Raw genomic sequence first — 243793 nt, forward strand, 5'->3', positions numbered from 1 at the left:
CATGACTGTGCTTAAACTGACACACAATATTTTTAGCGCAACGCAATCTGACTTTCAAAAATCCCTACAAAAGAATGGCCCTGACTAACATTAACTTATACGTTTCACAAATCACTTACCTCACCAAAAATCTTCCTTACTCGAACTACTGCAATACAGCGAGCGCCACTACTGCCAGCTAAATAAAAGATTCAAACTACGGAAGGCACTAACTACCAATAGGGATAGTTAGCAAATGAAAGATTTTAATAGAGAACAAACAATGTATTTACCTTAATATCATCAAAAGTCATAATATATGTAATTTCAAAACTCCGCCATTTCCTTCCACACATCCACCACTGCTGGCGGCTCACCTCCAACTGCGCAACGCTACGCGCTGTTCACATCCAGCTGCCGCTGCCCAACACTACAATGGCAGACAACAATGCAAACTAGCCACAGACTGCACACAGCACAGCCAGTGATTTTCATACAGAGCGCTACGTAACGTTGCCAATAAGAAAACATAAACAGCCTACTTACATAGAGAAAACATAAACAGCCTACTTACACATGGTAAGCCACTTTTGAGGTTGGCAACTGGTATTCCGCCCCTTTTTTGCCTTCATTTGAATTTCTTAAGCCCATGCCACGTGTCTAACCGTTCGCAGTTGATTCATATGTTACATCGGGCTAGTGATGGGTGCTTATTTGCAGTTACATTCGTGTTATTCGGTGCCATGATGGTTAATTCAGAGAACCTTTTCGTGCCTCTCCCGCTCGGGATCTTACATATTATTTGACAAATTTGCTTGATTTGTTACATGAATAGGTATCACCTGATGTTCACATTTGTATGTGATCTTTTAGCCGGCCGCGGTGGTCTAGCGGTTCTGGCGCTGCAGTCCGGAGCCGCGGGACTGCTACGGTCGCAGGTTCGAATCCTGCCTCGGGCATGGGTGTGTGTGATGTCCTTAGGTTAGTTAGGTTTAAGTAGTTCTAAGTTCTAGGGGACTTATAACCTAAGATGTTGAGTCCCATAGTGCTCAGAGCCATTTGAACATTTGATCTTTTAATGTTAATTTTGTTTATGAAGAATCCCTCTTAGCTTTCGTCGTTTCTTGTAGCGCCTGAAGATGGGATTTATATCGTGAAACCCGGGTCATGCGGACGACTTTATCCAAATAAAGGATTTGTTAAGTACAGGGCTATTACAAATGATTGAAGCGATTTCATAAATTCACTGTAGCTCCATTCATTGACATATGGTCACGACACACTACAGATACGTAGAAAAACTCATAAAGTTTTGTTCGGCTGAAGCCGCACTTCAGGTTTCTGCCGCCAGAGCGCTCGAGAGCGCAGTGAGACAAAATGGCGACAGGAGCCGAGAAAGCGTATGTCGTGCTTGAAATGCACTCACATCAGTCAGTCATAACAGTGCAACGACACTTCAGGACGAAGTTCAACAAAGATCCACCATCTGCTAACTCCATTCGGCGATGGTATGCGCAGTTTAAAGCTTCTGGATGCCTCTGTAAGGGGAAATCAACGGGTCGGCCTGCAGTGAGCGAAGAAACGGTTGAACGCGTGCGGGCAAGTTTCACGCGTAGCCCGCGGAAAATTGGCTCATGCCACAACTGGAGACCGACAGCGGCGACTTCATCTTTCAACAGGATGGTGCTCCACCGCACTTCCATGATGATGTTCGGCATTTCTTAAACAGGAGATTGGAAAACCGATGGATCGGTCGTGGTGGAGATCATGATCAGCAATTCATGTCATGGCCTCCACGCTCTCCCGACTTAACCCCATGCGATTTCTTTCTGTGGGGTTATGTGAAAGATTCAGTGTTTAAACCTCCTCTACCAAGAAACGTGCCAGAACTGCCAGCTCGCATCAACGATGCTTTCGAACTCATTGATGGGGACATGCTGCGCCGAGTGTGGGAGGAACTCGATTATCGGCTTGATGTCTGCCGAATCACTAAAGGGGCACATATCGAATATTTGTGAATGCCTAAAAAACCTTTTTGAGTTTTTGTATGTGTGTGCAAAGCATTTTGAAAATATCTCAAATAATAAAGCTATTGTAGAGCTGTGAAATCGCTTCAATCATTTGTAATAACCCTGTACAACTGCAGCGGATTTATTCGTTATGAAAAATTTTAGCGAGAGTTGTGGATATCCCACAAAAATAACCATAAACTGCGGGCTTCCAGACCACGATGGGCAACTGTTGACTCTTAAAATCAGCATGCACGGAATAATTAGAAAGAATTGAAAGCTACAAGGGTAATACATGAAAAAGGAATTGAAGAATTCATGAGGAACCGTATTTGGGAAATACAAATTGCAAACATATCAATACAAGACCTCTTGAGTAAATGAAAAATTGGACGAATATTGTAACACAGTCATAGGATACTTTGTAAACTGTTTCTTTAATAAATTAACCCGTGAAAGCAGGATAAATGCACGTTGGATTACAAATGGAATCAACATACGTGAAACTACGAAAAGACCGCTTGGCATTAAGGAATACAATTTATGACAGAATTAAATCGCATAACAAACGGTACTGAAAAATTCTTAGCAAAATCACCAAGAGGAGTAGCGCAGCGGCTAGCACACTGGACTCCTATTCGGGAGACGGCGGTTCAAACCCACGCCCGGCCATCCTGATCTAGGTTAAATCGCTTAAGGCAAATATGCGGGGGGTTTCTTCGAAATCGAACGGCGGCTTTCCTTCTCCTTCCTTCCCTCATCCGAGCTTGTGCTCCGTCTCTAATGACCTCCTTGTCGGCGGGACGTTTAACACTAATGTCCTCCTCCTCCTCCTAGGAAAATCATGAGAACAACAAAATGTATGTATATTCAAGAAAGTCCGCATTCCAAGCGGCTAATCTTTTCAGTTTGTTTTTATAATCGCAGTTTTTATGGTCCATAAACATTCCCGTTCACGAAAAAACTCCATCAGTCTTCATGCTCTCTGCATATTCCACTACAGTATTTTTAAACACAATAAATGCTCACCATTAGCGGGAGCAGACATTGCCTGCAGGGGAAGCGTCGACTGTTGAAATTAAGTTTTTCAGGACAGCCACAAGCCACATTCAGTGCGCCTTACTGAATGTTTTCGCTCTTTTTTATTTAACTGTCACCTACTGTACTTGAGAGCCAACGGCCTTGCCGCAGTGGTAATACCGGTTCCCGTCAGATCACCGAAGTTAAGTGCTGTCGGGCTGGGCTAGCACTCCGATGGGTGATCATCCAGTCTGCCGTGCGCTGTTGGCAAGCGGGGTGCACTCAGCCCTTGTGAGGCAAACTGAGGAGCTACTTGACTGAGAAGCAGCGGCTCCGGTCTCGGAAACTGACATACGGCCGGGAGAGCGGTGTGCTGACCACTTGCCCCTCCACGTCCGCATCCAATGACGCCTACGATCTGAGGATGAAATGGCGGCCGATCAGTACCGTTGGGCCTTCATGGCCTGTTCGGGAGGAGTTAACTGTACTTGAAACTGTAAATTGTAGAGCTTCTCATGATCCTCTTGTTAAATTAAAGTGCGAAACCCGTCAACAAGACGTAATAAGTGGGACCTGAGGCTGCCCTGAAAAAGTTAAATACACAGCCGTTCTAGAGTCACAGTGAATCGCTCCTGAACCAACAAACATTCTAACCACCGTGCACAATAGAAAGGGGTCCCAACGCCAACCCACCGCCAACGGTTTGATATTACCGCCAGTAGATCGAACTGTAACCAAGACAAACCGCTTCGTTGGCACTGTTTTGTCTCCCCTACACATTAAATAAATATCGGCCAACGAAGCTGTCGACTGCCGTTCGTTGACCTTCGTTGGCCTAGTGCGTACGTGCCTTCAGATGCACCTCGCGCCTGCATACAACAACACGGTGGACGTATTCGTCTATGATGGCTCTGAGGAGAAGGACCGTTGCAACATTGCATTCGTCATGGTCATATGGGGCGAGCAGATGTTACGATTGTGACGTCTTATTAAGGCCGGTCGCTGTGCCTCATCTTCGAGGTGTCCGTGACGTAATCTTTCAACAAGGTAATGCGGGACGACATGCCTGTGCTGTCCCGCCCTAACTCGATACAGAGAGTGTTGGACTCATGTCCTGGCCAGCATGTTCTCTACATCTCGCACAGCTGGAAATATCTACTTGCGGGTTGCCGCAAGAGTGGAACGTCCCACTCTTCATAATTGTCATGAAGCAATACCAAATCACGTAGCCTTATCTCTCATCCAAGTTCACGTTTGGCTCGAGCACTAGGTTTAAAACCGTTTAATCTTCATTGATACATTATGGACCATGGGACAACGGCTGGCATGTATTTCTTGATGCAATAATTTACCAACGGCCGTACGTATTGTAGAAATTTATTTTATGAACTTCTTATGTGCTACCAGTTTCGGCATTACAGCCGGCCGCAGTGGCCATGCGGTTCTAGGCGCTACAGTCTGGAACCACGCGACCGCTACGGTCGTAGGTTAGAATCTGCCTCGGGCATGGATGTGTGTGATGTCCTTAGGTTAGTTAGGTTTAAGTAGTTGTAAGTTCTAGGGGACTGATGACCAAAGAAGTTAAGTCCCATAGTGCTCAGAGCCACTTGAACCATATTTTTCGGCATTACATTGATGCCATCTTCAGGCCCCACACGTCATAGTCGTAAAATCGCTATACACGGAAGAACCCATATAATTGGATCCGTGAATCAATTCCTTATGCAACAGCTCTTGGTGTTGCATAACGTTTTGATTCACGGATCCAGTTATATGGCTCCTTCCGTGTATAGCGATTTTACGACTTTGACGTGTGGGGCCTGAAGATGGCATCAATGTAATGCCGAAACTTGTAGCACATAAGAAGTTCATAAAATAAATTTCTACAATACATACGGCTGTTGGTAAATAATTGCATCGACAAATAAAATCGTTGATGTTGCCAGAGGTGGCATGTCTGTGTGCTCCGAGGGGCGTTCAGTATTAAATGCAAAGCATCTTTTGAGTTTCGCTTGAAAAGAATGTGGAATTTCTTGTGGGACATCGTAGAATATTCCCGTTTCAGCCCCTATAGTTTCATGAAGTTCCGATAGGTGGTGGCGCTATGTGTAGCCCTCAGAATGGCGTCTGTAATGGAGGTGCTTTCCAAGCAAAGAGCTGCATTGAGTCTCTTTCGGTGGAAAACCAGAAGACCGCAGATATTCATAAGCCTTTGCAGAATTTCTACGGAGACATGGCAGTGAACAAAAGCAGGGTGAACCGTTTGGACGAGGCATCTCATCATCGTAACGAGGTCGGGCAAACCTTTCCGATCTCCCGCATGCCGGCCGGGTACACACACTGCTATGACTTTTGCAGTGATGGAACGTGCAGACACTCTCATTCAAGGTGGCTGATGGATCACTATGAAGGAAACACCTAGCTGTTCAACTTGAAGTGCTGACACACCCGTCCACCAGGTGGGGCACTCATATGTGTGTGCCTGATGAGTTTCTCGCCGTGTAACAGAAGATCATAAAGAATAACGAAAGACCGTCAGTGCTGAACTGCTTCGTGTTGCGAGACTGATCATGACAATCTTTTGTCGAACATCGTCACAGGCAGAATGAGATTTTCACTCTGCAGCGGAGTGTGTGTTGATATGAAACTTCCTGGCAGATTAAAACTGTGTACGCCGGACCGAGACTCAAACTCGGGACCTTTGCCTTTCGCGGGCAAGTGCTCTACCAACTGAACTACCCAAGCACGACTCACGCCCCGTCCTCACAGCTTTACTTCCTTCAGTACCTCGCCTCCTACCTTCCAAACTTAACAGAAGCTCTCCTGCGAAACTTGCAGAACTAGCTAGCACTCCTGAAAGAAAGGATATTGCGGAGACATGGCTTAGCCACAGCCTGGGGGATGTTTCCAGAATGAGATTTTCACTCTGCAGCGGAGTGTGTGTTGATATGGACCGAGACTCGAACTCGGGACCTTTGCCTTTCGCGGGCAAGTGCTCTACCAACTGAGCTACCCAACCAAGACTCACGCCCCGTCCTCACACCTTTACTTCTGCCAGTACCTCGTCTCCTACCTTCCAAACTTAACAGAAGCTCTCCTGCGAAACTTGCAGAACTAGCTAGCACTCCTGAAAGAAAGGATATTGCGGAGACATGGCTTAGCCACAGCCTGGGGGATGTTTCCAGAATGAGATTTTCACTCTGCAGCGGAGTGTGTGTTGATATGGACCGAGACTCGAACTCGGCACCTTTGCCTTACGCGGGCAAGTGCTCTACCAACTGAGCTACCCAACCAAGACTCACGCCCCGTCCTCACACCTTTACTTCCGCCAGTACCTCGTCTCCTACCTTCCAAACTTAACAGAAGCTCTCCTGCGAGACTTGCAGAACTAGCTAGCACTCCTGAAAGAAAGGATATTGCGGAGACATGGCTTAGCCACAGCCTGGGGGATGTTTCCAGAATGAGATTTTCACTCTGCAGCGGAGTGTGTGTTGATATGGACCGAGACTCGAACTCGGGACCTTTGCCTTTCGCGGGCAAGTGCTCTACCAACTGAGCTACCCAACCAAGACTCACGCCCCGTCCTCACACCTTTACTTCCGCCAGTACCTCGTCTCCTACCTTCCAAACTTAACAGAAGCTCTCCTGCAAACCTTGCAGAACTAGCTAGCACTCCTGAAAGAAAGGATATTGCGGAGACATGGCTTAGCCACAGCCTGGGGGATGTTTCCAGAATGAGATTTTCACTCTGCAGCGGAGTGTGCGCTGATATGAAACTTCCTGGCAGATTAAAACTGTGGGCCGGGCCGTCATCGTCACAGGTGATGAATCGTCGGTTCATTTCTTCACCGGGAAAAATGGCAATTCATTGAGTGACGCCACACTACCTCTTCTCGGAAGAAAAACTTCACAGCCGGACCCTCAACCGATGGAGTCGTGGCGATGGTCTTATGGGAATCTGAAGCTGTTATTCTGTTTGATGTCCTCCCTCATTGTGCAACGATTAACTCTGAAATGTATTATGCTCCCGGGTTCCCGGGTTCGATTCCCGGCGAGGTCGGGGATTTTCTCTGCCTCGTGATGACTGGGTGTTGTGTGATGTCCTTAGGTTAGTTAGGTTTAATTAGTTCTAAGTTCTAGGGGACTGATGACCATAGATGTAAAGTCCCATAGTGCTCAGAGCCATTTGAACCATTTTTTTTTTTTGTCTTATGCTACCCTCAGGAGACTGAAGAAATAACTTCAGGGTGGCCAGCCGGGGTGGCCCAGTGGTTCTAGGCGCTACAGTCTGGAACCGCGCGACCGCTACGGACGCAGGTTCGAATCCTGCCTCGGGTATGGATGTGTGTGATGTCCTTAGGTTAGTTAGGTTTAATTAGTTCTAAGTTCTACGGGACTGATGACCTCAGAAGTTAAGTCCCATAGTGCTCAGAGCCATTTGAACCAGTTGAACTTCAGGGTGTTCGTCGCCACAAAAATGCAGAACGAACTTGTCCTTCTCCAAAACAACGCAAGGCCTCATACAAATCTGCACATCCGAGAGGACCTCACGAAACTTCATTGGACTACTATTCCTCACCTGCCCTGCAGCCCGGATCTCGCACCTCCTGATTTCCACGTATTTGGCCCAGTAAACGATGCGCTCTGTGGGAAGCAGTGCGTGGATGACGGGGATGTTATTGATGCAACCAAACGTTGCCTGCGACGCCAAGCAATAGAATGGTATCACGCGAGCATACAGGCCCCAGCAATAAATTGGTGTAAGACCGTCGAACTGAACAGAGATTGTGTTTAAAAGTAGGATTTTGTGGCCAAAAGAGTGGGGAATAATATGGCGTGTTGGAATCTTGAGCAAAACCAAACTACTTTCAGAAAAAGAGTGTTGCATTATTTATTGAAGGCTTCTCGTAAATTTTGCACCCTTTATACGCCCAAATCACCTACAAATATAATCGTGTATTTTTCCTAGACTTAGAGAACGGTTTTAACAATGTTGACTGGAATACTCTCTTTCAAATTCTAAAGGTGGCAGGGGTAAAATACAGGGAGCGAAAGGCTATTTACAATTTGTATAGAAACCAAATGGCAGTTATAAGAGTCGAGGGGCATGAAAGGGAAGCAGTGGTTGGGAACGGAGTGAGACAAGGTTGTAGCCTTTCCCGAATGTTATTCAATCTGTATACTGAGCAAGCAGTAAAGGAAACAAAAGAAAAGTTCGGAGTAGGTATTAAAATCCATGGTGAAGAAATAAAAACTTTGAGGTTCGCCGATGACATTGTAATTCTATCAGAGACAGCAAAGGACTTGGAAGAGCAGTTGAACGGAATGGACAGTGTCTTGAAAGGAGGATATAAGATGAACATCAACAAAAGCAAAACGAGGATAATGGAATGTAGTCGGATTAAGTCGGGTGATGCTGAGGGAATTAGATTAGGAAATGAGACACTTAAAGCAGTAAAGGAGTTTTGCTATTTGGGGAACAAAGTAACTGATGATGGTCGAAGTAGAGAGGATATAAAATGTAGACTGGCAATGGCAAGGAAAGCGTTTCTGAAGAAGAGAAATTTCTTAACATCGAGTATAGATTTAAGAGTCAGGAAGTCGTTTCTGAAAGTATTTATGTGGAGTGTAGCCATGTCTGGAAGTGAAACATGGACGATAACTAGTTTGGACAAGAAGAGAATTGAAGCTTTCGAAATGTGGTGCTACATAAGAATGCTGAAGATTAGATGGGTGGATCACATAACTAATGACGGGGTATTGAATAGAATTGGGGAGAAGAGGAGCTTGTGGCACAACTTGACCAGAAGAAGGGACCAGTTGGTAGGACATGTTCTGAGGCATCAAGGGATCACTAATTTAGTACTGGAGGGCAGTGCGGAGGATAAAAATCGTAGTGGGAGACCAAGAGATGAATACACTAAGCAGATTCAGAAGGAAGTAGGCTGCAGTAGGTACTGGGAGATGAAGAAGCTCGCACAGGATAGGGTAGCACGGAGAGCTGCATCAAACCAGTCTCAGGACTGAAGACCACAACAACAACAACAACAATTCTTCCTAGTATAGTACGCCGTGTGTTGCTACTGACCGTACTCGCTACACGTGTAGGTGACCACAGTGTGTGCGTTCCTGTGCCTGAAGAAGTCCGCCGCCATACTGACAGCGAGAGCGTCCAGCCGCGCCGAACACGGCTGGGGTGCGAGCAGGCAGGCAGCGGCCAACAGGCAGGGAGGTAGCGCTCGCATCGCGCCTTCTGGGTCTGCTACGCAGCGCAGTGCCGCAGGTCTGGCGAAACACACTGCGGCGCGGACGACCAGGTAGAAAGCTGAAACGGAATGGTAAATGGCTCGCCTCCTTTGTCGCGTGAGAACGCTCTGCACGCATTACTGCTGCATTTCTGCCTTTATTAAAGTCGCGTGTCACGAGAATTCGCCTCTGCACAGGAATTCCGGACGCAGTGCGGCCGTGGAGGCCGCGAAGGTGACCTGGTGACCCGAACGCTTTCGCAATCGCCGAGCCTCTAGCTGACGAGGGAAGCGTACACCCACAGGGGCCCGCGATTTTGCTTATCTATTGCAACGAGTGTAATGCAAACTTACAAAGGGACTGTGCCTTAGTCCTTGTTGTGTACATAGTTCCGCGTAGTCAGCGCGTACACAACTTTCACAATAGAGCGCGCCCCGCTAAGCCCAACAGTGCAGGCGCAGCGCTCGTCCGTCTCCGCACTACGAGATGGCGCTGCCTTACAGACGGACCAAATTCTGCTTCCGCCGATCCGCGTATTAATATGTAACGCAGCCAATGAGATTGCTGCTGACGTAGAACCTTTTCTCCTCACGGATCACACTCGCGCAGTGACATCTGAACGCTCGAGGTATTATAACGAGTGTACAGACCTCTGATTAGTCAGTCTGCATTAGTCTGTAGTCAAGCTTCAGTCTGCGCCTAATAAGATTACCATATTCCTGTACATAGCCATGAAGAGAAATGTATAGACACTTTGTCAAGTATCAGAGATATGTGAGAATAAGATTAACGTACCAAGACCAAAGGAACTTCAGATTGTCAATTGCAAATAGCATCCAGAATCAAGTTAAGTAATTTTATGCTTGTTATTATTTTAATAAATGTGTGCGAAAATTAATCAAGTTCTGTATAAAGTTGGTCACCGTCAATCGGCTACTCTAAGCGTGCAAGTCGCATTTCTATCGTCTGACCTAACGGCAGAAGATAAACACGCCACGATAAGACCACGAGACGTATTGCTGACACTCGCCTACTTCGTTAGAGTGACAGGTCAAATAATCTGATGGTGTGTGTACCAAAGGTCTTACAGTATGCACACCACAGTCCTCATCGCCGATTTCGTCCAAGCAGGATAGATAGATAGATAGATAGATAGATAGATATTCAGCGATCACAGGCCCTGCAGACCACGTGCTGCTTCCACAGACTGCCTCCACTCCTTCCTATTTTGGGCCCGGTTCCTCCAGGTGTCTTCAATTCCCAGCGCTGCGAGGTCCATCGCCAGGTCGTCCATCCAGCGCTGCCTTGGTCGTCCAATGGGGTGTTTGGTGTTTGGTTTCCCCGCAAGTGCCATCTTCGCCTGTCTTCCATCTGGCATACGGGCTACATGGCCAATCCACTGTATTCTTTTGCTCTTTACCTTCAGTAGGATAGTTGGTTGTCGCATCAGAAGGTAGATTTCCTCATTTTTCCTCCTAAAACTGGTCCCCATATCTTCCTCATTACTCTTCCTTCAAATGTTAATAGTTTTTCCCTTTCTCTCTTAGCCATGCTCCATGTTTCTGAACCGTACATTACTGCTGGGCATATCACTGTGTTGTAGATTTTCATCTTAGTGTTCACTGAGATCGATTTAGAACCGAGCGTCTCTCTGAGGGAATGCATGCATTTCGTTCCCACTGTTATTCTTTCCTTGATGTCCATTTTTATGTTGTTGTCCGTGGTAAACCAAGATCCCAAGTATTTGAACTGGTCTACTGTGGTGTGCGTACTGTAAGACCTTTGGTACACACACCATCAGATTATTTGACTTGTCGCTTTAACGAAGTAGGCGAGTGTCAGCAATATGTCTCATGGTCTTATTGTGGCGTGTTTATCTTCTGCCGTTAGGTCAGACGATAGAAATGCCACTTGCACGCTTAGAGTAGGCGATTGACGGTGACCAACTTTAAACAGAACTTGATTAATTTTCACACACATTTATTAAAATAATAAAAATCATAGACATTACGCAACTTCATTCTGGATGCTGTTTACAATTGACAATCTGAAGTTCCTTTGGTCTTGGTACGTTAATCTTATTCTCACATATCTCTGATACTTGACAAAGTGTCTATACATTTCTCTTCATGTCTATGTACAGGAATATGGTAATCTTATTAGGCGCAGACTGAAGCTTGACTACAGACTAATGCAGACTAATGCAGACTGACTAATCAGAGGTCTGTACACTCGTTATAATACCTCGAGCGTTCAGGTATCACTGCACGAGTGTGATCCATGAGGAGAAAAGGTTCTGCGTTAGCAGCAATCTCATTGGCTGCGTTACATATTAATACGCGGATCGGCGGAAGCAGAATTTGGTCCGTCTGTAAGGCAGCGCCATCTCGTAGTGCGGAGACGGACGAGCGCTGCGCCTGCGCAACTATTGGGAAAGTTGTGTACGCGCTGACTACGCGGAGCTATGTACACAACATCTACTCTCTTGAACCTCTTGCCATCTATCTCAAGAAATTCTACCTGCTCTTGTCTTCTTTCTAATTGCATTAACTCTGTTTTGTCTCGATTCGCTTTGAGCCGTACCTTATGTGCATTATTGTCCATTTTCTCGTTCAAAAATGGCTGTGAGCACTATGGGACTTAACTTCTGAGGTCACCAGTCCCCTAGAACTTAGAACTACTTAAACCTAACAAACCTAAGGACATCACACACATCCATGCCCGAGGCAGGATTCGAATCTGCGACCGTAGCGGTCGCGCGGTTCCACACTGTAGCGCCTAGAACCGCTCGGCCACACTGGACGGCCATTTTCTGGTACATTTCTTTGAACTCGTGTTTTGATTCACTTAATAGTACTATGTCATCTGCATATGCGAGACAATTGAAGTTACCATCCATCTCTACTCCAGCCCACTCCTGTTGCCTACACTCTTTTATTACTTTCTCTAAGATGACGTTGAACAGAACACATGAGAGAGCATCCCCTTGTCTGAGGCCTGTCTCAATCTCGACTGTTTCTGATGTGGCTCCTCGGAAACGTCCTGCTGCCTTTGACCCTTCCATACAAGCTTGCACCATTCTCACTAGCTTCTCGGGGATTCTGAAGTCCCGCATTGCATTGTATAGGCTATTCCTGTGGATGCGGTCATATGCACGTTGAAAATCGATGGACAGGCTGTAGATATCTTTATCACATTCCCAATGTTTTTCAAACAATTGTCTTAGTGTGAAAATGTGATCTATTGTCGATCTGTTTGGTCGAAAGCCAGCTTGGTACTCCTGTATGTTGTTCTCGTCCAAGCAGGGCTTGGTGAAAATGGAAGTGATGGAGACGGGAGTTCCAGACGCTCAAGCGTTTCGAAAAAAATATTTTTCGTGTGGGCTGGGTGGGGCATACGTGATCTACACGAGGTGACCGAAGTCACTGCATAGCGATATGCTTGTATAAAGATGGCGTTAGTATCGTTTACACAAGGTATAAAAGGGCAGTGCATCAACGGATCTATCATCTGTATTCTGGTAATTCATGTGAAAAGATTTACACTACTGGCCATTAAAATTGCTACACCAAGAAGAAATGCAGATGATAAATGGGTATTCATTGGACAAAGATATTATACTAGACCAGACATGTGATTACATTTTCACGCAATTTGGGTGCATAGATCCTGAGAAATCAGTACCCAGAACAACCACCTCTGGCCGTAATAACCGCCTTGATACGCCTGGGCATTGAGTCAAACAGACCTTGGATGGAGTGTACAGGTACAGCTGCCCATGCAGCTTCAACACGATACCACAGTTCATCAAGAGTACTGACTGGCGTATTGTGACGAGCCAGTTGCTCAGCCACCATTGACCAGACGTTTTCAATTGGTGAGAGATCTGGAGAATGTACTGGCCAGGGCAGCAATCGAACATTTTCTGTATCCAGAAAGGCCCGTACAGGACCTGTAACATGTGGTCGTGCATTATCCTGCTGAAAAGTAGGGTTTCGCAGGGATCGAATGAAGGGTACAGCCACGGGTCGTAACACATCTGAAATGTAACGTCCACTGTTCAAAGTGCCATCAATGCCAACAAGAGGTGACCGAGACGTGTAACCAATGGCACACCATATCATCACGCCGGGTGATACGCCAGTATGGCGATGACGAATACACGCTTCCAATGTGCGTTCACCGCGATGTCGCCAAACACGGGTGTGACCGTCATGATGCTGTAAACAGAACGTGGATTCGTCCGAAAAAATGACGTTTTGCCATTCGTGTACCCAGGTTCGTCGTGAGTACACCATCGCAGGCGCTCTTGTCTGTCATGCAGCGTCAAGGGTAACCGCGGCCATGCTGCTACAAACGTCGTCGAACTGTTCGTACAGATGGTTGTTGTCTTGCAAACGTCCGCATCTGTTGACTCAGGGATCGAGACGTGGCTGTACGATCCGTTACAGTCATGCGGATAAGATGCCTTCATCTCGACTGCCAGTGATACGTTGGGATCCAGCACGGCGTTCCGTATTACCCTCCTGGACCCACCAATTCCATATTCTGCTAACAGTCATTGGATCTCGACCAACGCGGGCGGCAATGTCGTGATACGATAAACCGCAATCACGATAGGCTAGAAATCCGACCTTTATCAAAGTCGGAAACGTGATGGTACACATTTCTCCTCCTTACACGAGGTATCACAACAACGTTTCACCAGGGAACGCCGGTCAACTGCTGTTCGTGTATGAGAAATCGGTTGGAAACTTTCCTCATGTCAGCACGTTGTAGGAGTCGCCACCGGCGCCAACCTTGTGTGAATGCTCGGAAAAGCTAATCATTTGCATATTACAGCATCTTCTTCCTGACGGTTAAATTTCACGTCTGTAGCACGTCATCTTCGTGGTGTAGCAATTTTAATGGCCAGTAGTGTACCTCGTGATTATGGCCGCACGACGGTAATGAACAGACATGGAACGCGATTCAATATTCCGACATCCACAGTGTCCAAAGGGTGTCGAGAACACCAAATTTCAGGTGTTACCTCTCACCACGGGCAACGTATTGGCAGACGATTTTCATTAACCCACGAGTGCGGCGGCGTTAGCGTAGATTTCTCAGTGCTGACAGACAAGCAACACTGAAATAACCGCAGAAATCAATGTGGGACGTACGACAAACGTGTCCCTTAGGACATTGCGGCGAAATTTGGCAGCAGCCGGCCGACGCGAGTGTCTTTGTAAAGCCCGGTCCACACGCAACGATCTGTCTGCGCAGACATCGGCGCAGATATCTGTACATGAAAAAGATCGCTGCAAATGTGGTGAGTTCACACGGCACAAACCCCAATCTACTACTCGCCCGCCATCTGTCGGTGTAGAAAAAAAATATCAGTGCCAAGCGACTACGGTCCCCGTAAAAGTCAAAAATTTCAGTTATTTTGAAATATAGAAATTGAGGAAGTTCTGTTGTGGTCTGTGTTCGCAACTTGTGTTGCAAAAAACATTCAGACCAACTGCAGGAAACAGAGAAAGCGGTCAAAATGGTGTAGACAGTGTCTGCTAAAGCGAAAGCAGTTTTCTCACGTAAATTTACTGCGAGAGTTGCAGGGCGAACCTAACGACTGGCGAAATTATTTGCGGATGGATGTCGAAACTTGTGATTATCTCTTAAAGCTTGTAACCCCTCATATTACGAGAAAAAATACTTCTATGAGAAGGGCAATTTCTCCTCATGAACGGCTGGCGGTAACATTAAGATTCCTTGCAACAGGAAGGAGCTACACGGATTTGGAATTTTCAACTGCAATATCGAAACAAGTGTTGAGTGAAATAATACCCAACACATGTGAAGCTATTTACGTTGTCCTGAAGGATGAGGTCATGAAGGCAAGTTAAGTAAATTGTCACGTTACAGATAATATTTTTGTTGTTGTAGACTTGTTTGAAACACTGTAGGCCTATACTATTAACGATTATATACCTACATGGCCAATGAGGTATGGTTTACTTTGTTTCTGAGTAGCCATTTTCAGTTCGCTACTGTGTAGAAGCAACCTGTTACAAACTTTTGTTCCGGGATACAAAACTCTTACACCAGATCTTCTACATTTCTGAACTTTGGATAACTCTTTTCGGTAAACAGTTCGCAACGAATTTATTTTTATATTACTGTTTCTCTGTTTGCCGAGGCGTCAACAGTCCGAAATTTTTCAATTAGAGCATTGTATGCCGCTGTATTTTTGTCTCGGTCACTATATTCTTTAGTTTCAATCGTCCACAAACATTGGTGGTTTCTATGTAATTCAATGAATTCACTTACAAACTCTCGAGAACACTGACGAGTATCAGCCATTTTAATGCCCTGTGCGCACAAATACAAACACGGGCCTGAGCAAACAGCCGTTTCGCGCCAGATTTGCGGCGATCTCCTGTCCACACGCTCCAACTTGCCTGCGCAGATGTGGTTTGAACCCACACATTTGAGAGGTTTCGCTCAAACCTCCAACTCCAACTTCCAGGTTTGCACACACCTCAGGTTGGTGCAAATCTTCTGTCCACACGCAACGATCTGTCTGCGCAGATGTGATGTGCGCAGACATTTGCGCAGACAGATCGTTGCGTGTGGACAGAAGATTTGCACCAACCTGAGGTGTGTGCAAACCTGGAAGTTGGAGTTGGAGGTTTGAGCGAAACCTCTCAAATGTGTGGGTTCAAACCACATCTGCGCAGACAAGTTGGAGCGTGTGGACAGGAGATCGCCGCAAATCTGACGCGAAACGGCTGTTTGCTCAGTCTAGTGCTTGTATTTGTGCGCACAGGGCATTAAAATGGCTGATACTCGTCTGTGTTCTCGAGAGTTTGTAAGTGAATTCATAAAATATATAGAAACCACCCATGTTTGTGGAAGATTAAAAGTAAAGAATATAGTGACCGAGACAAAAAGACAGCAGCATACAATGCTCTAATTGAAATATTGCGGGCAGTTGACGCCTCTGCAAACAGAAAAACGGTAATTTAAAAAAAAAATTCGTTGCGAACTGGCGAAATTATTTGCGGATGGATGTCGAAACTTATAATTATCTCTTAAAGCTTGTAACCCCTCATATTATGAGAAAAAATACTTGTATGAGAAGGGTAATTTCTCCTCATGAACGGCTGGCGGTAACATTAAGACTCCTAGCAACAGGAAAGAGCTACAAGGATTTGGAATTTTCAACTGCAATATCGAAACAAGCGTCGAGTAAAATAATACCCAACACATTTAAAGCTATTTACGCTCTCCTGAAGGATGATTCATGAAGGCAAGTCAAGTAAATTAAGTCTGTCAGCGAACTGTTTACCGAAAAGAGTTATCCAAAGTTCAGAAATCTAGAAAAAAAAATGGTTCAAATGGCTCTGAGCACTATAGCAACATCTTAGGTCATAAGTCCCCTAGAACTTAGAACTACTTAAACCTAACTAACCTAAGGACATCACACACACCCATGCCCGAGGCAGGATTCGACCCTGCGACCGTAGCAGTCCCGCGGTTCCGGGCTGCAGCGCCAGAACCGCGAGACCACCGCGGCCGGCCAGAAATCTAGAAGATCTGGTGTAAGAGTAGATCAAGTATACCAGCCAATGTTATGTATTTTGATCTGCTTGGCTTTCTTAGTGATCAAGAAACGCCAAGACCAAGCAGGAGTACAATTGAAGATGAAATTGGAGTGTCAATGTGCCAGGAAATGGAACACGAAGTAATGTAAAACAAAACAGGTTCGCCCTGCAACTCTCTCAGTAAATGTACTTTAGAAAACTGCTTTCGCTTTAGCAACCACTGTCTACACCATTTTGACCGCCTTCTCTGTTTCCTGCGGTTGGTCTGAATGTTTTTTGCAACACAAGCTGCGAACACAGACCACAATAGAACTTCCTACATTTGTATATTTCAAAATAACTGAATTAAATTTTTGACGTTTACGGTGAGCGTAATCGTTTGCCACTGATATTTCTCTTCTACACCGACAGATGGCGGGCGAGTAGTAGATTGGGGTTTGTGTCGTGTGAACGCACCACATTTGCAGCGATCTTTTGCATGTACAGGTATCTGCGCCGATGTCTGCGCAGACAGATCGTTGCGTGTGGACCGGGCTTTAACAGCACGACATCGCCCGCAGCGCCAGTCCTGGCCTCGTGGCCATATCGGTTGGACCCTAGACGACTGGAAAACCGAAGCCTGATCAGATGAGTCCTTATTGCAGTTGGTAAGGGCTGATGGTAGGGTTCGAGTGTGGCAAGGACCCCACGAAGCCATGGACCCAGGTTGTGAACGAGGCTCTGTGCGAGCTGGTGGCGGCTCCATAATGGTGTCGACTGTGTTGACGTGGAACGGACTCCGGTCCTCTGGTCCAACCGGAACGGTGGTTGGTTGGAAATGGCTATGTTCAGTTACTTCGAGACCATTTGTAGCCATTCGACGATGGAATTTTTATGGATAACAGTGCGCCATGTCACCGGCCCACAAATGTTCGCGATTGGTTTGAAGAATATTCTGAAGAGTAATCTAAAAAATTCGAGCGAATGATTTGGCCACCAACATCACCCGACATGAATCCATCCAAGCTTTATTGGGCACAATCGAGAAGTCAGTTCGTGCACGGAATCCTGCACCTGCAACACTTTCACAATTGTGGAGGGCCACAGAGGCAGCATGGGTCAGTATTTCTCCAGGGGTCTTCCACTGCTTGTTGAGTCCATGCCACGCCCGGAAAATGGAGGTCCGACACGGTATTGGGAGGTATCTCATGACTTTTGTCACCTCGGTGTATGTTTACGGAGTTCCCAGGCAGCGGTTAACGCTGCGGGAAGAATTTGGAACAATAATCAGAGAGGCGTGAGGTCGAGCCACTATGTGGAAACTATTGTTTTATTTTCAATGTTTACGTCACTTACACTGCAAAAAAAAAAAATGTTTCAAATGGCTCTGAGCACTATGGGACTTAACAGCGGAGGACATTAGTCCCCTACAACTTAGAACTTCTTAAACCTAACTAACCCAAGGACATCACACACATCCATGCCCGAGGCAGGATTCGAACCTGCGACCGTAGCGGTCGCGCGGTTCCAGACTGAAGCGCCTAGAACCGCTCGGTACTTACACTGCAAATGAACCGAAAATGCTCAATAATAATGCTGAATGCTGTATTTATCACTGTATCTATAATAGGCATAAAAAGGAAAGGTCGAATAAAATTTGAGATTGCAAATAAATTTCGATGAATGGATCGCAAGGCGTATACGAGACCTTAATGTATAAAATTAGATACTTTTATTATTTTACAGTTGATGACATGCATGTACTAGGGTAATATTCATCGTAAAACCAGGGGAAGCAGTCATTTTCTTGGCATGTTGCACAGATTATTAACGCTCCAATTTTACAAATACATGGTGGTTTTAAAGCTTCTATAGAAAACCACCCGCTCCCCCCTTTAACCATGGACCTTGCTGTTCGTGGGGTGGCTTACGTGCCTCAGCGATACACGTACTATAGGTATGGTCTAAGTTATACTTTCTGATCGTATATTAATTGCTGTTGTACCAAATTTACTGCACCAAGAATTGATGATACACCTGCTAAGTGTAGTGAAAAAATGGCTAGATCTACAGATGCACCCCTTTTGAGAGGTCAGACAAACGTGTGATTCCTGAAGAGGGGCAGCAGCCTTTTCAGTAGTTGCAGGGACAACAGTCTGGATGATTATACCATCAACCAAAACGGGCTTCTTGTGCTGGTACTACGATCGGCTGCAGCAAGGGGAAACTACAGCAGAAGTGAATGCAGCTCTGCTGTATGGTTGGATGGTGATGGCGTCCTCTTGAGTAAAATACTACGGAGGTAAAATAGTATCCCACTCGGATCTCCAGGAGAGGACTACTCAGGAGGATGTCTTCTACAGGAGAAACGAAACTGGCATTCTACGAATAGGAGTGTGGAACGTTGGATCCCTCCATCGGGTAGGTAGGTCAGAAAATTTTGGAAGGAGAAATGGATGGATTGAAGTTAGATATAGTCAAAATTATTGAAGTTCGGTTGCAGCAGGAACATTACTTCTGGTCACGAGAATACATGGACATTAATAAAAAATCAAATAGAGACAATACATGAATAGGTTTAATAATGAATAAGAAAACAGGAATGCGGGTAAGCTACTATGGAAAGAAATACAGTAGAACATGAATGGGTAGTTCTGAGAGATGAAATAGTGAAGGCAGCTGAGGATCAATAGGTAATATTATAGGAATGGAAGAGGACGTAGGTCAAGATGAGATGGGAGATATGCTACTGCAAGAAGAATTTGACAGAGCACTGAAACACCTAAGTCGAAATAAGGCCGTCAGACCTGCTGATAGCTTTGGGAGAGAAAGCCATGACAAAACTCTTCCATCTGATGTGCAAGATGTATGATACAGGCGAAATACCCTCCAGACTTCAATAAAAATGTAATCATTCCAATTGCGAACGAAATCTGGTGCTGACAGGTGTGAATATTACAGAACTATCAGTTTAATAAATCATCGTTACAAAACACTAACACGAATTCTTCACAGAAGCCGGCCGGAGTGGCCGAGCGGTTCTAGTCACTTCAGTCTGGAACCGCGCGACCGCTACGGTCGCAGGTTCGAATCCTGCCTCGGGCATGGATGTGTGTGATGTCCTTAGGTTAGTTAGGTTTAAGTAGTTCTAAGTTCTAGGGGACTGATGACCTCAGAAGTTAAGTCCCATAGTGCTCAGAGCTTTAAGCCATTTGAACCATCTTCACAGAAGAATGGAAAAACTGCTTGAATCCGCCCTCGGGGAAAAGTAGTTTGGACTCCCGAGAAATGTGGGCATATGCGAGGCCGTACTGGCACTACGACTTGTCTTAGAACATAGGTTAACTAAAAGCAAACCCACATTTACAGCATTTGTAGACTTAGAGAAAACTTTTGACAATGTTGACTGGAATACTCTCTTTGAAATTCTGAAGGTAGCAGAGTTGAAATACAGCGAGCGAAAGGCTATTTACAGCTTTTTCAGAAACCAGGCGGCAGTTATAAATATGGTTGAGAGTGGAGTGGGATGGGACTGTAGCCTATCCCCGATGTTATTCAATCTATATATTGAGCAAACAATAAAGAAAACCAAAGAAAAATTTGGAAAAGGCGTTAAAGTTCAGGGAGAAGAAATAAAAACTTTGATGTTTGACGATGACAGTAATTTTGTCAGAGGCAGTGGAGGGCTTGGAAGAGAAAAACGGCTCTAAGCACTATGGGACTTAACACCTGAGGTCATCAGTCCCCTAAGCTTAGAACTACTTAAACCTAACTAACCTAAGAACATCACACACATCCATGCCCGAGGCAGGATTCGAACCTGCAACCGTAGCAGCAGCGTGGTTCCGGACTGAAACGTCTAGAACCGCTCGGCCGGCACTTGGAACAGGAGTTGAACGGAAGGGACAGTGTCTTGAAAGGTCGATATAAGAAGAACACCAGCAAAATCGAAACAAGGATAATGAAATGTAGTCGAATTAAATAGGGTGAAGGTGAGGGAAATAGATTAGGAAACGAGACGCTTAAAGTAGTAGATGAGTTTTGCTCTCTTCAGTTCGAAGACTGGTTTGACGGAGCTCTCTATGCTACTCTATCTTTTGCAAGCCTCTTTATCTCCTAATAACTACTGCAATCTACATCCTTCTGAATTTGCTTTCTGTGTTCTTCTCTTGGTCTCTCTCTGCGATTTTTACCCCCCCCCCCCCCCCCCCCACGCTTCCCTCCATTACTAAACAGGTGATCCCTTGATGTCTCAGAATTTGTCCTGTCAGCCGATCCCTTCTTTTAGTCAAGTTATGCCAGAAATTTATTTTCTGATCATTTCTGTTCAGTATCCCCTCGTTAGTTACGTGTTGTACCCATCGAATCTTCACCATTCTTCTGTAGCATCACATTTCAAAAGCTTCTATTCTCTTCTTCTGTAAACTGTTTATTGTCCAAGTTTCAGTTCCGTACGTGGGTACACTCCACACTAATACTTTCACAAAAGACCTCCTAACACTTAATTTTATATCTGATGTTAACAAATTTAACTTCTTCAGAAACTCTTTTCTTGACATTACCAGTCTACGTTTTATATCCTCTCTACTTTGGCTATCAGGAGTTATTTTGCTGCCCAAGTAGCAAAACTCATCTACGACTTACAGTATCTCGTTTCCTAATTTCCTCACCATCACCTGATTTAATTCGACTACATTTCACTACCTTTGTTTTGCTTTTGTTGATGTTCGTCTTATAGACTCCTTGCAAGGCACTGCCCATTCTGTTCAACTGCTTTTCCAAGTCCTTTGCTGTCTCTGACCGAGTGACAATGTCACCTGCGTACGTCAGTTTTCATTTCTTCTCCTTGGACTTTATTTCCTACTCGAAATTTTTCTTTACTTTCCTTTACTGCCTGCTCACGGTACAGATTGAATTACGTCGGAGACAGGTTACAGCTCCATCTGACTCCCTTCTCAACCGCTGCTTCCGTTTCATGTCCCTCAGCTTTTATAGCTGCCGTCTGTTTCTGAAGAAGTTTTAAATAGCCTTTCGCTCCCTGTATTTTACCCATGCTACCTTCCTGATTTCAAAGAGAGTATTCCAGTCAACATTGTCAAAAGCTTTCTCTAAGTCTACAAAGTGTCTTATCGTATATTTGCCTTTCCTTAACCTTCGTATGGAAGTCAAACATGGAGGATAAACAGTTTAGACAAAAAGAGAATAGAAGCTTTTGAAATGAGGCGCTGCAGAAGAATATTGAAGAGTAGATGGATTGATCACATAGCTAATGAGGACCTACTGAACAGAAATGGACAGACAAGAAATTTGTGGCACAACTTGACTAAAAGAAGGGATCGGTTGATAGGACACGTTCTGAGACATCAAGGGAACGTCGGTTTAGTATTGGAGGGAAGTATGGGGGTCGGGAGGGGTAAAAGTCGTAGAGGGAGACCAAGAGATGAATACAGTAAGCAGATTCAGAAGGATGTAGGCTGCAGTGGGAGATGAAGAAGCTCGCACAAGATAGAGAAGCACGGGGAGCTGCATCAAACGAGTTTTCGGAATGAGGACAACAACAACATAGAAATACAAACTAGTTTACATGCATAAAATGTTCTCTCTCACATCGCAAAGCGCAGCAGCAAACTACGCGAACGCGTCATTGCGCCAAATATTGATAGTCTTCTCAGGACGTGATTTTTTCGTATTTCGCAATGAGATAAGGGAACCTTCTTGGTGAAATCTGTACCTAACGATAAACGTCGCATTTGGGGAGGGGGATCACTTTAATACTGCACGATGGCAAGCCTTCTTATTCTTGAAAAATGTTGTCGTACAATTGTGGATTTATTTGTTCTCGCCCCAAGTCAGTTAACAGAAGAAATTTGCCCTGTTGAACCTAAGACTGTATCACATCATTCAAAATATTTTTTTATTATGTTGCTGTTAAGTGTGCCAGACTTTGATGAAGTAATGATGACGTTCCTACGTCTTTCCACGTACTCATCCACCAAATTTTTCTTTGCCTTTCCTTTCCTTTGCTTTGATGACAGTATCAACAAATACAATGTACTGAGCATTATGTCAATTTATTTGCAGTGTGTGTAACGGAAAAATTGAAAATAAAAACAGAAAAAATATTTCCACATAGGGACTACCGTTCTGCATTCTTTCCGCTGCGCCAGCCACTGCCTGCAGACCGCATGGCCCATGCTTCACCCGACCTGAGCAAAAAGTTATACTTTTCTAAACGCTTAGCCACGTGGAGTTCCCACTGCCGTCACTTTCATTTCTGGCCAATCCCTGCACATACCATAAATTTGGACGAAAGCGATGACGACGAATAGGCGCAGTAGCGTTGTTAGATGTAACAAACGCTCCTCCAAACAAAGCACTTCTGAAGCGTTTCCAATAAAATTGGGATCAAACTTTTACGAACCTCCTGAATATCGCACGAGAGCGCTAGCTATTGAGTAGCGGCGCAAATAGCTAAGGTGGCAGAATGCATGTCTGATCATACTGCATTCGACTCATTTTTTTTCAAATCTTCCAGAAAATACTTCTATCGTTACAACGAACCAAGCTACTTCGGAAGGGAACAACAATAATAACGACAATTATGGTGGTATATTCGAGACTTGTTGTAGACTCTCAGAACGTATTCTCACCTCAAATGTAATGATGTCTCGAACAGAGTGACCTCATCCATGCCAACCAGCATGAATTCCGAAAACTTCGATCATTTGAAACATAACTCGCACTTTTCTTCACGTGACATCCTAAAAGCCATGGCTTACTCCAGTCAAACACATGCAGTACTTCTCGATTTCAGAAAAGCGTTGACTCAATACCACATGTACGCTTATTATCAAAATTACGATCGTTTCGGTTATCAAGCGAAATTTGTGATTGGATTAAGGATTTTTTTTTAGAGAAGACGCAGCACATTATCTCTGATGGAGAGTTATCGACTTTGAGTATGTCCCACGGAGGTGTGTTGCCACTCTTCTGTGCATGTTGTATATTAATGATCTGACATACAATATTAATAGTAATCTAAGACTTTTCCGAAATGATGCAGTTTTCTGTAATGAAGTACTGCCTGAAAAAGATGCAGAGGTATTGGTCAGATCTACATAAGCGTTCAAAGTGGTGGAAACATTAGCAACTTATTTAAATACTCGAAAATGTAAAGCTGTGTGCTTCACAAAACGAATAAACGTAGTAATCTATGACTACAGTATCAACGAGTCACAGCTGAAATCGGTCAACCTGAGTGTAACAGTTTGAAGGGATATGAAATGAAACGATCACATAGGTTCAGTAGTAGGCAAAGCAGGTGGCAGGCTTCCTTTTATTGGTAAAATACTGGGGAAATGCAGTCAGACTACATTGAAGATCGTTTACATATCACTCGTGTGACCTATCCAAGGACACTGCTGTAGTGTGTGAAACACACACGAACACACGCGCATACACACATACACGCCCCCCCCCCCAAAAAAAAACCCCTCCCCCACACACAAGCACACAATACTAAAAGGGATATTGAACGTATACAGAGAAGGATAGCACGAATGGTCACTGGTTTGTTTGGCTCGTGGGACAGCGTCACAGAGATGGAAAAACTGAACTGGCAGACACTTGAAGATAGATGCAAGACATCCCGAGAAAGTCTACTTACAAAGTTTCAAGAACCGGTTTTAAATGATCACTCTAGGAATATACTGCAGCCCTCTACGTATGGTTCCAGTAGAAGAGACGTGTTTCACAGTAGCGAAAATGAAGAAGTATTCATAGCTCCTAGGGTAAACACTTTAGAGCCCATGTTTACTGGGCAATATTTGCCGTTTTAGTCTGTACTACCACTTCTCAAAACAAGGAAAGCAAAAAGCTTACAGCAGGAAAGATTTCACAGTGTCAAAGATGAAGAAGTGCTCATGGCTGTTAAGGTATGCAATTTAGATCCCATTTTTACTAGACTTTTTTCTTTCGAATGATTGTTCCTATCAAATCGCTGAATTTTGTCCATTCCTCCTGTGTGAGTTGACGATCATTGCGCTATCATTTAAGTATATGGCCGAAAGAGTCAGTCTCCAGGAACTGCGAAACGAACCCTGTCGTCCAGAACCGGATGCCACGAAGGGCGCACATTCACCACGAGATGGGGAAACTCACAGGCGTATATTGTCCATTGAGGGCTAAGCGCTGTAGTGTGCAAGTGAGACAGACGAGAACCTACGCCATAGGGTAACCTAGTAGAATCCGTTTGTGGCCGAGGAGACGTAGCAGTGTTAAATATGGTGGACCTAAGATCGGCCATAAAGGGAAACATTTATGAAAACTATTTAATTCTGTAGGAATGCAGGGAATCAAGCCACATTAATTTTAATCTGCCATCCTCCATAAATTTTCATAGTGATCCCAAGAAAACTTAATATTGATCATATCTATAATAGTTTAGGATTTACTGTTAAAGTAAAATTAACAAATTTTGTAACAAAGACCTGAATGCTAAAATCTGAACGCTTTGGTCGATCTTAACGACCGACATTTCATATACAAGAGAATCATTAAATGATAAACGCTGTAAATATCAACTCTAACTTTATTTGTCTAAAAGATATAGTAAATTTAAATTATCAGTAATTTCAGTTAAGCATCAGATCATCATTTCCTCCGCACAAAAGATATTGAACGATGACAGCGTGACACCTTATTGAATCATTAGGTAATTGAACATTTGTTGTAACGTAGGACAGTGTCTTAATTTTTAGCTTGGCAATACTAAACTCAGTAATTCACAAAGTGTATGTAGAGAGGAACACATATGAGGAAGAATGAGTCGACGATGGCGACCACGAAGAGAAAGAGGACTGCGCCAGGGGAACAGCTGAAAAAGGTTGACATCTTCAAATATCTTGGCTACGTAGAGAAACAAAAAATAAAATAAAAAAATGGAAGAGACGATACGGAAGTCATTGTGAGAGGGAGGCAAGCAATAGCATTTATGAGAAATGTCCAGACCTTTGTGTGAGCGAGGTGGCGCAGTGGTTAGCACACTGGACTCGCATTCGGAAGGACGACGGTTCAATCCCGTCTCCGGCCATCCTGATTTAGGTTTTCCGTGATTTTCCTAAATCGCTTCAGGCAAATGCCGGGATGGTTCCTTTGAAAGGGCACGGCCGATTTCCTTCCCCATCCTTCCCTCACCCGAGCTTGCGCTCCGTCTCTAATGACCTCGTTGTCGACGGGACGTTAAACACTAATCTCCCCCCCCCTCTCCCTTTGTGTGAAATAATGGTATCCCACCTGCATCTGTGAACCTCCACGATGCAAAATTCATAACCAGTTGAAAATGGCCCCAATGGCTGACAAAGGTCATGGTGTTTAAAATATAAAATTGAAACTGGTGCTGTTAGTTATTTCCAGAATTACATATGACAGAATACCAATGATGTTGCATGAGTTGAGACTCAAAGGCAAAAAACCAAAAGGGAGACCAAGGGATAGTAGGCTTTGTAAGTAGGCTGTTTAGGTTTTTATGTTGGTAACGTCACGTAGTGCTCTGTATGAAAATCACTGACTGTGCTGTGTGCAGTCAGTGACTGGTTGGACTCATTGTTGGAATATTCGCTTGTGTAGTGTTGGGCAGTTGGATGTGAACAGCGCGTAGCATTGCGCAGTTGGAGGTGAGCCGCCAGCAGTGGTGGATGTGGGAAGAGAGATGGCAGAGTTTTGAGGACGGACGATCTGGACGTGTGTCCGTCAGAAAAAGGAAAGTTGTAAGACTGGATGTCATGAACTGATATATATATATATATATATATATATATATATATATATATATATATATATATATATATATATATATATAATGTAATGACTTCTGAATATGTATATATATATAATGACTTCTGAATACTATTAAGGTAAATACACTCCTGGAAATGGAAAAAAGAACACATTGACACCGGTGTGTCAGACCCACCATACTTGCTCCGGACACTGCGAGAGGGCTGTACAAGCAATGATCACACGCACGGCACAGCGGACACACCAGGAACCGCGGTGTTGGCCGTCGAATGGCGCTAGCTGCGCAGCATTTGTGCACCGCCGCCGTCAGTGTCAGCCAGTTTGCCGTGGCATACGGAGCTCCATCGCAGTCTTCAACACGGGTAGCATGCCGCGACAGCGTGGACGTGAACCGTATGTGCAGTTGACGGACTTTGAGCGAGGGCGTATAGTGGGCATGCGGGAGGCCGGGTGGACGTACCGCCGAATTGCTCAACACGTGGGGCGTGAGGTCTCCACAGTACATCGATGTTGTCGCCAGTGGTCGGCGGAAGGTGCACGTGCCCGTCGACCTGGGACCGGACCGCAGCGACGCACGGATGCACGCCAAGACCGTAGGATCCTACGCAGTGCCGTAGGGGACCGCACCGCCACTTCCCAGCAAATTAGGGACACTGTTGCTCCTGGGGTATCGGCGAGGACCATTCGCAACCGTCTCCATGAAGCTGGGCTACGGTCCCGCACACCGTTAGGCCGTTTTCCGCTCACGCCCCAACATCGTGCAGCCCGCCTCCAGTGGTGTCGCGACAGGCGTGAATGGAGGGACGAATGGAGACGTGTCGTCTTCAGCGATGAGAGTCGCTTCTGCCTTGGTGCCAATGATGGTCGTCTGCGTGTTTGGCGCCGTGCAGGTGAGCGCCACAATCAGGACTGCATACGACCGAGGCACACAGGGCCAACACCCGGCATCATGGTGTGGGGAGCGATCTCCTACACTGGCTGTACACCACTGGTGATCGTCGAGGGGACACTGAATAGTGCACGGTACATCCAAACCGTCATCGAACCCATCGTTCTACCATTCCTAGACCGGCAAGGGAACTTGCTGTTCCAACAGGACAATGCACGTCCGCATGTATCCCGTGCCACCCAACGTGCTCTAGAAGGTGTAAGTCAACTACCCTGGCCAGCAAGATCTCCGGATCTGTCCCCCATTGAGCACGTTTGGGACTGGATGAAGCGTCGTCTCACGCGGTCTGCACGTCCAGCACGAACGCTGGTCCAACTGAGGCGCCAGGTGGAAATGGCATGGCAAGCCGTTCCACAGGACTACATCCAGCATCTCTACGATCGTCTCCATGGGAGAATAGCAGCCTGCATTGCTGCGAAAGGTGGATATACACTGTACTAGTGCCGACATTGTGCATGCTCTGTTGCCTGTGTCTATGTGCCTGTGGTTCTGTCAGTGTGATCATGTGATGTATCTGAGCCCAGGAATGTGTCAATAAAGTTTCCCCTTCCTGGGACAATGAATTCACGGTGTTCTTATTTCAATTTCCAGGAGTGTACATTGTTTGTTCTCTATCAAAATCTTTCATTTGCTAACTATGCCTATCCGTGGTTAGTGCCTTCAGTAGTTAGAATCTTTCATTTAGCTGGCAGTATTGGCGCTCTCTGTATTGCAGTAGTTCGAGTCACGAAGATTTTTGTGAGGTAAGTGATTCATGAAAGGTGTAGGTTATTGTTAGTCAGGGCCATTCTTTTGTAGGGATTATTGAAAGTCAGATTGTGTTGCGTATTTACAACTATTTCAAAACGTGTTGAATCAAATGTCTCATGACTCCATTGCTTTACCACCTATTCTTGTACTGAAGAATGAAGAACCACCTAACAGAATCAGAGAGCTTGTACCTTTTCCGAATATACGTAATCTTCGACACAAAGACATAATTGATATGGCTATTAAAAATATAAATTCTGCTGCAGACAAAAGGAGAAAACTACATGGTAAAGCAAATGCAAAGAAAATATATATTTGTCAGAAAGTTCTCATTAAAGCTTATTCATTGTCACATAAGAAGAAACACTTGAGTCACAAATTCTTTCTGATTTGCAATGGACCTTACAGAATCCGACATGTACCACATGATAATTGCGTTGAAATTGAAACTCTACGTACTAGGAAGAGTAAAGGATTGCACCACATTTCACATATAAAACCCTTTATTGAGAGACAATCTACTCTTCTACTTAGTCTTTCCCACAAAATCTTTCACTTCACATTACTAGTACACTTTGTCACACTTAGAAACTGTTAACATGCAACAATGTTTTAAAGTTAACTATCCAGTCAAGAACCTAGGGAACTTGTATAGACAGTAATTACAAATGCATTTTTGTAGTGAACAGACAACACAGTGTTATTGTGTGTACATTCTTGCTTGTTCGTTGCACGATTACGTAACGACTATAAGGCTTACATATACCGGTACTGCTAATGATATTTTAATGCAACATTTTGGTTTACTTGAAAACACATTCTGGATTTAAAGTACTTTCTGAGAGATACCACATGACACAGTGGTTAGTTTATTTGACAGCTACACGATTATATCACGATACTACTAATGAGTGCACAATGCGCGCATATAACGGGCAGTCAAATGAAAACGAGACTCAAGGAAAAAATAAGTAAATTGTTTATTATTTCAAAATTAATTCCATAACCGTTAATATAAGGGCTTTCGTAAATTCCCATTACTTCTAAGACTTGCCGAAGGGAGTGAGTACATAATATTTTGAATAGGAAGCTATATCTGGAAACTTACCGTTTCCGTTCTTACATGGTTTAAGTCTAGATGCTTAACTCACCCACTTCTGCTTGAGGACTTGAATTAGGCGCTACACATTGCGAATATCAAGTGGTTATTCGAAAGGAAACATAATGTAACGGCCATTTATCACTTAAGCACACGTAAAAAATACATCTTTACATTATTCCAAAACAAAAAAGAACGTAACATACTGTACGTACATAACAATAATGATGCATTACAACAGCGGCTCGGTGTGGCGACCACCAATGTTGTGACAGAGATTGTACCTAAGAAACGTGTTCTGGTACACACTGTCCACCCCATCTGGTGTCTCTTCAGTTTGTACTGCAACGTCCAGAACTCGTGCAAGCAGATCTTCCTCTGCCTCAACAGGAGTCTCCTACACTAAACTTTGTGTACTGCCCCAGAAGAAGTAGTCCATAGGAGTTAAATCCGGAGATCACGGTGGCTACGGAGTTTAACCACCACGGCTAATCCGTATTCCACCATATCATTTATTGACATGTCTCGGAATCGCACTGAAACCATATTTCCAGACAGACATTCGGTTGAACGTCATCCTATCTATCCCGATGTATGCGAGGACAAGCAAGCACGAGACTTTTCTCTTTCCCTCAGCATACGTGGACGTGTTACACATCTGAATTGAAACTGTCGTAGAACGAAAATGGGTTCCTATTCAAAAGATTGTGTGCACACTTCCCTCTACAAGTGCTAGAAGTCAGTAAAGGGAATTTCCGAACATCCTGCATCTATCCTGTGAGGCAACAGGATCAATGCCTTCATGGCAACCAGGCCTGCATCTCTTCGTCCGAAGCAAATCGACGGCCACGAACGTCTTTCTTCAAGGCTCCGAAATGAATGAAAATGCATTGGGAGAGATCGGGAATGTATGGATAGCGGCTTCCCAGCGAAACTCCTACTGCGTAGTCGAAACAATTTCGACAACATGTGGGAGGATATTATCCGGTAACAGAATGATGCCGTCCGTCAATATTCCTGGGAGTTTTTACTTGATGGTGAGCTCCAATTTTTGCAAAACGTCGATGTACCGCTGTGCGTTAATTGTGGCGCCGTGTTGCAGAAAATCGATGAGCGGTGTGCCCTTGCAGACTAAGAAAGTCGTCATGACTTTCGCGGAGATGGCGCACATGGCTCTGGATTTTTCCGGTGGGAGTGAATCCATGTGCTTCCATCGGTGGTAATGACAGCTGCTCTCTGGCTCAAAACGATGACGCCATGTTTCATCTCCTGCGACAATACAGGATAGGAAATGATATTCTTCATCGTGATGCCGTTCCAGGTGCTGCATTGATGTCTGTTCGAATTCTGCTCCTCCGTCAGGCTGTGAGAATCCCATTGCGCTCAGATTTTGCGGAGCTTTAAATGCTCTGTTATGACAGCGTGAGCGGTACCGTGGCTGATGCCCAAAACGAGCAGTCCGCTGTCGGCCATTTCTGACTGCAGCATCCACCGCAGCAGTGGCAGAAGGGGTAACGACACGACCAGGCTGCCCAGGCCGATAGATGTCTTTCAGTGACACCTGACATTTTCGAAATCGTTTATTCCACCTAAACACACGTGCACATGACTACTGTGTTTGCCATATACGGCAGACATTTGGATATGAACATCTCCCGCAGTTTAAAACCACACTGCACGTCTCTGTACCATTTTCTCGTCCTCCACAATGAAAGTCGGACACACTCATTACTCGCTGAAATCAAGCCGAGCCCGTCCAACAGACAAATGGCACAGCACAGCGGTGAACTTCAGCGCCATTACCTACGTCTTTCTTTCCTTTGTTGCTATTTCATCTCCCCCCCCCCCCCTCAATATGGGTAGGGGGTGAGCTGGCAGCGGCACAATCGACCCACTCTTCAGTAAATTATGACAAAGATATTTCTGATAAGATTGCCTTGAATTGCAGTATGCAGCTATAACATAATCGATCATTAGTGTTAGAAGCAAGCATGAAAATAATTCGAATATATGAAGTACACATAGGGCTAGACAATTCATTTTCTCTTAAATGAGACACAACTGCCTTACGTAAAGTCCTGTGTAAATCATGAAATTCTGCTAGGCAAGCTCAAGTATTGTGGCATGAGTGGGACAGTGCACAAATGTTTTAATTTGTACCTAACTGGAAGAGTGCAGAAAGTTGAAATAAGCAGTTCCCATAATAAGCAAAGATCAGCACATTCCTCAAACTGGGGAACTACCAAGAATGGGTTTCCACAAGGGTCGGTCTTGGGTCCTTTGTTGTACTTAATATATATTAATGACTTGCCATTCTATATTCATGAAGAGGCAAAGTTAGTTCTCTTTGCTGATGATACAAGTATAGTAATCACACCTGACAAACAAGAATTAACTGATGAAATTGTCAATAATGTCTTTCAGAAAATTACTAAGTGGTTCCTTGTAAACAGACTCTCACTGAATTTTGATAAGACACAGTACACACAGTTCCGTACAGTAAATGGTATGACGCCATTAATAAGTATAGACCTTAATCAGAAGCATATAGCTAAGGTACAATATTCAAAATTTTTAGGTGTGTCCATTGATGAGAGGTTAAATTGGAAGAAGCACATTGATAATCAGCTGAAACGTTTGAGTTCAGCTACTTATGCAATAAGGGTCATTGCAAATTTTGGTGATAAACATCTTAGTAAATTAGCTTACTACTCCTATTTTCACTCATTGCTTGCATATGGCATCGTATTTTGGGGTAATTCATCACTGAGGAATAAAGTATTTATTGCACAAAAGCATGTAGCCAGGATAATAGCTGGAGTCCACCCAAGATCATCCTGCAGACATTTATTTAAGGATCTAGGATATTCACAGTAGCTTCTCAGTATATATACTCTCTTATGAAATTTGTTATTAACAACCAAACCCAATTCAAAAGTAATAGCAGTGTGCATAACTACAGTACTAGGAGAAAGGATGATCTTCACTATTCAAGATTAAATCTAACTTTGGCACAGAAAGGGGTGAATTATACTGCCACTAAAGTCTTTGGTCACTTACCAAATAGTATCAAAAGTCTGACAGATAACCAACAAGTATTTAAGAAGAAATTAAAAGAATTTCTGAATGACAACTCCTTCTACTTCATAGAAGAATTTTTAGATATAAATTAAGAAAAAAAACAAACAAAAAAATTATTTATAAAATTGAAAAAAAAAAACAATCTAATCTAGTCCGATGTCAAAATTTTTTATTTAATAAAACTGCAGCCAAATAGCCATATACAGTTACTTTGCTTAACATTTTACATTTACATTTTACATTTTTGCATATTCATTTATCGATTTCACTCTTTTACTGCACAGTTCTATGTGATATCATTCACAGGCTTCGTTACACAGTTCACAAACACATGTTGCGATTGGGTCATGATAAGTTTTGTTCTTGCAGATTAGATGATGAAAGCCGTGAATAGAAAGTCTAGTTACGACATGTCGCTGTTCGAAGTTTGGTGCTGTCCATGAGCGGTTCGTCATTGCATCGGTGCCATAAAACTCCGGCCATATTTTTTCTCGTTTGTCCTCCATGATCTTCAGTTGCTTTCTGGAAGCCCTGGTGTGTGGCATCATATATCGAAGTCTGATGTCTTCAATTAGGAATGTCTCTCTCCCTAGCAGGTACACTAGTCTAGATCTTGTTGTCTTTGAGAGACCTAGTGCTCTTTTTAGATAGGTCGATTTTACCTTTTCTAGTGTTTCTAGATTTTTTTTCTGTCAGGTGGTCCCATATAACCTCCATCCCATAGGCCAGGATTGGCAAGATTTTTGTGTTGAATAATTTCATGGCTGTTTCTAGACTGAGTAGGCGGATGTTTTTGATGTCCTGTATTGCTATTATTGCTTGGGCTGCACGTTCTGTTGTATGCTTTGTGAAGCATTTGGCTGTTGGTTGCAGTGTCACTCCTAAGTATTTAAAGTCTGATGAGATTTTTATTTTTTGTCCTCTGACACTGATTTCCGCATTCTTGGGTATTTTGCCTCCTTTTCTGAAAATTACCATTTCTGTCTTTGTTATGTTTATGTGTAGTTTGTGTTCACTGCACCATCTGTCTATTTTCTCAATGATTCACTGCAGCTTCTGTATATCTGTTGAACCTACGGCTATGTCGTCAGCGTATGCATATACATACACATCTTCTTCATTTTCTCCAATTCGGAGTACTTCTTCAGTGGCAAGAATGTACAACAAAGGGCTAATTGGGTCACCCTGTAAGACTCCGTTCGATTGCAGAATGGGGTTCGAAAAAGACAGGTTGTCTGATATTGTAATTAAATTGTATTCGAGGATTGATTTGATTATTCTTGCCCATATGGTATCTTCTCCCATTGTGTTTTCCAGTTTTCGGACTATGAGCTCTCTTTCCAATAGGTCAAAGGCTTTGGTAAAGTCTATGAACACTGTGTAGAACATTTGTTTCTTTTGTAGCGCATCATCGATGTTGTTTAGAAGAAGCCTGACTGCCGGAAGTGTTGATCTTCCAGATCTGAAACCCATTTGTCGTTCTGGGAGATGACTGTCCACAGAGGCTTGGATTTTTTGTGTTATTATCTTTGAAAACATCTTGAATTGAGTATTTTCCAGGGCTATGCCTCTGTACTTGTTTGGGTCCATTGGGTCTCCTCTACCTTTGTAGAGAACTTTTATTGTCGAGTGTCTCCATTGTGTCGGAATTCTTCCAAGTTCCAGGCATTTGTTAAACAGTTTGGTCCATATGTGTTGGAGGGCCTCTTTTGCATCTTTTATATGTTCATTATATATATTATCAGGTCCTGCTGCTTTTTTGTCCTTCAGTGTTTTTATTACTTCTTTCACATCATCTTCATTTAGGGGTTCCCATGTATTGTCTTTTTCCTTAGTTTGATGTTGTTTCTCTTTCTTTGGGGGTGTTTTGAGTCCTCGTTTGTTCAGTATCTTACTGAAGTGGTCTTCCCATTCCTTCAGGTCTATATTTGGTGTATGAGCCATTTTTCTTGGTCTTGCTGCTATGTATGGGTCTTTCTCTGCTTCATCCGCTTCTCTTTTTGGCTCACTTTCTATGTATTCTTTTTTCTTCTCTTCTATTAGTTTTTTGTAGATTCTCCTCTCTTCTGCGTACAGTTTGTATGTTTCCTCGTCATGCTGGTTTCTTAGTCTGTGGAGGATTCTTAGAACAGTGTTCCTTTTGCTGTAGCATTCAGCATCGAACCATCTTTTGGCCGTCCTTGTTTTGGGGATTGTTTGTATCACTGAATTTTTTAGGACATCTTCTATTTGGTCTGTTGCTTTTTCAAGGTCTCCTTCCTCTATGAAAGTTTCTATTTCTGTTAATTGTTCTTGCTCGTTTGTTAATTTTTCTATATCAATTTTTCTTTGTGTGATTTAGTGGGTCTTTCTTGCTGGCGGTGACATGACGATATTTATTTTTATCTTCATTGGAATGTGCTTTCGTATAGGAGTAATGGAGACATGCCATATTGGTTGAATACTTCCTTCTATGTCTCCTCTTGTTAATGCGATATCAATGGTGCTCTTCCCATTGTGGCATATGTATGTAGGTATCTGTCTATCGTTAAGTAGGGTGAAACCACCTTCTGCTAGGGTTTCAACGACTAGTTTTGTTTTATAGTTTTGTGTGTCTATTCTGCAGTTGAGATCGCCTGCAATAATGGTGGGTTTGCTGTCGCATTGTTTGATGAGTGTGACTATTTCGTCAATTATTTCTACAGCATTTGTGTGCGGTTTAAAATAGGCTGCAATTATATTTATGTTTGCCGCTTCTATTAGCATACTATTTTCTTGTTTTACGATTTTTTTGGTGGGCGTCATCCAGGGTTTCAAAAGAGGTGACGGTTCCGCCTATTTCGTTTTTCTTTTCCAATTTGATCACATTGTTGTGTACATACTTGCAGTAAGTTTTAATATATTTTGTGTGTGGGATCTAAAATTTAAAACCTCTCTCACACCGGCCTGATTTAGCTTCACTGATCAGGATAGTAAAAACATGCGTATATTAAGGGAATTTTCATTGACAAAGCAGGCTTATCACATTCACACAGTTCAATACTGTTCTATCCTGATTAAATTGAGCTTAACTTAAATTCCATAAGGCAGTGAAGCAATTTCGAAGTCTCGGTGCGACGAAAATTGTCAGTCGATCTCCTGGAAACATTTGTAATAATTATTAACTTTCGGTGATCACATGGGGAAGACCGGAGATCTGCTGGTAAGACCGTGTTAGCCTATTTATTTGAAGTAACTGGATATCTTGAGCATACAAAACGGCAGGTTCGTCCAGTGTAAATCAGATGTTCCCCACTGATACCGTGCAACACAGCGTAGTAAGCAGACACTGTCAATAATAATCAGTTAAATAATACGCAAACACACTTACTTTTAGTTTAGTTCATGTATTAAATTCCTTCTCATACAGAATCAAATCAAGATGGCGACTAGCTCAACAATACATACATATACATCCTTCTTTCACGACTAATCAGCAAGAAGTCCTCTATTCTTTTCATAAGAGAAAACATAGATAGCAGAGAAGCTATTCCATGGAGTAAATGGACGCTCCAAGGAATAATTGGGCTTGAAACTACTTTGCATTGATAATCGGTAAAATAAGAAGAGATATTTCGAGATATGTACTGAGTTATGTAATTTATAAAATTTCTGAAAATATCGTGGAGAGACCGCTGCAAGAGACATTACATAGCCCCTCACAGCGAGCAAAGTTGATATGTATCCACTTTGCGAGCTAACTATTGGCTTAGCTAACTCGTTAGAATTTGTGGAACATACGTTCCTATAAATTTTAAGAAGTTAGTAAGAATTTTTTGATTACAAGAATTGAAAGAGATTTGGTATCTTCGTTACCTAGATACTTAGTTGTTGCTTTCACGTGTACTGGGGCATACCCGCATCCCACGTACACAACCAGGGAACATGGACTTATATAGTTGTTAATCAGGTCTACCTATTCAGGAACTGGCCTTCACAGGGAAACCCTGGAAAACCTGGAGGCTTAGACCCCAACTAGGTATCACAGATGATAGGAAAGACAGAATAATTTAGAAATTTGAGAGATATTCTAGAATTCATAGGAAAGATAAAATCTGCCTCATAGCCAAAAAAAAACTTTACACATGCAATTTTTTTTTACAATCTTCTGAAAATTTTTCTTCATCGATGTCTTGCTGAACTGCGGTGAAACTGATCGAACAGGAACATGGGTCACGGCACGGAGGACAGGCGTTGCATTGGCGTACCGGACAGGAGACGTAACGGATTTGAGAGACCAGAAGGAATCTCAGGAACAGGTACTCAGGATTGTGGCATGAAACAATCGAAATTCGTCGAAGGAATGGTCAACTATTAAAGATTCCTGGAAGAGAAGGGTTAGTCGAATTTTCCAGATTCATTTTGAACTCAAATATGGACCTGATCCATCCAATCTTCCATCTGAGGAATGGGAAAATCCATTCCTCTTATACTTTCCACACCTAGGTGTCTTAATCGATACTGTAGTTGCACAATATCACAACTCCAGATTTGAAAACAATTTTGAAAACATGGATAATTTTATCCATCTTCTTGAGTAAGCCGAAAGGTTCTAATCCTGGTTTTAATGAATTATTTATTTAATTTTGTTTTTTCTTTGGCTTTTCCAGGTGGAAGTAGATCTGAATCTTTCCTAATTTGGTTTCAAGTACGAATGTGGATAGCATGTCAGAATATTAAAAACTTTATTATTTGAGACAATTTCCAAAAAAAATTATATCTTACTCATACATGATTAAAATGAAATTTTTCTGAAAGAGAATGTTTAATTAAGTCTTGCTGCGTGACCTCTCCAGCTGAAATTAATCTTAATTAGTATTTATTGATGATCAATTTTTCTCTTTTATACTCCAAATGCCGCATTTTCTCATGAACATATATGAATGCAATATAACAATAAACAAATTCAACGGGAAAATGACACATTATTGCAAATTCAATGAAGAACTTTCTTATTAACTCTAATTTTATAAACACACATTAAGCTGGTTAATTAAATTCTCTTGAATAGAATTTAGCTCGCGCAAAAAAAAACCAGTGAGTCCTTATATCTGTGGACAGTAGCAATCGATTCTAATTTCCTAACGCGCTTCATTTGTTCTCCTGTGAACTGTCAGTTTACAAACACTAACTTCACACGCAAGCGCCGTATTCGATCATATAGTTTCAGTAAACTTATTCTCACTGGAGATTAACACTCCCTGAATGTATATTATTTCACACGCATAAGCTTCTTTGGTGATCATCGTGTAGACAGATAATCCGTAAGTCTTCACAGCAGCAATAGCTACACTTTCACTTACTTTTCTAAATATTCCTATACTATCACAGAAGCAATCGCTTACTGTTCATTAAACTATCACAGATGCTTGGCATGCTGTCATTTAACCTATCACAGTAGCTGAGGCACACTGTCCTTCACACTTCAATTATTATTATTATTTTTTTTAACACTGAAATACTTCATACAGACTTTTCATTTAATTAGAAACACTTTCCTTTAAAGTACCTCTTTAGGTCTACATGGGGAAATAATCCTTTTATTCTTCCAGAATCCGGATATGCTAATAAATACGCACCAGGATTCGGTATATCAACTATTATATATGGACCTGTATAAATTAGATTCCATTTTCTGATTGTCTTCTTCAACCTTGATGACTTGATGTGTCTTCTTAAAAGAATTTTCTGTCCGATATTGAAAGTCTGAATCCGTTTGATGTTTCTGTCATGGATTTCCTTTTGCTGTCTTGCTTTCTCCGTAATATTAATGAGAGCATTGCGAATTTTTTCTTCCCATGACATTTTGGTGTCCTCGAGTTTAGGCAAGTTATCTACCCAAAAGTTTCTTTCATTATCTCTGAACATCAGTTCATTCGGGGTAAAGTTTGTAGAACTATGAGGTAAATTATTATAAATCTGCTCAAACTCGGTCAAATAGTTTATCCAGGTAGTTTGTTTATCATGACAGTACGTTCTCATGAATCTGTTTAGTTCTCGAAAAACCCATTCAATTAAATTCCCTTGTGGATGATAGCAAGATGTAAATATCTGTTTTATTCCTAGTTGTGATACTAATTTTCTCCATAAATATCCAGTAAATATCTTCACATTGTTGGAGATTACAGATTTTTGAATCCCTGCATGAGGAATGTAGTCATTTACAAAATTTAATGCGGCAGCTCTTGCAGTTGCTGATTTTATAGGATATAGTTTAACATATTTTGTAAACACATCACAGAATCCAATAATGTACTTAACACCACCTCTGGCTCTAGGAAGTGGTCCACAAATATCACATGATATAAGCGATCTTGGTGCTTCAGGTATTATTGAGTGAAGCGCAATTTTATTTCCCTTGTTGTCCGGCTTAGCCTTTTGACAGAGAATACATTTCTGTATGACTTTGTGCACTTTTCGCCTTATATTTGGGAAGTAACAATAATATCTAATCTTATTAGCACACTTTACAACACCAACATGACCCCAGGTCAAATGTGTAAACCAAATTAATCATTCTTCATATTCTTCGGGTATGCAGACACACCACTTTGGATTCTCAGCCTTCCCAGATTTAAAAAATAAAATATTATTCACAAGCCGGTAGTATTCCAAATTGACCATAGGATTTTGTTGATTGAATTGTCGTATTATAGCATTCCATCATCGATCCTTCTTCTGAAACTGAGCCATTGTCTTACATAAATGAATATAATATAACTTGTAATTATTTTCTTGAAGAAGAAGCACTGGAAATTCTGCCTTATTATTTACATCCAGTTCAGGTGTTATTCCTTCTGGAGATCTTGACAACGCGTCAGCTATAATATTTACTTATCCGGCTACATGAATAATTTGAAACTGATATTCTTGCAGCGCCAGCGTCCACCTTGACAAGCGAGGATGCAGCAACTTACAAGTTTGTAAAAAGGCTAGTGATTGGTGGTCACAATAAACGGCTATCCTTGAGCCATATACATAATAATTAAACCTTTTCAAAGACCAAATAACTGCTAAAGCTTCCAATTCCTTAGTGGTATATGCTCTTTCACAGGCGGATAAAACTCGGCTAGCAAATACAATTGGACAAAAGGTTTTTACACCATCGATGTACCTAATTTGAAATAAACAAGATCCTAATCCGACATCTGATGAATCAGTGGCTAAACAGAATCCGACATTCATATCAGGGTGGCATAACAATGGAGCATTTATCAGTTGATCCTTAATTTCACAAAAAGCCTTCTCACAATCATTAGACCATTGCCATGGTACATCTTTCCTCAGGAGCCGGTTTAGTGCTTCAGAGTTCATTGCTTGAGTTTTAATAAATCGACGAAAAAATGAAGCCAAGCCTATAAAGCCTTTCAGTTGTCTTCTGTTTCTTGGAGTTGGAAAATTTTTTATCGCACTAATCTTCGCTTCTGTTGGAAGAATGCCTTTTGCATTAATCATATGTCCTAAGAATTTAATTCTCTGTAGAGAAAATTGGGATTTTTTTTTAGATTTCAGTTATACCAGTTTGTTTGAACACAGCAAAAATCCTCCTAATAAGTTGTACAAGTTCCTCCCAAGTTTTAGAGGCAATTAATATATCGTCCACAAAAATTGTTATTCGACTACGTAGTTCTGGTCCTAGGGCATAGTCCAACACAGAAATAAAAACTCCAGAGCTGATATTGAGACCAAACGGAACGACCTTGAACTGATAGCTTCTCCCTCCATATATAAAAGCAGTATATTTTCTTGAGTCCTTGTCTAAATGGACTTGCCAGAACGAACTTCTCAAATCAATACTGGTTAAATAGAATGCATCTTGAAATTTCTGTATTAACTCGTCGATGTTCAAATGGTTCAAATGGCTCTGAGCACTATGGGACTTAACTTCTGTGGTCATCAGTCCCCTAGAACTTAGAACTACTTAAACTTAACTAACCTAAGGACATCACACACATCCATGCCCGAGGCAGGATTCGAACCTGCGACCATAGCAGTCGCGCGGTTCCGGACTGAGCGCCTTAACCGCGAGACCACCGCAGCCAGCCTCGTCGATGTTCTCCGGATGTGTGTGCACAGGTACTATAATTTTGTTAATTTCCCTTGCATCTAATACCAATCGAAATTTTCCTCCTGGCTTTGGTACAACAAGCAACGGAGAACAATATGAGCTGTTTGACGGTTCAATAAGATTCCAGTTTAACATTTTTTGTATCTCTTCCTGAACTGGTTGTTTTAATCGCCAGGGAATGGGATAGTGTGTGCGGCAAAATGTCTTATGGGGCTTAATCTGTAATGTACAAACATATCCTCTAATAATTCCGGGCTTTTCATCGAAAACTGACTCATATTCTGTTAATATATTGAATAATTGTTCCCTATGACTATCTGTTAGGCAATCTGACTCAGCAATCTTCTGTTCGACTGTTTGTCTGAAATCCTCTTCTTGAATTGACTTGATCGGTAGTCGGCACATATTATTCTTTTCAGCACAAATCAACTGCACAGCAGCACCACGGAAATATCGCTCATACACTGCCTCCTTTCTCAGTAAGATCAGTGTAACAAATTGATCTTCGATTTTAAAATGCACCTTTCCTTCTACCAAGTCCAACTTGCAACTGCAGGCTTCCAGTGCCAAGAATACAATCTACTAACAACTTTTCCACTACAAAGAATGTGCATTGTTTAGCTACATTTCCCAATTTTATCTCTATAAGCGTTTGTATCTTGACATTCCGGGATTTTGCTCCCACTGCACCTATAACTCGGCAATTTTCTACTGGTAGGACAGGGATTTTCTTAATTTTACTAATTCTGTGAAACAAAGCTCCGGATACTACGTCTGTAGATGAAGTTGTGTCCAATACTACATTGGTTAAAATTCCTCCCACTTCTGTGATGATCTCAGACAGAGGAACCCTTTTATCTTCGACTACACAGGCCTCTAAATCTCTCGTCAATTCATCTGTCATTAATTCGCCTTCATTATATCTCAACATTGCCACGGAATTAATTTCGTTTAAAACAGGTTTACCCCTTTTGTATTCCCCGGCCGACTTTATGGAGCATAAAGCGGCCCTCTTCAGTTTAAATGTCGATTATTAATTCCTCTTGAATCATCTACTACTTCTGTTATGACTGGTTGTTGTTGATGACTGATTGTGTTATTTGCTTCAAATCGAGGGTCAGAATTTCTGTACGCATTATTATTATTTGAAGACTGCTGGTTCTGATAATCTCTTGCATTTCCAAACATTGGGTTGTATCTGCAACCTGTTCGATTGTCTCTGAATCTGCCCCTCGCAGCACAGTTATTGAACATTTCCGTTGCAATTGTTTCCGTTGAATCTCTCACTATTCTTAGTATAATAATTGTTAAATCTGTTTCCGTTCTGGTTTGCGTTTGGCGCCTCAATCGCTCTCCTCTGCATAACCGGTTGTCTTGGCCGATGTTCATCTTCCTCGATCATATCTATAGTGTCAAGCGTAGTCATGAAAGAGTCAAGGTCATGGTCATTAATATACAGCATTCTATTTCTGATGCTGGCCGGAAATCGAGATTTTAATATGGCAATCACGTCTTGTAGAGGCATAGGCTTATCCCAATACCGCGATTTGTTTATATATTTCTCAAAGTATTTCTTTAAAGACCCACGTGAAAAGGAAAAAGGTTCCGGATATAATACCTCCTGCCTTAAACGTTCTTGTACTCCTTCGGACCAGTATTTGGATAAAAATGCTCGTTCAAAATCTTCATATGTGTCCCAAGTTGATATCATATCAGATGCCCATATAGCTCTTGACCCCTGAATATAACCGGTCACGAAACTAACCTTTTGCCACTCACTCCAATTTTTTGGCAATACTCCCCTAAAACTTCTTATAAACACTACAGGATGAACATTTTTCTTGTCTGGGTTGTAGATCTGCAATTGACGTTGTTTCAGCATTTTCTCCTCAGTATTGCCTTTACAATTACAGGCATTATGACTACCCTCATAGTGTTGTGATTGATGTTGATTGCAAAAACGAACATGTGCATAAATGTCCCTGTCTGTACTTGATCGGGTAAATAATGTAGCTTCATTGATAGATCTTGTTATGGGTTCATTCCCTTGTGTGGAACACAAATCTTCTCGAGATAGATTTAAAGATCTCTCAATGTTTTCTTTCCATTGTTTAAGTTCTTTACCTAGTTGTTCTTTGGCTTTTCGAAAACCTTTATTAAATAAATTTTCTTCAGAACTCTCGGTCATAGATTGTATAGCTGCTCTGACCGTATGTTCAATATTGTCTGAACAAATGCTTTGCCTTTCTAAACTTAACTGCGAGAATTTCCTCGCAAGAATGTTTACCTTATGATCAACTTCGTCTTGTCTCTCCTTTATGTTATTTATGGAGTTATCCAAATTTTGGATGTCCTTCGGGATCTTGTCTTGTCATTGTCTCAAATCCCGCATATCTGCTGACATCTCATTTACTTGTTGCTTTGATTCATCTTGAACTTCAACTAATACCGGAATTACCACCATAGAACATTGCATCTGTTCTTGTGCTTGAACTATCTGTGGGATTGACTCGACCTGCTCTTTAATAGTATCAAGCTTAGTAGCAACATGCTCAGTTAGCTCTAGGCGTAACTTCTTCGCATTTTCATTACACTGCTGAGTGACTTGCTCAATTTGAGCAGCTAATTTTAATTCTGTCTTTTCATTCTGAATTTTCAATTCTTCCGCAGTTTTATTTAATTTATCATCAAGTTCCTGAAAACTCTCTACTAATTTATTATTTAATTCCGCTTGATTAGCTTCTAATTGCTCCTGGACTTTCACTTGATTGGCTGCTAATTGTTCATTCATTTCCCTTTTAATCTCTATTTGCGCTTTAGTTATTTCCCTTTTAGTCTCTATTTGCGCTTTAGTTAATTCCCTTTTAGTCTCTATTTGCGCTTTAGTTAAGTCTGTTACATTTTTGGCTAACAGTGTTAACTGCTGCATGATTACAGTGAATGGGTTTATTTCGTCCTGCTCAGATGACATCGAAACACTTATGCTTTCTTGTGGGGCCTGACTAATGCTGCCGCTAGGCACTACTACAGTTACGCTAGCGTATAATGTTTCACTAACCTCAGAAACAGCTGAGGGCTGTTGTGATTCGCGCTGCTGTTGCATTGCCATTTTATAAGCCATCCTAGTAAGAACCATTAATACACAGAACAACAAATATATAAAGTCACTCGCATCGGAGTTAATAATGTCACTGACCTAAACTTTGCATAATACTCACTTATAATAAACACTTCCTATCTAAAGTTCAACCCAATCAATCTGATTCAAACCGATAGATATTTAAATAGTTATTATAAATTTCTATCTACAAAAAATTAGTTGTATATTGTCTGGCCTGAACGACGTTCTCGTAGGTTGTGGCGAAATTGTGACTTCTGGAACAGGCCTCGTCTTCTTTTCTCTCATGCACATGGAACATAAAATTCACACCATGTTTAAGTAATGCTCAAAAATGGGGCCTGTCACAGTGAAGCCAAATTTAATATATTTTGTGTGTGGGATCTAAAATTTAAAACCTCTCTCACACCGGCCTGATTTAGCTTCACTGATCAGGATAGTAAAAACATGCGTATATTAAGGGAATTTTCATTGACAAAGCAGGCTTATCACATTCACACAGTTCAATACTGTTCTATCCTGATTAAATTGAGCTTAACTTAAATTCCATAAGGCAGTGAAGCAATTTCGAAGTCTCGGTGCGACGAAAATTGTCAGTCGATCTCCTGGAAACATTTGTAATAATTATTAACTTTCGGTGATCACATGGGGAAGACCAGAGATCTTCTGGTAAGACCGTGTTAGCCTATTTATTTGAAGTAACTGGATATCTTGAGCATACAAAACGGCAGGTTCGTCCAGTGTAAATCAGACGTTCCCCACTGATCCCATGCAACACAGCGTAGTAAGCAGACACTGTCAATAATAATCAGTTAAATAATACGCAAACACACTTACTTTTAGTTTAGTTCATGTATTAAATTCCTTCTCATACAGAATCTCATCAAGATAGTGACTAGCTCAACAATACATACATATACATCCTTCTTTCACGACTAATCGTCAAGAAGTCCTCTATTCTTTTCATAAGAGAAAACATAGATAGCAGAGAAGCTATTCCATGGAGTAAATGGACGCTCCAAGGAATAATTGGGCTTGAAACTACTTTGCATTGATAATCGGTAAGATAAGAAGAGATATTTCGAGATATGTACTGAGTTATATAATTTATAAAATTTCTGAAAATATCGCGGAGAGACCGCTGCAAGAGACATTACAAAGTTATAGTTATATCCAAACACAGCACTCCTGGTAATGAAATGGGTTGCTACCAGTTATTAGACTCACAACTCCCCAAAATGGAAAACACAATTCAGCTTACCATAAAGTATGTTTCAAACACAGCCGCAAACAGAAAAATACCGAACGAAACCCTGGAGGAATTCAAGGACAAGTTAAATGTGTGGTGGCACCAACATTCGTGATTGGAAAGGCAAATTTATGAACTCCGCATTGAATCTTGTAAACTACATGCAGAAATGGATAGAAAATCAATACCAGACCTTGAGAGCAAAATCAAATTACTTAAAGAGAGAAACGAAAGGCTGGAACAAGAAAAACCAGCTGTCTCATATGCAGTAATGGCTGCCTCAGCTAGAAGTAATATTACAGAGGCTGCATCGAGCTTCATGGCAAAGATGCAACATGCAAGGAACATAAACACTGTCTTCATCTCAGGAACTCACAATAAGATTGTGACAATGGTCTTAAAAATTCTAAAGATTGTTATTGTTGTTGTGGTCTTCAGTCCTGAGACTGGTTTGATGCAGCTCTCCATGCTACCCTATCCTGTGCAAGTTACTTCATCTCCCTGTACCTACTGCAACCTACATCCTTCTGAATCTGCTTAGTGTATTCATCTCTTGGTCTCCCTCTACGATTTTTACCCTCCACGCTGCCCTCCAATGCTAAATTGGTGATCCCTTAATGCCTCACAACATGTCCTACCAACCGGTCTCTTCTCCTCGTCAAGTTGTGCCACAAACTCCTCTTCTCCCCAATTCTATTCAATACCTCCTCATTAGTTATGTGATCCACTCATCTAATCTTCAGCATTCTTCTGTAGCACCACATTTCGAAAGCTTCTATTCTCTTCTTGTCCAAGCTATTTATCGTCCATGTTTCACTTCCATACATGGCTACACACCATACAAATACTTTCAGAAACGACTTCCTGTCACTTAAATCTATACTCGATGTTAACAAATTTTTTTTCTTCAGAAACTCTTTCCTTGCCATTGACAGTCTACATTTTATATCCTCTCTACTTCGACCATCATCAGTTATTTTTCTCCCCAAATAGCAAAACTACTTTACTACTTTAAGTGTCTCATTTTCTAATCTAATTCCCTCAGCATCACCCGACTTAATTCGACTACATTCCATTATCCTCGTTTTGCTTTTGTTGATGTTCATCTTATATCCTCCTTTCAAGACAATGTCCATTCCGTTCAACTGCTCTTCCAAGTCCTTTGCTGTCTCTGACAGAAATACAATGTTATCGGCGAACCTCAAAGTTTTTATTTCTTCACCATGGATTTTAATACCTACTCCGAATTTTTCTTTTTTTTTCCTTTACTGCTTGCTCAATATACAGATTGAATAACATTGGGGAGAGGCTGCAACCTTGTCTCACTCCCTTCCCAACCACTGCCTCCCTTTCATGCCCCTCGACTCTTATAACTGCCATTTGGTTTCTATACAAATTGTAAATAGCCTTTCGCTCCCTGTATTTTACCCCTGCCACCTTTAGAATTTGAAAGAGAGTATTCCAGTCAACATTGTCAAAAGCTTTCTCTAAGTCTACAAATGCTAGAAACGTAGGTTTGCCTTTCCTTAATCTTTCTTCTAAGATAAGTCGTAAGGTCAGTATTGCCTCACGTGTTCCAATATTTCTACAGAATGCAAACTGATCTTCCCCGATGTCGGATTCTACCAGTTTTTCCATTCGCATGTAAAGAATTCACGTTAGTATTTTGCAGCTGTGACTTATTAAACTGATAGTTCGGTAATTTTCACATCTGTCAACACCTGCTTTCTTTGGGATTGGAATTATTATATTCTTCTTGAAGTCTGAGGGTACTTCGCCTGTCTCATACATCTTGCTCACCAGATGGTAGAGTTTTGTCAGGACTGGCTCTCCCAAGGCCGTCAGTAGTGCTAATGGAATGTTGTCTACTCCCGGGGCCTTGTTCGGCTCAGGTCTTTCAGTGCTCTGTCAAACTCTTCACGCAGTATCTCCCATTTCATCTTCATCTACATTCTCTTCCATTTCTAAAATATTGCCCTCAAGTACATCGCCCATGGCAAGAAGGCGGCGGCTCGTATAGATGTTACTCGACTTTAAGCCGGGTTCACACACGCACCTAAAGTGACGCCACGGCTACTGTTCCATGTGTGAACATCTAGTTTTCAATGGCGTCATTCAAGTGGCGTAACTTCGGTTATGCCGCAAAAAGTACTTCGTGAAACCACTAGTTTTCCCCTGACCATTGAAATCATTCGACTGCTCCCTGGTGGCTGTATTTTGGAACATGAACAATCTGACCAGCAAAAGTTACGTTAAAGCCTGTGTGGTACCTCCCTCTCTTCCCCTGCTATAGGCTGTTCACTAAGAAAAATCTAATGTAGACACTGCGGTACGTTTCCTTCCGCATTTGCTATTACCTCATTAGATTTTATTGCCCGCATATCTTCAGTTGTGATAGGTACAATAATAACGTTACGTTTTATGCGGCAGCATAGTTCGCCTGCAATACTCAGCGAAGATAACCAACGCACAACACTTCACCGCTGCATTTAAACAGGGAAGCTGTCCAACTCCACAGACATGTGAAAAACTGTAAATAATCGCGTAGACGCCTATTTGTTTCTGTTCAATATTCCACAACTGATTGTTAATAATGTTTCCTTTAATCTGTTTCCAACTGATTTATTTTAACACTTTTCTCAGATAGATATTTGAAAATGCTGGAACACTGACATCATTTACATCAGAAGTATTAAAATAAAACATTCAGAAGCAGATTAGACCAAATATTACACCTGCAGACAATTAATAAAATCGACAAACAGCAGACAAATAATAAAACTTGACATGACATTCACAGTTTAAAAGGGATAAGCTGATACACAGTAATATGCTTCATATGAGACCAGGTGGAAACAATGTTATAACTGAGGACATAAAAAAAGAAAAACTTGCATAAAGACAGTATAGTTTATCTCTGAAAACAATATGTGATTTTAAGAGCGCATTGCAGAGATCTTGCTCTGTAATGAAATACTGCAGCTACTTAAGGCATTACTCACCTCAGCTCTGAACTCTTTCCATATCTGAATCCGAAGAAGACTTTTCATCAGTGGAACTGTCATCTTCAACACTGATATGTAGCTAATCAATGACAATCGACGAAACCATCCAAGTGCCGTATTTTGAACTCCGCATTCCACCAGCATTCGGCTGTGACATGTGACAGAGCTTCGTGCATTAATTTAAGCACGTCTCGTAGCTTAAATGTCGTACTATATCTTTCGACATATCCTTTAACTTGACTCCAAATAAATTCTATGGGATTCAGATTGGAGTGGTACAGCGGGAGCCTAACAACAATTGCACCGTTTCATCAATAAAATACTGATCTACAACGTTTTCAACGTTTTCAGTAGTTCAAGAAATCGCAGTAGGATCGACAGCTGCTCCCTTTTCCATCAGCCAGTTTACAATGTCTTCCTTCTTTCGAGATCCTTGTGGCCTACACCCACTCTTAATTCTATGATACGAAGCATTGTCCTTAATTATAACACTGTTGGCCTCTTATTTGGGGTGCCGTATCTTCGAACCATTTTTTAAAAGGAATACTTCACCATTCATGTCTTCGTGATAATCTCCGGTCTTTTTTTATTCTAAAATAAATTCTGCACCTTCCAAAAAACCATAATTTCTTCCTAGATGAGACATAATTAGCCTTTTTCTCCAGGCACATTTTTAACCTCAGTGATAGATATACAACAAAAGCTTGTCTCTTATTAGTCAGTGTTTTGTCAGTCCAAAAGTCGCGTCTGACTTGTTGAATCTGTCGGAGATAAAGCCTTCTCCACAAATCTATATTCTCTCTACCTGTAATTACGCTATTTCGTTTGTTACTTTCGAACTGGAAACCAATATCTTTTCTTAATTTATGAAATGTATTTCTGTTAAGGGGATACAGAATCCGATTTTGGGTGAAAAAATCGATTTTCGTTTTAGTGGCTTATTAGATTCCTCCAAGTTTCTTCTTTAAAATTACATATCACACATTGCTCAATTAGAATTACAACTATTTTATTATTATAGAGATGTAAGATGGGGTATTGCGCTTTTGTGATACACTTCCATCATGGCTGATCATAAACTTTTTGTCAATATATTCATTTGACATGAATTAAAATATCCCGCTTTCCAGCAACTCTTTATACATTATTCGTCCCACACCGTTAGCCTCTGGTTTCAAGAAGTTACTCTCTGATTTTTTGGCTTTGGATTGTTTTTAAACGGTGTTCAATACGAAAGTTGTTGTGTCTAGATTTTTTCGTATTTAGTGCTTCATTTTTCGCAGAGAAAACGCATAGAGCAAGAGTGAAAGGGTTTAAAAAGCGTTTGAACTGTCAATAGAAAAGAAACGATGATTCACTACCAAAGCGAAGCATTTCTTCATCATCGTTGTTGGAAAATATGAGTCAACTTACTTCTGATATGCATAACGAACTTACTCCAAATGAAAACAGCGCTTCTAATTAAAAAAACTCAGAGATTTGGAAGAGAAATGTAGTTTATTTAATAAAGGGGAGTACGTTTTTGAACTCATTGACACGAGCATATTGCGCGAAGCTCTTGAAAACAGTGTGTGCTGCAAAAATGCCGAGGAAAAGTTTCTCTGAAAGTAGAATCCGATGTTGGCCTGGGTGCCTAGTTTAATTTAATACACAGTGTTTGTAAATACAGCTGCAAGTTTCCAAGCTCTATTTCAGTAAATGTAAATAATAGATACGAGAAAATATAGTGCAAATATTGTGCAAATATTGGGTTAGGCCATGGCTTGCGAGCAATTGGTAAAGCCAAAGCAGCTGGTGACATGCTATGTGGTGTTCTAAATCTTCCCAGTGTACCTTCAAAGTTCGATCTTATAGCTATATTCTAGGATCAATGTAGCATAGAAGCAAATGGAAGAGGCTGTGGAAGAAGCAGAGAAAGAACATGATGACAACTGTAACCTAACAGTAGCTTTTGATGGCACATTGGAAAACGGGTCACACCTCCAACAATTGTGTTGTCACAGCAACTAGTGTTGAAACTGGTAAGGTTATTGATGTTGCAATAATGTCCAATTATTGCAGATGCATAGATAAGCTGAAAAATGAACATGGTGATGACTGTGTTGCTAATTATTATGGTAATAATGGTGACATGGAGGTTGCTGTGGTGAAAAATTTTTTTCATCGCTCTTCTCAGTAGTATAGTGTTAACTGTGTCCAGTATCTGCGAGATGGTGACTCTAAAGCATTCAAAGAAGTTTCGGAAAGCTAAACATACGGGAACAGTGTAAACACAAACAAACTTAAGTGTATAGGACACGTGCACAAGAGAAGGGGTCTCAGGTAGAGAAGGTAGAAATCAATTATAAAAGGAAAAGTTTAGATGATGGGAAAACACTAGATGGGAAAGGAAGATTGACAGATTCCATGACAGACCACATTCAGAGTTGCTATGGCCTAGCAATCAGGCAAAATATAGGCAATCTTGAAGAAATGAGGAAAGCTATATGGGCTTTGTGTTTCCACACGCCATCCACATATGAGCATCCACAACACAGTTTGTGCCCCACAGGTGAAAAGAGCTGACGTAAATACAATAGAGGACTAATAACTGGGGAGAAATACAGTCATCACCACAGTCTACCAGCAACTTTCATGGGACAAATAAAGCCCGTCTTCAGAGATCTGGTTGACAGAAGTCTTCATGGGAGAACACAGAACCCCAACGAGTGCTTGAATAGTGTGATACGGCATCGCCTCCCAAAAACAGTGTTCGTTGGAATTAATACACTGCATTTTGAAGTGTACGAAGCTGTGACAACCTTCAATCTTGGGAATATTACTAACTGCCAGGTCCTTCAAAAGTTAGGTTTGCGTGTTGGTTCCCACACAGTACGTGCTATGCTGACTTTAGACTAAGACATGTGCCATGCTGACTTCAGAATAAGGCATGCAGACTATATAGACAAGACATTTATTAAAAAAACGCAAGGCAGTTGCAAAGGAGTGCCAAAAGAAGGTTTGAAGATGATTATGAAGACTGTGCAGGAGGTATTAACTACGAATCAGGGCTGTCTTAATCTTCTTTCTCCGTTTTCCATAAGTTTGATTTGTACTTCTTCTAGGACCATTCTCTCAGCTTCTGTTCGGCCTAAAAGTCTGAAATTTTTATGACAGTCACATGGGACTCTTGTACTTACTGAAACGTTGATATTTGAGTTACTTGGTTTACAAATGATTTACAGATGGTAATGTAGTGAAAATTGATGGAAAAAATTTATTGTTGTTGTAGTCTTCAGTCCAGAGACTAGTTTGATGCAGCTCTCCGTGCTACTCTATACTGTACAAGCTTCTTCATCTCCAAGTAACTACTGCACCCTACATCCTGCTGAGTCTGCTTTGTGTTTTCATCTCTTGGTCTCCCTCTACAATTTTTATCCTCCACGCTGCCCTCCAGTACTAACTTGGTGATCCCTTGATGCCTCAGTCATGTTCTACCAACCGATCCCTTCTTCTAGTCAAGCTGTGCAACAAATCCCTCTTCTCCCCAATTCTATTCAGTGCCTCCTCAATAGTTACGTGATCTACCCATCTAATCTTAAGCATTCTTCTGTAGCACCACATTTCGAAAGCTACTATTCTCTTCTTCTCTAAACTATTTATCGTCCATGTTTCACATCCACACATGGCCACAGTCCATACAAATACTTTAGAAAAGACTTCCTTACACTTAAATCTATACTCGATGTTAGCAAATTTCTCTTCTTCAGAAAGCTTTCCTTGCCATTGCCAGTCTATATTTTATATGCTTTCTACTTCGACCATCATAAGTTATTTTGCTCCCCAGATAGCAAAACTCATTTTCTACTTCAAGTGTCTCGTTTCCTAATCTAATTCCCTCAACATTACCTGAATAATTAGGATACATTCCATTATCCTCGTTTTGCTTTTTCGGTGTTCATCTTATATCCTTCTTTGGAGACACTGTCCATTCCGTTCAACTGCTCTCCCAGATCCTTTGCTGTCTCTGACAGAATTACAATTTCATCGGCAAACCTCAAAGTTTTTGTTTCTTCTCCACGGATTTTAATTCCTACTCTAAATTTTTCTTTTGCTTCCTTTCCTGCTTGTACATCGCGGATAGGCTACAACCTTGTCACACTCCCTTCCCAACCACTGCTTCCCTTTCATGCCCCTTGACTGCCAACTGGTTTCTGTACAAATTGTAAATAGCCTTTTGCTTCCTGTATTTGACCTATGCCACCTTCAGAATTTGAAAGAGAGTATTCCAGTCAACGCTGGCAAAAGCTTTCTCTAATTCTACAAATGCTAGAAACGGAGGTTTGCCTTTCCTCAATCTATCTTCTAAGACAAGTCGTAGGGTTAGTATTGCATCACGTGTTCCAACATTTCTACGGAATACGAGCTGATCTTCCCCAAGGTCGGTTTCACCAGTTTTTCCATTCGTCTGTAAAGAATGCGTGTCAGTATTTTGCATCCGTGACTTATTAAATTGATAGTTCGGTAATTGTCACACCTGTCAACACCGTCTTTCTTTGGGATTGGAATTATTATATTCTTCTTGAAGTATAAGGGTATCTCGCCTTTCTCATACATCTTGTTTACCAGATGGTAGAGTTTTGTCAGGGCTGGCTCTCCCAAGGCTATTAGTAGATCTAATGGTTCAAATGGCACTGAGCACTATGGGACTCAACATCTTAGGTCATAAGTCCCCTAGAACTTAGAACTACTTAAACCTAACTAACCTAAGGACATCACACACACCCATGCCCGAAGCAGGATTCGAACCTGCGACCGTAGCAGTCCCGCGGTTCCGGACTGCAGCGCCAGAACCGCTAGACCACCGCGGCCGGCAGTAGATCTAATGGAATGTTGTCTACTCCCAGGGCTTTATTTTGACTTAGGTCTTTTAGTGCTCTGTCAAATTCTTCACGCAGTATCATATCTCCTATTTCATCTTCACCTACGTCCTCTCCAGTTTCCATAATATTGCCCTCGAGTACATCGCCCTTTATAGACCCTCAATGTACTCCTTCCACCTATCTGCTCTCCCTTCTTTGCTTAGAATTGGTTTTCAGTCTGAGCTCTTGATGTTCGTACGGGTGGTTCCCTTTTCTCCAAACGCCTCTTCAATTTTCCTGTAGGCAGTATCTATCTTATCCATTGTGATATATGCCTATAGATCCTTACATTTGTCCTGTTACCATCCTGCTTAGTAATTTTGAACTTCCTGTCCATCTCATTTTTTTTATGTTTGTCTTCCTTTTTGCCTGCTTCACTTACTGCATTTTTATATTTTCTCCTTTCATCGATTAAATTCAATATCTCTTCTGTTACCCAAGGATTTCTACTAGCCCTCATCTTTTTACCCACTTGATCCACTGCTGCCTCCACTATTTTCTCTCTCAAAGCTACCCATTCTCCTTCTACTGTATTTTCTTCCCCTGTTCTAGTCAATCGTTCCCTAACGCTCTTTCTGAAACTCTCTACAACCTCTGGTTCTGTCAGTTTATCCAGGTCCCATCTCCTGAAATTCCCATCTTTTTGCAGTTTCTTCAGTTTTAATCAACACTTCATAACCAATAGATTGTGGTCAGAGTCCACATCTGCCCCTGGAAATGTCTTACAATTTAATACCTGGTTCCTAAATTTCTGTCTTACCATTATATAATCTATCTGATACCTTCTAGTATTTCCAGGATTCTTCCATGTGTACAACCTTCTTTTATGATTCTTGAACCAAGTGTTAGCTATGATTATGTTATGCTCTGTGCAAAATTATACCAGGCAGCTTCATCTTTCATTCCTTACCCCCATTCACCTACTACGTTTCTTTCTCTTCCTTTTGCTATTATCGAATTACAGTCCCCCATGACTATTAAATTTTCGTTTCGCTTCACTATCTGAATAATTTCTTTTATCTCATCATACATTTCTTCAATCTCATCGTCATCTGCGGAGCTAGTTGTCATGTAAACTTGTACTACTGTGGTAGGCATGGGCTTCATGTCTATCTTGGGTACAATAATGCGTTCACTTTGCTGTTCATAGTAGCCTACCCCCGCTCCTATTTTTTATTCATTATTAAACCTTCTCCTGCATTAGCCCTATTTGATTTTTTATTTATAACCCTATATTCACCTGACCAGAAGTCTTGTTCCCCCTATCACCAAACTTCACTAAGTCCCACTATAACTTTGACCTATCCATTTCCATTTTTAAATTTTCTAACCTACCTGCCCGATTAAGGGATCTGACATTCCACGCTCCGATCCGCATAACGCCAGTTCTATTTCTCCTGATAACGACGTCCTCCTGAGTAGTCTCCGCCTGGAAATCCGAATGGGGGACTATTTTACCTCCAGAATATTTTACCCAAGAGGACGCCATCATCATTTAACCATACAATAAAGCTGCATGCCCTCGGGAAAAATTATGGATGTAGTTTCCCCTTGCTTTCAGCTGTTGGCAGTACCAGCACAGCAAGGCCGTTTTAGTTAATGTTACAGGAAAAAATTTACTATAAGGCAAATATAAAATATCTCTGGGAGTAATTACTTCGACAAAAACTGTTGTTTCAGTATTGTTACATGTCAATGGACATACATAAAAATTTTTATCTATCCCCAGTAGTTTGTGAGAAGTTGTCCCCGATAGTAGACATAATTTAACATTGTGTGGATAGGCGATTCTGTAGCCCCTTTAAATATTGCGAAACCGGTCGTGTACAAAATAAAATATTGTGGATTAAGCAACTGTTCTGAGGTTTCCTCATTTTTCAAAATGATTTTTAAGTCCATTAAGTCGTTTTTCCATTCCTTGGAAATATTGAATCTGTACTGGAAAGTTTCTTTCTGACGACAGAATATTACTACTTTCTGACAGACAGCGCCCTCTAGGAAGTTTTGACTGCCGAATTTTTTTTCCGTAGACCATTGTAGACAGTAGACAAACAACTTCCACGCCACTCGAACCTGTGGTTCGTGCGTGCTGTGCTGAGACTTATTTGTTAATGATGAAATATCTTTAATGTGCAATTTACTTATTATAACATCACATTGAACGTTAACAGAAATCATAAAAAACAATGTGAGAAGTGACTGTAATAATACATGCAGTACAGAGAACCTAGAACAACCCTACTGGAAGAAAACGTAACAGTCAGAAAGGGAAGTGGCAGAAATAGGTTAAATAAGATAATTTCTGGACAATGTTATGTTTCGCTGTAAGCTGGTAAGAAACTCAGTTCTCACAAATTTGAAATCAATAAGAAATGTAATACAAAGAAATGTTTTGTAAAAGTAAACCTAGAAAAGTATGCAGATATCTGTGGAAAGTATTGGGATGTAGGTGAAAAGAACACCCAAGTTACATCGATTTTAAATTTAACTGAAAAGAAAAAAGATCTAGAACATCTCATCAAATTAAGTCTGACCAGAAGCATATTTTTATCATCTGAAATGCAACAACAGTAGTATTGTAGTCTGTAAATCTGTATTCCAGTCTGTAAATCTGTGTTCCAGATAGTTTTACAGGGTACTGGGAGTTGTTTGAAACAGTTCTAAAAGAGTTGAATATAGTCATCCTACAGTAAAAGACAATAGATAGAAACACGGAGACAGACAGCATATACAGCAATGGATATGCAGGAAATGGTCCGATCTTACTGGGACCAGTTTCCTTCTAAACCATCGCATTATTGCCAAGGCAGATCCCAAAGGCAACATTTTCAGAACGCTGACCTTAGCGATCAAAGTCATTCATTACTTTCTCCATGAAATTAAATGGTACCGCAGATGAAATATAAAACTTATCATAAGCAGTTATTTCAAAAATCATGTACTAATACCTGTGATTTCCACTAAGAATGTACAGATACACTGAGTGTAAGGGATACAGGTGTCTAGGGCGTGTTATGCGACAGATGAGGTTCAACACCTGGACAAGTTTGAGCCAAGACATTTCGACGAAGAGGAACAACATGTGAGCCCGAACATCTATGAGATTTTAACTTGCATATTCTGAATTTACTGGCTTTTTTGCTTTATTGGTCATTAAAATCTCGCATTTACGAAATAAGTGTAAATGGTGCACTAATTTCGTTCGTCCAGTGTTTTTATTCGCCTGATGTTTCGAATAATCTTGTTAGAGTCGTCTTTCATATGTCACCTTGGTAAGGTACTGCAGCTATTCTGCTGCACCCTTGTAAAGATTCCTACAAAAACCTTTTATAAGTTTTCTTAATATAGTATAATGTCAAAATTGTCCTGCCTTTCGATTATATTTTAAAACTCTTCATTTCAGTATATTTATTAATTCATATGAAGTGTTCCCAGAGAGGTGCAGATGGAACAGAGGAGCCAACAGCACACGACCTGTAAAGTCGCAAGTCAATAAGCAATAACATTTATTACACTACTTTGCCATATGCCTCATAGCTTTGGAGCTGTTGGCGGTGATAGAAACAGCCGCTTGTATCTTAGCGTGACTCATTCGCACCTGTCGCTAGCCTACCTGTGTCAATTCGAGCGACAGAATATTGAAGCCCCTAAGAATCTAAATAAATTATATTAAATATTATTCAATTTAGCTAAAAATCAATTGCCCTTTGTTATTTAAAGGAAGATTGTGTAAAAATCTCAGCTTTCTAGCTGGCGTAATTTCAGAGTTAGAGAAAATTACCTAAAACACCCCAAACCGACACTTGTAAGATTAAAGTCAGTTAGGATTCATAACATTTTGTCTTTTAGTATCATTTGGAATCATTACTGAAGTTCACAAAATGTTAGGTCAATTTGTTTGGATTTTCATAATTAAAAACGTTAACAATTTTTCATTTTCGTAATATAAAATTCAGAAAACATCAGTATTTATTTAATGTATTGTTGTGTGAGTAAATGAGAATGAGTGAGAGTGTGTACGTGAAACATACTAAAAATTCAATATTATCTGATGTTAAACATTACGTAACTATGTCATGGGATAGTGTAAAGCAAGCAGCTGCAATGAAAGCTGTAATTTGCCGACCTTGCTGATGCCGTTTGTCCAAGGGTACTTGCTTTTGTAAGAAGGCAGCCAGAAAAGCCATTTGCAGAATAATGATTTTCTAAAGTTATTTCATGATTAGTTTTCTTTTCGTTTGGTTTTGTTAGGAATTTTATTAATATTTGCATGATGAAGTGACGTAAATGCATCTGTGACTATTGATTGGCGTAGGGCGGTTTTGGCACGAGATAGAACTCAAAGGATTGTTTTTGTTGGCTAGTCGTTTTGAACAACCAATCAGAGTTAAGCATGTCCCGCGCTCATGCAAGTAGTTATAGGCCATGAAAGGAACGGCAGTGGGGGAGTCGCTGGCTAGCTATCGGAAGTGCAGGTCATGTAGGACGTGTCCGTCTACATTACGAGTAAAATAAAGAAGTTACTGGTTTCTCGCGTCCGGATTGTAGTGACGTGAAAACAGTTGCATTTACGGACAGATTGTGAAAATTTGAGCTTGGTGAAGTGATTTGTTATAGAGAAAGATAAATGCCTGTGAACTTTCGGCCTTTGTAAAATTCCGCGTGGCATATTTCATATTCGTCTAAGAAATATTTGGTGAGCAATTTCTTTATTAGAAATCCACTGAAAAAGGACCGAATGTGAAACTCGTATACTGTAGCAGAGTAGGGGAGACCGGGGCACTTTGGTCATAGGGGCAGGATGGCCCAGTCGAGTTAGTTCATACAATAGACGCTAGATCGTGCTCGTTATCAATCAGCAGGTTGGTAGCACTGTCCTGCTCCCTCTACAGAAGCAATATGGCCGGCGGAGCAGTTTTGGACAAGTTGTGTTGATTACCTGTTTTTGTGCATGTGTGAGTAAAATTCTACTCGTCGGTTAAATATGTGTTACATAAAGTTTGATTACTTTAGGTGCAAGAGGTGAGTAGTGTAATTAAACGTTGTAGTTTAAGGATTATTCCTATATGGCATACAATCTAAATTGCTTCAGTGGGTTTTGTGACGAATAGAATTTATTGTAAACATGGCGATGGGGCAGGTTGGCCCAGAGACGACGGGGCACGATGGCCACCCAGGCCAACCTGCCCCATACCATATTTTTTTTTAAACTCGATGAAAGATTTGTTATTTTTAATGAGAATGATATTTAGAATTCGTCGAGTTTATGAAATTATTAACATAATTTTCGAAGTTAAACAGAGGTCAAAAGATCGTAATATTCACGAGATAAAAAGCGTTTTAAAAAGAAAACACCAACCTTTAAATTTTGTTATAATCTTAAATAGCGATCTGAGTAGTCCGAATCTGGTTCATTTCTTTGATTTTAGAACATCAGACTTACGGCCTTATTTTAAATCATTTGTTTTATCTATAGGAACATAAAAATTGTGCGAAATTATAAAACAAAAAGTGATAGAGGAATGATTTCTGAAGATACGATGCTAAAAGCAGTTTTAGAAGTAAAAGAAAATGGAAGGTCTGTGAGGGCTACTAGCAAGGTATTTGGGATTCCAAGAAAAACTTTGGGGAGGTACTGTGCTAAGTACAAGCAGACCTCATGTCAGCCTACACAGTCAATTGAACTTCAGGAAACTGAAACTGAACCTCAACCCATGCCAATGGACCAAAGTCTTCAGCCTGGAGGAGTCCTACGAATACTTAATGACAAAAAGAAGCCTTGGGATAAATTTGGCTATGATAAAAGATTTCAGGTATGAAATGTTGTTAACTAAAATTATTTTAATTTGCAAACCTATTGTAACCTCCCCCTCACTTATCAACCTTAACGACAGTGAAAAATGAAACCGCGTGTACCTAATGGAAATTTGGGAAAAGCAATTGTCACCGAAGTTAATTTGTCGGTAAAGAGGGAGGAAAGGGTTACATCTAAATGAAAGGAAAAATGCTAATAAAACTGGTGGAAATTAATTTTGAAAAGGGGTAAAGTTAATAAAGAAAGTAAATGTGTGGCCGTTACATTAACAATTAACTAGCGGTAATTAGATATTTGAGATTTGGGGGAAATTATGGTCGCCAGTCCTAGGGACAATTACTATAGTAACTGAAAAAGAAAGGTTATTACACATATAATTAGCACTAGAAGCGTGGCAACTGAAGGTTGACACGTGTAGTGTGAAAACTGAAAGTTTGTCAGAAGTAATAAATTTCGCTACACTCTGACTTAATTTAGCAAAAGAATTAATAAAACCGGAAAATCGAAAGTTAATTTAGTGACTGAAGTTAATAGTGAGCTTTCATTCTGAAGCACATTGAAATTCAGTAAAATATGGTTAGTCTTGGACTACCTCAACAATCATTTCAAAAGCTACTTGAATCTACGCAATTTAGAAACAAGAGATTTAACTTTGAACTTGAATTAAATGATTCTGAACAATTAACAATAGTAAAATTTAGTACGTACCAAGCAGAGCTGCAGTCACAGGTAAGCTAAAATACGGTAACAAAACTCGCATTCTTAATTTGTGCTTGTGTAATCTAAATATTGTAGCCAGCTACGAATACTTTATCTGAACTTTGAAATTAAAGCAGTGAAATCGAATTATATTACTTTAATGCTGGCGTTTGAATTTCAACGACACTCGGGTTCATTTCAGAAAAGGGAGGGACCCTGCTTGGCAATGCAATTGGGGCAGTGAGCAACAAAGGTTCATGCTAAGTTGCTGTAATTTTGTGATGCAACAATTTTAAAAGTTTGAAAAGCTGAGGTCTGCCATACAGTTCTAAAACTTTACGTGCTTCCAGTCTTTCTTGTTGGTTGATTGAAGGTTTGAGGCCGTCGATCGAGCAGGTGGCGACAGTCACTCATTGACGGCCGTCGCTGTTCCAGAAGCTGGATGTTGGCGCGCCCTCTTCTCGACATGGTCACCAGACGAAACGGGCTCTTGATGTGCGCCAGCTAATGCTTCCCGTCCGCGACACTATGTCAGAAACTATCATCGCAAGTCGAGCGCAATTACATGCTGCCAAACCCCGAAAGCGCGGCAGCTCGCTGGAGCTTCACACAACACACCTGCTCCACTGCACCACCCCAGCCAGACTCCCTCTGCCCGCGCTCCACGAGGCAGAGTTCGCACTACCAAAGATCCTCAACACTTTGGTTCTCCACACGACCTATCGATGTATTCGTTCGATAGCATGGTTTTCCCTAGGCCAGACCCAGCGTATAAATACAAATAATATTCACAAAACAAACCAACATAAATGCATAAATATATATACAAATAGTAAAACAATTACAATATACAAAGACAAAGAAATGTCATATCTTGAGGTAACAAAACAAGGAAAAAAAATTATAGTACAGTAGATGGAAATAGGAGGATATGCATTTCCGGCGTTACACGTGCCCCACATTGTCTGAGGATGTTCGTGTAACGTAAACAGACTCAGAAAATGTCCCAAAAAAGAAACAGCGGAAATGCATATGCTCAAAACATCAACAAAATTGAGCATTCGTCTAATTAACCATAAATCAATTTTTAGACCATAATAATTGAGTGGATACACTCCTACTCTTATTCCACTCTGTCATCTTGCACAAAATAAAACAGGTTGACAACATATTAAAATTCATAGAAAACATAGAAAATGGTTTAGCTATTCCGCAATCGGTAAAATTCGTAACACTATCAAGAAATGGAATACTATTTACAAAATTAATCAGAGTACATGGTCATAAAAACATGTAGATCAAAATACGCAAATTAATTATTAATTACATGTTATACACATTTTTATGTAACCTTTTCATAATTAATATTCTCGTCATGAGAGTCCAGTTAACGCTAAACAAGAAAATAATATTCAGCAGATCGAAAAAACCATAAATATTGACAGCAGAATTCTTTCACATCAGCTGTCCGGGAAGAAAAACAACTCCGCCATCCCTGCTCGCAAGTACAAAGAATGCCGACAGCGGCACAAGAGCCGACAGCGGCACAAGAGCCGACAGCGGCACAAGAGCCGACAGCGGCTCGCCTCGCCAGTATTGTTGCGCCCGCCTGTGCGGCACGCTTGATCTCACTCACCTGTGTAAAGGCATTTCCAGAACGTCCGTTTCACTGAATTCTTTAGGAAAAACTCACTCCCGAGTAATCTCAAGGAGTCCCTTAATACTATCACAGTGGATAACTCAACACTGTCCATCATCACACGCATGTACTAGCCTGAAACTTAAAACAGCGTCTAAGTACATCGGCAATGACTAGTAAAACACACATTCATGAAATCTGACAGCTAGTTACAAAAGCATATTTACATTCCTTAATCTACTGTGACTCAGCTGAAAACTTAAACTAGCAGCTTGGATTTTTCAGATGATTACTAATCAGTTACTCTTGGTCAGGCAAAAGCATGGAAATCTAGCAAATCGTGAAATATTACACGCTATATTTACATACTGTACAAATTACCCATTCTGTGGTATTAATCAATCCTAGGTTGGTACAATTTCAAGTCTACAATGTTCTGTATACCTAATAGTTTTCCAGAGCTTGGATACTCTAAGCAATAAGCATTTGTGTGAGGTATACCAATGACTTTATATGGTCCATTATAAACAAACTTAAATTTAGAGATTTCATGGTCTATCTCGCTTGATTTCTCATGAGCTTTTGCAAGTACTAAGTCTCCGATTGCAAACTTAGCAAAACGCGCTTTACCGTCATGACGACGTATGCGAGCATCGGCTTTTAGCTTCACTACTTCTCGCAAACGATCTTTTTTCACAACAATACTAATGTCAATCCGTGGAGGGAATTTGATTTTCTCTTCCACTAAACTTTCACTTCTGTCATCCAACAGTATTTCCTCAGGAGAAAATCCCGTCGATTCATGTCTCAAGGTGTTCATAATTCTCTCAAATACTGCTACATATTTGCCCCATGCCCTATGGTTGTGATGGCAATAGGTACGGCAAAGTCGGCCTAGCTCGCGCATATACCTCTCAGCGGGATTCCCAGCCGGACAATAAGCTGAAATATGGAACACCTCGACCCCATTACTTTCCATGCCTTCATTCCACAACTTAGAAGTAAATTGTGCCCCATTGTCTGATAGAATCGCCTTGGGCTTACAAATATGAATAAAATAATCGTTCACAAGCTTGCTATAGACCGCTTTGGCTGTAGCTTTCCTAATCGGGTATAGTTTGACGAACTTGGAAAAAGCTTCTAGCACTACTAAAATTTAGGCAAAGTTTCCTGATGACTTGGGCAAAGGTCCGTACAAGTCCACGCACAGTAATTCAAAGGTGTCGTTAGGCCTTATATTTTGCATAGGACTACGACTCGTACAGTTGGTGACCTTCACCTTCTGACATATATCGCAAGTTTTCACTCCTTCAGTAACGCGTTTTAACATGTTGTTAAAATGCACTACTTCACTCAGCTTTTCCGTACATTTCTTTGGTCCACAGTGACCATACGCCAAATGGTAGTAGTCTATTATTTCCGTGACGTATTTGGTGGGCCAGCATACCCGCCAAATATTACTATCTTCACCCTTACGTATGTACAAGATATGATCGTATATCTTGTAATACTTCCTTAATTTCTCTCCTTCTGGACTCCTTTCGTCATATCGGGTTTTCACCATATTTAAACAACCATCCTCGTTCTGATGACGACGTAGATTCTTACAGATGTTCACTATTAATTTGCGTCCTTCAACTTCTTTAAAATAGTATAATTTGACCACTCCATTTGACTCATCTTTCAATATATCTTGATTAGACTCGGGCAATCGCGACAGCGCATCCGCTACGCAATTGTCGGTCCCTTTTACGTAACAGATGTCATAGTTAAATTGCTGTAAATACAGCGACCACCTAGTTAGTCTTTCGTGAAGTAGTTTACAATTCTTCAGATAAGTGAGCGCCTTATGGTCCGTATGAATAATCACCTTTCGGTCCCATAGGTAACCCTTGAACTTCTTGAATCCCCACACGATAGCGAGACACTCTTTCTCAGAAATCATGTAGTTTCCCTCACTTTTTGATAAAGTTCGACTCGCGAACGCTAGCGTCCGGTGTTCCTTATCCTCCCCTTTACCAACTTCTTGGAACAGTTCTACCCCCACCCCGTAATTCGACGAATCCGTTCCCAGATGGAAGGATAGCGATAAATCAGGATGAAATAGTATGTTAGATCTTAACAACTCGTCTTTTAATCTCTCAAAAGCGGCCTGACACCCGTCAGTCCACACAAACGGAACATTTTTGCGTAAGAGGTTATTCAAATTTTCATCATTAAACACTTGTCCTTTTACAAATTTACGGTAAAATCCTGTTAGCCCTAGAAAACTTTTTAACTGTTTCCTAGACTTGGGTGGAGGACAATTCCTTATTTCCTCTAGTTTCTCTGGGTCCTTCGTAATACCAGCAGTGGTAATTACATGCCCTAAAAATTTCAGTTCCTGCTTCACAAATTCGCATTTCTTTAGCTTTAGAGTCATTGCGCCACGGCGCAATGCTCTAAAAACTTCATCTAACAGGTCACAATGGTCATGCCAAGTGGCATTGGCCAACAATAGGTCGTCAACATATACAGTTAATCTTGAACTCAAAGCCGGTCCTGGCACTTTATCTAGGGCCCTGATGAATACGGACACAGATATATTAAGTCCAAACGGCAGTACTCTATACTGATAACACCTGCCCGCAAGCAAGAAGGCGGTGTATGGCCTAGATTCTTCTTCGAGTTCTATTTGCCAGTAACTAGCCGTTTGATCGAGGCTAGTCATGAACTTAACGTCATGAAAACGTTGCAAAATCTCCTCCATACTCTCTGGTCTGTCTGTTTCACGTTGAACGACCCTATTCAACGTGCGTGCGTCAATCACAATACGCACACTACCATCCCGTTTTGCTACAATGACCAAACCGTTATTGTATGGACTCGCACTTCTTTCAATCACTCCCCATTCGATCATCTTATCTATCTCCCGTTGCACTGCTTCCTTTTTGGACAGCGGTATAGCATACGGCCTCACGAAGAATGGTTCGTGCAGAATTACATGCAGCTTGCATTTATATCCTTCCACAAGCCCCGGTTTGTCTGAAAACACACTCTTATTCCTCATTATCACTTCATACAGGCCTCGTCTTTGTTCGTGTGTAACGTTTGACACGCCGTCTACAATACTTTCCAATTCACTTTCTACACTATTGTCAATGCCGAGATTCCTCACATTACAGTAGTTCAAATTCATATCTGGTCAATGGCATCCGGCCACTTAACAATGTGTATAGGCTGGTATTGCCTATGCACACCGTTTCCTGCCTCGTCAAAGCTAACTACTATTGTTTTATCTTGTGACGTACATGTCAAAGTTTTGCTTTCGCAATTAATCACTGCACGGTACTTTAACAGCCAATCTAACCCGATAATTACTTCCGTAGTCAAGTCTGGCACGACGACAAACTCTTGTTCAAATCGTGCCCCACATATCTCGAAGTTGACAAAAGTCTGTTTTGTGACCGGTTTACTGGCCTTCCCAGTAGCACCGATAATTTTCACTCCTGTTACTGGCATAACTACGATGCCAGGTCTGTCTTTCAGTAACTCAAATATTTTCCCAGATGCAGCACTCAATTCTGCACCGGTGTCAATCAACACGTTTAGTTGTAGGTCGTGTATATTAACAGACACTACTATATGTCTACACTTGTCCTCGACTGTTTCTTTATTTTCCCACAGTAAATCCTCGTCTATATCCAGGTCATTCCAGAAAAAACCATCCGGCTTTGATCCTAAATCAGGCTTATCTGGCGGCCTTTTCAGCCTCTATTCACATACAGTTTTAATTTCAACACGTTTGTCCTGAGGCTTAGTCTGTAGCTTCGCCTCCAATAACGAAACCTTTTCCTGTAACTCGTCAACTAGTGAGTGTTGCTTTGCTATCAATTCATTAATTGTCACCTTCGTTGGTTCCTCTTTGGTCAGATTGATCTCATCTGCCAATCTACCTGGAGGAATGTGCCCAGTAGTATCTGCAATTACTTCCTCTAGATCTGCGCAACCCACACTGCTATCGTCTGACCGTACAATGTCAGCTCTAACCTCATATACGCTGTAATCTATGTGCTTTTCTACCAATCGTGTCCGGCTATCACTAAAATTTTCGTAATCTTCCTCCTTAATACTCTCGCAATGTTTAAACTGGAGGTTTGCGTCGGATGGGTCGGCTACTTCTACCACTATAACTTTCGGTAAAGTTTGCCGGTTAGGGCCAGAACTTTCCGTTACTACTTCAACATCCAACTCTTGCGGGACGAAACACGACGAATCTTGCTCGTGCTCCCCATTAACATCAACTATTTCTGGTAAAGTCTGCCGGTTAGGGCCAGAACTTTCTATCACTTCACAAACACTATCTTCCTGCGGGACGAGACGCGGCAAATCCTGCACGCGCTCCCCATAAACGCTTCTCCCATACAGACCCCTATAATCTCTTAGTTCGTCGTATAAGCGACCGAACTGCCTTAACCAGACCTCATCCCTCTCTGCATCCCCTCGCTCAATGACGGACGTTTTATCCGACATCTGATCTCCTCTCAACACTTGCGAATCATTCTTAAACTCAATCTCCAGTTCCGCTGTGGGTGTTACAGCTGCCACTTTATAATCGATTTCCGGAACACTACTTAAATCGTTCTCACTGACAGTGAATGTATTTTCTACTGCCGTGTCTACAGCTGATCTACGACTCGTGGGCGCACTCCTTTCTCCTAACACTGGCACACTCTCCCGCCGTTGATTATTCCATACGGAATTTTCATAACGACGACACCTGGGTTTTCTCTTGTTATTGGGCCTCCAAAATTTCTCCACGCCCGGTCGGCCCCTCACCGGCGCGGCTAATGGTTTCCCTGTCTCGTCCCAGCAGATACGCTCCCCGGATGCTGCTGAGGCGGCTGATCACGCCCTCTGGCGTTATTACTATTCTGTGAAGCCCGAATCACGTTAGTATGATACTGGTCTCCGTCATTCCTGTTATTATTTGCATTGTACCGATTGTTATTACGGTCCGAACCATTATTGTTATTGCTGCCATGGTTGCGCTATGCATTATTCCCATGGTTATAGTTGTTGTGGTTGCTGTGGTACCCGTTGTTGTTACCACGGCCTCTACCACTGTCGCGATTATTGCGCCAATTGTCCTCGTCCTCCACTCTTTCCAGGAAATCATTTATTGTCCTGTAATTTCTTCCTACGTAGCGTTTTGTATCATCTGGAAGCTTCTTGTAGAGTTCCCAGACTATTTCGGATTCCGTGCGGCGATCACGCAAATATTCCAACTTGCGGATCCAGCACTCACAAAACTCCTTCATCGAACCGCGCGAATTCGCATCGAAAGGCCTCGATACGACAAATTCGCGCCAGACACTTTGCTGTTTTTGCTCTGACCAGTATTCAGCCAGAAACAAATTTTTAAACTCGTCAAAAGTCAGGTTCTTAATGTTGAGGTTTAAGCCCCAACGCTTGGCATCACCAGCCAACACATCAATATTCGCATTAATTTTTCTCTCATTAGTCCATGATCTGGGTAAAACTCTTTCACAATTTTTAATGAAAACCGTCGGATGTATACCGCCTTTTTTCAAGGGGTCGAACCGCTCCTCTTTCGTCAACAATTCCGAACTATGTGCACAGATTGGCACATAGCTCTGTTTTTCGTCAAGTTTCTTTTCTAATTCCGAAACTCTCGTAATTACTTGGCAAGTGGTTGTCGCAAGCGTTTCTACTTCCCTTTTTTTCTCTTCGCAGGTATTAGCCTGCTTCGTCACTTTAGCATCAACCTCGGACACTAAAGCCTTTAAAGTTTCCACCTTCTGTTGATCCTCTTTTTTCACTAATTGAGTTTGTTCCGTCACCTTATTCTCGATGATCGGAGCATCTGCTTCTCCTACACTTTTCTCGATTCTGCTAATTTCGGAATTAAAACGAGTATTTATGCTCGCAATTTCCGCCTGAACGCGTACCATTTCCTGTTTAAGATTACCGATTTCGGTATTAATTACAACAATATCTTCTTTCATTTTATCAACTTTCGTGTTAACAACTCCAACATTGTTGTTAACAACATAAATAGCTTTGTTCTGATGTCTAGCTTTCGTTCAATTTTTTCAGACTGAACTTCTTGCTTGGCAGTCTGAGCTTCTTGCTTGGCAGACAGAGCTTTAATTTCTGCCGATTGACTCTTGATTTCGTTAATCAAAACATTCAATAAATCAGTTAAATTCACGGAAACTACCGGTTTTACTTCCGTAGCGGCTTCCTCTTTAATTGTCCCCCCGTATTCGTCATCAAGGGATTCAGATTTGATTTTCACTTCCGATTCCGAAACATTTTCTAAAGTTTGGAAGTCCATTTCTGCTCTTTGTTGCGTTTCGGCGGTCGCGTCTTTCATGCTAGCCGCCTGTCCCTGAACAATGGGTACCGCAGTGCGCGTTTCCCACTGCTCGACCGATTGTTCCGTATGCAAGTCTACCAAATTTTGGCAATTGTTGCCTTCACTCATTTTAATAATTTTCAATATAAATGCCAAATCTCAACTCTAATTAGGATTCCTCACACTAATATTCTCGCTGATGTATCGACCATTTCGTAACCAGTACGTTGTTACGAGATTTGCACAATGCAAAATTCGTGTCCAGAACAACCTCAAATCCGAAGATTGTCCTGTCACCAGGTCGCCACGTGTAACCTCCCCCTCACTTATCGACCTTAATGATAGTGAAAAATTAAACCGCGTGTACCTAATGGAAATTTGGGAAAAGCAATCGTCACCGAATTTAATTTGTCGGTAAAGAGGGAGGAAAGGGTTACATCTAAATGAAAGGAAAAATGCTAATGAAACTGGTGGAAATTAATTTTGAAAAGGGGTAAAGTTAATAAAGAAAGTAAATGTGCGGCCGTTACGTTAACAATTAACTAGCGGTAATTAGATATTTGAGATTTGGGGGAAATTATGGTCGCCAGTCCTAAGGACAATTACTATAGTAACTGAAAAAGAAAGGTTATTACACATATAATTAGCACTAGAGGCGTAGCAACTGAAGGTTGACAAGTGTAGTGTGAAAACTGAAAGTTTGTCAGAAGTAATAAATTTCGCTACACTCTGACTTAATTTAGCAAAAGAATTAATAAAACCGGAAAATCGAAAGTTAATTTAGTGACTGAAGTTAATAGTGAGCTTTCTTTCTGAAGCACATCGAAATTCAGTAAAATATGGTTAGTCTTGGACTACCTCAACAATCATTTCAAAAGCTACTTGAATCTACGCAATTTAGAAACAAGAGATTTAACTTTGAACTTGAATTAAATGATTCTGAACAATTAACAATAGTAAAATTTAGTACGTACCAAGCAGAGCTGCTGTCACAGGTAAGCTAAAATATGGTAACAAAACTCGCACTCTTAATTTGTGCTTGTGTAATCTAAAATTGTTGCCAGCTATGAATACTTTAACTGAACTTAGAAATTAAAGCAGTGAAATCGAATTATATTACTTTAATGCTGGCGTTTGAATTTCAACGACACTCGGGTTCATTTCGGAAAAGGGAGGGACCCTGCTTGGCAATGCAATTGGGGCAATGAGCAACAAAGGTTCATGCTAAGTTGCTGTAATTTTGTGATGCAACAATTTTAAAAGTTTGAAAAGCTGAGGTCTGCCATACAGTTCTAAAACTTTACGTGCTTCCAGTCTTCCTTGTTGGTTGATTGAAGGTTTGAAGGCGTCGATCGAGCAGGTGGCGACAGTCACTCATTGTCGGCCGTCGCTGTTGCAGAAGCTGGATGTTGGCGCGCCCTTTTCTCGACACGGTCACCAGACGAAACGGGCTCTTGATGTGCGCCAGCTAATGCTTCCCGTCCGCGACACTATGTCAGAAACGATCAACGCAAGTCGAGCGCAATTACATGCTGTCAAACCCTGAAAGCGCGGCAACTCGCTGGAGCTTCACACAACACACCTGCTCCACTGCACCACCCCAGCCAGACTCCCTCTGCCCACGCTCCACGAGGCAGAGTTCACACTACCAAAGATCCTCAACACTTTGGTTCTCCACACGACCTATCGATGTATTCGTTCGATACCATAGTTTTCCCTAGGCCAGACCCAGCATATAAATACAAATAATATTCACAAAACAAACCAACATAAATGCATAAATATATATACAAATAGTAAAACAATTACAATATACAAAGACACAGAAATGTCATATCTTGAGGTAACAAAACAAGGAAAAAAAATTATAGTACAATAGATGGAAATAGGAGGATATACATTTCCGGCGTTACACTATTTTCAATTTCTGTTTTTTCTCTATCCCTGCCATTGTTATTGTGTCTATCTCTACATTGTCTTGTGCATTGCAGGCCTACTCATTTGTCTCTCCCTCTCTCTCAAACACACACAGACTCACACATACACTCACACATGAAAAGAAAAACAGTGTCTCTATGGGTAACTTAACTAGAGTTGTTTATTTTCAGATATTTAATTCCGAACAAGAAGATATGCTTGAAGAATACCTCATGAAGGCAAGTGACATGTATTATGGTCTTTCCCCGAAAGAAGTCAGGCGGTTTGCGTATAGATATGCTATTGCATGCAGCAATGAAATACCCCAAACATGGAGCAAGACCGAAAAGGTGGGGAGTGATTGGTTCACAGGATTCTTGAAAAGGCATCCTCAACTCTCCATTCGGACTTCTCAAGCAACTAGTTTAGCCTGGTGCACCAGTTTCAACAAGCAAAATGTAGAACTGTTTTTTAATAATCTCGACATAGTTTAAAAGAGATTAAAAGTGACCCCTGCAGACATCTGGAACACTGACGAAACTGGAGTAACTACCGTCCAGTGTCTGATCATGTAGTCGCTCGAAGAGATTTTCGCCAAATAGGGTGAGTGACATCGACTGAGAGAGGGTCACTTGTTACGATTGCTTTTGCAGTTAGTCCATTGGGTAATAGTGTGCCTCCATTCTTCATCTTCCTGAGGATCAACTTCAAGCCTCATTTTATCCATGACGAACCGATTGTGTGTGATGGAGCAGCTCGTCCTTCGGGATGGATGATGGAGACAAAGTTTGCAAAATATATGAAACATTTTGTTTTACACGCTCGCTGCTCAAAAGAACGCCCTTGCTTGGTTTTGATTGATTATCACAGTTCACATCTCAATTCGAAAGTTCTTGATTATTGTAAAGATAATGGAATCACCTCTCTATCTTTTCCGGCGCATTGTAGCCACAAGCTGCAGCCTTTAGAAAGAATTGTTTACGGGCCTTTTAAAAAGTTCGTGAACTCAGCATGTGATGCATGGGTTACCAATAATAAACGGCCTATGAGTATTTACGACATCCTGTCTGTAGTGCGAATAGCATTTCCAAATGCTGCAACTCCCAATAACATAACCAGTGAATTAAACGTAACTGGGATCAATCCCTTTAACAAAAATATTTTTACTGACAGTGATTTTATGCCTTCATACACTTCAGATAGGCCAGACCCAAACATTGAAAACAGTTCATCAACTCGAGCTGAGATAAATGTAAGACCGTTCCCAACTCCAGAAGAGGTCAGACCTTTTGAAAAAGCAGAGCCCAGAAAAAGTATGGGAGCAGGGAAAAGGAAAAGAGTTTCTGCCATAGTGACAGACACTCCAGTAAAAAAAAGCCCTTGAGGAAGAACAAAAAGGTGCAAAAGAAAAGAAGGCGAAAGCATTGGAAAGAAAACTTAAATCACAGGCTAAAAAAGCACTTTTTCAAAAATAAAGTAGGAGCAATGGTAGAATGAAATTAAGTAAATCAACTGCAGTAGGCCTAAAACGCAAGAAGAAGCCAATAGAAGATGATGATGATGAGGATGATGATGACGATGAGGAAGGTGAAGATTCACTGTGCCTAAGGTGTCTCAAGCCTTTTTCAAACAATCAATCTGGAGCAAAATGGATTCAGTGCACAAACTGCAAGCGTTGGGCTCATCAGACATGCGTGGAAAATGAAATCTGTGGACTATTTTATGAGTGTTATAACTGTGCTGATCCTTTAGATGTGGACAGTGATTAAAGTTGATTGGTTTGTATTAAGACACTATAATTCCTAATAATTTAAAGCTTTCCCGTTGTTATAATAAATTGTTCAGCATTTAACTCAATGTTCAACTTGATTTGATGTACATTAAAGTTTGTTTCTTGATAACTATTCGTTTTATTTTGATATCCTAAAGTTATATTAGTTAAACTTATCAAAATATTACATGGGTCAACGTGCCCCAGCCTCTGGGCCAACTCACCCCGAGGTAGGGGCAGATTGGCCCACTTGACATATGTCCAGTAATTAATTTTTTTAAAACTTTTTAACTCATATTTTCAAGGTTAATAATTGTGATCCAGATTCAGTAAGGCTGCTCTAAATATTTAGCAATAATTTCATAAATTTAAAAATTAATATAAATTTTTAAAAAAATATGGCCAACGTGCCCCGGTCTCCCCTAATGGCTGTAAATCGCATAGTAATTCGGGTCGGACTTAAGTACTTTCCTGGCTGCCTTGTGTGTGTACTGTGTTGTATTAACTGTGAGCTGAGGACAGTGATATTATTCATTAATTAAATACAGGCTGATGGCAAGTGTTTATGTTGAGACTAAAGAAATAAAAGACCTCATTGCAGAATTTTGCCACTTTTCTAAGGAGGTGAAGCAATCGCCCTCCACACGAAAATTGTTATGAGATATTACACGATAGTTTGCTACCAGAGTTTACGCGGATTTTGCAAACGTAAGTATTAACGGTGTTTTCCTTCAACGCTGCTTTTAACACCATCTGGACAGTATCAACGTATACAGAGAAATGGGTTGGTGATCAGACGCCATACTGAGGTAGGTGGAACTTGTGTAGTGCACAATACGACGAGAGACAGTGATCAAACATTTACGCCACAATCATAACCCGCCATGCCGCAGACTGAACATTCAACCTGTTTTGTCATTGCGTATCGTTGTGTAATTTGCAGTACAATTAGTAGGACAATTGTTACTGAATTTATTTAAGATGGTGAATCCAAGATGGCGGCCCTAGATGTGACAACTCGCATTGATGTCAGGATGGGAAGTTTAAATTTTGATGGGAAAAAAGGTCTGGGCTGCCTCCACTAACCTACCCCAACCCTCCTACCCTTCCGCCCCCTCCCCCATCCTCTCCCCTCTTTGCCCTCGAATCCCCATCTGGAAATCGGTAGGTAAAGGACTCAGACTATGCTGGCTGCTGTATGGGATGGATGTTAGTCTTTATGTATTGTTTATTTAAACGATTTGAGTTGTCATAGAGAGTAGCTCCATCCAGTGCATTCACCATGAGGTCTGGAATCCAATGACCTAGTGCACAACACCGTCAACAGAGGGCACTGTCGGCCTTCCCCCTCCTACTTCTGTGTGAAACAGCTCCTGAAACTGATATCAGCTGCAATATCCGATTTTACATACTAAAAAGACGATATTTGGAAGTTTAAATAAATATCTCTGTAACTATAAACAAGATACTCACTACTTTTCGAGTTTAGTTACTTGTTTGAAGTCACTGTTTATTTTATTTAATCCTACGGCTAGGGCCCCCATCGGGCAGACTGTTCGCCGGGTGCTGGTCTTTCAATCTGACGCCACTTCGGCGACCTGCAGTCGATGAGGATGATAGGATAATGATGAGGACAGCGCAACACCCAGTCCCTGGGCGGAGAAAATTCTCCGACCCAGCCAGGAGTCGAACCCAGGCCCAGATAATTTGAAGGCTCTGCCAGAATGAGAAAAATTTCTGAATCCTACACTGCTGTGGTGTTCATCACTTTCCTGGAATGGTGAGTTGGCTTGGTTTATACTTTCTGCTGCTGGAGTCAGGGATGTTATTTTCCTCACTTCTCGAAGCACACTTTGCTGTCTAAGCACACAGGGGAGAATCAAAACAATTACACAAACAGAATTTGAAGCACTGTGCTAGAGACGAGAGAAATGGCTGGAATTTTCGGTGAATTTTCGATGTCCTACAGCTGGCCCCGACATGCTTGCTTGCTTCCTGTGGTGCTTTCTACAGTCTTCTCCAGGCTCTGGGATTACAAGAACATATGTATTTTCACACGGTTTTCCAGAATGTCATACCATTTAATCGAAGTTCTCGATATCAAGGACATAGCTGTATGTTACCGATCGCTTCCACAGTACAATTCCGAAGATAAAGAGTGGAAATTATATCTCCAGGAAACCGGAACTTTGGAGAGGTGCAAAAAAGTGGAATGTGCTGCAAACCACTGAGTAAGTAGAAGCTTACCTCGTCTGTGATGATCTTTACATAAAAACTCGAAAATAGAGGAAACTGGTAGTTCCAGCGGTATTTTTTAAAAGAATACGGATGTGAATGACGTAACAGATTCCAAATCGTCCTTCTACTTTATAAAGTCAACTAAGATGTTTCTAATGTCTAGAGAACCAGTAAACATCTCTTCCACCTACCTTTCACCACCTAGAAGCACACAACACACGCCACAATCGATGTTCTCTCAACCAAATAAAGACAGGAAATATGTAGAAGCAGTCAACCGGACAAATTTTCATGGGACGGAATAATTGTCCAGCGTAAACACATGCCCGTATTGAATTTTCTCAAATTTCCAAGGAGAACACACGCAATCACAAAGGCTGCCCAACACGTACTGAGCATTAGTTTGCTATTCAGCCGTCTAGAGGGCAACACGGTTAGGTCAGCTTCGATCCTGTATCCCATCCAGCCTCTCCAGTTTGGACGACTCCTGCCTTAAGCCAGAAAAGTCAATCGTTCCGGCCGCATGCCACCACCCACACTCACGCAGAATCGTCCTAAGAAACCAGCCACATTATTTTATCACTGTACTTACAACTAAATATCACGATTGTAGTCTCAGTCTGATGATATTCGACCATGAGTGAAGTTTCGTAAATACCTCTTCTGACAACTGTGGCTCTGGAAATATTTAAATGTGTATCCTTCTTATGTCTGGACATCATTTTCCATGTAAAAAAACTTTTTTATTTCCCTTACGGCTATCACAAGTATCCATTTCAAATCCATACCTTTCTCATGATAGGACAAAGCCATTTTCTTTGCACAGTGAAAGACATACGTGTCATTCTCATTCACCGTGCACATCTTTCATGTTTCATTCGTTTCGCAATTCTTTCATCATTTTGTAATTACAATGAGATGTCTACATGGCCAGACAATTTTCTGTAGCAATATTACGCTGGTCAGTGAGAGAGAATGGGAACAGGATATTCTTCGAACCCAATTTACCAGTCTTTGTGGAGTGGTCATGATGGCTTCCGCCGGCCGCGGTGGTAAAGCGGTTCTAGGCGCTTCAGTTCCGAACCGCGACTGCTATGGTCGCAGGTTCGAATCCTGCCTCAGGCATGGATGTGTGTGATGTCCTTAGGTTGGTTAGGTTTAAGTAGTTCTAAGTTCTGGGGAATGATGACCTCCGGTGTTAAGTCCCATAGTGCTCAGAGCCATTTTAACCATTTTGATGGCTTCCCTTTTTGATCGTTGCTGTATTGAACATGTAGGGCCAGTTTGAATCCTATGCAGTGGCCAAAGTTGTCCCCCTTCCTAGTCTCACAAGTTGTGGTACCAACGCTGGAGCTTAACTTCTCACTTCATTTTAATGCTGCATCATGAGCCATTTTCTTGTGTTTGGGCAGCTACCCATAATGGTATCGTATTTCGCGGCAGTCCCATGGCCTCTCATTGGCCGGGTTAGGAGCGCAGCATTTCTCACGACCAAACGCACCCAGATATCCTATGGAGACGTGGAACCTCAGTCAGTTCTGTCCTGTTTCTGCTCGCTGGTGGACGTTTGAGGTGACGATGCTGATATCGGTATGCATGTGTGTACTCAGTGAATGCCACCTTAGTTGGTTACAACGTACTTATAGCAGCAGGGATTCGTTGGTGAGAGAGAACTATTTTCTTTTTGTTTCTCCATAAATTTAGTTTCGTAAAGTCGATAATTCGTGAGTAATGCTGGACTTGGCGTCTGACCTTTGTCCGTTACGAGCGCGAGGTCAACTACGGGCCATATCAGTAAGAGGATTCCAGTCCTTAAAGTTGCAGTATAGCTTTAAGCATCTCTTTTTTAGTCCTTTTATTGGGATAAGCGTGTGGATTTAAGTTTCTAGGTTGTAACTTCGCGAAATGGACTCATGCTCCGTTGTGTTAGAACAAGAGATCACATGGCGAGCGGTTGGTTTTGTGAACTGCTAATTTCATAGCCACTTCTTATTCTTGCAGTGATTTTACTTTCATCTCTTAAACGAATGAAGGATATTCACGTGAGTTACCTGATTTTCGGAGGAGAGGCCACTTAAGCACTTTCTTATTCTGGTTTTTATCCCTTACTCTGTTTAGTTTACGGTAATGGCGAGTGCACGATGGCAATTCCATTCTCTTGTAGAAATGGTAGCGTATTCTTTTAGTTACAACGATCAGAACCCTTATTCCTCTTCCCGCCACTTCTCTTTCTTCGCCGTTGTGGAGAGGGCCGACTACTGAATCGATCTTTTCTTCCTCCGTGTAAAATTAAGTTCAGTAGTATCTGTATGAGCTTGTAATAAAGATGTCATACTAATGTCTATCTGCTTTCATCAATTCAATGAAACTCCCCTCCCACATCAGAGCAGCTTGCAACCCTTATTAACCCTTATGAGTGACAAATTAATTAATCAGTAAATGCTTTGCCTAATCGCTCTCCATAAGGTCGTGTGGATCTCTGTTGGTGCCGATTTTGTTCTCGCAGACCTTTTGCGACCACTGCACTTATGGAACTGCTGATAACTAAATCAAGGTCTTACCCTCTGAATAAAGGAAAAGTCATGGCTCACTGTGAGTCATGAACAAGTTCCACTTGATGTGGTGAAAGTTGGTTGCCTTTTGCTGAGAGGTGATAGCGAGTTTGAATTAAATAAATATAGCCTGTTCACTAAATTTATTTGTAGAGGGAGCTTTCCCAAATTCCCATAGGAAAGTATTTAAAACAAACAAGGCACTGCTTTTAACCTATCAGAACACTGACAACAGTACACATACTTTATAAGCCTGCTCATCACAGCGAATCCGCCACTCATCTCCAACTACGTATAATACCTCGTCAATAACTGAATGCCTTATCCTTATTAAGCGAATATCCGTGACGGATGAACATGCCCCAATTGTTTTTCTTGCGAGTGGTACCAGTGTGTCTCACGGAAAGAGACGTATTCGTCTTATAAGGGGCTAACTATTAAAAAACACAATCGCAACGGCTATGTTGCTGTCACCGTGCATAAAAAGCGATCTTGGTTCTACTGGCGCAAATAAGTATCGCTAACGATACCCATGTTAAAAACTATCCAATCTTTATAAATCGAGATGTGGTATTGCTTCCGAATGAAGTGGTCCTTCAGACAAATACCGCGACATTGAATATAGACCGCGATCGCAGGATGTGTATTAACAGACCGAAAACGTGGGTGCACGTCACGGCCAGTATAAGCTCGTAATAAAATAGCCGAATTTAAAAAGTGATTCGGCTAAGGAACGTGCTATTAAGACGGTATTTGCAACTCTCTCTTGCCGGTGCTAGATTTTTTCCAGTATTTGTAATGCATTCTACTTCGATGCCATGCCACAGGTTCTGCAATATATCCACTGGACTATAGGCGACTGAGGACGATGTTTGATTGAGAAAGAGCACATACAATAGGTGATGTACTATCTGACGAACGTAATGCTAGATTGAGGTCATAAGAAATGTACAAAATTCTATGACCAACACACTGGCTTTTCAGGACTATAGTGGTACACTTTCTGGTAGAAATCCTGTCTGCAATTTGGAATCAGGTCTTTCCATTCAACCACACACCTGTGTTGGCACCTATGGAGATGTCTTTTTATGATTTACAGACATTAGTGAATCATATTCGTGGCACGCCCATATTTCGAAAGGAATCACCTTTTTCGAACCCATCTGCTACAGTGACAGGAACCAGGCCATAACCCTCTGCATAAAATAAGACCTGTTTGGCACTTTTTCACAGAAAGTTGCAGAAATGTCTTTTAACCATTATGAAGTCTGACCGTGGATGAAGCAATATGTCCGCTTCAAGGAAGAATTGGATTCCGTGTTTATATGAAAGACACACCAGAGAAATGTGGGATAAAACAGTATGTTGTAAGTGATGCTCAAACAGGTTACATGTGCAATGCTCAAGTTTATACTGGAGGAAAAGGAAATGTTGACAATTCTGTCAAATCCCACTGCTGAGGCTATGTTCCTCTTACTTCGGGAAATGACATGTGGTATACATGGACAGATTTTATACAAGTCCTGCAGTCCTTGAAGAACTTTGGGAAAGAAACACATTGGTGGTTAGAACTGTGATGAAGAACAAGATAGGTTTGCCGAGAGACCTAATAAATCAAAAACTAAAGAAAGGAGAAATGATATTTCATGACAAAGGACACCTCTTCTGCTTGAAATGGAAAGGCAAACATGATGTATACATGTTGTGAACAAGCATAAGATGACTGCTTCTCATTTCAGTGTAAAATCCAGGAGTGGATACGTTGAGGCAGTAAAGCCAGACGTTGTACTAGACTACAACTTGTCTAAAGCAGCTGTTGAAAGATGAGACCAGCTGATGACTTACTATCCCTTCCAGCGAAAGGCTGTAAAATAATTTTAAAATATTTTCTTCCATATTTTTATGAGGGCAGTTGTGAATGCTAACATTATTCACATCAAAATATCAAAAAGTGTGCATTAGCAGATTTTATCTGTAAATTAGCAAAGCAATTGGTTCACAAAGGAGGAGCAGAACTAAATAAAGACACACATTCAGCATCTGAAGTTGCAAGTGCATACAGACTCATAACGCATCATTTTCCTGAGAAACTGCCACCCACAGAAAGGAAAACAAACCCAGCTAGAAGATGCAAGATTTGTTGGGAATAAGGGAAAGCTACAGGAAAGATAGTGAGAAAAGAGACCAGATACTACTGTAGGCAATGTAACAGTGGTCTTTGTGTTCTTGAGTGTTTTGAAAGATTTCATACCTGAGTAAAGTCCTCTAATTTATAAAAGTGAGAAAAAACATTTAACAATAAAACACTTTACCCATAAATGAAGCATTTAGTATTTCCTGCTGACAGTGGTATTAAATCAAAAGCCTACCATTCCCTACAACTGACGAAAATGTTGTCCACTTTGGGGAAAAATAAAAATGCTGAAAAATGGTGTCTTTAGAGTAATTTCTACAAATAAGTGTATGATTTATTTGTGCTAAACGTATACATATTCATAAAGAGGAAGGATGGAAAGATAAGCTGATATACTGCCTAAAGAGGTAATTGGATTAGTAAATATATAAAAATTGTAAATTGTAACAAAGTTCCTCAGGAACTGGGTATTAACTGGATTGGCGAGCCGTTAGGCTCCAATGTTTTAATAAATGATGATTTTTGTGGATTTTTAAAGTTTAAATTGTTTTAGTTGTTCGAAAGAACACCTAACATTGTTGTTGTTGTGGTCTTCAGTCCTGAGACTGGTTTGATGCAGCACTCGATGTTACTCTATCCTGTGCAAGCCTCTTCATCTCCCAGTACCTACCGCAACCTACATCCTACTGAATCTGCTTAGTGTATGCATCTCTTGGTCTCCCTCTATGATTTTTACCCTCCACGCTGCCCTCCAATACTAAACTGGTAATCCCTTGATGCCTCAGAACAGTCCTACCAACCGATCCCTACTTCTAGTCAAGTTGTGCCACAAACTTCCCTTCTCCCCAATACTATTCAATACTTCCTCATTAGTTATGTGATCCACCCATCTACTCTTCAGCATTCTTCTGTAGCACCACATTTCGAAAGCTTCTATTCTCTTCTTGTCCAAACTATTTATCGTCCATATTTCACTTCCATACATGGCTACAATCCATACAAATACTTTCAGAAACGACTTCCTGACCCTTAAATCTATACTCGATGTTAACAAATTTCTCTTCTTCAGAAACGCTTTCCTTGCCATTGCCGGTCTACATTTTATATCCTCTCTACTTCGACCATCATCAGTTATTTCGCTCCCCAAATAGCAAAACTACTTTACTACTTTAAGTGTCTCATTTTCTAATCTAATTCCCTCAGCATCACCTGACTTAATTCGACTACATTTCATTATCCTCGTTTTGCTTTTGTTGGTGTTCATCTTATATTCTCCTTTCAAGACACTATCCATTCCGTTCAACTGCTCTTCCAAGTCCTTTGCTGTCTGTGACAGAATTACAATGTCATCGGCGAACCTCAAAGTTTTTATTTCTTCTCCATGAATTTTAATACCTACTCCGAATTTTTCTTTTGATTCCTTCACTGCTTGTTCAATATACAGAATGAATAACATCGGGGATAGGCTACAACCCTGTCTCACTCCCTTCCCAACCACTGCTTCCCTTTCATGCCCCTCGACTCTTATAACTGCCATCTGGTTTCTGTACAAATTGTAAATAGCCTTTTGCTCCCTGTATTTTACTCCTGCCACCTTCAGAATTTGAAAGAGAGTATTCCAGTCAACATTGTCAAAAGCTTTCTCTAAGTCTACAAATGCTAGATACGTAGGTTTGCCCTTCCTTAATCTAGCTTCTAAGATGAGTCGTAGGGTCAGTATTGCCTCACGTGTTCCAACATTTCTACGGAATCCAAACTGATCTTCCCCAAGGTCGGCTTCTACTAGTTTTTCCGTTCTTCTGTAAAGAATTCGCGTTAGTATTTTGCAGCAGTGACGTATTAAACTGATAGTTCAGTAATTTACACATGTGTCAACACCTGCTTTCTTTGGGATTGGAATTATTATATTCTTCTTGAAGTCTGAGGGAATTTCGCCTGTCTCACACATCTTGCTCACCAGATGGTAGAGTTTTGTCAGGACTGGCTCTCCCAAAGCTGTCAGTAGTTCTAATGGAATGTTGTCTTCTCCCCAATCCTATTCAATACTTCCTCATTAGTTATGTGATCTATCCATCTAATCTTCAGCATTCTTCTGTAGCACCACATTTCGAAAGCTTCTATTCTCTTCTTGTCCAAACTATTTTTCGTCCATGTTTCACTTCCATACATGGCTACACTCCATACAAATACTTTCAGAAATGACTTCCTGGCACTTAAATCTATACCTGATGTTAACAAATTTCTGTTCTTCAGAAACGCTTTCCTTGCCATTGCCAGTCTACATTTTATATCCTAACATTATGTATTTATTTAAAGAGATGACACTGTGACCAAGGACCTGTAGGGTAACTCGAATTAAAAAGACAAAAATCGCTTTTCTTCATACATTCAGCTATCCAGATTTTCGATTATCTGAATGACTTACAACAACAATTCGTCTTGTTAATCGAAGCCTCCACACATATATATGCTTAATTTGTCAAATCGTCCAAGGGTTGTAGATACAATGATGTATGCCAATGATGCAAGCATTTTTATATAAGGATGCACAAAATGGTGTTATACTGTAGACTGTCTCTAAGACAATAAATTAGGCAACAAAATGGCTTAGGGATAGCGCTTTAATCATAAATAAGGAAAAAACTCTATGGATGAACTTCAGTAATATTAGAAGTAAACCTAGAAGGAGCATAAAAGCTGAGTTAGGAAAGTGTGCTATTGCACAAGCTCCATGCTCAAAATTTCTAGGCATGTGGATGAATGAGTACTTGAGGTGGTAGAAGTAATTAAATTACAAGTTTTAAAGAAGAATATAAGTGAATGCTATTATGTCCTAAGAATGTTTTTGGACCATTACAGCATTGAATCATATGGTGTGTGTATCTATTTTCTCGTTTATTTAGTTACAAAATGCTATATCACAATATTTGTAATTTTATATACAATATGTATTTTCCATGAACCTACTATGCTGTCATAGTAGGAGGAGAAGTGATACTCCTATGTGGCGCATCCCAGGTAGATAGGGAAGTCCTCACCGGTTTACTGGCGGACATGAGTGAAATAAAATAGCTCTCGCAGACCAAACACACCCTCTGCGGTTAACTACCATGGTTGTAAATCGGAGCTTGCTCCAACTAAGGTTGACAACCTTCGAAAGTCAAAAATGGAAAGGTCTTTTAGAAAAAAAATTCCACCATCTTGCTCAAAAAGGCAGGAAAAGGCTACATCAGATTCGGTGGGTAGTCAACTAGAAGACAGCAACGAAGTGTTTGCAACCATCCAAATGCACAATAAAACACAAAAAGAAGATTAAACATGAGCAAATAAATTATATAGCAACACACAACATAAACTCACTACTTCAGACTGGAAAACTCAAGGAGCTCACAGATGAACTAAATAAATAATAACCGGGGTCCAAGAAATGAGAAACACCACAGAGGACCCATTCGAATCACAAGGATACAAAATTTATAATGGGAAACCAGGACTGAGGGCAATGAAACAATGTCCCCAGTTTGGAACTGGGTTTTTAGTAAACATAAAAATAATAGATCCAGTAACGGATTTCCAAGCAGTATCACAAAGAATTGCGGCTCTAAGCTTTAAAACAATGAATAAAACCTATACAATAATAAATGCTCATGCTCCAACAAATGAAAAAACTGTCTAACAAAAACAAAGGTAGAGGTAGATAAATTTTGGGAGCTTCTAGAACAAACTGTGAACAGAGTAAATAAAAAGAATGCAAAAATCTTATTGGGAGATTTCAATGCTCACTTGGGAAAAGAAAGGAAATATAAAGATATAATTGGAAAATGGAGTCCACATAAATTTACGAACAACCTTATATCTAAATCAACATACTTTAAGAGGAAGCCAAGTAAACTTAAAACATGGAAACATCCAGACTGGAGGAAGGGCGAGTGGCAGCTTGACCATGTCTGTATGGACAAAAATGTTCATAAGGAGATCCACAATGTTAAAGTACTGAGAGGAGTAGGCATAGGCTCAGACCATTATATGGTTAAAATTAAAATCAAATTCACTCCATTAAAGAAGAGGACCGGAAAAACTAATAAAATAAAAAGGAGGTTTGACACACATCAGCTAATTAAAAAATAACAAGTACCAACAAATAACACAAACCATCAAATTAACAGATGATCTAAAACAACTAGTGCCTAATGTTAAAAAAGAAGCAGAAAATCTAGCTCCCGTGAACCCACGAAGGGAACATGCATGGTGGACATCAGAATGTGACAAACTCCATGAAGAAAATGCCATCAACCTAAAAATTGAAAGAAAAAAATTCACACAAAATATTAGAAGAATCAAGAGAGGATTTCATAAAGATATTATAAACTCTATAGAAGGTAATTACCATAAAACCAACTCCAGGAACTACTATAAAATCTTTGGGAAACAACTACAACAATATTTGACCCCTACACTAATACTGAAAGATGAAGACGGAAGAATGACACACAGTAACAAGGAAAATGCAGAAATCATGGCAAAAGCATTTAACAAACTTCTGAATTGCGCGGAACCCAAAGAACCCTTACAAATCAACATAAATACCCCAATAAAAACCAAACCTAACAAACTAGATCCTCCAACTTTCCAAGAAGTAGAAAAATTCTTAAAGAACAAAAAACTTATAAGGCATATGGAGAAGATCAGGTTTTTGTTGAAATGTGGAAATATGCAAGTGACACAGTCAAGACCTCCTTACATATGGCTTTAACAAAAATTTGGGTAACAGAACAATTTCCCGAACATTGGACCACAGCTATCATCCACCCACTACACAAAAAGGGAGATAAAAGCAACCCAGACAACTACAGAGGAATCTCTCCCCTAGATTGCACATACAAAATTCTATCCAAGATTCTATATGAAAGAATGAAGGAGCAATTAGAACAGGAGTTAGGGAAATATCAGGGAGGTTTCAGACCATGGAGAAGCTGTGCAGAGCAGATAATTAGTTTAAAATTGATTATAACATACTACAAGAAATGGGACAAACCTCTGGCAATAACATTTGTAGATTTTAAGAAGGCATATGACTGTCTCCACAGACCTTCAGTATTAAAAATTTTGAGAAATCTAGGACTCCATCCAAAACTAATTAAAATAATACAAATCACTCTAACCAACACCAAATCAAAAGTGAAGTTTAGAGGAGAAATTTCGGAACCATTCCTCATAAAAACAGGCTTAAGACAAGGTGACTGCCTATCACCATTACTGTTCAACTGTGCACTGGAATACATAATGAGAGAATGGTACAAGGACAATCCAAAGATGATAAGAATTGGAAGTGCAAAAAATGATATTAGCTTAAACTGCTTGGGATTTGCTGATGATCTTGCTCTCCTAGCTAACACCATTCAAGAAGCCAGGCAACAAGTGATATCACTACAAGAAATAGCAGAGAAAGTAGGCCTTAGAATATCATTTGAAAAAACGGAGGTTATGCTAACTGATCCACCACTTGCAAACAAAATTACAATAGGAGAAAAGGAAATCAAATCTGTTGATAAATTTAAATATTTAGGCGAAATAATAACATATAATCTAAATGAGAAGCCATCATGGCAGAGTAGAATAAAAAAAACTGAACTACGCAAATTACATTACCAAAACTACATACAACAAAAAAAGCCTATCTATAGATGCAAAATTAAAACACTATAAAACAGCTACACAACTATAAATAACGTATGCAGCTGAAACCATCTTCAAAACAACTAGTACAGCAGAAATTGACAGAATACTAAAAATAGAAAGTAGAATAATTAGGACATATATAAATAAACAGTATAAAATAAATGGACATTGGAGAATAGCATCAAATGAAACAGTATATAAGAAAATAGAACCAGTCATGAGCACAATCAGGAAGAAACGCATCTCATTCTTCTGACATCTGATGAGAACTCCAGAAAACAGAATTAGTAAAAAAATAATACAAAAATTGTGGAATAGCAAGAGCGACATTAAATGGATCACATAAATTAAGGAAGATATAAAAGAACTTCAAATTACAGTAGATAACCTAAAAAACAAGACGGAGAAAACCAGAATACTGCAAGACCCACGAACCAGACTAAAATGAAAATAAATAAAAGGAGTACAGGAAGAGTGGTCTCAGATGAAGAAAGAAAGAAAATATCGAAAAGAATGAAGAAATATTGGGCAGACAGAAGAGCAAAACACCTTTCATATAAGAATAGACTCTAATAATTATATTACCTAAATATCATATTAAGTTATTGTATCCCTGTGTAACAACTTGTTTACAACTTTGTATTTTTGACTAGAGTGGTCCAATGAAGGCCATAAAATAAATAATAATAAAAATAATAATAATAAACTATATGTATCTTGTGTGTGTGTGTGATGTTTATGTTGTTATGATGATATGAGAAGGAGAGAGCGAAACCTAGTGCTGGCACATAGCCTATTCTTTGCAAGTAGCACCAAGGAGGCCGCCATGCATAACGCCCCCATCCAATGGATGGATCACCATCAACAGTATCACATCCCCTCACTTCATGAGACACTGTGCAAAGGACTGGTATTTAAATCAGAACAGTAGTTCAAACTCTGGTGATCAGGAACTTTATGCCACCACCTGTTCCCCCTTATCAGCCAAATACTGGCAGTGAAAATTTCTTCCACCACCAGGATTATAAGCAGCTTATATACAGGTCAAGTGCCATTGTGTGACTATTATACTCATGTCAACAACTTGCTAAGATATTGTGAGATCTTCAGAGGAAGTACAGATAAGGTAAAACAAACTTTCAAGCTTCAAGGGCTATCAGAATAATGAAAGGAGTTCCGCATTGATAACCATGCAGTGAAATACAGAGGGGTCCAAAAAATGTATCCACTGTTTAAAAGTCCATAACTTGCAAACTAATTGACGGAGTTGTCTCATTTTTGGTGAAAGTGTAGCTTAAAGTCCAACTTAAAGATATCACTGTAGGTGTTCGAAATGGTCACCATTAACATCCACGCACAAACGATGTCGCCGAACTGCAGCACGAACTACTGACTGCAACGTGTTCAGTTGGACATTTGCACATTAATGTACGATGGATTCTCGAAGTTCATCCAATCTGCGTGGCTTTTGTCGATAAACGACGTCCTTTAGTGTACCCCACAGGTAAAAGTCCAGGGGAGTTAGGTCTGGGGAACGTGGTGGATACTCCACAGCACCTCTACGGCCTATCCATCTTCCTGGTAGATTTTCATCGAGATATGCCCTAACATGATTTTCGTAGTGGGCTGGGCCACCATCTTGTTGAAAATAAACTCTTCCGTCTCCATACAAGTCTCGCATGGTAGGTAACTGTGCCATCAAAGAAGAATGGCCCAATCAAGCCCTGGTAAGACGAGCCACACCACACATTTACTCCTGGCAAATTCACGGCTTTGTCTACATGGACGTTCGGATTTTCGGCGGCCCAGTAGATGCAATTGTGGCGATTTACTGTACCATTGAGTTTGAACTGTGCCTAATCAGACCACACAATCATCTCTACAAACTCTTCATCATTGCGCCCCATGTTAGTAAACCACTCGCAGTACTCCATTCTACAATCTGGGTCGTCCTCGTTCATTGCGTTTAGCAATCGTGGGATGTAGTACTTCCACTTTCCTGTTTTCAAAATTCGCTGAACACTTGAGCGACTCACTCCAGTTTCACGGGCACACTGTCTCACAGACTTCTGTGGTAAGCGAGTGAATTGTTGTAACACATGACGGGAGTTAGCTGGACTTGTTACTGTTACAAGTCGGCCAGATCGTTGTTTGTGTACATCCTTAACACAGCCTTCAGCTTCAAATTTGTCTCGAATGCGACGAATCGTTAAACGTGTTGGTGGCTCTGTTTGATACTCATTTCGTCATTGCCATTGGACCTCATTATTATTTTCGTACTTAAAATACCACTTCAAAACTTACTTCCTTTCATCGAATGTAAGCCTTGCGCCAGCCATGTTTACTCGAGTAATTAGGTGCAACTAAGAACAAAACACTGACTATCTGGCGACTGTCATCTGACAAAACAAAACAACGCAATTCAACGCTTGTGTGGCGATTGCCGGAACTACGAACTGTTACAGTACCAAAGATGAGCCAACTACATCAATTAGTTTGCCAGTTATGGACTTTTAAACATTGGATACGTTTTTTTGGACCTCTCTGTATTTAAAGTCTTTAAAATAATGATACTTCCTAGCTTATACATGTATGAATGTCGGTGGTTTCTGAAATCTCACCAGGACTTTTCAATGTTGGGGAATCATGTTCATAATTGTAAAACAAGACACAGAGATAATTTTCATAGACACATCCACAAAAAATCCTTTTACAAAAACAATGTACATTATCAATCCAAAATACTTTTTAATTTATTTCCACTGCAATAAAAAAACTAAAGAATTTCATGAATTCAAAGTAAAGCTACGAAAATTTTATTAACGAATAGCTTTTATAACATTGAAGAATATCTTAATATGAAAAAGTAAAATTATTTATGCATAGTGATGTGAGATGATTGAATTTATATGTAAGTTTGTTATCAACTTAAATATGAGAAATTTTATTGTAACTAGCCCTGCCTATGAATAGACTACATCCTTACAGTGTATATTAGGTGTGCCAGGTGGAAGTGCAATTACGGGTACCTTGAGTTATTTATTTCTTCATATACAATATGTACTTTAGGTGCTTTTAGTAATGATAATCGTTTCTGTATGGTCTTTGAAATATTCTTCCAGCAGGGAAAACAAATAACTCATTTAGAAATGAACAAACATGAACGATTTTGTTGAATACAGTACAAAATAACAGTAACACAAACGTAATATGGAGAATTTCTATTAGTACTCCTAATACAGTTTAGTGTAAATCATTGATACAGTCTCCACATATTACGTTTGCATGAGCTATGCAAAGAAAGGACTTGCATGTTGAGCATTTGTGTGAAGGTTTTTTGTCATCTTTTCTGGGGTACATTTTGCACCTCGAATGAGAAGGTCCAGGAGATTTAGGGACCACTCCTGACCATTTGATATCCTCTCCTAATTGTAGTTTTATTTTTTGTTAAGGGCTTGGGAATGTTACTTATACATTGCCGCATTCTGATGTGCTTTTCAATGAATGATTCTCCCAAGTTCCTCATGAATTTTCGTCATAGTAAGTAATTAGCTTTTGGGCCAATGTTATATAGCAAATGTGCATTCATATCTATTACATTCAGAGAATGGAAAAATGCGGCTAGTGGCCACCTTCTTGTTCGTCTCCCTCATCATCATCATTATTTAAGACTGATTATGCCTTTCAGCGTTCTGTCTGGAGTATAGCCCCCTTATAAAATTCCTCCATGATCACCTTTTCAGTGCTAACATAGGTGCCTCTTCTGATGTTAAACCTATTACTTCAAAATCATTCTTAACCAAATCCAGGTACCTTCTCCTTGGTCTGCCCCAACTCCTCCTACCCTCTACTGCTGAACCCATGAGTCTCTTGGGTAACCTTGCTTCTCCCATGCGTGTAACATGATCCCACCATCTAAGCCTGTTGGCCCTGACTGCTACATCTATAGAGTTCATTCCCAGTTTTTCTTTGATTTCCTCATTGTGGACACCCTCCTGCCATTGTTCCCATCTACTAGTACCTGCAATCATCCTAGCTACTTTCATATCTGTAACCTCAACTTTGTTGATAAGGATCCCCCAGTCGGAGGTTTGAGTCCTTCCTCGGGCATGGGTGTGTGTGTTGTCCATGGCGTAAGTTAAGTTAGATTAAGTAATGTTTAAGCTTAGGGACCGATGATGTCAGCAGTTTAGTCCCATAAGACAATACCACAAATTTCCAAAAATATTTTTAACGAGGTTGTTGGTGCAGTTAAATACCAAGGGGTAACAAATATGAGCAACGTAAATTGGGACAATGATATAGATAATGGTGTGGGGAAGGTGAATCAAAGATCGCTTTCTACCGGCAGTTGACTTAGAAGATGCAACAAATCCACTAAAAAGACTGTCTACACTAAGCTTGGCCGTCCTCTGCTAGAGTTCTGCTGCACAGGATGGCATCCTTACCAGACAGGATTGACAGAGTACATCGCGAGTGTTCAAAACAAGGGCAGCTCGTTTTGCACATTCGCAAAATAGAGGAGAGAGCATCACGGATATGATGCGTGAGTTTGCGGTGGCAGTCATTAAAACAACGCCGTTCTTCATTGCTGCAAGATCTTTTCACCTCCCCTGAATGCGAAAATATTTTGTTGATATCCACCTACATAGGGATGATCATCGTAATACGGTCAGAGAGATCATAATTCGCACGGAGAGATATGAAAGTGATTCGATGTACCGTCTGCGAGGCACTCAAGTGTGAGTTGCAGAGTTGTCGTTTAGGTGTAGACGCTGAGTTTTATTTTACCCGCAGTGATGTTAATATTCACCTGTCTTGGCTTTTTTCCACAACTCTCTTGTACTAGAGAAATTTTTTCTCATTGGCGATTACAAGTCACGCGTTTGCCATGTTACTTTCTGACCAGGAACAGTGGCGACCCTACGGAACGCAGCTTACTACTCGTAACTGAAATGTTGAATTTTATGGCACAGTGCCAAGTAGGAAAAAACCCGACAACCCTTGGTGAACAGAGGAAACAAGAAAAGATTCATCGCCAGAGTTACGATGCATATCTCGATGAGTTTAGAGTTGAAGCCACAGTGGTTTCACATTTTACGAGGTGCATTCAAGTTCTAAGGCCTCCGCTTTTTTTTCTCCGGACTGGAAAGAGATAGAAACATGCGCATTGTTTTAAAATGAGACCGCGTTCATTGTCAATACGTCCCAGAGATGGCAGCAGCGTACGGCAAATGGAATTTTACCGCCAGCGGCGAGAATGAGAACTGTTTTAAATACTTAAAATGGCGACGTTTTCCTTACTTGAACAGCGTGCAATGATTCGTTTTCTGAATTTGCGTGGTGTGAAACCAATTGAAATTCATCGACAGTTGCAGGAGACATGTGGTGATGGCCCTTGTTTGTCTAGCAACATTAAAATTTGCAGACAACTGATCACATGCATTGACCACCTTCTCTGGTACCATCATAAAAGGTGTTATTTGGGGCTTCATTTTCACACCAGTTTATGTGTCAATGGCAGTATCATGATGTCTTACATTTGGAAGTAACGTAGTCATACCTTTAGCGAAGTCGCATCTTTTGTGAAGCCAAAAACACTGCTATGCATTGTGTTATGGTTACTAGGCTAAAATTCTGGTGAAATTTCTCGCTTATTTTTTCGTGGCTTACCCATAACTGTTAACTTTTTCATAAGGAGAAGCTGAGCTAGTTGGTATCTCGTATGCTCACTGTTACACTCCTCTTGGTATCTGCAACAACTTCAGTCAGCCTGCTCACAACTGACAATACAGCTCCCTCCAGTTGTGTGCCTGTATAAATTTCAAAGTTTACTAAGTAATTCATTCTGGCATCTACTACTGTGAATACCTTTATTCCATATCTTTTGGGTTTTTGCAGCAAAAATTGCCTAAATGGGCATTTCCCCTGAAGGTATAAGCTGTTCATCAATTGTACAATATTCACTTGGGCTAAATGCATTTTACAACTATTATTTATAGCAGTGAGAAAGTCCCTAACTAGTGCAAATTTTTCATTTTTTCTTATAGTTTCATGGGTGTGTATGTCATTAACTATGATGACCCTCAGTACAAACAAAAATCGTTTGCATGACATTGTGAGACTAAAGATTTATATGTCTTACCATAAATCGTCATAATTCACATGAACGGCTTTGTGAATTCCAGGCAAACAAAATAGCCCAAAAAGCGATAGTAATTCTTCTCTTGTCATATGTTTGGCATCCTACCTTCTGGAATATCTATTTTTTATCGACTCTATGTATATACTGGTGCAATTTACAACTGAGGTCACTATATGTTCATCAAACAAAATGCAAAAAGATCGATGACAGACACTTCACTTTTGGAGTACTCCTTTCTTATGGGTTCTCATTGTTCTGACTGATATTTCCTTTTTCCATTTTGTAGACTTGTCTTTGCATACAAAGATATCTGCCCTACTTTGGATTCACTTCCTTCTTCTTCTCTGTTAGAGGCATGGTCACTCTCCTCCTCATGGTCCTCATGTTCTGTATCCATTCCTCCTACACTTACACCTGCATCACCCATCTCCTACCAACTAAATTTCTCCCATATTTCTTCAGTCATGTGGGATGAAGTCATCGGAAAATACTGGAAATGGTACATTTGCAAGAGTGATAATGAAGTGTCTCCAAGGCTGTCAATGAGACTAAATATGTGTAAAAGATTGAAAAGAATATATAAAATACTTATTTGATTGTATTTCATTAATAATTGTATCATTTATACCAATATTCATTGAGAATTACAGTTTAAAAAGCAACTTACCTCCATACCAGTTGATGCAATCCCAGGCGCATGGTGTCAGAAATATCTTGTGAGGCTCACAACAACTAGACAATTACTGGCAGGGCGATAGAAACACACTTAGCTTAGTTTACTTTAGTTTTACTTTCATTCCAATTGATCCGTAGTGAGGAGGTCCTCCAGGATGTAGAACATGTCAGAAAAACAACAATACGTGACAAATATTTACAACTAAAACAAATACCAGATCGGGTTGACGGAGGAGATAGAGAAGATCCAAAGAAGAGCGGCGCGTTTCGTCACAGGGTTATTTGGTAACCGTGATAGCGTTACGGAGATGTTTAACAAACTCAAGTGGCAGACTCTGCAAGAGAGGCGCTCTGCATCGCGGTGTAGCTTGCTCGCCAGGTTTCGAGAGGGTGCGTTTCTGGATGAGGTATCGAATATATTGCTTCCCCCTACTTATACCTCCCGAGGAGATCACGAATGTAAAATTAGAGAGATTAGAGCGCGCACAGAGGCTTTCAGACAGTCGTTCTTCCCGCGAACCATACGCGACTGGAACAGGAAAGGGAGATAATGACAGTGGCACGTAAAGTGCCCTCCGCCACACACCGTTGGGTGGCTTGCGGAGTATAAATGTAGATGTAGATGTAGATGAAATAAGCTAATGTACCATTCCACAGGTCCCAAGTGGATTGATCATCATTTCTTAATTAACACTATATGAAAAAGTCATTTTACAAATACTAATGCACTTAATTTCAAATTAAAAAGTTTTTATTTATTTATTTATAAGGTAATAAACGTGTAATACAACTACTATAATACTTATTTGCAATGAACATATTACTGCTCTGAAATGGTGCAGAAGTTAGATTGTACTTACACACACACACACACAAACACACACACACACACACACACACACAAATATATATATATATATATATATACAATGAACACATTACTGCACTGAAGTTGTGCAGAAGTTATATTGTACTTACACACACACACACACACACAAATTTGTTGGTTTTACTAAGAAAGTCATCAACGGAGTAGGAGGAGTTGGCAACAAATAAATCCTTTAGGCCTCTCTTAAACTGAATTTCATTGGTTGTTAAGCTTTTTACGGCTGCTGCCAAGTTATTGAAAATGTTTGCTCCAGAATAATGTGCTTTTTTTGTACAAGACAAAGTGACTTTAAATCCTTGTGAAGATTATTCTTATTTCTAGTATTGATACCATGAATTGGGATGTTGGTTTGAAAAAGTTATATATTCTAAATGACAAATTCATTAAGGAATAAATATACTGGGAAGCAGTAGTTAGTATCCCTAGTTCCCTAAACAGGCTTCTGCAGGATGTTCTTGAGTTCATTGATGGCCTACTGCAGTGAAGAGTGGGAAGGTACTGAAAATGTAAACAACGGCAGGATATGAAAAGTTGGATCATCCATGTGGACATGAATGATCCCTTGCGCCCAGTAAAGGTTTAACAGGTGAATGAATAAATTGAAATGTGCACTTCTGCATCCATCCAGGTACAAGCTGTCCTGTATTTGTAAAACTTCATGGAAAATAATTGGCTGATGCAGAGTAAAAGTAAAAAGTGGGCTTCTGACAATCAGAAGTTTGGGAAATGTCCTTTGTAAATTGTTACGTTAATCAAAGTGACTGAATCTACTTGCCATAATATCAATATGTTTTTCAGTATTTTTCAGTTTCTACTAAAACCTAATTCTACATTAGAGAAACTGAAAGTAGCCTTGGTGCCTACATTTATTACAAGAGTTTTCAGTGTACTCATTATTTGCCCTACATTGGGCTAATCATTACATTACATTGATACTTTTTCCACAGATCATGAATACGACATTTTGTAATGATGTGGAAAGTTTCAGTTTAATATGAGTTTTCTCTACATTTTTTTTTAACAATTACTACTTCATATCTAAAAATTCACCTTTTGAGTAGAGGGAGTACTCATTCATAAATTCTTTTAATTTGTTTTTAAATGCTAGATGGCTTTCCGTCAGACTTTTAGTGCTATTTAGTCAGTGACTAATAACTTTTGTGGCAGCCTGATGCACTATGCCCTGTGCTAAAATCAGATTTAATCCAGAATATTGTAGATCGTTCTTTCTTTTAGTTTGTGGATACGGAACTTGCTATTATTTTTGTATTGGGATGATTTAAAATAACAAATTTCCTATGTGAACATATCTATTGCGAAGGTACTGTGAATACCCTGAGTTCTTTAAATAAATGTCTGCAAGGTGATTTTGGGTGGGCTTCAGGTATTTTTCTTATTACATGCTTTAGGCAATGAATACTTTGTCTCTTTCGAAAGCAGTGGATGAAAACAGACATAGTAGGCGAATATACTGATATGCTTATCATCAAAATTTCCAATAATCCTAATAGCATAAGAAGCTGAACCTAAACGTTTCACCAGATCATCTATGTGCTTCTACCAATTCAATTTATAGTTAGTGTACGCACACAGAAATTTTGAATATTCTGCCTTAGCAACAGACTTCTGTTCAAAGTCTATATTTATTAATTGTGTTATGTCGTTTACTGTACAGAACTCTATATACTGTGTTTTCTCAAACTTTAGTGAGAGTCCATTTGCAAAGAACCACTTAATAATTTTCTGAAATACATTATTTACAATTTCCTCAGCTAAATATTGTTCTTTGGGTGTGATTAATATATTTGTATCATCAGCAAAAAGAACTAGCTTCTCATCTTCATGGATATAGAGTGGCAAGTCATTAATATGTATTAAGAGCAATAAGGGACCCAGGACTTAACCCTGTGGGCACTATTCTTGATATTTCCCCAGTGAGAGGACTCTGCTGATTTTTGCAGATTGTCTGTACTGTCATTTTCAACCTTCTGCATTCTTCCAGTTAAATATGAATTAAACCACTCGTGCACTGTCACACTCATACCACAATACTCAAGCTTATCTAGAAGAATTTTATGATTCACACAGTCAAAAATCCTTGAGAGATCACAAAAAATTGCAATGAGTGATGTTAGGTTATTCAGGGCATTTAATATTTGGTTAGTAGAAGTATATACATCATTTTCCGTTAAAAAGCCTTTCTGAAACCCAAATTGAGATTTTATTAGTACTTCATTTTTCCAGATATATGAAACTACTTTTGAATACATTACTTTTTCAAGAATTTTAAATAAAACTGTCAGAAGTGAGATTGGACAATAGTTGTTAGCATCAGCTCTATCCCCTTTTTTATGCAATGGTTTAACAATAGTATATTTCAGTCTATCCGGAAAAATGCCCTGTTTCAGTGAGTTACAACATATATTCTTTGTTCCTTATTGTTTCATGTGACTAATACGAGCTGTTTATTGACTGTATATCTCTAAAGCCTGTTATAACACAACTAAAAATCTTAATTTCTGCAACTGAGATGTGAAACACTTGTGTAAAGTTTATAACCCTGTCTCCTTAGGTTAGTTTTATTACGTTTTGTAATTTTTGTGCAGTAGACTTCAAAATTTTCAAAGAGAATGCTGGTAAATGTGCCTAAGGCATATTCAACACATTTGGAAGCCTACGGGGACTATAACATGATTCCAGTTTCGCACTTTCAATCTACGCCTAAATCTAACTCTTGTGTTTTGCGATGTAATTTTGTATTTCTAATTTGGACATATTAATAGATGAAATAAATTTATTCATGTGAAACGAGCTACCTTCCATATGCTTCATGACTGTTACGTTATGAGTAATTAGTCGTTGACTGGAGAAAACTAAATCAAACTGGCAGTTAACATGAGGAAAAAGAAATCATTAACTGTGGTATTACAGAAGGATTCGAGTATCGATGTTCAAAGCTTATCGTTCACTTTACTGTGCTCTATGCTTGGTGTGTTGTGTGGTCTGTGAGGGAAGGAAGTTTAACTTGGTGTAATGATTGTTGTTACGAAGAATTGGCGATAAGCATTGTTGCATGTAATGAGTTTTGCTTGAGCGTATTTTCGTGGGTAGTATTATATAGTCAGTGAGTTTTGCTACTGGAAGCTGTAGTTGAACTTACAGTAATTGTAGGAGTTTACTGTCAAACATTTGTCAATTGGATTTTGCACAGGCGTAGGACTGCAATGCATGTACGCGTAATGTTTTATAAACTGAAGCGGGTATAGTAGACAACGCTAGAAAATGGACAATACTGATGGCAGTGAGCTGGAAGATGGCGAGGTAAGAAGCGTTTACAGTATTAACGTAACAAAAATATTACAGTCGTTGATCAGTTGTTACATGTGTTGATTTTCTGTGTTCTTAATCAGTAAAACACGTAGTTGTTACACATCAGAGTTGTTACACATCAAGAATATTATCGTTGTTTTATCATTTCTTCCGTGGGGTACTAAACTTGATGAATTTATTTAGGAGAACTTTCACTTTATGTCAAAAGTACTTTAGGGGGTGCCACAGTATTATATTTTCCACTGTAGTGTTAGATGCTACATTGTGCGTCATTCGTTGTATTAACATATCAGACATCCCAGTTCCGTATAATCAAAGTGATTCAGTCTATAAGATCATTGCTACACGACGTACCAAGTACGGCATAGTGATATTTACTCGTCAAATTAATATGTAGGTAAAGTAACTAACCTTTTTGAACAGGACGAAAAAGAAAATCGATCGTGGATTTTTAAATAAAACTATCACAACCTTCACCCGAGAGAAACCAAAGTGTGGATAATCAGCTGAGGATTTGAACCCAGCTCCTCTTCCACTTAGCCTTGTTGTAAAAGACCTAATGGTGTATATTTTTGGAGACTAGAATTAGAATCTTAAATTATGCACAAAAACCATAAGCGATTACATTACCGGTACATGGAATCTTTCTGTGACAGTTCCAAATAAAAACAAAAGAATATCTGCCTGACTTACTTCATTAATTTCCTTGTCAAGGATTCATATTTTCAAACTGATGCATATACAATTATGCATATTATAAAGAAAACTGAAAACTAGCACTAGGAACATTCATTTTTAAATACACCACAGACATACCCCTGTTATCATTGTAAAAATATACTTAGCATAATCATAAGTAGTTAGTATTTGTATAAGATGGCATATCCATTTAAAATAAGTTCCACAAGCAGAGTTGCTATTGGTTCTGCTCCAAAACCACTCTCTCTTCCATTTCCATGGATGTATGCATGCCAACAGTGCATTATAAAGTAAGACACCAATGCAGCTCATGTCTCTGAGCATGAGATCTATTTGCCTTTCATGGAGGGAGACATACTTGTTATTGTGGTAAGTCACTGTAGGTTTGTAGAGCTTAAAGCTCATAATCATCGTGCACATTGTTTTTGTGCTGTCAGTATTCACAGCTTTTTAAAGTGAACTTTGCAGTGTGTGCCTTGTAGAGCTATGTGATGTATTTCAAATACTGCAGGTATTTTCTGTATAGGCCTAATAACAAGTTTCTTTTATGGTGGCTGTCAGTTATGCCCTGGAATATTTTTCCATTGGTTTTGAGGGAGTGGAATTATCCAAAATATGCCAGTCTTAATACCTTTTCTGAATCAAATTTTTGAAATGGCTGTCAGAGCGAAGCATGCTGAATTGAGTCACTATGAACATTTCATTACATGGTATTTTTCATGCAAGTCTTGGTATGATTTTATAGTTAAATTTGTAGTTTGTAATTTTACTGATTCCCAATCTTAAGGATTTAAGGTCATCAATTTGATTCATTTTCCAAATTTTTTCTGTAATTTGGTGTGTTCAAATTGTTGACATGTTAACATTGAACCATGATGTGTAGACTGCACTGGTACAGTAGTTGAACACAAAGATGCCTTATTTTACTTACCATTGCAGTAGTATTAACTCAAATAATGTGGCTATTGTGTCTTAGTCATTATGGTAATATGGAACAGAAGAATACCTATCACTCTTTCATAAATTTTTATTTTCCCATTAGCCAGTTTTTGAGCCACTGCAGGTTTGTCATCAGATGGTGGAGAATTATAGGAACAAACTGCAGCTCATTTCTGGGCTTACTTCCTTTTCTTTTTGTGGTTTTAGTGGCCTGTTTGTAGGACCTGGTATGGGCTGTAGGTGAGTGGACTTTTGAAAGTGGTTGTTAATACCACAGCAATACAAATAATGTATGGGGGTGTAATGACTAAAGTAACATAGAGTGGTGTTCACTAATTTCTTACAAGGGAACCTCCCCATCGCACCCCCCTCAGATTTAGTTATAAGTTGGCACGGTGGATAGGCCTTGAAAAACTGAACACAGATCAATCGAGAAAACAGGAAGAAGTTGTGTGGAACTATGAAAAAAATAAAACATACAAACTGAGTACCACGCGCAAGATAGGCAATATCAAGAATAGTGTGAGCTCAGGAGCACCGTGGGTCCCGTGGCTAGCATGAGCAGTTGCGGAATGAGAGGTCCTTGGTTCAAGTCTTCCCTGGAGTGAAAAGTTTAATTTTTTATTTTCAGACAATTATCAAAGTTCAGGCACTCACACATAATCAATTTCGCTCTCCAAGATTTGCTTGGACATATGCAGGATTTGACGGTCTACACACGGAAAAATTTGAAAATGTTAAAAACATACGTTTTGACAGAGCACAGGGAAAATTGTGAGACTGTTGCATTCATTTGTTGCAGTTTATGTGACAAACTCGTATGTTTTCATCACTTTTTTGGGAAAGATTATCACATCCACAAGAAAACCCAAGTTGGGCAAGGTAGAAGAATCTTTTTACCCATTCGCCAAGTGTAGAAGTTAGGTGGGTCGACAACATATTCCTGTCATGTGACGCACATACTGTCATCAGTGTCGTATAGAATATATCAGACGTGTTTTCCTGTGGAGGAATCGGTTGACCTATGACCTTGCGATCAAATGTTTTCGGTTCCCATTGGAGAGGCACATCCTTTCGTCTACTAATCTCATGGTTTTGCGGTGCGGTCGCAAAACACAGACACTAAATTTATTACAGTGAACAGAGACGTCAATGAACGAACGGACAGATCATAACTTTGCGAAAATAAAGAAATTAAACTTTTCACTTGAGGTTATACTTGAACCAAGGACCTCTCGTTCCGCAGCTGCTCTTTCTAACTGTGGGGCCACGGTACTCCTGAGCTCACACTGTCCTTGATGTTGCCTATCTTGCGCATGGACTACTCAGTTTGTATATTTTGCTTATTTTTTTCATAGTTCCACACAACTTCTTCCTGTTTTCTCGATTGATCTGTGTTCTGTTTTTCAAGGCCTATCCACTGTGTCAACTTATAACTAAATCTGAGGGGGGTGCTATGGGGAGGTTCCCTTGTTAGCGTGTATCCGAGTGAAGATCTTCATTGAGTGAACCACTTTGATTTTGTATGTGGAAAAATAACAAGCGACTTGTATCTTCTTAGCCAACCATCAAAGACATGCCTTAATCAAACATTAACAATTTTATATTTCAAGTCAGAACACCCACCATTTAAGATTTTGATTAATCTTGATTTGTTTGTTCTTCCAACAGAGATAAGCAGGCCTACCCGTACAAAATTTTGTATCACTCCCCGTTTTCAGATTTGAGTAGTTTGACATTTTTGACACTGTGATTATGCGAAATGACATTTACTGAAATTTTGAAAATAAATTAATATGTTTCATTTATCACTCAATCTGTGAAGTTTGGTGGTTACATACTCTAAAGCATAAAGATTGTTAGTAATGTTACATAATATCTATAAGCAGTCACATCAAGGCAAGAAAAATATCAGCATTGCATTGAATATCACTTAAAGTGAATGTGATAATCGCCAAAATCTTTTTTCCAAAATCTTACTCAAAGAATGGCTTATCACATGGAAAATATGATTATTGGGGATTTTTTTTTTCTTTATGTCTTTTTTCCCTGCTTTATTCCAAATTAAGGTATACTTTTAACTTCCAAAACCATTTACCTGCTTTGACCTGTGTTGGGTTGTGTGACTACATGGTGACACAGTACATTAGTTTGTAAATTGTTTGTGAGTGGTGTTAAAGATGTTGGAATCCTTGAGCATTTTTTGTGATAATAATATGGGAAGAGTTTGTGGCAGTTTGGTAGTGGGTTATTTTGATGTTGATAGCTGTGGGCAGTAGATTGGTTTCAGGTTTGGAATTATTAGTGTGTTGTGTTGTTTGTGGATGGCGATTTCATTTTACTTGTTGTTTTTATTTGTAATGGATGGGTTATCCCAAATCAAATCACTAGGATCATGTCACCTGCTGTTTCAGATTTTCAGTGAACTTTGTACATTTGCTTGTACTTTCAACATAATAACTTCTGCAGATTTTTATTGATCTAGCAATAAAACTTCTTTTTATATTGAATTTTCAATGTAGTGATGTTCTGATAACTGGCCTCTGTAAGACGTACATACAGAATGCTACTTATATACAGCAATATTCTTTTAACTTGGAGTCTTAATGTATGTCGCTTTCCACTTTCTGAGAAAATTACCCGGACATTGAAACATGTTTATATCACATTTCTCCAGCCTGTTGGGAACCTTATTTTGGTCTGAAATAATTCCCAATATTGTAGGCTTTCTAATGAAATAAAAATTTTAATGTGTTTTCTATCAATGGACACAGAAATGAACTGAAAATCAACAAATGTCTTATGTGATGAAATAATGGTCATTTCAACTAATTTCATCCAGGCCCAACATCCACTGCCTCTGATTTGAATGAAACTGTTTTTTACTTGTTATTTTAACCATGGTAATAATCAGTGTAAAATTATTTCTTTCACATATTTCATGAAGTTATTGGAGGAAACTATGGCAAAGTTTTCAAAAAGCATACATAAATGCTTTTGCTGAAACTTCTCAATGCTCAGACTGCTTTACTTCAGAAAAAGGTGTAACTTAGTTTATTTTCAGCACACCAGTCATGTTTTTACTCATACCAGATAAAGGCTACACTTTTATGGGAAAAAATTTAATAACTCTGCTTGACCTCTAAGAATACAGAAAAGCAACTTAAATTTTTATGGTTCAAACACTGAGATCCTAAATATGCAAAATACTTTCAGGCAGAGCTGGTATCAGGCTGATAGTTTAAAAAAAAAAAAATTGAGACTAAGATATGATTGCAAACAAAAAATTGAGACTAAGATATGATTGCAAACGAAAAACTGCATGGACTTTGATGGAATTGGATTTCCATTTCTATATTTAAGTATTTCATATCATTGTTCAGAATGTCATTTAAAACACATTATGTAGACTAATAAATTTTAGTGTATATGTGTATGGCTCATGTTTTGTTATGGGTAATTCCTTGTCAGTTTAACACAGAAAAGTAGCATTTTAATTGGATTGTCTAAGATTTCTTTCGTTTGATGCAACCAATGACCCAAATAAAAGCTGGTAAAACTACCAATTTCCAGAGGTGCAAGACAATGTTGAAAAAAATTACAGGCCAGCTAAGTATGCCAGTTGTGTGAAATTTACTTGCGTGGCACATTCCTATGCCAATCTGTTTATGGGCTGTTTCCCTTTCCCCCTGTGCCTCTCCTCTGGTTACCCTGCTTGGACCTGGTTTATGACTGGGATTTGAGTTTCCTTTTCCGGCATTTACTACAACTTTTCATTAAATAAACGCATTGGTCCCCATTGTTAGGTTTGACCTGCCTCCATTTTCAAAATTCATCAGAAATGCAGATTGTGCAGGCAAGGTTGCCCAGTGTGGTGTATGCCCTACCTTTGCATCTTTCTGTCTTTGCACCCTTTGCTTTAATAAAGCAGAACACCCAAAATTGAGCATGGTAGCCGTCTACTTGGGGGGGGGGGGGGGGTCACCAAGTACCTGCATGGTGGTAGCCTCCTGATCACACAGGGATTGCAATGTTAGTACTTGAGCTGAAAACTCCTCCGGTGTGCCAAGGTATATGTGACCATCATGATTGGGGCATGGGGACTCTGATCAACAGATTACTGGCCAGGTAGCTGTGATGAGGCTGGGGCAGTATCCGTTTGGAGAGCCCGATTTAGGAGTGGATGGCACCATGGTGGATGAGCTGCAAATGAAGCGGATGAATTTATCTACCGCTGGTGGCCATACAGCTCCAGCAGTCTCCATGGAAGGAAAGTCATCTTTTATTGCAGAGAGATACAACCCTAAAATGTTCCCTTCCCTTACATTGCTGTGGGAGGGACGTAGGGCTAAGCAGCATGCAGAGAAATGCTCGCCGCAATGCTTGCTTTGCACGAGGAGTAATGGTGATTCCTTCGTGGCCGCAAAGCCCTTATTCTTTGTGGAGAATTTAGAAGATAAGTTTGAGGAAGTTCCAACCATCTCTATATCTACATCTTCATAGATAGTCCACAAGACACTGTACAGTGCATAGTAGAGGATACCCTGTACCGCTGCTAGTAATTTCCTTTCCTGTTCCACTGGCAAGTAGAGTGTGGGAAAAACAGTTGTCTCTATGCCTCCATAGTAGCCCTGATTTCTTGTACCTTATCTTCATGGTCCTTATGCGCAATGTATGTTGGCGGCGGTAAAATTGTTCAGCAGTTAGCTTCAAATGCCGGTTCTCTAAATTTTCTCAATAGTGTTTCTCGAAAAGAACATTGCCTTCCCTACAGGGATTTCCATTTGAGTTACTGAAGCATGTTGTTTGAACCTACGAGTAATAAATCTTGCAGCCTGCCTATGAATTGCTTTGATGATGTCTTCTCCTGGTACAGATCCGGTACGCTCGAGCAGCACTCAAGAATAGGCCACATCAGTGTCCTATAAGTGGTCTCCTTTACAGGTGAATTACACTTTCCTAAAATTCTCCCAATAAACCGAAGTTGACCATTTGCCTTCCCTACCACAGTTCTCACATGCTCATTCTATCTCAAATTGCTTTGCAACATTACACTCAAATATTTAAATGACTTGACTGTGTCAAACAGGACAGTAGTAATACTGTATCCAAACATTAATTGTTTGTTCTTGCTACTCATCCACATTAACTTGCATTTTTAATATTTAGAGCTAGCTGCCTTTCATTACATTAATTGAAAATTTTGTGTAAGTCATGTATCTTCCTTCAATCACTCAACTTTGAAGCCTTACCATACACCATGGCATCATAAGCAAACAACCACAGATTGCTAACCATCCAGTCCGCAAAATCATTTATTTATATTGAGCACAAAAGTAGTCCTTTCACACTTCCCTGGGGTATTCCTGACGAACACTCCTGATAAGACACTTGTTGTCGAGGACTACATACTGGATTCTGTTATTGATCCCCTGCCCATCATGGGTGCTGCTCGCTTGTAACAATCTGTCTCTCCCCATTGTAGTCTAAATCTTGTTCAGGGAATCATTTTCCACCGAGACCTGCTCTTGCAGTTTGATGAAGAGCTATGAATCAACTTGGTGTGATGGGCTGTACACTTTGTCCGTTGTGTACATAGAGAGCCAAAGGACAATAGGGTTGTCACCAGTGCTTTCATCTTTGCCTTTGAGGGTGATTCATCGCCTGAGAAGGTCATGGTGATTGTATACTGATGCGATATTGATGCGATGTGAAACCATATATTTCCCTCCTCCTCCCCCTCCCCCTTCTGCCATGCTTCAAGTGTTTGAAATTTGGGCACTTATTTTCGCATTGAAATGCTAGCCCCGTCTGTAGAGATTGTGAATGAGTGCTGCATGCAACATTCCTTGTGCTTCACCCCCTATCTGTGTCAGCTGTGGAAATGACCATTCACCATTCTCGCTGCTCACTAGACTGCACTGTTTTCTAGAGAGAAAAGAAAATATAGAAATACAAGACTCTGGACAAACTGAACTAACCAGTAGGCCAAGAAATATTACGAACAGTTGCAACCAGCAAGTGAAACAGTGTCATATGCTACAGCTGTGATATCGCCCACTTAGGTGATGGTACTCCTGCGTGTTACACCTCCTACGGTGGTCCCTCAGGGCCGCTCAACCATGTCTGCCTCCCTGATGGTTGGCGGACCCCCTCTCTTGCTGCTTGCTCCACATTTACTTTGGTATTAGTGGCTTCCCACTAACCAGGGACATTGGTCCCCATCTCTCAGCCAGAGACGAATCACCTTCTTTCAGCTTCTCTTGGCAGGGAGGGGGTCCCTCAGGACACTTTCTTCCAAGGTTTCCACTGGTCTACAACCAAACACGAGCCAGTGGCCTGCCGGTCACAGGGCTTACGATTATCTTTGCCTAAAACTGATTCAGAAAACCCCTGCAATCGTCGAAAGTCCTCTAAGGAGAGGAAAGACAAGAAAAAGCCCTCCTAGAAGACAGACATTACGGTGGCCCCCAGACGATCAGATCCCACCTCTTCTATCCCTGTGGCTGATATGGAAATTCCGGTGGTCCTGAGGCCCCAATTTACACTGCACAACTGATCCCAGAACCTATGTATATTGATGCCATAACCCCTCAACCCGCATCAGCAGATAACCCTAGGCCATAACCTACCTCCTCAATCCCTTCATGGCCTCACAGTACATCGACAGCATTATTATCCAGTGGAATTGTACCGGTTTTTCCTCCACCTTTCTGAGCTGTGACAGCTTTTAAACACTTCCCGTACCTTCTGCATCCTTTCACAAGACGTGGACCCCAGCCCTTCATGAATATTGGGGTTGTTATAAAAATCGTGCTACCTATGACAGGGTGTTTGGGTGGAGTTTGCACATACGTTCTGGACACTTTATATAGTGAACTTGTGCCTCTTAATTAATACACATTTGGATGATGATGATGTATGGTTTGTGGGGCACTCAACTGCGCGGTTATCAGTGCCCATACAAATTCCTAACCTTTGCTCAGTCCAATCTCGCCCTTTAATGAATTATGACGAAATGATGAGAACAACACAAACACCCCGTCATCTCGAGGCAGGTGATATACCTTTGAAGGCCTTGACTGTGTGGGTAAGGGCGTTTCAGGATATTACACATTTCAGTGTGGTGCACGGTCATTGACCTTTTATTTGCAGCCCTTTTGTTCTCCCATTCACCCACTGAAGAGTTTGCAATGACCTGCATGCTATTGACCACTTCCTGTCCCTGCCTCAGCATCACTCCCCTGGATGCCTGCCCAGATGGGCTCTCAACAGTGTTGACTGGGGTGCTTTTGCCTCTGTTGTTGCTGTTGGTTCTCCATCGCGTGGGGATATTAATGAGACAGTCCAAAATACAACTACAGCCATTCTTTCGGCAGCTGATTTAGTGATCCCTTGTTCCTCAGGCCCTCCTCAATGGAAGACTTTACATTGGTGGTCACCAAAAGTCACAGAGGCTATTAGAGATTGTAGGCGGGCTTCCCAGCACCGTAAGTGGGAACCATCAATGGAGCACCTCATTGCCTTTTAATGGCTCCATGGAAGGGTCCACCACCTAATTAAACGATTGAAGCAAGCATGCTGGAACATACGTTTCAACCATCGGACCCATACGTCTGCTTTGCAGGTTTGGGTGAAGATCAGATGTGTCTACAGATACCAGACACCTGTAGGAGTACCTGGTAGAATGGCACTGTCTGCACTGACACAGACACCGTTGCGAACATTTTGCTGTGCTTTATGCTTGAGCCTCGGTGTCTGAAAATTATCAAACAGCCTTTTGTGTCCTAAACCAGCGGGTGGAGCAAAAGCAATTATCTTTTATTACATGCCACGTGGATCCATATAATACTCCATTCAGCGAGTGGGAATTCATCAGTGTCCTGGCCCACTGCCCTGATACAGTACCTGGGCCGGACAGCATCCACAACCAAATGATTGAGCACCCCCTAGTGGATTGTCACTGTCATATACTTGCCATCTTTAACTACATCTGGAGCGAAGACGAGTTCCCATCACAATGGCTGAAACCGGGTAAGCACCCTCTAGAGATGAACAGTTATTGCCCAATAAGTCTCACCAATGTTCTCTGTAAGTTACTTTAACACGTGATGAGCAGGCAGCTGTGTTGGCTCCTTGTTTCTTGAAGTCTTCTGACTCTGTCCCAGGGTGGTTTTTGCCAAGGCCGTTCCACTACTGATAATCTGGTTTACCTGTATTCTGCTATGCAAACAGCTTTTTCTCGACACCAACACGTTCTTCGACTTGCAAAAGGCTTATGACACCACATCCTTGCTACCTTACACGAGTGGGGTCTCTGGGATCCACTCCCGATTTTTATTGAGAACTTCTTGTTGCACCGTACTTTGCGGGTACGAGTCAGTGCTTCCCACAGTAACCCCCCCCCCCCCCCCCCCCTCCATATCCAAGAGAACGGGGTCCTGCAGGGCTCTATAGTGAGTGCCCCTCTCTTTCTAGTAGCCATCAATGGTCTAACAGCAGCTGTGGGGTGCCCAGTATCACTGTCCATGTATGCTGATGACTTTTGTCTCTACTATTGATCCTAGAGTGTGGGTGTCACTGAATGTTGACTGCAAGGTGTCATATGAAAAGTGCAGGCATGGGCACTCATCCATAGCTTTCGGTTTTCAGCCGTCAAGACTCTGATCACGCACTTCTGTCAGCGTCATACCATTCGTCCACAACCAGAACTTTACCTCAGTGACCAACTACTAAATGCGGTGGTGACTTATTGCTTTTTAGGACTGGTCTTCAGCCCTCGGTTAACATGGATTCCTTATCTTCCCCACCTTAAGCATGAGTGCTTGCTGCACCTTCATATACTTTGGTGCCTGAGTAACACTAGCTGGGGTGCAGATTGCACTACTCTTCTGCAGCTTTACAAAACCCTGATGTAATCCTATCTTGATTATGAGAGTGTGGCATACAATTCAGCATCACCCTCAGTGTTGCGGATAGTGGACACCGCTGCAGAGTTCGATTTGTGATAGGAGCTTTTCAAACTAGCCCTGTTCGAACTAGCTTTTCAAACAGCTTACTCATTAAGGCTGAGGTCCCTCTATTTTGGATGAGATGCCAACAACGGCTTGTCAGTTATGCTACATGCGTTCGCAGCTCCCCTAAACATCCAAACTACCATATTCTCTTTCCAAACATGGGATATCCATCTCCAGTGAAGGTGGCCCAGATCAGGGATTACGATTGTCATATGGGTCCGGTCCGACCTCTGTGACCTCCAGGTGATTCCTCTGCCACATCTCCTCCTGGCCCACTCACGTACACCTCCATGGTGCATCCCTCAGCCACAGTTTTGTCTTGATCTGTCACAAGGTCCAAAAGGCTCAGTCCCTCCCGAGGCCCTCTCTCACCAATTTTTCTCCATCCTTGTCACATCCTGTGGTTCATAAGCAGTCTATACTGATGGCTTGATGGTTGCTGGTCACACGGGCTTTGCTTATACTCACGTGGAGCATACTGAACTGTGCTCTTTGCCGGATGGCTGTTGTGTTTTCACTGTGAAGTTGGTACCACCCCTTGTGTTCTTGAACTTATCCATTCCTGCTCCGGTGGGTTCTTGCAAGCTCTCGACCAGTGTTACCTCCATCATCCCTTGATCATTGCTATTCAGGATTCCCTGTATGCCTTCGAACAGTGGGGATGCTCAGTGACCTTTGTCTGGATCCCAGGCCACGTCAGGATCCCGAGGAATGAACTCGCTGATAGTGTGGACAAACTGGCTACCAGTAAACCAACTCTTGAGATCAACATTCCAGAAACAGACCTTCAATCTGTATTATGCTCTAAAGTTTTAGGAATCTGGAATACGGAAGGGCTAACTCGGACTTCACCAAACAAACTATGACTGATAAAGGAGATTACAGATCTGTGGAGGTTCTCCATGCAGGTCTCTTGCAAGGCCTCCACTGTCCTTTGCCGACTTCGCATCGACCATACTTGGCTGACTCATGGTCATCTCCAGTGACGTGAGGACCCACCATTTTGTTGTTGAGGTTCCTGTTTCATGGTGGTCCACATTTTGCTGGACTGTCTCATCCTAGACACCCTGCGAAGGACTGTTAATCTCCATGACTCACTACTCCTGGCGTTAGGGGATGATGACTCAGCGGCTGACTTGTGAGGGTTGCCTAGAAAGTAATTCACCGCATTTTTTTCTTCAACAATTCTTTATTGAACAGAGAATTACACACACAAAAGAATGGTGTTTTATTTACACACCCTATTTTTCCACGTAATCTCCATCTCGTTCCATGGCCTTCCTCCAGTGCGAAACAATGGTGTGTATGACCCGTCGGTACCAATCCTTGTCCTGGTGGTGGAGCCAGTGCTTCACTGTGTGAATCACCTACTCATCATCCTCAAAATGTCTTCCATGAATGGCATCCTTTAGTTAGTCCAAACAAGCGGACGTCCGAGGGGGCTAGGTCAGGTGTGACAGCCATGGATTGTCTCCCCGACCACTGCAAATCGTGAAGCTCTGTCAAACTGCCTGCCGATAAACTCATCCTCCGTGCCTAGTGACTAACTGTACTTATGTCGACAGCAGATGCTCCATAGACTTTGCACAAGTGTTTGTGAATATTTCCCACAGATTCTTTCTCTGCAGTGAGAAATTCAATGATAGCAAGTTGTTTTTAACATAAACTTGGCGTGCTCACTCAGAAGAATGCAAATGATACATACGTAACATTTCACATTCATAGCATTGTTTTCTGTTGAGAAAAAAAAAAGTGTTGTATTTCTTGCTGCGCAATCCTCGTTTCATCTTGCTGTGTCTTTTTGTGATGGACAGATTAATGTGTTGCAGAGTGTCTGGCTCATCCTCTTTTTTTTTTTTTTAATTGTGATCAGCCAGCCCAAACCATCTGCTCTATCGTTTTAATATCTCCTTCTACTTTTTCTTGTCACCTAGCCACAATTGTTCGCGTTTGGCTTGAAGAACATTCTGGACAATTCAAGTTAATGATTTGGCCACCTAGATCACTCAACATGAATCCTACCAAACATCTGTGGGCATAATCGAGAGGTCAGGTCATGCATAAAATCCTGTATCAGCAACACTTTCGCAATTATGGATGGCTGTAGAAGTTGTATAGCTCAGTTTTTCTGTAGGAGACTTCGAGCAGCTTGTTGAATCCATGGCGTGTCGAGTCGTTGCACTGTGCCGATCAAAAGGAAGTTTGACACAATATTAGGAGGTATCGCATGACTTTTGTCACCTCGTTGTAATCCCAAATTTGATTAATAAATCATTGTCGGAACACGATATAGTCCAGTTAGTTATTTCCCTGTGACTTCTGGTCTTTCCCAATATACCTTTTCCCTAACACGATATAGTCCAGTTAGTTATTTCCCTGTGACTTCTGGTCTTTCCCAATGTACCTTTTCCCTTGTAATTGTGGAAGATAGTGTGCATTTTCAACCTTTTGCGGTGCAATGAATAATCCATTAAATTTCAGACATGCAGCTGTGCAAATAAAATTTCTTCCACTGCAATTTTCATGGTAGGCTGGAAGGTCACTTTAACACAGTGTGGCTACTCTTTCCTCAAAGATAGGCTGAATTCTCGAGAAACACTGTGTTAAGGAGATCTTCTGGCCTCCCACGAAAATTGCAGCTTTACTCATCTCTGTAAAGGATGATTTATTGCTTCATAAGGTTTCCTTGAGGAAATTGTGAGAAGTCACAATCCGTTCATGAGAGATGCGTGGAACATTGAGGATACGTACGCTTATCACAACCAGACAAATCAGCTGTGGCTGAACATTGTATGGATACAGGGCATTCCGTGGACTACAGTGATGTGAAGATTCTAACATCTACCTCTTCCTTTTGGGTTTCTGTCTTCAAGCTACAGAGATTGGATTAGCTAACAATTTAATAAATAGGGATAATGGTTTCAATGTGGACAAAGCATGGAATCCGGCTCTTGGGATAATTAAACTGCAGAGAAGTCTTCATGGTGTCATCACCGCCGAATGTACATCAATAAGCAAATTGAATGTCTGAACGCCTTCGCCACAGGCAGTGCATGTGTAAGCATATCCATTTGCTGCCGATCAGCGTCTGTAACTCGCAGGTGCGTACCGCTGCAGTGGAGCATATAAGGTTACGCTTGGCACCGTGTCGTCAGTCTTATGACTTACTCTGAGGATGGCCGGACAATATGCGGCCGAAATATCAGTGGAAGAAATTTTATATGTGCTGCTGCATGCCTGAAATTTAATGAAATTGGAAGATGTGTTCAGTATAACTAATTTGAATGCATGTTGTAGCTCTAAAAGTCTCTATCCCCTCTTGTTCATTCCTCCCATTTCCTAGCCCCCAATAACACTTCCATTCCCTTACCTTCAGTGGTATTCTAGTCACCTAAGAATATCAAATTTTCATTGCCCTTCACATATTCTTCAGTCTCTGTATTTTCTTATATATATTCTGTTTCCTTGTCATAAGCTTGTGGTGTGCCTATGCAAACTTGTACAATGATTGTTGGTGTTGGCATAGTATCAATCTTCAGATGAATAGTCTAATTGCTGTGTTGCTCATAATAACTGACTCTATTTCCTGCCTGGCTGTTGTGAAGGTTTCCCAGTCTTGAAGTGTGCTTTTGTCTTATACCAGACAAAACTTCCAGTTCTTCTAGCTGTTTTTCCTTCAATGCTACTTTTCTTACGAAGAAGAAAAGGCTATGTACTGTGGATACAGTTTGGTTTATTGGCCACACTACAACTCGCAGTCTACAACTCAGATTACACTTAATTCGTTTCACAAGAACACCTCATTTGGCAAATTTATGTCATCGGACTCTTCTCTTTTCTCCGTTATACATTCTCAGATCTGTGTTGGTAAAATCAATGGAACTTCGCCAGGGAGGAGCTCCACGTTGCAATGCACAGCACTTCAGACTCTGAGGGACTATTTGTGAAGATTGAAACTGTTCAAAAAAGTGTCTTTTGCTGCCAAATGGCACCCCTGGAGCACCTGAAACATAAAAATCCGATCCAGGCAAATCCAGAATCATCTCAGTACCTTAACTAACAATAATAATGCTGCTTAAACTTAACTGAATGTCAGTTATGAAAAATTATTCAGTTATACCAACTGCTAAGAGTACAGGTGTTCACAAAACCCTGGAAAAATTAAGAGACATATCTGTGCCATTACACTGCTCATAATGTTGCCAACTTCTACTACACTATTCACTGATTCTGTGTTAGCATCTTTTGTTATCTGACCAAAAATGTCTGGCATCTCTCCACTTCATTTCACTAATCCGTACAATCTTTCACTTAAGCCTGCACACAGTCTTCTTTTTAGAGTCTCCAGTTTCCCTTAATATTCAGGATTTTAACATCCCGATTAGTAGAATGTTAACTTCTTTATTCTTCATCCACATCAAAAGCAGGCCTATGACCTGTGGAGGAGGGGGGAGGGAGGACTACTTTCACCTGGAAGGTTTTGCAAATGAAGTGACTATCATAGAGAGGGTGTCCTGTAAATGTGCTTTGTGTCTTTGTGGTGTCTTTAATGCAGTAGTTTCCATTGTGTTCTGCATCATCATACTTGGTGTCCATAATACTACAGTATTGCTATGTATAAAAAGTATGTGACTGGAAAAGCAGCATGTTACCATTGAAGGAGTATGCCAAAATTGCCCACAAGAATTCATACCTATAAATCACTGATCCTTTATTAACTGAAAAAATTGGGTAAAGTGAACATGTGTCAGCTTCATCCTGTAATGTAATGATCTTTTGGTGTGTGATGTCATACATGCACATACCAAAAGAGATTAGATCACTGATAGTAGGTTGTGGTGACAGGCTAATCTGTAATGTAGTCTGATATGTGGGTTAGGTTGGAAGTTGATGGTTTGGCTGTGAGTTGACGAAGCGGTATCAAATGCTTTAGTTAATAAAATACATCTACCAGGTCATGGAGGTTAATCCTTCAGAGTAATTTTTATTTTTAATGATGTTCATAATGGTTGTGGTTAATCTTTAACTGGAATATTTGTGTTTAGAGAAGTTCAAGTACGAGGACAGTTCAATAAGTAATGCAACACATTTTTTTCTGAAACAGGGATTGTTTTATTCAGCATTGAAATACACCAGGTTATTCCCCAATCTTTTAGCTACACAACACTATTTTTCAACGTAATCTCCATTCAATGCTACGGCCTTACGCCACCTTGAAATGAGGGCCTGTATGCCTGCACGGTACCATTCCACTGGTCGATGTCGGAGCCAACGTCGTACTGCATCAATAACTTCTTCATCATCCACGTAGTGCCTCCCACGGATTGCGTCCTTCATTGGGCCAAACATATGGAAATCCGACGGTGCGAGATCGGGGCTGTAGGGTGCATGAGGAAGAACAGTCCACTGAAGTTTTGTGAGCTCCTCTCGGGTGCGAAGACTTGTGTGAGGTCTTGCGTTGTCATGAAGAAGGAGAAGTTCGTTCAGATTTTTGTGCCTACGAACACGCTGAAGTTGTTTCTTGAATTTCTGAAGATCCGTCGGTCATTTCGAACGAGTGTGTTCGCACGCTCCGCCATTGCAGGAGTCACAGCTGTGCACAGCCGGCCCGCACGCGGGAGATCAGACAGTCTTGCTTGACCTTGTGGCGATGATGACACACGCTTTGCCCAACGACTCACCGTGCTTTTGTCCACTGCCAGATCACCGTAGGCATTCTGCAAGCGCCTATGAATTTCTGAGATGCCCTGGTTTTCCGCCAAAAGAAACTCGATCACTGCCCGTTGTTTGCAACGCACATCCGTTACAGACGCCATTTTAACAGCTCCGTACAGCGCTGCCACCTGTCGGAAGTCAATGAAACTATACGAGACGAAGCGGGAATGTTTGAAAATATTCCACAAGAAATTTCCGGTTTTTTCAACCAAAATTGGCTGAGAAAAAAAATGTGTTGCATTACTTATTGAACTGCCCTCGTACTTCTCCATTTATTGAGAGATGAATGAAATTTTTAAATCGCAAAATGTTGCTTTTAGAAAATTTTGAGGTACTGTTTACAATACTTTTGTGCAATTGTTAATTCTTGCATATGAGCTGCTCTAAATTTTTAGAAATAGATTTCATTTAATGCAATTTCCTGTAATTGCACAGATCGTGGAGTACACACCACTTGAGAGGCCAGTAAGCTACTCTGCTGCTCCTAGTGTCCATGTGGACGATGCAAACAGTGATGATGGTGCTGGTGATGGTTCAGACAGTGAAAGTGAAGACAGTGACTCCCCGTGCTTCAGTGCAAAAAGACATAAAATGCAAACTGAACGCTGTACTTCTGTTGATACACGCCTGAAACCAGAAATTAAAAAGAAGAAGTATGATATTTGGTGTGCAGAGTTGCAAGAGTCGGCACTTACGGATGATCTTGTAAATATTGATGTTGCCAACAAGATTATAGACCGCAGCAGGTATGTTTCAAATACAACATTTTGTATTATTGGTAGTTTTTTTCAACACAAGTTTCAGTGATTGTGAATTGCGCAAGTGATTTTCAGTGCCTAAATAATGTAAATCATATTGTTCATTAAGGACAAGTATTAAGTATCCTAAAGATTTGTTTCCTCGTGTGTGATGTGAGTCAAAAGTTGACTGTATAATTGTGTATATTATTATTTTGCATGAAATGTTGTTCTAATGGTGAAAACTAAAATATTATTTTGGAAGAGTGATAAAAAGTAACCATTGTAAATATTAATTAAAGATAACAGATAAAGATAATTAAAGATAATTAAAGATAACAGATAAAGGAAATGTGTTCTCTGAAGACAGAAACTTAAGTTTCACATTTACTAGGGTCAGATTTTAATATATTGCAAAACTAAAGATCCTGAAATACGTAAAATACTGAGTTTTCACACATACATTCACCATGTAGATTGCATCATGGAGGAGAACTTACGGGGATGTGGAGCAAATGAAGTTGTACATTTACAAAGACAGGAAGCTGATAAAAAGTATATCGGTAATTTACTGCCATCGTTCTGCTTTAAACTATTTTTACGTACTCAGGCTGTAACATTACCATGAAACTTCCTGGCAGATTAAAACTGTGTGCCCGACCGAGACTCGAGTTCGAGTTCGAGTCTCGGTCGGGCACACAGTTTTAATCTGCCAGGAAGTTTCATATCAGTGCACACTCCGCTGCAGAGTGAAAATCTCATTCTGTAACATTACCATGTTTACCTGTGCTAATACACCTCCTGTAGTTACACCTCCATTGAATCTTGCTGAAAAGTTATTGTCGAAAGTGGTAAATTTCAAATGATGCAGTCCAAACCTGGTTTACAGTCCAAAACACTTCAATTGCAGTTTGATATTCAATAACCTACTGTTTATAGACATATCAAGTCTCATTTACTATTATTTATGCACAGATAATGGGTAAGCCACATACTGCACTTGATTGATGTGCTATAACAGTAATGATTGTTCTGAGTGTAATAACCTAACATTAATGCAGATTCGCAGCAATTAATGTGTGGCAAGTAAATCACTAATACATTTGCACATGAAGGAGGCAGCCAATGGGATGGGGACACTTCCAAAGCAGGCAACGATGGATGCAAGGCAGAGGGTGGTGGGGCAGGCTGCATCAGCAGGAGCCGTACCTTCTGGTAGCTACCAGTGGCGAGCGAGGGTGCAGGTGATCAAGGTGTGCCACAAGCCCATCGACTGTATGGACGTCACAAAGATGGTGTCCCTGGCGGTGGACAAGAGTGGTCAGTATGCACTTGGTCCGGTTTCCAAACCCTCACGTCCACACTTGCCTGACCGCGGAAGATGTAGCACAGGCCGCAGAAGGAAGAGGAGTGTGCGTGGCAGCCAGCTGTGAACCAACACTCTGCTCCCCCATAGGCGTGAAGTGATAGGTGCTCAGAAAATGGAGAAAGGCTTCACTCAATGAAGAATCCACAACAAACTTCTTCATTTGGGATTTGAATATACACACTAGTCGTTCCACCTCGTTATTTGATTGAGGGTGGAATGGCGGAGCCATAACATGATGAATGCTATGACTGTAACAAAACAATTGAAATGCGTGAGAAATGAACTGGGGCCCATTATCAGAAGCGAAGGCACAAGGCAACCACTCATTATAAAAAGACCCTCAAAAGCATATGTTATGTAACCTCATCCAATGTCAATGCATGCCAGAGAATGGAAAGAAAAGGAAAATGCATCCACAACCAAGAGCCAGTAGGAACTTAAGAAGTGACCCGCAAAGTCTACATGAATGCATACCCATGACTGGTGCGGGGCAGTCCAGGGGGACAGAGAGACACCCTGGGAGCTGCTTGTTGTTGGGCAAACTGCTCACAAGTTGTGACAAAATGAATGGTTTCACCGTCAATCCCTGGCCAAAACACGCCTCCTAGCTAACAGTTTAGTGAATGAAACTCCCCAATGGCTTTGGTGGAAAAGGAATAGAACCTCATGCCATAACGCTGTGGGAATGGCTACTCTGAGAGAGAGGTCTTCCATGAACAACAGCAAAACACTGTCAAAAAGGGAGAGATGATACAGTAAGGAAAAATAGTTGCACAGGGCATCCAAAGCCCGACCCAGCGTTTTATCTGACCAGCCCTGTTGAACAAACCAACCACTTGGGGAAGAACTAACCGGCTCGGCAGCAACAGCGGCCTAACAGTATAAAGATGGAAGCAAAGCAGTTCTTCACGATCAAAATTGGGATCAGAATCCACAGGAAGGCAGGGCAAGACGTCTGATTGGCATGTTTAGGTGTAGGTCAAAAACAGTTTTCATAGTTGTAGCAAGACAAGAATAGTGCCCAGTGTTTTAGGTGGTTTGCTGCCTTGTAAGGCAAAGAAGTGCGAGGTTTAAACAAAGAACCCAAGACTTTACAGTCAGTAATAAGATGAAACTTGGAGCCATATAATAAATATGAAATTTTTGGAGAGTGCAGATTATGTCAAGAGTCTCTTTTTTTCCACCTGGGAGTAACACTGCAGGGCCAGTGTGAGAGATTTAGAGGTGAAAGCAACAGATCATTCACAGCCATGGCATATCAGTGCGCTAGGACTGTGGCAAGACCGTACTGTGAGGCATCAGTCGCCAAAACTGTGTGCTGACCCAAAGAGAATGTAGCTAAATAAGGGGCTGATTTGGATTTCAACATTTAGAAAGCGTGTTCGCAATACGGGATCCAGCAAACAGGTATGTTCTTGTGCAACGAGGAATGCTTCTTCGTAGACGAGGGGCAAGGCATAAACGTAACAGCGGAGATATGGCCTGGCATAGGGTGAACCCCATCCCACGAGACCTCGAACCCCAAATAAAAAATGGAAGGTTCAGAAAAATGAGATTTTGCAGGTTTGGAACATGAGGCTGCAAACTGTAAGACAGAAAACAAAATATACAGATTTTTCAAGTGACTGGCCATGGAGGAGCCCGTGACAACAATATCATCCAGGTAATTAATGAAACCCTGGATAGGTGTAGTCAATTGCTCTAAAAATTGTTGGAAAATAGCAGAGGCGCTGGCTACACCGAAAGGAAGGTGCAAATATTGATAAAGATCAAAAGAAATGTTCAAAACCAGAACTCTTTGTCCACAGGCATCTGCAGATTTGCTTCAGAAGAATCAATTTTAGAAAATTACTGACCACTCGATATTTTTGCCAACAGTTCCTTCTGGCATGGGAGAGGACACGTATATGCAGTCAACCACGTGCTGACAGTAGTACACAGAGGCGAAGTTTTCCAAACAGTTTCCGAAATACAACCAGCAGGGACAACCATTCACTAGCTGTAACATGTTGCACCACCTGTGGAGATTGAAGTCTGTCCAGTTGCGCTTTGACTTAATCTTTCAGGGTGGCAGGAATAGGATACACTCGACAAAAACAAGGTCAAGTCGTGGCTTTCGAAGAAGTATGAGCAGAAAATTCACAGCATGCCCTATACCTTCCAAAAACAAGTACAAAAACTCCTAACACATTGTTTCCAATTGAGAATACGGTACTTGATCGGACACAAGGTGAACTGCATCAGTGGTAGAAAATCCAAATTCCTGAAATGTGTCCATCCCGAACAAGTTCTTAACACCAGCATCAACAACCACCAAAAATGTGTGGGAACGAATTGCAAGAGGCATATGCTATCAATTGTCCCAACAGCACAGTGTTGTAACTGACCACTTCTGCTGACTGGTGTCAACAGTGGTGAGCCAAAACTCACATAGGTTTCAGCATTCAATAATGTCACAGCAGCACCAGTGTGGACCCATAGCCGGAGCACACTTAACTTGATAAACAAGTTGGAAGAAGTCACAAGCATTGGAGTCACACAGTTAATGTCCGTGGCCATTTTTTGAGCAATCTTCGGCAAATGACACGTGGAAGCAGTGTGGCCTTTCCTCTGACAAGCATTACAGGTAGCGCAGTATGAGGCCAGGGCAAATGTTTATGCTGGACAAAACAGAAAGGACAAGACGGGAACAGGGAACACTGACGCTGACACAGTGCAATCACAGCTGCTGGTGCTGGCCTTGGTGTGTTCGATGCTGGGCCCGCGTGCCTACCACCAACACTGCCACTTCCTCATGCAAGCCATCTGTCGTCCTAGTGGGTGTATCTTGTGACACATCTTCCTATGCTTCAATTTGGTCACACACTGCCTGAGAAACTTCAAAAGATTGTGCTTTTTGCAAAACTTGTACTAGCGGCGGTTTTCACAGAGTAAAGCCTACTGGCACACTTCCTTGTCCAGAACTAAACAGATAATTGCATTGTGCACTGTAGAGACTGTGTATAGTCATTATAGGCATCGATAATGAATTGACACTTACGGCAAAGGCTGTGAAGTTCAGCTGCCCAGACCCTGTGTGACAGATTTGGTTTCTTGTGGCATTGGTAAAATTCAACTTGCAAAGCTATTAGATTAATTCGTTTGCAGTGGTGTTTAATTAATAAACTGCACATTTGATCAAAAGTAAGAGCTGCTGGTTCTTGCAGAGGGGCAAGCTGATACAGTAATTGATACATCATAGTTGGAATCAATGAGAGGAATAAGGCTTTGCACAAATTTGAATCTATCACACTGAAAGCCAAAAAATACTGCCTAAATCTTTTCTTGTCAACTTCTCAATACTCGGCCGAATCATCATATGGAGGAAAAATGGACAGATAGACCGGCGGAACTCTACCCTCCTCTTTTAATAGAACCTGACAAGTGGTCACTGCCGAATTAAGCTGTTCATTCTGGGCTACAGCACAACATCTGTAATGGCTAAACCAGATGAAACTGCACATAAAGACTGCATATGTGGAAAGTGTTCCAAAATCGTTGCGAATCGTGTAGTAACCAAGTAATACACAGAATCAGTCCAAGTAACATGAGTACGGCTGTATTCATAAACCTCTGAACAGTAACGGAAATAAGCCTCTTGTGACTCCACACGTAACGAGAGAGAAGAATTATACAGCAGGTGCTACATAAACGATACACAAATACACTGATATGACTGGTACGAACTAAAAGAACACAGTGAGTGAGAGTCAACACTGCTCCACACATATACAGATGCAAGTTAACGGTATTTAGTGAGGTGGAGACCGTGCCGTGTGCACGTTTCATACTGGCGGTCTCTAGTGGCCAGCAATGCTAATACAGTTGGCATTTGGTTTAAGTATACATGCATGACGACACTACACTTGGCACACTCACACACACACACACACACTAGTAACAGGACACAGCAGTTACCACCCGGTTAACCAAACTAAAAGAAAGTAAGCCATTTCAAATAACAGTTTTTTCAGGTAAGCCACGAACATGTAATACCTACTACACTAATGTTCTTTATAAAAGTTACAATTACAGCTATAGATATTACAGTATGTTCATTTACAGTGCACTGTACTTCATAGTCTATAGCATAGCACAGATAGACACATGCAGTGGAAAGAAACAACCACTGGATTGCCCTACTATTAGCAGTGTAGCCATGTTTAGTCTGGTGAATCAGTGAATGGGGAAGCATCTCAAGGCCAGGTGTTATGTGTCTCCACACAAAGCTATGTTGAATTGTTTCTGTGATTATTTTTAGAGAAAAAATATATTATGCTATATTACATTTTTATCTTCAGTCAAATATTAAAATTCTATGGGTATACTTTCTTCTATTCACCTCTCTTCAATCAGCATCCAATCATTTGTGCATTAGCTTCACCTTGTACATTCTTCAGAGTCTCTTATGTGGTAACTCCCACCGAGGACATGTCGTTCTGTAGTCTGTCAAGCCAATTCTTCTATAAGGAAGTAACATAATTAATTACAACAGTTGAGTATAAATGCACACGGTTCAAATATCTGTATAGCATATTTCATAACAAAAAACTGTTCCTAAACCCATTTTACACGTGCACAGATATGCCAGAAAGTCAGTTGAAGTATCCAACACACATCCAGTCCGAGTTTTGGTAACATTGTTTGAGTTTTCAGTTAAATTTTTGTGGTTTTAGTAAGAACAGATACTCCAACTAAGAATTTTGCTTCAGCCCGCTACTGCAGAATAATACTGCAGCAGTGTAACATAAACAACAGAATAACACCAAAATAACACTTCAGTTGCAGTGAAAATGTGCCATTTACAACAACAAAACATGGTGCCCACATAACCGTGTACCGACAGTGAAATGTGCCAAAGGCTTTAGGACAAAGACCATGCAGTACTTTGCAACAACAATCAGTTTTCAATGAGCATGATGTCATGGTCATGGGAAAGCATTGTGAATGGTGATTTGAGAAGCATTATTTTCAAAGTAAATTTCCTTTTATGCAAAGTGAATTATGTTACTTGTGAGAATCTGCGATGAATTTCTTAAATCGCGGAGTGCCTGAATCTCATTCAAAACGTAACACTTTGAGGGCCAGCCACTTTGAAAAATTTTGGGCCCAGAAGGCAATCCATTGTTGCCATTATTTAAAATTTTACTAGCTCATTTGTGTTTGATATATCTAAAAGGGGTAACATGCTAAAAAAAGGCCAAGCTGTTTTTTATATTTATTTTAGTACTTTCATAGATTACAAATTATGCAAAAAAGATGGCAAAATATATAATTATCCTTCAGAAAAAATGTTTAGTGAGTTTTTGAGCAATTTTAGCACGTAATTGCCTTTTTAATGGAAAAGTCAAAGTGCTCAACGGTACATTGATAAAGCCAGGTAACCTACGAAACGCTCGGTGCGCACGAGTGAAATATATAATTTTTCTTGTCAGAAATATTGAGCTGCTGCAATTTAAGATGTGCTCTTAGAATCCTGCTTAACCAAACTCTCGGGTGGGGGTGAATTATGATGATGACCACTATTATATGTGAAAGCTCCGGTTTTTGTTGTAACTATACTGCATGTATATTAATTTAAATCATTAACTTTTCCTGTTTGTGTACTTACTTACTTTACTTTACATGTCCGGGAAGGAACATCTAAATTGTTTTCTTTCAGAACTCTGCAGCTTTAATGACCTTGTCACTGCACAAAAATACATCTTCCGCTGTGCAAACGAACTCCATCTGTGGGCTCATGAGCAAATGTCCCATTGCCTGTGTTTTTACACACACACACCAACTTCAAAGTGGCCTCATTTAACCATATTCACTTTGCATTTAGCGACACCTGTTCTTAATCTATTCAGTGCTCTCCATGTACTATACAGTATTTGCTACCCTTTTGTGATTTCCTCTTTGGGGTGCAGGTTTGTATTTTGCAGAGTGTCCAACCATAAAGATAGCCAGCGGGTCTCGTGTCAGCCTTCTTGTGGTACTATCCATTGGACAAAACTTTTCCTTGACTAGAGATGAGTTGGAACTGTGGTTATACATTAAGTGCTATGGGTCAGTTTGGTGCTTTTTCCTCTCTATTTCACTGGCCACTTCGTGTCTGATATTTGTGTGTTTGCGCTACTTAACAGTGATTGGCTGATTACATCATATCCTGTGCTCTGAATACCTGCTGTCATTGGCTGGCGAGAGCAGGTGACATGATGGCGAACAGAAGTGTATCGCAGTCTTGCTTTAAATGCTTCGGTAGCAACCATGCTGTATTTGTGGAATTCGTATTTATATTTCTGTAATATGAAAATATGTAGTGTACATATTGCTACACATCAAAGATCTTTCCAAAAGATGTTTTTTTGATGGGTTCCATTTTCTAAAGTGGCAGAAAGTTCTACGCCGGTGTATAAAATCTTTACCATTCAAAGAATTGGTAAGTTTCACACTGCTGAGGGAAAGTATATTGTCACTTATTCACTGTAAAAGTGTACTCTCACCCGTGAAAAAGTCTACTTTTGCCCGAGATAAAGTGTATTTTCACCCAGGAAAAAGTGTATTTTTAACTGGGAAGTCCAGGAAAAATCCGAGAATTTTTTTTCATGTTCATGATTACAACCTGAGTGAAGAAGATTGTCTTGGACAGTGCACTCAACAACTGGGTAGTCCAACTGTCTCTTGGCCACAGTTGATTGTCATGCCCACATAGGACACAGCATAGTGTTTACAGCTTAGCTTTTAGATCATGACTGGTTACGCGGGTAGATCTGCCTTTGATGAGATAGATGATGCTTGTGACCAGACTGGAGTAGGTGGTAGTGGGAGAACTTGGGGGACAAGATCTTGCATCTTGGTCTGTTACAGGGATAGAAGACAAGAGGCATGGGGTTGGGAGTAAGAGTGCACAAGGATATTTGTTGGTTCAGTGGGCAGCAGAATATCAGTGTGGGAGGGGTGGGGAGGATAGTAGGTAGAGACTCCTCATTTCAGGACACGACAAGAGAGGTGCTCCTAGGGCATAACTTGTCTCTACAGCCCCTGTGGCTGACGCGAAGATTCCGGCGGCCCCTGAGGCCCCAGTTCACACCACACAACTGAACCAGGAACCTTTGTATATTCATGCTATAACCCCACATGTCAGCAGATAACCCTAGGGCATAACCTGCCTCATTGGTCCCTTCATGGCCTCACATTACATTGATAGCATTATTCTTCAGAGGAATTATAGCAGTTTTTTCCACTACCTGGTTGAGCTATGACGTGTAACACTTTCCTGCCTTCTGAATTGCCCTTCAGGAGACATTGTTTCCAGCAACGCGGATTCTAGCCTGGGACATTATAATAATTGTGGTACCTTTGGCAGGGTGTTGGGCAGAGATTGCTCTTATCTTCTGGACACACTATATAGTGAACTGTGCCTGTTAATTCACCTTTGGAGGCTGTGGCTGTACGGCTAAGGGAATTGGAGGATATTACCATCTGCCATTTTTACCACCCTTCCAACGGTTACTTGTCTCAGAACATTTTGTTTGCATTGGCTTCTCAGCTCCTCTCATCTTACCTAATCACGGGTGATTTCGATACCCATAACCCTTTTTGGGGTGGAACAGTGCTCACTGGTCTTGGTCGAGATCTCAAAAACTTAATGGCACAACTTGATCTTTGCCTCTTGTGTATTGGTATCCCCACACATTTCAGTGTGGCACACGGAACTTTCTCAGTCATTGACCTTTCCATTTGCAGCTCTCGTCTTCCCCCATCCACGAACTGGAGAACCTATGACGACTTGTATGGTAGTGACCACTTCACCCATCTTCCTGTCCCACCCTCAGCATCACTCCGAAGGACGCCTAGCCAGATGGGCTCTCAGCAGTGTTGGCTGGGGTGCTTTCATCTCTGCTGTCACTCTTGGCTCCCCGCTGCATGGAGATATCAATGAGGAAATCCAAAATGCAACTGCTGTTATTATTTCAGCAGCTAATTTGGCGATTCCTGATCTTTGGGCTTGTACTGACAGAAGACATTATCTTGGTGGCCATTTGAAATCACAGAGACCATTATAAGTGCAGGTGGGCTCTCCAGCACCATAAGTGGCACCCATCAGTGGAGCACCTCATTATCTGTAAATGGCTCCATGCCCAGACCCAGCACCTAATAAAATGACCGGAAGAAGAATGTCAGGAATGGTATGTTTTAACCATTGGACCATGTGCCTCCCATTCGCAGGTTTGGGTGAAAATCAGATGTGTCTGCTGATTCCTGGAAGAATGGCACTGTCTACTCTGACCCAGACTCAATCGCCAAACATTTTGCTCCACATTGTGCTTGACCCTCAGCATTTCAGAATCATCAACCAGCCTTTCGTACCCTAAAAGAGTGGGGGGAGTGAAAACAATTATCTTTGATGATACGCCATCTGGAGCCATGTAATGCTCCATTCAGCAAGTGGGAATTCGTCAGTGTCCTAGCCCACTGCCCTGATACAGCCACGGGGCCAGACTGCATCTATAACCAAATGATCAAGCACCTGTAAGTAGATTGTCAACATCATGTCCTTGCCACCTTTAACCCCGCCTGAAGCGGGGGCAAGTTCCCATCCCAGTGACGAGAAAGCATCATTGTCCCAGCACCAGCACTGAAACCAGGTAAGCACCGTCTAGACATGAACAGTTATCGCCCAATAAGTCTCACCCATGTTCTCTGTATGTTCGTTGAACGCATGGTGAGCTGGCAGCTTTGTAGGCTCCTTGAGTCTCGGGTTCTTCTGGCTGCATCCCATGGTGGCATTTGCCAAAGCCATTCCACGACTGATAATCTGATTTACCTATTCTGCCATCTGTACAGTTTTTTCCTCGACATCAACACCTTATAGCTGTCTTCTTCGACCTGCAAAAGGCTTATGACACTACTTTGTTACATCACATCCTTGCTACCTTACATGAGTGGAGTCTGTGGGATCTGCTCCCGATTTTTATTTAGAACTTCCTGTTGCACCATATGTTCTGGGTTCGAGTCGGTGCTTCCCACGGACCCCCCCCCCCCCCCCCCTCCCCTCGCCCCCCCATATCCAAGAGAATGGGGTCCCACAGGGCTGTGTAGTGAGTGTTCCTCTCTTTCTAGTAGCCATCAATTGTATAGCAGCAGCTGTGGGATCCTCAGTATCACCCTCCTTGTATGCTGATGACTTTGGCCTCTACTATTGCTCCTCTAGTGTGGGTGTAACTGAATGTCGACATCAAGGTGCCATACCAAAGTTGCAGGCATGGGCCCTCATCCGTCGTACCATTCACCCACAACCAGAACTTTACCTCGGTGATCAACTACTCGATGTGCTGAATGCACCTTAACACTTCGAACACCAGTTTGGGTTGCACTTCCCTTCCTCAAATTTACAAAGCCATGATACAATACCATCTTGATTATGGTTCGGTATCGCTGTAAGCATTGCAGAAACTGGATCTGGTACACCACTGCAAGGTTCAATTTGCGACAGGAGCCTTTTGAACTTTTATTTATTTACACTTCAAGTTCTGTAGGACCAAATTGAGGAGAAAATCTTCAAGGTTATGGAATGTGCCAGTACATGAAATTATAACATAAAAGTGATAACAGATAAAAATAAATGTTTATGAAACCAAAAAAAGTCAGTCTACAAGTTTAAGTAAACGCAATCAACAGTACAATAAGAATCAGCTTAATTTTTCAAGGAACTCCTCGACAGAATAAGAGGAGTGACCCATGAGGAAACTCTCCAGTTTCGATTTGAAAGTGTGGGATTACTGCTAATATTTTTGAATTCGAGTGGTAGCTTATTGAAAATGAATGCAGCAGTATACTGCACACCTTTATGCACAAGAGTTGAGGAAGTCTGATCCAAATGCAGGTTTGATTTCTGCCGAGTTTGAACTGAGTGAAAGGTGCTTATTCTTGGGAATAAGCTAATATTGTTAACAAGAAATGACAGTAAGGAATATATATATTGAGAGGCCAATGTTAAAATACCCGGACTCGTGAACAGGGGTCGACAAGAGGTTCGCGAACTTACACCACTCATTGTCTGAACCGCCCGTTTCTGAGCCAAAAATATCCTTTTAGCATGGGGAGAGTTACCCCAAAATATAATACCATACGACATAAGTGAATGAAGCAAAGTAGACTAATTTTTGTGTTGAATGATCACTCACTTCTGATACCATTCGAATAGTAAAAATGTCAGTATTAAGTCTTTGAACAAGATCCTGGACATGGGCTTTCTGAACACCTAGAAATTTGAACAGTTCAGTTTCACTAATCATATGCCTGTTCTGTGAAATTAAAATGTCAGCTTTTGTTGAATTGTGTGTTAGAAACTGTAGAAACTGAGTCTTTACTGTGATTTAGTGCTAGTTTATTTTCTACAAGCCATGGACTTAGGTCACATACGAGGGCAGTTCAATAAGTAATGCAACACATTTTTTTTTCTGAAACAGGGGTTGTTTTATTCAGCATTGAAATACACCAGGTTATTCCCCAATTTTTTAGCTACACAACACTATTTTTCAACGTAATCTCCATTCAATGCTACGGCCTTACGCCACCTTGAAATGAGGGCCTGTATGCCTGCACGGTACCATTCCACTGGTCGATGTCGGAGCCAACGTCGTACTGCATCAATAACTTCTTCATCATCCGCGTAGTGCCTCCCACGGATTGCGTCCTTCATTGGGCCAAACATATGGAAATCCGACGGTGCGAGATCGGGGCTGTAGGGTGCATGAGGAAGAACAGTCCACTGAAGTTTTGAGAGCTCCTCTCGGGTGCGAAGACTTGTGTGAGGTCTTGCGTTGTCATGAAGAAGGAGAAGTTCGTTCAGATTTTTGTGCCTACGAACACGCTGAAGTCGTTTCTTCAATTTCTGAAGAGTAGCACAATACACTTCAGAGTTGATCGTTTGACCATGGGGAAGGACATCGAACAGAATAACCCCTTCAGCGTCCCAGAAGACTGTAACCATGACTTTACCGGCTGAGGGTATGGCTTTAAACTTTTTCTTGGTAGGGGAGTGGGTGTGGCGCCACTCCATTGATTGCTGTTTTGTTTCAGGTTCGAAGTGATGAACCCATGTTTCATCGCCTGTAACAATCTTTGACAAGAAAGTGTCACCCTCAGCCACATGACAAGCAAGCAATTCCGCACAGATGGTTCTCCTTTGCTCTTTATGGTGTTCGGTTAGACATTGAGGGGCCCAGCGGGAACAAACCTTTGAATATCCCAACTGGTGAACAATTGTGACAGCACTACCAACAGAGATGTCAAGTTGAGCACTGAGTTGTTTGATGTAGTGATGGGGAGCTCGTGAATGAGTCGTTCAAATGAACGCTTCACTCTAGTGAAGTGTGAACTGACCATTCAATTTCAATGAACTGGTACTTCAAACTCTTCACAGATAGCACACTCCACACTTTTTTCTAGTTCACTCACTCTCTTCCCCTCTCTCTCTCCCACTACATCGGATCGGCGCTACGTCACTCATCCTCCCTTCTCTTCAGTCCTCCTTCTACTGCCTGGCAACGAATCGCGTGGTGTTTGTGGGGAACGATAGGTTTACGATGGTTTTGCGAGGTGAGGGGCGAGGGGAATGCAGCGTCAGCTGCTTCCTGCAGTGCTGACATCATTACCCGTGACTATTTGTGCAGTTAAACTTCGCGTCTACGGGTAGCCTACCGTTGGCGGCGCTTGCAGACAAATGAAAATTAAAGATACAAACGAAGAGGCTGGCTGTGTGAGCACGCATAGCCGACATGAAAATAAGAGGTTTGTCAATAACACTGAAGGAGGGATTTTACCTGAAATCGTACCAATGACTACAGGTGACAGTTTCCGTGTTGAATCTGGAGCGTTATTAATCTCAACAAAAATAAAATCTACAGGAAAACTTCTGAATAATTACTTAACGTAGGTATATAGACTTTGTGATGGTGGTAAACGTACTCATTTTGTTTTGGATTAAATTTTAAAAGGAACATAAAATTGGACTGCATTTCGTTGGTAGCCCTAGTTTTCTGTCCATGAATACAACAAATAATGTTTCATTTGGCAGATAAAGACTTTTTTTGGCGCTTCATGGGAAAATGTCGAGCAAGATTAAATGTAATACCTTCTTGATATGTGACAGGCTTCTCTGTTTATCTTTCCTTTGTCCCCCTCGACCATGCTCTATTCAAGTCAACTCAGACGCTGTAAGAGCGTAAAACGTTGCGTGCACGTTACTGCATAGTGCGGCCATCTGTTGGTAAAATTATGAAGTATTACGAAGCTTTATTGTACGAGCGAGGCGAAGCGAGCGTAGCCGCGGCTGAGCGGCGAACTGGGCAACTTCGCCAGGCTTCCGTACTTCATGAATGAACTGCTTCATCTGAACGCTTCACGGCAAAGAGTGAAATGAATGAAGTAGTTCACGGGAATGAACGAGTTCGACCCATCTCTAGTTTGATGGTGATCCGTCGATCATCTCGAACGAGTGTGTTCGCACGCTCCGCCATTGCAGGAGTCACAGCTGTGCACGGCCGGCCCGCACGCGGGAGTTCAGACAGTCTGGCTTGACCTTGCGGTGATGATGACACACGCTTTGCCCAACGACTCACCGTGCTTTTGTCCACTGCCAGATCACCGTAGACATTCTGCAAGCGCCTATGAATATCTGAGATGCCCTGGTTTTCCGCCAAAAGAAACTCGATCACTGCCCGTTGTTTGCAACGCACATCCATTACAGACGCCATTTTAACAGCTCCGTACAGCGCTGCCACCTGTCGGAAGTCAATGAAACTATACGAGACGAAGCGGGAATGTTTCAAAATATTCCACAAGAAATTTCCGGTTTTTTCAACCAAAATTGGCTGAGAAAAAAAATGTGTTGCATTACTTATTGAACTGCCCTCGTACTTTACTATTTGAAACTGAGCTAATGTTGCACACAGCATCCTTTACTACCAAGCTAGTGTCATCAGAAAACAGAAGTATTTTGGAGTTAACCATAATTTATATAAATAAGGAACAGGAGTGGTCCCAACACTGATCCCTGGGGCACCCCTCCACTTGACAGTATCCCAGTCAGACCCCACATCACAGCCGCTATCAACATTGTGAATAATGACCTTTTGCTACCTGTTGCTAAAGTAAGAGGTGAACCAATTGTGAGCTACTCGCCGTATTCCGTAATGGTCCAACTTCTGGAGCAATATTTTGTGATCAACACAATCAAATGCCTTAATTAAATAAAAAATACGCCTACCTTTTGTTTAGCCCATCCAGTACCTCACAGAGAAAAGAGAATATAGCATTTTCAGTTGTTAAATGACTTCTAAAGCCGAACTGTACATTTGATAACAAATTGTGTGATATAAAATGATCAATTATCCTTACATACACAGCCTCTTCAATAACTTTTGCAAACACTGATGGCATAGAAATAGTCTAAAATTATCTACATTATCCCTTTCTCCCTTTTTATAAAGCGGCTTTACTACTGAGTTCTTTAATCACTTAGGAAACTGACCATTCCTAAAGGAAAATTTACAAACATGGCTAAATACAGGGCTAACATGTACAGCACAGTAATTTAATATTCTGCTAGACACTCCATCGTAACCATGAGAGTCCTTAAGTCTTCAGTGATTTAACTAGTGACTCAATCTCCCTCTTGTCTGTATCACGGAGGAATATTTCAGACATCAATCTCGGAAAGGCATTTGCCAAGAAAGTTCTATGATTTCCTGAAGAAAGTAAATTTTTATTTAATTCACCAGCAATGCTCGTAAAATGGTTGTTAAATACTGTACATATATCTGATTTATCAGTAACAGAAATATTTTTACTGCAAACTGACTTTATATTGTTGACCTTGGGCTGCTGACCACACACTTCCTTCACAACTGACCCTATGGTTTTAATTTTATCCTGTGACTTAGCTATTCTATTTGCATACAACATACTCTTTGCCTTCCTAATAACTTTTTTAAGCACCTTACAATACTGTTTGTAATGGGCTACTGTAGATTGATTGTGATTACTTATAACATTTTGATATAATTCCTGCTTTGTTCTACAAGATATCCTTATCCTACTAGTCAGCCACCCAGGCTGCCTATAGCTGCTAGTACCACGTTTAGAATGTTCCAATGGAAAGCAACTCTCAAAGAGCATGAGAAATGTGTTAAGGAAAGCATTGTATTTATCATCTGTGTTACTGGCACTATAAACATCCTGCCTTTCTTGTTCCTTGACAAGGTTTAAAACACTCTCTATTGCTGTTGGATTAACTTTCCTACATGTTGTTGTTGTTGTTGTTGTTGTTGTTGTTATTGTTGTTGTTATTGTCTTGATGCTGCTCTCCATGCTACTCTATCCTGTGCTAGCTTTTTCATCTCCCAGTACCTACTGCAACCTACATCCTTCTGAATCTGCTTAGTGTATTGATCTCTTGGTCTCCCTCTACGATTTTTACCCTCCATCCTGCCCTCCAGTACTAAATTTGTGATCCCTCGATGCCTCAGAACATGTCCTACCAACCGATCCCTTCTTCTAGTCAAGGTGTGCCACAAACTTCTCTTCTCCCCAATCCTATTCAATACCTCCTCATTAGTTACGTGATCTACCCACCTTATCTTCAGCATTCTTCTGTAGCACCACATTTCGAAACCTTCTATTCTCTTCTTGTCCAAACTAGTTATCGTCCATGTCTCACTTCCATACATGGCTACACTCCATACAAATACTTTCAGAAATGACTTCCTGACACCTAAATCTGTACTCGATGTTAACAAATTTCTCTTCTTGAGAAACGCTTTCCTTGCCATTGCCACTCTACATTTTATATCCTCTCTACTTCGACCATCATCAGTTACTTTGTTCCCCAAATAGCAAAACTCCTTTACTACTTTAAGTGTCTCATTTCCTAATCTAATTCCCTCAGCATCACCCGACTTAATTTGACTACATTCCATTATCCTCGTTTTGCTTTTGTTGATGTTCATCTTATATCCTCCTTTCAAGACACTGTCCATTCCGTTCAACTGCTCTTCCAAGTCCTTTGCTGTCTCTGATAGAATTACAATGTCATCGGCGAACCTCAAAAAGTTTTTATTTCTTCTCCATGGATTTTAATACCTACTCCGAATTTTTCTTTTGTTTCCTTTACTGCTTGCTCAGTATACAGATTGAATAACATTGGGGAGAGGCTACAACCCTGTCTCACTCCCTTCCCAACCACTGCTTTCCTTTCATGCCCCTCGACTCTTATAACTGCCATCTGGTTTCTGTACAAATTGTAAATAGCCTTTCGCTCCCTGTATTTTACCCCTGCTACCTTCAGAATTTGAAAGAGAGTATTCCAGTCAACATTGTCAAAAGCTTTCTCTAAGTCTACAAATGCTAGAAACGTAGGTTTGCCTTTTCTTAATCTTTCTTCCAAGATAAGTCGTAAGGTCAGTATTGCCTCACGTGTTCCAACATTTCTACGGAATCCAAACTGGTCTTCACCCGAGGTCGGCTTCTACCAGTTTTTCCATTCGTCTGTAAAGAATTCGCGTTAATATTTTGCAGCTGTGGCTTATTAAACTGATAGTTCGGTAACTTTCACATCTGTCAACACCTGCTTTTTTTGGGATTGGAATTATTATATTCTTCTTAAAGTCTGAGGGTATTTCGCCTGTCTCATACGTCGTGCTCACCAGATGGTAGAGTTTTGTCATGACTGGCTCTCCTGAGGCCATCAGTAGTTCTAATGGAATGTTGTCTACTCCCGGGGCCTTGTTTTGACTCAGGTCTTTCAGTGCTCTGTCAAACTCTTCACGCAGTATCTTATCTCCCATTTCATCTTCATCTACATCCTCTTCCATTTCCATAATATTGTCCTCAAGTACATCGCCCTTGTATAGACCCTCTATATAATCCTTCCACCTTTCTGCTTTCCCTTCTTTGCTTAGAACTGGGTTGCCATCTGAGCTCTTGATATTCATACAAGTGGTTCTCTTCTCTCCAAGGGTCTCTTTAATTTTCCTGTAGGCAGTATCTATCTTACCCCTAGTGAGACAAGTCTCTACATCCTTACATTTGTCCTCTAGCCATCCCTGCTTAGCCATTTTGCACTTCCTGTCGATTTCATTTTTGAGACGTTTGTATTCATTTTTGCCTGCTTCATTTACTGCATTTTTATATTTTCTCCTTTCATCAATTAAATTCAATATTTCTTCTGTTACCCAAGGATTTCTATTAGCCCGCGTCTTTTTACCTACTTGATCGTCTGCTTCCTTCACCACTTCATCCCTCAGAGCTACCCATTCTTCTTCTACTGTATTTCTTTCCCCCATTCCTGTCAATTGTTCCCTAATGCTCTCCCTGAAACTCTCTACAACCTCTGGTTCTTTCAGTTTATCCAGGTCCCATCTCCTTAAATTCCCACCTTTTTGCAGTTTCTTCAGTTTCAATCTGCAGTTCATAACCAATAGATTGTGGTCAGAATCTACATATGCCCCAGGAAATGTCTTACAATTTAAAACCTGGTTCCTAAATCTCTGTCTTACCATTATATAATCTATCTGAAACCTGTCAGTATCTCCAGGCTTCATCCATGTATACAGCCTCCTTTCATGATTCTTGAACCAAGTGTTAGCTATGATTAAGTTATGCTCTGTGCAAAATTCTACAAGGCAGCTTCCTCTTTCATTCCTTCCCCCCAATCCGTATTCACCTACTATGTTTCCTTCTCTCCCTTTTCCTACTGACGAATTCCAGTCACCCATCACTATTAAATTTTCGTCTCCCTTCACTACCTGAATAATTTCTTTTATCTCGTCATACATTTCATCTATTTCTTCATCATCTGCAGAGCTAGTTGGCATATAAACTTGTACTACTGTAGTAGGCATGGGCTTTGTATCTATCTTGGCCACAATAATGCGTTCACTATGCTGTTTGTAGTAGCTAACCCGCACTCCTATTTTTTTATTCATTATTAAACCTACTCCTGCATTACCCCTATTTGATTTTGTATTTATAACCCTATAATCACCTGACCAAAAGTCTTGTTCCTCCTGCCACCGAACTTCACTAATTCCCACTATATCTATCTTTAACCTATCCATCTCCCTTTTTAAATTTTCTAACCTACCTGCCCGATTAAGGGATCTGACATTCCACGCTCCGATCCGTAGAACGCCAATTTTCTTTCTCCTGATAACGACGTTCTCCTGAGTAGTCCCCGCCCGGAGATCCGATTGGGGGACTATTTTACCTCCGGAATATTTTACCCAAGAGGACGCCATCATCATTTAATCATACAGTAGAGCTGCATGCCCTCGGGAAAAATTACGGCTGTAGTTTCCCCTTGCTTTCAGCCGTTCGCAGTACCAGCACAGCAAGGCCGTTTTGGTTAATGTTACAAGGCCAGATCAGTCAATCATCCAGACTGTTGCCCCTGCAACTACTGAAAAGGCTGCTGCCCCTCTTCAGGATCCACATGTTTGTCTGGCCTCTCAACAGATACCCCTCCGTTGTGGTTGCACCTACGGTACGGCCATCTGTATCGCTGAGGCACGCAAGCCTCCCCACCAACGGCAAGGTCCATGGTTCATGGGGGGGACAAGCATCTGCCAACAGCAAAATGTGTCAAAGGCTTTAGGAAGACTATGCAATGCTTCATAACAACAAATAACCTCCGATGAGCGTGACGTCACACCTGTTTACATTAGATTCATTTAAGCAGTTATGAGCGGGTTCATGCACATGCGCAGTTGAGTCGCGTATGAATAATACCTTCTCTCGCTTCTGGCTACAGAAGTGTGGCTGATTGCTATGTAAGCAGCAACCAGCCACATGGGCTATCCAGAAAAATTTTACTAGCATGCCCAAGCTGCCAGATAACACGTACGCAGCAGGCCCGCATCTAGTGTTGGACGGAGGGGCGGGGGGGGCTTCAAACCGGGCTATCAGAACCGAGTGCGCGGTTTCGGGGGGAGGGGACAAATCTATATTCTAGAGGGAAAAAACCTTGTTTCACAAAGCACCTAGCATCCAGCGCACGTCGGTCTATCGATTATTCATATGATTTTGAAATGCATCCGTGCTGGTTTTTGGACATTTTTGAACACATTCTAAGTTGATTTCTGAATGAATTATAAGTTGATTTTTGAATGCATGCATAGTGTACGTGATGTCTCTACCAGGGGAATCCTCGTCGCATCTAGAAATTGACTTTCCTGCAGACAGAATGAGACGGGGCTATACGAGCTGAGCGGAATCAAGCCAAACCGGTGAATGCCAACTGCTGCTTGTTTAAGTGGTTGATTCAGTTTGCAAATGTTCAGTGCTGTTATAATTACTAGCGAAATCCATAGCTTCAGACTACCAGAGTGGAAATAAACAACTAACAGGAATAACAGTTAAGAAAGATTATGTATTATCTTCTCGGTGTGAAAGTGAAATCCCGACAGAAAATTTTTGGCCAGATCGCTACACTAGAAAGGGCCAGTTGCAGTCCCCGGATAGCAGCCGCTTAAGTTCCATTCTGGGAGTAGCGCGGAAAACGCATTGTACGAACATGTAATAACGCCTAACCGGAGAATAATCGCTGGATAACTAAACCGGTGATTGTGGCAGGCTTAGTAAAGTTAATCGGAGAATGAGTTTTGACAGTGGTAGGAATAGTTACAGAATTAGTGATGGCAAGATTGTTAGAACGAGGAAGGAGAAGAAACGGGGACATCACACAAATTATGGAAGAATATGATGATTCCAAATTTATTCAAAAATTTCGTTCTACTACTTTCCGGTCTCGTGCATGAGAAACTGGAGCGTATGAACGAAATGTGAAACTATTCCCTAACAAAGCTTTTTGATTGTAGTAGGCCAGATAAGTATTTCGTATTGGTACTTTGTGAATTATATTGTTGTACTATAAAAATGATCATTATTGCCTAAACAGTCTCGTTTTTTGGTGTGTGTCACAATTGCTGCAATATTGGAAAGGCTTATTTTGTTTTATCCAGCACACAGTGACAAAATAGACGTAAACAGATCGAGAAACCACACCAGTCTTGGATGCTATTTGTATTAACAGCTTTTTCATTATTAAACGACGACATTTCAATTTTTCATGTAGCAAAAAGTTGATTAACTTTGATGAGGTAATAATTCTTTCACAGAAAGCAAAGCACGCCATTTAAACCTGCAGCAAGATAAGAGAGAAAAATCGCTAGGACCTAAGGATTGAAGAAATGTGTACTGTCTTGCCTGTCTCTTGTCTGTACTGGTTTTAGGTATCCTATACTTAATTTTGTCACACAGAAGAGCAAGTTATTGGCTAATAGGCAATAAAGAGTCCAGATTTTGTGAAGAGTTCTTGTTCTCCTGGTTACAAATAATCCCATCAAGTGTTAATTGCGATTCTTTATTATTTTTTAGAAGGGCAGGATGTCAAACCGGCCGAGTGGGAGCAGGAGAGGCACTACAGGACATTTTAATTTCCACTGTTCTGAAATAGTTTGATGGCATCCATTACAAAACATACACGTTTGAGTTCCACAGAGCGAAATACAGTGAAGCAAAATACAGTGACGAGTGGTATAAGAATGTTGTTGAAGAGGCATGGCACCGCACTTCGGCACACTAAGTTCAAAATAACATGCCTTACATTTCCTCGAGGATATATGTTTTATGCATCAGACTCTGTAGAAAGATGTGCGTTACAAAATGAACTTACTTTTGAAAAGTCGTTTTTTAATTTTCTTGTGAGCAGAGCAGTGGCATTAATCGCCTTGCTGAACAATAAAGATATTTTTGTCGGTTTGATAAAGAAATCTGGCTTTTATTAAGCTTTCCTGCTGAAGCAGTAAATTTATTTGAAACGGAGTGTTTAATTCCACACTATTGGCTAGTTTCAACTGTTCGCTGCATTTCAAGTGCACATTTTCATCTTCTAGCACATATGGCAATATGCCATAATAAAGAACAAAACATGAGATAATACAGTGCAGTACTGGTATTCCAAGAAACTTTACGTCCCGAAAACCATATCGAAAAGCTTAATATCAGCTCGAGGCGTACGTCATTGGGAATCTGAACATACGAATATGCGCATTAAGGCGAACTATACAGTTTAGTACAGTTCACGAAATTCTGACGCTCTTGGAGTATCCTCTGATGTCGTGTTTCTTATGACATAATGTAAGAAAGACCTTTTAATGTTTCACACTTACAAACATACGGGCTTCCTACGTCACCGTAGCTGCGCAAGCGCGGTGACGCCTCTTATCTGGCGCTCTCTGGCAACTGCTGAAATGAATCTCGTTCTAACAGGTCGCAGGAAAATATTGCAAATTGTGGTTCGAAAAGCGTTATTTTCAAAGTAAATTTCCTTTTACGCAAGATGAACTATGTGTGAGAATGTACGCTGAATTTCCTAAATCACAGAACGTTTGCTCTCATTTAAAAATCAACTCTTTGATGATGAGCCATTTAGAAGAATTTCGAGCCCAGAAGATGAGAGATTTATGTCGGTATATAAAATTTTACTGGCTTGTTTGTATGACATATCTTAAAGTGTAACATCTGCTAAACAGATCAACATTACTTTTGAGTGCATTATGGGAACAGCAGTGATCAATGTCTTGTAAATAATTACTATTAAAAACAGTCTAGATCACGATTTATTTAACAAGGTGACCGGTTTCGACCACTACTGTGGTCATCTTCAGACCTACAAGATGTATACAAAGCACTAATTAGAGGGCTACATGCATTAATGAAAATACATAAAGTTATAAGGCTATAAAACTATAAAACGTTGAATTACCATTGAGTAGGAAACCCTTTCTGTTGGAGAATCACAACTGGAAAAACCAGTGCACGTCTTACTTTATATAGTGGAGGCTCCACCCACTTCTGACTGCATGATGTCATTATTAACCAATGAGTTATAAGTCGAATTACAATTTAAAATTTCTTAGTTAAAAGAACATTGTCAAGAATTAGAAATAAATACACACTAAACTTAGCTTATTAAACAGCTATTGTCAATTAAAAAGCGTTAAAAATATTTAAATATGTAGGAAAATGAACTTCGGTTTGGCAGTACATGGGTTGCCCTCTCATGGCCTGTCAGTGAACCATTTGGAACCACTGGTTGCTATGGTGAAGTTAGACGCCGTTGCAAAGATGAAGAAGCAAGCTTTTTCCACTGAAGTTGTTGTAGAGTCGATAGTCGAACTAGTGGTTGCCATGGTGAGGACAAACGCCGATGCAAAGATGCGGCAGCAGGCTTCTTTCCAACGAAGTTGTTGCGAAGTGGAATGGAAAAGACTTTGGCGTCAGACGATGTATTATCGAGCAGCAACTTGTCTTTATTGAAACGAAAAGAGTAAGCTACAATAATCTGTAGCTGCACAAATACGCTACGAAGTAGTTGACCGTATATATGAAATATTGTCTATGAAGTTAATATATAGATTACAAGTGCCAATTTTTTTTTTTTTTTTTTTTAAATAAGGCATTGCTATTCCTCAAGTTACATACCAGTCGTATAAGCAAATAAAAAAGGAAAGAATTTAAAACTATAAAATTATGAGCCATTGTCAAAAATAAAATAAAACGATGTGAATTAGCAAAATGCAGTCTAAAAGCATAAAAGCAATAATTCTAAAACAGATAGTCAATCATAAAATAATGTTTGGTAAAATACAATTACAATGTAAAGATAAAATATTTGCTAAAAGTCTTAATAATTCAAAAGACCTATTTTTAAAACAAATACAGAAGAGTAGACATTCTAAAGCAGATCATCGAAAAGCTCAAAGAAATGTTTGTCTTTGAACTGAAGTTGTTCGTTTAAAACAGATAATGGATTACTTTTGTGAAGTGAAAAAATTTCAATTTCTTCTAAGGTATTTAGCAGTGGTCCTTTTGGCACAGTATGTAATATTTTCAAATTGCTAGAAATGCAACCCTCAGAATGATTGTATTCATCAAGATGTTGACCGAAAATTGATTTGATACGTGCAGCACCAGTAGTATGTTCTTTGAAACGTGTTAAAAAGTTTCGGCCAGTTTGGCCAATATACTGTTTCTCACAGTCATTACATATAATTTTATAAACACCTGACTTTTGGTATCTATTTGAGTCTCCAATTGTGTGTTTCAGTTTCATCTGTAGGGGGTTATTAGTTTTAAATGCTATTGCCACGCTTGTGTTCTTAAATAATTTATTTATTTTATCTGAGATAGGTCCCATGTATGTCATTTGTGTAAATCTCTGCTTGGAATTTATAACGGCATGCTTTTTTTCTTGTAATTTTTTTATATAACAGATCAACCTGATGGGAATTATAATTGTTAGCAACTGCTATCTGTTTTAATGTATCAATTTCCTTTTGGATTGCATCATGTTGGAGAGGTAATTTCAGTATCCTATGTATCATAGTTTTAAAAAATGCCATTTTGTATCTTAATGGATGGCATGATGTAGCATTTATTATTACGTCGGTTGATGTGGGTTTTCTATAAATAGAAATATTATGTCTTCCATTCTGTTTTGTAATTGTGAGGTCAAGGAAATTAATACTATTTTTACTTTCATGTTCTACTGTAAATACAAGTTTTGGATGTAAATTATTTCAGTTGTTAGCGAAAGCGTCAATTTCTTCCTTAGAGCCGTTATATAATAGCAGTGTGTCGTCAACATATCTCCTGTAGTATATAATTTTACTTGTTATTTCTGGATTATTTTTGAAAAATTGGATTTCAACGTAGTTGACGAAGATATCTGCTATAGTGCTAGCCAGGGAATTTCCCATTGCAAGTCCATCTTCTTGTATGTATATTTTATTATTAAATGAAAAATAATTAAAATCTAGAGTAATTTTTAACAGTTCGATGATGTCCAACGATACAAACCTTGCGTTTTTTGGAATATCCACATCATAAATTAACTTAGTTAATTCGAAACTGTTTTTAATACTATAATTTTCTTCATAAACATAGAAGGATTTTAAGATTTGATTGAGCTTTTTGTTTAGGTTATAAGAGGGACAGTTGGTATTGTTAACAATTGGACGAATTGGTAAGTTTGGTTTGTGTAATTTGATTTGCGATCTCAACTTAGGTAAAGTGGGGTTCATAACTTTAAGTGTTATTTTATCTTTAGGTGGACATCACAAATATTTACACGAATATACCTATTCAAGAGACTATCTCTATTATTAATGATAACTTAACGCATCACAAAATCATGAGCCCCAAAGAAATAGTAGAATTCATCGAACTGTTAAAAATTACTCTAGATTTTAATTATTTTTCATTTAATAATAAAATATACATACAAGAAGATGGACTTGCAATGGGAAATTCCCTGGCTAGCACTATAGCAGATATCTTCGTCAACTACGTTGAAATCCAATTTTTCAAAAATAATCCAGAAATAACAAGTAAAATTATATACTACAGGAGATATGTTGACGACACACTGCTATTATATAACGGCTCTAAGGAAGAAATTGACGCTTTCGCTAACAACTGAAATAATTTACATCCAAAACTTGTATTTACAGTAGAACATGAAAGTAAAAATAGTATTAATTTCCTTGACCTCACAATTACAAAACAGAATGGAAGACATAATATTTCTATTTATAGAAAACCCACATCAACCGACGTAATAATAAATGCTACATCATGCCATCCATTAAGATACAAAATGGCATTTTTTAAAACTATGATACATAGGATACTGAAATTACCTCTCCAACATGATGCAATCCAAAAGGAAATTGATACATTAAAACAGATAGCAGTTGCTAACAATTATAATTCCCATCAGGTTGATCTGTTATATAAAAAAATTACAAGAAAAAAAGCATGCCGTTATAAATTCCAAGCAGAGATTTACACAAATGACATACATGGGACCTATCTCAGATAAAATAAATAAATTATTTAAGAACACAAGCGTGGCAATAGCATTTAAAACTAATAACCCCCTACAGATGAAACTGAAACACACAATTGGAGACTCAAATAGATACCAAAAGTCAGGTGTTTATAAAATTATATGTAATGACTGTGAGAAACAGTATATTGGCCAAACTGGCCGAAACTTTTTAACACGTTTCAAAGAACATACTACTGGTGCTGCACGTATCAAATCAATTTTCGGTCAACATCTTGATGAATACAATCATTCTGAGGGTTGCATTTCTAGCAATTTGAAAATATTACATACTGTGCCAAAAGGACCACTGCTAAATACCTTAGAAGAAATTGAAATTTTTTCACTTCACAAAAGTAATCCATTATCTGTTTTAAACGAACAACTTCAGTTCAAAGACAAACATTTCTTTGAGCTTTTCGATGATCTGCTTTAGAATGTCTACTCTTCTGTATTTGTTTTAAAAATAGGTCTTTTGAATTATTAAGACTTTTAGCAAATATTTTATCTTTACATTGTAATTGTATTTTACCAAACATTATTTTATGATTGACTATCTGTTTTAGAATTATTGCTTTTATGCTTTTAGACTGCATTTTGCTAATTCACATCGTTTTATTTTATTTTTGACAATGGCTCATAATTTTATAGTTTTAAATTCTTTCCTTTTTTATTTGCTTATACGACTGGTATGTAACTTGAGGAATAGCAATGCCTTATTTAAAAAAAAAAAAAAAAAATTGGCACTTGTAATCTACATATTAACTTCATAGACAATATTTCATATATACGGTCAACTACTTCATAGCGTATTTGTGCGGCTACAGATTATTGTAGCTTACTCTTTTCGTTTCAATAAAGACAAGTTGCTGCTCGATAATACATCGTCTGACGCCAAAGTCTTTTCCATTCCACTTCGCAACAACTTCGTTGGAAAGAAGCCTGCTGCCGCATCTTTGCATCGGCGTTTGTCCTCACCATGGCAACCACTAGTTCGACTATCGACTCTACAACAACTTCAGTGGAAAAAGCTTGCTTCTTCATCTTTGCAACGGCGTCTAACTTCACCATAGCAACCAGTGGTTCCAAATGGTTCACTGACAGGCCATGAGAGGGCAACCCATGTACTGCCAAACCGAAGTTCATTTTCCTACATATTTAAATATTTTTAACGCTTTTTAATTGACAATAGCTGTTTAATAAGCTAAGTTTAGTGTGTATTTATTTCTAATTCTTGACAATGTTCTTTTAACTAAGAAATTTTAAATTGTAATTCGACTTATAACTCATTGGTTAATAATGACATCATGCAGTCAGAAGTGGGTGGAGCCTCCACTATATAAAGTAAGACGTGCACTGGTTTTTCCAGTTGTGATTCTCCAACAGAAAGGGTTTCCTACTCAATGGTAATTCAACGTTTTATAGTTTTATAGCCTTATAACTTTATGTATTTTCATTAATGCATGTAGCCCTCTAATTAGTGCTTTGTATACATCTTGTAGGTCTGAAGATGACCACAGTAGTGGTCGAAACCGGTCACCTTGTTAAATAAATCGTGATCTAGACTGTTTTTAATAGTAATTAGATCAACATTATATGTGAAAGCTGATTCTCTTGTAACTTATTAATCTTAGAAACAAATATTATATGTGAAAGCTATTCTTTTCTTATAGCAACACTATGTATAGTAACTTAAACCATTAACTTTTCCTGTTGGTGGAACTCGAATTTATACTTTTGTAATACGAAAATATGCACCGTACATATTGCTGCATATCAAAGATCTTTCCAAAACGTGTTTTTTCCCCCTGAGTTTCGTTTTCTAAAGTGTCGAGAAATTCTACATCCATTCAAAGGATTGATAAGTTTTACAGTTTCGACGGAAAGTATACTGTCACATAACACGGAAAAAGTGTATTTTCATCTGGGAGAAAATGTATTGTTAACCGGGAGATCTGGGAAAAATCAGGGAACTTATTTTCCTTGTCCGCGTATACACCTTGCCAGATCCTTTGCTGTCTCTGACAGAATTACAATGTCATTGTCGAACCTCAAAGTTTTTATTTCTTCTCCATGGATTTTAATTCCTACTCTGAATTTTTCTTTTGATTCCTTTACTGCTTGCTCAATATACTGATTGAATAACATCGGGGATAGGCTACAGCCCTGTCTCACTCCCTTCCCAACCTTTGCTTCCCTTTCATGCCCCTCAACTCTTATAACTGCCATCTGGTTTCTGTACAAATTGTAAATAGCCTTTTGCTCCCTAAATTTTACCCATGATTCTTCAGAATTTGAAAGAGAGTATGCCAGTCAACATTGTCAAAAGCTTTCTCTAAGTCTACAAATGCTAGAAACATAAGTTTGCCTTTCCTTAATCTATTTTCTAAGATATGTCATAGGGTCAGTATTGCCTCACATGTTCCAACATTTCTACGGAATCCAGACTGATCTTCCCCGAGGTCGGCTTCTACCAGTTTTTCCATTCGTTTGTAAAGAATTCGTGTTAGTATTTTGCAGTCATGGCTTATTAAACTAATAGTTCAGTAATTTTCACATCTGTCAACACCTGCTTTCTTTGGGATTGGAATTATCATATTCTTCTTGAAGTCTGAGGGTATTTTGCCTGTCTCATACATCTGGCCCACCAGATGGTAGAGTTTTGTCAGGGCTGGCTCTCCCAAGGCTATCAGTAGTTCTAATGAAATGTTGTCTACTCCCGGGGCGTACATAGTTTGTAATTAAATATGTCATTGGTTTGATTTCAAAAGCCTTTTAGTGTTAAAATTTGTGCATCATGATCTGAAAGGTCATTCACGCTTTTACTAACAGAATGCCCATCTAGTAATGAAGAATGAATAAAAATATTGTCTCTGGCTGTGCTACTGTTTCCCTGCACCCTAGTTGGAAAAAACACAGTCGGCATCAGATCATATGAATTTAGGAGATCTACCAACATCCTTTTCCGTGCACCATCATATACAAAATTAATATTGAAGTCACCACATATAACTAATTTCTGGTACTTCCAACAAAGTGAATCAAGCACTCTCTCTAGCTTGAGCAGAAATGCCCTGAAATCGGAGATAGGGGACGTATGAACAACAACAATTAGATGAATATGTTTAGTTTCACTAAATTCAACTGCCTGTGCACAACACAGGTTTGCCTTTCCTTAATCTATTTTCTAAGGTAAGTCGTAGGGTCAGTATTGCCTTAACGTGTTCCAACATTTCTACGGAATCCAAACAACATTCAAATTTCTGTTCAGTGCAGTGTCGTGATACGTCTGTGGACTCAAATGGAATACTGTTTTTTTACGTACATGGCCACTCCCCCACCCTGCAAGGAACGCCTTGAGAAACAGCCAGCTAATCTGTATCCTGGTAAAGGAAGCCTCTGAATTGTCAAATTATTTTTAGTGGTGCTCTGATATACCAGTAACTTCAGAGTCAACATCTATAAGCAATTCACTAACTTTATCTCTAATACCTCTTATATTTTGATGAAATATGCTAATTCCTTCTCTACTTGGAAACATTACATCCTCGGAAGGTGAACCCTTAGTTAGACTGACTTCCTTTAAGGAAGCTTACTTCAGCTTACTTCAGTCTAAAAAAGTTGCAGCTTTAACACCAACTACCACAGGAATTTTTCCATGAGTGAACAGCTTACTCGTTGATCCATTGCAGATCTAGTGCCAACATCAGGTTGTCAGCTATGCTACCCTTGTTCACAGCTCCCCTAAGCATATAAATTACCATCTCCTCTTTCCAAACATGGAAATCCATCTTCCTCTGCCATCTCTTCTCTGGCCCCACTCATTTACACCTCTGTGGTGCATGCCTTGGCTACAGCTTCATCTTGACCTATCACAAGGTCCGAAAGACTGTCCCTTTAGAGACTCTCTGCCACCACTTTTTCTCCATCCTTGGCACATCCTGGGGTTCAGAAGTAGTCTATTTTGATGGTTTTATGGTTGCTAATCACTTGGGCTTTGCTTATACTCGCAACGGTACATACTGAACTGGGCTCCTTGCCGGATGGTTGTAGTGTTCACTGCGGAGATGGCAGCCATCTCTCATACTCTTGAGCGTATCCGTTCCTGCACTAGTGGGTCTTTCATATCTGCAGCGTCTCCTTGAGCAGTTTCTAAACTCTCAACCAATGTTACCCTCGCCATTCTTTGGTCATTGCTATTCAGGATCCCCTGTATGCCCTCGAACAATGTGAATACTCAGTGACCTTTGCTCGGACCTTGATATCCTGGCCAAACTGTCTACCACTAAACTGACTATTGAGATTAGAATTCCAGAAACAGACCTCCAATCAGTATTATGTTGTAAAGTTTTAGGAATCTATAATACGGAATGGCTCACTCCGACTTCACCTAACAAACTAATGTGATAAAGGAGACTACAAATCTGTGGAGATCCTCCATGCAGGCCTCTCACAAGGACTGTACTGCCCTTTGCCGATTCTACATGGACCATACTTGTCTGACTCTTGGTCATCTCCTCTGTGGCAAGGAACACCCCACTGTCATTGTGGTTTTCATTTGACGGTGGTGCACATTTTCCTGGACTGTCTCAACCTAGCTGCCCTGCTCTCTGTGCTTCTCATGCCCTGTCCATGTTGCTAGTCTTTCCAAGGCAATTCCTGAGTGGAGTACTGCTGGTAAGTGGCAGGAGTGGGGAATGTATGCCCCGTCATTGCACATCGCTTTTGGGGGGCTTCCAGTTGCTCCCAGTTGGGTCAGCATGCCTGCCTTTTTTCCTCTTGTCTCCCTTTCTTCTTTTTGTTTCTTATCTCAGCTTTGTTGACATTTTGTAGACCTTAGGATTTTCTTCCCCTGGGTTTTGTGAGGTAGGCTATCTGTGATCTACAGTCATGTAGACTTGTCAGCTTGAGTAAAAAGGGGCTGATGAACTAGTAGTTTGGTCCCTTTACTCATACAACCAACCAACCTTGGTAAATTTGGAGAGGGTCTTCTCTTCGCTACAGGTGTGATGGTCACAGATGACTGGGTTGTATGGAAGGGATGTTACGGAATGCGTGACAGCTGCTGAAGTTGCTGGTGGTTGGCAGGTTTGGTAATGACAGAGGTACTGATTTAGCCAGCCTTTATGTGTATGAGGTTCTGGAGGAATGGGGATAGGTTGTCCTCACCTTCGTCCAGATCACGAAGATGTCGTGAATGAATCAGAACCAGGTGAGGGGTTACGGATTCTGGGTGGCTGCGAAGGATTTCTCTAGATGGTCCACCCGATGAACTCAGCAATTTGGTCCCATAGGATCTTACCACAAATTAAAAAAAAAAAATAAAAATCTAGATGATCCATGAACAGGTTGGCATAGGGTGTTGCCATGCACGTGCCCATTGACGTACCACATATTTGTTTTTAGGTGATGCCTTCAAAGGTGAAGCAATTGTGGGTGAGGATATAGTTGATCGTGGTGATCAGGCAGGAGGTTGTGGGCCTGGAACCCATCTGGTGTTGAGAAAGCTAGTGTTCAATAGCGGCAAAACGATGGGTATTAGGGATGTTAGTATAACGAGAGGTAGCATTAATAGTGACGAGTGGGGCACCTTGTTGTAAAGGAACAAAAACTGTGGAGAGTTGTTGGAGGAAGTGATTTGTGTCTTTTATATAGGAGGGTAGGTTGTGGGTAATAGGCTGAAAGCGTTGGTCTACGAGAGCAGAGATTCTCTCAGTGGGGCCACGGTAACTGGACACCTTGGGGTGTCCTGGGTGGTTGGTTTTATGGTTTTAAGGAAATATGTAGGAGGTAAGGGTGGGGAGAGAGAGAGACCTAGGCAAGACATTCTGGATGGACGCAAGTATTAGCAGAGAGACTGGAGATCCTGTTGGATTTCTAGAATGGGATCACAGTGGCAGTTTTTGTAGGTGGATGAATCTGACAGCTGGCAAAGTCCATCTGCCAGGTAATCCCTGTGGTTCAAAACGTTTGTCGGCAGATAGGATTATAAGGTCAGGGTCAGATTTTAGGTGGTGGATTGTGGTTCTTTCTGCAGACATAAGGTTAGGTTGCACATTGAGGGATTTGGGAAATGATGGAGAGGCAAGATTTTTACGTTAAGAAATTCGGGAATGTTAACCGGGTGATTTGGGGGCAGTAGAGATAGATCACAGTTGGATGGAGGAGTGAACCGAGTCAGGCTGCGTTCAGTGCTGGTTTTGGGTTGAATCTGATTGGTAGGGTTACTGGCGAGAAAGTGTTTCAATGTAGGAACCGGGAGAAAGAGAGGTAGTCTATAACAAGTCCAACATGATTGAATTACGGAGTGGGGCAAAAGGAAAGCACTGATATTTCAGTGGGACTAACGCTTTTTGAATATAGGTTCATGACTATGTTTCAGGGCTGTTTATGTTCAGTGTTCTGTATGGTGGTGGAAGGGAGTTTCTGAAAGTGTGGTAAATGTAATAGATCTACAAGGCATTGTTTACCAGCTATGAGGGGATGTGGTGGAGGTTAGAAGGCTGTTATGTGGAGGTGGTGGATAGTGGTGATCCAAGGTCAAGATAGGAGTAAGAGGTGAACAAGTTGGTGAGGTTTTTTTTTTTTTTTTAGGTGGCATTGTACATGCTGCTCTAGTTCCTGGAGAGCAGGAGTTTCAATGTGAGAGATGGGATACAGGAATATGGGATTGCAGAGCAGGAGAATATTACGGATGGAGAGCACCTATAGCAATGAGATTTGGTCCCGATTTACATGGTTTTGCAGGACTAAATTGGTGAGGCAAAGGACTGGAATCTGAACAGATGGAAGGAGGGGTTTGCAGTCAGTGTTGGGTGTGTTGGGTGATAAGACCAGTTGGGTTGATTCCATGAGCCAGGCAACAACACAGCAACAGCATGAGGGGCTGGGTCATGGCTAAGGATAAGGAAACATTTCTGTATTGGCGCTGATGGAAGGAGCAAGGGTCCATAGTGGAGAATAAAAAAGTGTAAAAATATGTAAATTACAAAGAAATACCTATGAAAGAATTCGCAAAAAAAGAAAAACGCAAAATACATGAGAAAAATCATAAAAAGGGTGGAACTGATAAGCTATTGGTAAATAGGATAAAACCTTTGGGAGTAGGGCTGATTGTGAAAGGCAAAAATGAACTGAAATCGACCTGAAAAACGCAGTGAGATCAAAGATAAAAATACATAATGAGGAAAAATAGGGGGAGTTGGGAGGGAATTGGTACGATGAGGTACAAGTTTTTATGGCACAGGAAGGTACAGAAAATAACACACGAAAGTTGAGGCAGGAAGAGTGATCAGTATGAAAGTCTAAGATTAATGATCTCAGCGGGAATAATATGGGACTGCATTTACTATCAGCACAGTCATGTAGTCATGTGTTCCATGCGGACTAGATAGTTAGTACAGTACGGCTCATAAGTCAAGAGCATGTGGTGTGGTTAGGAAGGCAGCATGTAAAACACAGGAAAGAAGAGAGAGAGAAGGATGGACACTGAGTAAAGTAATCTATTAGAAACTACTAATAAAGGAAAAAAAACTAGGTTACAGGATGGAAGAAAAGTCATTAAGCAAAATCAAATAATGGATAACTTAGGATGGAATAATGACAGTATTATGAAAAGAATATGGTGGAGATGTTGAGTTGTAGGCAGGGATAAGAAAAGATTGCTTAATAAGTGAGCTTTTGGCCAAAAGGTCTTCTTCTAAAGTAGACAACACACATATTCGTGCAAGCACAACTCACACACACATATGACCACTGTCTGTGGCTACCGAAGCTGGAGCGTGAGCAACCTGCACGTGATGGGAGAAGTAATCTGGGTAATGGATATAAGGACGAGGCTGAGGTGGTGAAGGAGATTATTGTACTAATATACTAATTTCACACATGAGCTGATTACTTCAGATATTAATTGTCCTTCACATATGCTGACACCTTTCATTTTCAGTTTACCTTACCTTCTTGACAGAAATTCTTTAACCATGGTAACAATTTATTTTCTTCCATCCTCTTATGATTCCATTCCTTATCACTGACGCAATGTAAGATATACATAGATAATGCTGGATAAAACTTTTCTAAAATATTCCTATACTAAAGTATCCTACCGCACAAAATCACATGAAAGTCGAAGATAGAATAATTCTGATTCACTTATGAGCTATAAATAGGATAGGAGAAGAGTTCGACTGCCTCAGGAAACATGAAATATGAGACAGACAGCTGGGGTAAGAATTGTTGTCACATAATGAATCCAACACAGAAAGCTGAACCCCCTACTTGTTATTTACACAAGAAATTTGTCTCAAATATTACATCAATGCTGAGATTTTGAATCACTAAGAAATTGCATTCCAACAGCTGTCCTGCCAATTCCACATTTAATATTATTTCTTATTTCACACACTTTGGTAGCTTACCAGTAGCACCAATAATTTTTATTCCAGAAACATGCATCACTGCTATATCTTCTGTGTTCTTATTGAATTCAAAAAAATGCCTGTGAACTGCCATTGAAATCACTACCACTGTCCAGTAAACACTTAACATGTATACCTTGTACACTTGCTGTTATTACAGGTTGACACACTTCCTGTTTACTTACCGTGTGATATTCTTCATACACCAATCCTCATTAACCCTTTACCGGGAAAAATTATCATCCTGCTTACCAAAATTATTATCAGACATTACTGTCACTTTCTCTGTGCTTTAGATTTTGTACCTCTTCCAGGTTTATCTCCCTTTCAGTCAATTTTGAATATAGATTTTCATTTAATTTTTCTAGTTTTTCTTCTGCCACTACTGTACACTTGGTTTTTACCTCTGTTTCTAAATCATTTTTAGTGTGATCGATTTGGTTCTCAAGTTTAACTCTATTTTTCAGCACATTGTTTCTCGAAAACCTCCACCTTCTTACTATTGTCATCCAGTTTCTCTCTCTCTTCTTCACATTTACTACTCAATATTAATTTTTCATTAGTATTAACACAATCTTTAACTACTGCATCAGATGTCTTTTTTAATTCTGAAAGATTAGAGCTGACTACCTTTATCTCCTTTTTAATTTCTTTCTTCAGTTCATTTTTTAAGCTAACCATGTCAGTTCTAATGCTATCAGTTTTCTTTTCCACCCAGCTAATGTCTTCTTTCAAACTATTAATGTCTTCTTTCGTACTTACATTACTCAAAATTTGCCTTAACATCGCTTCCACTTTCCCGTAACGACTATTATCCTGAGGATCAGTTCCGATTAAGTCTTTCTGTTTATTTAACAACTTAACCTCTACAGCTTTGTTTTCAATCACACTGTCTTGTTCATTAAGGCCACTCATTATGTATCACTTAATATAAAACGGCTTTTGCTATGAAATACCTTACTTTTCAATCACTCGTCTCCTGCTGCTGCTGTTGCTGCTTGCGCGGTTGTTATCTCAGTCCATCGTCTGTGACAAGTCGTAATTCTCTCGGCGAAGCATCTTGTTCATGTGCGGATGGAGATATCTGTGTGTGTGTGTGTGTGTGTGTGTGTGTGTGTGTGTGTGTGTGTGTGTGCGCGCGCGCGCGCGAGTGTATACCTGTCCTTTTTTCCCTCTAAGGTAAGTCTTTCCGCTCCCGGGATGGGAATGACTCCTTACCTCTCCCTTAAAACCCACATCCTTTCGTCTTTCCCTCTCCTTCCCTCTTTCCTGATGAAGCAACCTTGGGTTGTGAAAGCTTGAAATTTGTGTGTGTGTTTTTGTGTTTTTCATTGTGTCTATCAACATACCAACGCTTTCTCATGGAGAGAGCGAGCTTCTCATTATCAACCTGGAACAGAATATGCCAATTCAAAATCATTCTCTCTCTGTCCGTTCAGAAGGTGACACAGCAGTGCATAGATCTTTGGGTGTGGCAGCGGAGTGGAATGTATTTGCTATTATGCAATGAATGTGATTATAGAACATTTTTGTTAAGGGGAAACATAGTGTAATAATGCAAGGAATAATTTCATAATATTGGTATCAGATGCAAAAGTTTCATGTGCTATTTCATTATGAATATTTATACTGTTAAACAATGACATAGAAACTACAGGGAAGAATTCTTACATAATCTGTAATTATTCTTCCTAGATCTTGTGTATCTCAGGAGCCCAGTATTGGAACTGTCTTACTTGAGTGTACTAATGGCAGAAGTTGTTACCACCGAATTTTTGGGCTACCTTCAGTTTTTATGTATCTGCCACTTGAAGTGGTTGTGGTTTGTTTCTGACTGAAACATCTACTGTGGGAAATTATTTACGCATCATCACAATTGAGAAGTTTGTTTCATGTTGTAAAGTGTACACATCTAAAAGGAAGCGTAGAGGGAAAATCTTTAACATTGCACATTCGGTTATTTGCAAGCGTGCTCCCAAAGGTAATGTCTCCAATTTTTTAAAAAAAATAAAGATACAATAACTTGCACATAGTTTTAAAGCTTTAACATTTTTCTATTTTTGCATAATATCACCATTTCGATTGATGCATTTTTTAAAATGCTGTTGCAGTTTTTGTACATCCATATCATACTGGCCTATTACCATTCTATTGTAAAAGCACCTGACCTCATCTTTCACCTTGTTATCGTCACTGAACGCCTTCCAGTCAATGTTCTTTCCACATGGGAAGCAAGTGGTAGTCACTGGGTGCTAAATCCAGACTTTGGGTGGGTGGGTGGGTGGGTGGGTGGGTGAAGAAGTCCCATCCAAACCGGTGCAAAAGATCCACAGTTTGATGGATGATTTGGGGATGAGAATTGTCATGGAGAAGGCTTATGCCCTTGCTCAGCATTCCCCTTCTTCAGTTATGAATCGTCCTTCAGAGTTTTTTTAATGTCTAACAACGAATTTTCGCAGCATGGTTGAATCAGAATTTCACCACTCATGTGATTGTTGTTTCGTCTCAGGGGTGAAGTAGGAAGCTCTGGTTTCATCACTCATGACCATTGAATCCAAGAAGTTGTTATTTTCATCTGCATAGTGTTGAGGAAATTGGTGGCAAGTTTCAACCCATTGGTTGCCCTTTTGTGGTCTTCTGTCGGCATTCTTGGGGCGCATCCTGCACGCGCCTGAAATTTCAACACTTCAGTCAGAGTCTGGTGGATGATGCTTTGAGAAACCTCAGGAACAACATTGCAGAGGTCATTGAGAGTGGTCCACTGATTTTGAAGCACAGTTTGTTCAATGTTGGTGATTGTTCTGGAATTGCAGGCATTTTTGACACCCATACATGGCTCTCCATACACATCCATCAACTGTTGATGGATGTCAATTGGTTTAACACCTTTTGCACTCAAAACACGAAAAACTGAGCAAACTTCACAGCTGGCAGTAGTAAGTAATGGGAGCTCCATTACAACTGGCTGCTGAGCCAAGATTGAAAGCTCCAGTGGATGTGCTGTGGTTGTTTCTGAAGACAGTGGAGGGAGCAAGGAAAAAAAAACAGCCACACGAACAGTTTCCCTGTGCCCCAGCAATTTGGAGACCTTACTTTTGCGATTACCCTTATAGAAACTCATCAGAAAAATTGCCTTGCTTGTCCCTTTTCAAGCATTTGTTTACTGTGTAATGTTTCTACAGACAATGACTCCAAATTTTATTTACAGAATAGTTTCTGTCTCGTCTTAGAATAGTCTAGAAAGAGACTTCATGTCTAAAGTGATTAATAGTCTAGAATCTTAACAGAGGTGTTTTTGCATAATATTGAAAGTTATATTACTTCAGAATCCCATCACATACAGATGAAATTGTTGATAACAATACACGGGGCTTCAAGAATTTGTAATCATGTTATGGAACTATTCCATCTGTTGGAAACACTTGTTGCAGTTTATATGAAAGTGGTGATGTACAGCATATGATATGAATATATTACTTGCTGTTTAATGTGATATTATTATCCAGAAATTGCTACAAGTTCCAGCACCATTTTTGTATTCATCTACACAGTACGAGGGGGGGGGGGGGGGGTACTCAATGCCAACCTTTTAAAATTATTATAATATAGTCATTTACATTATATTTTAAAATTTTGAAAAGTATTTGTTGTTTTTACTGTCTTAAATTTTTCAGTTACAGTTAACACAAAAATCCAGTTCTCAATAGTAGATGTCACTTTTCCCAATAAATGTTATGCTTTATACTTTCTTACTTACACGTCAATATCTATTTAAAAAGTATGTTGAGAGTAACAACAATAATGAATAAAATTTACATTTCTTAAATTTTTTGTGGTGTGTGGTGGTCATAAAGTCAGTAATACATGTTTTTGAAAGTGCATTGTTATTGCTAAGATAGTGCTAAAAAGTAATTTCCGGTTCTGGACGCTTCTTACATATTAGTACCTCTTCAAAAAGTATGTTGCTAATACAATTCAGCGAAATTTGATAATTTTTATTTTATTTTATTTTTTTTATTTTTTTTTTTGGGGGGGGGGGGTGTAAAGTACACACACACACACACACACACACACACACACACACACAATGCATATTGCAACCATATAAAGATATAGATAACCTAATTCTTGGAGACATGTTTGTTGAGGTGCAATGTACAAAAAGTGCAAGTGTTAAACTATTACATCTCTGTATTAAATTGTTTGTGTGGCCCATGATAGATTGTTCTCAAGTCACTTCTGTAAGAATTTTCTGTGGACTGTTCCCTGAGTTCATGTGCTCTTGAATGCTTAGCAGTATTAAACAGTATAATTAGTCATTTGTTTATGTTTAATTTTAAGTCATTTAGGTGGAGCCAAGTATATAATCTTTTTTAGAGACTTCAACGTCGAGTGGAATTTGCTCAATGCTGTTTGTTTCAGTTAGGACGTCACTAGTATTGAATGTGAATTTACATTGACAGATGAGTCATTTACATAAAAGAAGAAAAGGAATTTGTCCTAGTATTGAACCTTGTAGGATTCATTGTGGATCTGTTTGCCTTTGTGAGAAGTGATAATCCTTACTGCTGGTTTAAACTGCTGTGTGTAACATCATTTGTTATTGTTTTCCTGCAGCTGTTCCGTATGTAAATCGAAAACTGCTATGTTCCGTTTCATTCTGATCAGAGTTGTACAGGACTGTTGTGATTTTTTGCAAGCATATTTGTGTGCTCTTACTCTCAATTTACTTCTGTATTTATTTATTATGAACTACCTTATAATTGACCATTTTAAATTTCAATTCTTATTATATAATATTCATGATCTGTGTCTTTTTATATTTTCTGTTAACTTGGCCTTTTTTTCCCAACAAATGGCCTGCTTAAATGTTGAGAATGCTAGAGATTTGAAAAATGTTTTTTGTGTGAGTCTCTGTCATTCTGTTGCAGATTTTCTTGGTTGTTAAATTGATAAATAGGCACCCTTCTTCTGTTTTACACTATATTGACTTGTTGTTTAGTATGTAACAAGTTGAAGATTGTGTCCTTTAGATATTTTTGTCCTTTTGATATTGTGTATATTATTTTTTTAGGAATGTAGAGTCATACGACTACAGGCTGGCATTCAGACACCACAGTGATACCACTGTAGATACAGTTGAAGATTCAGCTGTTCTCACTGGTCACTTGGAACCAACGTACGGCAACAAGCGTAGGTTTGATGAGAGAGGCAGTCTCAAACAACGGTTAGGACGACGAGAGAGTGGGAGCAATAATGATAATGAACATTGTGCACCAAGGCATTTACTTGCATTGAATTGCAGCCCAGATGATTCTGAAGAGGAGCTTGCGAAAGACATTGCTGACAAGTTGTGGGAGCAGAAGGAGGAGCTTATATGTAAGTTATCTTACTCAAGTAGTTTGCTATTATTATTGTGGATCCTGTTTTTCTTCAGCAGAAAACACACTACATGTAAGTGATTTTCTTACCACTAAACAGAAAGCACTTAAAATAATTTTTAGTCTGCAAATAAATGCGGATTATGTCATTGCTCAGCTGGTTGTTATCATTTTTGTCTCGCACTTCTTTAGTTATTATTGATCATTATGTATGTACATTTGCTTTGGGATGGGTAGAAACAATAATTGTCAGTTATTGCAAAGTGAATTTCACAGTCACAATCTAATGACATTCATCAAGCTATAATCAGCTTTGACCTCATTATCTACAGAAGAAACAGTACACCTACAACTTTAGTGTTGTAGTACCAGATGCAATCTAAGGGACAAAAAGTGTTTATAGAATGACAATAAAGGGACAAAAAGTGTTTATAGAATGACAATAGTAGGGAGTAGAATCGAGTCTTCATTCAGGAGAAAAATAATTAAAAGGTCAAGTTTCATATGCCATACACCAACCAAAATTTTAGTCATTTTGCATCAGTTGTGAACCTTTCTAGTCGGACTGTATCAGAATTCAAAACAGTTACAAGTACTGGAAATTTACAGATATCTTAAAGTACTTCATCACCAAATACATACATATTTCAAAGATACGTAGCAAAAGATAAAAATGACACAAAACTGTGCATCTTCAAGTTGGCAGACAAAGACAAGAATAGGGCACAATTCATGATATAATTTCAACCCTGTCTTCAGAAGCTATGCAATTAATAGAGAGCAATATTGTCTGAAAGTATAAAGTGAAAGCTGTCCCATTTAGTTACAATGGTCTTAATCAAATGACGACTCATTCTATTTGAGGGAGCCAGCAAACTTTTTAAAGTAATTGCAATTACCTGCAGTAGTGAGATAAAGAAAAACGAAGATCCTCGATTTTGGCATTTTTATATATTTTGTGATGATAATGTTCTTGGCTTGGTACAATTTCCTGTTTATAGAGGCATGCTTTGCATTTTACATGCCTAGTTTTGTTTGGTCGAGAGGAGTGGTGTAAAGTATTGGGAGAAAATGAGAGGACTGCAATAGGTTGGTGGCTAAGCAGCAATGATGATAGAGGAAAGTGGCAAGACCTATGTGCAAAACAGACCAATCCAATGGCTGGAAACTTTTCCCAGTGACTGTTATTGTTGTTGTTATTTTATGTAGCATATTGCAAAACTAAAGAAAAAGTGAGACCAACATAAAACAGAAAAGTAACACAAAAAATAGTAACAAACTTGTATAAAATTGTAGCAAGTGAACATTTAGAGATGTTACTACAATGACAGTTCCATCAGAGATACATGTCCTGGGAGCTTCACCACGCGGTAAATAGCCTCTGGAGAGGGCTTTATGAAGTCATCCACAGCTGTAATTTGAAGTCGATAATTTGAGACTAGACCTACACATGTAGCTCAGACAGGGATGTTACATTTGCTGGATGTAAGTCATTCACCCATTATGGTCCAGCCCTTCATATCTGCACACCCAGTACTGAGAGGAGAACCTAAATATTTTAACACCAGTGAACTACTGTAACCGGATTCAGCATTGTCTGCTCCTCACAGCATTGTCTGCACATCACGGCAGTATATTATGCAATGCTTTTTAAGCAAGTATCATTTTTAATAAAGCTGTTGCAGTGCTGTGATAAATGATATGTGCATGCATCTGTTGGCTATTCACGGGAGCTATAATGGGAGCATTTATCCATATTTGTGTTTGAATCATTCTCAGCTTCCACATACAATGATTCTCAACTTCCGAACACCGAGAACTTTTTTCCTCTCTCTCTTCTTCGATCGATATCCATACTTTCCCAGGTACGGAAATCCTTTTAGAGGCATTTGGTACCTACATCCACTGATAACCAAAATTTGATGCCAAATTTATCTGGCTTACTGGACATGGATTGTTTAAATCAATGTCTGGCCTGATGGGAAAGAGCTGTGTGATGTTTTGTCTCAGACTGTAAAGCATGGAACAATTTTCTGTTAATGATTCCAAGCTTCTAATAGCAAAGCAGTTGTCTATTTTGAGTGTTGCTGACCTTTGTCCCCTGATATCAAAACGTAAGAATTTTCATAAGATATCTTAACTCTACCTCTTAACATTGTATTTTGAAAGAACTGTGATCTCAGATTTTCTGACTACAAGCTATCAATTTTGATTCCTGTGATGCAATAAAACCCACTGCCATACAAAACTACAATGAGTACACTTAGCTCATAAGAGAACAATATCAACTGTTGAAGTTGCCTCTGGCCTTCTGTCTCCAAGCACAGTTTTGTATGTTTTAGAATTGTGTCATCTATGAACAGCTGCCAAAAACTAGCAATACTGTGAATTTTCCTGTTTCTTCACCAGTAGCATTGGTTCTGCTGTCTAATAGAAAACATTTTGCTTGTGTAGTCCTCCAGCTGCATTCAAGATACAATCAAGAATATCCCATCATGTTCCATCCTTTGATATTTCTGAATGCTCCCCCAAAAAATGGTGAAGGTAACTGACACCTTCATCTTCCTCCCTGTCTTTCTGTGTTGTACCAAGTGTCTTCCCATCCTGACTGATACGTTTGTTTTGACGGAGGAGTTTGTCTTATCGCTGTAACAGCCATCGGTGTAATTTTTCAGGGCACATAACAACTAATTTCACTTACTCTAGTGGTGCCTGGATTATAATCATCAGTAACAGTTTCTGCTTGACTTTCAATTTCACTTCCTTTGGACTCTTGCTCTGAAACTCACTGCAGATGTTCTAAATATTCCATTACTTCATTGTTTGACAACTTATCAGCCGTTTTCAATATGTGTCTAATAACTAACACACAACAAAGCACTTCATGTATACTGAGTTGAAGTAATCACCTCAGAGGATTCAGCATATATTTTAGCATCACATCATTCGTGTGCAGTTGCATAAAGAAAATTCTAGGTATACAGTGAGAAATAAAAGCAATGAGTATAATAGATACAGTTAAGTAATTTGTGAATGCAGTTAGTGCATCCAGTAACAAAATTTCAGAAGTATCAATTGGATCAATTCTGCATTTTTAGTTTTAAACTACCAGAAGTTTGTGCTCATGCTGATTACTGAATATGCTGCTGATTGATAAGGAGATGTCCCCAAGGGTGAGATCGGCCTTTTAAAGCAACCTATATAATAGTGTAGATTAGGCTCATAGATATCACATCCTGCAGCCAGTCACCTTGGTGGACCCGCCTTTACAAGAACTCGGCAAAATAAATGAATTCAGAATTCTTTGTGATTTGCTAGAATATTACAAATAAAGCTGACTTCAAAATGGTGCTGTGGCCTGGCAGTGAAATCACTTGGCTGGTATGCAGAAGTCCGTGGGTTCACACGCTGTTGTGGGGTTTGAATAAACTTATATCTACTGGAAAAACTTTGAATATTATTTTTATTGGTTACAATATCATTTGTTTCATTTCTAATTCTTTGCCACATCATTTTAATCATCGCACATTTTTTTTTAAAATTTCTGTTCATTTTCTTACGTCCTTTTATTCTTTTTGCATATCAAATTTTGTCCATGTGCTTTTAAATATTTTTGTTTATGTATTGTAATAATAATTTAAATATTTGAAAATACCAATAAAAGATAAAATTAGTTACTTGTTTTGTCTGTGCAAGCTTATCGAAAATTTGTTCTTTGTTATAAGGTTGTTGCATCCCAAGCGTGGGTTTTGCAAGGGATTAAGCGACACAGTTTGTGAAAGGGATTTAGCCGGTTGACCTTAGTGAGAGGGAGACTTTTGATCTGGCTAAGATGTTGAAATCCCTGGTGTGAAGGTACAAGGCTAGGAAGTGGGTAGAAGTAAACTCTCCCAAATGTCACACAAGTTCTAGTTTATTCAGAAATAATACAGATTGCCCTAACTGCGTAGTGATTGTACCTACGGGATGACCAAGTCTGTTACAGAGATGGTGACTAACTTCCACCGTTCCGACTGTCTGATAGAAGCTCTTCAATACCTTCTGCCCACACTAGCACCCTACATCAGAGTCCTGCGACCACTGCGTAAACGTTCATTGGCGTCTATCTCCAGCTGCCTGCCTACAGCCCGTTCCTCAGCCCAAGTCGGCTGCTGTTATCCACACTGACTGTTGTTGTTCCGGGAGCCTAACCTCGAGAGAGAGAGAGAGAGACCCAGAGCAGCGTGCTCCCGAGTTTTGTTAACTTTTCCCCTTCGATCCCGCCAGCGCTTGGCATGACGTAGCGTCAAGTGCAACTTGTCCTTGTTGGGTATTCTTTAAGTATTAATTTCATTACTTTTCTTCAGAAGCTGGGTGGAGGGATAGAGAGTCCTCTCCCTATATGGTCACGCACTGTGTCCTGAGCTCTTCATTGACTCCTCATGAGTAGTGCAGTCCCCACCAGGGGCCCTCTTTCTTTCTCTCTCCACTCCCAAACTTCTCTCTCTAACCAGAAGTGCTTTCTTTTGATACTCTTAAGTGAGTGCTTATTACAGGTCCCTGCACGGAGCTTCTTTGTATCTTTATAACTTGGTGGCTTTTTGGCTTTCTTATCGCGCACAGCTGCTTTTTTTATCGCGCACAGCTGCCCGGCAGGCAGTTCGGACTGCCGTCTCGGCTCTCCAGCTGCGTTGTGTTTCTTTTATGACCCCTCTGCCACACCTTGCGTCCAGCGCTACATTTTTAGTTCACTTACTACGTACTATTTCTGGCGTACTGCCTGAGAACAACTGTAATTAGACTTGGCTTTTTCCTGCGGTTACAACAAGAGGTACATTTTTCGGTTGGTAATCGTACATACATTAACAACATAAGTTCTTCTCAAACCCAGGAGAAAATGATGTAAATGAAGATATAAATAAAATGAAATTCAAGCAAAATGAGGAGTAGAAATAGTAAAGAGTGAAGCAGTCATCAAACTGAAGATGATTTTTAACACCACAGTGTACTTTACTAGTCATGGTCCTGTTGGAGGTGGTACGCTGTTGCCTTTCTCTGACCTTTGAACTAGCTATGGGGGAACCTACAGTTCAGTTTGTGGATTCTGAATCTCAGTGGAGCTCACATTTTTTGCATCAACAGATATTGCCATATATGAAAAAAGCAATAAGTCATAGGTAAAAATCCTAGAATTGACCATGGGTCGAACCTGAGACCTTTGGATTTGTAGACTGGCAGTTTACCATTGTGCCACCAAGCCATCACTAACAATTTGAATAAAAATATTGTAATAAACTTGACATTGATCTGTTGTAGAACCTTAGAACATGTTCTGATCCCAAACATAATGAGGTATCTCGAACAGTCATCTGCATGTTGTGGCTCACGTCAACACTGAGTGATCCTTGGTTTGTACAGGCAGCTGGCGGAGGTGGTGAAGACTGCTGGCCTCGCACACAGGGTGCAAGCAGAGCTCGCAGTTTGCAGTGTCATTCCCAAAGTTGATCAGGGTCCTTTAGTTTGGAGCCAAATGGAGGGTTTCAACCAAAGGCTACGTCTTCTCTGTGGCAGTATCGGCTGCAGATTTCTGGATCTGCGTTATCATGTAGGGATTTGTAGGACTCCTCTTGGTAGGTCAGGGGTGCACTACACAAAGGAAACAGCTATATGGGTAGCAGAGTACCTGCGAAGTGCACGTGAAGGTTTTTTAGGCTAGGCAGTAGTTTGAGGGGCTCTGATGAACTCTCGCCATTTGATTCACAGCAAGGGAAATCAAACAGCGTTCAGAATAAAGACACTTCAACTGTCACAGTTTTATTAATGAACTGCCCAAAGTACTCGTGATAAAGTTCCCAAATCTACTCCCCTCCAGGAAAGTTCTTGCACTCAAATTATTCTTGGAACTGAGAGCTGGCTGAAACATGAAGTGGAACGCTCTCAAATATTTAGTGAGTTATGGAGTGTATATCAGATAGATAGATTAGAGGCCATAAGAAGGGGATTGTTCATTGCAGTTGACAAAAATATTGTCTTTATTGAGGTAGAAGTTGAGCGTGACAGTGAAGTCATCTGGTCATGTATAACAGGTGTAGGTGAAACCAAGTTAATTATTGGATGTTTTTACCGGTCACCCATTTCTGCTGTGACAGTTCTAGAGTCATTCAAAGAACGTCTATGGTCAGTAGCATGTAAATACCCAGATCATGCAGTACTCGTCGGGAGCATCTTTAATCTGCCAAATATAGACTGGGATGTCTGGATTCATTGCAGGAAGGGGGGGGGGGGGGGGGGGACAGACAATCAAGCAAAATGCTTTGAACATGTTTTCTGACAATTGTCTTGAGCATCTCAGGAGCCCACATGCAATGGAAATATCTTAGACCTTGTAGCTACAAATAGGCTGGAACTTATCTACAGTGTCAGTATAAAACGGGGAAGCAACTATGATTATGAAAGTCAGTAAATCAGTCAAGAGGGCTAGGTTAGTGTTTCTGCTAGATAGAGCATATAAACAGGTATTAACACCTCACTTAGACAGTGAATTGGCATCACTTATTTCCAGTAAGATGGGTGTAGAGGAATTATGGGCAAAGTTTAAGCAGATTGTAAAGCGTGGTCTGGAGAGTTATGTGTCTAATAAGCGGATAAAGGATCGAAAAGTTCCATCATGGTTTAATAACTAAATTTGACAGATGCTGAGGAAGCAGAGGCTGTCGCATGCTTGGTTCAAAAGGGAAAGCATAAATGAAAACAAACGAAGGTTAGTAAGGATTCGTGGATCTGTGGAAAGATATATCCGTGAAGCATACAACTACCTCCATCACACCTTAGTAAAACATCTGGCAGAGGACTTGTGAAAATTCTGGTTGTATGTAAAATTGCTAAGAGGGTCTACTTCATTGAGCCCCTTGTTGACCAGTCTGGTGTGGCAGTTGAAGATAGCAAAATGAAAGCTGAAGTTTTAAATTTCATGTTCAAGAAATCGTTCACACAGGAGAATCGTACAAACATACCATCATTTGATCATTGGACAGACGCCCATATGGACAACATATTAATAAGCGTATCTGGTGTAGAAAAACAACTGAAAGATTTGAAAGCAAATAAATCACTAGGTCCAAATGGAATCCCAGTTTGATTTTAAAAAGAATGCTCTATGACAGTGGCTCTTTACCTAGCTTGCATTTATCACAAATCTTTCACCCCAAACAAAGTCCCAAGCACAGGTGACTCCAGTATATAAGAAAGGTAAAAGAATGGACCTGAAAAATTACTGACCGATACCCCTAACTTCTATTTGCTGCAGAATCCTTGAACTTATTCTCAGTTTGAATATAATAAACTTTCTTGAGACTGAGAAGTGTATGTGCAGGAATCATTGTGGTTTTAGAAAGCATCGCTCCTGTGAAACTCAGTTTGCTCTTTCCTCAGATGATATACCGAGAACTATGAATGAAGGGCAACAGGCAGATTCCCTATTTCTAGATTTCCAGAAAGCATTTGACATGGTGCCCCATTGCAGGCTATTAACATAGGTATGAACATAATGGAATAAGTTCACAGAGATGTGAGTGGCTCGAAGACTTCTTAAATAAGAGAACCCGGTATGTTGTCCACGGTAACGAGTATACATCAGAGACAAGGATATCGTCAGGAGTGCCCCAGGAAAGTGTGAGAGGTCTGCTGTTGTCCTCTATATACATAAATGATTTGACTGATAGAGTGGGCAGCAATCTGCTGTTGTTCGTTGATGATGGCATGGTGTGCGCTAAGGTGCTGATGATGTTGTTGTGTACGGTAACGTGTCAAAGTTGAGTAACGGTAGAAAAATACAAGATGACTAAGACAAATTTCCCAGTTAGCAGGTAGTCCTAAATTTGGAAAAATATAAGTTAATGCGGATGAGTAGGAAGATCAAATTTGTAATGTTCGGATACAGTATTATTAACATCCAGCTTGACTTGATCAAGTCATTTCAATATCTGGGTATAACCTTGCAAAATGATATGAGGTGGAATGAGTACGTGAGAAATTTGGTAGGGAAGGTGAATGGTTGACTTCAGTTTATTGGGAGAATTTTAGGAAAGAGTGGTTTACCTGTAAAAGGAGACTGCATATATGACATTGGTGCAACCTTTTCTTGAGTACTGCTTGAGTGAGTGTTTGGGATCTGTACCAGGTCGGATTGGAGGAAGATTTTGAAGCAATCCAGATACTAGATTTGGTACCAATAGGTTTGAACAACACGTAAGTGTTACGGGCGTGCTTCGGGAACTCAAATGGGAATCCCTGGAAGGAAGGCAATGTTTTCTTTGGGAAACAGTATGGAGAAAATTTAAAGAATTGGTATTTGAAGCTGACTGCTAAACAATTCCACTGCTACCAACATACATTGCACGTAAGGACCACGAAGATAAGGAATAACTGAGAAATTAGGGCTCATAAGGAGACATACATACAGTCATTTTTTCCTCGCTCTATTTGTGAATGTAACAGGAAAGGAAATGACAAGTAGTGGTACAGGGTACCCTCTGCTTCACACTGTGTGGTGGCGTGTGGAGTATAAATGTAGATGTAGATGATGAAGAAACTGAACTGGTAGACCCTTGAAGATAGACGTAAACTGTCCCAAGAAAATCTACTTACAAAATTTTAAAATCCGCTTTAAATTATGACTCTGGGATTATACTATGACCTCATACTTGTCGTTCACATAGGGATCATAAGGACAAGCTATAATAATTACAGGCATTCAATCATTCATTCTTCCTGCATTCCATAAGTGAATGGAATTGTAAGAAACCCAAATAACTAGTACAAATCTCTCTCAAGTACCTCAAGGGGCTTTGAGAGTATAGATGCAGATGGAGACAAAAATTAAAAAGTACAAAAAAGAAGAAAATTAATGGAAGTAAATAACATTAAAATATTCAAAATCATTTGCACAAAGATTCCAAATCAAAAAATAATAAAAAGAAGTAAAATTAGAGATAATAAGAAAGTCAGTATGATGCTCTTGATGATGATGATGATGATGATGATGATGATGATGATGACGACGATGACAACGACTACGACGACGACATAATGAAGGATTAGAAATGAAATAAATTCATATTTAAACCACCAAATTGAATAAAAATAATGATTGAGGTCATTTTGACAACAATGTCAAAAAAAAAAGAACAAGAAGATTGAATGCAACAATTTTAGCATACCACACAAATAATGTAATTGCTGGGCTATGGTGCACTAATAAATTTGTGTTATTTTTAATGCCCTGGTTAATCACAAGAAACTCTGTAATGCCCCCCCCTCCAAGCCGATCAATTGCTCACAAATCAGGACCCACCAGGGTGAACAGTTGTAGGGTTTAATATGTGAGACCAAAATTTACAACACCATATAGGTTATTTCAAAAATTCGATCCCAGCCCTGGGAACGTCTTTGGGAGTTGCACAAAACCAGTGCTTTGAATTTCTTTTCCCAATATAATAATGGAGGTGAAACATGCATAGCTTGTCTTGCACTAGAATCGAAACAACAATCTTTGGAGTGGCCCTGCTAAAGAAAATTAAGTTCAAGCAAACTTAACAGTCTGAAAAGGTGTGGGCAGTATTTGTGGTGTAGGCAGTGGATATTGCCTTTGAATTTTCCCATCCTCAGTGTTACTTAACCAATTCTGAGACCTTAATTAAGTGCACTGTTCAAGCAACACAAATCAAAAGTATGGCCAACTTGTCTACAATTCCAGTTAACAGATGTTGCAACAAGTTTGAGATACGAGCTAGGATATATGGTGGCTGGAAGAGAAATGATTATCCTCTGCATAACCATGTGATCTAGGACCCAGTTATTTCTAAACTTGGGAGGAAAATAATAACACCATAACAACAACAATTACATCAGAATGATTCTTCATCAATGATTGGCAAATCCGACAAAATAATTCAGTGAGAATATGAAAGGGAAGTTAGTTGTTCTTTATGATAAGTGCTTTAGTATTGGTAAATGCTGGGCGTGTAGGCCCTGGGACAACTGGGAAATCTGGGAAAACCCAGGAATTCTTTCATCTGGGAAAAACCTAGGATATTTTTAGAATTCTGGGAAGTTTTCATTGTTTTAGTTTACAGTTAAACTTTTGTGATTTAGACTCGTAAGAATTGATATTCTAACAAAGAATTTTACTGTATCCCACCACTGCAGAATAATACTGCAACAATAAAACATAAATGAGAGGAAAACGCCAAATAAAACTTAAGTTCCAAAGGAAATGCACCATTAACAACAACAAAACACAGTGCACACACAAGCGTCAGCCAATAGACAAATTTGTCAAAGGCTTTAGGGCGAAGACATGGAATACTTCATAACAACAAACTGCTTCCGATGAGTGTGATGTCACAACTGTTCACGTTAGGTTCCTTTGGATAGTTGCCAGCGGGCTCATGCACATCCGCAGTTGAGTCACATATGAGCAGTACCATCTCCTGCTTCTGGCTATTTGAAGTGTGGCTGTTAGCTGTATCAGCAGTAGCAACAAGCAGCCCGATGCTACCCAGAAAAATTTTCCTGGCACACCCGAGCTGTCGGATTCGTGTATGCGCAGAGCAGTCTGAGTTGTAGTGGGAGGGAGTAGTCGCCCGTGAACCTTGTTTACATTTAGTGGTTTTGCTAGCCGCTTCATTTACAGCTCTCCACGTCAGATGAAAACAAAGTAGAGTCATGAAGTGAAATAAAATACAGAATTACGGATGGATAAAATATGTTACTAGTTTCAGTTTACTGATTTCATTTTATTTCCACATTTTTGGCAGTCGCATTAATTCTCTTGCAGAACAAAGAAGTTATTTTTGTCGGTTTGCTAAATAAATTTGGTTTTCATTAATCTTTTATGCAGAGGCCATCAATTTACTTGAAATGAAGTGTTTCATTCCACACAATTGGCTGGTTTCAACTGTTCGCTGAATTTCAAGTATCCTTTTTCATCGAGCTAATGAAAGATATCTTAATGTTTGTGTATGTATGAACGTACGGGCTTCATAGCCATTGTAGTTGCATTCGCAGCAACGCCGTTTCCCTGGCGCTTTCTGGCAACTGGTGAAATGACCTATTCCTAACAGGTCATGGGAAAATATTGCAATTGGTGATTTGAAAACCATTACTTTCAAAGTAAATTTCCTTTTACACAAGATGGGTTATGTGTGAGAATGTGCAATGAATTCCTTAAATCACAGGGTCTTTGACTCTCGTTTAAAACTTAACACTTTGAGGACCAGTCACTTAGAAGGATTTCGAGCCCAGAAGACCAGACATTTTATTTAAAATTGTACTGGCACATTGCTTCTTGCTAAAAATGACCAGTATTATATGCGAAAGCTTAGTTTTTCTTGTAGCTACACTACGCATTTTAATTTAAATCATTAACTTTTCCTATACGTGTGTTCATGCTACTTAACAGTGATATTGCTGTTGACTGACAACATCATGTGTCCTATGCACTGAATATCTGTTGTCGTTGGCTGGCGAGATCACATGACATAAATTATGATTCGCTTACAAAAGTGTATCGTAATCTCGATTTCAGTGCTTCAGAAAGTAACTTGCTGTCTTTTGGTGGAATCCGAATTTTTACTTTCGTAACATGAAAATATTCAGTTTACATGTTGCTGCACCTCAAAGATCTTTCCATAATGCCTTTTTCTTTTTAAGTGCCAGGTAGTTCTACACTGGTGTATAAAACCTTGATCATTCCAAGGATTGATAAGTTTACAGTTATGAGGGAAGTATACAGTTACTTAACATGGAATAAAAGTGTATTTTCACTCAGGAAAAAGAGTATTTTTAATTGGGAAGATCGGGAAAAGTACGGAAATTACTTTCCTTTTCCACCTGCACACCTGGTGAATGTTATGTAGGAAAGTAGATTAAGGAGTAGGCTCCTGTGTAACAAGAAAATACATTTAAAAATGAAATTATTTCTATTTACTATAAGAATTAAGCACCATGTGCTTGGTATTAACAGAATCCACCACTTTGTGTTATACAAACTCTCAGGCAGAGCTTAATATATATTTCTAACAATTTCCAGATCTGGATATCAGGACAATTTACAAACTGAGAATATGAAATATTAGTTCCCTTCTTGAAATTTGGCAAGGGAAAAGTTCCCGGTAAACAAATAATTTCAGATGAAATGTGTCGAAGTGGAATTGTCCATTTGCTTTCTTTGCTATCATTCCTAGTAAATATCAAAATTGTATTACAGATTTCAGGTGTAATTCAAGTTTTCTGGCTGATATGATGTAGTTAGTTTAGCTAAGAGTACCCCCCTCCCCCAGAACAATTTGTTTAAAATTTCATAGTTCCATATTCACTAAAAATTTCAACCCCACAAACAAACTTTTGCAGATTTAAAGTAAAACAAATTTCCTGGTTATTTAATAGTATTTGATGGTACCTGATATGCAAAATTTGAGACATTTCAATTTAAAGATTTTATTGCTTATATAAAAATGCAAAAAAATGGTACATAATCACATTATTTTTGAAAAATCATATGAATTACTAAGTGGTAAAGGAAATGTGTTTTAACAATAATTTTCTATTCAGTCGTGAATGACCTATGCATAGAACAATTGTCAGTAAGCCTCCATGTGAGCCCAAATCTTTTTAATTTTATCTTCAAATTCTTTTTGCGAGATACACTTACCAGGAAGCTGTGTGTCGGTTGGCTCTCCTAGGTATGTACTCTCTCAGAATTCTGTTAGTAAACACCACCATGGTGCAGAAAGCTTATATTGCAGCATTTCCCACTAGAGTTGGCAGAGCATCTCTGTGATGCTTCTGCACTTAATAAACAAATCTGTAAAAAAAGACACTGTTCTTATTTGGATTGTCTCTGTTTCCTCTATCAGTTATACCTGGTATCAGTCGCAGACTGATGAGCAATATCTAAATATTGATTGAACAATTGGGCGGACTACACTTCCTGAAGATTCTCTCAATAAATCTGTCTGGCATCTGCCTTAATTGTCATTAGTTTTATGTACATGTAATCCTAGATATTTTATGGAAGTGACTGCTTCCAGTGATTATTCTGGAATCATGTTACCATACAGTAATGAGTCTTTCTGCCTGATTATATGCAGAATGTTACATTTGTTTATGTTGAGGATCAACTGTCAATTTCTGCACCAAATGTAAATCTTCCGCAGGTCTTCCTGCATTTTGATACAGTTCTCTAGCATTGTGGTTTCTCTGTGTACATCATCATCCACAAAAAGCTTCATGGAATTCCAACATTATCCATTAAGTCATTCATACAGTAGGTCATTCATACAATTTTGAAAAGTTATACACCGACATTGCACGTTGATGACTGGAGAAATGTTTCCTGGTCGGACGAGTCTCATTTCCAATTGTATTGAGGGGATGGATGTGTATGGTTATAGAGACAACCTCATGAATCCATGGACCCTGCATGTCAGCAGCGGACTGTTCAAGCTGGTGGAGGCTCTGAAATGGTGTGGGGCGTGTGCAGTTGGCATGATATGGGACCCCTGATATGTCTAGATACGACTCTGGCAGGTGATGCTTGTGATGTAGCATTGTAACTATTGTCTTTCAGGAAAAAATGGAAGATGAAAATGAATGTGTTGTATGCATAGCTGGTGCCAACGATGTCGCAAGAAATGAGGCACAGCATTGTACAATTCGTATGTCAACAAGGAGATATGAAAAACAAACATCAAAATCAAACGTGTGTACTTCGTTTGGAAAATGTGGAATAATGGGTGTATGTAAATGGACAAATGCCTACATACCAAACACGGGATGCATCTAAATTTTGAAGACATGCAACTGTGAGAGAATTATCGGAAGAAAAAGTGGCTGGCGTGAAACAACAGTTGTTGGTATGGTATCTCCTGCAAATTCTGTTCAATGTTAATCTCAGGAATGTAGAATATCAAGGAGCATGTCACAGAGCTGCGAAGAAAGCCGACACGTATCTACACAGGTTTAATGTTGTTCAGGAATTGAATATCAGTGACAAAGACAAATGCATTACATTTTGGCTTTGGTTTCAGAATTTATTGCTTGGAGGCCAGGAATATTGCAGAGCACATTATTCAGTGATGTGGCGTGGTTCCAACTCTCAGGCTGTGTAAAGTCTTAGAATACACATTTGTGGCGTAATGAAAATCCACATGCACTGTCTCGAGCAACCCCTGCATTCACCAAAGATGATGTAGTCTTTGCAATATCACAGTGTTGTATCATTGGTCCAATTTTTTTGAGTCTGCTGTGACAAGTGCAGTTTACATTGAAACATTTTGGGAATTTCAAAATGACCATGGCTGAGGTTGAATCATTTTTCCCTGGCAGAGCCATTGTGAAAGGACTGTGGCCCCCAATGTCACCTAATTTAACACCGCCTGACATTTTCATCTGAAGTGACCTAAAAGGCAGTGTGTACGGGAACAAACCACACAACTTGAAAGATTTACGAGAGAGCATCATGCATGAAATTCAGGCAGTCACACCAGAGGTTCTGGCAGCAGCATTCGAGTGTCGTGTTCCAACTGTGTTTACAAGTCAAGAGTGGTCACTTCCAGCAAATTTTGTGATTCACTTTTATTTCCCCATGAACAAAGTATGACATGTTCATTTCATTTCATTTCCTGATTTTTATGCAAAGCCTTTTAGTGTAATTTAAGCAAATATTTGTTTGTGGGCCTCTTTCGATTGCGACACCCTGTAGATAAAAGAGCAGTAGTATCGTGAGACTTTCATCACAGATGAGCAATATGTAGAGGAATTATGGTTCAAGTTTAAAAGAATATTTGGCCGTCTACTGGGTAGGTACGTACCCAGAAGAACAGTTCATAATGGAAGATAGCCACATTGGTATATAGTCATTGTAAAGAAACTTCTGGATAATAGGTGTAGAACAAAGCATAGGATTATAGATAGAGAGATTCTGAATTAAACATGCCTGACTGTCAAGAGAGCAATGCATGACGCCTTCAATAATTACTGTAGCAGAGTATAGTCCAATGATATCTAACAAAACCCACAGATATTTTGGTGGCATTGGTATATAAAGGCTGTTAGTGACACTCAGAACCGCACCGGAAATGACCGCGGAGGAGCCCTCTGACGTTGGCGCGCCAGGTACATATAGTCTGCGCCCGCGAGCTCGGCTCCAGTTCACCACCGGCAATGGAGGGTGAAGCTTTGCCAATGCCAGCCACTCGTGCTGGCGAAATGTCAGAAAAATCGTTAGATGAACGTCGGCCGAAGAACCCGAGACAGAAGCCAACTGCCTTGTCAACAAGTGGCCACGAAAGCCTTAACAATTTTGTACTAAGGATTGTGTTCGGTCACTCAAGAATGAGACAATAAGTGATATTGAGGGCAGCAGAGCGAAAGCTGAAATGCTGAACTCACTTTTCAAATGTTCTTTTACAAAGAAAAACCTGATAGAATTACCGTATTTACTCGAATCTAAGTCGCACTTTTTTTCCGGTTTTTGTAATCCAAAAACCGCCTGCGGCTTAGAATCGAGTGCAAAGCAAGTGGAAGTTCTGAAAAATGTTGGTAGGTGCCGCCACAACTAACTTCTGCTGTCGAATATATATAGCGCTACACAAGCATGCTTTGTGGGCACAAAGATAAATACTGGCGCCAAAACCTTTTTTTTTTCTCCGCCCCGAGTTTCGACCACTGCATTTTCATACATTGTCCAATGAAGTAAATACAAATTCCGTATTGTTCATCTTCGAATGTAGCAGAATTTCAATGTACTACGAAAATCCGACTGGCAAGACTGTTAGGGATGTTTGTCAATATGGCCAACTCTACGTTCCGAGTTTTTTCCTACCCGTGAGAAGAGATGGTTGCTAATAGGAACCTGATGAAATGTGAATCACATGCAGTATTCTCTTCACCATAAGAATAATACCCCCCCCCCCCCACATGAACCATGGACCTTGCCGTTGGTGGGGAGGCTTGCGTGCCTCAGCGATACAGATAGCCGTACCGTAGGTACAACCACAACAGAGGGGTATCTGTTGAGAGGTCAGACAAACGTGTGGTTCCTGAAGAGGGGCAGCAGCCTTTTCAGTAGTTGCAAGGGCAACAGTCTGGATGATTGACTGATCTGGCCTTGTAACAATAATCAAAACGGTCTTGCTGTGCTGGTACTGCGAACGGCTGAAAGCAAGGGGAAACTACGGCCGTAATTTTTCCCGAGGGCATGCAGCTTTACTGTATGATTAAATGATGATGGCGTCCTCTTGGGTAAAATATTCCGGAGGTAAAATAGTCCCCCATTCGGATCTCCGGGCGGGGACTACTCAAGAGGATGTCGTTATCAGGAGAAAGAAAACTGGCGTTCTACGGATCGGAGCGTGGAATGTCAGATCCCTTAATCGGGCAGGTAGGTTAGAAAATTTAAAAAGGGAAATGGATAGGTTAAAGTTAGATATAGTGGGAATTAGTAAGTTCGGTGGCAGGAGGAACAAGACTTCTGGTCAGGTGACTACAGGGTTATAAACACAAAGTCAAATAGGGGGAATGCAGGAGTAGGTTTAATAATGAATAGGAAAATAGGAATGCAGGTAAGCTACTACAAACAGCATAGTGAACGCATTATTGTGGCCAAGATAGATACGAAGCCCACACCTACTACAGTAGTACAAGTTTATATGCCAACTAGCTCTGCAGATGACGAAGAAATTGAAGAAATGTATGATGAAATAAAAGAAATTATTCAGATAGTGAAGGGAGATGAAAATTTAATAGTCATGGGTGACTGGAATTCGAGTGTAGGAAAAGGGAGAGAAGGAAACGTAGTAGGTGAATATGGATTGGGGCTAAGAAATGAAAGAGGAAGCCGCCTGATAGAATTTTGCACAGAGCACAACTTAATCATAGCTAACACTTGGTTTAAGAATCATGATAGAAGGTTGTATACATGGAAGAACCCTGGAGATACCAAAAGGTATCAGATAGATTATATACTGGTAAGACAGAGATTTAGGAACCAGGTTTTAAATTGTAAGACATTTCCAGGGGCAGATGTGGACTCGGACCACAATCTATTGGTTATGACCTGTAGATTAAAACTGAAGAAACTGCAAAAAGGTGGGAATTTAAGGAGATGGGACCTGGATAAACTGAAAGAACCAGAGGTTGTACAGAGTTTCAGGGAGAGCATAAGGGAACAATTGAAAGGAATGGGGGAAAGAAATACAGTAGAAGAAGAATGGGTAGCTCTGAGGGATGAAGTAGTGAAGGCAGGAGACTATCAAGTAGGTAAAAAGAAGAGGGTTAGTAGAAATCCTTGGGTAACAGAAGAAATATTGAATTTAATTGATGAAAGGAGAAAATATAAAAATGCAGTAAATGAAGCAGGCAAAAAGGAATACAAACGTCTCAAAAATGAGATCGACAGGAAGTGCAAAATGGCTAAGCAGGGATGGCTAGAGGACAAATGTAAGGATGTAGAGGCTTATCTCACTAGGGGTAAGATAGATACTGCCTACAGGAAAATTAAAGAGACCTTTGGAGATAAGAGAACCACATGTATGAATATCAAGAGCTCAGATGGAAACCCAGTTCTAAGCAAAGAAGGGAAAGCAGAAAGGTGGAAGGAGTATATAGAGGGACTATACAAGGGCGATGTTCTTGAGGACAATATTATGGAAATGGAAGAGGATGTAGATGAAGATGAAATGGGAGATACGATACTGCGTGAAGAGTTTGACAGAGCACTGAAAGACATGAGTCGAAACAAGGCCCCCGGAGTAGACAACATTCCATTGGAACTACTGACGGCCTTGGGAGAGCCAGTCCTGACAAAACTCTACCACCTGGTGAGCAAGATGTATGAAACAGGCGAAATACCCTCAGACTTCAAGAAGAATGTAGTAATTCCAATCCCAAAGAAAGCAGGTGTTGACAGATGTGAAAATTACCGAACAATCAGTTTAATAAGCCACAGCTGCAAAGTACTAACACGAATTCTTTACAGACGAATGGAAAAACTAGTAGAAGCCGACCTCGGGGAAGATCAGTTTGGATTCCGTAGAAATACTGGAACACGTGAGGCCATACTGACCTTACGACTTATCTTAGAAGAAAGATTAAGGAAAGGCAAACCTACGTTTCTAGCATTTGTAGACTTAGAGAAAGCTTTTGACAATGTTGACTGGAATACTCTCTTTCAAATTCTAAAGGTGGCAGGGGTAAAATACAGGGAGCGAAAGGCTATTTACAACTTGTACAGAAAGCAGATGGCAGTTATAAGAGTTGAGGGACATGAAAGGGAAGCATTGGTTGGGAAGGGAGTAAGACAGGGTTGTAGCCTCTCCCCGATGTTATTCAATCTCTACATTGAACAAGCAGTAAAGGAAACAAAAGAAAAATTTGGAGTAGGTATTAAAATCCATGGAGGAGAAATAAAAACTTTGAGGTTCGCCGATGACATTGTAATTCTGTCAGAGACAGCAAAGGACTTGGAAGAGCAGTTGAACGGAATGGATGGTGTCTTGAAGGAAGGATATAAGATGAACATCAACAAAAGCAAAACGAGGATAATGGAATGTAGTCGAATTAAGTTGGGTGATGCTGAGGGTATTAGATTAGGAAATGAGACACTTAAAGTAGTAAAGCAGTTTTGCTATTTGGGGAGCAAAATAACTGATGATGGATGAAGTAGAGAGGATATAAAATGTAGACTGGCAATGGCAAGGAAAGCGTTTCTGAAGAAGATAAATTTGTTAACATCGAGTATAGATTTAAGTGTCAGGAAGTCATTTCTGAAAGTATTTGTATGGAGTGTAGCCATGTATGGAAGTGAAACATGGACGGTAAATAGTTTGGACAGGAAGAGAATAGAAGCTTTTGAAATGTGGTGCTACAGAAGAATGCTGAAGATTAGATGGGTAGATCACATAACTAACGAGGAAGTATTGAATAGGATTGGGGAGAAGAGAAGTTTGTGGCACAACTTGACCAGAAGAAGGGATCGGTTGGTAGGACATGTTCTGAGGCATCAAGGGATCACCAATTTAGTATTGGAGGGCAGCGTGGAGGGTAAAAATCATAGGGGGAGACCAAGAGATGAATACACTAAGCAGATTCAGAAGGATGTAGGTTGGAGTAGGTACTGGGAGATGAAGAAGCTTGCACAGGATAGAGTAGCATGGAGAGCAGCATCAAACCAGTCTCAGGACTGAAGACCACAACAACAACAACAAGAATAATACGAAAATAAACATTTTGCCATGTATTCTTTCGTGTTTGCTGCTCTCATTTAAATCCTGTCTGCCTAATAAACTACTAAACTTGAGTGGAACAACAGCAAGCGCGGAAGAATATACGTATCGTGTCATGTTTATATTCATATTATTCTTATGCCTAATAGTGATATAGTCAGAAATGAAGCACGGCAACTGACTAGATTTTAAATGTAAGATGACTAATTTCTGTGCAGAATTTGATGTACTAAAGAATGGCCGCAGAGATTTTCAAACGGAGAAAAATTTGCGCCTAACTCTCGTTCAGAACATGTTCTATCATACGCAGTCTATTATTTGGTTCTTGTTGATCATTATCAAAGAAAGCAGCAGTGTAAGTAACAACAAACTGTAGTCTCTTGCCATTGTTTCGCTAATGAGACGATTCCTCTCTTTTTTTTTTTTTAATTGTGAGCGGCGGTAGTGCGCACAAAAGCAAGCCATGCCGCGTGCGGCGACAGGCCGTAAACACGCACTATCAGAATGCGACAAACAATGCATGACACAGTACAGTAATGCATTTTCAGCTTAGAGTGATGTAAACACCTATAACAAAGAAAACGGCACTTATCAGATCAAAGCAAAATAAGCAATCGATTCAAACCAGACGAAGCACGTGAAAAATGAAGGGTACCCGTATAAATAGGGACGGAGCGCCTGACGCATAGCAATGGCTACCTGGTAAAGCTTAACTGCTAAGCTTACGACTCGAACCAAACTACTGTAGCTGTATCGTCTTTCATTCGACCTAAATTGTGTCTCGTATTACAATGGACCAACTTTGTTTCGATTTGGAGGTGCGGCCTGAAACTTTTCTCTCCCCTTGAATTTCGAGTCTCAAATTTCAGGTGCGGCTTAGATTCGGGAAATATTTTTTTTTCCTTTATTTCGAGTCTCATTTTTCAGGTGCGGCTTAGATTCGAGTGCGGCTTAGATTCGAGTAAATACGGTACCCGAATTAAATCCTTGTGTCACTGGAAGGATGATTGAAATAAGTATTAGTGTCAGTAGTGTTGAGAAACAGCTGAAATCGTTAAAATTGAAAAAAGCTCCAGGACCCGATGGAATCCCTATCAGATTCTATACTGAATTTGTGGCTGAGTTATCCCCCTTCTAAATGTACTTTGTCAAAGATCTTTCAAACAAAAAAAGTGCCCAGTAGTTGGAAGAACGCATAGGTCACACTCATTTACAAGAAGGATAGTAGAAGTGATCCACAAAACTACCAGCCAGTATCCTTGACCTTGATTTGTTGTAGAATCTTTAAACATATTCCAAACTCAAACATAATAAGGTATCTCGAACAGAATCACTTCCTTCATGACAACCAGCATGAATTCCAAAAACATTGATCATGTGATACCCAATTCACACTTTTCGTATATGATCAGACCGAAATCTTTAGATTGAGACAGTTAGGTAAATGCAGTATTTCATGATTTTCGAAGTACATTTGACTCAGTACCACATATATACTTACTGTCAAAAGTATGGCCATATAGGACATAAAGCGAAATTTTTGACTGGATTGTGAATTTTTGGGTAGGGAGGACACAGCATGTTGTCTTGGATGGAGAGTCATTGTCAGATGTAGAAGTAACTTCAGGTGTGCTCCAGGGAAGCGTGTTGGGACACTTGATGTTCCTGTTGTATATTAATGACTTTAGGGACAATATTAATAGCAACTTCAGACTGTTTGCAGATGGTGCAGTTATCTATAATGACGTACTGTCTGAAAGAAACAGCATAAATATTCAGTCAGATCATGATAAGATTTCAAAGTGGCAGAGATTGGCAACTTGCTTTAATCTTGAGAAATGTAAAATTGTGCATTTCACAAAATGAAAATATGTATTGTCCAATGACTACAATATCAGTGAGTCACAGTTGTAATTGGCCAACTCATACAAGTACCTGGGTGCAACACTTTGTAGGAATATGAAATGAAATGCTCACAGAATAGGCTCAGTTGTGGGTAATGGAGGTAAGAGACTTTGGTGTATTGCTGGAATACTGGGGAAATGCAGTCAGTCTCCAAAGGAGACTGCTTACAAATCACTTGTGCAAAGTATTCTAGGATATTGCTCAAGTATGTAGGATCCATACCAGAGAAGGGCAGCATGAATGGTCACAGGTTTGTTTGATCCATATGAGAGTGTCACAGAGATGCTGAAGAAACTGAACTGTCAGACTTTTGAAGATAGGTGTAAACTACCCTGAGAAAGTCAGCTAAAAAAGTTTCAAGACCCGGCCTTAAATGGTGACTTGGGGAATATACTACAAACCCCTACTTATCACTCATATAGGAATCATGAGGACAAGGTTAGGATAATTACAACATGCACAGAGGCATTCAGCCAGCCATTCTTACTGCCCACCATTTATGGATGGAACGGCAAGAAACCCTAATATCTGGTTCAGTCAGATGTACATTCCACCATGCACTTCACGGTGGTTTGTAGATGTAAAAATGGGTATGTTAGGGTACAAGTTGCTCCATATTTTTTATATACATCTAAGAATACACTGCCATATATACTGTCATGTCTTTCAGTATTATAGTTCTGCAGAGGAAGCCAAAATAATGTAAATGGCAGTATGCTATTGTGACATTAAACATTAAAGTGAATTTGTAGATACACTACACTCTGTCTACAGAACAGTTATAGGTAGGAGTTTCTATGTTTTGTCTTTGATTAGGTTGGTGGCAGTGTAGCAGACATACCAAAATGGCTAATTTTGTAGGTGCGTTGTTATTACACTAATTCATTGAACACTTCACACAAGGCTTTCCTGATGCAAATTTTGGCATTGTTCAATCTTTGTTTGTCTGTTAGACTTGGCTTTGTTTAAACTGCAGTGAAGCTCTCTTTGCTTTCATAGCCGCTTTGAAACACTGCAGTCCATGGTGAATCTTTCCCATCCCTCACATACTGTCTAAGGCATATTTTATAATACTCTTGAACTTTGTTCATTAATGCCTCATAATTTTGGCCCTGAAAATTAATTTTTCATGTTGAATACTCAGGTAATCTGAAATATTTTTCTTGTCCTTCAGGCTAACCAAAAATGTCTTCGTACCTTTCTTTACATCCCTATTTACAGCTGTATTCATCGATGCCGTTAACAGCCTAATGATCACCGATTCCCTGGTCTATGCTAACTTAGTTGAAAAGTTTGGACCTATTGGTGACCAGTAAATCTAATATCTTATTTTCACAAGTCAGTCCTTTGATTAGCTGTTCAAGAAAATTTGTGGTTGAGGCAGTCAGAACAATTGCACTTGATTCCTTTTCCCTGCTACCATCCTTCAGTTGAGTTTCCAAGTCAACAGTTGGTAAGTTGAAATTTCCATCAGACAGCATAACACAGTGTCGGCCACAGTGTGGCAAATTGTACGCAAGCACTTTGTGCTGTACGAGTGCAGGCCAAAGCTTGCCTTCGCTTGGTCTCTCCCAGAGGTACTTGGTATTTTTAATGCAACATTTTTCGGTCAGCATGACATTCTTCAGTGCACAATAGTCGTGGTGTCAGCGCTGTTTGCCCTTCACTATTTGTTCGTGGTATGATGGAAGTTCACAGGTCCAGCTGCCGTTTGTACCAGAAGAGGTGATCTAGTGATCTATTGTCACAAGCCTTTAAAAATGAATGGGAATAACAAGGGAGAAGGGTAATAATTTTCAGTAAAGCACAATACATGCACAGTTGCATAATCAAAAGATGCCACAAATTTGCTATGGAATGACATTACACCACCACCATCCAGAAAGAATTTAAAGATGTAGTTTATGATGACAGAGCAAAAAATTACAACCTACGAGATTCCTCATTTTGCACCCCAAGGTGCATTTTGTTCTAAATTTGCAGGCATGGAGCAAGTGATGAAATAGAGTGTACAGATAGTAAATATTTTGTAGTTGCAAGCATTATTCCACTGTCAGTTCTGACATATTCCGATGGAACTGAACAAAGAGTATCAAGACTTTATATGTTAGTGCAAAGTTGGTAAAATCAAAGAAAATACCTGGAATGATTTTTTGATTTAAAACCTGCTATTGAATTTGTGAAGGAAAAAGGAGAGTGGAAACATAAACTAGACTGCCCGCTGCCCACAATAAGACATTGGAAGGTAAAAAACAGTTTATTTCTGATTTGATAGGGATTCTTTTTATAAAAAATTGCATTGTGGTTGAAACAAATTCTGATAAGAGACACCGTCCATTTCCCTAAGCTCACTGGTGTTAAAGAAAACACAAGGTTTGAGGAATTCATTGTAGTCTTTAAAGAATTACAAGGGTAGTTTTCTAAACGTTTTGAGGACTAACAATCTTACATCTGTTTTCAGAATCATTTGCTGCCATTTCAGTTGAATGTGCCCCTTTGCGTAACTGTAACCTTTGATGTAACTGATTGATCTGCATTGTAATTCCTGTCTGAAAGACTATTATTATTGACTTTTTTTCTCAGACTTAAGTCTGGTTAAAAATGGAACGTGACGCGGACCTCGGTCAAGCGTGACTTCCTTGTAACTGTATGGTATATGTTATATTGCATTTAGGAACTTTCGGGTAATTGAACATGTATCAATAATTACAGATCTTTGTAGTTGTATATATATGTTTGGATGTAGCTGTATTGCATTGATGTACTGGTGAATATTGTGAGGTATGACTCCTGTAGTTGATAGTATAATTGGGATAATGTCAACTTTATCCTGATGCCACATGTCCTTGACTTCCTCAGCCAGTTGGATGTATTTTTCAATTTTTTCTCCTGTTTTCTTCTGTATATTTGTTGTGTTGGGTATGGATATTTCAATTAGTTGTGTTAATTTCTTCTTTTTATTGGTGAGTATGATGTCAGGCTTGTTATGTGGTGTTGTTTTATCTGTTATAATGGTTCTGTTCCAGTATAATTTGTATTCATCATTCTCCAGTACATTTTGTGGTGTGTACTTGTATGTGGGAACGTGTTGTTTTATTAGTTTATGTTTTATGGCAAGTTGTTGATGTATTATTTTTGCTACATTGTCATGTCTTCTGGGGTATTCTGTATTTGCTAGTATTGTACATCCGCTTGTGATGTGATCTACTGTTTCTATTTGTTGTTTGCAAAGTCTGCATTTATCTGTTGTGGTATTGGGATCTTTAATAATATGCTTGCTGTAATATCTGGTGTTTATTGTTTGATCCTGTATTGCGATCATGAATCCTTCCGTCTCACTGTATATATTGCCGTTTCTTAGCCATGTGTTGGATGCGTCTTGATCTATGTGTGGCTGTGTTAGATGATACGGGTGCTTGCCGTGTAGTGTTTTCTTTTTCCAATTTACTTTCTTTGTATCTGTTGATGTTATGTGATCTAAAGGGTTGTAGAAGTGGTTATGAAATTGCAATGGTGTAGCTGATGTATTTATATGAGTGATTGCTTTGTGTATTTTGCTAGTTTCTGCTCGTTCTAGAAAGAATTTTCTTAAATTGTCTACCTGTCCATAATGTAGGTTTTTTATATCTATAAATCCCCTTCCACCTTCCTTTCTGCTTAATGTGAATCTTTCTGTTGCTGAATGTATGTGATGTATTCTATATTTGTGGCATTGTGATCGTGTAAGTGTATTGAGTGCTTCTAGGTCTGTGTCACTCCATTTCACTACTCCAAATGAGTAGGTCAATACTGGTATAGCATAAGTATTTATAGCTTTTGTCTTGTTTCTTGCTGTCAATTCTGTTTTCAGTATTTTTGTTAGTCTTTGTCTATATTTTTCTTTTAGTTCTTCTTTAATATTTGTATTATCTATTCCTATTTTTTGTCTGTATCCTAGGTATTTATAGGCATCTGTTTTTTCCATCGCTTCTATGCAGTCTCTGTGGTTATCCAATATGTAATCTTCTTGTTTAGTGTGTTTGCCCTTGACTATGCTATTTTTCTTACATTTGTCTGTTCCAAAAGCCATATTTATATCATTGCTGAATACTTCTGTTATCTTTAGTAATTGGTTGAGTTGTTGATTTGTTGCTGCCAGTAGTTTTAGATCATCCATGTATAGCAAATGGGTGATTTTGTGTGGGTATGTTCCAGTAATATTGTATCCATAATTTGTATTATTTAGCATGTTGGATAGTGGGTTCAGAGCAAGACAGAGCCAGAAAGGACTTAATGAGTCTCCTTGGTATATTCCACGCTTAATCTGTATTGGCTGTGATGTGATGTTATCTGAATTTGTTTGGATATTAAGTGTGGTTTTCCAGTTTTTCATTACTGTGTTTAGAAACTGTATCAATTTAGGATCTACTTTGTATATTTCCAAAATCTGCAGTAACCATGAGTGGGGTACACTATCAAAGGCTTTTTGGTAATCGATGTATGCGTAGTGTAGGGACCTTTGTTTACTTTTAACTTGATATGTCACCTCTGTATCTATTATCAGTTGCTCTTTACATCCTCGTGCTCCTTTGCAGCAGCCTTTTTGTTCTTCATTTATAATTTTGTTCTGTGTTGTATGTGTCATTAATTTCTGTGTGATGACTGAAGTTAATATTTTGTATATTGTTGGTAGGCATGTTATGGGGCGATATTTAGCTGGGTTTGCTGTGTCTGCTTGATCTTTAGGTTTCAGATAGGTTATTCCATGTGCAAGTGTATCAGGGAATGTGTATGGGTCTGCAATGTAACTGTTAAATAATTTAGTTAGATGTGAATGTGTTGAGGTGAACTTCTTTAGCCAGAAATTTGCTATTTTATCATTTCCAGGGGCTTTCCAATTGTGTGTAGAATTAATTGCTCGGGTGACTTCATGTTGCAAAATTATCACTTCAGGCATTTGTGGTATCATCTTGTATGTGTCTGTTTCTGCTTGTATCCACCGTGCATGCCCGTTATGTTGTACCGGGTTTGACCATATGCTGCTCCAGAAGTGTTCCATGTCTGTTATGTTTGGTGGATTGTCTATTTTAATGTGTGTGTTATCCATTGTTTGGTAAAATCTCTTTTGGTTTGTGTTGAATGTTTGGTTTTGTTTCCTTCTATTTTCACTTTTTTTGTATCTTCTAAGTCGTTTGGCCAATGCTTGCAATTTCTGCTTTTTTTCATCTAATTGCTCTATTGCTTCTTGTTGTGAGATTTTACCTAACCTTTTTCGTTTTTTGTCTGATATTTCATTTCTTATAAATTGTGTTAGCTGTCCGATATCTTTTCTCAGTTTTTCTATTCTGATCTGTAACCTGTGTTGCCATGCTGGTTTTGTGCGTTTCTTCTGTGTGTTGGTTTGTTCTGATCTCTGCCTAGTGTGTATACTTAGTGTAGTGTGTGCTCCTATATAAACCAGTAGTTGTAACTCTTCCATAGTTGTATTTTCATTTATTTTGTTGTGTATGATTGTGTTGATAGTTTTTATTGTTGTTTCGACTTGTGGGTTATTTGGCGGTCTATGCAGGAATGGTCTAATGTCTGTATTTGTGTCTTTGTATTCTATATATGTCAGCTGAAATTTTTCTTCTATATCTAACACATGTGTCTCTTCGTGTTCTATTTGTGCTTGTTCTGGTGGCTGTCTTAAGATTTCGTTTTCCTCTGATTGTTTAATTGATGCGTGTTGGTCTTTGTTTGTTTGCTCTGGGATGTTTGAGTCCATTACTGTGTTTTCTTCTTCTTCTGATTGCACATTATTTTGTTCCAGTATTTGTTGTACTTGTTGTTTGATGTTTTCTAATTCTGACTGGGGTATCCTGTTATTTTTGATTATTACACGGATCTGATCAGCTAGTCGTTGTTCTGTTAAAAATTTTAATTCCGGGTATCTGGTAATAAATGTTGTGTATACTTGTGATCTGTATCCAGTTGTGTTGGTTCCTAGGTTTGTTGCTTGGTAATAACAGAACATGAGGTGTCGATTGACTTCATCTGACCATCTCATCCTCTGTCTTTGTTTTCCTTCTAGGGTGGTTGCAGGAAGCATATCCTGCAAAACACCTCTATTTGGATTTAAATCATTTTCCAGTTGGCTAGCAGTGTCGTTACCATTGTGGGCGGGCATAGGGTTCAAGCGTCGTCCCCGACCATGACGGCGCTTGTCCGAGGCTTCTTTAGTTCTGTCCTGAACCAAGTAATCACACTAAAAGGGGGGTTAGCCCTATTAGTGGTTTGTTCTTTTCGTCGCCTTTTACGACTGGCAGAACATACCGGAGGCCTATTCTTTTCCCGGGCCTCCACGGGATTTATTATTATTATTTTTATTATTATTATTATTGTTATTATTTTTACTTAAAACTGTCCAGGAGATCTTTGTTCGGTTTCTTTGTGCAGAGTTTCCATGCCTCCATAATGAAGCTGCAAACATAGCAAAATATTTCTATTAGCATGTGTGTGAAAGGCTTTTTTCGAATGTGAAACTAAATAAGTCAGGATTATATGGCAACCTGAGTAGTGCAAAAAGTTCAGAAATGTTCTGACTTTGTCTGTATGTCAACAGATTGTGTTAGGTAAAAATTTTATTATCACCAAAACTAACTAAATAATCCTTAAAATTTGTTTCGTTTGTGATCTACAAGTATGCTGTTGAGAAATATGAAACTCGGAAGTCACATCCAGTACGACAGCATTGCCAAGTAAATGCTGTGTGTTTACAGTTTCTGCCTTTACCCTCCTTGCGTGCAGACAGCACGTTATGACAGTGGGGGAATTGTGCAACTAGGTGATAAGAGCTGCGGCACGTGAGCAAGAGCACTGTTTATGTGCCAGCATGACCAGAAAACTTACACAAAATCTTCTCCATGTTTCCTGTCAAATGTTTCACCATTACTTCCCCTGAGGTGGGGGGTGTCTATAAAAGTATTTGATGACCACGTTTGATCCACCTTTAACACTTATCTTCACCCAAATTATCATGTGTTCAGGCTCCGTATTGACATCTGTAGATAATGTGCCTCTACGACCAGTGTTCAACCTATCTTTGTGTATACAGTCCAATCGGAATTGTTCCGTGACTATCTCAGCCAGCTTACTGTCCCTAGTACTATATCGGCATTGTTACCATTAATAAGCTAGCCAAGCTCTGGGACAGTTCCATACACACTCTTGCAGTAAATTAAAATTATGTAACATATTGTTTCTCCGATCTGCCATATTGAATGCTATACTCTGATTTGATCCATTAATGAAGATAGTATTCTGCCTTGTCTGAAATCGGAACATATCTTATCCGGCCATTGGAAGGATTTCTACATCATAACAAACTCTGATGTTCATGCCATACATACTCTGTTACTCCAGTAACCAGTTCTTGTATTTAGTGCTTGGCCGACCTTTTAAGAAGAGGAGGCATGCAATTCTTCACCTGGTAGTTTTTTAGTCATCAGTCTTCTGATTGGTTTGATGTGGCTCATTGCGAATTCTTCTCTTCCAGCCTCTTCATTTCAGAATAGCTCTTGCACCCTATTTCCTCAGTTGTACAGTTTTAACCCCCTACAGTCCCCTCTAGTACTATGGAGGTTATTCTCTGATGACAACGGATGTCTCCCATCATCCAGACCCTTCATCTTGTAAGTATTTTCCATACATTCCTTTCTTCACCATTTCTGTGGAGAACCTACTCATCCCTTATTAGTCCACCTGATTTTCAACATTCTTCTATAGCACCAATTCTCAAATGCTTCAATTCTCTTCTGTTTTGGTTTTCCCACTGTTCACTACACTCCCTTGGCCAGAAATATCCTCTTTGCATGTGTTAGTCAGTTTTTGATGTCATCCTTGATTTGTCCATTGTGGGTTATTTTGCTTCCAATGTATCAAAATTCCTTAACTTCAACTGTTTTGTAACCACTGGTTTTGATGTTAAGTTTGTTGTTATCCTCATTTTTGCTAATTCTCATAACTTTTGTCTTTTTATCAGTTTATTCATAATCTGTATTCTACACTCATTAGACTATTCATTCCATTCAGCAGATCTCGTAATTATTGTTCATTTTCACTGAGGATGTATAGCAATGTTATCGTATCACCTTGAATTTTAATCCCACTGCTGAACCTTTCTTTCCTTTCTTTCGTTGCTTCTTTGGTGTGTAGATAGAACAGTAGGGGGCGAAAGACTTCTTGTGTGTCTTACACCATTTTTAACTCGAGCACTTCGTTCTTGGTCTTCCAATCGTATTGTGTCCCTTCTTGGTTCTCTTACTTACTGTATGTCACGTATATCTCTCCCTGTAGCTTACTTGTCCCCCTGTCTCCCCCTCAGAATTTCAGCATCTCACACTATTTCACATTGTTCTATGCTTTCTCTGGATCGACAAATTCTATGAACTTATCTTGATTTTTCTCCAGTCAGTCTATTGTGAAGCACACAGTTAAAACTGCCCTTGGTGCCTTTACCTTTCCTAAAGCCCAGCTGATCATCATCTAACACAGTTGCAGTTTTCTTTTCTATTCTTCTGTATGTTATTCTTGTCAGCCTGCTGTAGTTTCCCCCTGCTACCTACAGAATTGGGTGGATGACGTTTTTTCTAAACTCTGATGGTACATTGGCAGTCTCAAAGATTTACACACCAACTTGATAGTCATAAGGTTGCCATTAGTAACAGTGATGGTATAAATTCCAAATGAATGTTATCTATCTGTTCTACTTCATTTGATCATTAATGTTCTAGAGCTCTTTCAAATTCTGACTCTAATACTGGGTCCCCTATCTTCCTTATCAGTTCCAGTTTCTTCTTTCAAGTCATCAGACAAGTTCTCCCACTCGTAGAGTTCTTCAGTGTACTCTTTCCACCTACCTGCTCTTGCTTCCGCAACTAACAATCTAATTCCTATTGCGCTCATAATGTTACAATCCTTGCTTTTTATTTCACTGATACTTGTGTTGACTTTTCTGTATGCTGAGTCAGTCCTTTCCATGATCATTTCTTTTTTGATTTCTTCACATTTGTCATACAGGCATTTCGCCTTGATTGCCCTGAACTTCCTGTTGATTTCATGCCTAAGTGATTTATATTGCTGTATTCCTGTCTTTCCCTGAACATTTCTGTACTTCCTTCTTTTATTGATCAATTGAAGTATTTCTTCTGTTATCCATGGTTTCTTAGTAGTTACCGTCCTTGTACTTTATGTCTGTCTGTTCAATATTGGTGACTGACCCTTTTAGAGGGGTCCACTCCTCTTCAACTGAAAAAAGTGTCTACTGTGATACCCCTTATCGCAGTATCCATATCCGTAGCGAACTTCAAATGTGTCTCGTCATTCCTTAGTGTTTCAGTATCCACTTCTTTCCACACTTCAGTATCCCACTTTGTCCACATTGATTCTTCCAGACAATTCTGATTCTCTTAAACTTAATGTACCCCTCATCAATACTAATTGTGTGTACATATGCACCTTAGACAGCCCAATATCTGATTTCAGAATCTCTGTTTGACCATAATGATGTAATGTAGTTGGAATCGTCCCGTGTCTCCAGGTTGTCTCCAAGTATACCTCCTACTCTTGTGATTTTTAACAGATTATCACTATTACCATCTGAAATTTATTATAGGACTCAATTAGCCCTTCTTTTCCCTCATTTCTACTGCCTAGCCCATATTCTCCCATAACCCCTTATTCTTTTCCTTCCCCTATAACTGCATTCCAATCTCCCATGGTTATTAGATTTTCATCTCTCATTACACACTGAATTAACTGGCCAGTATCCCCATACGTTTTCTCCGTCTCTTCATCTTCTGCTTTTGATGTCAGCATGTTCACCTGAACTATCATTGCTGGCATTGGTTTGCTGTCAAATTTGATAAGAACAACCCTATCACTGAACTATTCCCAGTATCTCACTCACTGCCCTGCTTTCCTACTAGTAACAAATTGTACTTCCGGTATACCATTTTCTGCTGCCTTTGATTTTACGTTATATGTGTCTGACCAGAAATCTGTATCTTCTTTCCATTTCACTTCACTGACCACCACTATATTTAGGTTGAGCCTTTGCTTTTCTATTTCCAGATTTCCTAGCTTTCCTACTACGTTCTAACTTCCTCTGACATTTCATGCTCAGACTTGGAGAATGTTATCCTTTTGTTGGTTATTCCATTTTTTCTCGTGGTTGCCTCCTCTTTTGCTGTCCCTACCTGGAGATCTGAATGGCGAACTAACCCAGAATCTTTTGCCAGTGGAAGGATCATCATGACATTTCTTCAGTTCCTGTGGATATGCTTTGTGTGTCTTCAGTGCAGTTGTGTCCATTGTCTTTTGTATCCTCATGCCATTGATCATTGCTGATTCTTTTGCCCTACGGGTTGTTTCCCACCTCAAGGGTAAGAGGCTCTTTGGCCTGCTATGACAAGGCTGTTGGCAGAGTGAAGGTGAAGTCTTCTGCTGAACTTGCTAATTATTTTTATTCAAAATTTAAGCAGTGGCTGGGTTCGAATCCAGGATCCCGGATGTTTTGGTTATTAGACAAAGACACTGTCCCTAGACCACGGTTTCACAGATATTAGAGGTCAAGAAATCTGGGTCCCAGGTTGTCACAGAATCATCTGAGCCTCTGTTAAGCTGTCCACTTGGCTCCAAACTGTAGGACTGCAATAGGTTGTAGGAAAAATGCTACAAACCACTAACTCTGCTTCCACCTTGTGTGCATGTCCAGTTGTCTTCACCAATGCGGCCAGCTGCCTGTGGGAACTGAGGCTGGCGTCTGAATCCTGGTGGTAAGCATCGTTTATGAGCCACAATTTACAGCTGGTTACACCAGTGTGCCTAATCACTGCTGGCAGGCTTCTCCACATTTTGGATACAGCCATCCTTCCATACCTGTCTGCTATTTCCCTAAGGGGCTCGAATCAACTGCCCAGTGTTGAAGCTTCCAGTGACAAGCAGTCTAACTCTGAGCTTATCTACACCTTTCAGGAAGACAAGATGTCCTGTGCTGGCTCAGATGTGGGTAATATGTCAAACCTGTTTTTAAGGCATAAGGTGACAGCTGTGTGGCCAGTAGCCATTTTCGCTTTACACCCTGCAATTCGCAATCGCACCACTATACGCCATTCAATATGACATAAGTGTCGACCAGTCACGATGAGTGGATCAGAAAGTGCTGTGACATCAGAGATTCAGGTAATGCTGCAGACACTAGAGGTGTTAAAGCTTTTGTCTCTGGTGCCCCACTGTAACTGCAGCCCTTGGCAGCTGCCTGAAGCCTGTCGACCGTGGCCAACACAGTTTCCAACTGTTATGACAGTGGCCAATTCCCCAACTATCTGTACACAACAGGCACAGTCCCTATCCATCTTTAATCAGTGTTTGTTTATGTCACAAGGAATGTAACAGTAACCCAGGCAGTCACTGGATGCAGTCTGAGCACTGCTTACTACTTCTGGTTTTTACTACACACAAACACAGCTTGCACTATCCAAATGCACTAAAATGTACACAGGAATTTAGAATAAGTTAGTATAACCAGCCAACACAGTTAAATATACATATACAGATCATCTCTTCACTGAAGCATTTGAGGACAAAAAGTAAACAAAATCCTGTGTATAAACAGGAACTGCTGCTGCTGCTGCTTCTGATGCATGTACTGGAAGATTATTTAAATAATTTTTGAAATATCTGTACAAATTCACTCCAACTTGGACTGTATGTAATATAAAACCATGGAACTTGATGAAACAAGAGTTATTACACATTTATGTTAATAATTATTAATAATGTTTGGTACATATTATTTTGGACAATTTTTTGAGTCAGAGGAAAAGCTTTCATAATATCTCAGGCCACAATCCTGTAGAAGAACCATTTGGCAACAAATTAATATTTTTGTATGAATTGTTTTAGTATATTGGGTTTCAGGCTGTCTTCCACCAACTTTTTTCATTATTGAATAATTGCAAGTGAAAAAAAAAAAAAACAAAATTTAAAATTACTGTTTGTGAAAAGCATTTAGTGAAGCAATGAACTGACTACTCTGCAGTTTCCTTTGGATGAACTCAGCATATATGATGTTAGTGGTACGTGTTACTTTGAAGGCAATGGACCAGAAGAGATACATTAAAGTTATTAAACTCATTATGTTCTCCAACTAAAAACACACACAGTCATCCAGGGCACTCACTCAGTAGAGAAACAAGTCTAGACCACCCAAGAATCACTCCTTCTCTTTCCTATAAATAGAAAATTTTTTATTATTCTGCTAGGCACCAGGGCAGAAAGGAATTAAATCATGAGATCTTTTGTGAGCAGGCATGGATTCTAATACACACTTCAAACTAATGGGACACGAGCGTCAAGGAAACCATGAAAGATACATTGTGCATTAACATCTTCCATAGTGACGCAAGTTACACCTTTGGAAGTGTGTGAAAGGAGGAGGTGCTTGATACCAAGACATTCCAGAGGAGAACACATTGTATTTTACATAGCAGTGAGAATGATAATGCAGGCAATGTATCATCATTACTGCAGGTGTAATGTCTGGTTGATCACTGGTCACCAGGAACAATTATACAGTGTCATCGAATTTGTGCTTCCCTAAGCTGACCACTAACAGCTTTTCATAGTGAGATATATGTATGACATTTTGTCAGTATGTCAGTAAACTGCATTTGAGACCACTTTTCATCTACCAGTGGAGAAGCCATTCTGTGTCCATTCACAAGCACTGATACATCTAGAGTTTGGTGCGCAAAATTAAAAAAATAGAGCTCGTCATACTGACTGTTATGTAATGGTGTGAGTTTGCTTCCAAGCACTCTGAGACAGAAGATACCTGTAGATGGCTATGGATAGATCAGACTGTCGCCTGTGAGAGGATCTACAATTGAGTGCAAAAGTGGAAGGAGATCTGATCCCATCCAACAAAAAAAAGTATGTTAGGCATACAGCATGTTTCCTGGCTGTATCTTTGATCAGTTTACAGAATCTTATTCCTACATCTATCTGCACTAGATTGCAGTTGAACTCCCTCCCCCCTCCCCTCCCACGGGTGCAGTGTTAATATCCCCCTTCCATATGAGTGGAAGAAGGGCCCACCCTGTCCTGATGCATGTTTGCACATTGTACACTAGAAGCTGCAGAATGGCTGATTTGCCAAACGTTCATAACTAGTGATTGTTGCAGACTGTTAAAAATCTTAATTTGGCTAAGATCGCAATATAGAGAATACTGATTACTACTTGCAACCAATGAAATGGTCATCTTCAGATTTGAAATTTATTATAAGTTTGCAAAGTAGAAATGTTTTGGAATAGAATTGTATTGACCATAAATAATTACACAAAACTTTTAATTTAAGAGTACATGCCAGAATATAAACTTGCAGTGTTTCAATCAATGGAATAAATAAGATGTTGTGTCTTTATAGAGTTTGGAGTTACTATCCTTAAGGAGTTTTAACCATTACAACAATATAAATGTACCTGGATAAGATCCAAAGTCAGTGTCATGATACCATGTGCAACAAATTTACAGTGAAAAACATACCTTACAGTCATATTTACAACTTATGTATATGAAACATTGCACAAACAAGTCTAATCCATCATATTAATTGTGACGAAGCAAGCTGGGACGATTTTACTTCCCCTTTTGTTTTGCCATTTGCCTCATTACATTCGTTTCTGAACTAATTACCATTAACATACATGAATATAATCTGCATTATCATAAAAGAGAAAGATTGGCCCTTAGTTTTAAAGAATATAGCACCAGATCTAACTTTGTGCTTAGTTTTATGTATGTAATTGATTTTCTATTTTATTTCAGTTATGCGTAGTTAGTAACTTTTGTTATAGGGCAAAATCAGTAATTGTTTCATTACTTAAATTCTATTGTTGACATATAAACAAATATAAATTCTGTAATAATTGTACACATTTGGAAGACAAAATGCTAGTATTCTTAAAGTATCTATTTGGTTCTAGTAGGAAACATTTTAGCAAAACAAGCCATTAATTAATTCCAAACTAATTAAGTTTTGTCAAAAGTATTGTTTGTGTAACAATATATGTTAATTCCATGATTTAAACAAATAATTCGGGCTAACCCTCGTATTTCAAGAAATTGTTAAAAAAAGAACCAGTTTTTTATGTATTCAGTTAATTTAACGAGTTAAGCTTTAATTGTAATATCTGTAAATTTAACTTCGAACAGTGTGTAGTTTCAGCACCTATTATTGTGAGGATATATAAGGGCCAAATTTTTGGTCACTAGATAGTCAGTCCGCAGCTAAGTTTCAGACAAGGAACCTGTGTTGGTTAGAACAACAACAACAATGCATCGAATTAACAGTGAAGTAAGTGTTACACCAATAGGCCATGTGGAAAAACAATGACATTGTCTTGTTGATTTATCGGGTTTCTGCCGGTTATTTGCATCTTTCCTACACGATATTTCAACTGCGTGACTCACGGTCTTCTTTAGGTGCTGTCTGATTGACAACAATCCGAATATAAAATGTCTGGCACAGCTTGGACACCATTCAGAACTTAATTCAGACATATTGACAACGGATAATAACCACAAAGTACGCGCACAGCATTCGGAACAGTTGCGGCTAGAAGAAAATACTACAGCCGTTGCTATTGGTTGGCGCACACCACGGACAGAACGCCAGATGCGGCGCAGACCGCTGAGGGGACGCCTAGCACAACATAGGCATAAATACCAGACTCGTTCCACACTGGAATCAGTATCAGACAGCACCTGAAGGTGACTGCGAGTCGTGCAGTTGAAATATCATGCAGGAAAGACGCGAATAACCGGCAGAAACTCGGTTAAGCAACATGGCAACCCCTCGCTGGGAAAGCTTGAAGAATTACAATGACATTGTCTGTTTCCATATGTACCTGTTTATTCTTCAAGAACTGTGAACATTGTGGTTAGGTTTTAACTGCTCGTAGATGTTCAACAGTAAACTGTTGTAGCAGTATGTGGATGTTTGCCTGCAACCTGTAAATGAGGCTTATTGAAAGTTAAACAATAGTCTATGGTCATATAAATGTGTATATGGGGGGGGGTTGTGAAAAGTGAAAGTAAAAGACTGTTAAATGCAACTGTCAGCTACATCATTTACAGTAGACAGTAATTGTACTTCCGCAACCCAGTTTTCAGCCATTGTAGCAACCAGTACGTCGACACTGAGGACAACAAATGAAGAAATAAACGTAGGCAAACTGCTACATAAAGTTGACATTGCATCATGGTTTATTCAAGTCTGTGCCACAGACAGAAGTCTATGTATCATATAATCTGTTAACCAATAAACAATTTGTCTGAACGTAAGCATTTAGCTTCAGTATAAGCTTTATGCTATTTTCATTAAATTTGTAGGTGACTGAGGAGACTGCTTGAGCCTAAGTGACCATGTTGTTTATCTTTCCCTGTTTTATGGTTTTCTGTGTTTTATGGCAGCTGACTTGCAGTACTTTAACACTTAGTCAGTTTGCAATGAAGACGGTCTGTATTAATTATTGTTCCTGCTTATAATCTTAGATATCCTCACTACGAACTGTATAAATGTTTTATGTACTACACAATTTCACATATCATTATATCATGTCCCTGCCTTTGGGTGACATGTGTAATAGCACAGAATTTGTATTAAGCATAGTTGAGTCACATACACAATGTAGACATTGGGCTATGTATAATGCATTCTAGAAACCATGGGGTTGTATTAACTAATATTTCAACTTATAATGTTATATTCTCACTTCAAATTGGAAAATGTTGCACATATTACATTAAATTATTGTTTCACTGCAACATTAGTTCACAAAGTATTATATTTATGAAACTACTATGCACAACTAGTGTCTGCTGCTGCTGCTGCTGCTGCTGCTGCTGCTTTTCAAATTGTATATGAAGTTTGGCAAAGGGTGTTTTTGAGCACATATGTTATGATACCTCTTATGTAATTTTACTGGTAATATTTGTATATGCTTTGTAATTGGTCTGTCAGAGGCAATTTAGGACAATAACACTAGAGGGACATTCATGTTATTTCTTCTCCTCCTTTGACTGTTAAACTATTTTATGTACCATACCATAGATGTGCTCCACATATAACTGATAGTAAGAAAACAACCAGTATGTATCCTGAATTCAGCAAAAGTTTCACATATACTGGACCACGTATAATTTCCACTACCAGCTATTTATTCAGACAATTTTATTTCATACTAGAAGACGTAATTGAACGTTACACAAACTTTATTGTAGTTGACTTTTTATATCTCATTGCTGCTGTTGCAATTGATCCGCACTTTAGCTCCCGCGCAAAGACATGACAAGTCGCATGAGATGGGCAAGTGTCCCACGCATTGACCATTGACTTAAGTCCTATCCCAATCACATCTCTCTCCATCAATAGCTGGACAGTACTGCCTTTCAGTTTTAAGGCCGTTGTTATGCATAGCCTGAGGCTGTAGTTATTGTGGAGCAGCATGGCCAGAGCAGCATGGTGAGTGGAACAGTGATGGCAAAACAAACAACTGTTGTTCAGTGTGTGTGATTATAGTGGCACTGCAATGGGAATGGTGTGGAGCAGAACAGCACATACAGGCACTGAGCAAATTAAACGTGTTTGTTTCTGAGAGCGGCGACCAGAGCGTTCGAGTGACTGCAGCTGTGGTTGGGCAGTGCTGGCAGCGTTCAGCTGTTGCTGCGGTTGCAGATCAGTACTGTTGCTGATGCTTGTGTTTCTTTTGTTGTACTGTTGAGAAATTGGTATTAGTGGAAGCTCTGATAGCAGGTGTTTTACTTGGTGTCGTTTATGGGACCACCGAAACAACTATCATCACAACTGCTTCACTTTGGACAAGTTATGTGGTGGCAACCGAATTACAGACTATAAGTACAGAAAGTATTCCATTACTCTCATACTTCTTTCATCATCTTAAAATGAGGCAATAATAAAGTTGAAGTATCATAACTGAGAATAACATGAAAATTGTATTTTGTGTAGATCAGTGACAATGTTGTGGAGAGAATGTACATTTCACAATATCGTCAGCAAATTGTGGTGAAGTTTTTTTTTTGCTTTCAAAATATGCTCCACTTAACACTCATTATTCCAAAAGCACATTCTGTTAATCATTGTGGTCTGAAAAAGTATTCATTCCATGGATCTAAAACACTTAGATTGCAATGTTTGATAAAATGCTTCAACAATGGATTCCAATGAATATAAAAGGCTATCCAGTTTGTATATTCAGTAGTGGAGAGTCTGGCGGTATATTAAGCTCCCTTCTTGCATCAAGTGAAATACACTAAAAGAATAAAATCTACCACACTCCCTTCCCTTCCCTTCCCTTCCCTTCCCTTCCCTTCCCTTCCCTTCCCTTCTGTAGTCCCCAACATTGATTATAATAAATTTCCCCTGAGGATTACAATTGAATGAAAACTTTTTTAACCATAAAACATTGTTCCAGAATATTCTGGGCATTTTAGATAACGGTGTTTTGCGTCAACATCACCGACTGCAATTGAAAAGTTCTGTATGTTATATAAATCATTTACAGTATTTAGATAAAAGCACTCGCATATTGAGGAGCTGGAGGCAATCCCACAGCACATTCGTAGTTTACTCAACAGTACTTGTAACAGTTGTGAATGTCAGAGCCATGTCTTTAAAACTCCTTCTGGTTTCTATTAGATAACGGAAGTTTCACCCATTAATCATTTGCCATATCATGTGTTGATACCTCAAACAGTTTATGAGATACGAGGAATGTTACAAATATTTCATTCTGACTTTTTGTTGGCACTCGTGTTTGGAACGAAGCACTTTAGATACAATCAATTTTCTCGAGATAGGTGATAGATAGTGATGTCCTTTGTAGTTTGAAAAATAATTCAGTATGTTAGCTACATTTCTTATGCAGAAACATATGACCAAACATGCACCAAATGCAAATTCGCTGTGACCTTTCTTTTTCAATGCACACTTTTCGAAATTCATGTAGTAGGTTAGTTAATTTTGAAATCACAATAACTATGACCATTAACCAAATGATACACTGTTCTTCATAAAGCTAACAAGTAAAGCTATGAGAGTAGTTTCTCTAAAATCGTTTGAGAAAGATTGCGGATCGGCCAGTTTGCACATTTGGAGTCCACGCAGTTAAGCGAGCCTGCCGACTATGCTCAACTCCCTGCTCCACTATACCTGGGCGCAAAACAGCACTGTAACAGCTGCCTGACACACAGCTCTGCTGTACACTGTTGCACTGCTCCGCTATAATCTGAGACTAAGTCTTATGGTTTGGTGTGTGTTCTGGTTTTGTATTGTGCTGTGTGGTCCTATTTCATTTCATTTAGCTCTGGGTATATAATAGATAGTATTTTTATAATGAAAATGTAAAGAATAAAATGTTATTAATGTTAATTTCCTCTCTCTGAGGTTAGTTTTGCCAAAATATTATGCCAATCTAAGACAGCTTCTATGCAGATTTATTTTATCATGTTTTATATTTATTTTTGTTATACAGATGAAAAATTTTAAAACTCTGACTATTTAAAAAAATTACAATTTTGATATCTCTCTTTTCAATTATTTTAATCCACGTCATTATACTGTTCTGTCATCTAGTGTCATTTTCATTGACCTGTATGCCCAGGTACACAGTATCAGTCAGTCCGTTTGCTACATTGATCTAGTTAACAGTGACTGACATTGTGGCTTGGCGTGATGACTATGTCTCATGTCATATACAGCAGTGGTGTTTGTGCTATGTTTCACATTCACATACTGTTAACAAGACTGAGAGGTATGTTTCTCGCTGTAAATTTGTTGCATGTAGTTCCATGCCGTTGGCTTTGGATAGTGACACAGTGTCTTATTTATACTCTCAATTTAAACACCATATTTGTATTCTGATATGTACTCTTAACAGCTTTTGCATAATCATTTCTGGTGAGTGCTATTGCATTCTGAAATATTTCTGACTTGTAACCATCTAACAATTTGCAAAACTGAAAATGACTGTTTAAGCCATTGGAGGTAATAATCAGTGTTCTCTATATTACAATCTGGCAAAATAAAGGTTTTTACAGAATGTGCACCAGTCAAGTTTACAGATCGCCATTTCCACTCTGACTGTGTCAGGTAATTGTAGCAACTAGTAATGATGATAGTGGAAAAAATAGAGGCAAAAGAATGTTTATGAATGGAATAAATTGAAGAATAACATTTTGTGCAATATCAGAAATGTACACATTTTCCAGTCTGGAAGCTAAGTGTTACTGTACAACATTGTAAGATGAATAACCAGAATAAGAATTAAGAAATTTATAAAGGTAAGCTTGTGCAGCTTTATGTTCCATATTAGTACCTGAGGTGACAAAAGGTATGGGATACCTATATGCATGTATACAGATGGCAGTAATATTGCATACACAAGGTATAAAAAGGCCGTGCAGTGGCAGAGCTGTCTTTGGTACTCAGGTGATTCATGTGACAAGGTTTCCAATGTGATTGTGGCCACACAGTGGAAATTAACAAACTCTGCACACCTAAGAGTAGGTGGCTATGTTGTTAATACATCAGGACTTCCCACAATGGCCATCTTGTCAGATGACCTTAGCTGCAGCTGGGAGGTGCTCATGGGGAGAGCCCTTGAATGGAGTAGGTGGCATCAAGGTGGACGTTTCACACATGAAATGTAGCAGACTTTGTCAACATAATAGCTAGACTGATCTGGCAGTTTCAGCTAATTTTGTTGTTGTTGTTGTTGTTGTTGTTGTTGTGGTCTTCAGTCCTGAGACTGGTTTGATGCAGCTCTCCATGCTACCCTATCCCGTGCAAGTTTCTTCATCTCCCAGTACGTACATCCTTCTGAATCTGCTTAGTGTATTCATCTCTTGGTCTCCCTCTACGATTTTTACCCTCCAGGCTGCCCTCCAATGCTAAATTTTTGATCCCTTGATGCCTCAGAACATGTCCTACCAACCAGTCCCTTCTTCTCGTCAAGTTGTGCCACAAACTCCTCTTCTCCCCAATTCTATTCAATACCTCCTCATTAGTTATGTGATCTACCCATCTAATCTTCAGCATTCTTCTGTAGCACCACATTCCAAAAGCTTCTATTCTCTTCCTGTCCAAACTATTTACCGTCCATGTTTCACTTCCATACATGGCTACACTCCATACAAATACTTTCAGAAATGACTTCCTGACACTTAAATCTATACTCGATGTCAACAAATTTCTCTTCTTCAGAAACACTTTTCTTGCCATTGCCAGTCTACATTTTATATCCTCTCTGCTTCAATCATCGTCAGTTATTTTGCTCCCCAAATAGCAAAACTCCTTTACTACTTTAAGTGTCTCATTTCCTAATCTAATTCCCTCAGCACACTCAACTTAATTCGACTACATTCCATTATCCTTGTTTTGGTTTTGTTGATGTTCATCTTATATCCTCCTTTCAAGACAATGTACATTCCGTTCAACTGCTCTTCCAAGTCCTTTGCTGTCTCTGATAGAATTACAATGTCATCGGCGAACCTCAAAAAGTTTTTATTTCTTCTCCATGGATTTTAATACCTACTCCGAATTTTTCTTTTGTTTCCTTTACTGCTTGCTCAGTATACAGATTGAATAACATTGGGGAGAGGCTACAACCCTGTCTCACTCCCTTCCCAACCACTGCTTTCCTTTCATGCCCCTCGACTCTTATAACTGGCATCTGGTTTCTGTACAAATTGTAAATAGCCTTTCGCTCCCTGTATTTTTCCCCTGCCATCTTTAGAATTTGGAAGAGAGTATTCCAGTCAACATTGTCAAAAGCTTTCTCTAAGTCTACAAATGCTAGAAAAGTAGGTTTGCCTTTACTTAATCTAGCTTCTAAGATAAGTCATAGGGTCATTATTGCCTCACGTGTTCCGATATTTCTACGGAATCCAAACTGATCTTCCCCGAGGTCGGCTTCTACTAGTTTTTCCATTCGTCTGTAAAGAATTCACGTTAGTATTTATTAAACTGATAGTTCGGTAATTTTCACATCTGTCAATACCTGCTTACTTTGGGATTGGAATTATTATATTCTTCTCGAAGTCTGAGGGTATTTCGCCTGTCTCATACATCTTGCTCACCAGATGGTAGAGTTTTGTCAGGACTGGCTCTCCCAAGGCCGTCAGTAGTTCCAATGGAATGTTGTCTACTCCGGGGGCCTTGTTTCGACTCAGGTCTTTCAGTGCTCTGTCAAACTCTTCACGCAGTATCATATCTCCCATTTCATCTTCATCTACATCCTCTTCCATTTCCATAATATTGTCCTCAAGTACATCACCCTTGTATAGACCCTCTATATACTCCTTCCACCTTTCTGCTTTCCCTTCTTTGCTTAGAACTGGGTTTCCATCAAAGCTCTTGATATTAATGCAAGTGGTTCTCCTTTCTCTAAAGGTCTCTCTAATTTTCCTGTATGCAGTATCTATCTTACCCCTAGTGAGATAAGCCTCTACATCCTTACATTTGTCCTCTAGCCATTCCTGCTTAGCCATTTTGCACTTCCTGTCGATCTCATTTTTGAGACGTTTGTATTCCTTTTTGCCTGCTTCATTTACTGTATTTTTATATTTTCTCCTTTCATCAATTAAATTCAATATTTCTTCTGTTACCCAAGGATTTCTAATAGTCGTCTTTTTACCTACTTGATCCACTGCTGCCTTCACTACTTCATCCCTCAGAGCTACCCATTCTTCTTCTACTGTAATTCTTTCCCCCACTGCTGTCACTTGTTCCCTTATGCTCCCCCTGAAACTCTGTACAACCGCTGGTTCTTTCAGCTTATCCAGGCCCCATCTCCTTAAATTCCCACCTTTTTGCAGTTTCTTCAATTTTAATATGCAGTTCATAACCAATAGATTGTGGTCAGAGTCCACATCTGCCCCTGGAAATGTCTTACAATTTAAAACCTGCTTCCTAAATCTCTGTCTTACCATTATATAATATATCTGATACCTTTTAGTATCTCTGGGATTCTTCCATGTATACAACTTTCTTTTATGATTCTTAAACCAATTGTTAGCTATGATTAAGTTATGCCCTGTGCAAAATTCTACCAGACGGCTTCCTCTTTCATTTCTTAGCCCCAATCCATATTCACCTACTATGTTTCCTTCTCTCCTTTTTCCTACACTGGAATTCCAGTCACCCATGACTATTAAATTTTCGTCTCCCTTCACTATCTGAATAATTTCTTTTTCTCATCATACATTTCATCAATTTCTTCATCATCTGCAGAGCTAGTTGGCTTATAAACTTGTACTACGGTAGTAGGCATGGGCTTCGTGTCTATCTTGGCCACAATAAGACGTTCACTATGTTGTTTGTAGTAGCTTACCCACACGCCTATTATTTTATTCATTATTATACCTACTCCTGCATTACCTGTATTTGATTTTGTATTTATAACCCTGTATTCACCTTACCAAAAGTCTTGTTCCTCCTGCCACCGAACTTCGCTAATTCCCACTATATCTAACTTTAACCTATCCATTACCCTTTTTAAATTTTCTAACCTACCTGCTCGATTAAGGGATCTGACATTCCACCCTCCGATCCGTAGAACGCCAGTTGTCTTTCTCCTGATAACAAAGTCCTCTTGAGTAGTCCCCGCCCGGAGATCCTAATGGGGGCCTATTTTACCTCCGGAATATTTTACCCAAGAAGACGCCATCATCATTTAACCATACAGTAAAGTTGCATGCCCTCGGGAAAAATTACGGCTGTAGTTTCCCCTTGCTTTCAGCTGTTCGCAGTACCAGCACAGCAAGGCCGTTTTGGTTATTGTTACAAGGCCAGATCAGTCAATCATCCAGACTGTTGCCCCTGCAACTACTGAAAAGGCTGCTGCCCCTCTTTAGGAACCATACGTTTGTCTGGCCTCTCAACAGATACCCCTCCGTTTTGGTTGCACCTATGGTATGGCCATCTGTATCGCTGAGGCACGCAAGCCTCCCCACCAACGGCAATAGGTTTCAGCTAATAGGTATCTACATTATATTGATCCGGCAGACTCAGTTGTTAGGTATCCAGGTTCAGTGTGGACAGCTGCTTTCCCTACCTTGGCTACCCCTTGGGAAAAGGGATAAGCCAGATGACTGGAGACAATTCATTCAATATCTAGTGTCTGCTAGAAAACATGGAGATACTTTTACAGTGCCAAGCCATTATTTTTCATGACCAAATAGAAGATAAATTTAGAAAAGTAGACACATTTGAAAGAATGTGAAATTGGTCACTACTGATTAAATCCTCCCCTGCTGCACAGTATCCAGCATTTAAGACATGTGAAAAACCGGATGACTTGTCAGTAAAAACTTTGAACATGGTACAAAGAGTTCTCTTTCACAGAGACCTTACGTTCTACATGTGATGTGCAACCTTACATCCCACCACAAGTGAGATGTTTTCAATGCTTACATTTTGGGCACATTATCTCATTGCATGGCAGACCCAAAATGCGGAAACAGTGAAAGATCTCTTGTAGAAGATCATTCTTGCAAACAACACCTTCGTGTGTAAACTGTACTGAATACCATATCCCCCACCCTCGTGTGACATTCATCAGTTTGCCCAGTATTTAAAGCAGAAAATAAAATCCAAGAGTATAAAGCAATGGTCTGCATTTCATATCCAGAGGCATGGAAAAAATATGAATGCATTCATTAAGTCGACATTAAAAGATGCCAAATTGTGCAAAAGTTGTTGCTGTTATGCTACCTACCTCATCCCTTTGCCACCTGCTATAAACCAAGAACTTGCAGGCAGAACGAAAAGTTTTATGCAAGAGAAAACTTCATTCCTTTTGGTTTCCTATCTTACAGAGCCAGCATGAGCCTACCAGCAGATACAGCAAGAGAAATTGTGTATCCCTCCAACAACACAAGAGAGGAAGACCTACGCCACAGTATCTTCCTCCCAAAATGTAACTGGCATACAGTTAAATACTAGTCAGTAGTCAAAAGAGTCTGAAACATTAGGCCGAAGTAACATACAGTCATCTTCATACCCGGACCTACAACCTGAAAAATTCCGAGATGGAAAGCAACAAAAAGAGAAAAGGAGGGAAAAAGATAAGAGAATAAGAATACAAAGAACTTATTCCTCATTTCTGACAGGGGAGGGGGGAATCGTCCTTGACACTGAAAGCATCAATGGATGCTGTTCCAACCACATGGGAGGAATAAGAACACACTGTAGATAAATGTTTTGTATGATTTTACAACAAAATTGCAATGGCTGCTATTGCCACCTGGAATAAATTTGACAGTTAGTCACAAATTGTCCCACAGTATGTATTGCAATACAAGAATCCAGATTTTAGAAGACCATCTTCCAGTTTCTAGAGATTATAATATTTGTACTCAAAATGGAATAAACACAAAACAGACAGCCAGAGATGTTGGCACACTACTCAACTCGAAACACCTTCCATAAAAAAATACCTATGTGCACTGCACTCAAAGCAATAGCCATTAGAATGCAGTTGAGCGTAATGAAAATCTGTGATATCTACATTCCTGATGACCAAGAAAATTCCTTCTACATTCCTGATGACCAAGAAAATTCCTACATAGAAATGGAAGACCCAATTTCTTTTTTATGGAAGATTTTAATGCCCACAATCACATTTTGGGCAAAGAGATAACAACTAGTACAGGGCGACTAGCAGGAGACTATTCTTAGACCTTGATCTCTGCCTAATAAATTTTGGAGCCTCATCACACTTCACCACCTCTTATGACTCCTTTTCTGCAATACATATGACAATTTTCAGTCGTAACTTCACACTTACGATCCAGAACTTTCACAACCACCTTTGTGAGAATGATCGTTACCAAATTATTGTATTGATCCCAAATTTACAGCGGACAGTAATTTACCATTTGGGTCACTGCGAAGAGTCAGTTGGATTTCCACTACTGCTAAAGTGGAGAGTACACTAAATACTGTAAGGTCACAGATATAGTTACTATTTGAGTATTGATACTGGCACATGGCGGCCCAGCGCAGCAACACTGCTGCCAGGAGAACCTCCAGTGATTGAGATGGTCAGTTGGGCACCAGCCATTACTGCTGAAGCAGGAGGCAAGGAATAGTGGGGAGTCGCGGCTGAATGTCAGTTGTGGTTGGACGATAAAAGACCGTGTGACATGAGAGTTCAGTAAATCCATTAAATGTTGCAGTGTTTGTGGATGAGATGGAGAACTTGTCAATACTAGAAGCCAGTCAGCAAAGATTGGTAGAAGCAGTGATAACCTCAGAAAAGTAATAACAGGCCGAAGTAAGAGTGAATGTCAGTACATGTGCCCAGAAACATTAGGAACATGTTTGTGCCTTGTACTAGAGACAATAAACCTATCACTTCTGTGAAGTCATTGTCTCCTTTGAAATCCTTTTCATATCTATTAGAACCAAGTGTGAATATTTTTAATGGCAAGTGTGGTGATTTTGCTAGGGCATGTACTGGTTGGCACAAAGTCCGCGTTTTACCCTTCAGGTGCATGTTCCTTGAGATTAAGATGCCCACACTAAGCTATGCAGCATTATCATTAGTCTGATTGCCATGGTTATATCAACAATGCTGGTTTTAGAAAGAAACTTGGCCATGATTGATATGATTAATGGAGTAAGCATCTAACAATGCATATAAAAAGATTGATGAAGTAGTACAGGTCATAAAAAAAGACCACAGGTGTTATAAGAGAATGATGAAGGGCTCTACGACAACACAGGTGACACACATTTTCTGAAAACTTAATTGTGTTTAGAATATTAAGGGCAAAAGCACATTACTTAGTGAAACTAAAGAACAAAATTGTTGGGAATGATAATGTTTCATGTATGAAAGCACATACCTCAGCTGTGCAGATAGAGTTGAAATTATGGCAGATTTGTGGATTTCATGATGCTAACAGAATCCAAGGAATTTTGACAAAGGGGAAAGTAACACCAGTTTCTGTGATATTGCTGAACTTTTAGCAGTGTATTATGTAGAAATGTTGGCATCTAAGAATTACTATCCTAATTTTACTCATCTTGTCAGACATACACAATCTACAATGTACACGTTACATCCTGGGAACTAAATAACACTTTAAAACATTGTAGAGATACGTCTCTAAGACCAGACAATGTCCATATTAAAATGCTTCAACATCTTGGTGAAAATGTTAAAAATTTATAGGAAAGTTTTTCTAAGGTACGTCAAGACAGTGAATTTTACTTTCAGTGGGAAGAGAGAATCACAATACCTATACCAAAACTAGACAATACCAAAAAATTAGAAATATCTACAGACCAAACAACTTAACAAGTAACTGAGACAATTATTAGAAAGAATGATTAATGCACAAATTCAGCGATATTTGGAATCTAGAAATCTTCTTTCCAGTTTCCAATGCAAGATTCTAAGATCTTGAACTGTGGAACATCTCACACAATTGCAGTATGCTATTCAAGGGCCTGAGTTTCACTTTTCGTATTTCCATTATTTCATGGGGTTTTTGTGCAGGAAATTTAAAGCAGCCATAAGAAGAATTCTTATGATCTCACTTGACATGGCACTTATCCATTTACGAATGGGATATTTGAAATTCATTAATTCATACATCAGGTTTCATCTAGCCCATCTTAAAGGAGAGCCTTCAGGGGTGTGAAATGAGTCACGTTATAGGTGACCAAAGTAACTCTCACAGTCCTCTTTAGGCAAGTGAGAGGCTTATTGAGTTTTGTTAATATGTCATGTGACAATTCCTGTAAAACTTACAATTTATTAAAACTTAATTCTTCTCAAAACTAACTCCAGTTCCACTGAGCCAATCAATTGTTTGCTGTTTTTATTGCTGCCATACTCCACCTACCTGCATTACGCACAAGATGGGTAGTTTTCAGAAAGCAGTTAATATCCAGAATGTAATTTTCTCTCTTCAGCGGAGTTTGTGCAATATGAAACTTCTTGGTAGATTAAAATTGTGTGCCGGACCGAGACACAAATTCAGGGCCTTTGCCTTTCGCGGGCAAGTGCTCTACCATCTGAGCTACCCAAGCATGACTCACGACCCGTCCTCACAGTTTTAATTCCACTGGTATCGTGTCTCCTACCTTCCAAACTTCACAGAAGCTCTCCTGCAGACCTGGAAGAACTAGTGTTCCTGGAAGAAAGAATATTGCAGAGACATGGCTTAGCCACAGCCTGGGGGATGTTTCCAGAGTGAAATTTTGACTCTCCAGCGGAGTGTGCACTGATGTGAAACTTCCTGGCAGATTAACACTGGATGTTGGACCAAGGCAGGACGGGTCCTGAGTCATGCTTATGTAGCTCAGATGGTAGAGCTCTTGCCCGTGAAAGGCAAAGGTCCCCAATTCATTTCTCAGTCTTTCACACAGTTTTAACCTGCCAGGAAGTTTCATATCAAGGTACACTACATCTACATCTGCATCTACATCTACATCTACATTCATACTCCGCAAGCCACCTGATGGTGTGTGGCAGAGGGAACCTTAAGTACCTCTATTGGTTCTCCCTTCTATTCCAGTCTCGTATTGTTCATGGAAAGAAAGATTGTTGGTATGCCTCTGTGTGAGCTCTTAATCTCTCTGATTTTATCCTCGTGGTCTCTTCGCGAAATATACATAGGAGGGAGCAATGTACTGATTGTCTCCTCGGTGAAGGTATGTTCTCGAAACTTCAACAAAAGCCCATAACGAGCTACTGAGCGTCTCTCTTGCAGATTCGTCCACTGGAGTTTATCTATCATCTCCATAAGGCTTTTGCGATTACTAAATGATCCTGTAACGAAGTGTGCTGCTATCCGTTACATCTTCTCTATCTCTTCTATCAACCCTATCTGGTACAGATCCCACACCGGTGAGCAGTATTCAAGCAGTGGACGAACAAGTGTACTGTAACCTACTTACTTTGTTTTTGGACTGCATTTCCTTAGAATTCTTCCAATGAATCTGTCTGACATCTGCTTTACCAATGATTAATTTCATATGGTAATTCCATATTAAATCGCTCCTAATGCCTACTCCCAGATAATTTATGAAATTAACTGCTTCCAGTTGCTGACCTGCTGTATTGTAACTAAAGGGTAAAGGATCTTTCTTTCTGTGCATTCGCAGCTCATTACACTTGTCTACATTGAGATTCAATTGCCATTCCCTGCACCATGCGTCAGTTTGTTGCAAATCCTCCTGCATTTCTGTACAATTTTCCATTGTTACAACCTCTCGATACACTACAGCACCATCCGCAAAAACCTCAGTGAACTTCCGATGTCATCCAAAAGGTCATTTATGTATATTGTGAGTAGCAACGGTTCTACGACACTTCCCTGTGGCACACCTGAAATCACTCTTACTTCAGAAGACTCCTCTCCATTGAGATGACATGCTGTCTTCTGTTATCTAGGAACTCTTCAATCCAATCACGCAATTGGTCTGATAGTCCATATGCTCTTACTTTGTTCATTAAACGATTGTGGGGAACTGTATCAAACACCTTGTGGAAGTCAAGAAACACGGCATCTACATAAGAACCCGTATCTTTGGCCCTCTGAGTCTCGTGGACGAATAGCGCGAGCTGTGTTTTACATGATCGTCTTTTTCGATACCCATGCTGATTCCTACAGAGTAGATTTCTAGTCTCCAGAAATGTCATTATACTTGAACATAATACATGTTCCAAAATTCTACAACTGAACGACGTTAGAGATATAGGTCTATAGTTCTGCACATCTGTTCAACGTCCCTTCTTGATAACGGGGATGACCTGTGCCCTTTTCCAATCTTTTGGAACGCTATGCTCTTTTAGATACCTACAATACACCGCTGCAAGAAGGGGGGAAAGTTCTTTTGCGTACTCTGTGTAAAATCAAACTGGTATCCCATCAGGCCCAGCAGCCTTTCCTCTTTTGAGCGATTTTAATTGTTTTTCTATTCCTCTGTCATCTAATTCGATACATACCATTTTGTCATCTGTGTGACAATCTAGTGAAGGAACTACTGTGCAGAGTGAAATTTTCATTCTGGAAACATCCCCCAGGCTGTGGCTAAGCCATGTCTCTGCAATATTCTTTCTTCCAGGAGCGCTAGTTCTTCAAGGTCTGTAGGAGAGCTGCCGGCCGCGGTGGTCTCGCGGTTCTAGGCGCACAGTCCGGAACCGCGCGACTGCTACAGTCGCAGGTTCGAATCCTGCCTCGGGCATGGATGTGTGTGATGCCCTTAGGTTAGTTAGGTTTAAGTAGTTCTAAGTTCTAGGGGACTGATGACCACAGCTGTTAAGTCCCATAGTGCTCAGAGCAGTTTGAACCGTTTTTTTGTAGGAGAGCTTCTGTGGAGTTTAGAAGGTAGGAGATGAGGTACTGGCAGAATTAAAAGCTGAAGTTTGGAAGATAGGAGATGTGGTACTGGCAGAATTAAAAGCTGTGTAGACGGGTCGTGAGTCATGTTTGGGTAACTCAGATGGTAGAGCACTTGCCTGCGAAAGGCAAAGATCCTGAATTTGTGTCTCTGTCCAGCACACAGTTTTAATCTGCCAGGAAGTTTCAGCAGTAAATATATTCAGAATGCTGCAATTTTTATTAAGATTCTCTAATTTCATTATATTGTCAGGAGATAATGCATTTACTGCCGAGAAGCTACTCATGGACAAATATCTGATGTACTAAAACAATCCAGTATATCTACACATTTCTTTTACCTTGACAGTAAAACAGCTGCTTCATTTTACATACATGCTTGCAGGAGCATGAGTGTGGGTAGTTGGGGGAAGGGGTGATAATTGCCACAAGAATGCTGGTACCCATATATCTGAGCTAATGATATGACAGAGGACTGCTGGCACATAAATAATGTTAAAAAGATTTGTCTGAATGTTATTCCCTTAGGGTTAGTGGAATTCTGAATAATTATTATGCCTTTTTTACAGTGAAAGTTGTTCAAGTCCTAGGAAAACAGAAAGCCATAGACCTATTTGAGAAAACAAGAAAAGTAGAAGAAGTTGGTGGGCTGATGATAATGGTGAGTAGGTGTTACTTACTACATTGTTTCTAAAACTCCTCTGCCATTTACCAATATTTAAGAAAATAAATCATTAAATTTTTTTATGTTGTCTTTCAAGCAAATAAAATGTTGGCCTACCATTTATTTATGCCTGGCATACCTAGCTTTCATTAATATCTTGAATTTCCGCAATAAACCTCAACTTTTTAATAATATTCATCATTTCATTTTTGTGTACAAAAATATTTTTAAATCAATTTATGGTTGTTTTAAGTAGTATTCAAATACTGTGCTACATAGTCTGACATTATCTGAGTATTTCATTAAGGCTCAACAGTAGCCTGAAATTATAAGCTTTCTGTGGTTATTTTGTCTAATCTGTCAATCATTTTAGTGAGTGCTTCAAAGCCAGTGCCATCTGGATTCTTCCAGCTTTTCTTACTTTCATAAGTGGTTAACTCGCTCTGCAACATATAATTCCTTCCTGAAACCCCATTGATCTCAGCCTTTACTAGTCCCTGTCTTCCACCTACCTATCTCCTTGTCTGCTCCCACCCCTGCCCCTACACTTGCCTTCTATCCTACTAGCATACCTGTGGAGTCCTTCACCCTTTTCTACTTCTATCCTCCTCACTTTGTTCTTACCATCCCCACTCTCTCTCAGCACAGCCTCCTTATGCTGGTCCTATATGCCCACTCTCCTGGCCCCACCACACTCCTGCATTCTCCCACAGGCAGACTGGCATCATCTTCTCCCCCCCCCCCCCCCCCCCAATCCACTTCTTCTGTAACATCATTTCCTATGCGGTGAGGTACGTTAAGATCCCAGGTACGTAACAATGTGAAAAAGGTAGTTGCTACTCACCATATAACTCACAGAATAGGCACGTCAAAAAGACTGTCACACAGTAAGCTTTCAGCCAACAAGACCTTTGTCCAAAAAAAAAGAAAAAAAAAAAAAAAAAAAAAGAAAAAAAAAAAAAGGGAAAAAAATTACATGGAGCATGTTGGCCAAAAGCTTGTTGTGACAGTCTTTTTGCTGTGCCTAATTGAGACTCATCATCTCCGCTATATGGTGAATACCAAGTATACTTTTCGTAATATTGTTACCTTCCATCCTGGATTTTCCATTGTTTGAAGATCCCAGGTATCATACACTGCAGCCATTTGCCCTGCAGTCATTCAACAAAAGATGAAATAATCTATTTACATTTGTGCAACGGTGTGAAAATATATTTTTGTTATCAGTTGTGCAATTTTTGCATGGTTATTGTCATACAAACCTTTCAAATGTGACCTAAACATCTATTGCACTGTGGCAAAATAATACAGATGGAAATTTAAATGAAAGGTAGGTTTATAAGTAAAACAAAATTCAAGCAAAATGAGAAACAGATATAATGAGCACAATAGTGTGGGCAAAAGAATAGAGTGGTGAAACAATAGAAATTAAATAAAAAATAATACATAAAATTAATTAGAAGCACATGAATAAGGATTTCAAGTGGAGAAAGAATGATAGGGAGAAAAATTACAGCAAATAAAGAAGTTGATATTATGATTAAAATTGTGTGACAAAGGAAAGGAATTAAAAACTTACATGTATATCAATTAATTGAATCAAAATGATAATCAACATCATTTAGAAAAGATTTAAAAATAAAATTTTGTGCCCCTGACAAGATTCGAACCATAACCTCCTGCATGTGAAGCTGTTATCCTATCAATTACACCATGCAACCAAACTATGTAACGCAACACTATTGAGTGTCACACAAATTTTTTTTTTCCCCCCCACAAATAAGGGCCCACCAGGGTGAATGACTGCAGTTTGTGATACATGGGATCACAATCTATGTCACTCCGCTGGGGACCTCTCCTTGTCAGTCGCAGTCTGCTCTTTGTGCTTGGAGACAACAGTGGTCACGTGTGTGAGAGTTAAGCATGTGTGAAGGTGTGTGCGTTTTATTTTGTGTACGTGTGATGAAGGGCTTAATACAACAGCTAATATCTAGCAGTATTCCCCCCCCCCCCCCCCCCCCCCAATCCTCCTGTGTGCCTGTCTGCCACTCGACACCTCTATGTGATGAGTAGCAACCCGTCTTCTTCATTATCATTATAATAGCATTTATTTTACATCTGTGGCACGACATTTTAGTTATTTTGTGCCTCACTTTTCTATGGCAGCAGTTATTTTTTACATTTGCATAAATACACTACAGCTTGCAACAAAAGTTCACATTAAAAGAAATGACATGATCCACAAGAAAGGAATTCACACAATTGGCTCATTGTGCATGCAGGTTAAACCGGATACAGTTGAAGTGCTATATAGGAACAGAGATGTGACAGTAGTTATAGATGGTGATGGAAACCACCAGAATAGTAGTTAATTTGCGTGACTGATATAAGTATACAGGGTGACCACTTAACCTTGAAAACCGGGGGCAGCCTTGAATTTGGGGGGGGGGGGGGGGGGGGGGGGCGACAACTTGAAAATATCTTGAATTTCTACAAGAAACCTCAACTTTTTAATAATATTCATCATTTAATTTTTGTGTACAAAAATATTTTTAAATCAATTTATGGTTGTTTTAAGTAGTATTCAAATACTGTGCTACATAGTCCGACATTATCTGAGTATTTCTATCTTTATCTCAATGTCTTCATTCATATGATTTGATGTAATTTCTTTCCCAACGTGGCTCTCTGTTCAATAGACACGATGTTATTGGAGTGTCTGTTTGTGCGAAATCATAGCTCGAATGACAGGCTTTATTTATCTACACTAAAATTCGCGCATTTCAATAAAATAACCCACACAAACTCATGTTAGACAGATCTGTTCCTCACAAGTAAGTTTTCTTTTGCCTGATTCTGTGTTGGAAAATCTCTTCCAGGAAACACGTGCTGCGAGCACTTTGATAATTCAAACTTAAAACTTCGTACGAGTTGGTTTTGATGTCTTGTAAGTAATAATGAATGATAGTTCCTGTAGATGACTTTACATTGGCAATGTTAATTGTAAACACAATTTCGTGTTTGCTTGGTAGCGATTATTTAACATGCCGATTGTCAGCCAAAAACGATGTGAGCATAACGTCGAAAACATAAGAATTCAGTGGGGAGGTAGGTTTTCTTCAGTTCTGAATTATTCATGCAGCAGCAATTTTTTAAACAGGACATGCTGCCAGACACCATGTTGCGCATGCACAGAGCTGAAATCGCGTATATGTAGTGCCTTCTCCCACTTCTGGCTACCTGGAGTACGGCTGTTTGATGTATAAACAGTGACAGCTAAACAGCCAAAATCTGCCCAGAAAAATTTTTTGTGACAGTCCCAAGCTGCCAGATTCGCATGTGCTCATAACTGTGTGAGTTAAGAGTGGTGGTACACTTTTCAGTCGTTTTGAAGCTATTGCAGTTCCCGCATTCGGCTATTTCATGTTTACACCTTGTATACTTATTCAGTCAAGCAAATTAACTACTATTCTGGTGGTTTCCATCACCATCTATCAGTTGTTTATCCACCACTATGTGCAAAAATCTTAACTTGAAATGAGACGAGAAATGTTCAAGCAGTGCAAAAGCCAAACATGGGTTTTTATGTCATCACACTAACACCGGTTTTTTAGTGCTTGAAAGTTGCTGTCTGGCAGTTGCTTAAACGAACCCATTGTTAAACTCTTCCGAGATTGATGCTGTCTACATCTTTCCGAGATGGACGGTCACAACAGAAATCAGAAGTAATGGAGACAGATTGTGTGAATCGTCCGCGCAGTTGAAAAAGTTCATGACATTTTCAGAGTGCAGCGTTTTTTCTCCATGCCTAAATAGAGTATAACTTGATACCAAAGTACGTAGGCTAGGCGTGACACCAAATTACTAACGAATGCATTATGTTCTTGGTTCAACACAACAATAAATATTTCGACAATGGGGAAAAGTGCTTTAGACAGATACGCTAACAGCCAAAAACATAAACTTTCCACAAACAAACAGAAATCTTTGCAATGAATATATTTATGCAACACCAAGAACCTCTCTAATTCTGCGAGTTTTAAGACCATATCGGAAGCTGTTAAAGACGAATTCTTAGGTCCAATTTTTTTTTTTCTGTGACTGCACGTGCATTCAGAGGTTATTTACGTGATTTCCAAGGGCTCTTTTTTTGTACAATGAATTGTTCACTCTTACCACCTCTTTGATGCAGCAAGTTGTCAGACCAGACATTTTGGTAAACAAAAAATCCCTCACAAAGATCGACATGAAGGATAAGAAGAATGTGATCATTGCTCAGTTCTTTGCATGGGATTTTACTACACAGGATGCCCTAAAGAAAGTTAAGGACCTGACTGACATCTTGAGGCTTAAAGAAGAAATGCGGTTTTGTGCTGTTGCCATGATACAAAAGCTACTTGAAAGATCACCACTGAAATAAAAACTTACACATGCCGTTTCATGTTTGGACCCTTGAGTAGCATTAAATCAAGAAATGGCTGTAAAAAGGTTGACATTGTGCCTTGAAATTCTCGCCTATGGTGAAAGGTTATCTGGCCTAAAAGCAGAAGGTGTTAATTAAGAATTTTTCAATATTTGTTACGGGTCTTGTATTCAAAACAAAATGAGAATGTTCGAAAGAAGGGAAACTTGTTTGGATGAATTTTGGATGAAAGCGATTAAACTGTCACAAAAAGAATGTTATAGCTTTGAAGATTTTCCCAAAATCATTTTAATATTTTCACGTAGAAATGCTGTTGTGGGCCGAGGTTTTTCAATAAATTCTGGGCATATTGTTGAGAATCAAATGAAAAAAAAGTCTTATTGCTCAAAGACCTATTTACGCTGTGATCCATGATGATTGTGGTGTTGATAATTTCAAAATTAGAAAAGTTTAATTCTGTCTATGCATAATGCAAGTTCATTGTATAAAGATGATAAAAAGAAACAACTAAGTAAAACTGAAAAACGACAAGAACAAGATTTTGCCAGAAATTAAGATGTTAGAATCTAAAAAGAAGAAGAAGAAGAAGAAGAAGAAGAAGAAGAAAAAAGTTGGCGGAAGCAGCCAAAATTACGGCTAAATTTGAAAAAGTAGTTCTCATCTAAATATTTTTATTGGCCTTTGATCTTATTGTTCATAATACAATATAAATTATAAGACTTCATAGATGTTCCAAGTTATTTGTCTGTAAAACTTGTTATTTATAGAGCCAAAAGCAGTATTTGTTTATGTTCATGTTTAAGTGGTTTCAAAGTGTACAACTTTGCTTCCGCCATTTTTTCCCCAAGATTTGAGGCTTCAATGAAACAAATTGGTTACACATGTATCATTCAAAGTATTTTCATTGCTGGCCACCACTTCCTCCCATCTTTCGGGCAGTGTATGATTCCCGCATCGAAAAACTTGTTCATCTTTTGAAGCAATCCACGAATCAATCCAATTTGTGACTTCTTCATGAGATCGGAAGTGTTGGTCAGCCAAGCCATGCGCCGTTGATCAACAGGTGATAGTCCGAGGGAGCAATGTCTGGAGAATATGGTGGGTAGGGTAGGACTTCCTATTAACGTTTCCAAGTACGTTTTGACCTCTTTTGCAATGTGTGGTTGAGTGTTGTCATGCTGCAAAATCACTTTATTGTGCCTCTCGCTGTATTGTGGCCGTTTGTCTTTTAATCCTCTGATCAAACGCATTAATTGCATTCGATAGCGAGCACCTGTGATTGTTTCACTTGGTTTTAACACCTTGTAGTACACAACGCTGAGCTGGTCCCGTGAATATTCAGTTTGGTCGTCGACGTGGAAGCATGGCCGGTATATTACCATGAGTTTTTTGTTTATGGTTATCGTAATGAACAAGTTTTTCGTCCCCGGTCACAATGCGATGCAAAAATCCCTTCTGTTTTTGCCTCTGAAGCAACTGTTCACAAACCCAGAAACACCGTTCAACATCTCTTGGTTTCAGCTTGCACAGGACCCAAGTTCCTTGTTGCTGAATCATGTCCATAGCCTTGAGACATTTTGAAATGACTTTCTGTGTCACTCCCACTAATCATGCCAATTCTTCTTGAGTTTGACGTGAGTCTTCACTAAGCAATGTCTCCTATGCTGCATCTTCGAAAACATTCTGTCTTGCACCACTATGCCAGTCAACGATGCTAAAATCACTGTTCTTGAAGCATTGAAACCACTCACGACACGTTCTTTCACTGATAGTGTCCTTACCATATGTACTTGAGAGCATTTGATAACACTCAGCTGCTGTTTTCTTCATACTGAAACAACCACATTTTCAATCAAGAACAACTGTATGATGCAGAAACAAATTGACTAATATTTGAATGAGGTTATGTTGACCAAGGTCCAAGCTAATTGCCTGACGTCTGCGATCTGTTTCTTTCAACTGCTGCTTACAGTTGTCGCCACTTATCGGCAAATGGCGGAAGCAAAGTTGTACAACTTGTATTAAAACTGATAAAAAGAAAGTCACACAAGTGTGGCAAACTTGCAGTTATGTGGTTTGCAGACCATCTCTGTTTATTTTGGTGTCTTTTTAGAACTGTAAGAACAAAAAAATTAAGTGTCTTAATTAGAACAAAATAATGTTTTTGTTTAAAATGCACTTTTGAGGATGTACTGGTAATACATTTGCTACGGATTGGCACTCTGGGAGGCTGAATCCTACATGTCCGTCGTTCCTGAAATGTTGTTTTCCATTTTCCATTTCATCTTCTATGAATTCCAGAACTCATAACTTCCAACATTCTCCATTAGGCCACTGTGTTATTTACGCACACTTGAGGCATTAAAATTCGTTGATGTGGTGCTAGAGTTTTGCAGAACAAAACTTTTTTAACTACACAGATGTTTTAAAACCGTTGTTGGGAAAAATATAAATGGAAAAATCTGAAACAGGAAAAATAGCTGCCCATTTCATGAAAGTACAGTGTGTCATATGAAATGCAGTATGTTTTCAAATTTTGGAAATAAATTGTCAGTCATCTCTCTCTCTCTCTCTCTCTCTCTCTCTCTCTCTCCTTTTGTGTGTGTTGTAGGGGTGAGGATTCTGCTTTTTTGATAAATATTCAAACTGCTATATGTCACACATTAATTGATGGCTCGCCACAGCATTTCCTCAAAAATAACCCCTGCGCTGGTCTGTCACTTCATAGTCTAGCATGTAGACAAATTGAGAAAAACAGTATGTGCAACATAAGATTTGCTGCGAAACATTGGTTTTGGAATCATACGATGACATAATTTTTGCTAGCAAATACAAATTTACGTTACTGTTGCCTCAAAAAAATTAAAGGAGAAAGTTCTAGATGAAACTGAAAGTATTGTTTCATGATTAAATGCAACATTCTACAGCCATTAGTTCATGAGAAATGACTGTATTGTAGTGTGTCCAGCATTTATTGCTTCTGTCACAAACTGATTATTTAAACCATCACGTGATCATCAGAAGTCTAGCTTAAACGAGCAGAGTTGTCTAAATGAATCCACTTCGAATACGACTGTGTCACATTATAATGAGCAGTATCCTCCAACTGTTCAAACTCAGTGTTGTACATCATAACGTGATATGGTTCAGTTTCTGTGACATATATTTTAAAAATAAGTTACTTGTTATTTCTAGCACAGTATGTTTGCTAACCTCATTTAGGTAAAAACATGTGACCTGGCAACCTGGAAAATCATTATTTTAATCTGGAAATAACTGTGAATTTGAAAATTAAGAAATAATTTAAAAAAAACCCTGAGTATACCAGTGTAGTGGTGCCCAAGTGTGAATTCACTCTAGCAATCTCACAGAGAGATTGGACAGTAAGAGCTGTCCAATTTTTTATCTGAAAATGTCCATAAATATAATTTTATCGTCTGTGGAAGCATCTGTTACGATCAGAACACTGGATCAGTTGTCTTGCAGAGAGTGAGAGGAAGCTCATGTCCTCTCAGGCTGAAATTGATTGGCTGTCTGGTCTCATGTGATCGGTCAGCTAGAGTTTCTGTGGTTCACTTGCTGGTAGCATCCTAGCCAGAGATAAACATAGTGACTCTTCTCGATTGTTCTGATATTCAGTTGCTACACATAGTGGAGTTACAAGCGAAATGATAATATTCGATGGAGTAGAAAACAATTTAAGTAGTGAAGATAACCTTTTGCCATACTTGAGTGTTAGGCACACATAAATGTGTCTGAACTTTTGGACCCCGAGTTTCTCTGAGAGTTCCTTCTGCAGGGCTGCAGATTGACTGGGCTTCATGATGACATGATGATTACTTAATGAGACAATTAACATAGCTGTTTAACATTAGTGATGTTTTCTTTCCTGGTAATTAAGTGGTACTTTTACCAATCAAGAAAACCAGCAGCCTTTTAAAAATGAGTGGTGCAAACATTCCACTCTTTTCAAGACAGTTAGAAACATACAGGGAAAGAGGATGCCTATGGTACTGCTACCCTGCCAAGTGATGTAACAGTGTGACAAATAACAGTTCTGTCTCTGTGACAACATTTGTCATTTTCAAGAACTCCATAGCTGCTGAAGGTCTGTTGGCAGATTTACCCAAATTATTGGGGCTGCTTCAGCATTTAAGGAAGATTAGGCAAGAAATTTTCCTGTTCCTAGTAAGTAGACACTTCTGAAAATGTTTTTTCCTTGTCGGGGTGTCAGTTGTGCCTAAAACACTCATGTTTTCCTCAGGTATTTTTGAAATGTCATAGAAAACTTAAGTCATTTGTACTGTTACAAAATTTCATGGTACTGATTTCTTGAAAGTTGACAGAAATGTTAAACCACACAGCAGGCCAAATTTGAGTCACTGTCACCAGTTCCTGAATATTTAATTTTCAAATCTAAATCTAACTACACAATGTTTTCTGCTTCCCTAACTACGTGGATTCAGAGACCCACATGTCATTGACAAAACAAACACTTATGTAAATTGGCATTCAGCAATTTAAATGGTGAATATTATTATTATTATTATTGGTATCATAAAAACAATTTCAGAATGGTCAGAGGAGGAGAACACCTGGTGGAAGTTACTTGTTCTTACTGAAAATGGACAATGGCGTACCACAGGAGAAGAAACAAAAAATTCTCATGGATAATGGTAAAGATTCTTGGAAGAAGCTTAAGAAGATTCGGAAGAAACGGAAGTTTATTAAGAAGACGTTGTCATCAGGTATGTTGTAAATAATTGTATTCAGATAGATAATATCAGATATTTTCTGGTTTCATGTGATGAAAATCATGAGATAGCAGTATGAAAATATTCAAATGAAACCAAAATGGCCAGTGCATTGTCTATTTCTTCAGTTAGATAACAATATATAAAGTATATAACTGGTTGCGTAAGTTCAACATTAAAACTTTGGCCAGATTTCGATACTACTAAGGGTAGCTTCTTCATAAGGAAGTCACCGTAACATCAAAATTGTAAACATATATGATGAGCTCATAATCAATTTTAATGTGGTGGAATTTATATGACTTCCTTCAATATCACCAAAGGAATCTTCTTCAGAAGGAAGTCACATAAATTACATGACATTAAAATTATAAACATACATGATGACCTCATCATCAATTTTAATGTTGTGTAACGTATGTGACTTCCTTCTGAAGCAGATACCCTTAGTGATATTGAAACCTGGTCAAGGTTTTTACATTAAACTTTTGCAACCAGTTGGCTGTACACTGTGTACAGGGTGAGTCAAAAGTCACAGTACACCAGGTTATGTCAAAAACCTTGCAGGAATGGGGAAACGTGAATATTCCTGTGAGGTATGGGTGAGGTGATCGGTCTTTTATGGTACATACCAGCTATGGCCACCATCTTGAAATTAGCCATCTTCAGTGGTTTTTTTATATTTTTTAATTACTTAATTTATTTTTTGAGTGGAAATGGGGTCGTGAGATATATCAGATAACATCAGCATTTCCTGACAAGTTCATTCCCGTAAACAAATTCAAAGTAGCAGTTATGGTTCAAAAGTTACAACACATTTTGGTTGGAATTACAGGCTGGACTGTTCTCAATTAAACAACGGTCATTTTGTGTGTTCAACATTGTGTCGGTCAACGCGCATTTGAAAGTGCTGAATCCAAGCATCATGCGCAAGCAGAAGGATTTCCGCAAAAATGCTGGCACACACTTCTTCAGTGTTTGCTCGTGATGATGTCTGTGTCTTAGTTTCTCTGCAGAGTTACTTTAAATGACCTCACAGATAAAAGTCAAATAGTATGAGATCAGGTGTCTGGGAGGCCATTCCACAGAACCACGTTGGCTAATCCAATGATCAGGAAATTGACCATCTGACTGCTGACGAACAACTGCTCCCTAGTGTGGTGGAGCCCCATCCTGTTGGAAGTGAGAGGGAAAGCTCCCATCTTCATTAGAAGTAAGGGAAACACCTCTTGTGTTGCAACATTTCCAGGGAGTGTTGAGCATTTAGGTTCTTGTGAATGAAAATAGGTCCAATTACCCAAGTACCCCACATTCCACACCATAAACTTTACATTGCCATCTGCCTTGGAAGATCTCCATCCAGGGTGGATTCTTGTCACTCCTGTATCTGTGGTTGTGACAATGGACTTCTCCACCGTCAAAAAAGTTTGCCTCATCACTGAACAAGATGCTTTGCACAAAACAGGGATCTTGTTGAACTTGCTTTAGGGCCCATGTGAAAACTGTGTACGTCTGCCTGGGTCATCCTCCAGTAGGTGCTAGAGTTCCTGAATCTTGAATGTATGCCATTGATAAGCATGAATGATTTGTATGCTCAATGACTGGCTGATTCCACATTCTACTGACAAACGTCATGTGCGGTGGTTGCGGTGTGGCCTCTTCATGAAGGTTCCAAAACCATTGTTGAGGTTGTCTTGTCAGTAGCACTTTTTGGATAGCCAATCTGTGCCTTGCCAGCCACAGTCCCAGTTTCTCAGAATTTGGAAATTGAGCACCTGACAATGTTGTATGAAATTGCAGGTCTTTCTGGGTGCTGATTGGTTAAATCTGCTGCTGTGACAAGGAACCTCTTTTCTCCATTAATCAAAATGAGCTCAGTTCTCTGCTCCTTGGTCAAAGCCATTTTCAGTTACCTGCAACAAAACAAATCTGGAGTATCTTTGGAACCATAACTGCTACTTTGAATCTGTTTACAGGAATGAAAATGTCAGAAAATGCTTCTGTACTTTTATGTATCACACCAGGGTGTATATGACCCGGGAGATCTGGGAAAAACACAGGAATTTTTTCATCCGGGAGGAAACCGGGAAAAACCCGGGAATTTTTTAGAATTCCGGGAATTTTTCATTGTTTTAGTTTCCAGTTAAATTTTTGTAACATTGACTGGTAAGAACCAATGCTCTAACAAAGGCTATTACTGTATATCGCTAGTGCAGAATAATAGTGCAGCAACAAAACATGAAAAAAAAAAAAAAAAAAAAAAAAAACCGAAGTTGCCAAGGAAATGCATCATATACAGCAACAAAACAAAGTGCTCTCACATGCGTCTGCCAACAGCAAAACGTGTCAGCGGCTTGAGGAAGACTATGCAATGCTTCATAACAACAAATTGCCTCCAATTAGCGTGACGTCACAACTGTTCGCATTAGATTTGTTTGAGCAGTTGCGAGCGAGCGCATGCACAGTTGAGTCGTATATGGGTAGTACCTTCTCCCACTTCTAGATAAAGAAGTGTGGCAATTAGCTGTATAAGCAATAGGGGCAAGCACCCAGATGCTACCCGGAAAAAAAAAAAAATTACTGATGCGCCTAAGCTGTCAGATTCCCGCATATGCAACAGGCCTGGATATAGGGGTCGAGGGACAAACCAGGATATATGCCCCGGGTGGCAATTTCAGTTGGGAGAGGGGGGGAGGAAAGACCTTGTTTCACAAAGTGCCTAGCATCCAGCGCACGTCAGTCTATCGATTATTCATATGATTTTGAAACACATCCCTGTTGAATAACAGGTAAGAAAGAATATTTATTATCTTCTCAGTGTAACCAAGAAACTGAAATTTTGGCAGAATTTTTTTTTTTTTTTTTTTTTGCCAGAACGCTACGCTGGTAAGGGCCAGTTGTGCAGTCTCCGGCTAGAAGCCGCTAAAGTTCTATTCTGGGAGTAGCACAGTAAACACGTTGTACCAACACGGCAATAACGCCTAACCGGAGAATAAACGTGGGGGAACTACACCAGTGATTTTGGCAGGGTTAGTCAAGTTAACCGGAGAATAAGTTTTAGCCCTGGCAGGAACAGTTAGAGAATTAGTGATAACAAGATTGTTTGTTAGCACGAGAAAGGAGAAGAAACGGGGACATCACACAAAGTATGGAAGAATATGACAATTCCAAATTTATGTAAAAAAATTGTACTACTACTTTTCGATCTCATGCTTCAGAAGTCAGAGCGTATGAATGAAATGTGAAACTATTTCCTAACATGAAACTTTTTGCTTGTAGTAGGCCCAATAGGCATTTGATATTGGTACTTCGTGATTATATTCTGTCGTGTTATAAAAATGACCATTTGTGCCAAAACAGTGGCGGTGAGTGCTACAATTGCTGCAATATTAGACAGACCTATTTCTACATCTACATCTACATACATACTCCGCAATCCACCATACGGTGCATGGCAGAGGGTACCTCATACGACAACTAGCATCTTCTCTCCCTGTTCCACTCCCAAACAGAACGAGGGAAAAATGACTGCCTATATGCCTCTGTACGAGCCCTAATCTCTCTTATCTTATCTTTGTGGTCTTTCTGCGAAATGTAAGTTGGCGGCAGTAAAATTGTACTGCAGTCAGCCTCAAATGCTGGTTCTCTAAATTTCTTCAGTAGCGATTCACGAAAAGAACGCCTCCTTTCCTCTAGAGACTCCCACCCGAGTTCCTGAAGCATTTCCGTAACACTCGAGTGATGATCAAACCTACCACTAACAAATCTAGCAGCCCGCCTCTGAATTGCTTCTATGTCCTCCCTCAATCCGACCTGATGGGGATCCCAAACGCTCGAGCAGTACTCAAGAATAGGTTGTATTAGTGTTTTATAAGCAGTCTCCTTTACAGGTGAACCACATCTTCCCAAAATTCTACCAATGAACTGAAGACGACTATCCACCTTCCCCACAACTGCCATTACATGCTTGTCCCACTTCATATCGCTCTGCAATGTTACACCCAAATATTTAATCGACGTGACTGTGTCAAGCACTACACTACTAATGGAGTATTCAAACATTACAGGATTCTTTCTCCTATTCATCTGCATTAATTTACATTTATCTATATTTAGAGTTAGCTGCCATTCTTTACACCAATCACAAATCCTATCCAAGTCATCTTGTATTTTCCTACAGTCACTCAACGACGACACCTTCCTGTACACCACAGCATCATCAGCAAACAACCGCACATTGCTGTCCACCCTATCCAAAAGATTATTTATGTAGATAGAAAACAACAGCGGACCTACCACACTTCCCTGGGGCACTCCAGATGATACCCTCACCTCCGATGAACACTCACCATTGAGGACAACGTACTCGGTTCTATTACTTAAGAAGTCTTCGAGCCACTCACATACTTGGGAACCAATCTCATATGCTTGTACCTTAGTTAGGAGTCTGCAGTGGGGCACCGAGTCAAACGCTTTCCGGAAGTCAAGGAATATGGCATCCGTCTGATACCCTTCATCCATGGTTCGCAAGATATCCTGTGGAAAAAGGGCAAGTTGCGTTTCTCAGGAGCGATGCTTTCTAAAGCCGTGCTGATGCATGGACAGCAACTTCTCTGTCTCAAGGAAATTCATTATATTCGAACTGAGGATATGTTGAAGAATCCTGCAACAATCCGATGTTAAGGATATTGGTCTGTAATTTTGAGGATCCGTCCTTCTACCCTTCTTATATACAGGCGTCACCTGCGCTTTTTTCTGCTCGCTCGGGACTTTACGTTGGGCAAGAGATTCGCGATAAATACAAGCTAAGTACGTAGCCAATGCAGTAGAGTACTCTCTGTAAAATCGAATTGGAATCCCATCAGGACCTGGCGATTTATTTATTTTCAACCCATTCAGCTGCTTCACAACCCCAGGGATGTCTATCACTATGTCCTCCATACGGGAATCTGTATGAGACTCAAACGGTGGTATGTTTGTATGATCCTCCTGCGTGAAAGATTTCTCAAATGCTAAATTTAAAATTTCAGCTTTCGTTTTGCTGTCTTCCGTTGCCAGGCCAGACTGATCAGTGAGTGACTGGATGGAAGCCTTCGACCCGCTTACCGATTTTACGTAAGACCAGAATTTCCTTGGGTTTCAGCAAGATCTTTTGCTAAGGTATGGTGGTGGTGGTGGTTGAATGCTTCGTGCATCGCTCTTTTTACAGCAGCACTAATCCCTACTAACTTTTGCCTGTCCTCATTCTTCCGATCTTTCTTGTACCGCGAGTGCAACTGTCTTTGCTTCCTGAGCATTCTCCGAATTGCGCTGTTAAACCACGGTCCGTAACCCATTTTTTCGGCACATACTTGTCCAATGTGTGATTTACAATGTGTTTAAAATTTGACCATAATTCTTCCACGTCCATCGTACCGGAAGTAAATGAAGTCGATTCATTTACTAAGTGGGATGCTAACAACTGCTTATCTGCTCTTTCTAGTAAGAATACTCTCCTAGCGTTCTTGACCAACTTTTTAACTTTCGTAACTTTCATAACTGTAGTCTAATGAAAACATCATGATCGCTAGTCCCTGTCTCAACACTGACACCGTCGATGAGGTCTGGTCTGTTCGTGGCTACTAGATCTAAAATATTTCCATTATGCGTTGGCTGTCGATTTAGCTGCTCAAGACAGTTTTCAGATAATGTGTTCAAAAGTAATTCACACGACGGCTTGTCTGTACCACCTGTAATGAATCTATAGACATCCCAGTCTATACTAGGTAGGTTGTTGTCCCATCCAACTAATATAGCATGATCCGGGTTCTTCTGCGATACAGAATGCAGACTCCCTTTGAATGATTCTAGATCTGTCACGGTGGAACCTGGTGGCCTGTAATAACACTCAACAATTAACTTTTTTCCCCTAGTCCTGTTAAACATGTCCAGATAACTTCACAATCACACTCTACTTCGACCTCAGTAGACACAATATTTTTGTCAACTGCCATGAAGACATCACCTCCTACGGTGTCTAATCTGTCTTTCCGACACATTCCAACCCTCACTAAATATTTCAGAACTTACTATCTCAGGATTCAGCCAGGTCTCAGTCCCGAGAATAATTTGCGTGCCACACGCTTCCTGGAAGGCAGTAAATTCAGGAACTTTATTCTGAACACTCTGAAAATTGACTGCTAATATCTTGATAGCTGAAGTGTCTTTACACTGAGCACGTCCTGATTTCCCTGCCTGCATGTCGATTGGTGAGCGTTCATCAGTACACCTCGCACTACTGCGTAGCCTTAAAAAACCCCCATGTGCACGCCACAAGTACTCTGCTACCCGAGTAGCCACTTCCTTTGTGTAGTGCAACCCAGACCTATCTAGGGGCATCCTACAATTCCCCACCCAATAGCTCAAGTCTAGAAATCTGCAGCCACGACCGTCACAGAGTCGACGAAGCCTCTGGTTGAGACCCTCCACTCAACTCCAAACCAAAGGACCCCGATCCACTCTGGGAACGATGCTGCAAATAGAGAGCTCTGCTTGCCCCCGCGTGCGAGACCAGCAGTCTTCACCAAATTCGCGAGCCGCCTGTACGAACTGAGGATCGCCTCACAACCCAAGTGACAGGCATCATTGGTGCTGACGTGAACAACTAATTGATGTCGACTGCACCTCGTACGCTCGATAGCCTCAGGCAAGGCCGCCTCCACATCTCGGATGAGGTCCCCCGGCAGACAAACCGAGTGCACGTTGGATTTCTTTCCAGCCCTGTACGCTATTTCCCTAAGGGGCTCCATCACCCACCTAACATTGGAGCTCCCAATAACTAGCAAGCCTTTGCCCCCGTGTGCCTGCTCGGGCCCTGCTGAAGGAGCGGCCAACTGCCCACTGACAGGATGAACGGGCTATGCCAGCCGGCCAGCCTCCACATTGGCCCTCCGCCTCGAGCGACACGAAGGCGTTGCAGTCCGACACTCATCCTGAGGTGAGGGCGGCCCCAACGCGCCGGGTACCCTAGAAGGTGCCTCAGCGGCTGAGTCAGCGGACGCAGCAAGCGACACCTGGGGTGTTTCAAGCGACGCTCCAGACCCTCCGCCATCGCTGCACCTCGAGACAGCAGCCTGAAGGCGGCTGACTGTGGCCAACAGCACGCTCAGCTGCTCATGAACCGCGGCCAGTTCCTCCTGCACCCGCACACAGCACGCACACACCCTATCCATCCTACCGCTAATATCTAACAACTCCGTGAATTTATACTCTACGGCTATCAATAAGCAGTATTATTCCTCTCAAATACGAGAATATGCAAGGATTTTATGTAATTAAATATGCAAGGGCACAAACACTCGGAAAGAAATTAAGACTCAAACTACAAAACAAATATGAAAGCTAAATAAGCTAAATATGCGAATCGCTACTGCACTGCTGCTGCACTGATACTTCACCAGCGTGTTATCTAGCAGAAAGTGACAAAATACACGTAATCAGATCGAGAAAGCACATCAGTCTTGGGTAGTATTCATAGGTATTAATAGCTTTTTCAGTATTAGCCAACGACATTTGGTTTTTTTATGTAGCAAAAACTTTAACGAACTTAGATGAGCTAATGGATTCTTTCTCAAAAGGAAAGCACTCCATGTAAAGCTGTACTAAGGTTAGTGAGAAAAGCAATGTTAGGATATAAGATTGAAGAAATATGTACTGTCTTGCTTGTCTATTGTCTTTACTGGTTTTAAGTATCCTATATTTAATTTTATTTCACTCAAAACATCAAGTTATTAGCTAACAGGCAATTAAGAGTCCAAATTTTCTGAAGAGTTCCTGCTCTCCCGGTTACAAATAATCCCATCCAGTATTTATTGTGAGTTTTTTTTAAACAGGGGCAGATTGTCAGACCGGCCAATTGGGAGTAGGAGAGGCACCACAGGACATTTTAATTTCCACTGTCCTGAATACAGTTTGATGGCACCCATTAGAAAATGTTACACGTTTGAGTTCCACAGAGCGAAATACAGTGACGTGCGATAGAAGAATGCTGTGTGAAGAGGCGTGGCACTGCACTTTGGCACATTTAAGACCAAACATTTCCTCAAACGCATACGTTTTACGTATCAGACTCTTCAGAAAGATGTGCGCTACAAAATGGACATATTTATGAAAAGTTGATTTTTAAAATTTTTGGCGTCCTGCCTCAAACGCTCTAGGGAGAAGGGGCACCACAATCTAATATTGCCCTGGTTCGGAAATACCGTAGATCCGTGGCTGATCCACAGAGCAGTATTAAGTTGTAATGGGGAGGTGGGTAGTCTCACGTGATCCGTGTGTATGTTTAGTGAGTTTGCTGTTTCCTTTTCGTTTATTGCTCAAATGAAAACAAAATGGATTTCTGTTGCCAGGAGCTATCAAGTCAATTAAAATACATTTACATAATTACAGAAGGCTAAAATACATTATTAGTTTCAGATTTTATTTTATGTTCCCTTTCTGACAGTCAAGCATTAATCGCCTTGCAGAACAATGAAGTTATTTTTGTCAATTTGCTAAAGAAATTTGGCTTTAATTAATCTTTTCTGTTGAGCCAGCCAATTTATTTGAAACGGAGCGTTCAGTACCACACTATTGGCCAGTTTCAACTGTTCGCTGCATTTCAAGTGCACGTTTTCATTTTCTAGCCCATACAGCATTATGCCATAATAAACAACCAAACACGAGATAATACAGTACTGGTGCTCCAAGAAAATTCACATTGGAATCTGGACATACGAATGTGCACTTTCAGCTGAATTATGCATTTTAGTATGGTGCACGAAATTCCTGTGCTCTTCTTTTATGGCATTATGTAAGATATTTTAATATTTTACACATACAAACATACAGGCTTCCTGCCTAGCTGCGCAAGCGCGATGACGCTTGTTATCTGGCGCTCTCTGGCAACTGCTGAAAGGAACGTATTTCTAAAGGGTCGCGGGAAAATATTGCGAATGGTGGTTTGAAAACCCTTACTTTCAAAGTAAATTTGCTTTTACGCAAGATGAACTATGTGTGAGAATGTATGATGAATTTCTTAAATTACAAAGCGTTTGACACTCTTTTAAAAATCAGCTCTTTGAGTATGATGATTTAGAATAATTTCGAGCCCAGAAGTTCTGGCATTTATGTTGTTCTTAAAATTTTTACTGGCACTTTAGTGTGGTGTGTCTTAAAGTGTAACACGAGCAAAAAGGGGCAACATTATATGTGAAAGCTTCTCTTTTCTTGCTGCAACACAACGTATATTAATTTAAACCATTAATTTTTCCTATTTGTGTGTTCGCACTACTTAACAGTGATGTTGCTATTGGCTGACTACGTCACGTGTCCTATGTTCTGAATATCTGCTGTTATCGGCTGGCAAGATCACGTGACGTGAGCTATGACTAGCTTACAAAAGCGCATCGCAATCTCGATTTCAATGCTTCGGAAAGTAACTAGCGGTGTTTGGTGGAATTCGAATTTATGCTTTCGTAATACAAAAATACAGTGTACATGTTGCTGCATGTCAGACATCTTCCCAAAACGAGTTTGGTTACCTGAGTTACTTTTGCTAAAGTGCTGGGAAATTCAACGCCGGTGTATAAAACCGTAATCATTCAAAAGACGGATAACTTTTACAGTTCCGAGGAAAAGTATACCCTCACTTAACATGGAAAAAGTGTATTTACACCTGGGAGGAAGTGTACTTTTAACAGGGAAATTTTTTTTTTTTCCTTCCACGTATACACCCTGCAAACGAGCCCCTTTCCATTTAAAAAATTGACTTAGATTCTAGATAACCTGTTTCGAGATGGTGCCCATGTCCAGTACATACCATAAAAGGTAGATCACCTCACCCACAGCCTACTGTAATATCAGATTACTCCAATTCTTCAGGGTTTTTGACATAGCAGGGCATACTATGACTCTTGACTTGCCATGTGTATGAACATTTATTTACAGTTGCTGCTGTCAGCCATGTTTAAAATTGTCTTCAGTTAGGCTTTAACGCGCAATTTTTTTTTGTGCCAGTTATAGTTGCACAATTATTTGAAATGAGGAATTATCGTTTAATTGAGAGATGTGGGGTATCTCATTTTTAGAAATAGTTTCGAACTCAACATTTTTCAATCAACAGCATCTAGGTAGTATGAGGAGTGCATCTTCATGGTAACACCTGCCACAGTGGATAACACAGTGATGATTAATTTTATTGACCTAGAGAGGAACTACTACTTCTTTCTTCTTCTACTCCTCCTCCTCCTCCTCCTCCTCCTCCTCCTTTTATTTTTATTTTTTTAACTTGATAGTTCTGGCATCTCTGAACAACTATGTAAAACAAAGCATTTTACAGCCAGACAAATTGTGATTTGATAAATACAATTTTAAAGGATTTGCTTTAAAAGCAAGAACTTTTGAAGGTAATAACACATCTATAAATCTCTGTTGATATCACATTATTTTCATATAGGCTGATCTGTAATATTTGGGAATCTCATTACTTTAATTTAGGAATATCTGTAATGCAAGCAACAATACTGAATCGGAATGGTGCCAAATCAATTCTGTGTTAAAAGGTTTATAATCTCTAACAGGTGCAGAGGTAAGTAGGGCCACTTCTGATTAAATAAAACTATTGAAATTTTGGTGCACCAATAGTGTTTGAGGTGCATCCAAGCCCTGGAAAATCCTTGATGTTAGAGGGATCTCACCACAAGCTGTGATGTTAACAAACAAGGGCAAACCATGCAAGTTTACAAGGTGAGATCCCCAGGGGTGAGATCACCTTTTTGCTACCACCTATATGGTGGTGTAAGTTATTGTCCCAAGTATCTTACATTGCAGATATTTACCCTGGTGATCGGTGAGTTGATGTGTATAATATTTCATATTTTATCCATTGCTGCATCATTTTAAGCATTGTATTAACTTTATTTGCCCATTTTTACTTCCTTCTACTCTTCCCCCCCCCCCCCCCCCCCCCTCTCTAAATCTTTCCAATGTGATTTTAATTATTTTTATGTCTTTTCCTTTGGTTTAATTTTTTCCCTTCATCATTTCAAATATTCATCCATGTTATCACAATGCAGGTTTACTGCATGGTTAAACGATGATGGCGTTCTCTTGGGTAAAATATTCCGGAGGTAAAATAGTCCCCCATGCGGATCTCCGGGTGGGGACTACTCAAGAGGACATCATTATCAGGAGAAAGAAAACTGGTGTTCTACGGATTGGAGCGTGGAATGTCAGATCCCTTAATCGGGCAGGTATATTAGAACATTTAAAAAGGGAAATGGATAGGTTAAAGTTAGATATAGTGGGAATTAGTAAGTTCGGTGGCAGGAGGAACAAGACTTCTGGTCAGGTGAATACAGGGTTATAAATATAAAATCAAATAGGGGTAATGCAGGAGTAGGTTGTTAATGAATAAAAAATAGGAGTGCGGATAAGCTACTACAAACAGCATAGTGAACGTCTTATTGTGGCCAAGATAGACACGAAGCCCACGCCTACAACAGTAGTACAAGTTTATATGCCAACAAGCTCTGCAGATGATAAAGAAATTGAAGAAATGTATGATGAGATAAAATAAATTTTTCAAATAGTGAAGGGAGATGAAAATTTAATAGTCATGGGTGACTGGAATTCGATAGTAGGAAAAGGAAGAGAAGGAAACGTAGTAGGTGAATATGGATTGGGTGTAAGAAATGAAAGAGGAAGTTGCCTGTTAGAATTTTGCACAAAGCATAACTTAATCATAGCTATCACTTGGTTCAAGAACCATACAAAAAGGTTGTATACATGGAAGAAGCCTGGAGATACTACAGGTTTCAGATAGATTATATAATAGTAAGACAGAGATTTAGGAACCAGGTTTTAAATTGTGAGACATTTCCAGGGGCGGATGTTGTCTCTGACCACAATCTATTGGTTATGAACTGCAGATTAAAATTAAGAAACTGCAAAAAGGTGGCAATTTAAGGAGATGGGACCTGGATAAACTGACTAACCCAGAGATTGTACAGAGTTTCAGGGAGAGCATAAGGGAACAATTGACAAGAATGGGGGAAAGAAATACAGTAGAAGAAGAATGGGTAGCTTTGAGGGATGAAGTAGTGAAGGCAGCAGAGGATCAAGTAAGTAAAAAGATTAGGGCTAGTAGAAATCCGGAGAGCTGCATCAAACCGATCTCAGGACTGAAGACCACAACAAAAACAACATCACAGTCATTATGTCTATTATTCATTTTGCTTGAATTTTATCTTGTTTGTAAAACTTTTTGTCCATATCTTCAACTGCACTATTTTGTCTATGTTGTTACAAAAGTTACGTTTTAAATGTACTTGGATTCGTTATCCGCATTTTCTCTTGTGTGCAATTTCAGTTTTAGATTAGATTAGATTAAATTTACTTTCATTCCAATTGATCCGTAGTGAGGAGGTCCTCCAGGATGTGGAACATGTCAGAAAAACAACAATACATGACAAATATTTACAACTAAAACAAATAAGCTAATGTACCATTCCACAGGTCCCAAGTGGAATGATCGTCATTTTTTAATGAACACTAAGAGTCATTTTACAAATACTATTGCACTGAATTTAAAATAAAAAAGTTTTTTATTTATTTATAAGGTAAGAAACATGTAATACAACTACTGTAATACTTATTTACAATGAACACATTACTGCACTGAAATGGTGCAGAAGTTAGATTATACTTACACACTTACACACACACAAGCGCACACACACACACACACACACACACACAAATTTTCAGTGAACACATTACTGCACTGAAATTGTGCAGAAGTTATGTTGTACTTATATACAAATCAGTTGGTTTTACTAAGAAATTCATCAATGGAGTAGAAGGAGTTGGCCACCAATAAATCCTTTAGGCTTCTCTTAAACTGAATTTCATTGGTTGTTAAGCTTTTAAGTCCAATCCTGCCATCTGTTAATGTTGCATGGGAGCAGTAATGCATTAGTGCATCTTAATGTGCATCTTCAGTCATGTTTTGACATAACTTGTCAGTTCAAGTCAGTAGAGCTGTGAAGTTGCACTTCAGGTGCGAGGAAAGAAAGTATGCCTTGTTAAGGGAAAGAAGCATGTACGAAGATTGTATTCATTAGAAACAAAGTTAGAATTTTTGGATCAGTATGAAAAATATGAGCGTATTGTAGACATTTAGTGTGCTTTGGAACTGTGAGAACTGTGCGAGGCAATATGGAATCAGTTTGAAAAACTGCCGAATATTCAGCTAATGTAAGTGTGACTAGAGTGACCAAATCTGAATCGAAGGCAATGGAAAGAATGGAAAAATACTAAACCGTTGGAGTGAACACAACAACCAGCAGCCTATGCCTCTCTCTGGAGCTGCTATTCAAGCTAAAGCCAAGAGATTGTATGCAGATTTAATGGAAGAATAGGACAGTCTAGCTCCTTTCTAGGCCAGCTCCCACTGGATTGATCGCTTCAAGCATCATTCCAGCTTACACAACATTAAAACGACAGGAGAGGCAGTTCAAGGTGAAGAATTTAAAAAGAGTTTTAAAGAAATGTGACAGAACAAGGCTATAGTGTGAAACAGGTTTTCAAGTTTGACAAAACGGATTATTTTGGAAACAAATGCCTAGCTGCAAATTTACTTCTATTCGAGAAAAAAATGCCACCTTACTTTAAGGCTGCCAAGAACTGATGAAACTTTTTCAGAGGTCATGCTGCAGGGGATTGCAAAGTAAGACCATTTATGATTACCACTCTCAAAATCCTACAACATTCGAAGTTTGTGATAAGAGCACACTTGGAAGATCATTTGGGATGGAAAGAAAGAGAAAAAAAAGGGGGGGGGGTTGCTGACTTCTGCCATTTTCAGTGAATATTTTGCTAATGAACTGAATAGAAAAACTGTGAAAAAGAAAGAATCTGATCCAAAATTCTCCTGCTTGAGAACTTTCCTAGCCACCCACTTTCCATTATTAATTCAAATAAAAACAATGAATTCATATTTCTGCCATGGGATGCTACATCTATCCTGCAATCCATGGATGAGGGAATTATTTCTACATTAATAGGCGTTCTAATCTGCACAAGACTTTCTCAAGTCTCATAGAAAAGTGTGATTTGAATGACAAATTTACCATCAAAATTTTCTGGCCACAGTTTATTATTAAGATGGCCATTGATGTTATTAGAGATGCATGGAATGACACCACTCCAGAAATGTTTGAATGGTTTATGGAGGGAACTGTGGCCAAATGCTGTGTCATTGTTAGAAGATTGAAGTGATCAATGTAACCACCATTGCAACAAGAGAAATTTTGGAAATGGCGTGGCAGACTGGATTCACTGATGTCGATGAAGGGAATGTGTGTGACCTCCTAAATCCCCATTCTCAGGATCTGAGAAATGAAGATATGAACGTTTTCAGATAGAGCAGGTAATAAAGAGGAAACAGAAGTCAAATAAGTTCAGCTTCTTAGAAATCTGACAATGAATAAAACGACTCAGGCCTTCAAAATAATTGACACTGCAATGACACCTAAAGAAGTCTGGAGTGCAGTAGTGAAAAGAGGAGTTGGAACATTATCTTAAATGTTACAAAGGTTTTATAATCAACTGTCAAAGAAGACAATTAAACATTTCTTTGCTAAAAGTGGTGGCACTTCAAATGAATGTCAGGTGCTTAGTGAGCACATTCCAGTTGTAGCTTTTTGTGTGTAAGGAAATCAGTCACAGAAATTGACTATAGCACTATCAGTTTCTTCCAATATCAGTGATCCAAAGGCTATTTAGGACATGGATGGATTTTGAAGTGTATAAATTTTGTATTGAATTAGTGTTCTAGAGAGATGACCAATGGTTATTTTTGGTAAAAATACTGAGAAACTCTGCTATTTTATGTGATTATTTTACGTATAAAAGTACTGTCAGTTCACGCAAATTCAGTATGTGCGGCAATTCAATGGAATATAACTGTTACCACATAGATTGAGATTTACCTGTCTGTCCAACATCGACTGTCCAAAAAGTGTTTGTCTTGTAATGAAAACTAATTTTTTTACACCATTTCACAGCCAGTATGAATAGGATTATCTAATTGTGTGTTTTTTTAAAAACTGATAGATCAGTATATCCAAATATTTAAATAACTGGACAGGTAAATAAAAATCACATGGGTGAAGATCCCAAATGAAAAGATGGTAAAATTGAGAGGAAATTTTTTAAAAAGTTACAGAATTATTAAAAGACAAACTGCCTATTGGCTTCTGTCTCGGGTTCTTCGGCCGACGTTCATCTAGTGATTTTTCTGACATTTCGCCATCACGAGTGGCTGGCATTGTCAAAGCTTCACCCTCCATTACCGGTGGTGAACTGGAGCCGAGCTCGCGGCCGCAGACTATATGTACCTGGCGCGCCAACGTCCGAGGGCTTCTCCGCGGTCATTTCCAGTGCGGTTCTCCTCTTGCTACCTGCGATGGTCATTCGCTGCAGTACGGGAAGCCAGGACCCATTTACCTTAAGGCTTTCCTCTTTCTTGTTGAAACTGTTCGCATGTTTTTGTATTTCTACAGCTTCTCTGAACAAGCGCGTGTGATAGTGCTTCTCTACAGCCAGAACTTCCGTGTCGGCAAATTTTATTACGTGGTCGGTCTCATTCAGTGTGTGCTCTGCCACGGCCGATTTCTCCACCAGTCCCAACCTGCAATGTCGCTTATGCTCTTTGATCCTGGTGTTAATTGATCGTCCAGTCATTCCGACATAAACTTTTCTGCATGTGCATGGTATACGGTATATTCCTGACATTGCGAGTGGGTCTCTTTTCTCCTTCGCCGATCTAAGACACTCTTTGATCTTCCTTGTCGGTTTGAAAATCGTCTTTACGCCATGTTTGCGCAATATACGGCCGATTTTGTCCGTCACTCTGGGAATGTATGGCAGAAAGGCCGTACCTGACATTTCTTTTTCTGGTTCTTTACTTCGCCGAGTGTTTGGCTCTGTTACACTTCTAATGTAATTTGTGGAGTACCCATTGCTCCTCAGAACAGTTTCCAGGTGTTGCATTTCTCGTTTGAGGTGTTGCGGCTCACATATTCGTCCTGCTCTCGTTACGAGCGTACTAATCATGCCTCTTTTCTGGCTCGGGTGGTGGTTTGACAGTTTGTGAAGGTATCGGTCCGTGTTTGTCGGTTTTCGATACATGCTGTGTCCCAGGTTATCGCCTTCCCTTGTGACCAGCACATCTAGAAATGACAGTTTCTTGTCCTTTTCTACTTCCATGGTAAATGTTATGTTGGCATGGAGGCTGTTCAAGTGTCTTAGGAAGTCACCGAGCTCTTCTTCACCATGGCTCCTCACCACGAAAGTATCATCGACGTACCTGTACCACACCTTAGGTTTGCAAGTCGCCGAGTCCAGTGCCTGTGCTTCGAATTGTTCCATGAAGAAGTTGGCCACCACTGGACTGAGAGGACTACCCATGGCGACGCCTTTCAGCTGTTCGTAGAAATCGCCATTCCACGTGAAATAGCTCGTGGTGAGACATGCATGGAAGAGCTTTTTGATGTCTTGTGGGAACATGGAACCGATGTGCTCCAGAGCGTCACTGAGTGGCACTTTCATAAATAGCGAAACAACATCAAAGCTGACCAGGATGTCGTTTGGAGCAAGTTTCAGCTTCTTCAGCTTCTCAATGAAATGTCCTGAGTCCTTAATGTATGTGTCGGTCTTCCGCACGTGTGGCTGGAGCAGAGAGGCCAAGTGTTTTGCCAGTTTATACGTTGGTGAGCCAGGAGCGCTAACGATCGGTCTCAGTGGAACGTTGTTCTTATGGATCTTGGGTAATCCATACAGCCAAGGTGGTAGGGCTTCCATGTTGCGCAGGTTTCTCTGTATGTTTGCCGGCAGAGAAGACGCCTTGATTAATCGATTCGTATTCCGAGTGATACGCTGCATCGGATCTGCGCTTAGTTTTCGGTACGTCGTCGGATCTAATAGGTCTCGGATCTTTTGCTCATAATCTTCGGTCTTCATTACGACGGTCGCATTCCCCTTATCGGCAGGCTGTAGAAGTACAAAAACACGCGAACAGTTTCAACAAGAAAGAGGAAAGCCGTAAGGTAAATGGGTCCTGGATTCCCGTACTGCAGCGAACGACCGTCGCAGGTAGCAAGAGGAGAACCGCACCGGAAATGACCGCGGAGAAGCCCTCGGACGTTGGCGCGCCAGGTACATATAGTCTGCGGCCGCGAGCTCGGCTCCAGTTCACCACCGGCAATGGAGGGTGAAGCTTTGACAATGCCAGCCACTCGTGCTGGCGAAACGTCAGAAAAATCACTAGATGAACATCGGCCGAAGAACCCGAGACAGAAGCCAATAGGCAGTTTGTCAACAAGTGGCCACGAAAGCCTTAACAATTTTGTATTATTAAAAGATATGACAAAGATTAAGAAAAAAGGTCATATTAAAACCAACTAATGTGATAAAAATAATGGTGATATTTTGATAAAGATGTAAATAAAAAAACCTTTGCTGGATAGTTGTTCTACATTGCTGAAACTTTTTTGAACACTCAAAGTCACATCTTTAGCTTAATTTCACTCAAAACCATTTGAAAATGGTTTCAGTTTCAATCCAAAAGTTGGGAAGAACCATAATTTTAGTTACAGAATCAGCTGAGGAGTTAGAGCTGCTTAAAGAAGAAACTGGTTACAAGAACTTTAGTAAATTTCAAACATCAGTTATTTCTTCAAACTTGGAAAAGGAAAAATAACATGGGGGTATGCTATAATGCTCTCTCAACCACTGCTTCCCTTTCATGCCCCTCAACTCTTACAACTGCCATCAGGTATCTGTGCAAACAGTAAATAGACTTTTGCTCCCTGTATTTTACCCCTGTCACCTTAAGAATTTGAAAGAGAATATTCCAGTTAACATTGACATAAGCTTTCTCTAAGTCTACAAATGCTAGAAATGTAGGTTTTTCCTTTCCTTAACCTAGCTTCTATGAGAAGTTGTAGGCTCAGTATTGCCTTGTGTTTTCCTACATTTCTCAAGAATCCAAATTGCTGTTCCCCGTCTTCAGCTAGATAAAGATGTATTGTTTGATGAGATAGAATGTGTGCACAACATGGTATACAAGAAACTTGAGGAATGAGAAAAGAAGTGTCTTTGGAAACAGATAAGAGATGATTTGATGTTTTTCATATACTTAAAAGTACAAGTACTTCATGTAAAAATATAGAGATGCTTGTGAATTTTGCTCTTGCTGTACCAGACACAAATGCAGTTGTGGAAAGAGTATTTTCAGTTGTGAATTCCCTTTAGTTTGATACGAAAACTGTTTTACCACTGAGACTATTGAAGCAGTTGTAATAGTTATGACATATTATCAAGGCCTTAATTGCAAGACATTCTACAACCTGCTATTAACCATTTCAAAGCTTTTGAAATATAATGGGTGTTGTAATAGTTGCAAAGCTAGTAGCAGTGTTCCTGACCAGTAGCTAAACGGTCTCTGGGCTTTTTGATATCTACATTAGTGTTCATTTGTTAGAAACCATTCTATCAGTTTCTCAGTATTTTGAATTATAATCAGTTCTTAGAAAAACAATGAATTTTCATATGATGCAGTGCCATTACAAGCATGTTTTGAAGTGTCTTGGTAAAATATATGCCTTTTTATGTTTTAAATGTTAGTTTTTAATTTTTTTAGTCAGACGACACAGTCATACCTACAGAATACTTTCATTTTGTTCAAGTATCCAGTTTTGTCCCATTTTTTAATCCCAATTTTTTGCAATTGTCCCATTTTATTGCATGGAAAATCTGGTCATCCTACACTAGGGTGAACGTCTACAGGATGCGATACCTCGAGCCTCAACCTACATCCCCCCTGTGGGTCCAGGGGTTAGAATAGGCCCGAGGTATTCCTACCTGTTGTAAGAGGCAACTAAAAGGAGTCTCACACGTTTCAGCTTTTATGTGATGGTCCCCTGTCGGGTTTGACCTCCATTTTTCAAAATTTTCCCAAAGAGCGAGCCAATTGAGGAAGGGCCCCTTACATGGTGCATTGTGTCCATTGTGCATCTCTTGGTCGAGGACACCTTTATGCGTGCATTTTCTACCATGCACTATGCAGTGTCGCTTTCTGTGTCAATGATGGCCATGGACATCTTTGCACCTGAGTTCCACCGCAGTAGCCAGTCCGTTGTGGTGGGGCCACCATGTACCCTGTTGATTGTAGCCCCCTGACAAGATAGAGGTCGTTCTACTGATGCCTGTGCCGTTAACTTCCCACGTATGCCAAGGAGTAGATGCCCGTCACCCTGGGGCATTGGGACTCCCGGCAATGGCCATCCTGCCAAGTGGCCTTTGCTGTGGCTGGGTGGCACCTGTGGGGAGGTCCCCTGGTCGGAGTTGGTGGCATCAGGGCGTGTAGTATGTCACCTCTTGCTGGTGGTCCGCTGCCAGCAGTTTCTAAACGGGCAAAGTCTAACTTTAATGCTACGAAATATGACCCCGAGTCATTCCCCTCCCTGGCCACACCGTGGGAGGAATGCCAGGCTAAGGATGGCAGTGAAGCTTATTCACCCCAGTACTTCGTATGTATGAGAGTTGATGGGGAATCTTTCATGTCCATGAAGCCCCAGTTTTTTGTGGAGCATTTGGAGGACAAGTTTGGGGAGGCAGAGGGCCTGTTCAAAATGCGCTCTGGGTCAGTTTTGATGAAAACAGCATCTTCTGCCCAGTCATGGGCATTACTGGCTTGTGGCAAGTTGGGGGATGTTTCTGTTACCATCACACCTCATAAGAGCTTAAATATGGTCCAGGGTATTATATTCAACAGGGACCTCCTTTTGCAGTCTGACAACGAGCCATACGCCAATTTAGAGTGGTGAGGTGTTCATTTCATCCGGGGCGTCCATTGGGGTCCGAGGGATAACCAGGTTGCCACCGGTGCCTTCATCTTGGCCTTCGAGGGTGATATATTGCCCGAGAAGGTCAAAGTGGTGGTCTACCACTGTGACGGCAAGCCACATATCCCTCCCCCAATGCGGTGCTTTAAGAGCTGGAAGTTCAGCCATATGTCTTCCGCTGTACTTCCAGCCCCACCTGTCGAGATTGTGGACGTCCATCGCCTACCAATACTCCATGTGCCCTGCCTCCCCTATGTCAACTGCGGAGAGCATCATTCACCTTGCTTGCCAGACTGCAGGAGTTTACAGAAAGAGAGGCAAATCGTGGAATACAAGACGCTAGACCGACTTGATCTACAATGTGGCTAAGATGAAATTTGGGCGCCTACATCCTGTAGCTGTGACCTCTTCATATGCGGTCGCTATGAGAACAGTTGTCGCCCCATCACTTCCTCGAATTCCTGTTGCCTCTCTAGAAGTGGGAGACAACACCTGCCCACTTGGTCCTTGATCGTGGGGAGGGGGGGCACTTCCCTCCCTGTTGCTCCTATACCACCTACTTTAGGAGCTACAACCCCCCCCCCCCCCCCCAATCGGGGATTTCAGTCCCCACTTCTGAGCCAGAGAAGCGTAAGGCTTCTTCGGCTCCTCTCACTAGGAAGGGATCTCTTGCTTCGCTCCCTTCCCAGATTTCTGCTAGTGAGAAAGATGACACCTGCCAGTGAAAAGCCCAAAAGCAACTGGATCTAGGGCTTCACGATCATTCTCAGTCCCGGAGGCTGACTCAGTGAAGTCCTCCCAGCCAGGGAGACCCAAAGAACAGCACAAGAAATCAGAAAAGAAGACCTCCAAGAACAAGGAACTTGAGGTGGCACCCACACCACTGCAACCTGCAAGCTCTGCATCTGAGGATGGGGGATGGGAGATTCTGGCATCCACTGAGGACCTGGATCTCGCTGGACCCTCAGACACAATGGATATAGACTGTTCACGCAAAAAGTCGGAGGCAACAGGTGAACCTGAGGCGTAAACTGCCTCATTGATTGTTCCATGCCTTCTCAATCTCACGATGACATCACCCTTCAGTGGAATTGTAGCCTTTTTTTTCCACCGCCTGGCTGAGCTATGGCAACTGTTAAGCTGTACACCTGCTTTCTGCATTGCCCTCCGGGAAACCTGGCCCTTGACAATGTGGACCCTTGCCCTCCTCTGCTATAAGGGATATTACAGGAACTGTAGCGACTATAATCAAGTGTCAGGTGGAGTTTGCGTTTATGCCCTAAACTCAGTCTGTAGTGTGTAGTGAAACTGTGCCCCTTCAAACCCCTCTTGAAGCTGTGGCTCTCAGAATACGGATGACACATGAAATAACTGTTTGCAATGTATATATTAGCTGCAATGATTGATCAACTCCCTAAACCTTTACTACTTTTGGGAGATTTTAATGCCCATAACCGCTTGTGGGGTGACTCCGTGCTTATTGACCGAGGCAGAGATGTCGAAACTTAACTGTCTCAGTTCGACCTCTTAAATGCTGGGGCCGCCACACATTTCAGTGTGGCTCGAGGTAGTTACTCAGCCATTGATTTATCAATTTGCAACCCAAGACTTCTCCCATCTATCCACAAGAGAGCACATGACGACCTGGTGGTAGTGACCACTTCCCCATCTTCCTGTCACTGCCCCAGTGTCAGACCCACGGACACCTGCCCATATGGGCTTTAAACAAGGCAGACTGGGAAACTTTCACCTCTACTGTCACCATTGACTCTCCCCCACATAGTAACATTGATGTGATAGTTGAGCAGGTGACTACCACAATCGTTTCTGCGGCAGAAAACACAATCCCTTGCTCTGTATGGTACCCCGGCAAAAGACAGTCCTTTGGTGGTCGCCAGAAGTCGCTGAGGCAGTTACAGAGCGTCAGCGAGCTCTACAGCGACATAACCGACACCCTTCCCTAGAGCATCTGATAACCTTTAAGCGGCTCTGTGCCCATGTATGTCAGCTTATAAAACGACAGAAACAGGAGTGTTGGGAGAGGTACGTGTCGACCATTGGGTGCCATACATCACCTTCCCAAGTCTGGACAAAGATCAGATATCTTTTTGGGTACCAGACCCCAACAGGTGTCCCAGGCATTACCATCAATGGCACACTATGTACCGAAGCAAATGGGATTGCCGAGTACTTTGCTGAGTACTGTGCTCGAGCCTCTGCATTGGAGAACTACACGCCCATCCTTTCGCACCTTCAAACGGGGGATGGAAAGGAAAATCCTCTTGTTCACTACACGCTACAGTGAACCCTAGAATGCTCCATTTACTGAGTGGGAGCTCCTCAGCACACTTGCACATTGCTCTGACACAGCTCCCGGGCCGGATCGGATCCACAGTCAGATGATTAAACATCTCTCATCTGACTACAAGCGCCATCTCCTTGTCATCTTCAGCCGGATCTGGTGCGATGGCGTCTTCCCATCACATTGGTGGGAGAGCACCATCGTTCTAGTGCCCAGACCCGGTAAAAACTTGCTTGATGGGAATAGCTGTTGGCCCATCAGCCTTACCAACGTTGTTTGTAAGCTGCTGGAACGTATGGTGTGTCGGCAGTTGGATTGGGTCCTGGAGTCACGTGGTCTACTGGCTCCATGTCAGGGTGGCTTCTGCCATGGGCACTGATAATCTTGTGTCCCTCGAGTCTGCCATCCGAACAGCCAACACCTTGTTGCCATCTTTTTTGATCTATGCAAAGCGTATGACACCACCTGATGACGTCATATCCTTGCCACATTATACAGGTGGGGTCTCCGAAGCCCGCTATGTCTACCTCTACGTGATTACACCGCTATTCACAATTAAATGCTGGCAAAGGGTTCAGTGAACCACCTTAGAGCTATCTCTCTACCGTTCCCCTCTCGAACAGAGCTTGGGAGAAACGAGCACTTAAATTTTTCTGAGCAAGCTGTGATTTCTCGTATTTTATTGTGATGATCATTTCTCCCTATATAGATGGGTGCCAACAGAATGTTCACTCCAGATTTTTATCCAGAATTTCCTGTCACTCCATACTTTCCGTGTCCAAGTTGTTGCCTCCCATAGTTCCCCCAATATCCAGGAGAATGGAGTCCCGCAGGGCTCTGTATTTAGTGTATCACTATTTTTAGTGGCCATTAACTGTCTAGCAGCAGCTGTATGCCGTCCGTCTCACCCTCTCTGTATGCAGACGACTTCTGCATTTCATACTGATCCACCAGTAGTGGTGTTTCTGAGCGGTGCCTATAGGGAGCCATCCACAAGGCGCAGTCATGGGCTCTCGCCCACAACTTCCAATTTGTTTTCGTCCGCTAAGTCATGTGTCAAGCAGTTCTGTCGAAGTCGTACCGCTCATCTTGAACCAGAACTTTACCATCATGACGATCCACTCACTGTAGTGGAGACATATCGATTCTTAGGACTGGTTTTTGACACCCAATTGACTTGGCTACCACACCTTCGTCAGCTTAAGTGGAAGTGCTGCCAGCACCTCAATGCTCTCCGCTGCCTGAGCAACACCAACTGGAGTGCAGATCACTCTACTCTACTGCAGTTCTACAAAGCCATTGACTATGGGAGTCTGGTTTATGGTTTGGCGGCACCCTCAGTGTTGCTTTTACTCAACTCAGTGCACCACTGTGGCGTTCGCCTAGCGACGAGAGGTTTTAGAAAGAGTCCTGTGATCAGTGTCCTGGTGTAGGCCGGAGTCCCTCCATTGCATATCCGACGTGCACAACTGCTTGCCAGGTACATTGCACGCATTTGTAGTTCTCCTGAGCATCCGAATTACTGTCTCCTTTATCCACCCTCGGCAGTTCATCTCCCGCATCAGTGGCCCGGGTCACGGCTAACAATTGCGGTTCGCGTACGTTCCCTTCTGTCTGAATTGGAGTCCTTCCCTTTACCATCTCCCATCCAAGTCCGTCGGCAAACACCTCCATCAGCTGTCACTTCCTCTCGAATCTTGACGTGTTCCGGGGCTCTGAAGTGGTGTACACATTTTGAACAGCATTCTTTGCCCGATGGCTGCAGTGTATTCACTGCAGAGCTGGTGGCCATCTCTTGTGCACTTCAGTGTATCCGTTCATCCCCTGGGGAATCGTTTCTTCTATGTACTGACTCCTTGAGCAACCTACAAGCTATCGACCAGTGCTACCCTAACCATCCTTTGGTAGTGTCCATCCAGGAGTCCATCTATGCCCTGGACCTGTCCCGTCATTTAGTGGTGTTTGTGTGGACCCCAGGACATGTCGGCATCCCAGGCAATGAACTTGCCATCAGGTTGACCAAACAGGCTACTTGGAAACCGCTTCTAGAGATGGGCATCCCTGAACCTGACCTTCGTTCTGACTTATGGTTCAAATGGCTCTGAGCACTATGGGATTCAACTGCTGTGGTCATAAGTCCCCTAGAACTTAGAACTACTTAAACCTAACTAACCTAAGGACATCACACACATCCATGCCCGAGTTCTGACTTATGCCATAGGGTTTTTCGGCTGTGGGAGACAGAATGGCAGAACAGTACACACAACAAACAGCGTGTCATTAAGGAGACTACGAATGTGTGGAATTCTTCCATGCAGGCCTCGCAGGGAATCAGTTGTCCTTTGCCAGCTCCGCATTGGCCATGCTTGGGCGACCCACGGTTACCTCCTGCACCGTGAAGACCCGCCTGAGCGTTGGTGGAGCACCCACAGGGTGTATACGACCCAGGAGATCCGGGAAAAACGCGGGAATTTTTTCGTCTGGGAGAAAACCGGGAAAAACCCAGGAATTTTTCCTTGCTTTAGTTACTAGTTAAATTTTTGTGATTTTGACTGGTAAGAACCAATGCTCTAACGAAGGATATTACTGTATCCCGCTTCTGCTGAATAATGCTACAGCAAAAAAACATGAACGAGAGGGGGGGGGGGGGGGGGGGGGGGGCGAAAATAAAACTTACGTCGCAAAGGAAATGCGCCATATACAACAACAAAACACAGTGCTCATACAAGCGTCTGCCAACCAAAGTGTGTCAAAGGCTTTAGGGAGAATATGTAGTGCTTCCTAACAACAAATTGCATCCGATGAGCATGACATAATAGCTGTTTACATTTGATGTATTTGGACAATTGCGGGCGGGCTCTTGCGCATGTGCAGTTGAGTCGCCTATGAGTAGTACCTTCTCCCGCTTCTGGCTACAGATGTGTGGCTGGGCGCCACTACCTAAATTGCACCGGTTTGGAAATATCGTAGCCTCGGGGCTGATGCACAGAGCAGTCTGAGTTGTAGTGGGGAGGTGGGTAATCTCCACATGACCTGTGTTTATGTTTAGTGATTTTGCTGTTTCCTCTTCATTTATTGCTCTCACATTAAATGAAAACAAAACGGATTTCTGTGGCCGGGAGCTACCAAATGAATTAAAATACGTTAGCATAATTACGGAAGGCTAAAATATGTCGCAAGTTTCAGGTTTTATTTCCACCTTTCTGACAGTCACGCATTAATCACCTTGCAGAACAATGAATTTATTTTTGTCGATTTGCTAAAGAGATTTGGCTTTTATTAATATTTTGCGCTGAGGCAGTCAATTTATTTGAAACGATGTGTTTAATTTCACACTGTTGTCTAGTTTCAACTGTTCGCTGTATTTCAAGTGCACGTTTTCCATCTGCTAGCTCGTATGGCATTATGCCATAATAAAGAACCAAACATGAGATAATACAAATTCAAATGGCTCTGAGCACTATGGGACTTGAGGTCTTCAGTCCCCTAGAACTTAGAACTACTTAAACCTAACTAACCTAAGGACATCACACACATCCATTCCCGAAGCAGGATTCGAACCTGTGTCCATAGCGGTCGCACGGTTCCAGACTGTAGCGCCTAGAACCGCTCGGGCATCCCAGCTGGCCTGAGATAATACAGTACTGGTACTCAAGAAAATTTACATCCAAATATGGTCATACAATTGTGCACCTTTAAGCCAAATTATGCATTTTAGTATAGTTCACGAAATTCCGATGCTCCTGAAGTATCCTTTGATGTCTTGTTTCTTTTATGACATAATGCAAGATCTTTTGATATTTTACACGTACGAACATATGGGCTTCCTGCGTCATCGTAGCTGCGCAGGCGCAGTGACGCCTGTTATCTGGCGCTCTCTGGCAACTGCTGAAACGAACCGATTTCTAACAAGTCATGGGAAAATATTGCGAATGGTGGTTTGAAAAGTGTTACTTTCAAAGTAAATTTCATTTTACGCAAGATGAACTATGAGCGAGAATGTACAATGAATTTCTTAAATCACAGAGCGTTTGAGTCTCATTTAAAAATCAACTCTTTGAGGACGACCATGTAGAAGAATTTCGAGCCCAGAAAATCAGACATTTATATCATTATTAAAAATTTTACTGGCACATTTGTGTGATGTATCTTAAAGTGTAACACGCACAAATTATCAGCATTATATGTGGAAGCTTAGCTTCTCTTGCAGCTTATTAATCTTAGAGACCAATATTATTTGTGAAAGCTTTGTTTTTCTTCTAGCAAAACTATGTATATTAATTTAAACCATTAACTTTTCTTTTTGTGTGTTTTCACTACTTAGGAGTGGTCTTGCTATTGGTTGACTACACTACATGTCCTGTGCTGTCATCAGCTGCCAAGATCACGTGACGTGAGCTATGACTGGCTTACAAAAGCGCGTCGCAATCTCGATTTCATTGCTTCGGAAAGTAGCCTGCAGTGTTTGGTGGAATTTGAATTTATACCTCCGTAAAATGAAGAAATGCAGTGTACATGTTGCTGCACATCAAAGATCTTTCCAAAACGTGCCCCCACCCCCACCCCCGGGTTTTGTTTTCTAAAGTGCCGGCAAATTCTATGTCTGTGTAGAGAACCATAAGCATTCTAAGGATTGATAAGGTTTACAGTGCTGAGGAACTGTCATTTAACACAGAAAAAGTGTGTTTTCATCCGGGAGAAAGTGTATTTTCAACCGGTAAATCCAGGAAAAATGCGGGAATTTTTTTTCTTTGTTCACGTATACGCCCTGACCCAGTTGACAGTGGCCCATATTCTTGTGCACTGTCACACTTTGACTACCCAGCAACAAAATACTGGGTTACTGGACTCATCACTGCTAATTTTCTCTGACAATGCCTCATCAGCTGATTTAGTTCTATGTTTTATTTGTGAGGGAGGGTTTTATCATTTGATCTAAGTTTTAGTGCATGTCCTTTGTCCCTCAGTGTCCTCCATCCTAGTGCTTCTAGGGTGGAGGTTTTAATGTGTTGCAGAATGGCTAGCTTTTTTTTTGTTCTCATGGTCAGCCAGCCATGGTAATCTGCTTTATTGTTTTAATCTCTTCATCCCATTTCTTGTGTTTCTGTGGTTTTCTTGTCCCCTTTTGTCCATTTACATGTTTGTTGCCCCTTATTGTTCTTGTGATTTTTCCTTTCATTCCGTTTTGAGTTGTCAGTCTCGTTTGTTTTATTCTCGCACTTGTGGCATTGTTTTATTCGGAACAAGGGACTGATGATGTCGTAGTTTGGTCCCTTTCCCCTCTTTTAATCCAACCAACCAACCAACAGCCTACATCACCATATAAGTGGCTTAAAAAAAGTAAGTCACACTCTTGGGAACATAATTCTTGTTAGACTAGAATTGCTCATGAACTGAACTTGAGGATTTAAATAAATTTTTGGCATGCTCAAAATCACATGCTGTTTCATTCTATTGCAATTTTCAACAGATGTTGGACAAAAGGAAGCAAAAGACCATGGGATTGATTTTATACTTGCATCCCATCATAGCCGGAAACATTCATGCTTGAGTAAAAATATTGCTGGAACCTTAACTTAGCGAAAATAGGCCAACTCCATATGGGTCACTGTTTATGTTTTTTTTTTTTCAGATTCCTGTTTTTAAACATTGTGTTTATGACTAATCCAGTGAATTAAAACATTTGTTCATGTAGGATAACAGCAAGTATTCTTTTTATGAATACTAAACACATCCATATCTAGAGGCCAAAAATGCATTGATGAAGAAGTGCCTTTGCAATAGTTTGCCCTACTGTAAATTTGATCATATTTCATAGATTGTAAATTATTTTACTTCCGTATGTGCAACACCAACAAGTTGTATCCATTGTTGTATTTTTAAACAGATCTAATGAAATTGGTTGATTACTGCTATGCAAAAGTGACATTAGCAACTGAATTGTGTTCTCACTAATAGATTATTTTAACAGTAGAGTAAGCTATGGTGGTATAGATGAAAATAGTGGGAATGGAGGAGTAAAAGAGGCATGAGTTAATGAAATTAGACACACGTAACTCGGAGAGAATTTCTTGACAAGGATATTTCTCCAATTTGTGTGGTTGTGTCGCTCACCAGTCTCCTCCTCCTCCTCCCCCCCCCCCCCCCCCCAAATTATATATCTATTTAAAAACATGATTTCATCTTTATTTACAGATAAATTGTCAGATGTGGACCTTCCAACACTACTAACTAGAGCTGAACTAGCTGCAGCGAAGGCAAATGATGATGATGACGACGACGATGATGAACGAGAAGAGGGTGAAGCAGAGGCTACAGACAAGGAAGAGGGTGAAGCAGAGGCTACAGACAAGGAAGACACCACTAATCCTCCTCCTCCCCCATCACCAGCAACAGATGGACGGGATAACAGCAGTGACGGAGAGGATAGGACTGCACAGATATCGTTTGAGAACAGAGGTTGTGAAAGCAACCGCTGTACTGTCACCTACGATGACGACGACTTCCTGGATGTGTCTTGCAACCCCATGGACCTGTTTTAGGTCTCAGATACGCAGTTCAGTGTACTAAATGACTGATGGAAGAATTAAATGTGCAAACTTGAACTTTTTTCTTTGATGAAAAATTTTTACTTGTTCACTAAAATAAAGTTACTATAAAAATTATGATGACTATTGCTTCAATTACAGATTTCAGTCAGCATTGGCAATCAGAAACCAATTTCTGAATAGGGTATGCAACCAAATCTAAATTCTCACAGAAAAAATTGTGAAAATCTTGCTCAGAGAGAGATATCAAAATTTGTTTAATGTAGTTTTCTCACAGAATCTGGAAGCTTATGGTTATCAGATATGATGAAGTTGCAGTATGAGCACTAGGTGTCTGGATGGGGCTCAGATAGTTGTATCTGTTCAGGAATACAACAGGCCATAATTTCAGAAAAGACAAAACCAATTTGGAAGTCAATTTAAGTAATCCAGTAGAGAGCACAACTAGTATATGCTGCTATGCTCCTCATTATCAAACTAAATTCACAGAAATGGCAGTGGAAAATCATAAAAGAATTTAAATAATTTAGCAATAAAGATGACCACTCACCAAATATTAGAGATGTTGAGTCATCTTCAGACACATAAACATGACTGAAAACTTTGCTAGCTTTGGACGAATCCTTTTTAGAACTGATTTGTCTGAAAGCTAGCAAAGTTTCAGTCTTATTTATGTGCCTGTTGACACCTCTACTGTTCTGTGAGTTGTTACCTAAATTCTCAGAGAGAAATTTTTGGCCACAAATTTAATAATAATAAATCATATGACAAAAAAGAAAAAGTTTTATTATAAAAGCAGTAGTTCATTTTGGATAGTAGTACCAACAGCCTCCATATAATCTAAAAAATAAAAATGAATTATGCGATGCTAATAGACATTTTGTAAGAAATCAATTACATTATATCACTGGAAAGATTCTTTACTCAAATTATTGGAATTTATGACTAAAACCTGTCCTGTATCTGCAGTTTACTAGTCAGTTAAAATACTGATGATGGCGGAAGGTGGGTGGGAGGGAGGGGGAGGGGGGTGGCTTTCAAGTGCCCCCAGTGAATCAGAATTGTATTGTTTTATTACAAACAAATTTAAATCATTAATCAATGTATTGGTGGCTCAGCAGGTACAAATGGTGTATTTAGTTGTATGATGATTTACAATGTTTTAAACATAATTAATATAATTTGGACACATTATCCATAATATGAAATATCTAAGTTAATCTTTAATCTTCAACTGCCAGCACAAGTTTCGACCTTATACTCCAGAGATAATGCTTTTGTTGCCAAAAAATTCCTTTATTTAATAATAGCTTTTGTGTCCAAGAATGGAGTAAAGTGTGGGGATAGAGTTTCGGTAGAATGGAACTTGACGTTGTCTTTTGTTCAATGTATGGATGTTAAAGTAAGTGGGTTGTTGTAAAGATAGACATTTCATAAAGACTATGTTCCTTCCTCATGGAAGAAAGGGGGATAGGTTATGGAATACTGGGATGGGGAGACAAATGACAGATAACAAGCTGAGAGGAATCCACCTGTCATGAAGAAAATGAGAGATAGAGATGAAGGGGAAGGGGTCAGAGAGAGTTGGAGGTACAACAGGGTGTATAAGCGGACAAAAAAAGTTTCCTGGTTAAAAGTAAACTTTTTCCTGGGTGAAAATACCCTTTTTGTCTGGTGGAAGCACATATTTTCTATGTTACGAGACAATACACTCCCCTTGGAGCTGTAAAATTTATCAGTTCTTTGAATGGTAAAGGTTTTATACACCAGCTTAGAAATGAAACACATGACAAAAAAAAAAAAAAAAAAAAAAAAAAAACACGCATTTAGGAAAGATCTTTGAAGTGTGGGAACATATACAATGTGTATTTTGTAAAAAAAAATGTGTAAATACAAATTCCACAACAGTAACTTCTGAAGCACCGAAATTGAGATTCCGATGTGTTTTTGTCAGCCAACCACAGGTCATATCAAGTGATCTCGCCAGTTCGGTGACAGCAGATAGTCAGAGCACAGGACACATGATGGAGTCAGCCAATAGTAACATCACTATTAAGCAGTGCAAACACACAGGTGGGGAAAGTTACTGGTTTAAATTAAAGTAGATAAAGCATAGCTACAAGAAAAGCTAAGCTTTATGTATAACATTGGTTGTCAAAAATGTTTTGCTGTTTTTTCTGAGGGGTGTGGCTATGAAGAACTTTAAGAGTGCAGCTTAAATTGCAGTAGCTGAATATTTCTGACAAACACAATTATAAATTTCTGCGCAGTGAACATTTTGTGGGTTATTGGGCTGAATATGTGTTTTCCATAGAAAAGCCAATTATGTGTGAAATTGCTCAATAACTCACCTCGCGCTTTCTTTTTGAAGGATAATTGTGCTTTTTGCTCTCATTACTGCATAAATTGTAATCTACAAAAGAACTAAAATAAATATGTAAAACTAACCTTGAAGTTTGGTCTCTTTTAGCGCATTTTACCCATTTAGATACATCACACACACACACACACACACACACACACACACACACACACACACACACACACACACGTGCCAGTAAAATTTTAAATAATGGCATAAATGGATGGTCTTCTGGGCCCAAGGCATAAATGGATGGGTCTTCTGGGCCCAAAATTTTCTGAATGAGAGTCAGACACTCTGTAATGTAAGAAATTCATCATGCATTCTCACACATAACACAATTCATCTTGTGTAAAAGGAAATTTACATTGAAAATAACACTTCTCAAACCATCATTTGCAATATTTTCGCACAACCTGTTAGAAATTTAAACAGTTGTAATGTCAGTTATTGAAAGCAGTTTATTGTTACGAAGTATGGCATAGTCTTCGTCCTAAAACCTCCAACACATTTTGCTGTCAACAGACGCTTACGTGTGCACTGTATTTTGTAGTTGTAAATGATGCAGCTTCTTTGCAGCTAAAGTTGTATTTTGGTGTTATCTTGTTTGTGTTTGATTGGTACAGAATTATTCTGCAGTAGCGAGCTGAAGTAAAATTCTTTGTTAGAATATCAGTTCTTACCAGTCAAAATTACAAAAATTTGACAGAAAACTAAAACAGTGAAAAATTCTTGGGATTCTAAAAAATTCCCTGGTTTTTCCCAGATTTTACCCAGGTGAAAAAATTTCTGTATTTTTCCTGGATTTCCAGGTTGTCCCGTGGCATATACACACTGTATAGGATAACACGTTGATAAGTTTCAGTCCAGATATATGTTTAAAAGACTGGGAGGGAAGTAGAGGTGGATCAAGGAGGACGAAAAATGAAAGGTGGAATAATTAGTGTAGTTGATAGCTAGCAGAAAGGGGAGAGGGAAGGATGGAAATAAAAATTAGTTGAGTAAATAATGAAATTCCATCGATTAAGGAAACAATCCATTTTTAAGTCTTCTGGTTATCTATATACTTGGAGTTTTGCCTCGTGTAGGTATGTAATTACTGGTCATTAGCTCCTTTTAATTTTACAGTCTTGTCATTTGAATTTTTCTTTTGATGCTATTGGCCAAGATTTCATAAATATGTAGACATGACAGGAAATGGTTACAAGTTTTACATCTCAGAATAG

At 40.2% G+C, this 243793-nt stretch overlaps 1 protein-coding gene and 2 non-coding genes across 3 annotated transcripts; 1 reads left to right on the forward strand and 2 right to left on the reverse strand.

The window, feature by feature from the left end:
* Window positions 1-5952: 5952 nt before the first annotated feature.
* On the reverse strand, window positions 5953-6027 carry Trnas-cga (transfer RNA serine (anticodon CGA)). Its single transcript has one exon. It is a non-coding gene; the product is annotated as a tRNA-Ser (tRNA).
* Window positions 6028-6500: 473 nt separating this feature from the next.
* Window positions 6501-6575, reverse strand: Trnas-cga (transfer RNA serine (anticodon CGA)). Its single transcript has one exon. It is a non-coding gene; the product is annotated as a tRNA-Ser (tRNA).
* Window positions 6576-94345: 87770 nt separating this feature from the next.
* Window positions 94346-240322, forward strand: LOC126191370 (phosphorylated adapter RNA export protein). Its single transcript, XM_049932217.1, has 6 exons — window positions 94346-94690; window positions 111505-111815; window positions 150647-150951; window positions 202156-202247; window positions 211247-211421; window positions 239853-240322. The coding sequence occupies exons 1-6, from the start codon at window positions 94652-94654 to the stop codon at window positions 240197-240199; spliced, it is 1269 nt and encodes a 422-aa protein (XP_049788174.1). The 5' UTR covers window positions 94346-94651; the 3' UTR covers window positions 240200-240322.
* The last annotated feature ends 3471 nt before the right edge of the window (window positions 240323-243793 follow it).

This window comes from Schistocerca cancellata, chromosome 6 (assembly GCF_023864275.1).
Source record: "Schistocerca cancellata isolate TAMUIC-IGC-003103 chromosome 6, iqSchCanc2.1, whole genome shotgun sequence".
Lineage (NCBI taxonomy): Eukaryota > Metazoa > Arthropoda > Insecta > Orthoptera > Acrididae > Schistocerca > Schistocerca cancellata.

What these genes read in the sequence shown, in the direction of transcription:
- LOC126191370 (XM_049932217.1), top strand. Translation starts at nt 94,652, where the DNA reads ATGGACAATACTGATGGCAGTGAGCTGGAAGATGGCGAG. An exon ending in GTGAGCTGGAAGATGGCGAG is followed by an intron (nt 94,691 to 111,504) that starts GTAAGAAGCGTT and finishes GTAATTGCACAG; the next exon opens with ATCGTGGAGTACACACCACT. An exon ending in GCAGAAGGAGGAGCTTATAT is followed by an intron (nt 150,952 to 202,155) that starts GTAAGTTATCTT and finishes CCTTTTTTACAG; the next exon opens with TGAAAGTTGTTCAAGTCCTA.